This window comes from Panicum virgatum, chromosome 1N, assembly GCF_016808335.1.
Source record: "Panicum virgatum strain AP13 chromosome 1N, P.virgatum_v5, whole genome shotgun sequence".
NCBI lineage: Eukaryota > Viridiplantae > Streptophyta > Magnoliopsida > Poales > Poaceae > Panicum > Panicum virgatum.
Window position 1 is genome coordinate 3,173,139 of NC_053145.1, and position 222,047 is coordinate 3,395,185.

General features: G+C 46.8%; 20 protein-coding genes, 3 long non-coding RNA genes and 3 pseudogenes across 34 annotated transcripts; 16 read left to right on the plus strand and 10 right to left on the minus strand.

Moving 5' to 3' along the window:
• The first annotated feature begins 8,486 nt into the window (after nucleotides 1-8,486).
• LOC120654593 lies at nucleotides 8,487-12,791 on the plus strand (annotated as a pseudogene).
• Nucleotides 12,792-14,594: 1,803 nt separating this feature from the next.
• On the plus strand, nucleotides 14,595-15,366 carry LOC120654594. Its single transcript, XR_005667121.1, has 2 exons — nucleotides 14,595-14,871; nucleotides 15,034-15,366. It is a non-coding gene; the product is annotated as an uncharacterized LOC120654594 (long non-coding RNA).
• Nucleotides 15,367-19,123: 3,757 nt separating this feature from the next.
• Nucleotides 19,124-21,038, plus strand: LOC120653902. The gene is made up of 3 exons (XM_039931574.1): nucleotides 19,124-19,221; nucleotides 19,732-20,176; nucleotides 20,288-21,038. The coding sequence occupies exons 1-3, from the start codon at nucleotides 19,214-19,216 to the stop codon at nucleotides 20,369-20,371; spliced, it is 537 nt and encodes a 178-aa protein (XP_039787508.1). The 5' UTR covers nucleotides 19,124-19,213; the 3' UTR covers nucleotides 20,372-21,038.
• Nucleotides 21,039-28,581: 7,543 nt separating this feature from the next.
• LOC120654596 (protein PTST, chloroplastic-like) lies at nucleotides 28,582-33,660 on the plus strand. Its single transcript, XM_039932168.1, has 9 exons — nucleotides 28,582-28,808; nucleotides 29,378-29,415; nucleotides 29,613-29,919; nucleotides 31,931-32,020; nucleotides 32,328-32,396; nucleotides 32,861-32,966; nucleotides 33,051-33,139; nucleotides 33,205-33,317; nucleotides 33,396-33,660. Exons 2-9 carry the CDS (start codon nucleotides 29,387-29,389, stop codon nucleotides 33,496-33,498), a joined length of 906 nt encoding a protein of 301 aa, XP_039788102.1. The 5' UTR covers nucleotides 28,582-28,808; nucleotides 29,378-29,386; the 3' UTR covers nucleotides 33,499-33,660.
• A 57-nt stretch (nucleotides 33,661-33,717) lies between these two features.
• Nucleotides 33,718-35,244, minus strand: LOC120654597. The gene is made up of 3 exons (XR_005667122.1): nucleotides 35,057-35,244; nucleotides 34,435-34,628; nucleotides 33,718-34,341 (listed from the first exon to the last, which is right to left on the minus strand). It is a non-coding gene; the product is annotated as an uncharacterized LOC120654597 (long non-coding RNA).
• Nucleotides 35,245-35,436: 192 nt separating this feature from the next.
• Nucleotides 35,437-40,653, plus strand: LOC120654595 (nodulation receptor kinase-like). Its single transcript, XM_039932167.1, has 12 exons — nucleotides 35,437-35,890; nucleotides 36,130-36,280; nucleotides 36,480-36,551; nucleotides 36,633-36,704; nucleotides 36,881-36,949; nucleotides 37,048-37,229; nucleotides 37,563-37,783; nucleotides 38,122-38,248; nucleotides 38,329-38,397; nucleotides 38,603-38,792; nucleotides 39,652-39,784; nucleotides 40,009-40,653. Exons 1-12 carry the CDS (start codon nucleotides 35,815-35,817, stop codon nucleotides 40,348-40,350), a joined length of 1,704 nt encoding a protein of 567 aa, XP_039788101.1. The 5' UTR covers nucleotides 35,437-35,814; the 3' UTR covers nucleotides 40,351-40,653.
• Nucleotides 40,654-63,713: 23,060 nt separating this feature from the next.
• Nucleotides 63,714-67,000, minus strand: LOC120654598 (protein NLP3-like). The gene is made up of 5 exons (XM_039932169.1): nucleotides 66,720-67,000; nucleotides 66,060-66,613; nucleotides 65,813-65,857; nucleotides 64,803-65,712; nucleotides 63,714-64,639 (listed from the first exon to the last, which is right to left on the minus strand). The coding sequence occupies exons 1-5, from the start codon at nucleotides 66,826-66,828 to the stop codon at nucleotides 63,987-63,989; spliced, it is 2,271 nt and encodes a 756-aa protein (XP_039788103.1). The 5' UTR covers nucleotides 66,829-67,000; the 3' UTR covers nucleotides 63,714-63,986.
• Nucleotides 67,001-69,478: 2,478 nt separating this feature from the next.
• On the plus strand, nucleotides 69,479-73,236 carry LOC120654599 (protein STRUBBELIG-RECEPTOR FAMILY 1-like). The gene is made up of 14 exons (XM_039932170.1): nucleotides 69,479-69,637; nucleotides 69,718-69,847; nucleotides 69,970-70,041; nucleotides 70,133-70,198; nucleotides 70,275-70,346; nucleotides 70,475-70,540; nucleotides 70,718-70,783; nucleotides 70,865-71,292; nucleotides 71,384-71,655; nucleotides 71,757-72,031; nucleotides 72,110-72,233; nucleotides 72,331-72,473; nucleotides 72,557-72,710; nucleotides 72,850-73,236. The coding sequence occupies exons 1-14, from the start codon at nucleotides 69,514-69,516 to the stop codon at nucleotides 72,955-72,957; spliced, it is 2,100 nt and encodes a 699-aa protein (XP_039788104.1). The 5' UTR covers nucleotides 69,479-69,513; the 3' UTR covers nucleotides 72,958-73,236.
• Nucleotides 73,237-77,637: 4,401 nt separating this feature from the next.
• LOC120654600 (WD repeat-containing protein 11-like) lies at nucleotides 77,638-89,633 on the plus strand. Its single transcript, XM_039932171.1, has 21 exons — nucleotides 77,638-78,734; nucleotides 79,306-79,613; nucleotides 79,716-79,783; nucleotides 79,984-80,071; nucleotides 80,177-80,358; nucleotides 80,611-80,747; nucleotides 80,828-80,894; nucleotides 81,212-81,326; nucleotides 81,479-81,590; nucleotides 82,357-82,432; nucleotides 82,555-82,737; nucleotides 83,271-83,431; nucleotides 84,229-84,331; nucleotides 84,655-84,859; nucleotides 84,932-85,218; nucleotides 85,305-85,426; nucleotides 85,501-85,645; nucleotides 86,353-86,445; nucleotides 88,237-88,310; nucleotides 88,770-88,823; nucleotides 88,912-89,633. The coding sequence occupies exons 1-21, from the start codon at nucleotides 77,719-77,721 to the stop codon at nucleotides 89,219-89,221; spliced, it is 3,906 nt and encodes a 1,301-aa protein (XP_039788105.1). The 5' UTR covers nucleotides 77,638-77,718; the 3' UTR covers nucleotides 89,222-89,633.
• Nucleotides 89,634-90,198: 565 nt separating this feature from the next.
• LOC120654601 lies at nucleotides 90,199-94,501 on the plus strand. 2 transcript variants are annotated; one of them, XM_039932172.1, is made up of 8 exons: nucleotides 90,199-90,424; nucleotides 90,621-90,710; nucleotides 91,251-91,356; nucleotides 92,143-92,331; nucleotides 92,577-93,047; nucleotides 93,158-93,241; nucleotides 93,322-93,414; nucleotides 94,148-94,501. In XM_039932172.1, the coding sequence occupies exons 2-7, from the start codon at nucleotides 90,660-90,662 to the stop codon at nucleotides 93,387-93,389; spliced, it is 969 nt and encodes a 322-aa protein (XP_039788106.1). In that variant the 5' UTR covers nucleotides 90,199-90,424; nucleotides 90,621-90,659; the 3' UTR covers nucleotides 93,390-93,414; nucleotides 94,148-94,501. The 2 variants fall into 2 exon arrangements, with proteins under 2 accessions (XP_039788106.1, XP_039788107.1); XM_039932173.1 differs by having other exon boundaries at nucleotides 90,631-90,710.
• Nucleotides 94,502-95,461: 960 nt separating this feature from the next.
• Nucleotides 95,462-96,895, minus strand: LOC120654603 (50S ribosomal protein L3, chloroplastic-like). Its single transcript, XM_039932174.1, has 2 exons — nucleotides 96,273-96,895; nucleotides 95,462-95,917 (listed from the first exon to the last, which is right to left on the minus strand). Exons 1-2 carry the CDS (start codon nucleotides 96,772-96,774, stop codon nucleotides 95,628-95,630), a joined length of 792 nt encoding a protein of 263 aa, XP_039788108.1. The 5' UTR covers nucleotides 96,775-96,895; the 3' UTR covers nucleotides 95,462-95,627.
• Nucleotides 96,896-102,448: 5,553 nt separating this feature from the next.
• LOC120654604 (probable histone acetyltransferase HAC-like 1) lies at nucleotides 102,449-124,895 on the plus strand. Of its 5 annotated transcripts, none has more exons than XM_039932179.1 (17): nucleotides 107,179-107,685; nucleotides 107,765-108,003; nucleotides 108,352-108,457; nucleotides 108,591-108,867; nucleotides 109,199-109,702; nucleotides 110,401-112,163; nucleotides 112,959-113,255; nucleotides 113,356-113,634; nucleotides 114,738-114,866; nucleotides 114,957-115,157; nucleotides 115,318-115,460; nucleotides 115,535-115,847; nucleotides 117,135-117,274; nucleotides 123,069-123,147; nucleotides 123,290-123,679; nucleotides 123,824-124,041; nucleotides 124,154-124,895. In XM_039932179.1, exons 2-17 carry the CDS (start codon nucleotides 107,807-107,809, stop codon nucleotides 124,263-124,265), a joined length of 5,148 nt encoding a protein of 1,715 aa, XP_039788113.1. In that variant the 5' UTR covers nucleotides 107,179-107,685; nucleotides 107,765-107,806; the 3' UTR covers nucleotides 124,266-124,895. The 5 variants fall into 5 exon arrangements, with proteins under 5 accessions (XP_039788114.1, XP_039788113.1, XP_039788109.1 ...); XM_039932175.1 differs by having other exon boundaries at nucleotides 107,181-107,685; nucleotides 110,395-112,163; XM_039932176.1 differs by having other exon boundaries at nucleotides 107,181-107,607; nucleotides 110,395-112,163.
• Nucleotides 124,896-125,042: 147 nt separating this feature from the next.
• Nucleotides 125,043-126,477, plus strand: LOC120654301 (ribosomal RNA small subunit methyltransferase H-like). Its single transcript, XM_039931805.1, has 2 exons — nucleotides 125,043-126,072; nucleotides 126,205-126,477. The coding sequence occupies exons 1-2, from the start codon at nucleotides 125,569-125,571 to the stop codon at nucleotides 126,475-126,477; spliced, it is 777 nt and encodes a 258-aa protein (XP_039787739.1). The 5' UTR covers nucleotides 125,043-125,568.
• On the plus strand, nucleotides 126,317-132,445 carry LOC120654605 (protein HIGH CHLOROPHYLL FLUORESCENCE PHENOTYPE 173, chloroplastic-like). 2 transcript variants are annotated; one of them, XM_039932182.1, is made up of 17 exons: nucleotides 126,317-126,459; nucleotides 126,560-126,628; nucleotides 127,107-127,299; nucleotides 127,545-128,134; nucleotides 128,351-129,471; nucleotides 129,583-129,795; nucleotides 129,904-130,108; nucleotides 130,242-130,317; nucleotides 130,428-130,563; nucleotides 130,651-130,755; nucleotides 130,839-130,919; nucleotides 131,007-131,096; nucleotides 131,184-131,249; nucleotides 131,369-131,425; nucleotides 131,534-131,611; nucleotides 131,704-131,751; nucleotides 131,887-132,434. In XM_039932182.1, exons 5-17 carry the CDS (start codon nucleotides 128,899-128,901, stop codon nucleotides 131,956-131,958), a joined length of 1,800 nt encoding a protein of 599 aa, XP_039788116.1. In that variant the 5' UTR covers nucleotides 126,317-126,459; nucleotides 126,560-126,628; nucleotides 127,107-127,299; nucleotides 127,545-128,134; nucleotides 128,351-128,898; the 3' UTR covers nucleotides 131,959-132,434. The 2 variants fall into 2 exon arrangements, with proteins under 2 accessions (XP_039788116.1, XP_039788115.1); XM_039932181.1 differs by lacking the exons at nucleotides 126,317-126,459; nucleotides 126,560-126,628; nucleotides 127,107-127,299; nucleotides 127,545-128,134 and having other exon boundaries at nucleotides 128,590-129,471; nucleotides 129,901-130,108; nucleotides 131,887-132,445.
• Nucleotides 132,293-142,256, minus strand: LOC120654606 (probable LRR receptor-like serine/threonine-protein kinase At3g47570). Its single transcript, XM_039932183.1, has 3 exons — nucleotides 142,088-142,256; nucleotides 133,395-133,722; nucleotides 132,293-133,311 (listed from the first exon to the last, which is right to left on the minus strand). The coding sequence occupies exons 1-3, from the start codon at nucleotides 142,211-142,213 to the stop codon at nucleotides 132,920-132,922; spliced, it is 846 nt and encodes a 281-aa protein (XP_039788117.1). The 5' UTR covers nucleotides 142,214-142,256; the 3' UTR covers nucleotides 132,293-132,919.
• Nucleotides 142,257-144,221: 1,965 nt separating this feature from the next.
• On the plus strand, nucleotides 144,222-147,054 carry LOC120654607 (guanine nucleotide-binding protein subunit gamma 2-like). Its single transcript, XM_039932184.1, has 4 exons — nucleotides 144,222-144,864; nucleotides 146,292-146,344; nucleotides 146,440-146,484; nucleotides 146,592-147,054. Exons 1-4 carry the CDS (start codon nucleotides 144,619-144,621, stop codon nucleotides 146,692-146,694), a joined length of 447 nt encoding a protein of 148 aa, XP_039788118.1. The 5' UTR covers nucleotides 144,222-144,618; the 3' UTR covers nucleotides 146,695-147,054.
• Nucleotides 147,055-148,004: 950 nt separating this feature from the next.
• LOC120654303 (wiskott-Aldrich syndrome protein homolog 1-like) lies at nucleotides 148,005-148,864 on the minus strand. Its single transcript, XM_039931806.1, has 2 exons — nucleotides 148,845-148,864; nucleotides 148,005-148,737 (listed from the first exon to the last, which is right to left on the minus strand). The coding sequence occupies exons 1-2, from the start codon at nucleotides 148,862-148,864 to the stop codon at nucleotides 148,005-148,007; spliced, it is 753 nt and encodes a 250-aa protein (XP_039787740.1).
• A 247-nt stretch (nucleotides 148,865-149,111) lies between these two features.
• Nucleotides 149,112-159,392, minus strand: LOC120654608 (ATP-dependent DNA helicase Q-like 4A). 3 transcript variants are annotated; one of them, XM_039932187.1, is made up of 25 exons: nucleotides 159,153-159,392; nucleotides 158,343-158,570; nucleotides 158,204-158,261; nucleotides 157,361-157,765; nucleotides 157,040-157,210; nucleotides 156,823-156,953; nucleotides 156,353-156,725; nucleotides 156,140-156,271; nucleotides 155,687-155,773; nucleotides 155,501-155,595; nucleotides 154,506-154,626; nucleotides 154,283-154,434; nucleotides 154,075-154,210; nucleotides 152,537-152,660; nucleotides 152,391-152,461; nucleotides 152,248-152,316; nucleotides 152,034-152,153; nucleotides 151,790-151,948; nucleotides 151,616-151,696; nucleotides 151,340-151,504; nucleotides 151,161-151,216; nucleotides 150,261-150,360; nucleotides 150,073-150,167; nucleotides 149,924-150,001; nucleotides 149,112-149,799 (listed from the first exon to the last, which is right to left on the minus strand). In XM_039932187.1, exons 2-25 carry the CDS (start codon nucleotides 158,504-158,506, stop codon nucleotides 149,346-149,348), a joined length of 3,597 nt encoding a protein of 1,198 aa, XP_039788121.1. In that variant the 5' UTR covers nucleotides 158,507-158,570; nucleotides 159,153-159,392; the 3' UTR covers nucleotides 149,112-149,345. The 3 variants fall into 3 exon arrangements, with proteins under 3 accessions (XP_039788121.1, XP_039788120.1, XP_039788119.1); XM_039932186.1 differs by having other exon boundaries at nucleotides 155,474-155,595; nucleotides 158,343-158,529; nucleotides 159,153-159,391; XM_039932185.1 differs by having other exon boundaries at nucleotides 155,474-155,595; nucleotides 159,153-159,391.
• Nucleotides 159,393-166,265: 6,873 nt separating this feature from the next.
• On the minus strand, nucleotides 166,266-168,965 carry LOC120654610 (leucine-rich repeat extensin-like protein 7). Its single transcript, XM_039932188.1, has 2 exons — nucleotides 167,161-168,965; nucleotides 166,266-167,118 (listed from the first exon to the last, which is right to left on the minus strand). Exons 1-2 carry the CDS (start codon nucleotides 168,639-168,641, stop codon nucleotides 166,533-166,535), a joined length of 2,067 nt encoding a protein of 688 aa, XP_039788122.1. The 5' UTR covers nucleotides 168,642-168,965; the 3' UTR covers nucleotides 166,266-166,532.
• An 11,969-nt stretch (nucleotides 168,966-180,934) lies between these two features.
• LOC120654611 lies at nucleotides 180,935-182,457 on the plus strand. Of its 2 annotated transcripts, none has more exons than XR_005667123.1 (3): nucleotides 180,935-181,672; nucleotides 181,758-181,833; nucleotides 182,229-182,457. It is a non-coding gene; the product is annotated as an uncharacterized LOC120654611 (long non-coding RNA). The 2 variants fall into 2 exon arrangements; XR_005667124.1 differs by having other exon boundaries at nucleotides 182,255-182,457.
• Nucleotides 182,458-184,691: 2,234 nt separating this feature from the next.
• On the plus strand, nucleotides 184,692-185,884 carry LOC120654614. Its single transcript, XM_039932190.1, has 3 exons — nucleotides 184,692-185,131; nucleotides 185,298-185,342; nucleotides 185,447-185,884. The coding sequence occupies exons 1-3, from the start codon at nucleotides 184,794-184,796 to the stop codon at nucleotides 185,502-185,504; spliced, it is 441 nt and encodes a 146-aa protein (XP_039788124.1). The 5' UTR covers nucleotides 184,692-184,793; the 3' UTR covers nucleotides 185,505-185,884.
• Nucleotides 185,885-186,164: 280 nt separating this feature from the next.
• Nucleotides 186,165-190,905, plus strand: LOC120654612 (annotated as a pseudogene). Its single transcript, XR_005667125.1, has 4 exons — nucleotides 186,165-186,530; nucleotides 188,248-188,463; nucleotides 189,348-189,805; nucleotides 189,912-190,905. The product of XR_005667125.1 is annotated as a protein REPRESSOR OF SILENCING 3-like (transcript).
• Nucleotides 190,906-191,061: 156 nt separating this feature from the next.
• On the plus strand, nucleotides 191,062-194,506 carry LOC120654615 (annotated as a pseudogene).
• Nucleotides 194,409-197,898, minus strand: LOC120654613 (protein PHOSPHATE STARVATION RESPONSE 3-like). Its single transcript, XM_039932189.1, has 8 exons — nucleotides 197,694-197,898; nucleotides 196,175-196,926; nucleotides 195,835-196,039; nucleotides 195,660-195,736; nucleotides 195,523-195,562; nucleotides 195,345-195,414; nucleotides 195,122-195,191; nucleotides 194,409-194,913 (listed from the first exon to the last, which is right to left on the minus strand). Exons 2-8 carry the CDS (start codon nucleotides 196,850-196,852, stop codon nucleotides 194,686-194,688), a joined length of 1,368 nt encoding a protein of 455 aa, XP_039788123.1. The 5' UTR covers nucleotides 196,853-196,926; nucleotides 197,694-197,898; the 3' UTR covers nucleotides 194,409-194,685.
• A 4,480-nt stretch (nucleotides 197,899-202,378) lies between these two features.
• LOC120654617 lies at nucleotides 202,379-212,212 on the minus strand. Its single transcript, XM_039932193.1, has 6 exons — nucleotides 211,879-212,212; nucleotides 210,670-210,723; nucleotides 210,476-210,556; nucleotides 203,060-203,129; nucleotides 202,871-202,959; nucleotides 202,379-202,771 (listed from the first exon to the last, which is right to left on the minus strand). Exons 1-6 carry the CDS (start codon nucleotides 212,065-212,067, stop codon nucleotides 202,637-202,639), a joined length of 618 nt encoding a protein of 205 aa, XP_039788127.1. The 5' UTR covers nucleotides 212,068-212,212; the 3' UTR covers nucleotides 202,379-202,636.
• An 809-nt stretch (nucleotides 212,213-213,021) lies between these two features.
• Nucleotides 213,022-220,237, minus strand: LOC120654616 (protein arginine N-methyltransferase 5). Of its 2 annotated transcripts, none has more exons than XM_039932191.1 (22): nucleotides 219,930-220,230; nucleotides 219,634-219,840; nucleotides 218,600-218,689; nucleotides 218,418-218,495; nucleotides 218,235-218,323; nucleotides 218,050-218,125; nucleotides 217,881-217,967; nucleotides 217,612-217,693; nucleotides 217,161-217,255; nucleotides 217,036-217,071; nucleotides 216,092-216,160; nucleotides 215,668-215,736; nucleotides 215,274-215,327; nucleotides 215,001-215,075; nucleotides 214,775-214,867; nucleotides 214,585-214,688; nucleotides 214,418-214,466; nucleotides 214,261-214,347; nucleotides 214,029-214,134; nucleotides 213,853-213,940; nucleotides 213,670-213,763; nucleotides 213,022-213,582 (listed from the first exon to the last, which is right to left on the minus strand). In XM_039932191.1, the coding sequence occupies exons 1-22, from the start codon at nucleotides 220,071-220,073 to the stop codon at nucleotides 213,499-213,501; spliced, it is 1,956 nt and encodes a 651-aa protein (XP_039788125.1). In that variant the 5' UTR covers nucleotides 220,074-220,230; the 3' UTR covers nucleotides 213,022-213,498. The 2 variants fall into 2 exon arrangements, with proteins under 2 accessions (XP_039788125.1, XP_039788126.1); XM_039932192.1 differs by having other exon boundaries at nucleotides 213,027-213,582; nucleotides 218,439-218,495; nucleotides 219,930-220,237.
• Nucleotides 220,238-222,047: the final 1,810 nt, after the last annotated feature.

Genomic DNA, 222,047 nt, shown 5'->3' on the forward strand with positions numbered 1-222,047 from the left:
AAAAACATTTTCCTATAAATAACCATAAATAAAACAGTTTTCAGCCACTCTAAAAAAAGCAAAACAGAAAAAGAATGCAAACTAAACTAAACAAATCCAAGAAAATTATTTTAGATACTAGGCATGAAAACAAAGCTAACAAAACTGGTTTTGTCTTTTTATCACTTTCCAGCAAGAAGTTCTATGTTAAACAACATTTTGGACAACAAGCACGAAATCGAAATGAAACCCTAACGAACAGCAAGGAAACAAGTGAACAAGTTGCACCATTGAAAACTACACATCACAAGGAGTCTAAAAAAATTTGGTTTGACATTTTTCGAGCAGTACACAAATAACTAAGCAATAAACTCACTTTTGCAAGATAAATCTATAGATAAATCTACAGCAGAGTAACATGCACAACAATATTTTTCCTAAATAAATCTCAGCTATAGGAATCCAACAAAACAAGTTTCACAATTTTTGGAGTTATACATGAATTTCTAGAGATTTGGCAAGTTTGCAGCACAAATAAACTCGTTTGAAAACACTAGATGTACCCCGCAGGGCCAGCCCAGGCGCCGACAGGCGGGGCCCACTGGCCAGCAGCCCACCAGGCCGGGTCAAGGCGAGGCCAGAGGCCTTGACCCGCCCAGGGGCGCGGCCACGACGCGGCGCGGCGCAGCGTGCGCGCGCACGCGCGCGGCGACGGTGGCGGCGGCGCGAGCCGGTGCGGCGAGGTAGGGCAGGAGCAGGCCGGGGGAGGCGCGCATGGGAAAGAGGAGGCGGCGGCGAGCCTCACCGGCAGTGATGCAGGCGAGGAGCGGCGGCGGAGGGGCGGTACGACGAGCAGAAGCGGCGGCGGACCGGGGCGCTCGCCGGCGGCGCTGCAGGAAGGGAGAGAGGGCCGGGTGAGGGGCGGAATGGGTCGAGGACGACGAGGGGGTGCTTCCCATGCGAGGAATTGAGCCGCGGCTTACCGGAGCGACCGAATTGCGGCGGTGGGCGGCGACGGGAGCTCGGGCCGGCGGCGTTAATGGAGAAGGGGAAGGCTAGGGTTAGGGTTTGAGGCGGAGCGGTCGGGCACGTGATCTTGAGGTGATGAGAGGAGGGACGGTTGGGCATGGCGCACGAGGATGGCTGGCACGTGGCCCGAGGATGGCCGGCGGCGACGACGCGTGCGTCCGCGGCGCAAAACAGAGAGGAGGAGGAGGAGAGTGAGAGGCTGACGGGTGGGGCCCGCGGGGGATTTTCATTTTCTTTTCTCTTTTTTTTTTCCGGGTTGTGACAAACTGGATGTACTAGCACGATTGATAATTTTTGTTGCAACCATGCGTTAGCACCTTTTTCATCAATAGGAAGAGAATTTCAACAATGCAACTACGAGATAATAATCCTAGCAGCGTAGAGTTGGCAAGCGACCTAAAATGAGCTAAAACAACCATTGTTCTAAAACAGGTGAATATCTGTCCTGAAGGTATGGTTTTTCTCCAGCCAGTTGATGCCACCTATAGTTCTAAAACAGGTGAATATCGGTTCAGGTTATTCGCATCAGTTGTGCATTTTGTTAGCACTGAAGATGTTGTTCATTTTGTATCTCAAAATGCATCTGATATGCGATCTCCTTGGAAGGTAAAGGGATTAGAAGAGGAGTTACATTCACTTTAATATATTGGTCCCCTTATCCTGCAGTTCTATGTATTTGTACAACCATTGCTGCCCACTTTATCTTATGATGAGGAAATTCAGCAGTGGAAATGAGATACTTTGTCTGGCACCCGCTCGATTTGCTGCTAACTTTGTTGCACTGCAAACTATGTACAAACAGAAGGATGCCCTCCGTGCCATGGTGGTATCAAAAGATTGGAAAACTGCATCCTGCTCAAAGGAAGCAAAAGGGGAAAAAAAGTTTGATGACCTTGTGATGGATCAATCCTTTCAAAACAATTGTGCTATAGTTTGTCATAGTGATGAGAGGCCTTCTATGGGACACCTGTTTGCATCCTTCATGCTGTAAAAGAGTAAATTGAGAGAAGGTTTTCAGAGAAGGAAGACTGCAACTATCTGACTATTGTATTTTTTTTTGAAGAAATGGATGCAACATTCTTGACAAAATCTTCATGAAGCTGGTTTCTGGTTTCATCCTGTCAACCAATAAAATGAAAGCCTTATATCAAAGTATAATGTCACTACAAGAGTTACGGATGTCACTGAGGGATATGCATGAAAAATTCAAAATTGCAAGCTTCTCTGATATCGGTGCTGAAGCAATTCAAACAAGCAGATGGGGATTTTCAACAGCCATCAATGATTGAGCATAAGACTTGAATCAAGGACATTATATCCCTCCACCAAGAAAAGCCAATTAAACTTCTTGCATCAAGAGGAGTACCATTTTCGTATAGATGCTGCTAGGTGAGATGAACACAAGACAAAATATTTTTTTGAAGTGCAGGAATTTCAGTAGGAGAGTTGTATTTTGAGTTTTGAAATTGATAATTTCTAATCCACCCCCTTCTTTTTATCCGCGAGCATATTTACATTTTTTATCCATGAATATATTTAAATTTTTGTGTTATGTTGGATGAAGAAACATAGTAGTTGGATCCAGTGATTAATTTTATTTTTTAGTCCGGATGACATCGGATATTTGGATGCCAATTAAGGGACTAAACATGAGCTAACTATAAAACTAATTGTATAAATGAAAACATTGCTAAATCACGAACTAATTACGCTTAATGAATTCGTCTCATGAATTAGTCCTTATTTATGTAATTGGTTTTCTAATTAGTCTATATTTAATATTTTTAATTAGTTCAAACATCTGATGTGACGAGACTAAACTTCAATTTGGGAAAACAAACGGAATTTGATATTCTTTTGCATAAAAAAATTATTATTATGATATTGTAGATCTAGTTTGACCAAATAGTCAAGCTCGTCCCTGAACTTTTGCCCGCAGGTCAACTTCGTCCCCCAACTCTTGGAAGGTCCAATTTGGTCCTCCAACTTTAGTTTTCCACTTCAACTCCGTATCTTGTCTAAGCTGGACATCCACGTAGGCGAGGCATTCGACGTCACCTTGGTTCATGGCCCACTGTAGCAAATGACCTATATGCCTTGGTGCCTTTTCTCTCTTGTGTGTTGCTGGCGGTGAGCTCAAAGCCGAACTCTCCTCCCTCTCCTCTCTACTCTCCACTCCTGCATCTCCCTTCCCTTAGAATCCGGGTCAAGGAGTGACGGCAGGAGGTGGAGCGGCAAGGACGCCCAAGGTCCAAACTCTCCTCCCTCCGCTCCATCCTCAACGCTAGGGATGTAAACAGTCAGAAACGGTCAGTGAAAGACTCCATCACTTTTACTTTTATAATTTTTCACCAAAAATGAAAACGATATGATATTTTTTGAAAACAAAAAACAGCATCGGTATTACGATAATTTCAGAAACAAAAATATAGGATCGGGAACACATCGATAATGATCAAAACCTATTGAAACGATATTTTGAAAACCAATAAATATATCAAACCATAGAGCACAACTCTAACCATATGACTTGACACATTTTGTGCACAAATACTGATGGTTAAGATATTAATCTAAGTACCCATCCATCCATCATGACATGTATCTCATTTCGTGGTACTAAATATTTAGACAATAATCCCACCATCCAAGAAACTATTCATAGTCCTATGAATTTATGTTGCTAGGTTGTGATTTAGGGTTAGGACAAATGAGTCATGACTCTCTAAAAATATAGATAGCAGGTGCTGGCGTTGTACGTGAAAATGATATTTCTATGTGTAAAATATGGTAGAATACTCAAAAATACGATAGTTCTGGAAAATGATTGGAGGATGCTCAAATCATTTTCATTTGCACTTTCATATTGTTTTACCATTTTCGTTTTCGTTTTTTCGATAACTATTTTCATTTTTATTTAGACTTAAAAGTTGATAATATCTCAAAAATGATAATTGAAAATCAGAAATTAGCATTTTCATTTTCACCCCTACTCCACGCTGAGGTCAACCGTGCAATTCTCCCGGCCGTGATTACCCATACCGAGCTGATCTACTTGAGGCGGAAGCGAAGGACCAGACTCATGGGGTGGTCGAGGAACTGCAACTCTGGATCGATTTCATTGGTGGATTCGAGTTGGGGAAATGGCACAAGCATGCATGGCGTGCTGCACTTGCTTGCCATCTACAATTTGGTTTAAGGGAAGAACGGCAAAAGAAAATTGGACGTGAAGGAAATACTGGTTGCTATTGGCTTCGGTGGATAAGGCCCTGAAGCCCCAGCCCGAGTCCCGAACGGGTGAGCTCAAGCTCCGCGGCTGGGGGGTCCTTGCCCAAGACAGTGGCAGCGCAGCTCGAGGGTATGGTGGGGTGTGGCCCTGCCTCCCCATCGTCGCTCATTCGGAGTAATCCCGTGGACCTGCCGCCAAGGGTGCGGTAGCCGGTAGGATGCACCGTCAGCGCCTATCAAGGGGCGGTGGAGTAACAGCTTAAGGCAGTCCGCAGTGGGTGCGGTAACCCACCCGCAACGCGACACTACATTATCAATATACCGGAAAAAACTACTGCAACGGGTATGCCACACCGGGACGCTATAGCAGCGGATGGCCTCCGCACCGCCAAATACCGCGCGGTACGGACGAGACGCTATCCGACGCAAGCGGGCCCCCCTGTCCTTCCCGCGCCCGTCCTCAATCGCCGCCGCCTCCGTCGCTGCGCTCCGCCGTCGCGCCCAGGCGAGGGAGGGGAAGGGAGGACAAGGGAGGAGGCCCGCCGCCGTGAGCACGCCGCCGCGCGCACGCCGCCGCACGCATGCTCGCCGCCCACCCGCCGGAGTGGGAGAGGAAGGGGAGCCGAGCTCCCACCAGCCACGCTCGAGCTCCGCCGGCCGGTGCCATGGCCCCGCGCGGGCAGCCGCCATGGCCCGAGAGAGGGGGAGGCGATGCCGCCAGGCCACCGCGTGCCGCCCACCGCGACGCCGCGCGCCGCCCGCTGCCAGGCCACCGCGTGCCGCCCTGCGCGACGCCGCGCCACGCCACGCAGGCAGGCGGGGCAGGCCGTCGCGCAGGTCGCCGCGTGCCGCCGCTTCGCCTCGCCGCGCCTCCGCCGTGGCCGCGGCAGCTCGCGGGCGCCGTGGCCGCTCCGCGCGCCCGCCACCGCGTCGAGCAGGGGGCGTGGATCCGGACCGCCATCGCTGGCAGAGGGAGCAAGGGCGGCGCGGACCGGCCCACCCTCTCAGGCGGAGGGAGCAGGGGCGGCGCGGCTCCGCGGCCCACCTCGCTGCTGCCTGCGCGCGGCGGCCGGAGGCCGGAGGCGGAGGCTCCTCCTCCGCCGGTAGAGATCGAGAGAGAGGGGGTGGGGAGGAGGGGCGCAGAACAAAGGGGGTGGGGCACGCCGCCTCCGCTGTCGGCCTTGCGTGCCGCCGGCCGTCTTCGGGAGGGCGCGCCGCCGGGAGGGCGCAGGGGAGGGAGGGGGAGCACGGGAAGGACGCCGCGGTCGCCGCTCAGAGGGGAAGGGGGCCGCCGGGGAAGAGAAGAGAATGGAGGAGAGAGAGGGGGAGGGGGGCGATGGGTGGGTGTGAATAGTGTATGACATATGGGTCCTGTGTTGTGGTGGTTGAAATAGAGAATGAGATATAGAGTGTGACAAGTGTAAGAAAACTGAATATAGAGTAGAGAATTTTGATGATCAGGATATAATATTCTTTTTAGAAGATGAATTTAGAGTATGACAAGTGCATACAGGGAACGGTACTCGTTCCTCCATTACCGATATATCGGAGCGGAGCGTTGCACCGGGGAACTGTAAAGCATCTGCAACCTTCCCGGACGGCTCCCTGTCCGGTAAATCTAGCGCAATAGCGGATGTACGCCACCGGCCGCCGCTGCCTCTGCTCGCGCCAGCAGCTGCCTCGCAGCGTCTCCCCTCGCGTCGCAGCTTCTCCACCACCGGCTGTCCTGCGCCAGCCGCTCCCTCCTCCGCGCCCCGCCTCGCGTCGCACCGCAGGTGCTCCGCCACCGGCCGTCCCACATGTGGTCCGCCGTCTCACCGCAGTTGCTCCGCCGCCACCTCCCTCTCCTTCCCTCCGCCAAAACGAGACGGCCGTGAGCAGAGCAGCTGAAAAATCACCGCCCCGGCCTTCCCCGACCGCTGCAACTCGATTCCTTCGACAGGTAGCCGCGCCACCCCCACCCGAACCTCCTCCATCACTCCGTCGTGCTAGCTCGAGGTTCCCCAGCCCGCAATCGAACTTTCCCCACCGGCCGCCATTAGAACCTACCAAGACCTCCGCCCCCACTGTCGACGTTTCCCTTCTGGCCGTCCCCCACCCCAACCGAGAGCAAGAATTGGTCCAGGGTGAGCTCCTCCACCTCCGCAGCTCCTTCCCCGGCCCGTTCCCATGCTGCGCCGCCGGTAACGGCCGTGCTGCCATGCGCTGTCGCTGGCTGCCGCCGCGAGCTAGGCCCGTGCTGCCCTGGGACGCACCGCCGCGAGCGCAGGCACTGACTAGGCCTGCTGATCGCCACGCCGCATTGCCCCGCCTCGGCCGGCCCTGTCACCGGCAGGAGCCGTGCCCAGACACGCGCCGTGCACATGCCATGTCATGCGCATGGCATCTGTCGAGGGAGCAGGGGAGGGAGCGAAGGGGCGCTGCGGCTGCCTGCAGAGGATAGAGCGAAGCGCCGCCGTCCCGCGCGCGCCGCATTTCCTCGCGCGCTTCGGCCACCGCTCGCCAGCTGTCGATGTGTGGCATGCAACTTCCTGGTCGCTAGTGTTCTTGGCGTGCTCCAGATGGCTGGATGAGTGCTCGGCAGTCAGCAGGAAGTCAGCAGCAGGGGCGCCCCCCCTCCTCGCCATCTCGTCCTCGGTACCTGGAGGCTGGACTGGAGCAGAGCACGGAGCGGCACAGAGCCTGGCGCGCATGATGTCCACGCGCGGCGAGCTTGCGCCCATGGCCCCACGCTCCACCCGGGCCTCCGCCACCGGAGAGGGAGCGGAAGGGTCCGCCGCGGAGGGTACTCGCCGGCGTGCCGCGGGAGGGAGGAGGAAGAGGGTGCCGCGGGGAAGAAGCAGGGGGGAGGTGGGGAACGTGGGAGAGAGGGGGTGTCGGTGGGAGGTAAAAAAAAATGACACATGGGTCCCGTGAGTGGTAGTTGATATAGAAGACAGATACAGGATGAACGAGTGCAGAGAAATTGGATTTAGAGAAGAGAATTTCAATGACTAAATAGAAATATTTCTTTTAGAGAATGAAAATAAAGTACCACGAGTACGGATAGCCTAATATGACGATGCGAGGAGCGGCGCGGCAGCAGCGGCACAATGTGTCCACGAACAGGAGCTGGCTGTATAGGAGAAAAAAGAACGATGGTAATTTGGACTTTTGATCTGTGTAACACAATTCTATTATAAGGTTGGATGATGTGGCATGTCTACATGGACAGCCAACTTAGTTGGAGGATCAGACTGGATCAAGAATATAAGTAGGAGGATTAAATTAGACTTTTCAAAAGTTGGAGGACGAAGTTGATCCGCAATAAAAAAAATTGAAGGACGAATTGGCTATTTCACCATAGTTTTTGTGCTTTTGACCGACGGAGAGTTTTTCTCGAACTCCATCTTGGTCTTGTCATCCCTCAGAGTTTGTGCACTCTCAGAGCATCTCCAACAACTTACTCATATCTCATATTCAAAATGTATTCTTTCTACATTACTAATAACTACTTTTATATTTTACTCCCTCCATCCTAAAAAATGAGTCACTTTAAGATTCAAAATTTGTCCCAAAAAACAAGTCATTTTACCATAGTTGGAAAATACATGCGCATGCAAGAATCAATTAGTGCCAAATATAAATAAATAGGGTAAACATGGTCATTTTACTTTCTTTTTAATTTGTCCTAGAATTTTTAGGATAATTTATTTTTTGGGACGGATGGAGAAGATAGTTTCTGCAGCATACTACTGTCAGCGTAATGGGAACGGGGATACCCATAACCCCGGACAAGAGTATGATTAAGAGAAGATGGCCCACCAGCCAGGGACGTCTGGAGCGGGTCTGGGGGCGCGAGCCCGGACGATTCGCCCGTTGAGATGGACACCCATGAAGACGGGCCGGGGCTTGGCCCGTCGAGGAGGCCCGGGAAGTCTGTTTCCTTCCCACCAAGACATCGACCCGTAAAAGATTTTTATTGGGCGAGAATCCCTAAAGATTACGACGACGCCCCACTAAGCACGGAACGGAGTCTGAGGAGAGGCGCGGCCTAGAATATCATGATTACGAGGGAGCCATCTTCTCAGAAGATAAGGAAATGGACGACTGGGATAGTTTATCTCTGAGCTACGTCCCATCAAATTGTAAATGGGGGAGGTTGCGTGTTGTTGCGTGTTACACCCCAGACCGAATCTCTAAATGGGGGAGCTACGTCCCATCAAACTGTAAATGGGGGAGCTACGTCCCATCAATCCCTAAATGGGGGAGCTGCGTCCCATCAATCTCTAAATGAGCTCTTGTTGCGTGTTACACCCCAGACCGAATTTCTAAATAAGGGTTCCACAAATCCCTGCTAGCGGTACTCACCCGCCGTCAACTACCAAAATGCATTTAGCAAGAATAGGGTAGAGAAAAAATCTCATACATTTAGAAGAAAGTAATGTGCGTTTTGGTGATTAAAAACCTTATTGGTAATGGAAATTAGATCGACAGTCTTCAGTAACTCTATCATTAAAATATTATTATTTTTTATTACTGGAGAGAGATGAATAATCGAGCATTGGAGATGCTCTCGCTCCCAGAAATAGGGCGCAGGTTTTTTTTTTCCGATCTTGCTCTCGCCGTCTCGCGTGTCGCATCGCTCTCCTCCAACACTAAGCCACCATTCGACACGCGGCCGCCTCCTGCCCTCCTCGAACCACCGATTCCCCCCTCCTCCCTTCACCTTTGATCCTGTCCAACCTGCGCCGCCGCCTCAAGAGAGCAGTTATGCCTTGGTCGCCGTCGCCGCCGCCGCCGCCTTCCCAGGGAGGGCGTGATAGCGACCTCGACGCAACCTCCGGGTCCGAGCCGCCTCCGCCGGTGGCGCCTTCCCGGGGTGGGCGTGATACCGACCTCGACGAAATAAGCATCTCCCTGCGCCGCCTCCGTCCGTATAGCCCGGAACCAGACCCAGACCGGACAGATGCTTTCATGCCCGCCCCGCAGCCATCTATCCAGTAAGTAAAAAAAAGCTATACCTCCTCCTACCCTCCTCCATCCTTCTTGTTCAGTAACTTTACTCTGAACTGTATTATATACTTCAGAGAGTCGATGTCGTATGATAGCGTCGTGCGCCGTGGGCTTCCTCCTACTCCTAGTGCATCCCTGACCCATCACCTAGAGGATTCGGAACTTAGTTGCAGGGGCGGAGCCAGGAATTTGTTTTTTTCATTATTAGAAGGGACCAACCATACTAATTTATATAAAAATGTTCAATGTAAATTTGGGAACCATAGGGGCCAAGCCCCTGCCCGCCCTCTGTCTCCGCCCCTGTTGAGTTGGACAGGTACCACGCAACAAAGTTTCATTGAAGTGTGTCCTTCTATTATTTTTGTTATTACACATATCTAACATTACAATCTCTCAACCAGTCCTCCTCGTCTCACCATCCTCAAATTACCAGAAGAACCTGACACTCCTACATCTCCTCGTGGTGGTCCACCACCATCGATTGACGTGGAGCATGCAGTGTAAGCTGAATTTCTCTCCTCAACACACTAGTTGTATGCAATCATATCAAGCTTCTGTCTTTTCTTAGAGTCGTGCCCTCTGTTCCACCATGACAAGCCCCCTGGCCTGTTTGTTCACCTATCTACCACCATATCCAATTCGCACCTACCCATCTGCATTATGCATGATCATAACTTTGTTGTAGTAGATCATTGTGCATTCAGCGTGCCACATATTTACCTTATCACTCCCTTGGTTACGAATTGCAATCAAGAGGTGGGGTACCATGATTATTTGACTTTACCATATAAGTTGAGGCTGAACCTTATTATACATTTCCAAAAGATTCTAGTTGACCACAAATATTCTATCTTGACAGCCCTTACCAATGGAATCAACATCCGTCAATAACCAAAGAAAATGCGGGAACGGTCAAACTATTGGAATAACTCTACTTTATTCCCTGAACTATTAAGGTCCATCTACTTAACCCCCTCACCTGTGAAACCTTGTATTCTACACCCCGGACAATCCAAAACCATCTAAATAACCCGTATAGTGGTTTTGAAGCTGGTTTTACATATGTGGCATTCATGTGGGCAGTGACGTGGCAAGGATACATTTCGAAATCTACTTCACCTCCTAAACTATTGAGCTTCGTCTACATAACCCCCTCAACTATATAACCATATATTAGGCTCCTCAAATGTATTCAGTACCATCTAAAACTCTAAATTATCTGCTGCACATGGAATAACATGGCTTGGCACGGGCTCATCTCTCTATCATACACATGTCCTACTAGTCATCTCTTCGCCATTTTAGCTTATTGGCAGAGTATGATGAGGACACAAAATGGAGGTCAAGTTGATGTCAAGCCGTCACATAGCTAAGAATAATGTAGAGATGAAGTAGCAGGATATGCTTGTGTGTGAGAGATAAATAAAGAGATGGGCCAGTGCCAAGCCATCTTCCATGTGCAACAAATGATTTGGATCTTATTGAAAACTTTGAGGGGACGGATATATGATTATATAGTTGAAGGGGTTATGCAGACAAATCTCAATAGTTTAGGGGGTGAAGTAGATTTTCAAGATGCGTCCTCGCCACATCACTATGTAATGCCATGTAGGCAAAACCGCCTCCAAAACCACTCTAGGGGGTTATTTAGATGGTTTTCAATAGTTCAGGTGATAGAAAACTTGGTTTTATTAGTGAGGGGTTTATGTAGATGAACTTTGATAGGTCAGGGGGTAAAGTAGACTTGTTCCTATGCTCAGGATAGCTAGGGAAGCTGCCAAACATAACTGCACACAACCACATATTCTCTTGAGGCATTCTTTTGTTTAGCAAGTTATTAGACCAAATCTCAAAAACCCCTCGCTAAGCTAGCCCCTGAACTCCCAACCCAAAAAGAAAGGACGAATTAGCATGACTACTCACTTAGTCACTCATGCTACACAGAGTGCAATCTTTATTGTTAAACTTCTCTGCACAACGTATTTTTCCCTTCCTTTATTAGCCTCTCCTTCACCTTATTTTCTTCTCTGTTTTTTTTATTTTTGTAACATATCAACTAATTGAGCATCTTTCATGCGAGTTCATGCCAAGATAAATTAGTTGTGCCATTGTTCTATACCTTGTCAACTAACTTATTCAAAGGATAAGATGGCTACGCGCTTGAATGAAAAATGTGTATAAATAGTTGGTCTCTTTCACCAATTCTTATATGTAAAATGAAAAGTATGCATATTTTCTATACAGGTTGTCAACATTTGCTGAGGAATGGCATTCCTCAGATGCTGAAGATGATCCATACCTCAAGTCCTTGGTGGACAACTTCATCATTGCAGATAAAGATGTGTGTGAGTCTTCAGAGGATAGTATAGATAAGAAGGCATGCAGTCGGCGACAAACTGATAAATATGCAGAGAGTGCCTTGAAGTATTACAACAATGACAAGAATAATAAGGTAAAATATTTGTTCTTACAAACAAACACTTGTGAACCTGCTACCGTATTACAATTAAAAACAACATATATTTGGCAACAGTTTGCTATTAAGATAATAATACAAGGGTTTAAGTGTTTTTTGTAAATGTTGGTAAGTTTTAGGTAAGGGTAGTGCAAGTAGAAGAGAAAATACTCGTTCAACTTATTAACCAAAGAATACAGTTACTTCTGCAATAGCTTTGGGTAACCAGTATCCATGAGGATGTGAAACGGGTAGGTTGGTGGCAACTACGATGTCAGAAATGGCACAAGCCAAAACATTAAGAGTTGTTTAGTACTTATCGTTGCCAATTGATAGTTATCTTACCAAGAGGGAGGCAGGGAGGTAGGTAAGGGAATGGATTGGGGATAAGGTGTAGGAACAAGAAATGGAGAGAGTACATAAGATACAGTCGTGTTTAGTCATTGCAGTATAAATATATTTTTTAAATAATATTGACAGTAGAATTTTCAAAAGTTGAGATAGTAATATGTTCTTTTACCTTTTTATTTGTTGTTGGCACTGATTATTCCATATTTCTTAACTTTTAACTCTTAGGTTAACTACGACTTAATCAGAGCTACTACAAGTTGTGGAATATTTGATGTGGATAGATGCTATGGTCACGTGAATTTTATAGCAAAAGGGAATCAACACGATTCAAAGGAGGAGCTTTTCTTTGCAGAGATACAATTGGATACTGATGTACCAACTTGTGTGCTTTCTCTGGAGGGGATGAAGAAAGTTGGTTAGTAACCATATAAGTTCTAAAAGCCCCCTCCCTCCAAAACTATAATTTCGTGTTGTGATAGATCAAAATCTTTTTTCAGGTGGACTTCGTGAGAGCAAATATGACACATACCATGGGGTGGGTATTCATATAGATTCTCTACATTGCTATGCGTGCCGCAGCGGATTAAAGCACCCTATATGAAAGTGCACTATATGAAAGTGGTCATGTTGCTTGCGGCGGTTTCTATCATCTTTGATGTGATCACCCATGGATTGAGTGTTAAGAGTTTCATCACCTTGCTATTGAAGCACTCAAAGTATAAATTTTATATTATTATTATTGAGTTCGGTGTCATGACCTGGTAAATAGTTTGGTAACGTTACCACTAGGTAATTTATGAGTCCTATCTAGGCCTGATCATCTATCACGTCGGGTCGGTTCGGGTCGGGTCACTTCGGGTTTTGGGTCAAAAAATGTTGGTCCATACCCGGCCCATGACATGGTCGGGTCAGATCGGATTTGGGTTGGGTCGGGTTGGCCCGTAATTTTTGTGTAATTTTTGGGTTGGATCGGGTTTTTTTGAGTTTTGGGTTAAATATTTTGGCCCGTACCCGACCCGTCATTTGGTCGGGTCGGATCGGGTTTTTTTCGGACGGGTTGGGTCGGGTTAATTGGGTCGGGTGGCCCATGTTCAGGTCTAGATACTATCAGGTAGCTTTTACAAATGTTCTTAGCATGTTATTGTTTTTGGACAAGCAATCAAAGAATTTGTTTACACTGCTCAGTTTTTTAAGAGGAATTTCGATATTTGACATCGAATTCGCAGGCCTCACCTCTTTTAACATTAAATTCGCAGACCTTTCGAAATATGACATTGGACATGTGAATTCTTTCGAAACAGGGGATTTTGACGCATTTTCTCAATTTCGTGAATTTCACTTATCTTTTCCCTTTTCTGAGCACATGAAGTACAGAATCGATCCTCTCTCTGCCGTGCTCTGTTCTTTGAGAGGAGGCCTCCTGTTCTTCCGTTCTTCATCCTGCATCTCGTCGCCGGCCAGTGCAGATGCCGCCGCCATGTCCTCCGCCACGTTCCACTTCCCGGCGCCCGCGGTGCGCGCGCTGCTCTCCTCCCTCGAGCCCAGGACCACCCGTTCGCGGCGGGCGGGCAGGGGGCCGGCGGCGCTCCTGCAGCGGGTCCGAGACCCAGGCTCTCGTCTGCCTCTTGCTCTGTCCCCATCGCCGGATAGCTCACTCGATGCAGGACACCCGCCGCCGGAGAGGTCACGATAGGAGCGCCGCGGCCTGTTCACCCCTGCCCGCCCGGCCCGCCCGGCGCAGGGGCGCCGCGGCCTGCCTGCCCGAGCCCGCCGTGGGAGCGCCACCGCCCGCCCGCTGGAAGTCCGGCCGCGGGCGGCGCTCCTGCGGCGGCCACTCCGGCGGCGAGCGGGCCTCCTAGCTGCGGGCGGCGGCGGCCGGCCTCCGGCCTGTCGCGGGGAGACGGGGCGGATGAACATGCGAGCGAGAGCACGGGAGAGGAACCAGCTACGAGCCGAACAGATTCAATCGATCCTTTTGGATAGGGTGAGGGTAGAATGGGAAGTTCAAGTGCTTAGAAAAGAAGAAGTATCAGTGAAATTCGTGAAATCATGAAAAAGAGAGAAATCCCCCGTTTCGAAAAAATTATATTTCGAAAGGCCTGCGAATAAATTCAAAAGAGATGAGGTCTGCGAATTTGATGTCAAATATCGAAATTTCTCGTTTTTTATTAAGTCCTGTGATAGAATTGGTTATTGTAGCCTGCAGGATTTAATGTGCCGGTTTTCCCAATAGTGAGCGATCCCATCATAAACACGTTTTTCGAGGTCTGACGCAAGTTTATATGGAGCACATTCGTTCTTTGGTTATTTTGACAATGATGTGATATTTGCTTTTAATCTACAGAATCCCATGTCAGCGTTAATCACGATCTAAAACCTCCCTCAGGATACAACAAGCGGTGTAAAACCGATATTGGTGAGAATAATGTGGGATGCACATGCACAATTGCTTATGCTTGCACCAAAACCACTGAAAAAATCCCAGACCGAGGCACTGATTGAACCGGAAAAACAGTGAACTGGTAGGCTTAGTGGTTCGGTTCGCCTAAAAGATCGGCCAAGCAATTGAACTGGTGTGAACCGGTTGAATCGGCCAGTTTTTGTGTGAGCAGGTGAACCGGTACCGGTTTGACTGAACCGGGCGGGTCTGAGTAAGGACACAAATTACCCCACGATGTGCTCCATTTGCTGTTGTGAACTAAGGGGCAGTATGGGAATTAAGCGATGGAAGGGTCCAAATGCAGAAATTAGGCAGGCTCACTGCACAGCCGCCGCTGCCGTTTTCTCTCAGATTATCTGGATCTCGGACCTCGATGGCTCGGCATCGGCTCTAGGTTAAGGTCCAGGCTCCCTGCTCCTATGGCTCCTCCCCCACGATAATTTGTTGATGTGTTTGTTTTCCTTCGATGAGATTTAGATGCATTGCGAATTTAGGATTTGGATTCAGGGGCAGCAAAGGCTAGCAGTCATGGTTTCATTGTTGTGTATGATGACAGGAAGAGAAAGCTTGAACCTTGAAGAGGCATTGGAGGAAGAGAATCCATATGGTCCTGGTGTACAGCAACAAGGAGCTGCAGAACGATCTGCAGATGTTGCTTGCATTCCACCTCCCGGTACTCGTGCAAATACCAAGGCCAAACAATCTGCAACTTCAAGCAAAGATGCCCCGGAAGTAGGGAAGTTCTTCATGCCTAGCACCAATCCAGGATACCAACCTACAAATTTGAATTGTGCTCCAGAATGAAAAGACAAGGAAACAGAGTTGATTTCATACTGAACAAATGGTTCATTGATGCATCTGTTCCATTTCATGCAACGACTTCCAAGTATCATCAGCCTATGATTTATGCAGTTGCTAGTTATGTCCTGGTTACAAAGGGTCAAGTAGCTATCGCCGTCGTGGTCCTTTACTACTACAAAATGTCGAATAAACCAAGAAGTATTTCGAGGGTTACCGCAAGCCAGGGTGGGAACAGATCATGGCCCTAATGGTCTCTTCACGATCCAACTTAGTCTTTATATATTTTTGTCTCACAATTGTATAAGATTAGAGCCCGGTCCTTAGATAATGTAGGCTAAATTTTAAGGTCCTTTACCACCCCTAACCGCAAGATATAGAAAGAGACTGGTTATACTGACTACTAACATGGCTGATGGATAGACTCTGATAAGAAATGAACACTCATCAATTTCTTGGTGTACTGTTCGCAAGGTATGTTTTGCTCAAGTCTGTTGATGCCACTGATAGTTCTAAAACAGGTGAATATCTATTCAGATTGTTCGCATCAGTTGTGCGGTTTGTTGGCCTTGAAAATGTTGTTCATTTTGTAACGAGTAAAATGCACTGGGGGTCCTTAAACTAGTGAGGGTGTGTCAAATAGGTCCACGAACTCCGAAAATGCAGATTCGACCCCCTAATCTATTTAAGTGTGTCACTGGAGGTCCAAAACCCCTTTGACCGGGTCTGACCGCCTACGTGGCTTGCCACGTCAGTCCTACGTGGCCTCTCTCTCCCTCTTGCTCCCACCTCTCCCCCTCCCGGCCACGATGGCGCCAGCGGCCGGATCCGCGCAGGTCCGGCGGCGACGGCGGCGCTCCGAGCTCGGGCCCGTGGCCATGGCGCCCGTGCGCGCCCCGCGGAGCTCCCTCCCCCTCCCTCGCCGGCGGGGCGCGGGGCCATGGCGGCGGCGCTCCGAGCTCGAGCCCGGGGCCATGGCACTCGCGCGCGCCCCGCGGAGCTCCCTCCCTCTCCCTCACACGAGCGCGGCCCCCACCCTCGCCGTCCCGAGCCACCGTCGAGCATCGTCCCCACCCCCGCCACCGCCGTCCCTGGCCGCCCCTGAGCACCGCCCCCGCTGTCTTGGGCCGCTAGCTCTGCGCCCCCACCCCCGCTTGCTCTGCGCCCCGCCGGTGGATCCGCTTCGCTCCTGCTCCAGCTCGCAACTTGCTACTCGAGGAGCGAGGCCGGCGGAGCTCGACGAGGGACGAGGCCGCCGCCGGCAAGGGAGGAGGGGCCCACCTACGGCAGTTCCTCCACGCCTCCTCCCACGCCCGGATGCCGCTGGACGGCCGCCCCGCCGTCCTCATCCGCGCGCGCGAGCTCCGTGCCCGGCGTAGAGCTGCGGCCATGGCGTCCGCGTCCGCCGCCGCCGGGGCCGCCGCCGCCGACGCACACCGCGCGCACGGCGCCGCCACGTGCCCGACGTCGACACCGCTGGAGCAGGGGAAGGCCGAGCCACCGTCGCCTCCGCACCGCCCGCGGCGCTCCGGCCGGCCGCTCGTGCGCGCACCTCTGCGGCTTGCCTCCGCCGTCCTCGTCCGCGCGCGCGAGCTCTGTGCCCGACGAGGCCGCTCCTCTCCGCCACGCCGCACCGCGGTCGGCCAGCCGCGGCCGCTCCTCTCCACTGCGCCGCACCGCGGTCGGCCCGCCGCGGTCGCTCCTCTCAGATCTCGCGCGGCCTCCACCACTGCGGCCATGGTCTCCACCGTCGTGGCCGAGCTTGCCGGCATGGAGAAGAGGGAGGGAGGCGATGGGGAGGGAGGAGGGAAGCCGGCCGCCATGGCGCATTCGCCTCGATCTCGCCGGCCGCCATGGCGCGCGCGCAGGCCGCCGAGCCGCTAGGAGGGTCCGCCGTCCGTGCCGGCCGCCCGCTCGCCCGTCGCTGCGGAGCCTCGCTGCCCGGCGCCGGGAGGGGAGCGGAGCCGCCGGGGGGCAGGGGCGGCGCCCCAGGAGGACGGCCGCAGGCCGGAACAGGGGAGGGGGCGGGTGGGAGAGAGAGGAGGCTGGGAGTGAGGAGAACCGACGTGGCAGGCCAGGTAGGCGGTCAGACCCGGTCAAAGGAGTTTTGGACTTCCAGTGACACACTTAAATAGATTAGGGGGCCGAATCTGCATTTTCGGAGTTCGTGGACTTACTTGACACACCCTCACTAGTTTAAGGACCCCCAATGCATTTTACTCTTTTGTAACTGATAATGTCCCTAATATGTGGTCTGCTGGAAAGAGATTTGAGGAAGAGTTCCCTTCTCTTTATTGGTCCCCTTGTGCTAATTTGATGCTCACTGATATGGGTAAAGCTTGAAATAATAGAAAAATGTGTCCAACATGCATCTCGCATTATTACTGAGGAAATTCACTAATGGAAAAGGAGATACTTGTTTAGCACCAGCTCACTTCGCCACAAATTTTGTTACATTACAAAGTGTCTACAGGCAGAAGGATGCTCTCTATACCATGGTTGTATCTAAAGATTGGAAAACCGCATCCTGCTTAAAGGATGCAAAAGGAGAAGAAATTGTTAGTCTTGTAATGGATCAATCCTTTTGGAAAGAATGTGGTATAGTTTGTAAAAATCAGAACCTCTAATTCGTGTACTTAGAATTGTTGATAGTGACGAGAGGCCTACTTCTGTTTGCATCTTTGCATGCTGCAAAAGAGGAAATCGAGAAAAGGTCTCAAAGAAGGAAGACTGTAGCTGACAAAGTACTAGAAAAGGTTATGCAAAGCATAGATGCTCGGTGGGATAAACACCTTGACAAAAATCTGCATGCAGCTGGTTTCTGGTTTAATCCGGCCAGCCAATGTAATGATAGCCTTATATCGAAGTATCATTTCACTATTTCAGGAGTTATAGATGTCATTGAGAGATATGCTGGAAAAGATTCAAATTTGCAGGCTGCTTTGACATCATAGAGGAAGATATTCAGACAAGCTGATGGGGATTTTGGCAGAGCAACAGCCATAAATGGTCGAGCTACTATGCTTCCTGGTGTGTGTTATTGTTAATCTGCTAGTTAGAATCCCCTTGATCTAGATCTTGATGAATGCTTATTTAATTTTTCAACTAAACCAGCAGGTGAATGCATGGTGGCTGACAGATGGCTGCAGTGCAGTGCTCCACTTGCAAAACTTGCAGTTGGTGTCTTGTCTTGAGCCAGACTTGAAGCTAGGCAGTGTAGCTAGTTGTTGGGGACAAACCAGTGGTACATGGAGCGATTTCTTTCCCATTGCCGCGAGGCCAAAAATGGTGGAGCTTGCTAATTTTCATTTCAGCTAAAAAAGGGCACGCGCACCCCCTGTTCGCCCCTCGAAAAACACTCCCCATTAATAGCCGCAGGCCAGCTTGAGCCGACGCCATCCAGCCGTCCATCCACCCATCTCCGGCCGTCCAGACGGCGCCGCGGCCTCCGTTTCCCCCCTTCGGGCCTTGTTGGACATGCTAGGCCGCGCTAGGAATAGTAACATTTGACCGTTAATTACAGTGTCAAATAAAGCCAGTTTATAAAATCAATTTCAGAACCCCGCGTTAATGACTCTGAAGAATCTAATGAGGCTTTTGACTGTGCGATTAAATGATGGTTACTGTAGCAAATCATCGATTAATTACTGTCATTAGATTCGTCGCGAAAAGTTACACTCATTTTTGAAATTGTTTTGCAAATAGACTTCATTTAGTACACGATGCATGTGAGATTTTTTTTCGAGAAACGTGCGCGCTAAAATTTTAGCGCGATGCAAAGAAGGCCACACCCCCGCTGGGCGGGCCCACCTCCCCATGCTTTATTAGCTCGTCGTCGCCTCGTCGGCCTCGATCTCGACGACCCCTTCCCGACGAAGCAAAGCAATCGAGCCCGCCGCGCCGCCGCCGCCCACGCTCCACGACGCGGCACCTCCGTTATGTCAAGGTGCGTCCGTTTCCCTCTCGCGTACGGCGCTCGTCGGCGGCCGCTTGCATTGCTCGCTTTCTAGCGGCCGGCCGGCGGCGCTCGGCGTGGCGTTCGATTAGCTAGCTAGTCTCCTCGCTTGATTGGCCTGTGGTTTGCGGCGTCGCCCTGAGCTAGGTGCTTGTATTTTTTTCCCCTTCTGATGAATTAAGTTTCTGACACGGGCTCGTATCTCGTCACGATTGGTCTGTGGTTTGTGGCGTCAGGAATTGCACAAGAGAATGCAAAGCTTGATCATGTGTAGCAAATTCACTTTAGGCCTTTAGGGCCTGATGAGACACTCATGACTGCCTGTGTTTCCTTACGAAAACCAATGTGTTTTATTTCAAAAAAGAAAACTAATGTATTAGGAACTCTGTTTGTTTGTTTGAATGAAAATTTTGCAGAGTTCAGTCGGGGTTTTTTTTAACAACCACGACTTCTTGTTCGTGAAAATTAATTTGCACTGATGTTTCCATGCACATGTAACAGGTGTGCTGAGTCACGAAAGATGGATTGGGGCTTTCAGCTGAATCCATACGCTGCTCCGTTCGTGCCTTCCTCCATGACCAGCTCAAGCAGCAGCTTGAATCAGAGGACCTGCTCCGAGAACCAATCAGCTGGTGAAGCTGGCAAGACCGAGACCGCCGACAGATCCGCCGAGTACGACCTCCCGGACTCGCTCTCCTTGGATTTCTACGCCGAGAGCCTAGCGAAGCTCAACATCTCCGGCGAGTCCTCCTTGAATGGAGACGCTGCTGACAGCGCGTTGCTCGATCCGTCAGAATATTTGGGGAGCGATCCGGACATCCACCTCCCGAGCGTGGTGGCGTATCTCTCCCACATGTTCCCCAATGTCTCTGCCGACTTCATCGTCGACGCGCTGAAGCTCCAGGAGTTGGACGTGGATCTCACCATCGACATGCTTTCTCACTTGGTAGGTGATCCGGCCTAATCATGAGTGAAGTTGATGGGTATGGTGCTTCCTGTGATGATCTTCTTTCCCTGATCGAGCTTGTATGGTCATTCTGCTGAACCCGTGTGTCAGGAAAATGGCACCCCGAAGCGTCAGCATTGGGGCGCCGAGAAGTCGCCGAAAGGCGCCTTCGCCGCCAACCTGCAAGATAAATGACTGTGCTCTCAGCTGCATCTTCATCGCCAAGATTGGATGTACCTCCTCTAAAATAGAGGGTGGATGTATACTTGGTACTTGGTAGAGTGAGTGTGAAGTTCTTGCGGCCGTACGGGGTACGATCATCCTGAAGAAGACCTGGAGTGATTCAGTCAGGGGCAGAGGCAACAAAGACCAATGTCTTGCCTTGTTGGGACGGTTGTTTTCGTTTTCGAATTCTTCCGTCCCACCATGCTTTCAGCTCCACCATTTTTATCGTACTCAGCTGAGCTCTTCTATCTGGTGATTTGGAAGTCAGGGATCTTGTACTGCATGCAGTCTCTCTGTTCTTGTACAGCTGCACTGTCAACCTATCCATCGCCTGCCAGCAGGTAACAGCGACCGTTGGTTTCTGCTGCCTTCCACTGCGTTCAGTGTGGTCAGGTGAACCATTCATTTGTGTGTGTCTGAACTCTGATGAGTGCCTGTCTTTACTTACAAGATCGGAATGAGCACGAGGGCAAGCAAGCTAAGCGTCAGCATTGATGTGCAGCTGGAGGGTATGCAGTTTGTGCTGGATGCGACATGAACTTTTCATGTGTGTGAACCAAACGCAACCCAAGAGTGGATTGCACGAGATATGAATTACTTGATTTTTCTTGCGTAGTTTAATAGGCTGAAAAAGTTTTGTGCCCCATGTTTTCTTCTTAAAAAGACAAAAGCAAAAAGGCTTTTCGTGATCAGAACAATTTTCCAAATATTTCCCATATTCTATTTTTATTTTTTTCTAAATAAATAAATTTTTTTTATGTATCTAGATTGAACTATGTCTAGCTACATATTAAAAGTTATATGTCTACAGAAATCAAAACGTCCTATAATTTTGAATAAGGGGAGTGATTGCGCCAGCATGGTAAGGAAATTGCTTCACGCGCGAGGATTCACCATGACTCATGCAATACGACCTATGACATGTCTACGTGCGTGGTTTCCATGTATTTTCGGAACCATGATTGAGCTGCTACCGTGACAGGTCCGCTGGACACGGTTACACTTGCACGCATAATATCGTGTTTCATGGTACAACTAAGTGAGATGTGAGCGATAAAACTATATATGCGTGCTTACCATTACTCGAGTTTGCTTGTGTGGTTTGATTTGATCGATCTTGGGAAAGTCTTTTGCTTTGCATCCCATGAGAGACCCAAGCTTGGCTTTGCTCTTTTTCTTTTCCCTTTTGAGAATCTTTTTTGAGAGCTGCGAAAAAAATCGATTGTGTACACGCCATCACATCAAGGACAAAGAAAAGGGGTAGCGTGAAAGCGCACGTGTACAATCTAGCGTGGGGATAGAGGTTAGGCCCCGTTTGGCACGGCTCTTGGGGCGGCTTCACGAGCGACTTCAGGTGAAGTCCTCCCAAACGTTTGTTTTGTGACCGGCTTCACGGTTCTGAAGCCATCAGCAGCTTACACAGGCAAGGTGAAGCCATGAAATCGTGGCTTCACGCGGCTTACACATCAATCTAACAAGTGAAGCTGTTTTGCCAAACATTTTCTAAAACGGCTCCAACTCCACCAGAAAAGCCGCTCCATCTGAGGAGCCAGAGCCGGAGCTGTTTTTGAAAGAGCCGAAGCCCTCCCAAACGGGGCCTTAGTGTACTATAAAAATGACTTTTAGAAGCGAGTAAAAACCTATTTTTAGGGGCAGACGTGATACCCGCCTCTAGTTTTCGCAGTTAAAAATCGGATTTGTAGGGACGGGTAATATGACCGCCGCTACAAATGATTTGTAGGGACAGGTCATGGGCTCACCCGCCCCTACAAATCATTTTCCAGAACATGAAAAATATAGAAAAAACTCGAAAACGACAAAATAAAAAAGAAAAAATATCCCTACTAATTGGCCACCACCACAAGCCCCTCTCCTAACAAGTTACAATTTTTTTTGACGAGATATGCACACCACTTGCGTAAATCGGGATTCGAACCGCCTACCTCAAGACTCACGCGTACCTTCCTTACCACCGCACTACACAGTCACTTGTGACTCTTCAGGGTATGCTATTGTTTTATATTAATTCTGAAATTAATTTGTAGAGGCGGGTGACGCCATCACCCGTCGGATGATGCCACTATCTGCCCCTAAAAATATTTTTCAATTTTATCTAAAAATTTATTTAATTGTTTACATATAGCAAAACAAATTAAAAAATGTGAAACTTCAGCACTATGATTATTGTGAACAATAGAAACATAAAAAAAATATACCAAGTATATTCAGTGTATATAAAGATTAAGATTGCGGAAACTACAAAGTATGATTTGAGTTATATGAGATAATATATAGTTATAGCTATTAGAGAACTTGAGTTATATGAGATAATATATAGTTATAGTTATGATTAAGATTGTGGAAACTACAAAGTTTGACTTCATCCGAGATCATATGAAAAAGTTATGAATTTTTTTGCGTGGAACCATTTGTAGGGGTGGGTCATACCATCACCCGCCCCTAAAAATGGATTTGTAGGAACGGGTGAAGCCATGACCCGCAACAACAAATGCCATCATTTTTAGGGGCGGTTCATGGCGTCACCCGCCCCTAAAATTAGGGGCGGGTGAAGCCATGAACCGCTCATTTTTAGGAGCGGGCGAGGAGGCGATCTGCCCCTAAAAATACTTTTTTAGGGACGGGTCAGATGCTACAGTAACCCCACTCTATTTGTAGCAATGAGTGGAATTTTGGTCCGCCCCTGAAAAAAATCGGGGCGTTCCTACAAATCGTTTTTGTAGTAGTGGTGGTTGGAGTGGTTAGTCGATACATGAGCAATCCTAAGGAGCCTCACTTTAAGCAGTCAGGCGTATTCTCAGGTATGTTAAAGGCACCATCAATTTTGGTATTCTATACAAGAAGACAAATGATTGCCAGGTGATTGGATACTGTAATGTCGACTATGCTGGAGATTGTGGCACACGACAATCAACTACAGGATACTTCTTCAGTATTGGATCTGGAGCTATATAATGGTGCAGTAAGAGACAACCAACTGTGGCATTATCCTGTACCGAAGCAGAGTATCGATCAGCAGCAATGGCAGCACAAGAAAGCATCTGGCTCAAGCAGTTGATGGAGGATCTTCACTAGCCAACAGAATACCAAAGAAAATGTCCTTGAGGGTGAGATCATAATGGTGCCTACCAAGACAGAGGAGCAGACTGCCGACATACTCACAAAAAGTCTCAACAAAGCAAAGTTCGAGAAGTTTCGAGAGGCACTCGGCATGGTCAGCAGGACAACATTGAAAAGAAGTTTGCCTTGAGGGGGAGTGTTGAAAGAAGGCAAGGCAATCTTCTAGAATGATCCACACTATGCAAGAACAAAATATTTACCATGGAGTAGTCTAGATTTGGTAATAAAATAAATTAAATAATATTGTAATATCTATGAAATTTCTAGAATGAGGGGGCACTTGTCACAACCTCATGGTTCCCCCTTGCCTATAAATAGCCCCCCTCTCTTGCCATGCCATTCATTTCATGAGCATGATAGATGTGTGGTGCTAGGAAGTAGTGGGAAGGGTGAGTGCTAGGTTAGCCACAAAGAGAGGGTGTGTTGTGTACCCTTGTGTAATACTATTGTGGGTGTGTTGTGTACCCTTATGTAATACTATTGTGGGTGTGTTGTGTACCCTTGTGTAATACTATTGTGTTATTTTGTAAGTGTTAGTCTCCCAGTTTCTAAGTACTTAGTGTATAAGTTGTAATCTATCGTAGGTTGACTCTGCCCTCCGGGATCACATAGGATCTAGCCTTCATCGTAGGAAGGCTCTGCCTCCCGGAAGCCAGCTTCATCTGTTGGTAGGCTCTGCCACCCGGAAGCGAGAAAAGCGGCTCTACCGCTAAAAGGACCTTATACACTATAAGTATCTAGAAATTGAAAAGACTAACCGACTCTAGAGTGAGTTGTTGTGTCATCGGTGTAGGTGCTCAGCTTAGTGGGTATTAGGACCACCTCGGTTCCCAACCACATCTCTCTCCTCCTTGCTCGGATCAGAACTGGTGTATGGCAAGTTCACCATAGCAGGGTGGATCTCCCCTTTTTTGCACAAGAACCCCTTAGGTTAACCTCATCCATGGAGATAGAGTTGAGTCTTATACTCAACAATGCCCTTCCCAGTTGTGGTAACAAAGCGGCATGATACAAATAAAGCCTATCATCAAAGGATCCTCAAGGGTTGACAGGAAGTGGTGAGTAAAAAATAGCTCATATATAGCCATCCCATAGACATTCATCATCCCTCTGTCAAATAACTTCTTTACTACTTCGTATCCCATAAATGGCTTTGACCCATCAAATGAATCAGCTTTTTCGAGATCTATGAGAGCAACAGTCCCATAGATTCTTGATACCTTCTGGTTGTCTTCGGACAATGTCTTCACTATGTCATACCCTCTCAATTTATTGCAATAGACCAACTCAAACAATGATCGCCACATAATTCTACAAGCACCTGAGAGCATAAGCGGCTTCTTTACATGTGTGTGTTGGTATGTAGAAACGGGTTCATGTGGATATCCGAGATGGCTCTTCAAGAAAGGGACAAGCTCGAGCCAACTGGAATGTTTACAGTCTTCAGGAGTGAAGAATCTGGAACAAAACGTTAGACACAACCAGATCCCTATGTTAACAAGAGATAACTGGATTAAAGTAAATAAGGCTACCCACATCTTAGGACATGTTTGGTTGATTACCACACATTACCACACCTCTTGCCAAACCTTAGCTAAAGTGTGGTGCAGAACACAACTTAGGCAAAGTTTGGCAAAGAATTGAGAGAATGAAATGTGGGGACACAGGTTGAAAAACTGTGGCAAGTCAAACTGTGGTAATGAAACAAACATCTGCCGCAGAAATTGTGGCAAAGTGTGTCAATGGTGGCTAAGAACCAAAGAGGCCCTAGTCTTATTAAAACATAATTAGAAAGTTATCTTGATCATATATCCGATTTTTTCATGATCTTTTACAGTTCATGATTTTTAGTTTACTAGACAGTCGAGATGTTAATCTTTGTCAAATTTTAAAGTATTTCACAATGGGAGAAGTCGATGTCCTATTATTGTGTGATCTAAGCTGATTCTAGTCTACATGTATGTATATGCCTGAGCAACACCACTACATCACCCAATATACTATCGGAAATTCCATCAACTCATATTCATCGTTCAGCAAATAAGATAAAAATTCGACATCCTAGATAGAGAGAAGCCTAGCATAAACTAGTACAAGACCAACCTTGCTTGCTCTAGAACAGGTAGGGTCTGGCTTTTGGAGGAATCTCCGGAGCTGAAGCCCCTGGCAAATGACATATTTTGGGTTCCAGGACCACCTTGTCGACGCGACCGGCCATGGGTGAAGCGGCCAGAAGCACGAAACCTGGAACAAAATGGTAGACACAACAGAAATCAGTACCCTAGTTAATAAGAGATAACCGGATTAAAGTAGCTGATGCACAATTTGACATCAATAGACATTCCAATACTATACCAATTAGTACTATATACCCAATATATGCACTGTCAATATATATTTCATAGTGGATTTAATAAAATAAATTTGATATTGTAAATATTATTATTGTTCTCTATAAATTCGGTCAAAGTTGAATAAATTTAACTTAGGACAAACCTAATATGGTCTGCTGAAAGAACATTTGAGAAAGAGCTCCCTTCTCTTCATCGGTCCCCTTGTGCCACTCACTTTATTAATTTGATGCTCACTGATATTCTGATATGGGTGAGCTAAGCTTCAAGTAGGGGCAAAATGTGTCCAACAGGCATCTTGCATTACTACCCACTTTATCTTATGAGGAAATTCGCATACGGAGCCATTTCCTTCCCGTCACCGCGAGGCCAAATTGGGACGGATGTTTCTCGCTTTTGAATTTTTCTGTCCCACCATGCTTCCAGCTGCACCAGTTTTATTTTAAGATGTACAGCTGAGCTCTTCTGGTTAATTTGGAAGTCAGGGATATTGTACTGCCAATCTATCCATCGCCTGTCAGCACCTACTAGCGACCGTTGGTTTGTGCTGGCTTCCAATGCGTTCAGTGTGGCCAGCCGGCATTTCATTTTGTATTCTGATGAGAGCTTGTCTTTAGGCTGTGTTTAGATGCCGGAAAGGCAAAACATAAAAATTTTGTAAATCGTTTGTATGGTGTACTAAATATATTCGAAAAATAAATCATATTATAAAAATGGATTGTAAATCGCGAGACGAATCTAACGAGTCTAATTAGGACGCGATTAGGCACTAAATTACTACAGTAATGCTACATTAACATGCTCCGATGATGGATTAATTATGCTCATTAGATTCGCCTCATAGTTTACAGACAAAATCTGTAATTAATTTTGTAATTAGTCTATATTTAATACTTCAAATATTGAAAATTTTCTAACAAAAACACAGAATGCAAAAGTGATAACCCTTACTTTACTTACAAGATCGGAATGAGCATGAGTGCAAGCAAGCGTCAGCATTGATGCGTAGCTGGAGTATGCAGTTTCCAGTTTGTGCTGGATGCGATGCGACATGTGTGTGAACCAAACGCAACCCACGAGGCCTTGTTTGGTTTTACAGCACGCTGTGTTTAGTTGTAAAATCTCTCTCCAACTTTACTATTTATCTATCATATCAAATCTTTTGCCTCATACATGAAGTACTAAATATAGATAAATAAAAAAAATTAATTGCATAGTTTTGATGTACGTTGTGAGACGAATCTTTTGAGCATAGTTAGCCTATGATAGAACAATATTTACCACAAACAAACAAAAAATGCTACAGTATCCAATGTGACCCTTTTTACCACTTTTTGCGGATTTAAACACAGCCAATGTATCCTAACCCATGCAAGGAGAAAAGAATCTCGCATGCATGGTGTACTAAATGAAGTCTATTTGCAAAAATTTTTCAGGGATGAGTATATTTTTTTGCGACGAATCTAATGACGGTAATTAATCGATGATTTGCTACATTGATGCTACAGTAACCATTCTCTAATCGCGCGGTCAAAGGCCTTATTAGATTCTTCAGGGTCACTAACGCGGGGTTCTGAAGTTGGTTTTTGTAAACTGACTTTGTTTGACACCGTAATTAACGGTCAAAATGTCATTATTCACTAGCACGCTACAAACCAAACAAGATAGGCTGAAAAAGTTTTGTGCCCCAATGTTTGCCGTAAAAGAAAAGACAAAAGCAAAAAAACTTTTCGTGGGTCGGCATAATTTCCCAAATATATTTTCCCTACTCTATTTTTTAATTTTCTAAATACATAGATTTTACCTACACGATTACACTTGCACAATGGCATGCACATATGCAAGAGTGCTCCCTACTTAGTTTTTTTATAAACTTCACACTGCCATTTAAAATTGCCCACTTAATTTAGCTCACGTTCCACCACTGTACTTGCACGTATAACATCGGGTCTGTTTGGCAGGGTTCCGGCTCCTCTAAAAATAGCTCCAGCTCTGGTTCCTCTAGTGGAGCGGCTTCTCTGGTGGAGCTGAAGTCGTTTTGAAAAATATTTAGCAAAACAGTTTCTTATATTGGTGTCTACTCATGGAGCCGTTTGGAGCCACGTTTCGTTGCTCCACCTCTCTAGTTGAAGCCGGAAGGGGCTCCAAGTGCAGCTCCTTGCCTGGAGTTGCTCCAAAATAAATTGTTTGGCAGGGCTCCAGCTGGAGCCCGTTTTAGATCCTGTTTTGGAGTCCTATCAAACAGACCCTCGTGTTTCATGGTACAACAAAAGTGACAAGTGAGCGGCAAAATAATGCGTGCTTGCCATTACTCAAGTTTTCTTGTGTAATTTGATTTGATCGACCTCAACAAAGTGAAAAGTACTCGGCTGGCAGAATAAATAGTATTATATGAGAAGAAATAAACCGAGATTGATCAGCCGAACAGCCTGAAAGTCTTCTGCTTTGCATCCCAATGACCCCATGATTTTCCTTCCAATGGAACGAAAACGAAACCCATGCTTGGCTTTTGAGAATCTTTTTTTAGAGCTACGAAAAAAATCGAAGGCGCACACGCCATCACATCAAGGACAAAGAAAAAGGGTAAGCGCACGTGTACAATCTAGCGTGCCCATTTCAGCCTCCTCTCACCGACACCGCGGGCCCACCAGCCTGAGGCAGTGAAACCAACCAACCCACAGGCCGCTGCTGTCCCGTCGTTCAGGGCTTCAGGCGAAAGCAGCAGCCGAAAATTGTGGCCGCGAACGGCGACGACCGCGCCGACGGCCACGAGCTCCTCGCCTCCCCCGGCCGCGTCCTCTCCCTCCGCCCCAGCTAGGCCCTCCCCTCCCCAGCTCCCCTCACTCCGCGTCCGGCATCCAGGGCTCCAGGCTCCAGGCCGCCCCCCTTGCATCTCGCATTCGCGGCGGTGGTTTCAGGTACGTCTTCGTAGTTCGTTCGAGTCCCATCCGAAGTTGTTCTAGCTGATTGAAGCGGCATGTTGGCTAGTTGTACTGGATTCCAGTTGGGTTTGATTTTTTTTACCCTTTTAGCTAGTTTTCGGTTACGGTTGGGGGCAAGCTGTCACATTTAGTTTGTTTCCCGTTCACTTAATCATTCAGGTTTACAATTCCTTCTGCAATTGCCGCGGAGCTCATGCTAGTCACTGTTTTTTGGAATTTATAATGCTGATGGTCTATTCAATTGGCCTAGTCGTTGAGGTTTATGTATTGGTGTCAAGCATCAGTAGCATTTTCGGCCATCAGAATGGTGCCTCCAGTGCTGTACATGAGGACCCGATGGCAGTGCAAGGACTTAAGTTAGTATTCGCATGATGTTGGATGCTTAGATATTTTCAAGTTTCGTCAGCTCATATTTTCGCATACAAAGTTGCGCATAACCAGAGAATTGTGTTCCTCTTGTGTAATGTCGCGGTGTGTTTTTTTACCGGAAACTATATATCCATCTGACCATCTCTTAAGAAGTTATCTTTCTTGCTCTTTGTCAGGGCAACGTTATGGAATGCTTAACAACAAGTTTTGCAAGGTAAGCTGCTCCTGTGATCCTGTTGTTTGAATGTTTCTTTACCAGATTTTTTATTTTCAGGTCCCCTTTACCTCATCTAAATTTGGCAAAGTAGTACATTCACATCTTTCTGGACTACATGTGCATTGAACCTGATAACATGGTTCCATTTTTTTCTTTCCCGTTAATTTTAACATGCCATAATTTTCTTGCTGAAGAAATGTGGGAAAAGAGCACAACTTCGTATGTTCAAGTAAGTTGGCATCTGAGAACCAATGGGTTCCCAGAAGGATTTGCTGCTATGCCCCCAGTTTGACAAACTTCAGTCAACGGCATAAGTTCACTGCTATCGCATATCCCATGAGCCCAATTATTGGAAGACGTTCACGCTGGAGATCCTTTGCGGCAAGTTTGAACTTAGAAGATGGCCCTGCACCCTCCGACTCAACATCATCTTCATCGGACCAGACTGCTGATGGTGATGCACCTGAAAATCTGCTTTCACAAAAGCTGAGTTCTGATGAGGTATCTGTTGAACTCAAGTGTTATGGTGTTTCACTTATGCAGTCGCAATTGTACAACATGGTATACACAGGAGATCCGCATCATTGCATTCAGAAGAAGAAATGTGCATAGACTACAAACACACGCGCACGAGCGCACACACACACGAACACGCACACCACCACCAGATATACACCATAGTACTGAAAACAGACAAATTTTCATTTCTGATCAATCCAGAATTTTCTTCTACCACCTCAGATGGTTATACTAGATATTTGTTTCTGCTATTAAGATTTTTTTTTTGACTGTCAACGGGGGGGAGAGGATCCCCACCTGATTGTATTGCCAAATTGCCCCAAATGGCTGAATTCAAGAAAGTTTTACAGTTGGCGAACACTTGCCAAAAGTGTCACCCACTCAACTCCAACACCAAACACGTTTTTTAGCTTATCTAGCCATTATGCAGCCTCGCGCACCAGGCCGCCACTACCCAGCGGTCTTCTTGGCGTAGTCTATGTTTCCATAGCTCTACATCTGCTCGGCAGGCCCTCAGCGTCTCTTGAATCGTCGCTCTTTCTCCCCGAAACACCACATTGTTGCGGCGTTTCCACAGCTCCCAACAGCACAGCAAGATGAAGGTACTGAAGTGCTTCTCTGGCATCGCCTGTGGTCGAGAGATCCGCAGAAGCACGCTATCTGTGTCGCTCGATGAGATGTCCATTCCCAGTTCTTCCCAAAAGCGGGCTGCAAACTCGCATTGCAATAGTATATGGGCGGTAGTTTCAGTTGATTCTCCACAGACCTCACATCTATCATCAGGCACAATCTTCCTTCTGGCTAGGTTGGCCCGGCATTGGAGTCGGCTTCTGTTGACAAGCCATCCGAAGAATTGAACACGGGGAGGTGCTCTACTTTCCCAGACAAAAGCCGCGCGGGCGTCCATGTTGTCACTGCGCGCCCTCAATACTTGATACAGAGGCTTACTTAGCAACTTATTATTCTCATCCGCCATAGGGCAGTAGCGTTGGTCTCCTCCTTCCTGCAAGGTAACCTGCGAGAGTGCCGCCTGCAATTCCCTGAGTTCCTCGCCTGTGGCGTGAGCCTAGGCACTAGGCATGGCTCCACGCCTGCTTCCACCACGTCCCGGACGCTTGCTTCTGCATTCTTCACATGGCTGAACAGCACCGGGAACCTAGTGGCAAGATCGTCCTCCCCGAGCCAAGCATCTGACCAAAACGACGTGTCCCTCCCACTGACAACGCTGCAGGTGGTGATGGCTCTATATAGTGGCAGTAGTGCTCTCAACGCAATCCAGTGTTCCCCTTCTATGCTCCCTTCCATTGTGGCCATGCAAACTCGCTCCCTTGCCTAGCGTGCCCAGGAGGAGGTGGTCGCAGTGTGCAATCTATGAAGTAGTTTCAGCATGAGGCAAGTGTTCTGTGTCTGCAGGTCCTTGACCCCGAGACCACCCGCGGCCTTGTCCAGGCACACATCGTCCCATGCGACCAAGCACCGCGCGCCAGACGCCTCTTTCTCCCCGGCCCACAGAAACCCTCTTCTTTTCTTGTTCACTGCCTTGATCACCCCAGGCTGCAGTTGCATCACGCTCAGGCTGCTATTAAGATTAAAGCATAAAATTCTTATATTTATTTCTTGTTGCTTGCATGCACATCTTTTACATTCCACTCTCTATTTGTGGAATTTGGTCAATTGGAGGCTTGATGTGCAGCATTTTAACATGAGAGAAAGTTACATCACTATGATGCCTATGACTATGTGTCTCTTCCCTGTTTGACACATTTAACTTAAAAGTCACTGTGTAAGGGAATAGTTATTAGACCTGGTCAGATCATTGTGCAATTCATGGCTCACCATCTAGATTAAGCTAATATCCTTACAGTTAGATTGGATTAAAATTTGTAACTTCAGATGATAAAGAATAAGGCCAGGATGTTACATTTATTTTTTTTTAGTTTGAAAATCGTGAAACCTAATTTTCCTGCCTCCTTTTTTTTTTGTAATTTTGCAGTTGAAGTCTCTTTTGGCTGATTCAGAACGAAGTAAGCTTTTGAGAAGGCTCAGCGAAGCAAATCAATATAACCGGTTCCTCAAGAGACAGGTTTTTTGGTGTTCTCTTGCAAATAGTTCAGTAGATTGCATTTTCACAGTAAACAGTGTTCTTCCTACATTTTAGTCTCCCAAATACTAAGCTGCTGTAATGGCTGCTCAGTATCTTACTCTTTTGAATAGCATTGAGACATTTAGTGAACAGAGCATCCAGTCACTGTGTTTGCTATCATGAGGTGGTCTGCATGATACAACGGATTTGCTTTGATCATGTATTTAGATATGGTTATTATTGAAAGAATATAGAGTAGTAGCTATGTCAAATTTGCATAATGCTAGCTTGATTTTATGTTCTGCAGCTGCAACTGAAGGATGATGCTGTCATAATGTTCAAAAGTGAACTTGCTGCTTTGGAACTAGAACTGCAGGTTAGCTCTTACAGCCTTTTCTTCTTTTAATGATTGCACTTGATATTTAATTCTGTATGCATCAAGTTGTATACTTTTAGGGGGAAAAATTGTGGGCCCTGCTATTTGTCTGCTGTATGTTTGAATGTTAGCAAAACTACATTGTTCCTGATCATCACAAGAAAATCTACTAATGTTTTTTTTTGGATGATCAGTCAGCTTCCCTCATTTCTTTAGCTTCTGTATGATAATCTGTTTGTGATGTAGAAATATTCTCCATAATTATATCATAATCAAGTAATATTTGCTGTTGTTGCCACTAATTGGGAGGAGAATATTGTAATATCCTATGTTTGTCATTAGGATTGGGCTTAAAGTAATATTTTCTTTAATCAAGGTATAGGGGATGAACATAATTGATTATGTTTTTACTCAAGCAAGTGTTTATTACTTCTTTACATCTACTCTTTCATTGGTGTCAACAGGCTCTGGTTGGCCTAGCTGAAGAGATTGCTAATTTTGATGTTCCGTTAAGGTCTAGGAAGATAAATGGAAAATATATTCAATCTCTTCTTCTCTCCAGATTAGAGGGTAAGTTATAGCAAGGAGCATGCAATGCTTCCAGTTGAATCAACATCTGAAAATTTGGTGACAAATTATATTTGCTCCCTGCAGCTGTTCATGGTAAAATTATGGAACAGGTAAAGGATGTTGACTCTTTAAAGCCCCAGGAAATTTCTGTATACTGGGTTGGCATGGCTGAGGTAAACATTTTGACTCGTTATCCCTTTAGTTCTTACAAGTCTGCTGATGTATGTTTCCACATCAGAATGTGCAAATTATGGGCTCATTCGATGGGTGGTCCCAAGGTGAGACAATGTCCATGGAGTATTCAGGTGACTATGGAAGATTCTCTGCAACTCTGAAGCTAAGACCTGGAAGGTTAGTTTTATCAGTTTTTTTTCCATTCTGAACTGTTCGTCTCTTCACGTAAATATACTCATTGCGTGCCCCGTGAAGGTATGAGATCAAGTTCTTGGTTGATGGGGAGTGGAGATTGTCACCTGAATACCCCATGGCTGGCGAGGGAATGATGCAGAACAATATTCTTGTCGTGGAGTAGCAGAATTTTCTCTTCTAGTAGCATCTTAGTAATTCGGTAGATCAGAAACAATGCCGAAGTGTATCAACTTTCCTTCCTTCCCCTGTAATATGTTGCTACCGTGCGGTTGCGTCACAGAACTCAAATGTTTTGTGAAATGCAAGCCTCCAGAGTCCAGATGCATGCTTTCCTTTTCATATCTAGTGGTTTATATTCAACGTTACCTTGAGCATAACCAAGTAACAAATCTCATAGCACAAAGACAAAACTTTCACCATGTCAAGAAAAGTTCCCTGATTATTAGTACTATAGGAATAGGACCCTATTTTTCATCCTTTTCTTTTTTCAATAACATCCTTTCTGATGCCCTTCATTTAGCACTAGTTTCATACTAGTATATATGGCACAATCCACTCTTCTGATTAAGCTAACAAAAGCTATACCCTTTCAAAGAAAAGGCCCGGAACGTAAGGGCCAAGCTCTGTCAGCATCTTGCTCACAGCAGCCACCAGTTCGTCCTCACCTCCTCTTTGCTTCACCACCTCGATGAGGCTCTCCCGGACCTTGTCGGATCTGGTCAGGTGGTCGCGCCACAAGCGGAGCCCTAGCTCCTGAATGGGCGTCTTGCGATTGGTTCGGACGAATGTCCAGTCCATGTACAGCAACATGTCCCGGGTCATCATGACGGCCTCGAGGTGCTGATTCCACCTGGCCAGCAGCTCCTGCAAGAACGCGGCGCCGCCGTCCGCCGGAGCGGCGTCGTTCAGAGCCCTCCAGAGGTTCTGAACTTCCGAGGCCATGGCGGTCTCCATCGCCGAGTACAGCTCGGCACCCTTCTAATAGAGGACCATGTAGTAACTGTTCCTGTGTCAGCTCAACAGAAATTCATCCTATTATGATCAACTGGGAAGACAGAAGGAAAAGAAGAATGGGGGCAGAGAGGTGAAGATGATCAACCTGTACATCATCTGAAGCAACATGGTTGTGCTTCCTCGAGCGTAGAATTCGCTGATGGCCTGCGTCGCCATCTTGCATACTCCGGCGAAGAATTCCGGGTCTTGCCTGTGCTTGAAACGCTCTGGCTTCAAACCGCGCCGCCAAGTGAGCTTGCCTTTGTTTCCCAACTTCTGTTCTTCCCGTGATCTCTCCATCTTATGCCAGCAAATAAAATCGATATCATGAGTTGTGAATTACGAGTAGGACCATGATCTATGTTAATTGGAAGATCAAACAATGTATGTAAATTTGCAAACTATATGTTTGATGATCGAAACTCGTAAATTGAAACGAAATCCACGATCAAAAAAACATTGGATGACTGGGGAAATCCGAGGCAAATGGGTCTGGGCTCTCGTTCGCAATTCAGGACCACCAGGTCCTGGACCAGTTTAACAAAGAGAAGAAAACTCACAGATAAAGATGAAACTATATATGCTAGTTTAAGATTTTCCCAACAGACCGAAACAATCAATTGAAGAACAGATTAACGCTTTCGCATCTTGCCCTGCCTACCCCCAAAAAGAAGAGGAAGAAGAAACCATTCATCACTGAACGCGATAGGGGTATGGCGAGTAATAACCCGTGAGCTCGTCGCCGGTTCCACGCGCCTCCGCTCGTCGATTGTTCGTTGATCGCCGAATCACTGGGAGAGCCGCCGCCGCCAGACGTCGAGGCTTCAGAGGGGAGAACGAGTATGGGCAGGGTTTTCCTTACCTTTTTTTACCAGCACGCAACAAATTAGTATACAGGCCCCACATGTCAGTTCTTTTTTAAGGGAAAATTCGATTCATGCCACCACAACTCCATGAAATTGAGTTTTATGTTCAAAATCATGTCACTCAATGGCATGGATTTCAACGTGAAATCCAATTTTAAGAAGTCGTAGTAGCATGAATCCAACTCACCCCTTTTTTTAATCACAGGCCTTCTCTCTGCCGGGCACTCATCCCCGAGACACCCCTAGCGCCGGTGGCCGCCGCCATGGGTGCGCCGGCAGCCCTGCTTCACCCCTCCGCCCTACACCCATCCCCTCCTATCGGCGCTTCCCAGTTCCGCCCGTCGATGACGCACCGGAACAGCGCGGGGAAAGAAAGGCGCGCCGTCGCTGTCGACGGCTACAAAACAATCGATGACGCACCGGAACAGTGCGGGGAAAGGAAAGAAAGGCGCGCCGTCGCTGTCGACGGCCGTGCCGAGCGCCAGCAGACAGCCGGCGACGCTACAAAACAACGCGCCAACCAACCGCCCCACTGCTGACCCTTTCCACCCCACAAGGCCCCTGCCTTCCGCCGGCCGGCAGCGGAAGCGGCAGCGGCAGCGGCCACACCCCCACATGGTATGGCCGCCCGCTTCCTCCTCAACGCACTGCTCCTCCTCCTTGCCGCCGCCGCGCCGTCCCATGGCCTCACCCAAGGTACTCTTGTTTGTCGTCCTAGCCGAATCCTTTCTCCAGTTCTTGTCTTCTTTATTATTTTGGTCTGCCGATGCTTTGTTGGTCGATTGAAGCATGAATCGGAATTTTGTGCATAAAGCAGGCTGTTTTTTTTGCGTTGACTGATGTGACTTACTACTGTTTTCTTCCAAATTTGGTGCCTGTGTTGAGCTTTTCTTCTGATGCGATGGGGAACTTTTTTCTGCTTGACTTTGACACAGCTGATGTTGCGAAGCGATTGAAGGAGGAGCTGTCAGAGAGGAACCGAGAGAATGAGATGCTCAAGTCATGGAATGGGGACCCGTGTTCCCTTTCAACCTGGGAAGGATTTTCTTGCGAACCCAAGGATGGCGCCCGTGTCGTCGTCAAGCTGTGAGTGACACAACTACCTGATTATCAGCGTTCACGCACGTGCTTTCAGAACACCAGCTTGTCATGTTTGTATTGCAGTTATGTTCATATTTGGTTGTCCTGTACTGTGAATTGCGATGCTTTTATCTTGTCAATATGGTACTCGCATCAGCAAGTGGTGTTGAATCAGAAAGAATGTGATGAACTGGTACTTGCGCAGGAACTTTTCTTCGAAGAATTTGCAAGGCCAGATTCCAGCAGCGATTGGGAACTTAACAGACCTAACTGAAATGTATGTTTCACTGTCTGATTTCCATAACGAATTCATGCTTTGTTAGGCATTGGCTTTAATGTCTTATTCTTGTTGGTGCAGTGATCTGCAGGTCAATAATTTCACTGGATCTATTCCGGCATCCTTTTCCGCTCTCAAACACCTGCGCAATCTGTAAGCATACATTATCTGTTTCTCTATCTTTCTTCTTATAACACAAAGGCTTCAATAAAACTCATGAGTAATTCTAAAATTTTGCCATCTGATCTCATATGCTTCTCACACAACATGGATATTTTGTGTGAATGGCGACATAAAAGATCTGATCAAACAAATGTCATCTAATCTAGGTCAGTGAAGTGCAACCCCTTCCTAAGCAACCAGCTACCTGATGGTTTGTCAACTGGGGTGGATTTCAGGTAGCATTTGTTTTGTATCCATTTTCACGTTATATTTCTTTTACGTGTGGCAGCAACATAATGTCACTAGCCTTTCTTTATGCTATGAAAACAAAAAGCCATGGAGCCTGTGCTGCTGAAGAGTACGAAAGCCCACCTGGAGTTGCTAGTCAGAGAGTAATTGTTATCGGCGGTGTTGCCTGTGGATCTTTGGCATGCACTTTTGCTCTTGGATTTCTATTTGTTTGTTTTAACAAACGTGAACGACGTTCTCCAGAAAAAGACTGCTCATCTACAACAAGTATGTCTCCTGCTGCTACAATCACATGGTAGATGGTCTTCTGAGTTCTGTGCAGTCTTCATTTGGGGGCATGAAATAGAACTTGCATGCCATGTATAGCCTCTTAGAAGTACATGTACAACTACCAGCAGTTATATGATCGAATGCAAAAAAAAAAAAAAGAACAACACTGGCAATAGGACATGGAAACCATGGAAATAGAATCATTCCATTTTGATTTCAGTGGGAGGCTAATAAGCAGAAAGCAGGGCAAATATTTCACTGTTTCAGTGTATCCAGTGCTTAAATATTTTATAGGTAAAATCATTTCTTGTTTTAAATTGGTTTGTGCAGATCCCATTTTTCAAGAATGTGGCATCCATAACACTGCAAATCCTACAGTGCAACAGTTCTCCCTCAAATCTATCCAGACTGCAACAGGCAACTTCAAAACATTGATAGGAGAGGGTGGGTTTGGAGCAGTTTATCAAGGTACATTACCGCATGGACAAGAAGTTGCAGTAAAAGTCCGATCAAGCTCATCAACACAGGGAACACGTGAGTTTAACAATGAGGTACAGTCGTACAGACCAATTCTACCATATTAGCATTGTTTTCTCCAAAAGAAAATCACACCAGCATAAAGGAATCTTGTGGGGAAAGTTTGTTCTGAGTCATGGACGTGGCATTTGAGTATTTGATTGCGGCACAATCTTGTTTGAGAAGTTTTATTTATTTGTCTGTTGTCATATCTAGCAAAAATTCCATAATAACTCTATTTTATATATAGTCAAATTTTACATCAATGATCAGTTGTTCCAGATAGTTTAATTTCTATTTTTTCTGTATATATCTATTTAATCATTTCATCAAGCAAAGTTCCTCTGATCTCTGGATCAACCAATTGACACAGTTAGGACTTCTTTCTGCTATATGGCATGAGAATTTGGTCCCACTTATTGGCTACTGCTGTGAAAAGGATCAACAGATATTGGTATATCCATTCATGTCCAATGGCTCACTACAGGATCGCCTCTATGGTATCATGTTTCATGAAAACTTTATTTACTTTTCACTTGTTATACCCTTATTTATAATCCTTATTTTTTTTGTTTTGTAGGTGAGGCATCTAAAAGGAAAGTTCTTGATTGGCCTACCAGACTATCTGTTTGTATTGGTGCAGCAAGAGGTAAGAAGCACCTTTGTTCTGTGAATACCCACTCTGCTTGTTTGTCTCTGTCCTATAGAGGAATCAAACTAAATATTCTTTTTTGTGCAATTCCTGGAATGTCCTGTTGCTTTGTGTTGACCTTTGGTCTATAAATATTGAACAGTGTAAATGCTTCCTTTTATTTCTACATCTGCATAACTCATTGCTTGTTTTACTTGTTCAGGGCTGGTATATCTACACAATTTTGCAGGGCGTTGTATCATCCACAGAGATATTAAATCAAGCAACATACTTCTGGATCATAGCATGTGTGGCAAGGTAGCCGATTTCGGGTTTTCTAAGTATGCACCACAGGAAGGTGACAGCAATCCATCAATGGAAGTGAGAGGAACTGCTGGATATTTGGATCCTGAGTAAGTTTTCTCATGGCTTTCATTTTGGCAATGAACATTAGAGGATCAAAGACTAAGTTTGGAGCAGCGGTGATTTACATAGATAGAACAACATATTGTTTGAAAAATAATGTTGAGAAAAATTTAAATGTTTCCATCAACCTGAACATAGCATTTGGGACTAAGTTAATCTGAACAACAATTTTTCAGCCCAGTAGATATCAGTAGATAAGGTTCAGTTGGATATTTCCGCTGTCCCACTGAGAATCTGTGGCCAACACTATTGCAATATAGCAGGTCCTGTAATTTGAATAAATGACTTCATTTTAAATCATCCGAAAATTTAACTGCAACGTGAACTGTAGAAAGGTAAAACTGTAATGTGTAAACGAAGAGTTGTTGCATGTGTTGTTTCCATCAACCTGAACATAGCATTTGGGACTAAGTTAATCTGAACAACAATTTTTCAGCCCAGTAGATATCAGTAGATAATGTTCAGTTGGATATTTCCGCTGTCCCATTGAGAATCTGTGGCCAACACTATTGCAATATAGCAGGTCCTGTAATTTGAATAAATGACTTCATTTTAAATTATCCGAAAATTTATCTGCAACGTGAACTGTAGAAAGGTAAAACCGTAAAAGGCATATAATTGTGTAAACGAAGAGTTGTTGCATGTGTAGTTTCTTGATATACTTTTAGACATTGTTAAATGTGGGCTAACTAAAATTTTTCTCTCTTTAAGAATTCAACACCATAGAAACCACACATCATATGTTAGTTGCTCAATATTATATGTCAGTTGAAATTTCGAATCATCATGCACTGAGTCATCTGGAACATATTCGTCATGATTTACTGATGTTTCCTTTTCTTTTAGATACTATTCCACTCAGGTGTTATCCACCAGAAGTGATGTCTTCAGTTTTGGAGTTGTCCTGTTAGAAATTGTGACAGGAAGAGAACCTCTTGATGTCAAAAGGCCCCGTGATGAATGGAGCTTAGTTGAGTGGGTATGTTCACATTACACTCTGTAGTCATCCATTGTGCATCTCAATCAAATGTACTCAAGTATAACAGCTTCTGTTTGGAGGCTTGCAATCCTTTGTCCGCATCCTCTAGTTTTTGTGATTGCTAAAGACCTAAAGTATTCATCATAGTAGTTCTGACAAAAAAAATGCTATATTTCAGCTACACAACTCCAAAAATAATCTTACATTGATCCGACATCATGCAGGCAAAACCTTACATAAGGGAGTACAAGATCGAAGAGATAGTGGATCCTGGCATAAAAGGGCAATATTGTTCAGAGGCCATGTGGAGAGTGCTTGAGGTCGCATTGGTATGCACCGAGCCCTTCTCAACCTTTCGGCCAAGCATGGAGGATGTTCTCAGGGAGCTGGAAGATGCACTGATCATCGAGAACAATGCATCCGAGTACATGAGGTCCATCGAAAGCACCGGGACTCTGGGGTCCAATCGCTATCTGTCCATTGACAGGAAGAATTTTGCATCAGGTTCAGCGCGAATCGACCCGATAAAGGGACATTTGCAAACGATGCCCTCACTTCCTAGGTAACTGGACTATGGACTGTGCTTATGATCCCACAACGGGTGCCATCAGGGATATACCCTTGTTCAAGGCACATCTGAGCTTGGACGCTGAGTCTTGAGCACCTGAGAAGGGCATGGGGGGGATTGTTAGCCGTGTCTGTAGCGTGTACCCATGTACAGAAACCCACCGTGGTGAGAGCACAGATCAGCTATACCTGCACTGGGAAATGTTTCTGAAGCCCAGAGAATGGGCTAGTTTTGCCTGTAAAATTTCCATTGATTCAATCACCTTAAAGCTTTTTTTTATAACAAGGCTGGGAAATCCTCACAGGTAGTTTTGCACAATGGAATCTGGAGGATCTTTTCTGCATCATCTTTTGTAAAGCACGTTCGAATGAGGCCCTCATTCCAATCACCGGATTCTTCATCTATAAGAAAATGAACTGTTAGATCATCAGGAAGAGGCACAATAGGTTTTAGTTAAGAAGATTTTTTTCAATCCAGCTATCCCTTGTTAACTGGATCCTTCTCCCATCTCCCACTCTCCACAATATACCTTTCTCCAGCAGATTCTTCCCATGCATGAAACTTCGCCATGTAAAAGATGAGCTTCTTGGCTGTGGTGCAAACCAAAAATCACAGTGAGGGAAATAACGGCCTTTTAGCACCCTTGCGCGAAGATAATGCGGTAATGTAACAAGTCTCCAGCATTGCTTTCCCAACATTGCTTGATTAAATAGTTCCATGTCCCGAAAGCCCATGCCGCCCAACGCTTTTGGTGTGGTTAATCATTCCCATGATCGCCAGTGCATTTTCTTCTTCCCATTTTAACCCCTCAAAAATGATTTGAAATTGTCATTCTCATCTTCTCACATATCCAGGCTGGTAATCGAAAGCAACTCATCATATAAATTGGATTTTCCTTACCAGCTCGGGAAAGGGGTCGATCACTCCATGCCCGTGTGGAGATGTAACACAAATAGAAACTATTTTTGCTCCCCATACTTAACTGCGTGTAAGTATATACATTCAAAACTCATATAAACAAGTTATGAAAATATTTATGATTGCAACTAGGGTGGAGATACTTGAAGTTAATGAGTTCCCTAAGAAGCAGCACATACCAATTTTATTTATTATAATTTTAGTAGTTTGTTTGATGTAATCCAATTATTTTTAAGTAATTCTGCTTTTTTAACACGTGCCACAATCTCCACTGGTAGTCTTTAAAAGATGAAAACTAAGAGTATCTCCAAGAGTCTTTCTAAATTTCACTCTCTAAATCATCATTTGGAGAGTCATATACGTAAAAATCGCTCTCTATACATCTTCACTCTCCAACAACTTTTCTATATTTTGTTTACACCCTAAAGAGCCATTTTCGCTATCTATCTTTGGCTAGCGAGAAATCCGGAATAGATGATGACTATATTTAGATAACCACTTAGAGAAGCTCTTGGAGGCTATTTTTCTATCAAAAATATCTATTTCTAATAATTATGATGAATACAGAGAGTCTCTTGGAGTTGCTCTAAACGAGCCAAAATTCAGCGTTCGTTAGGCCATGACATCTCATTTTCTCAACCATTAGATCGTCGCTTATGTCAGATCGGACGGATGTAGCAATAGCAAGGCCAAAGGATTTGTAGCCCACCAGTAGATTCCCGAACACAACTATGCCTTTGCCTCCACGGCTCCGGCCACCACGCGGCGATGCTCGCCTGCCTCGATCGCCGCCTGCACCGGCTCGAGTAGCTAAGATCTGGATATTTGTTTGGCCTTAAGAGATTTATTCCAATCCATTCTGATGTCGTGATCTAGGTCTTCCGGATGGTGCAATGACCGAACGATTTCGTCTCTCCCCTAGATGCTGCATCGTAAAAAAAACAAAAAAAGTTCACATCAAGGTGAAGAGCGCCCATTTCATATCTCATTTCCCCCATGTTCTGTAAAACATTTGTCAGAAAAAAACAAAGATTTATGCTTTGCATTTTGGTTTGCACTCATATATATATGCAGAGATCTGATCTTCCTGCAATGCTAGGCCCACGTTAGTTTACTTTACAATGCTGATAATGGTACATCCTTCAAAAGGATAGATAAGGTTAAGCATGCATCATGAATTCATGATTAGAGCAAACCAAAACTTTTAAGTTCCCCCCCTTGCATTCATGGAGTCATTATTCGTACTTCTCATGCACATTACGAGCACCCATTAATATGAATACATGATCAACATTACTTAAACCTGTTCTGGAAGACACTTTTCAGATACTACAGGCTACTGTTAACCTATTTGCTTGATATGGTTGTCACCATTCGTATTTCTCGTAGTTAGACATTAGAGCTTCCTTCATTACATGGATCAGACAAAAGTTTGTGTCATGAAATTTCTAAATTATCCAGTAGATGACTAACATAAAATAAGTTTCTTAGTTCAATGCATTACTCAGCATTCATGAACTGCCCATCCGCTTTGTTTTGCCTTACTGCTGCTCCAATAGTAAAATAGCTTGCTACAACTGGTGGGCTAGCGATATAATAACACATTGGATCTGCAAATATGGGCTGCATTCCAAGCGCTTGACAAAATACTTTGATCGAATATATTAACTCAAACTTTTCAGTGGTCAGGAGATTCAGAATTACATTACTACAATTGTTTCTTTCCATATAAATAACAGGCCAATATGTCCACTGATAAGTGAAGAAGAGTTTAATCTTTGATTATATTAGCAACTCAAACACTGCAGCTCATCCAAGCAATTAAATTCAGGAATAACCTTATCTCACCCTTGTCAAGCAGTCAATGCTTCGAACGTCTTTTTTTTTTCCTGCTTCAGCAGCCTATTTCAGTTATCAGCATCACCCATGTTACCATGTGGTGTGACATAGACGACCAACCTATTCACTCAAGACATTCTTGCCATACAAAAGCTTTACTGCTGCATGCACATCGAATCCCTATGCCAACCACACGTGGTGAATCCAGATGAAAACGAAAAAATTGGTCCAATCCAAATCCCGCGCCAGCGTTTCTAGTGTTATAATTGGATTTGGTGATTGCAACTGATCGGATCGGAGTTTTTCTTTTTGTGCGAGCAACAAGTTCAAATGTAACTATTGTTGGGTCTAAACAAAATTAAAAAAGTATGGAGCAAATGTTGCAACAAAATTAAACAAAATTTTGCAATTGCTGTGCGCATCAACTAGCACTTATGTCGCATGGGGAGTGCATGCCATTATTTACGCCAAATAAAATGTGTCGATAGAGGACTAGAGTAGTAGTTGGTTCAACCTGCAGGGAGGCCCCACAACACGAGAGAGCAGGCGGCAAGCGGCACGTACCCACCCAGCAATTCGTAACCCTAAATCGTCCGCTCTCCTCCCGCACGCCTCTTGCCGGGCCGCCGCCTCCGGTCTGCTTGCCGTCCGCCGCTTCCTTCATCGGCGGTAAGGCACCTTGTCACCTTCCGAACCGATGGAAGAGGCGGCACCGAGGGCCACAGTGCGGTGAGGAGAGGTGGCGCGCCTGTGGGGCCGACCGATGCAGCTGGCAGCGATAGAGCTTCACCCCCACCTGGCCACCTGGCGTCGATGATGAAGATGGGTCGGCTTCTACGACACCCGGCCCGCCGGCGCGCCACCTCTTCCATCGGTTCGAACTCCCCCTTCCCAACAATTTCATTTAAGATCCGGATATTTGTTTGGCCTTAAGCGATTTATTTTAAGAATCCACCGCCATCTTGAAGGAAATCGAGGCGGCCTCTGAGCGCCTCCGTGCTGCTCAAGAGCGCGCCGCCCGTGAACGCACTGCGGCTCAATCTCCTGACAACAATCGCAGCGGTGGCGACGACGCCGGCTCCGACGCCGGCGACCATCCTCACCCCAACGGTGATCCACTTGCCGCTGCACTACTCCAACAGGAGGCCGCCGTCCTCCTCAACCTTCACGCCCAGGCTGTCTCCGTCCAGAACATTCGTTCTCTAGTCCCGCTCCTCCTCAACGTGAACTCCACCTTCTACGACCGCTGGAAGCAATCGTTCCTCGACGTCCTCGGCAAGTACTCGCTTCAGTCCCACATACTTTCCGACGCCGTCTCACCCCACTCGCCTTCATGGGTGCGGATGAACTGCGTCGTTCGTACCTAGCTCCTCGGCACCATCTCTGACGACCTCGCCGACACGGTCTCCGAGCGCGACGCCTCCGCCCGAGTGATCTGGCTCGCCATCAAGTCCCAGTTCCTTGGGAACCACACCACGCATGCTTTCTACGCCGACCAGGTGTTCCGCGCCTTCACCCAAGGCGATCTGCCTGTCGTCGACTACTGCCGCCGGTTCAAGCGCATGGCCGAGGATCTCCGCGACCTCGGCTAGCCTGTCTCCGATGAGACGCTCGTCCTCAACATCGTCCACGGGCTGAACGAACACTTCAGGGCTCTCGGTCTCCACATCAAGCGCACCACCCCACTGCCTTCGTTCCTGCAGGTTCGGGACAACCTGCGTCTTGAAGAGATCACCATGGCCAAAGCTCCTCCGGCGACCGCCCTCACTGCCCTCTCTAATGGTGGTTCTGGCAGCTCCAGCAGTGGTGGCGGTTCTGGTGGCTCCAAACCGCCGGCCAAACCGCCACAGCAGCAGCAACAATGTCCCCCTCAGTCGCCACAGCAGCAGCAACCCCATCGTCAATGTGGCGGCAAGCGGTGGAACAAGGAAGCCAAGGACGGCGCCTCCCAGGGTGCTTCCACAGGCGGTGGTGGCACCACTACCCCTGGCGGCGCTCTTCCTCCTGGCGGCTACACGTACCGGAACCCGTGGAGCGGTGCCATCTTCATGTGGCCTGGTCCGCAGGTTGGACGCCCCTTCGCGCCCCAGCAGGCGCCTCTCCAGCAGCTGCAGCCACCCCAGACCTACATTGCCGGTCCTCCTAGCCAGTGGGCCAGGCAGTGGGGTGTTCCTCCTCCTGCTGTTGTTCCTCCCTCCTTGGCGCAAGGATGGGATCAGCAATCTCTGGCGAGCAACTTCCAGACCATGATGCTTCAGCAGCCGCCACAACATGAGTGGCACTTCAACACAGGTGCCACCAGTCACATGGCATCTGACTCTGGTATCCTCCTCAGCTCCTTCTTCCTGTCACTTTCACTGTCACCACCGTTCTTCCACATAAGCTTCATCTTAATAATGTTTTGGTTTCTCCTAACCTTATTAAGAATCTTATCTCCGACCGTTTACCACTGACAATAACTGTTCTGTGGAATTTGACCCTTTTGGTTGCTCTGTGAAGGATCTATCAACCAGGAATAAGATTGTCAGATGTGACAGTTCTGGCCCTCTCTACCCACTGCAGCTTTCAGCTTCCGCGCTCCTTGCTAACACTTCGACACTTTGGCACCAACGTCTTGGGCATCCTGGTCATGAAGTTCTGTCCAAACTAGTGCAATCTTCTGCTATCAGCTGTAACAAGAGGGGTAGTGATTATTTGTGCCACGTATGTCAGCTTGGCCGTCATGTTCGTCTTCCGTTTCATGCGTCCTCATCTCGCGCCTCGCGCCCTTTCGAGTTGCTACATTGTGATTTATGGACATCACCAATCACTAGTGTTTCGGGTCATAAATATTATCTTGTGATTCTTGATGATTTTTCACATTATCTTTGGACAATGCTGTTGCAGAAGCCACTTGGTTACGCCAACTTTTGTCTGAGCTGCACACTCCCTTGCGCAAGACAACCTTAGTGTATTGTGATAACATCAGCTATGTCTACATGTCTGCCAATCCTGTTAAGCATCAGCGGATAAAACACATTGAGATCGACCTTCACTTCGTCCGGAAGCGTGTTGCTGTTAGTGATATTCGTGTTCTCCACATGGCGACGACTTCTCAGTTCGCCGACATCTTCACCAAAGGGCTGCCTTCCTCGGTCTTCACTGAATTTCGGTCCAGTCTTAATGTTCGGTGTCCCGACGATCCAAATGCGGGGGGGGGGGGGGGGGGTTAGACAGAGTCCTGATCTTGTACGGCTTAGAGCCAGGATTCCAGCCGGCCAGCCATGTTTAGTATGTTGATTAGAGATACGGGGAGGAGTCCTAGTCCTATACGAGGTTTTCTTTTGCTTCACGGTTCTTCTCCCCGATTTATGTAAATGTATTGTGTCTCAATTAATCAATCTAGGTATGTTTGATATAAAAGAACACGGAAACAATGGTGATGTGCAAAATATGCCGGGGACTAAGAATGCCACTAGGAACATGCACTAGGGCTCATCTGTACTTGCAATGATGGGATGCAAGTCAATGCTTGCTTGCGTGCTTGAGAATATAATCCACAGAGAGGACGGCAGGCGAGATGAGGGAATTGTATATCCTGAAATGTAGTGCATTTTAGGTTTTTGCAGACAGACAGATTACGGAGATAGAAAAAAGACGTATATACCTTTCATTAGTGAATTATTCAGTTAATTAATTGCTTAATTTTCAGTGCCCGTACAAAAACCAAGGAGGCTAGCATACCTTTTTTACTCCCCCAACTCATCCCAATTAATTTTTTTACAAAACTAGCTTACACCAAAACCAAGGAGATTAGCATGACTTTTTGTCCAAAAGACTCTAGGATGCCTTTTTAGATACAAATTTTGAACCATTCAATGTTTTACATTTCAGGACGGAGGGAGTATATCTCTACAGAATTAAGTAGGGGGTGCTGAGTGGACATTTGTGCACAAATACAAATCATTGTGGCTTTGTGCTTGAATGAGGAAGAACAAGTGGCATTGCAATGACATTTTTGGATGCTGATCGTGAGCTGATAGCTTACATGGGTATGATGATGGCAGGTGAAAGTAATTCGAACATCACAGCACGCACAGAAATGGCAACATGAGTTGATAAGCTCAAATATCACCACATGCATAAACAGTACAGATTTCCTATTGGAAGTCTCGCTGTCAAGGTCGTTGTGTCCAAGGGTAGCAGACCCCGACTACACAGTTTGTAGTTGTGATCGGTAATGGCGCCGGGGAGTTTCCCGGATCGCCCAATTATGAAGGGAGTTAGATTGAGGGAAGAAAGGGGTGGAAGATTGGTTTGATATTGCTCAATTGTAACACCTAAATTTATTTTTTTTGAATTATGAATTTATTCAAATGATTTTTGCGTTTCTTCTCCTTTTTTCTCTTTCTCCTTCCAGCTTAGCCCACCTCCTTCTCCCTCCCTCTTTTCTTTCCTGCGCGGCCTAATCAGCCCAACGAAGCCGGGCCAATCCACCCCACCTCCTCCCCTCTTTCTCTCCCATCACCAAGCGGGCCCCGCCCGTCGCGGCGATGCTTGCCTGCCTCGCCGCCTGCACCGGCTCGAGTGGTTTGCCCATCGCCGAGCTCCAGACGGCGGCCCAACACGACACCGAGGGCCACGGTGCGGTGAGAGGTGGCACGGCTGGAGGGCCGACCGATGCAGCTGGCAGCGTTAGAGCTTCACCCACCTACCACCTGCCGTCGATGATGAAGATGGGTCGGCTTCTACGACACTCGCCAGTGCGGCGCCTCTTCCATCCGTTCGAACTCTCCTTTCCCAACAGTTTCATTTAAGATCTGGATATTTGTTTGGCCTTAAGCGATTTATTTTAATCCAATCTGACGGTGCATTGACTGAACGATTTCGTCTCTCCCCTAGATGCTGCATCGTCAAGAAAAAAAAAGTTCATATCAAGATGAAGAGCGCCCATTTCATATCTCATTTTCCCCATGTTCTGTAAAATATTTGTCAGAAAAAAATAAAGATTTATGCTTTGCATTTTGGTTTGCACTCTCATATTTATATATGCATAGATCTGATCTTCCTGCAATGCTGGGCCCACGTCAATTTACTTTACGATGCTGATAACGGAACATCCCTGAAAAGGATAGATAAGGTTAAGGGCAAGTACAACGGGCGACCTTACGCCGTCTGTAAGATGTAGATTTTGTGAAAACCACCCCGGAGCAGTGAGGCGATGGCGCCCTCGTCGCCTCGCGAGGCGACGACGCGGGCTCGTTGCCCAACGCGAGGAGACAACGCCGCTGACCCGTTGTGTGTTGCGTTGTAACTCGTCGACGGCACCCAAGGATCAGGTGCGGATGAGATCGTTGGCGCGAATGGAGATCGTTGCTCGTTGCTATAGCTCCAGTGCTCGGTCATCTTGCTGCCCGCCGATGTTGTCGCCATGGAGGCCGATCGGCCGGAGCACCGCTAGTGTTGGCTGCCTTGCCGCAGCTCGATCTCGATCCGTCCAGCCCGCCCCATGCTCGAGTTGCTCGGATCCGCTGGCAGCAGAGCCGCGCTGAACTTCCATCGGCTGGGTTGGTGGCATCGGCCGGCTGCGCTGAGTGCTGAGAAGCAACGGGGAAGGACAGAGAGAAGAAGAGAGAAAATAGGATAGAGACGGGAGGAGATAGGAGAACCACAAGACTTGAGGATAGAGACAGGAAGAGATAAGGCTACGGGAACAATTGATCTTTTTCTTTTCTTTTCTTTTTTTCTCATCTCATGTACTATTTCGTAAATTTTTAATTTATGTTCCACATGTAAAAGATTGCACAAACAAACCAAGCAGTATACATCATTTCATTCTCTCAATCAAGCAACAATAAATTATTTACTTGCATGTGACTTATTTGCATGTAAATATATTATCCATGTGATTTATTTCTCTTCACAAATTACTATTTCATGTATGCCACACAACAATACACAAAGATCCATTTCACATGTTTGATCACCATGTTTCATGTGTCTAGGCATGTAATAAATAACTAGCAGACAATCACATAGACAGACCATTGTACAGGTTGTCTGTTCTGTCGTCTGCGTGCAGTATTCTAGACACACACAGACGGCAGCCGTCTAACCATTGTAGATGCCCTAAGTATGCATCATTAATTCATGATTAGAGCAAACCATAACTTTTAAGTTCCCCCCCCCCCCCTTGCATTCATTGAGTCAGTATTGGCATTTCTCATGCACACTACGAGCTCCCATTAATATGAATATATGATCAAGATTACTTAAACCTGTTCTGGAAAACACTTTTTAGATCCTAGTAGCTACTGTTAACCTATTTGCTTGATATGGTTGTCATTCGTATTTCTCGTAGTTAGACATTAGAGCTTCCTTCATAACATGGATCAGACAAGTTTGTGTCATGAAATTTCTAAATTTATCCAGTAGATGACTAACATAAAATAAGTTTTTTAGTTCACATTACTCAGCATTCATGAACTACTCATCCGCTTTGTTTTGCCTTACTACTGCTACAATAGTAAAATAGCTTGCTACAACTGGTGGGCCATGGATGCGGCGGCTGCTCCTCCCCTACTCCAGCCTCCAGGCCCTGTTCGCCGGAGAGAATAGATCAGGAGGGGCCGCCTCCTGCCCCCTCCTGCCCCGGCAGCTGCCGGGTCTTCTCACCCGAGCGTGAGGGGCACCGGCGAGCGGGTATAGTAGGGGCGGCAGCCTGCGGTCCTGTCCTCGAGCGTTGCATCGTCGTCGACCAAGGCCTGGAGGGGGATTTGAGGGGCCTGCGGTCCATGGCTGCGGTGCTTATCTCGCAGCCGTCACTGGCCGGTAACCCTACCCGGCTGGCAGATGGAGGGGTGGCTCATCTCGTAGCCGTCACTGGCCGCTCATCTCTCAGATGGAGGGGTGGCTGGCCGCGCTGGCCGGGAGTAACGCGGCGGGGAAGAGGAGGCGGCCCTCGTGGCCACACCGGAGAGGCAGGCTCGCCGCCGGGGACGAGGAGGCATTCGGATGAGCCCCGTCGCCAGCTAGAGCTGCGGGCGATCCAGCGTCACGTTCCCCGCGGCGAGCGCAGCCGGAATAGTAGGCGGTTCGACGCCGCATTCCCCGCGGCGACTAGGTTTCCAGTGAGGCCGGTCAAGACGCAGCGGAAGGGAAGAATGAGGGAAAAAGGAAAAAAACCCTGATATTGTGGACCCCACCACCATGTGTCAGCCACGTCACCAAAACCATCTAGCAAAACCACCGTATAACCAAACGTGAACAATTTTGATAGTTCGATTGTCAAGGATACCCGGTTTTGGAGTTGTATGACCAAATCAAACTCAGACAATAGTTGGATGGTCAAAAATAGACTTTATCCAATAGTAAAATAGATTGCTACAACTGGTGGGCTAGACATATAATAACACATTGGATCTGCAAATATGGGCTACATTCCAAGCGCTTGATAAAGTACTTTGATCGAATATATTAACTCAAACTTTTCAGGGGTCAGAAGATTTAGGGGTTGTTTGGTTGGTAGCCACACTTTGCCACACCTAACTTCAGACAAGTTTGAGCAAGTTAGTAGGTGTTTGATTGGTAACTAAGTATAGGCAAGATTTTTTTAGGCTCCACATGTCATAGACAAGAAAAAGTGTGGCAAGATTCCCTTAGACAATAAAAGTGTGGTGGCCAAATTCTTTGCCATATTTACCTAACCTTAAGTGTGGCAAAGTGTGGTTGGCAACCAAACAACCCCTTAGAATTCCATAACTACATAATCGCTCTGTTCGGCTGGTTGTGGCTGTTAGCTGATACTGATTTGTTGTCAGAGAAAAGTACTACTAGTTAGTTGCTGGGTTGTGATTGATGCTGATTTGGTGGAAGAGAAAAACATTGCTGGCTGGCTAGCTGACAAACTAGCTGAACGGAGCGATTGTTTCTTTCCATATAAATAACATGCCAATATGTCCACTGATAAGTGAAGAAGAGTTTAATCTTCGATTATATTAGCAACTCAAACACTGCAGCTCATCCAAGCAATTAAATTTAGGAATAACCTTTTTTCACCCTTGTCAAGCAGTTTCCTTCTAACGTCTTTTCTTTCCTGCTTCAGCAGCCTATTTCAGTTATCAGCATCACCCATGTAGTGTGACACAGAGGGCCAACCTATTCACACAAGACATTCTTGTCATAAAAATAAAAGCTCTGCTGCATACATGAGCATCGAATCCCTATGCCAACCACACGCAGTGAATCCAGATGGAAACGAAAAAATTGGTCCAATCCAAATCCGCGCCAGGTTTCTAGTGTTATAATTGGAATTGGTGATTGCAACTGATTGTGCGAGCAACAAATTCAAATGTAACTATTGTTGGGTCTTAACAAAATTGGAAAAGTATAGAGCAAATGTTGCAACGGATGCCAATTTAATTTTGCAATTGTTGTGCTCATCAACTCACACTTATGTTGCATGTATAGATGGCCAAATGGGTCGGGTCTGATGGGTCGCATAGGACAAGGCACTAAAAATACGACACGAACACAACCCGACACAATAGATATAGTGTTAGTGCCAGCACGACACGGCCATAGTGTCGTGCGTGGGCCAAAACTTTAGCATGCATTGCAGTACGGACACGACACGACTAATGGGCCGGCACGATTCGGCCCGTCAACAGCCCTCAAGTCATTCATATATATAATGAATAGGTTGGCCGGGCAGACCGTGTCATCGTGCCGACCCGGCACGACTTCCTATGAATCGTGCCATGCCAGGGCTGCGGCGTCGGCATGTCGTGTGGCAGGACATAGACGGAGCATGGCGGACTTCCCGAGGTGAGCTCCGCACACGGCGCAGCAGCACGCTCCCTGGCCTCACCTCCGGCGATGGCGGGGGACCTCCCCTGGCGTTCTCCCTCGGCAGTGGCGACGAGCTCTCCGGGTAGCAGCGTTTTTTTCTTTTTCTTTCTTGTTGTTTTGATTTTTGGATGCAAAAGTTTTTATAAACCATTTTTTCCAAACTTTTTTAGTTTTGGATGCAAAAAAAATTTCTTCAATTTTTTTCTCAAACTTTACTTTTTCTCATCAAGGATTTCCGGTCTCTTCAATTTTTGCTTGAAAAGTTTCTCCAAAATAATTTTATCGAATACAAATACTGTACAACTTAATATTGGTGATTCAGTGCGTGGGAGAGAAAACTCTCTTTCAAACTTTTTCTCATCAAAGATTTGGGGTCTTTTCATTTTTTTCCTTGAAATTTTTTTATGAAATAAAAATATTATTCCGACACTTCCGACAACTGGTCGGAAATCGACAGTACAGCCTTCTTCCGAGCGATTGTGAATTTTTTACACTCTCAACCAAACACGGCCTTACATGTGCCCGTCGGTTCCTCACCAGAGGCAGCAGGAGCCGGTCAGGGCCAGAGGATGTAGCAGCAGTTGCAGAGTCCGAGGCCACAAGGCAATGGCAGTCAGCTATCCTTGCAAGGTCGAAGGCCTGATGGATCTGCACAAGGTCAGCGTATGGTGGTACCATCTCACAGCACAGATCCATCTGAAATAATAAAATGCTGCCATCACATGAAGGAATCAAGTTTTGGAACCAGTGATACTAAACTGTTGTGCTGTAGAAAGAATGTAAGTGTTGACCACGACCAAAATTGGTCATAACCGGTCTAACCGATCTGACCAAATGATCTGACCGGTTTGGTGCTGTAGCCTGTCCGGCAGAAGCCCGACCGGTCTGACTGGTGGGTCCGACCGGTCTGACCAGTCCGAGGGGAGTCTGAGTACAATTAGAGATTTTTGTAGATTTAGATTCTGTAAAAGGGATTCTTTGCGGGGTAAGTTCATCCCACCCTATAAATATAAAGGGTCACGGCCGATTGAGGCATCCAATCGATCAAAAACAAATCAATACATTACTTTTCATTACTTTGCATTGCTTTTTGTCTTCCCCAAAATCTAGCTCTTCCAACCTCCATCTGTTGTTCTACTTTTGTCTCTGTGACGTCTGAAAGCGTTCTAGGTGGCTTGCCGACCCTAGAACAACCCTGCGCGCGCTTACCCTAACGGGGTCCCTCCCGGGTGAGCGTTCATCGGTCGTCGTCGATTCTCCCCGGCGATCGGTCTGACCAATCCCTTTGACCAGTCTAACTGCTCCACACAGGAGGCGCTGCATCGAGCCCCTCCGCGCGCCGCGCGTTCGAGCGTAATCGTGTGTTGGCCTAGATTGTGCGCCAGCAGTAAGGCAACATTCTAGAGTATTCTCCACGAAGCAATAGGAAGATATTTTCATATAATACTATAGAATGAGTAATAAATAAATTAGAAAAACCTTGTAATATTTAGGAATTCTCTAGAATGGATGACACGTGTCACTACCCTATGATCCACTTTGGCCTATAAATAGAGGACCTCCTCCTTAACATCATCTATCTAAGAGCGTGATAGATGAGAAGGGTGAGTGATAGGATAGCCACAAAGAGGACGTGTGTTGTGTAATACTATTGTGTTGTAATAAATCAAGTGTTTTGTAAGTGTTAGTTTCCCAGTTTCTTAGTACTTAGTGTATAAGTTGTGATCTATCGTTGGTTGGCTCTGCCACCCGAGATCATAAAGGTCTAGGCTTCATCGTAGGAAGGCTTTGCCTCTCGGAAGCCAATGTCATCAGTTGGTAGGCTCTGCCACCTGGAAGGGAGAAAGTGGTTCTGCCATCAAAAGGACCTTATACACTAAGTAGCTAGAAATTCAAAAAGCTAACCGACTCTAGAGTGAGTTGTGTGTCTTATGTGTAGGTCCTCAGCTTAGTGGGTATTAGAGCCACCTCAGTACACGAGCTATCATGAAAGCCTTCTGGCAAATCCCATTCTCATTTCTGGAACACACTACAGTATGTAGGCAATGAACCTAAACAAGCTGACGGCTAACAATTTGGAGGCTAACAGTTTCCCACGCATGCTTTATATAGTGAGTGGCCAAAAAACCCTAGAGGGTTGAGCAGTGCCTCTTGTAGGATGGAATCGGACCGAGCAGAGCGAGGCGGCCCAAGCGCACCGAGGCCGGGGGAGTGGGTGCAATGGCAGCCCAAGCGCACCGAGGCCGGTGGAGTGGGTGTAGAGGCGGCCCAAGTGCACCGAGACCGGGATGGGTATAGAGGTGGCCCAAGCCGAGGCCGGATGCACCACAGATCCGGTGTTTTTTTTTTGAGGAATTAGATCCGGGTTTTTTATCAGATCGACCGTAGTAACCAATGAAAAATAGTAAGATTAAGATTATATTGAGATGAAAAACTGTCGGCCAGAGGAGACGTCTACTCATCGCATACGAGTGGAAGACACCACATCGCATATTGTTCTTCTTCTTCGGTGAGCTCCGGCGGCCGGACTTCGGAGGAAGGCGGCGGCGGCGGAGGAAGGTAGCGGCGGCGTAAGCGGCAGTGCAGAGGAAGGCAGAGGCATATGCGAGTGATCGATTCCACGGAGAGATGACTCTTCACCTTCAAAATGGACGAAGAGGGGGGCTGGTGGATCCTAATGAGGGGATGTGGAGTAGAGGGGGCCCGGAATGTCTAATCGGGTACCCTATTTATTGTAGTTACGAGGTTAACGCGTGGTCCCGAGGTTGGGAGCATGATTGGCAGTAATTAACGCATGGTCCCCATGTTGGGAGCGTCCCAGGCCGCAAGCCCGTAAGGGGTGTAACTAACGCGTGGTAGCTCCCAGGCCATAACTAACGCATGGTCCCGAGGAGTGGTCCCCCACCCTTGTCGGTGTCCTGACTCGGGGGTTCGGATCCCAACTAGTAAATACTGAGTGTTTCCTCATCCCAAATGTTGATGCAAGAGGCAATACAGTAACGCACGGGTTTATCCTGGTTCCGGCCTCAGGGCCGTACGTCCAGCAAGAGAGTGTGCGAGGGCACTGTATTATCTTGCACCCGGAGTGCTTGTAGTAGGGGGTACAAGCGAGGCGAGAGAGGGAGGGAGGATCCAAGTCTCGGCTAGAGGAGGAGTTGAGCGTGGGGAGTAGCGATGTTGGGGCTAGGAGCGAGTGTGTGCTCTGTGTGTGGTGTAATGCCTAGAAAGCCGACCGACCCCCTTAAGCGAAGCCCGCCTCCTCCTTTTATAGACACAAGGAGGGACGGGTACATGTACAGGGGATCGCAGAAGTCGTTGTTTCTCCCCGAGTTGTGGGGATACAACAGTCGAGTACTGTGGGAAGTACACTGTGGGGTATGGCGTCGGGCGTGGCGGTCGGCCTGGGCATCGCCTTTGACCTCGCGGAGATCGTGCCGGCGTCCTGCCAACCCCAGCAGGCGACGTGGTCGTTGTTGTAAGGTGTACAGTCCTCCAGATGTGGCGTGATGGCGTTCCGTGGGCCCTGCAAGTCAGGGTCTTGCGTGCTCCAGCGGTAACGGGGCACGTGGCGATCCCGGACCCCCATGGACAAAGTGTCGTCGTGTGCACTAAGGAGGTCCGAAGGTCGCGTGGAGGTCCCGGACCCCTCGAGGGGGGGAGGTCCGGGCCTCCGGCCGCTAGCGCTGGGCGCCCCTTTTCGAGGGGCTCGTGGCGACACCGGACCCCCTCCCGAGCAGGAGGCGGGCCCGGGGCCATACGCGCGGGTGAGGTGGAGTCCGGACAGCCGGAGTTGGCATAATAGTGATGGGAACTATGACGAGCGTGCTTCGTCCCGCGTCGCAGGTCCCACAGTATTGCCACAGCGCCCGGGATGGTGGAGCAGTGACCGGAGTTGGCGGATGGGACTCCGGTCACAGCCACTGTGGGGAATGGCGGCCTGACGCCGTCTGTCCTGGGCACTGTGGAGGAGTGGTTGGCACTTAATGCCTCCGTACAACGGGCGGGTGAGCGGCAGGGCCGTTTGTCCCTTACGCCGAGGGGTGGCCTCGAGCGAGGCGGAGATGAGTTGTCCGCTCGAGGGTAGGTCTGCTATCCTCGAGCGAGGCAGAGATGATTTGCCCGCTCGAGGGTAGATTCGCTACCCTCGAGCGAGGCGGAGATGCGGGGCGCAGTCGAGGGTCCCGATGGGAGCCCTCGAGCGAGGCGGAGATCGCCCCGCGGGTCCGAGGGGGGTGCGAATGGGCCGCATGCTGGGCTTTTTTGAGTCCTTTTCTTTCTTCCAGATTGGAAGGAGGCCATGGGACTTCGTGGGCCCTGTTGCCTTAACATGTGCTTTGCTTTTTTAGGGTGATCTTAGTACCTCGATTAGGGTGTCCCTAATCGTGGTACCCGACAACCCTACTCCGAGGGATGCGCGAATCCCGCCTGGCGCCAATGCCGCTAGTTCTCCCCCGGTTCCGGCGCCTCGGAGCGGATGTTGAGACGAGGTCTTCATCGTTTTACGTGAAAGGGTAAAAGAGTCGATTTGATCTCTCAACTTTTTATTTTAAGTCCTTTGATTATAAATTGGACCTGTCTCGGCGTCAACCGATTGATACCGATTGATATTTTACTACCTATCAATCACCGGTGTCAACCGATTGATATTTGACTATCTAAAAATCACCACCCTCGGACGTTAGGTCATCATCTAGCGGCTCAGTTATTGCCCAATTTAATTTCTATCTTCTGTCTGTTAACAGGCCCGCAATTTACTATTGCGCGCCCGTTAAGTGCGCGATGGTAGTTTGCAGACCCGTTAGTATGTTAGCTCTTTTTTTTTCTTTAAATTTAGAGGCCTATTGGAAGGTTGCAGGTGTTGGCAGCTCAGTACATGATATTGAGCCCACTAGTTGCTTATTTTTTTTAGCTTTGTTCTCAACTAGCAAAAATGAGCATCTAGGGGAAATAATAAATAAAAATTACATGTAATTTTTTGGACGCATAATAAAAGTTAGTTTAGAACATTAGGGGAAAATAATAAATAAAAAATACATGTAGTTTTTTTTATCTCATAATAAAAGTTAAAATGACAATTTTCCAGGCTCATTGTTCCATGCTTTGTTTCATGTAGAGGCCGTTGAAGGTAGTTCATTCGCGATGCCATTGAAGAACAAAAAAAAGTTGTCAATATCAAACAATAGTTTATAGATATAACTTTATGCTTAATAAAAAAAGAAAGAAATATAATTTTACTTGACACAGCCAAACCAAACCCATTCGTGCCCCAACACCCACATGTTCCATGGTGGAAAAAATGTAACGAGCATAGTAAGAAAAATACTAACTTTATTGAAATGGGGATGATAGGAAAATACGTAACATAATCATATGTTACAGTACTCATAGATTAAAACTAAACCATACAAAAAAAATATTCTTTAGATTTCATACTGTGATGCTTTTAAAAAAACACACAATATATCAAAAGTCCTACACAGAAATGCATATATCATGCTATTAGTAGAAAAAAAATAGAACCTCGTGCCAAAACACATGTAAAGAGTAAAAAAATGATAGCACATTGAGGGAAGATATCGAAGTGGGTACAGTCCTAAACAAAAATGCATATATCATGCTATTAGTAGAAAAAAATAGAACTCGTGCCAGAACACATGTAAAGATTAGAAAAAATGAATGCACGAAAGAGAAGTGGTACAAGTGTTGTGTAGAGATAAGGGAACACATTTTGACTAGTGAATGGATGACCTATTGGAGTCACATGAGATACATGAAAAAAAACATGATGTTACAGAAAAAATAATGTAGCATCAATAAAAAAAACTATAGAAAATAAAACTTTACTAAATTCATAATAAATACAATTAGCTATCATTCCTAGAAATTATTGTTTGAAAAAATAACTAAAAAACCCAAACTCCTAGTAATAAAATTAATATAGACAAATTTATGAAAGAAGCAACTGTTGATGGTTGTTAAGTGCAAAATATGACCGTCAACTATACTCATTTAAGAAGGAAAACAGTACCTCTTACTCGCATTTTTGTATCACTAACCTAGCTCCACAGTTGTTTTCGGGAATTTATGATTTCAGGAGCATAAGTCCGGAATAAGACGAAAACACGACGAATACGCAGACAGAAGTCGCAGACGATCGTGTCCTGCGTAACATGAGCAAAGGAGGCCCACAAACTAGACCAAACCGACCAACCAAGCCCCGGCACCGACCATCTAACATCAGAACCCACCAGGCAGCGTACCAGAGAAGGTCGGTGGAAAATGGCGCCAAGGGGGGGTCGGCCGACCCCACCTGTAAGCCACCGAGGCTGAGTTTTAGCGGGAAGCTCGATCTTATCCTCCTAAAGGCAGTTGACCATGTTTCCATGTATAGCTTTGGCGGGAACCGACCTCAAGCACTATAAAAGGGGCCTCCCACCACTCTCTCAACACACACCACTTGGAAGCCTCTCTCTACACTCTCTTGTGACTTGTACTCCTTAGGGTAGTGGAGCTAGGCTAGTACTTCATCTCTTAGCGAATCCAGTCATCCTCGGGGTCGGCGAGCAATCCTCGGCCTCTGGTATGGCTTTGTATTCCGACTTTCTTTATGCTATTCATTCAGAGTTCGTTCTTGGTTATCTTGCTATATTCGTAGTTTGCTTAGCCTTGATCAGTGCTTTATCAAGTTATAGTAGTTGCATGCTTGGACCAGATGATCTGGGTAAGGATATCGGTTCGTTGTGCTTTCGGGCTTGGCTTAGCATCTTAACTGTCAAGCCAAAAGGGTGGGGGACCCGGAGGTGCTAGGGTAGTGACCTCATATGCGGGCATGGTGCCCGGGTATGCGGGATCCTTCGGATATGACGGTGCTCCACGGTGTGACTGGGGTAGACCGCAGGTGGTGACAGCCATGTCAGTCCGCCGGGAAGCTGCTTCTCGATTAGTGTACTCCCCGATGTTCGGGTACGGTGTAGGAGTTCATACAAAGATGAAACGGGACTGGATGTTCTCCAGTGCGGGTAATTCTCCCCGATGTCCCTAATTTCTCGGCACCTGCAGCTCTAAGCAATGTGGCTAACGTAACTTATCCGCTAACATGAATAGTATACTAGGAATCTTTGCCTATGCTCCCACTAACCTTAGGATTGCTTGTTTATTCTTTATTCATGAGAGTTGGCTGTTCTGTGTGTGTCACATTACCCCTGATTATCCTTTGTTTATCACTTACCCCTGTATAGTCAGTGGTCTTCATCTTGCTCATACGTGTCATGGTTATGCAACTAAGTAAATACACTTTACACAACCTAGCCATCCCTTGGGAAAATATAAATAATGATACCCTGAATACTTCCGGGTAAAATGCTACAACGGTATATCCATGCGCATATGGATCCTTCTGTAAACGTTAAGACATACCACACAGCATCTTCGAGGCGCCGTTGCTAGGAACTAACCACTCCTAGTGATCACGCTAAGAAATGCCAACAGCAACCCGTGAACAAAAGAAAACATTATAGAAATTACTTTGTCTTAGGGGGTGGTGAAAAGCAGGTCAAGAAAAAATATTTATTTGCGAACAAATGAACACATTTTAGATGATGACAACAACAACAAACTAGGATAAATGAAAAGTGATTTTAAAAAGTTTATTAGTTTCACTTAATTGCACACTGTCATAAAATAACATGGCACTAAAATCCAGGAAGCCCAGACCTTTTCTAGCCCTAAAACCTAGGGGAGGTTGACCCATTTTAGACACAAATCATAAATCCCAAGTACATACACATTCTATGTTCCATTACTTAAAGCTTAATGAATGCATATATTTAATAGAAAATAGAAAAAGTTATAGTGTAAGAAAAAAACTCAAGAAATTGTAGCTAAAAGTTGTAAACAAAAAATTCAGATATCCCACACTATAGGGCACGTTAATAATCATTGCATCCCTATATGCACTTAATTAGCAACAAAATAGGGTCCTCTTTTGAAAAAAAAATTGTCGTTAATCGGTGCCAAACTCATCATGTCTAGTCTGAGGGGTAATGGGGGCGGACTTATTCTTCAAAGCTTGTCCTAGCTGCTTACTTGCCTAACACAGCTTGTCTGAGAGGACAAATGCCTAACATGTTACATGACAAGAACAGCAAGATTTAAGACAAATCAGAAATGTAATCTCCCTACAACCCTCCCTCCCTCACACATACAGGCACACACGTGCACACATTTTACTCCAACTTTTGGAACGAGACTGTGTAACTCACACGTACGAGAAGATCTTAGAGCAACATCAGATTAGACTATTAGATATACCAGGAACTAGAGAAGTAAAAATTATGTAACATCTTTATTAAACTGAAACTGACATTAGTAGTTCAAAGATATTCCTAGAAGGTGAACATGAGCTTCATATACTTGTAAACTACTTTAGTTAATGGGCAATTTTTTGTAGTAAAATGTTAACTCACAAATGATAGTTCAACAGATTCAAGATTTCCAGTTTATGAAACCAATGATTAGACAAATCAAAAATTAGGATCTATAGCACTTTGCAACATGTTCGAAGTTCAAAAAAAATACTAAGAGCTAGCGCAAAGTGGCAGCTGAAATTACAGACATCTGAAATCATATAAATTATTTCATACAAAAGAAAAATAACACAGAAGTGGCAATAAAATGTATAAAAGTTAGCACAAGGGATAAGAAAGAACCTCTCACGACAGGGTGACAAGAAGTCTGCATCTCCTTGCACAACCACATCACAAGTAAAACTACACTGATAGGAAAGAACATCTCATGACAGAACATATCTATATGCAAAATTACAAGAAAGATCCTAAACACATTATTAGATAGCAAACAAATTATTGAGTAGTAAAACCATATGAACAAGAACCACCAATATCTATATGCAAAATGAAGTTACTTCACATCAACAATAACTGTGTAGACAGAATCATAATGCACAACGTAGGAGAAAATGATACGTACCTTGATGCTACGAGCAAATACGAAAAGAAAACATTGAATCAGTTAACCTTCAAGCCTAAGCAAAAAGTAGGCATTCAAAAGAGATAGTTAATGAAAAGTGCACTTACAATCCTATTCTCTAAAGATAATATGGTGATAACACTGTAGATACATCATAGGACTTCTTGTCAGATTACATTTTTGGACTACGTAGTAATAAATCTAAAGATGGAAGAACATTAAATAAAATAAAATAAAATACTTCTGAAAGTTAACATACTGGTAAAGAATTATGAACCTTATTATGCAACATTGATTAGGATGCTATAATAAAACTCAATCTCATTAAGAAGAAAATGGCATTATCACAAACACAAAACGAATCAATAGGTATGTACTGGTTCTTAATACTATGCATTGACTCCTTAGTCCTTACTGCCGATGTGCAGTGTTTGTGTTAGACAAAGTAAGCGCATATGAGAATAGAAAACACTAGCAGAAAAAAAAACACTAACACACGCAGTTTAAGTGGTGATATTTTTGGAGCAATGAAGGCAAAGCATCTGATGATAACTAAACCAAACCAAAAATACTGCTACAGAACAGGTACTACAGAGATGCTTTTCTACTAGATAGTGATTCAAAAAAAGAAAAGAACACGTTCCATGGGAAGAATGCAGAATCGCTAGGAGGATGCGAACTGAGAGGAACACACATATGTAAATCTGACAACATGCAAATTATTAAAAAAATTAGTTAAGTCATTCTTGCTAGTCAGTAAGCTAAGATTAATTGAAGTCTTTAACACACCCAATACTAAGAGCATTTCTACAATTTTCTGAGTTAATATCCTAGTGATGGACATGTTAAGTGTCTCACTCAATCCCTCTTTTCCTCCTGTTTCAGAAAATACCTTTGGTGATGGTATACAAAATTACAAATTGTAGTAGATATGGGTCAAATTAAATAAACTATAGTTCATGTCAAGTGAAATTACAGAAATACCTTGTAAATTTGTGGTAACTTTTGAACAAGGAGCAAGCACTGCGACATGCAAATCACAGGGAACCAACAAAAGATATTCTGGTATTCATCAGTTTACATTAAATAAGCATTAAGACATGCAAAATCAACAAATAACACTACAAACAATTCAGATGAAGTATTTTTGAAATCTAACACTATAAACAATTCAGATGGCATGTTCAATAAAAAAAGAAGCTACTGCTACTGCCAAGCAGACAACTGTGCTGCTGTGTAGTGAAGAAATGGGCAAGAATTATGATAGAATTTTTTTTTAGCAGAGGCTAGCTGATATGTCACACATACATACCACACCAAGTGAACAGTAACTAAAGCAGATCAACAACTGAACAAAAAAACACAAGTTATAATTTTCACATTGTGTAATAAAAGTGACTCAAAAAATGAACAGGAAAGTTACAACATAAATAATTGATGAACAAGAAGAGTACATAATATTCCATTCCTACATTGGTGATAGCAACTACACCGTCAAAAGAATGCAACTAGCAGCGCAGTTTGGTGGGGAATGCTCCTTGGAAAAAAAACACATAGATAAGAATATGAGGGCCTCTTTGGGAGGGCTCCCTCCGGCTCTGGCTCCGTCACTGTTCACCACTGTAGCACGGAGCGGGAGGAGCCAATAAAAACTGGCTTCAGCAGCCCCCCGGTTTCTCAGTTGACTGTAGCAAGGAGCCGGCGCGTTTCAGCTCTGTGCTACAGTGCCGCCACAGTGCTGCGGCACTGTAGCACAGAGCCGGAGCCGTCCGTCGGGAGCCCTCCCAAAGGGGGCCTGAATCCCCCCCCCCACCCCCAAAAAAAAGGATTTCGCTACATCACCAACAGCTCGACCACTATACATATCACACAAATGGAAATACAAAGCTGAAAAGGGAAAACCCATAGTTTTGCCCGAAGGACCGCCAGGATCACAGGGCCAGGCTGGAGGAAATGAATGTGGTTACAAAGCACTGCTGCTGCAGAAATCCTTCTCCAACATGAACAGGTACATACAACAAAAAATGAAAAACAGTGGGTAAGAGATCATCAAACAAAAATGAAAGGAAAAAGTAAGAATAAATATAATATGTCAATCATTACATATGAAAAAGGACAAACCTAAAATAATTTATAAGTCTCATGAATACATATATGATCTTCAATCCAAAAGAAAAAAAAAAGATTAGCTCTGGTTCAAGTGCATGGCTTGCTCTTGTTGTTGCTCGATGTCATCTCAGCGAACCAGGAAGGCAGGAATGGACTTGGGGGGCCGGAGCCTTGCAGGTGTAGAGAAAAAAAAAGACAGGGAGGTGCACGGCCTGCTGCGACCTCGAGAGAAGTGGTAAATCGAAAAAAAAAATGAGTTTTTCCAACTACAAAAGCAATACTTGATTTGAATCGAACAAAAAATCAACTAATCCTAAGACCTGTACAACACAGTAGATCCACCTACTCCTACCCACGTCCCCAGGAGCAAACGGGACAGGGAAAAGAATTGTGGGGGGGGGGGGGGGGGGGGGGGGTTAGTCAGCATGCGTGACACGAAATGGATTTGATAAACAACCTCGATTCTAACCTCCCAAATCGAGACCTCATACTCATCCACACACCCCCAAACCCCTCCACCCACATCAAGCCGTGAATCGAGATCAAACCCCTAACCCTAACAGATTAGAGAGAGCGCGCGAGCTGGCGAGATCAGAAAAACTGTACTGGCAAAGCGTCGCTGCCGCAGCCTCGAACTGGTTGGTTTCGCCGATGGAGACTCCAGTGGAGAAATTACACTGAGAAAACCCAAAATGGGTAGTATGCCATAGCTTCTGTTGCGGGTCCCAACACACAAAACGAGATCATACGTTCACGAACCACAATGTTGATTGATGAATAACGAGATCTCAGATGGCTGATGCCAAGTAAATCTGTTATAAATTTGACCAATCTAATTCTCAAACTTTTTATTTGGGCTTAATTTCATCCCTAGTTCTATATGTCATACTATATTGTCATGCTTAGTCAACAATGTTAAGCCCCAAAGGGCCAAGGCTCTATTTTCTGTGACTAATCTGAGCTCCCACAGGAGCTCCCATGGTTTTCTGGTACCTCCTGAACCATCAGCCTGACCACCGGCTGAGGCGATGCAGAGCCGGACGACGACGACGCTCCTGACACCGCCGGAACGACCTCGAGGCACTCCTGGAAGTCGGCGTCACAGGACAAGAGCACCCACTCGTTGTCATCGTCCAGGTACTTGACGTCGAACTCGCTGGCCTCCAGCCCCAGCCTCTTGGCCACCTCCCCCTTCACCGTCGCCACGCCTGCAGAGCTTGGCACCCTGAACCTGACGATGTCCCCTCTGTAGCTGGCCTTGACCGTCACCACGCCGGCGTCCGCACCGTGCAAGGGCGTGCGCAGGGCGGCGTCCTTGGGATTGGGAGGAGGTGGCGCTTGGCATGAGCCTTGGGAGGAGGTCACTCTCAGAGCACTTGATAGGCACGGCAGGGCATGGCCACCGCGAGCAGTAGCTGCAGCTGGAGCTTGGTGAGAAACAGCAGCAGCCGGAGTTGGAGCGGCCATGGGGTTTGTTGATCCTGGCACCGATTCAAAGACGCGCTTGATCTTGTCGAGGGAACGGTTCGCCTTGGCGATCTTGCGGAACGGCCATCTGGAGATGCCGTGCTGCCTGCAGATGCGCTTCATCGTTGTCGGACAAACTGCACAAGAACAGAGACATGTTTTACCTGAGTACCTGACTCATGATCCAACATTCAGTCACGAACATTGTTCATGTTAAAATTAAAGCGTTCAGGACAATGCAGTGTTTGCGCATAAATAGTCGATGAATTCAGGTTGTTCTTGGAACAAAATTTGTCTTACCGCCAAGGCTCCTCGCTGCATCTTTCAGGCTCCCTGAGAAGTAGCGCTGCAGTACCTCCAAGCTGACAGTTTTTTCACCCTTTCTTTTTGCCTTCTTTTTCTTCTCACCAGCTTGTGATCTTGGATCCTCGCCTCCATTTTCACCACCATCGTTCATCTTGGGTGTTTCAATGTCTGCAGCACCCACAGCTGTTGCCAGATGTAGACCCTCCTCGTCTGAATCCCTCTCATCTCCTCCATGATCGTTCAGCTCAAGCTCTGGGGCATCGACCATGACGACACGATCATGCCGTAGCACGCACTCGCCGTCTGCAACGATCTCAAAAGCCAAATCCTGCAACCAGCTTATAGCGATCGCCTTCAGATGACCATTGCCAAAGCGTTGCGTGAGTGTGGCCGCGATGGCGTCCGCCGCCGCCTTCTGCGCCGCGCCGTCTCTGCAGTCCGGCGGGAGGAAGAACTCCAGCACGCACTGTTCCCGGCTGCCGTCATCCATGGACGCGTCGTCGTCGTGGTCCCGGCGCAGCTGCACGCACACGGCGAGGCAGCCCGCGAGGCCGCAGAAGCGCGCGTGGTGCGCGAGCGGGTACGCGTCCATGGAGTACTTGGTGACGTCGGCACAGAAGAGGGGCCCTCGGGCCGCGGCCGCCTCCTCAACGAGCCCGCCCCGGCCGGCACGCAGGTGGTGCTCGACGCAGGCCTCGCGGAAGCCGATGAGGCTTTGGTCTGCGTCGGAGGCGAGGTAGAACGGCGTGCCGGCGGCGGTCAGGGAGGCGTGCTCCGTGCTGGTGTTGCAGCGCTTGCATCTGACCCAGGCCTGCGCTAGCGGCAGCCTGTGAGCTTCACCCACAGTGGTCAAGACGTCTGAGACCTCGGACATGGCCAGCTGATCCGCCTCGTCGTCGGAAACCTGAGAAATGGCACTGGATTGGATCAGTAGATGAACACGGCATGATCGTGAAATCAAATGTTCCTGATTTTGCATTTCATGTGATCGCACCCATTCGCACCTCGGCTGCGGGGCGGCAGATCTCTGAACCTCTCAACGCCACTGCCTGCATTGCATTTGGTATAAACAGTAAACAAAAGTTTGGAGAGCAGGTCATAATTTTCAGAAACTTCAGAGGAAATTGTGCCATTCGATCGGTTTGATACATGTGAGGCTTGTACTGTTCATGAAATAGTGTCGCATCTTGCCGCAGCAACTAGCAAGATCGATGTGCAGAACAGGAGTCGGAGCAGAGTAGTATGGGTCACCTGGAGGGCCTTGGAGAGCTTGTCGACCTCGGCGGCGAAGCGGAGCCGGGGCGAGGTGGTGACCAGCTCGACGACGGCGACGCAGGAGCCCGTGGCGGGGTCGAGGATGGGCAGCGCGAGGGCGGCCTGGATGTCGTAGATGAGCGCGTAGCTGATGCGCGCGTACTCGCCGGTGCCGTAGTACTGCACGTTGGGCGTCCACTCGGGCGCGCCGGCGTCGAACACCCGGCCCGGCAGGCCGCGCTCCCCGGGCACGCCGGCGCCGCCGACGGGGAAGGCGTGCGTGAGCGAGACGGTCCGGTACTGGAACAGGCGGTGGCACTGCGGCGGCGCCAGCACGAAGGGCTGGCCCCGGGTCGCCAGCACGCGGCGGCCCCCGTCCCGCGCCGGCGCCCACACCTGCACCAGCGCGCCGCCGCCGCCGTCCCCCGCCGCCGCCTCCTTGTAGATCCTCAGCGCCCGCGCGATCCGCTCCTTCACCGCTCCTCCTCCTCCGCCGACCTCATCCGCTCCTCCTCCGCCGCCGCCGCCGCTCCTGCTCCGATCACTCCACCCTGCACGCCCACGCACACAGATCCACGGAAACAGCCACGATCAGGCAGGCGTTCTCCTGCACACCCATCGATCCGCAGCAGCAAGCACCGAAAAAAAAACGCTCACATGCATCGCTCCCCCGGCCTCCGCCGTCGCGGTCGAAGCGCTGGAGCACCCCGTCCATGTCCGCCTCCATCTCCATCACCATGCCCCGGCCCATCCCCCCGCACCGCATGCAGCGATCCGCCGCAGCGATGTCGAGCCGCAGCTTCCCAAATCCTACGCTCGATCGGACCAATCAACTCAACCACCCCTCCATATCGGCGCAGGTCAGCGTCGCCTTCCGCCTTTGTTTACTCGCCAGTGGCGCCAGCTGGCGGGCCGCCATTGGTGAGCCGCGCGGGGATCCAAGGAATATTCACCGTGTTCGGCTGTTGGGCTGCTACAGTATTTCTTTCTCACGTTTCTCCAGCCTCCAGCTCCCGCCTGCCGAACAGTATTTTTCTCTCATAGCACTCCAGCTCCAGCCTGCCGAACACGGTGATTATGGCTGGGTGCCTGGGGGTCATGTGCCGGTGGATGATCGGGGCTGGGGTTAAGCCGCCGATTAAACTAATCCGCGGGCGACTAAACTATCTTATCTTCATGCTCTGGAGCTTTGGACTTTTGCAAATTGCATCGTGTTTCGTCTCACATTATGCCAGTCATGAGAGTGTTGTAGTCATGAGAGTGTTATAGTAGTGTCATGAGCATTAAATTTGCTGACAAAAAAAATTATGAACAGAGATGATGGGAAATATCATGAAATGTAAGAGCATCTCCAAGAGTTTTTTATATTTTCTTCCCTAAACTTGTTGTTTGTCAACTCACTAAATAGGTATGAGGAGGTAAAAATTTTTTATCTCCAATAGTTCCCTAATTTTACTCCAATTTTCATGAGCCCACATTAATTCACCGTGGTTGATCGAATTTGTGTGCCCTTTAATCCGATCAAACTTCGTAAGAAGGCCACTAATGCAGGCAAGCTGTTAGGAGACGGGGAGGTAGAATAGGGTACAAGAGGTTTTTTTTTTATTTTTCCAAAAAAATTAAGATGGGGAAGAGGGATGGAGAACTCTTAAAGATACTCTTAGTAACTGTGTCGATGACATTTCCATTAAAACTAATCTTATATGAAAAATTCATCTCTTTTGATATCTTTCGCTTTTGGAAACAACGATCGCGACAGAGGCCAGAGTTTCTCTTATACTAGGAAAGAAGAACCAATAAGGCAAGAACAGGTTGGCACTCGCTCACCGAGTAATAAAATGTTAATGTTGATCTCCTGGTCACTCGGGTTCGAGTCCTCCTTTTTCAAATTTAGCTATATTTTTATTTTCAAAGGATTTAATCGTAAGCAGGGGCGGGCATATTCATAGTACGGTGGGAAGAATTTGTGATCAGCCATGAACATGTGCGTTTATCACGGCAAGAGGAGTTGCATTTGGTTTTGCCATGCGATTAGATGGATTTTGAGTAAGCGCGCGAGTCGTCGACAGGAACTACACATGGGCATACGCCTGCGTCCACGTCAGAGCTTTGCCTTCCATGTTTCGAACGCAGACAGCAACAGCAGCGGCGCACCTGCCCACCAGCTGCCCTGCCTGGCGAGACCCGTTCCTCACTGGCTCACTCGTGGATAGACTCGAGTTGACGCGATCGACAGGGAGGCACGCATTTCCATTCTGAAATCGGTTAGGCCCTGTTTATTTACTAAAAATTTTCATACAGTACATATCACATCAAATTTTTAAACACATGCATAAAGTATTAAATACAGTTGAAAGAAATAACTGATTACACAGTTTAACTGTAAATAACGAGATGAATTTTTTAACCTTACTCATTGGCTCTTGAACAAAACCAGCAGCCACATATAGGTATGACCCTACTGGTAAGGCACTTGCCGTCTCCCTCTCTCTCTCTCGTTGACATGAGATGGACCGGATGAAACATTATCGGTGCGTATTTAACACTCAAACCTTGTATTATGGAAAGAATCACTAAGTTGGCATCTTTGTAATTTTGCTGGTATAAACATTGTAACATACGTGTCATTAGCATTCAAATGCTAGTTTCAAGAACCATGCATTATGCTTTAGAGACGAAGTACAAGAGTTTCAAAAAGACGTCTATTTGTTTTTTTAATTTTGTCCGTCTGGTCTGGAATGCAGATGCATTGAACTTTCCCCCCGCCCCCGGGCAAGTTGAGTGGTGGATAGATGGGCCACATATGAAACGTGTAAGCCTTTTTCCAGCTCAGCGCAAGCCCTTCAAAATCCGAGCCAACCAACTGGGCTGGGCTTAATTCATCAAGCCCATACTCAAACGGCAAAGGCAACCGGGCCCTCACACACTGGCGGTTTCGTCTGTCGTCTCCAAGGCATCATCCTCCTGCAACGCCGAGCAGTCAACAGGTAGCTCACCGGCCGGAGCTAGCTTCACCCCCTTGATTCTGCATAACTGGATTGCATTACACTTCATCACCATTCTTATCTGGTGATTGTGCATCCACGTACTGTCTCAAAAAGAATCTGATGATTGTGTTGCACTTATTGATCTCTACAAGTAAGGCAGTGTGATCACTGACCAGGGGCATGTTTCCTCCACAAGCTCGGGCAACATGGCCTGAGGCGCCAGCTCACATCTCCGTCTCAGCAGCCATCGCTTGGACACCCTTCCTGCTCATGTTAGGTGAGAAGATTCACACTCACATATACAGTCAGCTCGGCAGCGTGATCATTCGCTACCGCCGCTGCCGCCATTGTGACTGAATTTCTCCGTCCCCTTCATGCAGCTCCGTGCTCTGAATTTCTGAATCCACACACACACACACACACACACACACACACACACACACACACACACACACACACACACAATGCGCGGCGGCAGAGCCAGAGAGCACCTGGGGGTGACGCTGTGGCTCGCCTTCTGCTTGCTGCGGTTGCACGCGTTCCCGTTCCCCATCCCCTTCGTCGAACCCTACACGAGACAGCAAGACGGTGAGAGGAATCTCGGAGCTCGGCTCCATCTTGCTTCGTGCAAAGGCTAATTTCTGTCAGTTTTTTTTTTTGGAATGCAGTTGATGCCATCAACGACCTGTACGTGGCTCTGGGCTTGCCGGACCTCGACGGCTGGACGGCTTTAGGAGGAGACCCCTGCAAAGAAGCATGGCAAGGGGTGCAGTGCGATGGCCCGAACGTGAGCTCAATGTAATGTAGCAACTCTTTTCCACTGATGATGCTATTCAGTGAACGAAAATCTCGCGTGTGTGCTTTTGGTGTGTTCGTGTTCTGTGCTGTTCAGTGTTTGCTGATGAGTGCCGACCTGACAGAGAGCTCCGAGCTGCAGGCCTGGGAGGGAAGCTGAGTCGGACACTAGGAGATTTCACTGCCCTCACACTACTGTGAGCATTCGTGCTCCTTTTTCAATCTCTTCCACTAGTAGCTTATCTTTTGTTCGCTTTGATCATCTTGTGATCGTCGCCGCCATGACAGAGATCTGAGCAACAACAAAATCGGCGGCGCAATACCACAGAGCTTACCACCCGCACTTGCACAACTGTGAGAGAGAACTCTGAATTTGACCTTAAGTGTCGTTGTGCTCACTGATGTCTGAATTATCATCCTGCTTTTGCAGAGATCTTTCTTCAAATAGTCTCAGTGGTGAACTTCCAGATTCGATGGCAACGCTAAGTTCACTGTCAACATTGTAAGTACCATCCTTTTTTTTGCGACTTGGTGATTTCATTCATTGATCAATCGGGATTACAGAGCTTTTCTTTCTGGCTGATTGTGAGAGTGAGTTTTCTGAATTTTCTGCGTGTTTGCACCTTGCAGACATGTACAGAACAATCAGCTATCAGGGACGCTCGATGTGCTAGTAGATCTTCCCCTGAAAGATTTGTAATTTTCTTCAGCATATTTGCACGGGAACATCTTCAATTCCTTTCAGTGAAACAAATACTACACATTAGCACTGACACTGTTTTTTTTGCGAGTGATTAGCACTGACACTGTTGCAACTACCTTAACATTTTTTGCTGCAGTTCTTACCTAATCTTCACTATTAATCATTTGCAGGAACGTAGAGAACAATCAGTTCTCAGGGCCAATCCCAGAAAAGCTTCTCTCCATCCCAAAATTCCTGTAAGACAACCATCATTTACTTGTCTACCACGAGTAGAGTTCACTGTCTGACTGAGAAAACTTGGCTACCTCTACCTGCAGAAGAGATGGCAACAAATTCACCATACCACCGATCCCCGGCTTCTCTCCAACTCCAGGGACACCACCACCTCTTGTACCGTCCACATCACCTCCTTCTCCAAAGCATGTGCCGGCACCAGCAGCACCACAAGAGCCTCCAGTCCTTTCTGGTTCACACCCTCCCATATATGTGATTCCAGCTACTTCACAGGATGCCCCTCCGAGACACAAAAAGAAGGTGTCGCCGGCGAAAGCCACCGGGCTCAGTATCCTCGCCGCTGGTTCACTGAGCATTACTGTGGTTGCGATCGTGTTCACGGTATCAAAATGGCGCCAGAAGAGAACTCTTCGTGCAGGATACCTGAGTGGAGTTGAGATGAGTACGCCGAGTTGGGTGAGGGAACCTCCTAGAGTGAGTGCAGTTGCCAAACCAGAGAGATGTCATTCAGGTACACAAAATAAAAGAGGGTATAAATGTCATTTCATATGCACTTGTATGTCCCATTTGTTTATTTTATTTTGATATGCTGATTACTGAAGGTGCTGAAGGGAAGATTGATTGGCCTCCAAGAGAAATTGTTAAGGCGGCAGGATCATCGATGTACCACCCGTCATTCAAGAACAGCAGCAAGGACATTATTGTGTCAGATAAGAATGTTCAGGGAGGTTCAGAAGACCAAACTCAGCAATTTCCTTTCACATTCTTTACTGTTGCATCCTTGCAGCAACATACCAACAGTTTCAGCGACCAGAATCTGATCAGGGAGACCTGTTTCGGTAAAATTTACCTAGCAGATCACCCAGGAAGCAAGGTAACTGTACCTGCAAAAGCACCAGTTCTGATGACATGCAGCCAGTTTCTTCAGTGCTGATTGTGACATTCTCGTCTGAACCATCTCTCTGTATCCTCTAGTTTTCAGTACTGAAGCTTGGCGGTGACACTGCTAAAATGCCGGCGGCTGAATTCCTGAAGATTGTTCAGGACATCTCCGAGCTCCGGCACCCCAACGTCGAAGAACTTGTGGGTTGCTGCGTGGATCACGGCCAGAGACTACTCGTCTACAAGCACTTCAGTGACAGCACTCTGAATGACATGATGCAGTTCGAGCACCGGGCGTCTGACCCAGCAGAGACGCTTTCCTGGGATGCCCGGCTAGCTGTAGCCCTTGAAGCTGCAACAGCACTGGAGTATGTCCTGCCAAGATCATCTCATCGTGCGCTTGCAAATTAGTTGTATTTGCACCTGAATTTGTTGTTCTTTGCAAGGTATCTTCATGAGGGGAGCAACAAGCAGATGGTTCACGGGCATTTCAGACCTGAACACATCCTCATCGACGGCGAGCTCCGGGTGTCTGTGTCCGGAGCAGGTCTTGCTCCATTTGCGCCGCAGGTAATCTGATCACGAGAACGGTTCAGAATTTCAGATATGATGTGTTTCTTGAGCTCCATCATGTATCCAAGTGTGTGTTTGTCTGCTCAACTTTCAGCCGTCAGACTACTGCGGCGGCACGCTGAGCTACGAGCCGCCGGAAGCGGCGGGCCCCGGCGCGGCGCGGACGGCCAAGGGCGACGTCTACAGCTTCGGCGTCGTGATGCTGCAGCTCCTCACCGGCCGCAAGCCCTACGACAGGTAGACTCTCCTCGACCTGTGGCCGGCGGCGGCCGGCGCGATGAGCTAGCTGATCACTGACGCGCGCGCATCCGTACGTGCAGCTCGCGGGCGCGGGGCGAGCGGCACCTGGTGCCGTGGGCGAGCCCGCGGCTGCACGACCTCGCCGCGCTGGGGAAGATGGCCGACCCGCGCCTCGGCGCGCCGCCGGTCAGGTCGCTGTCGCGCTTCGCCGACATCGTCGGCCGGTGCATACAGGTGAGCCACATCCATCGTGTCGTGATCTGATCCCCCTCTCTGCGAGCGCGCACGACCTGCGCCCTCGACGCGGCGCGGCCTATCCATGGCTACTGACGTGTGTGAGCTTCGTCTGCTTGGCGTGTCGTGGCGTTGGCAGCAAGAGGCGGAGTTCCGGCCCGCCATGTCGCAGGTGGCGCAGGACCTGCGGCGGGCGCTGGAGGATGCGCGCGGTGGGGCGGGGAGCGGCGGCGCTGCACAAGTTTAGTACCTGTGCTTGCCTATCGAATCCGTCGGCAGCGGCATGGGTGCGGTGGAATGGAAGTTGCACGGTGCATCCTGGAGGGCTGCTCCATCATAGTATGTGTCGTGTGTATGGATGGAAGTTAGCTGGCGGGATGCAAACTTGCAAAGATGCTTGTAACCATGTAGTCCTAACCCCTAGTACATTGATTGTGTATTTGTGTTCTTCGTTTTATTGTAAAAAAGGAATGAAATTATAGATGGGCTAGATATAGTGCAACGATAAGTTATTTACATTGCAACATATTTTATTGCTGCACCTACAAATTTACTGAAAGCTCAAAAAGTTGGACATGAGGAGGTTGTAGTAGAAACACAACCTATTGGGATTACTAGCACAGTCAAATCGGGTTGGTGATCCGCATGACTAAACTTTAATCCCCGTCACATCGGGATACCAATTAGAAATATTAAATTAAATATAGACTATCTATAAAACCAATTGTATGTAGGGAGGCTAATATAATTCGTGAGATTAATCCATTAAGTCTAGTTATTCCACTATTTTAACTATGTTGTGCTATAGCAAACATATGTTAATGATGAATTAGTTAGGCTTAATAGTTTCGTATGCAATTGGTTTTGTAATTAGTCTTCATTTAATATAGTTTTGTAATTAGTCTTCATTTAATACTTCTAATTGCTATTTAATTTAGTTATGGGATGCAAACACCGAAGGGCTGCTAGATTGGTGTGCTAGAGATTATAGATTATGCTTTTAATTTTTTGAATTTAACAGCTACAAAAAGCTTAGAAAACTAAATTTTTTCAAGTTTCCATATAAACTCAACTTTCTGAATTTTTAACTCTTCAAAAACTGCGCGAGAAGTATTTGAGTTTTTTTTTTTTGCATTTCTCACGCTTAAAGCCGCCAGAGCTCAAACAGATAGACCCTAGTCTACGTGTACACAATGAGACAATCGATCGGAGCAACCACAACTTTTGTGCTGCTCGCCACATAGAGTGCGTTTGGTTGCCTGGCTAGACTTGTAGCCAGGTTAGTATAATACAACATTCACATATTTGGTTGCCTGTATAGGGACATAGCCAGGCTAAAGTTATGTAAAAGAAGGCCATAAACCAGCAGGACGGACTAGTACACCGGAATTGAGCGTGCTAGCGGAGCCAAGCTCTGTAAAGCTCCGTGCGTATCGTCCGCTCACCTCCTGTGTTCTCATCGCAGAGCGCCGGGCAACGGGCAAAGTACCCGTAGCAGAGGAGCTTCCCCGCATATGCACATACCGTTTACAATCGAATACATCGCCAATAATCCACAAAGAACAGGTTTACAACACCAGAGTTCGAAACTTAATATTACAAGTCCAAAATAGGAGGGTTCAACTAACTTCCATTATAAGCCTTGGGCTCACGAAAGCCATATTAAATAGAAACTTAAAGATTATTATATTTACATGCTCTCACAGGGTTCAGTTACGATAAAACATATTTAAGATGATGATGCCTTGCTCAAGGACATCACCATAGCCGCAACGACATATTCCTCCCCCGCATTAGGATCAGAGGGGTAGAAGTGGCCGAACACCACTTCTGACTCACCTGCAACTAGGTTTAGAAAGCAACCTGAGTACAAAAGTTACTCGCAAGACTTACGCGATTACATAAACAAGGATCATGCAATGCCTCAAGTAAAAGCTATAAGGTTAAGTAATTATTGCAGAAGCATTAGCTCTGTACACTATCACCTATCAGAATTAATTAATATTGCCCAACCCCAAACAAATTTAGTACATTAAGAGTATACAATATAATGAGTCACAGAGGTGCCATGAACCATTTCCAACATAACCGAAACTTTCTACGAAGAGTTCAACGGACAAAGAGCTTGCCCATAACCGAGAGCGCGGCAATTCGAATTGATTTAACCTTGCAAGGGTGTACTACTTTACCCACACGACGCAAGGACCATACGACTCACCCAACCGGCCAAAGTTGGATAGGGGGTACTCGCGTCAACCGTTCCCAACATGGCTCGATCATTGAAATCTTCACACCTAACTTACGCGTAGAGACTTAGTTTCCACCGGAAACATCTCTAAACTTTCCTATACGTAGGTCCACCCGGGGACACCTCTAAGCCTCTCTGCATAGCCCGTAGCCACGTATCTAGGCATGCACATCAATGATCAAGTTAAGGAAGGTAATTGACTTATCTGTATCATTATATTGGATATGAGGTAGCACGAAAAGGTGCTCAAAGCCGACGTCATCCACGGACGGTCCTTAAACGATCCAAGCGGACTATGCCCATGTGACTCCATTCACTGGGCCCTACCAAACCGCTCGAATCTCGATACTACCAAACTCTTAACAACCCAACCGAACCAGTGCGATCAAGGGTAACCGGTAAAAGTGATCCTCCAAACCATTCCTGTCTAGCGAGCAATATAAGTATTCTAAGCAGGGCTAAGCATCTAGTCAAGTTAAGTAATTAACTAACTAAATAGTGCCAAGAACAAGGATAACAAATCAAGGAAGGACTATGCATAAAGATAGGTATAAAAATGCAATACATACATACTATACATATATAGCCCAACAATACCCAAGTGAAATAGCTAAACTAAATCAGATTAGACAAGTGCAAGGAATATGATTAGCTGCTTGCCTTGGTTAACTTCGGGCTCGACCACGAACGGGACTCCGGGTTCAGGCTCAACGGACTCGGTGGGCTCCACGGGTTCGACCTCTGACGGTTCGGTCACTATAATGCATGAATGCGATGCAAGAATTAAGAAATAAACTAAACAACAAGCATAAATCATGAAATAATTTGAGCATGCCGAGAACATTGCAAGGAACTCAAGAAAATTTATTTTGCAGCAAAACCATTTTGCTATAATTAATCATAAATATATTAATTTTCAGCCACTCTAAACAAGGTAAATCAGAAAAGGAATACAAACTTAACTAAACAAATCCAAGAAAATTATCTTAGATACTAGGCATGAAAAAAAAACTAACAAAACTGGTTTTACTATTTTCTCACTTTCCAGGAAAAAGTTCTATATTAAACCAGCTTAAACATAGCTTAAATTCTAGCAGAGGTAAAAAGGGCTTTTCACAAGTAAGCACATTTTTCCTCTGTAAATATTGATCTAACCAATCTAACAAAACTAGTTTTACATTGTTAGCATTTTTCTTTAATTTGTTATGATTTTTACAAATTTCAGATGAAACAAACTAAAAACATTTGTCAAAAGAACATGGGCGGACAGCAGGACAGCCACGCCATGGCCACCAGGGCCATGGCCGGTGGCGTGGCGCGCTGCTCCCGGCGGCGGCAAGGCCGGCCGGCGATGGGACTTGGAGGTGCGGCGGCCAGGAGACCCGGCCGGTGCCGGCGCACGCGATGGCACGGCGGACGGCGCCGTAGGGGCGGCCCGCGATGGTGCAGGCGGCCCGGAGTGGCGGCACGACGGCGTTCCGGCGAGCGCCCCGGTGAACGCGACGAGGTAAGGGAAGCATGAGCACCATGGGGAGGAGGGAAACCGATTTGTATACCTAGCTCGAGCGGAGAGAAGCCGAGGGTAGGTCGTCGACGTGGAGGTGGAGCTTCGAAGGTGATGACGTCCGACGGCCGGGGAATCTCCGATTCCCGGCGAGATAGGGTTCGGGGCCGCGATTGGAGGGGTTGGGGAGGAAGCTAGGAAGGTGGATGAGCTGCAGGTGCGGTGGATTTGGAATCCATGGATGGAGCTCGCGGATTTGGCCGGAGGCGACGAAATGCTCGCGAAGCTCGTGCCTGAGCAGAGGAAGACGAAGGGATGCCCGAGCAAGCAGAGAGAGGAACCAGGACTGGCTCAAGGATAGGGTCACGGTGTTGTAGCTCTCGAGGATGCTCGGCAAAGGGGAAAACACCGCCCTGGACGGCCGACGCGTGGCGACGACCCGCCGAACTCGGTCTCGGTATGGGCGACGATGCGACGGCGCTCTCCCATTGGCTGCGATGTCCCCTGGCTCGCACGGACACCGAGGATGGTCGACGCGTGGCCACGGCGCCGTCCTCGCCGGCGTTGACGCGCGGCATGCTGCGATGCGTGCGCAGGCGAGCTCAACGCGCTCAGCGTTGGGGTCGTGACACTCGCCGCCAGTTTTCTCTGCCAGAGGTGAGAGTTGCCGACGGCGGCGTGGAGCGCGATGTCGCCGCTCGATCTCAAGTCTGAATTGGTTGGATTTGCGTTAGATTGGATTTGTGCGGCCAGAAATATGGAAGAAGGAAAGGGATTCACGCAGTTCGGGAGAAAAGAAGAAGATAAGGAGGTGACAAACTTCAAACTCACCCTATTGAACACAAGGTGAACATCACCGAAATAATTCATTCAACCAAACACGATTATATACAGACCAGACTTCTTCAATTCAGACAGCCAAATACGAATCCATTAAAATCTGAAGCCAAGTTTGAACTAGCCTGGCTTGAAATTCTAGCCAGGCTTGGTCGAACAACCAAACACGCCCATAGGATCCTATCAGTACGACTCCGGCGCGGTGCGTGAATCTCAGAGCAGGCGCTTGGAGCTTCATTTGCGACGGATCAGATCGGATCTCGTGGTCCGGCAGACTGGCCGTACCGGTCTTCCTTTCGAGGCCCCTTCCATTCCATTCCACGGGGACGAGATCGAGACCCCTGTTCAATTCCCAATCTGAAACGGTGATCCGCGGCGAGATCTGAGAGACGCCACGCGCGCCCCGCCCCGCCCACGCGATGGCGTCCTCCGCCGCGCCGCCCGCCTCCCCGTCGTCGCGATCGCACGGCAATGCGGCCGGCGCCGGCGGCAGCGCCACGGCGATGATGCTCCCGGGCCCGCCCGGCCGGGGCAACGGCGGCTGCATCGACCTCAGCCCCACGGGCCTCCTCGCGCACGGCGCCGGGAGCAGCGTCGTCGTCACCGACCCGCGCTCCATGCAGCTCCTCTGCGTGCTCCCCATGCCCTCCGCCGCCCTCGCCTCCTTCGTCACCGCCGTCCGCTGGGCGCCCCCCGCCGCGCCCTCCTCCCTCGCGGGGGACGACGACGACTGCCGCCCGCTCCGCCTCGCCGCGGGGGACCGCCACGGCCGCATCGCCGTCTGGGACGCCCGCGCGCGGGCCGTGCTCTGCTGGCTCAACCTCGACGAGGTGCGCAGCGTCGCGCCGGGCTCCGGCGGCGGCGTGCAGGACCTCTGCTGGGTCCACCACGCCGCCGGGTGGCTCCTCGCCTCCATCCACGGGCCCTCGCTGCTCTGCGTCTGGGAGGCGTCCAACAACCCGCGCGTGCTGTGGATGTTCGACGCCGCGCCCGAGTACCTCTCCAGCGTCCGCTGCGACCCCTTCGACGCCAGGCACCTCTGCGCGATCGGCCTCCGCGGGTTCCTCCTCTCTGCCATCGTGAGGCACGACTCTGACATCTCGCTGCAGGAGCACCGAATCACCTGCAGCGCGGGGGATGTTACGGAGCTGCAGAGGCTGGAGAAGGAGATGGCGGCGCCTGCGCCCGCCCCGGCGCTTGCTGCGTTTCCGCTATTTGCCGCGAGGCTTTGCTTCTCCCCACTGTGGAGGCAGATCCTATTTGTCACGTTCCCACGGGAGCTCATCGTCTTCGACCTCAGTTACAGCACTGCACTCTCTGTTACTCCATTGCCCAGGGGGTTTGGCAAGTTCTCAGATGTCATGGCCGATCCTGATCTCGACCTGCTCTATTGCACACATACTGACGGCAAGCTGAGCATCTGGAGGCGCAAGGAGTGAGTTTCCAGTTTTACCATTTATGTGGCTAGTGTAGGATCAGAGTTTAGCAAGAAACACATAAATCAGAGCTCCTACTCAATGCCCAAAGTAATGCAAACTTCGTTTGTTAGACAAATGCGATGGTAGGCATTTCCGGTTTGCAATTGCAGCTGTATCAAAATGGTATCAGTGCCCTAGTTGTCTAAATGCAGCGGAAAACAGGGTTCAATGCAACAAATGGTAAACTATGGGATAAACCTTAGGAGTGAACTGAAGAAACTTAGAACACTTCGAAATGAATGGACAGTCAGTTTGTGTCTGCACAGTACTCAGTAAGGAAACATTATTCTTTCCCATCAAACTGAATCCCATTAAATGGAAGGACATACTGTTCTCGAAACCAGACATTTTATGTGTCATGGCCATTACTCTATCTTGAAAATGTGTAATATCCTCAGTAGATTGACATGCGTGCATTAACAAAATTTTACACCAACATGTCTATAGCTTCATTGCATCTGTACATGAATGAATGCTAGCAGTGTTGTTTTCAAATATTTTGATTTTCTCCTTTGCTTTTGGTTTCAGGGGTGAACAAGTGCATTTATTGTGTGCAGTGGAAGAGCTCATGCCTTCAATCGGTACTTTTGTTCCTCCTCCAGCTGTTCTTGCAGCTACAATATGGCAGTCAGAGTCTATTTTCCGAAACATTGACAAACAATGTCAGGATTTGGCACAAACACAGTCTTCATATTCTTTCGTCACTGATACGAATTCAGACCAGAATGTTTGTCAAGGGACTCTGACTTATCTAACGTCGATATCAGAAGATGGCAAGATCTGGTCCTGGCTTTTGACATTTGATAAGCCTGCACATCCTAAGAAAGCTAATCTAGGTGCGAATCTACGCAGTCATTCCAGTATAATTGCAATTATCTATCCATCTGCTAAACCAACTAATGTTTCCATTTCTGTCACTAATATTGGGAAGGAACCAGGTAGACCGAGCCATAGCAATGCTGCAAGTGCCACCACATGCTCCAATAGATCTGATTTTACGATAAAGGTTACATCACTAAATGTTTCCATTTCTCTTTGTTGCCATCATTAGATAATTCCCATGATTAAGTAGTAGGATAAAAACTCACTGGTAAGTCAGCCCCTTGTATCTGTTTAGTTATTTAAATGTTGGCCTTATGTAATTCTAGTGTCTATATGCTCCTGTGCTTCTCTTTCTGGTTTGCTCATATTCATTACGCATTGCAGATTAATTTGATGGGACAGCTTCATCTTTTGTCCTCTACTGTGACTACCCTGGCAGTGCCATCCCCTTCATTACTTGCCACAGTAGCTCGTATGTCCTTCATGGCCATAATACCTCTTGGCTTTTGTTCCGAAATTATTTCTAGCCATTTAATTTTACTCTTTCATAACATCAAACAATATTTCTTATCTGAAGGTGGCGGAAACAATCCTGCTCCAGCAGTACCGCTTGTTGCTCTAGGGACTCAGAATGGAACTATTGAAGTTGTAGATGTTGTGGCCAATGCAGTTTCAGTCAGTTTTTCTGTTCACAGCAGCACTGTGAGGGGATTGAGATGGCTTGGAAACTCACGTCTTGTTTCATTCTCATATAATCAGGTGCTTCATGTTCTGATAGTTTTAACTCCTGTATATTCTGAATTTTGATTGCAACTTAGTGTTTGTAGTTTGCTAGATCACTCCTGGCAATCAAAACCTAGTGCTGATGTTGTAAGTGACGGGTTTATTGGCTTCAGTGTGTGCTTATGTTCTATTTCTGCAACGTCATACACTGTTGCATAACTTGATAATTGGTTTTAAGCGTGTTTTCATGTTACTTCTCTCCTTGGTTTGACACTTTGACTACTGCAGGCTAACGATAAAACTGGAGGATACAATAATAAGCTTGTTATTACATGCTTAAGAAGTGGGCTAAATCGCGCATTCCGTGTGCTACAAAAGCCTGAACGTGCACCAATTAGAGCATTGAGGGCTTCTTCATCTGGAAGGTTTGTTATATATTTCTAACCTATGCATATGTACTGGTACTTCTTGTGTCATGATTTCTCAAGCATAATTTCTTTTCCAGATACCTTCTGATTCTGTTTCGCGATGCTCCTGTCGAAGTCTGGGCTATGACAAAGAACCCCATGATGGTACTACTTCCTTTTCTTATATTTATACAATTATCGACTTGTTCTTCTCAGAAAAAGCAAAGCTTACCACATTGACTGTTGCGAGGAGCAACTAGTTTTGTGCTAAAAGCTATTCTTCAAGATGGTAATGGGAATCAAAACTTTGGCCCAAAGTATTAGTTCAACTACTGTTAGAAAAAAAAAAGGTGCAGTTATAGTTGCTCTTCTTAAAATGGTCTTGCAGTGTTATATTATTTGCAAACCGCTAAATCAGTTCCTTCAGTTGGCAAAAGATCCAGAAGAGCATGATATTCATGATTGTTCTGTACTTGTTGTAGCTTAGGTCCTTGGCGCTTCCTTTTACAGTACTAGAATGGACACTACCAGCTGCACCTCGGCCAGGTCAAAATGCATCATCAAAGCAATCGTCAACCTCCAAGGAGCGATCATCAGGTGCAATTTTCAACTAGGAAAATTATATAAACTGAATAGTTTACCTTCTTAATCATTGTTTATTGAAGAGAAATTTTGAACTCTCTGGGCCAGTTTTGATCAAGCATCCACTGACTATACTGTGAGATGACATGATCTATTCTTGTTTGCAGAGGCTTCTGGTGCAGAAAATTCTGATGAAACATGTGAAAGTTTTGCTTTTGCATTAGTCAATGGTGCTCTTGGTGTGTTTGAAGTTCATGGGCGGCGGATACGAGACTTTAGGTATTTCAATTGCTGACTTTGTAGCATTCAACTATTAAAGTAGAATCAAATGCAGATTTGGTGAAAATACATACAACACCCATTTTTCTCACGCATGTATTATTAGATCAGCACCATCTGATTGATATAGCCATCAACTTGGTTCCACCCAAGCATCAACAGTACATCACTCAATTGATCGACCAAAAATGTAATATGTGTTACCAGGCTCATAATAGTAAACACAATATGTTATTCTTGAATGATACGCTTGCTGCTACCTCTAGTCTAGCTGTCTAATTTAGCAAGCAGCAAATGGTGTTCTTTTTTTCCTTTGTTTTTTGTTATTTCATTTTTCGTATAGGAAACAAATACTTGGCATTTTATTTTTTTGTGCATATTGATTACAAATGATAAATCGTGCAGTTCCTCCAGTTTACTGTATTATGAAGATGTGCTGGTATTTCCTGCAATAATGCCTATTCCCTTGGCTTTATTGAGCCATGTGGGAGATGATTGGCGCATTTAGGAATAATACATAAGGTAGAAAATTCGATTGATTTTTTATTAAGAAATGCTAGTACTTGCAAAGCTAATCATTATGTATCAATTTGTGATTTTGGATTCGATACTGAGCATAGCCGTGAACTTTAACATATCAAGACTAAATAAAGCAAATTTTGACCCTCTGCTTGTATGCATTCTGCAGTTTATTTTAACTCTAAATATTACCATCACCATATGTATGGTCCATGTTATACACATGGTTTTTATTTCTGTTTTGCAGGCCAAAGTGGCCCTCATCATCATTTGCATCTTCAGATGGTTTGGTTACTGCTATGGCTTATCGGCTTCCCCACGTTGTATGTATATTTTTTTTGCATTGTATCTCTTTTATAAAAACCATACTTCCATTACAATATTTTTTAATATCTGTGAGACAGGTTATGTTGGGACACTCTGACCAGATGCTATTATCTTTTAGGTAATGGGGGATCGATCAGGCAACATTAGATGGTGGGATGTTACAACAGGCCTTTCTTCTTCTTTTAGCACTCACAGGGAAGGCATCAGGAGGATAAAGTTTTCTCCTGTTGTTCATGGTGATCGAAGCAGAGGACGCATCGCTGTGCTTTTCTATGATAATACATTCTCAATATTTGACCTGGTAAGTACAAACATATGCTGCCACCATATTATCATGGTACTTCTGGATCGTTTGGACTCATACACGTGCTTACAGTTTTTGTCATTGGATTGCAATGTTTGGTTTTAAATGATGTTTTATCATTCACCTTCTTGTGGTTGTTAGCAACGTGTTTAGTGGGCCAGGCTCTGGGCCACGGCGCCCACAGCCCGGCAGCTAGGGTTGCCCTTTTGGTTTAGTGGTATTTGATTCAGATTAGGCAAGGATCACCGTTGATTAGGTGTTTCCTGTAAACCCTAGATGATCCTTGCCTATATAATGTACTCCTTGTACTCTCTTAGTCTCTTCAATCAATCACCAATTTCAGTGGTTTCATATATTTTGAATATTGATGTTCCATAAGATGATGCTTGGCCTCACTCTTCTTTTATCCTTATTCCTCAATGTTATTCATGCATGATTTATTGTTTGTTTCCAATATTGATGTCCTTCTATGTCTCAGAATGAATGTGCAACTGTCTCATATGATACTGACTTCAGGAACTATGTTTTAGGATAGTCCAGACCCCTTGGCGAATGCCCTTCTTCAACCGCAATCTCCTGGCACCCTTGTGTTGGAGCTTGATTGGTTGTCAACCCGAACAAAGAAGGATGAGCCACTTGTATTATGCATTGCCGGAGCTGATAGTAGCTTCCGACTGATTGAGGTTAACATGTATGTCATTTTAATCATGCATATAATAGTTCTACCCCGGTGTAGAATTACTCTGTTTATTTATGAGATTTAAATATGTTTCTTCACCCTCTGCCATGCTTATGAGCTCAGAAGTAAGATATGAATATGAGCTCTTTAACTTACTGTTTTTTCTTTTATAATATAGCTATGTTACACGGTGAGTTCGTTGAGCTGTATGCTGAATATAATCTTTCCTACATGTTAGAGCATGCTATAGAGATTGCCAGCATGTAACACTAAACAAGAACTTCTACACAAATGTAAGAATAGTAGAAAAAAAACTTTAGCACTAAACTGAAACAACTTAAGAAATTGATTTGAAGAAAATTTTTGTGTCATGATATCTCATTATCTCAAAAAGTATTTCGACATGATAGAGCACTTAGAGAAGTTATTTCTTCTTCACCTAATTCTCCCACCTGTTAATCCTTCCCTTCCTTATTTTTTTCTTTGCTGTTGGTGCCTGATAAAAGTGAGGATGTAGGTGCTGAAAGCTCCTACACATTGTAGTTTCTAGACAGGTAGCCACCAAAAAGTAATTGCATCATGCATATTGCAACAATCAACATTTGTTCTCTGAGATTTTAGTCTAGTCTTCTGCAACTTCAAAATACAGTGTAGCGTCAAATGGTTTCAGACACTTCTTCGATGCTTTAGACCTTATCTACTTTAACATGCCACTTGTTTGTGGCTATGACCTCATGTCTGATGCTCTATTTGCCATTTTCAGAAAATTTACATGTGGAATGTTTTTATTTTCCTTTTTTATTTACCAGTGATGCCAAGGGCAGTTCAGTTGCAAAGCCAGTGGCTATGAAAGAGAGGTTTAGGCCAATGCCATTTTGCTTGCCAGTATTATTCCCGACAGCTCATGCTTTGGTAAGGTGCATATAATATTTAAGTATTCATGTTTTTGATATTATTATGCATAATTCTGCTGCATGGATGTATTACTTATAATTTGCGATCATGTGCCTAGAATTGTTTATATTCTTCTCTTTGCAAGGAAATTGTTTGTAAGTAATTCAACCAGTCTCCAATCACCTTTCTAAAATGTAAAATCAGTAGCTCAGGTTTTGATGAATCATTATTATGACTAGATTCCTCGAGTAACCTCTTATCCATGTGCATCACATTTTGTTCTTTTGAATGATCAAATTCTGAACCACACACACTCAGCCACTTATGCTTTTATGTCCCAGGCTGTGCGTATGATTTTGCAGCTTGGTGTGAAGCCTTCTTGGTTTGAATGCAATAATGGTGATAAATTAGGTAGGGACAGCTTTAAGGTAGCGCCAGCATTTGGAGATCTCCGTAGCTACATGATTGAGACAACACTACCTCCTATTGGTGACACTGTTGTGGCTGAATTGCTCCTCAAAGTGTTGGAACCATACAGAAAGGAGGGTATGTCAGCAACATCTTTATTTGTTTTTCCAGCAGATGATTTGGCATAGTGACACTACTTTTGTTAGGAAGGTTGCATTCTTGATGATGGAAGAGCCAGATTATATTCAGCTATAGTGAACAAGGGAACTTATGCAAGGTTTGCATTTGCTGCTGCGATTTTTGGTGATGTCCAAGAAGCACTTTTCTGGCTACAGCTGCCTCAAGCTCTTCGCCATTTCCTGGATAAATCAACAACTAGATCAAGAGAGAAGATATCACAATCAAACTTACATCCAGATCCCGAACAAGGTTCCACATTGAACCGGATATCTTCAAGAGAGAGATCTGCTTCTGGAAAGCTCATAAAAAATGCTGTGGTAGTAGCTAAATCTGATGCACTGTAATTTTAAGTCTGCATTAATATGCCTATTCTCTTGAATTTAGCAGTTTAACCATTGTGCAGAATTATGGGCAGTTAAGCTCAATGGCATTTAAGCAAGAGCAACTGTGGTTCAATGCAAATGAAAGGATACCATGGCACGATAAGCTTGATGGTGAAGAAGCTTTGCAAAAACGTGTTCATGAGTAAGATTGTTCATCAGTGAGATATATCTTGGTAATTGTTTGTGGCACATGTTTATCATATTCTATGAATGCAGGCTTGTCTCTCTTGGCAACTTAGAAGCTGCAGTGTCATTGTTACTTTCAACGCCCCCCGAAGGATCAAATTTTTACCCAAATGCATTAAGAGCAGTTGTGTTGTCATCTGCAGTCTCACAATCCTTGCATGAACTTGCAGTGAAGGTGAGTAGCCATAAGACAACTATTCTTCAGTACAGTTTTGAGTTTTCTTTTTCAGGAGTACACAATATACTGACTCTGATAACAATTACGGGGCAAACGCTTGAAATGTCTGCATGCTTTTTTTTTTTGAAAAGAATGCTGCTTTGTATTCATGGCAATCAAACCTTTTGAATTTCGACCATTGGTCTGTGTAAAGTTATCGATTTTGGCCACGGGCTAATGGCATTGGAATGATTGATGCCAACTACTTTTAACAGAAATCGTGGTTGTAAGTAAGCTTGCTACAGGAAAACAGTTTAAATTTTATATATTTCTCAAACATGGAGAACTATAAACTGGAATAGCGCTAAAGCTCAGAAGGTGTGTAGCAGAATGCATTATTTATTTCCCAATTGTAGGATGCAAGCATTGCAGTGTTCTCAAACACAGAATGCAAACATTAAGTGTTATTTACATTGTATCCATCAACATGAACTAAATATAACTAGTAGTCGTGTGGTGTCAACACAAGCATCCATGATCCACATTAACTCTTAGTTGGTAATTTTTTTTTTTGGGTGATATATTATGTCTTGTTAGGATCCCTTTGTACTCAGAACCAAAAAAATGAGCTAGAAGGTGTTAGGATCTCCTTTTTGGTAATTTCCATATGTCCATAACTGTTTGTTTTTATAGGATGGTCTTTTCTAAGTTATGATCTTATGTAGGTTGTTGCAGCCAATATGGTTAGAACGGACAAATCGCTATCTGGCACACATCTTCTCTGTGCTGTGGGACGATATCAGGAAGCATGTTCACAGGTACTGTTAACAAATGTAAACTTTACACCTTATAGTACTTATGTTTATCTTTTGTTTGGCTCAGCTTTGCAAAAATCTGGCTTATCTTGCTGTCTTATCTAAGCAATTTACTTATTAGATATGAAATGATCTACTATTCTGTTCTGATAAATAAAGAATGTAAAAAAAAAAGCAATTTACCTTGTGCCTTCAATATTAAGGGCCTGTTTGGCATGGCTCCAGAGCTCAACTCCAACCAATTTTGCAGCCAAACACCCCAACTCCAGAACTCCATGGAGCAGCCCAAACTCTGGAGCTGCAGTGCAAATGGGCCTAGAGTTTTGGAGCACCTCTTTTGCAGCTCCAGATTCATCAAGTATGGACCTAGACATGGAGTTCGGATAAAATTACCCACCTTTGCCACTCGTTACACACGTACCGATTCGTTTTTCTTTTCCCCACCCCCGTCCTCCCCTCCGCTGTGCTCCGCCCCATGCGCTGCCCCCTCCTTGCCCTCCGTTGTGCGCTGCTGCCTCCCCCTCCTTCCCCTCCGCTGTGCGCCACCCCCTCCTTCCCCTCCGCCGCGCGCCGCCCCCCTCCTCCCCCCTTGCCGTGCGCCGCTGCCTCCCCCCTCCTTCCGCTCTGTCGTGCGCCGCTGTCGCCTCCCTGGACGGGCGCGTGCGCAGCTTGAGCAGGGGCATCCTCCTCCATCGCGCGGCCCCGAAGGCTGGGGCTAGACGGCGGCGGCGGAGTAGGGGGCCGCCACGGCCCCAAGGTGCGCTGCCGACCCGGCCGCAGTGGCCCCAAGGCGCGCTGGCGACCCAGCCGCGGTGGCCCCAAGATGCGCCGCCGCCAGCCCCTTCCTCCCCAACCGCGCCACCACGCCGTCCTCACCCCCGGCGGCTACGGCGCCGCCCTCCCCTCCCCGCAGCTTGCAGCCACCGCCGGCCCCTTCCCCGCAGCTCGCCGCCGCCACCAGCGTGGTTAGCCACACCGCCTCCACTGGCCATGAGAGAGAGGAGGAAGACAATTGCATGTGAGAGAATGACATGTGGGGCCCCTAATAGGGGCAACAATTGCAATCCAATCTGAAAATCTCTTTTCTGGAGCTAGAAGCAATAATGTAGCCAAACACCTCATTCCAACAACTCCAACTCCATCTGGAGTCAGCTCCACCTGGAGTTTTGGAGTGGAGCAGCTCCACCTGGAGTTGGTGCCATGCCAAACTGGCCCTAAATATCTTACCTTATATCATGCTGCTCTCCAGTCAATCAATCTCCTAAGTAGTTCTGGCTCCAGTATTTGTTAAAGGAACAATATTAGCACCAAAGTATTTAAAGCTCTTTATGTCCCTATCTGTAGGAAAGGTAGGTTGCGTATAATATGGCCGATGTATTGCATTGAGCCCCTTGGGCGGTATATATATATAGAGTACATGGCTTGGAGGGCAAGTAGCCTCTCCTAGAGATAAGGAAGGTTATCCCGGGATTACAATCAATCCTAAACTAACCATATCCGGAGTTGCCTAATATACTCTAACACTATTTACTTGCACTTTCAATGGATGTATGCAATGGACAACCAACGTGATGTGTGGGTTATAAGCTATTTATTTCTTTATCTTTATTTACAGAATGGTTCCCTTTACTAACCATAATATGCCCTTCGAAGTTGTATGTGCATCAAAAGGTTATTGAACCATAATATGCCCTTCTAAATTATTGTGATATTTGTTTTTCTAAATCTTATTTATGCATATGCTAATTGAACTGAACATGGGCCGAATGACATTATCTTTTGGTTCTGTTTCAGCTTCAAGATGCTGGGTGCTGGAACGATGCTGCTACTTTGGCCGCAAGCCATTTGCATGGGTCTGACTATGCAAGGTATAATTTGATTATGGCAAGTTATTATATGCCAAAATTTGAATAGATTTATGGATGTTTTGTGCTCTCAAAGTCTTACGAAAATCACTTTGTTTCTATCTCGCAACTTATTTAATAACTATGGCTTGAACTATCCGCCCATGGTTGTGAATGTCATGGCCAAAAAGTGATTGGAGTACGAGAGTTAGTCAAACGGCTGGTGATATGAAATTTATGATCTAGTCATAGTGTAGCTTCTATCTGTGCACCTGTGGGACTGCTCTATCTACTATGGTTGATCGATAATTGTTGATGCCAGACTGGAACCAGAGATCAATGGGCACATTTGTTTTCTGCTTCTGCAGCACTGGGTGATGCCCAAGTTTAGCTTTGCTATTTCTTGAAGCTGCCAGTAGTGAAACACACTCCTTTTTTTTTTGTACTAAGGTAACTCTTATCCATGGTGCTTGATTCATGCAGGGTACTGCAGAGGTGGGCTGATTATGTTCTTCGTGGTGAGCAGAACATGTGGAGGTAAGACTGGCCCCTAGCAGCCAACTAGAGTTGATTTTTTGTTCTATTCCTCTTCTTGCTACCAACACATTGTTTGCATCTTCTATAGAGCTCTAATACTATATGTTGCTGCTGGAGCACTGCCGGAGGCTTTAGATACACTCCGCAAGAACCAGCGGCCAGACACCGCCGCCATGTTCTTGCTAGCCTGCCATGAGGTCTACTCACAAATTGCCGTGGAATCCGAGCACACCGAGGACACGTCAGGTTCAGAACTGACGCCGGAGCAGACTGATAAGCTCCGGTTCCCTTCCAAGAATGTGGCCGAGGAGGACCTGATTGCAGTCAGCGAAGTGTTCGGGCAGTACCAGCAGAAACTGGTTCATCTTTGCATGGACACCGAACCGAATGCTGATTGATCCTTGTACGCCATGTCAACATGCTCCGTGGACTGGCTGATCTGCTCTTGTAATTGTAGTTTTCGGCGTCTAGCTTTGGCTTCTCCATTTTGTGAAGCTTCTCGACAGGTTGTAAGTTTCTTCCAAGTTTCAGCGAAGTTTTTTGTTTTGTCTGAGGTACCAAGCAAGGGATTAGGACTGCTGATGTGGCAGGATTCGGTGACAGGTGGCAGGAATAGGCGTGCAGTGTTGTATCCTAGGTGGCAGTGGTTGGCACTGTTTATATATAGACGCATAGCAAGCATATTATATTCAGTACGAACTATATAGTATATAAATTTGTGTAAAAAGAGGGTGCAACGAAGTTTCCGTATCCTCGATACATTACATTACACCTGCATGAAATTTCCTAAAGATAATCGTATTATGCTTATCCGCATATGGATTGCTTCACGGCTTCAGGCCTTGGAGCCGTCGGCCGTCCCTGTCATTGGATCAATCGCCCCCTTTCTAAACGGTGGAGACATTGTTTTGGAATGTTTGAAAGCGACATTCTTGTCCTTGTATATGCGGCCTCCACGACTATGGGTGATGGATAACATCTGCTCCTCAAACGTGAATGCGTATTGCCTAATCTACAGAGGAGTTTTTACCCTAACACAATTTTTTAGTAACATTTTTCATTTCTACCCCCAAACTAGACGATGCCATTATCTCATAAGCCTTTCCAAAACGAGCAAATGTCTTAGCATTCCCATTTTGTCACGGTAGATCGGACAGTTCTCTCTACGGTAAAAACAGTAAAACACTGGCAGGTAACTAAAACGGATTTAAAAAAAAAGAAGATGGAGTGTTCTGAGGCCGGTGTGTGGTCTGAGCTGAGCTGACCTGCACGGAATGGGGGTGTGTCCGTCCCACTCGGCCTCCACTTCCCGTTTTGTTAAACCGGATAACACACACACACACACCTACATAACCCCACCAACGACAACTCGGCCGCTTCCCCCCTTTGGTGCCTCCTGCCTCGGCCTGGCTGCGCCCCCACGGCCCCACCTGATCGCCTGAGCCATCGCCTTCCTCCGCCCCACCTCTCTCCGCCGCCGCCGCCGCCGCCGCCTCCGGGAGACCGGGACCCGATCACGCGCGCAGACACCACGCGCGGCCGGCTGCACCCCGTCCCTCCGTCGTACTACGCCGCTTCTGCTCCGCCCCCTCCGGTTCAAGGTAAGGGAGAGGGCGACACTTGTGCGATCCCACGGCGGGGCCAGCTGGATCAGATTATTCCTGCCCTGCTTCTCCCCTCTCTAGTTTGCTGGAGCTTGGTTCGGTTGATTACGCCGCGTGATTGATCGTCTCTCGCGGCGCTTAGTTTTTTATCTGTTCGTTTACTTATTAGTTCGCTCTGGCTTGGCGTTCGCAGGGAGATTTAGGGCGGAGGGGGACCTGAGGAGTGTCGGCCATGCCGGGAGGGGAGGACGTCCGCAAGGTCTCGCGGCAGGACATACAGCTTGTGAGCACCCTCATCATGATCCCACTCCCTTTCTCCTCGTTCATCCTGCTTCCTAGTTTTTTTTTTCTCTTTTGGTCTCAGAAGTATGGAATGGCCTAGGGTTACAAATGGTTATGTTGTTGCGGCAATTGTATGCTCTCATTAAGGCTTTGCTTGCACACTAGATCTTATAGTACTGCTGGGCTGGTAGTGAATTGATGTAGGGGAAGAGGCGTGCATGGGGAAGAGAGGATCGGCGAATTTAGGTTTGCCACCTGTAAGAATGGTGTGTATTAAAGGAAAAGCTGTGTGTTCCCGTTGTCGCTTTGCGCTTTTGGATGCATGTATTTATTAATTATCCTATCATTACTTGTGCTTGCACTCTCATTTTGCCTCGACTGCTTCGTCTGTTACCAATTTACCTCATGCAGATAACTGCATTTTATGGTTCCTGAAATGTACCTGCATCTGTTTATCTCATCTATGCTCAATCAGCAATGACCACTGCATATGTTTCTGTTTTCCTATAAGAAGTTCTCATTTGCAGAGTCTTTTTTGCAGGTCCAGAATCTCATTGAACGTTGCCTTCAGCTCTATATGAACCAGAAAGAAGTGGTTGATACTCTATCTTTGCAGGCAAAAATAGAACCTAGTTTCACTGAACTTGGTAATACTCGTGTAGTCTTGTATGCACAATAGTCCCTTTCCTTCTTAATTTTCACTTTACATTTCACAAGTTATGCACATGGCAGTTTTTGTAGATACAAAACTAGTAGTTATTTAATTTAACAAGATTTCCAATCTGTAAACGGCAGTGCATCATGATTGCAACATTGTGGGCTCTGCCACTGTAGATTCACTTAGCATAACATTTCCTTGAAATTGGAGGGAAAAAGTTATTATATTTGAGTATTGTATGTTTATTTTGTTGAAGCTATTGTCATGATGACGTCACTCCGGAGTTTGGGAGTCCCCTTTTTTTTCATTGGTTGAGAACAACTATTACCGTCTATTGGGGCAAAGACATCTATTGCTTAGTTGATATCTTTTTCTTTTTGTTGATTTAATTTAATCTAAGAATGTATTATTTTCATTTTAATTGGACCATCATTTTATCATCCCGTTCTTTGGGCAACTTGAATAAACATGCACAACTGTAAACCAGAAACAAAAGAATGTTCTCTGTCATGGACCTAGAAGCTATGACTCAGCCACAAATGATCAGCCTGTCAACCAATTTCTGTCCTATAATCAATTCATCAATGCGCAATTTGCTCTGCAAACTTTCTATGTTTGGATTTTTGGAAGTGGTTTGGGCTATGTGATTTTTTCATTGGTGTGAATACCTGCCTTTCTCAAGGAAATTTCCAAGGATATTGTGCCGTCCCATCATTATAATATTAACAATGGTTTCTTCATTTTGGGCTTACTTACTCATCATTCTTTTCTCCAGTGTGGCAGAAACTTGAGGAAGAGAATCGTGAGTTTTTTAAGGCATACTATGTCAGGCTAATGCTTATGAATCAAATAGTAGCCTTCAATAAGCTCCTTGAGCAGCAGTATCAAATTATGAGTAAAGATCATCCTTCTGGAGTACCTTCTATGCCTCCCACTGCTCCTAATGGCTCAAACTCTAGCGCATGTAAGCTTCTTTTTTTCAGCAGCTATACATCTGCACTAACTGCCAGCGGTTACAATAACTTCTTTTAAACTATTATATCATTATGGCTGTTTATTCTCAAGACATAAATACAATGATACTATGGTCATTTCCATAAACCATTTACTATATTTATCTTCTGATTTACTTAATCGCATTCCTGAAATATGACTTATAAAACCAATGGAAGTGATGAGTTCTAATATAGTCCATGTTGCCTGTCCCAGTGAACCAAAATGTGCCCTTTCTGCCAGACACTATCCCCAGTACTGCAATGCAAGATAGCTTGCTGCGTAATGGAGGTTCTAGTGGTATAGTAAATGGTGCTGCATCCAGTGACCAATTTATCTATGCCAGTAAAGTTGTTCATGGCCTCCCTAGTGGCATGGATGCTTCATCAAGCCTGCTAGCAGCACATAATTCTACTGTTGGGCAGTTTAATGGACACAATGGAACAACAATAAAGACAGAGGCTGGCTACTCGGGCAGCTCAGATTTTGCATTCGGCAATGAGAATGTGTTCCTAGAGCAGTCAATTGGAGATGTATCAGGAGGATCTTTTAGCAGTTCTGAGTTGAATGGACCACAATTAGGAGATCCAATTTTGGATGTGGAACCACCTTCGTTTGGTTTCTTGAGCCAGATCCCTCGTAATTTCAGCTTTTCGGATTTGACAGAGGATTTCAGCCAAAGTGCAGGTACTTTTATACGACATTGCTTTTCTATTGTTTTCTTTCTTCATCATTGCTATTTTATACATTTGTTGTGTAATGCATGCATTAAGGCATCTTATGTCTTTCACGTGCAGAAATACTAGAGAATTATGGCCGATCCCCTTTTATTCCTTCTGAGACAAACAACTTCCCAGAGTCTACCACTGGAGAGCATACAGGTTAACCATTGTCCTTCCCTCAACCACTTGGAACAATACCACAATGCTCCATTTGCTAATGTTTTCCTTAATATTATCAGAAATAGGAAATAGGCGGCTAGATACAATATCTGAGGGTGTTAATTTTGAAGATTTTGGAAGTGATTAATCAGCCTGCGATGGCATTGCATGAGGTAACTTTGTAAACAACTTTGTGATTTTTGCTATTACAAGGCAAATATTTGCAAGTAGATGCTCTTTTGTTTTAGTATGTGTGCATAACTTAGTTGCCTACCCCAACTTGCTTGGGGAAAAAAGGCTATGTTGTTGTTGCTGCTGCTGCATAACTTAGTTCCTGGTGTTGGCTTGGATTTGGTTGGTGGGGTTGATAACATGATTCTTCTTACAGAGTTTGGTCTCTCAAAAGGCAGAACAACACTACTTTTATAAGACCGACCCCCCCCCCCCCCCCACCCAAACACACACAGCATATGTGTTTTAAGAAGTTGAATCTATTGCATTAAGGAATTGATATACAGAGCAGGGATGCAAAAGGAAAAAAGGATGGCGAGTTTGCTGTACAGTGTAGATGCACTCCTGTGCATTTTATCCACCAAAAGCTGGCTTCAGACCCTAGCTAAAGAAGGAATTGTAAGGGATTCAGAGTCTGCTGCATTATTAGGCAGTCAGCTCGGTATCTCACTGCAGAAACTGCTGTTAGATGGGCTTTTGTAACTGGTACTTGCTGCTTGGCCTTAATTCTGAACAGAAAAAATTTAATCCAGCATTTAGACTTGCTGGTATAATACTGTATTGCTTTCTCCTAAATCTCAATTTACTGGTTAAAGAAAAACAATCAGTATCTGTCAGGTAATAGCAGTTTTATACTGTTCCTAACTTGCTTGCTTGGTCATTCTTTCTGTGCAGGTTGAGCAGTGATGCACCATTTGTACATACTATTTTGGGCAGAACAATATCTACAATTGTGGTCAAGGAACTAGCTGATTTGGCAGAAACTGTTTCTTATTCGGTTTTAGGTTCTGTGCTTTTCTAGACTGCAAGCATGGATGACTTGTATGAAACCTTGTCAGACCCAATAATCTGTTATCTAAGGATGCAAAAAGTCTCTGCTCTTATGTTCGCTGATGATTCTGTGGCAGTAACCTGTATTTGTTCAGTTGTTAAGGTACAATTAGCTGTGGTGGAAGCTCTATGTTAACATAAACGTTATCCTTAACTTGTCCCTGTTGCACATATATCTGTCATGTTTCTTGTTTGTTACATTATTACCTGGTTCCTTTTTCATTGCATTTGGCATCCGGTCTGACAGTGCTGGCAACTGGCATCCGGTCTGTGATTCTTTACCAATTCCTCAATCTGCACGCATTACTACAGAATATATCTAGACATAACATATATCTAGATAAGTAGATATATAGTAAAAATTATGTATCTAGAAAAAATCAAAATGACTAATAATTTAGAACAGAGGAAGTAATTGGCAAAGAATCACACCAACTATGCAACAGGCCTAAAAAAAATCAGTTCTTGAGGTTGTTCTTGCCGACGAATTGACGATCTTGGTAGGCGGCAGGCGCACTGCGGAGGAGGTTGCCGGCTTACCCCTCTGTGTTGGTGCCTTCACATCCTCCCGGGCATCTTCCTCTTGTACACGCCGGCGTTCCATGTTAACCCAAGCCGCCTATGGCTCTTGGAACCGCGCGTCAACCCATGCTTGAAGTTATGCCTCGTTGCCTCTTATTATGCCACCTGCGTAACGCCACCAGTAGCCGCGAACCCATCATGTAGGAGAACAAATGGCTCACAAAGAGTGGCATTCCAATTGCAAATGCAAGCGCTTGAAACTAGAACCAAGCCTTGCTAAGAACCGCAGAACACTCAATGTTCAGCTCATTGTCCATATTCTTTGCTGATAATGCTGTCGTAGTAATCTGTATTTTTTTTCGGTTAAGTGCATTAGATATGGTGGAGGCTTGACGTTAACGTCAGAGTTATCCCTGACTTGTCCCTGTTGCATATTTTATATCTGCCATGTTTCTTATTCTTTGCATTTCCTCCTTTTTCATTGCATTTGGCAGCTTCAGATCAGACATTGTTGCATTAGACATTGTGGCATGATCTTACTTATTCTTCAGCAATTCCTGAATCAGCGATCCGCACAGTACAACAGAATCTGCTAGCAGATCTACCACCCAAGCATCTGGTGAGAGATTCAGTCCAAAGAAAGCAAATGGACAGGCGATTAACATAATGGACGATAACACTCCTATCTGGTGATTACTAATCTGAAATCTTGTGTGTACAAAAACTGGTAATTGGTGAAGAAATTACATCCAGTTTGCAGCAGCCAGCAGGGTGGGGAACACTCAAAGTTTAGTGAAAAATTCTAGTTCTTGGGGATGTTCTTGCCGACGATCTTGGCAGGGGCGATGCGGAGGAGATTACCAGGCTTTCCCGGTACGGCGCCCTTGATCATGAGGACCCGGAGGTCATTGTCGATCTTGACAATCTTGAGCTTCCTGATCTTGGTCTTGGTCCCTCCCATCCTCCCAGGCATCTTCTTCCCCTTGTACACCCGCCCAGGCGTTGTTCCAGCACCAATGGAACCCAGTTGCCTATGGCTCTTGGAACCGTGAGTCATCAACCCACGCTTGAAGTTGTGCCTCTTGATGCCACCTGTGCAATTTCACAAGTAACGACGACCGAATCAAGAACACGGTAGGATATTGCATAGCATTGGCACGACCACCATTGCAATTGCAAATGCAAGTGCTTGAAACTACAACCAAGCTCTGCCAAGAACTGGGAAGCATACAATTTTCAGCTCATGATAGTGCTGGTGGCCCGATGGGAATGGGCATACAAAACAATGGCACTGGGGTTGCAAAGCCAATAATTGTAAGAAAACCATTGATGTTGCTAACTAACTTCATGCTTCATGAGATGGAATGATACGACTGCATAACTTGCAGAAATGTGGGCAACTGTTGTTGTCCATGGCATTGCAATCGGAGGTGTGAGATTGCTGTACCTTGGAACCCCTTGCCGATGGAGTTACCGGTGACGTCGACGAGGTCGCCCTCCTTGAAGAGCTCGGCGAAGTCGAGCTCTTGGCCGGGCTCGAACGCGTCGACGGCGGTGAGCCTGAACTCCTGCAGGTGCCTCAGCGGCGGCGCGCCGGCCTTGCCCAGGTGGCCCAGCTCCGGGCGCGTGAGCTTGTCCTCGCGCACGCCGTGGTACCCGACCTGCACGGCGTCGTACCCGTCCGTGGCCGCCGTCTTCACCTGCGTCACCACGTTCCCGCCCTCCCGGAACCCGACGACCGTCACCGGCACCGGCTTCCCCGTGGCCGGGTCGAAGTAGGTCATCATCCCAACCTTGGTCGCCATCACGCCCACCCCGGCCTCGTACGCCGCGCGCACCGCCACCGACGCCGCGCGCCTGAACGAGACCGCGCAGCGGCGGCCGCCGCGCTGCGTGGGGAGGAGGGGCGCCAGTGCGCCGCCGGCAATGCCCACGGCCGCCATGGCCATTCCTGATTCCACTTGTGCTTGTGTTGGGCTCCCTAGCTGAATTCGATTGGGATAGAGGCCATTGCTTGCGGCAACTCCCCTTATCCTCCCGCCTGCTCGGAGGCGCCTTCCAGAAATACGCCTATTACCCACTACCCGTCCGCAGCACCCGCTAGCCTTTTGCAGGCATTTTGCGGCAACCACAAGATGCCGTTTGATGACGCGGGTACATGCAAGAGCCCCCCATGCATGCATGTGAAGTGACGCGGATACACAATTTTCTCAGCTCTACTGCTAAGCGTAACAAAGAGATAGTAAATAATGTAACAAAGAGATAGTGTTTTCCTCAGCTCGTTGTTTCGGCTCCAAAGATTCAATTACAGTCACAGTTTTAGACGCAGCTTCCTCAGTCTGCTGTTGCGGCTCCAAAGATTCAATCACAGTTTTAGACGCAGCCCGTGTATACGAAAGGATACAGCTAAATTAATTAATAAATGCTTATTACAGCAAATTAACTTCTTAGATACTGATAAATGACCAATACTCGTTAGCAAAGCCATCTTGAGCTTCCTTTTGTGACATCAACCAAGCTGAGCACTGTTTTGCGACATTAACCAAGTTTTGATGATGTAATAAATTGATCATGAGGACCTCTACTAGAATACTCTGTTTACTTGAAGCCCATCCCTATTAAGCTGCTTTATAGCAAAAACCTGCAGCAAAAGATCACACTTAAGTCATGTGCCTTTTTTTTAATCTCACCTAGTTACATTACTGTTCTATTTGTATCCACTCCACATCATATTCTTTCAACAAACTCTCATAAGACAAGCACATAAGGTCTGAAGTCTAAAAAATAAGCTCCATTGAACAGCTACTACTTGATTTGTTTTCAGAGTTTTAGGCTGCAAACTGCATAGATACTGACACACTATAACAAATTAACTTGTGTATGGAAGGATCACTGCAAACAGCTCCATTTGAGTCGTTGTAACACCTAAGCCTAATAAAAATCATGGTGTTTGAAATCAAAATTAATAGCAAAGGCCAACAAGGATGTTGCTTGCCAATTTTTCTAAACAGTCAACATCATCTTGTGCATGGAAGCAATTGACTACAGTACCATATATCAGGATTACACTGCAAGTTAACTAGTACATGTTTAAACAAAGATGAACAGAACTGCAAGAATCCCTATCAGTTGATAATACTTACAGTGTAGTAGATGCAGCACAACTAGATGCAATCAGATTCGTCCACTGCAATATTTCCAGCTATGTTATCATGTGTACTATCATGGGCACGGCCTCGGCCACGGCCACGGACACGGACGGCAGCGACGGAGGCAGCGCACGTGGAGGAATCGTCACAATGGAAAGAGGCGACGCCGGTGGGATGGAGTTAGGGTTCTCCATGGCGGCGGCACTGCGGAGCGCGGCCGAGACGACGGCTGCTGTGCTACAGGAGGATTGAGCGATGGGAGATATGCTAGCTATGTGGGCTGTGCGGGCTGTGTAGGCTAACCCGCATATGACCGCTTTGGCGAGTGGGCTGGAATGCTGAAATATGTGGGCTAACGGCGCTGGGTGGCCCAGTGAGTTAGCTAACTGGCCCGCGCCGGTTGCATTTTGAGAGAGAAGCGGAGTCAGAGGCCTAGCCACCACCACAGGCGGTGGCACCAAGCCGCAATGGTTGGGCTGGCTGGGTCGGAGTTCGGCTCCGATCTGACAAGCCGCCACGCATGTTATTTAAATTTTTGCCATATTTTCCACTGGCACTCTTTCAGTTGCCTTCGTTATGAAAGTTTCTATATATTTTGCCACCGTGAATTGCAAAACTCAAAATAATTGTCATTTTTGACGACGTGGCACTCCATGTCGGTGTGCCATCATGTATAAGGAACGGAAAAAGACCACCCTGCCCCTGGTACGTGCTCCTCTCTCTCCCTTGATTCGTTTCGTTGGTTGCCCTCCTCTTTGATGGAATCCTTGTGCCGTGGGATCTAACATCATTACGTTTGTGAATGGTAGGCTGCTAAAAAGTGGATGGTCTAGAAAGCATGGATCCTACAGACTGCCCGCCGTGGTAAGTGAACCATGTACCCACCCTTGTTCTGAAGCATGTGTAGTGTAGGATCGATATTTGGGGGTTAGTTTGTTCTAACTCCAAAGTCTATTTTTTTTGTTGATTCTGCCAGGATCAATCCTGGCAATGTGTTTAGAATAGTTGTTAAATGCGAGAAATATAAGGCGGATCTGGAGTATGGCTTCATGGACATTCCTGAGCGGTGTCATGATATCTGGGTGGATAGCTCTAGTGGATACAATATGGATGATTTTTCTTAGTGATATGACAAGCAAGATCATTTGGGGGCCTAGTCCGACAGTGCGAGTGTGGTCAGTTGATTCAGATAGTGCTGCGTAATGGAGAATCAGAACGAATGACCATTTTGTAAAGATGATTCAGTCCAGGCTTAGTGACAAATTTGCAAATGTTGTGGTTGAAGTAGTTTACAAGGATGGGTACCAGCAGGCAGATTCTCCTTTACAGCAGGCTGCTAGGTCAGTTGCCACTTCTGGTGTGACTAGTGAAGCACATGCGCAGACCTCCTTTCCTACATCTTTTGCCGAAGGGGCAGGTGACACATTTAAATCCCATGATCAGGCAGAGCAAACTTTTGAGGTAGTAGACTGGACTACCTTGACAATTCTCCCTGATCCTGAACAAGATGGTGAAGTTTTTGTTATTGCTAACGAGGATGAAGTATATGAGGCAATGGGATTCAAAGAAGTAGGTGAAATAGCAGATGAAGTTGCTAGAGAAGAAACTGCTATTCCAGGCATTTTGAAGTTGCTAGAGAAGAAACTGCTATTCCAGGCATTTCTGCAGAGCTAGCAAAGGATATGAGTGAGGCAGGTGTTCATGTTGATGATAATGAGGCTACATAGCCAATTATGGATTGGGACAGGGACAATCCAGACATGGCTGTGGGCACAGTTTATCCTTCTATGGTAGAATTTAGGTTAGCAGTTAGATGGCATGCCATAGTTGAGGAGTTTGAGCTTGGAACTGAGAAGTCTGATGAAACAAGATATTAGGGGATATTGCAAGGTTAGTGGCTGTCCATGGGTTATTAGAGTTAGGACACAAGATTGTGGTTGTGTTAGGGTACATTTACTTTTAACTAACTTTTTAAATTATATGCATTTCACAGTAGCATGCTTTGTAGAAATAACTGAAAGGTGTACTATTGTGCAGACTCAAATAAATAATGAGGTTCCCAAGTGTGCTTCAAGAAGCATAGTCAAGGGGAAAATGGCCAATATAGCTTGGGTTGCTGAGAGGGCCATCCCCCTATTGAAGAGGAAGCTTGGGATGGGTGCCATGGATGTTAAGGAAGCACAAGTGCAAGATATAGATAACTTATCGCACTATTTGGTATGGAAGGCAGAGAGCTGCTGACAAGCTATTTGGTAAGTGCTAATTTTTCCGGGGGGGGGATCTCCACCAACTATACTAATGGAAGAGGCAAAGCGTCGCCAATACAAGTACACCCCGGCATACCAGGGGTTGTATAATATGAGAAGAAGAGGATGGGAAAAGGAAGAAAAAATAATACAGAGGAGAGAGGTACAAGGCTAACAATTTGTCCATCCAACACAGAGGCAAGCCACTTACTATTAAATAAAACCACATCCGCACATCTATACCCCCATCTATCTCCATTCCACAAGCGACCGTAAAGCTCAGAGTCGAGACCAACAGACGACGATCGTGATTACACCACCTATGGAGCATATCCAGGATCCAATCGACGAGCCTTCAATGCTATTTAAGGGGAGGAATCCTCAAAGGGGGAGGGTCGTAGAGGAGAAAATGAGGAGATCCAAGAGAGGGGGTCATGGTCTCGCAACCCGGCATTTGGTGAGGCGACGCAACCAAGGATCGTGGAAAAAACAGGGCAAAAGAGACACTCAGTAGCCCACCAGCAGTAAGACGGCTACCGATAGACGATGGGAGCCACCACCGAACAACATACTTGCTAGAGACACTGCAACCATTGCACCTCCACACCACCCCTCGTAGCTACGCCGCTCCGCTGTCACCCTCCAAGGGTCAGGCCAACGAAGTGGGACTAAAGGTGGCGGGAGCGGCGCAAACCAAGGCTCACTGGAAACAACGATATCCTCTTCGATGCAATCAGAGCCACCTTTAAAAGCACATCCGGGCTCCCACGTACCACCATCCAACACTGTGCAAGGGGAGGAAACCTTGCAGGGGGGCGGTGAAAAGTGGAAACAGCCAACAAAAAAATTGATGTCACCACTTGCAAGGAGCGCGCCGACGGAGCAGAGACGCCAAATGGAGTACACCCGCGTGACCCACAATGGAAGACCACAATATGAATCAGCCTTGCACCAGAACCAGCGCCATATTAGCTTGGGGTCACCTTCAAGAGCTAAATCGACGCCTCCAAGGAGGTGAGCGACGTCCTCGGATGCCGCCGTCAAGAGCACCGACAACATGTCAGGCACGCTTTTCACCTTGAGCTCCCTTGTATCCCCATGCTCCACGTCCGTCACCTGCAGACTGCAGTCAGAAGACGACGAAGCGACAACAAGGCTCACCAAAGGCAACCACCGTTCACCGGCAGCACCGAAAAGGGAGCCCTGATGAAGGTGGCCCCGTAGCACCTGATCCCCGTGCCCCCAATTTGGAACTGCGAGCTGCGGAGAGTGGGGGGAGGCAGGGGCGGCGGCCACGACGACGAGGAGGGAAGCCTCCGCCCAGATCTACGGGAGGAGGAAGAAGGGCCCCCCTCGCCGCCGCTGCTAGGCAGCCGTCCAAGCAGCAGCGCGAGGACTACTGTGGGTGACGACCATGGGGCACGGCGGCGTGGAGGCGGCGGTCACAGCGAACCCCGCCCATATCTGGGAGGGGGGGGGGGGGGTCGACGCCGTTGTTTGCCAAGTTGCTTGCAGGGGGCGGGGCGACGCCGCATGTGCCAAGCAGCCGCGCGAGGAGCTCCAAAGAGCCATGGCCGCAGTGGCGCAGCACCGGCGAAGTGGGGGGTCGGCGGCCTAGACGGTGTGGGGAACGGAGACCGCAACGTTGAAACGGGAGAAGGGCCCCCGCCGTCATCTTAGCAGCCGCGCGGACTTTCGGCGGCTGCTCCGGTAGCGGCGAGGGGCAGTGGAGGCCGGGAGTGGGGGGCGGCGGGGGGGGGGGGGGGTGGACGCGACCCGCCCGAGTCGCCCCTGGGGACGGACGGGGGAGGACGACCTCTACTTTGTTGACTCTTGGTAAGTGCTGACTAGTGGCGATGGCAGCTGAGTAGCTGCCACGGGAAAACTCTGGTCAGGTTCACAACACCCTGTGAAATGTGACCGAAAAAACAACCTGTTAAGTGAGATTAATCTCAGTAAATTCAGAGAATATCCTCAAATTGCCCGGCATGTTTGCAAGTCGCAGCACGAGTCAAAAGTCCCGGGTTCGATACGTCCATGCTGCATGCTCCACAGATGGTACGTCCCGGGCCCATATGCAGTGACTTGCGATGACCGGATCGGCGCATACCGGCGGTCGGCCAACGGCGACGGCGCGACGCCTCCCCTGCCTCTTTCCCTTCGCCCTTTCCCCGCGTCGTTGTTTCGTCCGCGACAATTTCCTTACTCCTTCCCCCTAGAAAACCCCCCTCCTCCTCGGCTCCTCCGCGACCCCCGCTCCCGTCGCCGTACGCCAACCCGGCCGCCCCGTCGTCTCCGTCATCGGACTATCGTGTCGCCGGCGCCGACGGGGCTTCCGTAGCCCCAGCAGGTGGAGGACATGGCAGCCCCCTCAGGAGCAGATGCGGACCAGCAGTTCGTGATGCTACGAACCGCTATGCGCGAAAAGATGTGAGTTTTCTTCTGAGCATGTGAAGTGTTGGTCTAACTAAGACTGACCTCACCAGTCCCCCTCATCCGTCGCACGCACGCTGCCACCGCACACGTGGCCCGGCCACGGCCCCGCCACCTCCGCCCGCCCGCCCGCCACGTCGCACGCACGTCGCCCTCTCGACGCTTCCGCGGGACGCTGGTGAGGTCAGCCTAAGTGCACTACTGAGTTGGTGAGGCTCGGCTGGCCGAACGGCAGCATATCTTTGAACTATAAGTGGCAGAGCCAAATTGCTTAGAATCTTAGATCATCTGACTATAAATAGTATAGCCTACAAGTGATTTCTTATCCATAATTACGAATGCTGAAGTGGATGATGTAATACTTAGTCATTGACTTCCCATTAATTTTTGAATCTACAAGCCGCAATGATTTCGGTCTGTGGCTGATTTTGTGAGCCAAATAGAAGGTACATGACTGGAATTTGTTTTTTTAATATTCCTAAATTGGCAGATTTGAGTATATAGGAAGGAAACAATCAGCCTCCGAGTGGCGGAGGCGGTTGCCAGAACTGGCAAAGCGGCTCGAGGAGGTCTTGTATAGAAAATTCCCAAACCAGGTATTGCTATCTTTCCTACTATTTCCTTCTGCAGATCTGGTCTACTTGTGATCAAGTACTCCGTACTTTTCATGGGACAAAAGTAAACTTGGCTCATTCTGTGTTTCACCATTCTGGTTGTTTGATCTTGGTATTGTTTGAGCAGAATGACTACTACAATATGATGAAGGGGCCACTTGAGCCACAATTGCAGTTTGCTATCAGGACACTGAGCGCTCAGAACCAACAAAATCAACAGAACCTACAAACGTCTAGGGAGACAGCATCTTCATCCGGCACAATGACTCCGGTAAAAAAAAACTGACATTACATTCCAAAAATTGTCCAGGACCAAACTATATGCAATTTTGAACCCCTGGGGTGAACACCATTACCAGCATCATGGATGTTGAACTTGTCTGCCTCTCAATGCGTTGGCAAGGTGGCCATGACATGGATGAAAGTGGCACCATGTCCGGTGGCAAGAGGGCAGTATGAGGGGAAGGAGAGGAAGAAGACAAGGGGGCATTACTGGCATTTTCAGTGAAGATTATAGATTAGATGTTTTGAGATGGCTAAGTCTGGGATTGGAAGAATTTGCATTGGAAATAATTAAAAATCTTCCTATAATTAAATAGGGGTGCCCTTGAGTCTTGACCTCTCCCCTTGGAGTTTGGAGTTACAGATCATATTCGTTGCGTGACTATTTAGCAAGACCTGCAAAACCGAAGATTCATAACGTTTGTTTCGTGTCAGAAAATTTATTCGCATTTTTCTTGGATAATGGGAATGCAGTTTAAATATACTGTAACTGATGTACACTGTTGCCTGTTATAGGTTGTGAACCATGATGCTCTCTGTGAGCAGTTTGCATCCCTCCTGGCAGATACACAGAACAATAATGCTGATGAGCATCACAGAACTGGTGAATTTTTTGCACTAATACGTCATTATGCCTGCTCTATCCTTGCTTGCATTCAGGACCCATTCTGACTTTTGCAGCGAAGCAAGCTGAATAATCCTTGTCCTGGAAAAAGACCAAAAATGCGATAATTTGTCATGGGCTTCTTTTTCTCATGCAGAATGACTCATAGCGCTATGATGGAGGAAGTGATTGAAGTACAGCTCAGTGTCAGGATCACTTTCAGTTAAGCACGAGGACTGAATCAGTTGAAGAAGATTGTATATCTGAAGAAGGCGTTTGTTTGCAGGAAGATGTACTGCTTGTAGGAATGCAATGTTTATCTTCGTCGTGTTCGACTTGGCTAAATATGAGAACCTAATTCCTGAATTCGTGTTGCCTGATAATGGCATCTAACTATATAATCTTATGGCACCTGATGTTGACCGTCCACATGTGGCTTATTCATGAGCCAACTCATCTAGGCTACATAGCGATTTGAGAAACCTCCCTCATTGGTTGCTTTGGCACACTTGACAATTAGGTGAAATGTTGTTAAATGCAGGCTTGACACAGTTTGCTATTTGATGTCTTGCCTCTTTGTTTGTTTGTTTGTTTTTTTTTCTGAAAGAGATACCCCAAAAGAGACCCGTGCCGCTATCTTTTTAAAGCTCAACTATACCATACCTCCGTTGTTCCTTAATTTTTCCACCTCCCCTGCGACTCAATATTTTCTTCATCCTTTGAGCCCCTCGATGACAAGCACCTTCAACGTGTGAAGTCTCCGTCCTGCCATCGTTCTTACGTTTCTAGTGGCTCATTGGTACCACCCATTGCGGCCTTCCATTTCCACATTAAGGCGTCCACAATAGTTAGCTATTTGACTAGCTAGATCTGATGTGACAATAAAAAAATAGGAGAAAGAATAGTCATTAGTGATGAGCAAATAGCTGATTTATTTCATGTAGCCTAAGAACATGTGAGAGGAGCATGTGGATCCAATAGTATAAAATAGTCTTTTCTTTTCTCTCCTATTTCTCATGTGGATCCAATAGTATAAAATAGTCTTTTCTTTTCTCTCCTATTTCTACATCAGCTAACCAAATAGCTAGTACTAACTATTACCATTGCGGACACTCTAACCCGACTTTGACAGACGATGTCCCTGTCCGTAACTCCGACTAGCAACGCCCTCATCATGACTTGGCCTCAGAGCCCAGGGACTAGGCCCGTGTTTAGATGCAAAAACCAAAATTCCAAATTTTTTTCCGGCACCTCAATGGAGACTTAAATCTAGACGAAATAAAAAACGCATTGCGACTGCTGTCTGTAAATGGCGAGACGAATCTAATGAACCTAATCGGGTGTAATTAGATGCTAAATTGCTACAGTAATACTACAGTAAATAACATCTAATGACGGATTAATTAGGCTCATTAGATTCGTCTCGCGATTTACAGACGAGTTCTGTAATTATTTTTGTGATTAGTCTATATTTAGTACTTCAAATGTAGAAAGATGCTTTTTCAAAATTTTTACATCGCGCAACCAAACAGGGCCTAGAGTACATTTTGCATTGAGCCTGGAGCCTGGAGCCTCGAGAAGCCCCATCACTGGACAAGATGGTTCTTCCTTAATGGAGCTTCAAAGCACTCGTATTTATTAGAGAAAAAAATGAATAGAAAATTTGAAGTGTGGAGGCCTAGAGGGAATGAGAAACACCCAAATACATTATCACAATCCTATTATTTTATTAAATCAAAAAATTATTATTACTACTAATAACTTTTGAAATATTGAATTCAAAAATAGAAAATGAATTCAAAAATAGAAAATGACTCTTGATCAAGCAAAGTTATCCAAGTCTAGCTAAACCCCTTGGACAATAAACTTGGCAAGTGTTTTCTTGTGGTCAAAGAAAGTACTAAGTTTAGGACAATACCTTAAAAGCAAATAATGCATCAAATATTTACGAACTATTTTTTTTGAGAGAATGAATATTTACAAACTAATGAAGTTAAAAATATTGTGAAGGCAAAGACAAAAATATTCACATCCCAAATAACATTCGTACAAGTTATATTCCCCTTACAACCATTCAAGTAGAACCTAATGCTACACTTTCTAGGATCCAAGTTAGTTTTCACTTGTGTGGAAGCAAAGTCCTTTAAGATCACTCTTTGGTTTAGTTGCATAAAGACCATTTAGTTCACTCCATTTTTTCCGTTCTATTTTGAATTCTCTCCTTTTGTTGAAGAAGTGTTTGCTTCGAGAAACGAGATATTTTATTACCATTCACTCATATTCAAATTTTATTCGAAACACCATCTTATTTTTTTATGTCTACACAATTTATACAAAAACATACAGAAGTAAATTGTACTCTAAAATATCGTAAGACGATCGCCGCTGACTATGTAGATCATACGAGTCATGTGCTCCACGGCGAGGCTACCACTCCCCTAGAACGAAACGAAAACAAAAAAAAAAACAGTTTTCCGTTACCTGACGTTAGATAACTGAAACTGAAGCAAAAAAAAAAGAGACACGTCAATCTTTCAACAGCCTTAACGAGCGGCGAACGCGCACGTGTGAAATGAACCCGCCGCAGCCTCACTCCACCTCTGCTGCCCCTCTGCTTGCTATTTTTGCACCCAATCATTTAGGCCCTGTTTAGTTGCGCTCCGTAAAATTTTTGAAAAAGCATCTTTCAACATTTGAAGTACTAAACATAAATTAATCACAAAATAAATTACAGAACTCGTCTGTAAATCGCGAGACGAATCTAATGAGTCTAATTAATCCGGCATTAGAGGTTGTTTACTGTAGCATTACTGTAGCAATTTAGCTTTTGATTACGGTCTAATTAGGTTCATTAGATTCGTCTCGCGATTTACAGGCAGCAGTCGTAATGCGTTTTTTATTTCATCTAGATTTAAGTCTCCATGCAAGTGCCGGAAAAAAATTTGGAATTTTGATTTTTTAACTAAACACAGCCTTACCCCCGCCCTGCACCGGAGCCTAGAGCCGCCGTTCCCCGGGCCCACCCGCAGCGACCCGCCGCGCCCGAACCCGCGCAGATCCGCGATTGGTCGACGCCTCCTCCTCCCTCCCCTCTCCTTCCCCGCGTCGCTCGCCCCCGACAATTTTTCCCCAAATCCCCCAAAATCCCCGACCTCCTCCGAATCCACGAACCCCGCTGCCCCGGCCCCCGCCGCTCGCCGCCGTACGGCCGTCCCGGCGCCGAATCGTCGCAGTTGCCGGCCGCCTCGTCCGCCCCCCCCCCCCGCGTGGCCACGCCGGGATTCTAGGGTTTCGGGCGGGCCGACCCCAGGGGTCCTCCAATTCGCGGGCCCGGGTCCACGCCCCTGGGCCCCGGACCGCGCGCGTGGGCTCTGATCGCTGCTGCATGGTTGTCGCGAGCTGCCCCAGCGTGGGCGCCGGCGCTCGCTTGCTGCGCTGATACATGACACCGCTGGTACAGTGCTGTTTCTGCTCAATTGGGAGGCATTCTAGCTCGGGTTCAGCGCAAGATAGATCATTTCCTGCTATTGCGGTGTGTGCTGAAAAAAAGTTTGCTCCTTTGAATCCTTTTGTTTTCACACACTTGCTCATCTGGGGTCCGCTGCATCCAGCGGCTCTGCGCGGGATGACCTGAGGCTTGTCTGGCGGCGAAGATGAATGTGGGGCAGGCTGCCCACCTGTCCGGGCAGATGTCTGGGCAAGCAGCGCAGATGAATCAGGTTGCCAACAGCGGTCTCGGCGTTGGTGTTGGTGGTGCCGACGGGCTCCAGCACCAGCAGCACCAGCCGATGCAGGATATGGCGGCGGACCAGCAGTTTGTGATGATTCGGACCGCTATGCGTGAAAAGATGTAAGTGTTTATTGCTGTTGACTTTACTGAAATAGACTATTCTTGTAGCCAGGGTATTAATTGTACTGAACTAGTGAGTCTCGGCTGGCAGAAGGGCGGCATATCCTGAGTCCTGACACTAAGCGGCAAATCCAGATTGTTAAGATGCTCTGGCAATAAATATTACCAATTAATGTTTGTACAGCTAATGTTATATCCTTTCATCAATTACGAAGGAGACAATGGATGCATTACTTACGTTACTGGCTTCCCTTCACATTTTGAGATTGATTGAATCCCCTTCCCAAGTCCCCAAACCTTTTCAACCAGGTATAGCACTGATCTTTTTTACTATTCTTAAATCGGCAGATTCGAGTATATAGGAAGTAAACAATCATCGGCTGAGTGGCGGAAGCGGTTGCCGGAACTTACAAAGCGGCTTGAGGAGATCTTGTATAGGAAATTCCCAAACAGGGTACTGCTATCGCCTTCCCCTTGCTGTTGCAATGCTCTGGTCTAATAGCAATCACTTACTTTTTTAGGGACAAAAAGTAAAATTTTCTGTTTCACGATTTTGATTTTTTTTTATCCTGGTATTGTTTGAACAGAATGACTACTGCAATATGACGAAGGGACCTGTTGAGCCACAATTGCAGTTTGCTATTAAGACCCTGAGTGCTCAGAACCAGCAAAATCAACAAAACCCACAAGTGTCAAGGCAAATAGCATCTTCCTCTGGCTATGGCACGATGATTCCAACACCTGGTATGACGCAAAGCACCAGTGGAAATTCTAGGATTCCTTATGTCACAGACAACAATACTCTTTCATCGTCTGGTTCAACCATGGTTCCTCAGAATGCCAACATGGGTGCCTCGATGCCAGGTACATATAATTTTAATTCCAAATTCTTTGGCCTGTGGTTTCCATTACCTGAAGCTCTCCTCTAGCCATGATCTAGCTCTGCATGCTAAAAAGGGCACACCTCTTTGACGGTCTCGCTTATACGCCTTATACTAAAAATATATCTGTTGGCTACACCTGTAAACCAGGTGCATGCCTTTTTACTCTGTGTTGTCAGGAAATAGATTTGATCATTTTAGCAAGAAGCCAGGAAGTGGAAACTTATGCAGTGCCTAACTGGCCCACCATATATTCTTAGTTTGTTTTCCCAGTCTCTTTATATTCCGCTGCTCAATCTTATTCCTCTGTGCAGGTTCGATGTCTAATGGGTACCAACATTTAAATAACACCATTGCACAAAATTCTACCCCAAATAGCATCCAATCAACAATGGGTTCAGTTGGTGTTCAGCGACAACTACCTCATATGATCCCGACTCCAGGATTCAGTAATCAACAGAGTGTACCTGCCAATCCTGACTATTCAAATGGAACCGGATATTTCAATGGTGAGTCAGCTGTGGCACCACATATGCAGCACCAGAAGCAATTTTCTAGCAACCAAAATAGCAATCAAATTCAGCACATTGGGAGCCACAGTAATTCTGGGATACATTCAAGCATGCTGGACAACTCGTCTGCATATGGTCTATCAGATGGGCACATGAATGGTGGAATAGGATTGCATGGGTCAAACATGCAGTTAACAAACAGGACTTCGGCACCAGAAGCATATATGAATATATCAAACCCTTATGGCAATTCGCCCAAACCTCTGCAGCAACAATTCAATCAGCACCCTCAGCAGAGAATACCGAGTAAGCTTGCTGTCTTTTGGCTTATGCATCCTCTTTTCACTGCCATCTTATGGATGATTGTCCTATAGGTCATAACCTGACGTTCTGTTTGCAAAGAACACCAATCGGAAAGTCGCAGTGATTCTAGTCCAAACTTGAACCTGTATAGTATCATCATTTAAATCTATTGTTGGCAGTAGCCCAAACTAACTAGTTGGATTATTCTTCACCGGTTAGGGAACACAGAAAAATAGCACATGCTGCTTCTTATACTTACTTGCTGCTGGGGTTGCCGGCTTACTAATTAATGTGTTGCCTGACCCAAGGAGTGCGATTATACTTTTACCGATTTAGTATCCGTAGTACCAGTCTGAATATCTTCAGATGGAGCTTGTAGGCGTGTGTGGTTTGCTGTCGATAATTCAGTGATTATCTAAGTCCTCTGTTTAGCTTTGAACCAGTGCTATAGCTTATTGTTATTAATGAAATGATTCTAAATAGTGGCAACATTGCATCTCTCCTCTTTCTGCAGTACATAATAGAAGGTTCTAGAGTTTTCATAAGCAAACAACCTATATGATCTGTACTTAGGGAGGTGGTACAGCTTCCTTTTGTTAAGCTTGGCATTACTGTTTCTAATTGAGTAATTTATCATGCATTTAGTTTAAAAATTGTGGCATTGCAAGTAAATAAACTGCATTTTTTTTTTGTAGCATCAGTTGATATGTCTGGTTCCAGCAGTTTTTATGCTGCTGGCTCTACACCTTTAACCACAGCGAATAGTCAGAGCATGAATGTTGCAAATTTGCAGTCTAGATCAAGAATGAATCCAATGTTGGTTAACAATCAGTTAAACATCCAGTCTATTCAACCACAGTCTCAGATAAAAACTGAGGTTTTGGATCAACCAGAAAAGGTGAACTTTCAGTCGTCCCAGTTGACTCAAGACCAACTACTACGCCAGCACTCAATGCCACATCAGGTGCCGCCCAATTCCCAGTTTGTGCAAAATCACTATCATATAAATCAACAGCAGCTAAATCCACAGCATCAGCAGGCTATGCTGAGGAGCAATTCCTTTAAACAGTCTCAAATGGCTTCCAGCCATTCAATGCAACTGTCAGAACAGGGTACTCTGCCACACACTGAATTGGTATCTTCGCAGGCTAGTGATCCTGTTGATCTTCCAAGCTTCCCGGGTCAATACCAACAAAGAAATGCTCTTGACAATGTTAAAGGAGGGCAGATGTTTGGCAATCTGTCTGGCTCTCAAAATTTTCATGCTTCTGCCTCACATGTTTCTCAGCAATTGTTGCCCTCTAATCCGCAGCTTGATGACGGTTCCAATGATGTGAGCTATGGGCTGAAAGGATCACAGGCAGACCAAATGCTGCGGCCTCAATGGCAGCCACAAACAATGGAAAAGGCTCCTATGACTACTAATTCATCACTTGAAAAACAAATACATGAAGATTTTTGTCAAAGAACCAGGACACAGGATGGAGCGCAACAACCATTTTCATCTGATTGGCGTCTTTCTCATTGCACTGTGACTTCAATTGATCCTGCTGTGCCAAAGCCCACAGGTGGGGGATTCGAACAGGTCACTGGAAATATCCATTACCTCCGTCAGATAAGGTGGTTGCTGTTACTGTTTCATGCAAAATCATGCACATATCCTGTTGGGAGTTGTAAGTTTCATGGCTGTGTTCAGGTGCAAGAGCTTTTGAAGCATTTTCAGAACTGTCAAAGAAAAGATTGTTCATACAGGAGCTGCAGTAGGTCAAAAATGGTCTTTCACCATTATAAAACTTGTGTCGATGAGCAGTGTCCTGTATGCAGCATTGTAAGGAAGTTTTTGCGCCAATCGACTGAACAGGCATCTAAGCAAAAAGCTCTCGAGTCTAGAAAACTTGCTCAACAAAATGTGACTCAAAGAATCATGAATGGGGTAGAAGGTGATAGAATGAATGTTGACCCAGTGTCAGCTGAAGTGTTTGATGATCAACCATCTGTACCAAAACGTTTAAAGATGCAGCCTCCATCACCCAGTGCTCCAGAGAATGATATCTGTGTAACCTCCAATCCTCATGTAAACCCAGGCTTTGTACTGCAGGAAACACAGCCTGAGCAGCTTGAGCACAGTAACAGAGGGACATATTTGAAACGGGAGATAGATGCAAAGGCTGACATGCGAGCTCCGCAAAAGCCTATAAAAAGTGGTTACAGTATTGATGGAAATGTGACTACAAGGCATAACCCAAGTGCTCCGAATGATATGAACATCAAGCAAGAGAACTTGTCCATTGACAAAGTGACAAGTGAAACAGCCATTGAGGTTAAGAATGAAACAAATGACCCAGCAGATGCCACAGTGTCTAAATCAGGAAAACCAAAAATAAAAGGTGTCTCATTGACTGAATTGTTCACTCCAGAACAAATAAAGGAACATATCGACAGCCTAAGGCTGTGGGTTGGTCAGGTATGAATTTTTCTAAAAGTAACCCCTTGTGTTTTATTTCTTTTGAAAAAATTGCAAAGATGATTAGAGAGCTGACAATTGTGATTATAAAAAATGTAGTTTGTGCTTGCCTGTTAACAATTCGGGTAGGCTAGAGATGAAAGTGTGAAACCCAACAGGATCCTTGGTTATGAAAGGTTTTTACCAATCGATAGCTAATTCCTCTCTCCCTTGCATCCTTGCTACTGTAGTAACTAGAACATAATTACTAGGGGTGCAAATAGGTGCCTCTAAGGGTATCCACCGCTCCTCTTTAGTTCAAAAGTTTGTACTAGTTTTTCAAAGTGGGAGCTCATTTTGAGAAACTAGTACAAATTTTTGAACTAAAGAGGGGCAATGGATACCCTAAGGGGCACCCATTTGCACCTCTAATAATTACAAACTGTACTTAACAATATAGCTTTGCCAGGCACTAGTTAGCAAGTCTGGAGAAAATTCTTTACATGCCTGGGACTAGATGGGGCTTGATTTAGTCCCATCCTTGTTTTCCAAGATGGATGGGAGTTGTGGAAAATTATTCTTAGGTTCTAGGGCATTGCAACTTGTGCTATATCTTACAAAATAAGGCATTGCTCCCTCTTTGTCAGAAATTAGGGATGATTTGTTATCCCGTACTTTTCTGCAAATACAACAATTTACTCTTGGCTAAAACTATTGTGCATGCTGCTGTTTCACATGCTTCTGGTAAACTTGTGCCTCAACCGTACAGTATATTTATGGGTGGAACTAACTTTTAAATGCTCCATCATTTGACAGAGCAAGGCTAAAGCTGAAAAGAATCAAGCTATTGGTCACTCTGAGAATGAGAACTCTTGCCAGCTCTGTAGAGTGGAGAAGCTTACTTTCGAACCGCCACCAATATATTGTTCTCCTTGTGGAGCTCGGATAAAGCGAAATGCACCATACTACACTGTAGGTACTGGTGATACACGCCATTACTTCTGTATCCCTTGTTACAATGAGTCCCGTGGTGAGACTATCGAGGTTGAAGGGCAAGCATTTTTGAAGGCGAAGTTAGAGAAAAAACGAAATGATGAGGAAACGGAAGAATGGGTAAGTCTCTCATTTACATTGATACGATCGTACCATCAAAGCTCACATTTTCTGATGTCTTTTTTCTGTGCTAAACATTTTCAAATGATGCATTCTGCAGTGGGTTCAGTGTGACAAGTGTGAATGCTGGCAACATCAAATTTGTGCTCTATTTAATGGCAGAAGAAATGATGGAGGACAAGCTGAATATACTTGCCCCAACTGTTATGTTGAGGAGGTGAAATGTGGGCTGCGCAAGCCTTTACCACAGAGTGCAGTTCTTGGGGCGAAAGACCTGCCAAGAACTGTTCTTAGTGATCATATTGAAGATCGGCTCTTTAAACGACTTAAGCAGGAGAAACAGGACCGTGCGGCTGCTGCTGGGAAAAATATTGATGAGGTTAGTCAGTTAGTGAGATTAGATGAAGGTTGATATGCTGAATGGACCCAACTGGGAAGTGAGAGCTTGGTTATACCTTAAGTGACTTGAGGAAAACGTACCAATTAAATCAAAATTTGAACTTATGACTCACATTTACATTTATTCTGCTAATTGTCCAAGACTTTTAATATGAATTAAAATGGGCAATCTACAAGATGGAGAATAAAAGTCAACAAGCTGTTTCTTTGTGGCAATTTGGAGCAAGCAAATATGCTTTGCTTAGTTTACCTGATGTTCCAATCCCATAGCGTGGAAAGGCAGTTTCTTTATTGCAATTTGAAAAGATTCAAGCACAATGAGCTTTGCTTATAAGATGAAGTTTGATTCAGTAAGCACTACATTTTATATTTCTGCTGGCACGGTTCTTTGTTATTTATTAACGAGATAATAGCCTTTGGTGAGAGTTGGGAGTGCCCTGTCTATAAGAATATAAGCTTACTGTGGATAGCAAATAGGCTGGACAAAATTGGTTGCTTTGCTCCGCTACGACCAACATCACCATAGCAACTAGTTGTTGCAGTGGTCTTTTGCTGGGGCTCGAGGAGTTTCATTCCTCCTTTGCCCAAGCAACTACAGCCACTTAGGTGTGTTTGGTCTAGTGCTCCTGGGCGTTTTTTTGCCTAAGAGTAAGTTAGCTTTCTTGTCTGTAAGAAGGGCGGGTCACAGGCCCTGTCATCTGTAATGCTGTGGGGTTCTCTACCCCATTCTTCTTAATATATTGATGCGCAGGTCTCCTGCGTGTCTGAGAAAAAAAAATCATCACCATAGCACGTGAAGTGGGTAACAAATGTCATGCATGACAGGTTTTTATCCCCTCTGTACTGATGCAGCTTCCCATGAAGTACTCAGGTTTTTATTTGGACTATAATAGGATGGTATGCTAGATAGCAGGAAAAATTACCTTGGTATACAATTATTTATTTACTTTCTGCTTGTTTACCATGTGTATGTGCTGTTTAAGTATTCTTTTTTTTTCTTTTCTCGTACACCCAGCAAGTTGGACTCCTGGTATAGTGTCCTTTTCTCCAAAAGTTTACCTCTAACTGTTCCTTACATGTTAGATTCCTGGAGCGGAAGGTCTTGTCGTCAGGGTTGTTTCATCTGTGGATAAGAAGCTGGAGGTTAAACCACGTTTTATGGAAATTTATGGAGAAGACAACTACCCTCAAGAGTTCCCTTACAAGTCCAAGGTATGAAGTTCTTGACATTTGAAGCCTGAATTGTGGTCTCACACATGCAAACTAATTTCTGCAACTGTATCTTTATGAAATGTTGGACAGGCTGTTCTCTTGTTCCAGAAAATAGAAGGTGTGGAAGTATGCCTATTTGGAATGTATGTTCAAGAATTTGGTGCAGAATGCTCTTTCCCAAACCAGCGTCGTGTTTATTTATCATACTTGGATTCTGTTAAGTACTTCAGACCTGAGATTAAAACAGTATCGGGAGAGGCCTTACGCACATTCGTGTATCATGAAATTCTGGTAATTCACCATCTACTATGTTGAGTTTCTTGTGACTAATACGAATCCATTGTTTTACCAGGCTTGTCAGAACTGTATGAAAAACATTTGATAGAAATTGCTTTTTTCCCCCTTTGAGCAAGAGATTGTTTTTGGTCTAATATTTCTTCACTGTGTACAGATAGGGTATCTTGAATACTGTAAACTGCGTGGATTCACAAGCTGTTACATATGGGCTTGCCCACCTTTGAAGGGTGAAGATTACATCTTATATTGCCATCCTGAGATTCAAAAGACTCCAAAATCTGACAAGCTGCGTGAGTGGTAAGACCTTGGATTGCCAATTGATTACTCTTTTTGCCTTTCGTTCCTTCAATTCTAATATATTCGATACTCAGGTACTTATCTATGCTGCGGAAAGCTTCTAAGGAGGAAATTGTTGTTGAGCTGACAAATCTCTATGACCATTTCTTCATTACTATGGGGGAGTGCAAGGCTAAGGTGACTGCTGCTCGCTTGCCGTACTTCGATGGAGATTATTGGCCAGGAGCTGCAGAAGATATGATCAGTCAACTCCGTCAAGAAGAGGATGACCGCAAGCTTCAGAAGAAGAGTAAGACAAAGAAGATTATCACAAAAAGAGCTCTTAAAGCTGCTGGCCAGACAGATCTCAGTGGGAATGCTTCCAAGGATGCAATGCTGATGCAAAAGGTAAAGATTTTACTTGATTTCCTTGATTTCTGTGTGTGTCTTACTAATGCTCTATAATCGTTGGTACTGTACAAAGGTGACCCTTTTGTTCACAAATAGGTAAGCCCACAAGCCCGTCAGATAAGAGAATGAATGGGCCTATTAGTTGGGCCATCAGATAAAGATGTAAAAAATTATTCTGAGCACAAAAATTTTCTGAGGGAAAAATATTTTGGTCAAAATTAGTAATTGTTCTGGAACAATTAAAACATTCCAAGAAAAAAATTATTCTGGATAAGAAATAAAGATGTTCCATCAAAATAATTTTTTTTCTGAGAACAAAACACAATGTTCTGGGGGGAAAAATATTCTGAACAAGAAAAAAAAATCATACAAAAATAGAAATTGTTTTGAGAACAAATGAAATTGTTCCAAGCATATAAAAGAATAGAATTTCTGTGTGTTTCTTACTAATGCTCTTTAATGGGTGGTACTAGACAGAGGTGACCCTTTTGTTCACAAATAGGTAAGCCCATAAGCCCATCAGATAAGAGAACAAATGGGCCTATTAGTTGGGCCATCAGATAAAGATGTAAAAAATTATTCTGAGCACAAAAATATTTCTGAGGGAAAAATATTTCGGTCAAAATTAGTAATTGTTCTGGAACGAATAAAAACATTCCAAGAACAAAATTATTCTGGGTAAGAAATAAAGATGTTCCATCAAAATAGATTTTTTTTCTGAGAAAAAAACAAAATAGTCTGAACAAGAAAAAAATTCATACAAAAAATAGGAATTGTTTTGAGAACAAACGAAAATGTTCCAAGCATATAAAAGAATGCCCCCATGCTCTATTTCTACGTAGAATAATATTTTTCTTTTCAAAAATTCGATATATATATTCATGTATGATCTTGTTCTATTGCATTAGTTTTCTAAATAGCGAAATAGTTCAAACAGATTTAAAAAGTAACTTACAGTTTAAGAGGTAAATGTGTTCAACGATTTGATTATGTACTGTAGCGATCCCTGTGGCCAATACTTTGGCGATATATTTAAAAAGTACTGTAGCAATACTTGCTTCGCTGTGGTCCATGATTCCTCATGTGCCTTCCCTTCCAATCTGTAGCTGCCACATCCTACATGGGTGACTGGGCTAATGATCAGGGTCGGATGCCCATGAAATAGGATTAGCATCATAGAATATGCCTGTCCTTCCCTCCCACCCTAAGTCTCTTTGTTCACATACTTGGATTTTGTGCTACATGGGTAGCATATTTACCACAATTCATTTTTGGTGAATGCAGCTTGGAGAAACCATATATCCTATGAAGGAAGATTTCATTATGGTCCATTTACAGTATTCATGTAGTCACTGTTGTGTCCTTATGGTGTCAGGAAGACGTTGGGTTTGCCATCAATGCAGAAGCTTTTACATCTGTGACAAGTAAGTTGAATTCTTTTGGCAATATTGGACCATGCTGGACTGCACATATATGATTTAAGATTTACCTATTCTTGCTTACGCTCAATGTTTATAAGCATTACCGCCGAGTATGTTTCTTGTAATGGCTGGTAATTATAGTACCCAGCAAGGCAATGTAGCAATCCAATGATGTAATCTCCCATATTATTGCTGTTAGACAATATATATGTGTGTGTTGCGTGATGGCCCTGGCGTGTACTGTGCCTGGGCTATGGCCGGCCATTGTGGCAAGGCCCAGTTGATTAGGTCGGCACGGGTCTGCCGTTAGGGTTTAGGCTTCCAGCCTATATATTTGTAACCCTTGTTTTACCCTAATCAATCAATCAATTCCACGCAATCTCCATTGCTTTCATGGTATCACGAGTCTGGGATCCCCACGATCCCGCTTCCGCACCCTAGCGCGCGCCCCTGCGCCGCTAGTTCGCCGCGACCCCTACGGCGCTACCCATCTCGCACCGATCCCTGCGATCGTCGTTGCCTGATGGCTGGCTCTTCTTCCCTCACCTCCGAGGCCCGCAGGAAGGCCGACACCGACGCCCAGGCGGCGCGCGACGCTGAGGCGCAGAAACAGGCGGACGCCCGCGCCGCCTGTCAGGCCGTGCGCGATGCCGCCCTCGAGCGCGCCCGTCTGGCCGAAGAGGAGGCCGCCGCCGCGTCCAAGGAGCGCGACGATGCCGCCGCCCGCGTGCGCGCGGCTGGCCCTGGACCGCGCCGCTCTTGAGCGCAAGGCGGCCGCCGACCCTGACGACGACGACATCGACTCTGCCTCTGAGGTCTCTGTTCCTGGCGACGCCGGCAGAGACCTGCACGGCGCCCTCCTCATCCACGAGGCCGCCGCCTTGCTGAATCTGCACGCCCAGGCGGTGGCAGTGCAGAACATCAGGAGTCTTGTCCCCGTCGTCCTCGACATCAACTCCTCCAGCTACTCCAGATGGCGCGAACAATTCCTCGTTACTCTCGGGAGGTACCAACGGCAAGACCACGTCCTGCAGGACAGACCTGCGCGCATCTCCCCTGACTGGACCCGGATAGACTGTATCGTTCGGTCGTGGCTCTACGGCACCCTCTCCAACGACCTCGTCGACATCGTCCTCAGCAAGAGCGCGCACGGCTCCACCGCCCGCACCACATGGCTCGCCATCGAGGCCCAGTTCCTTGGTAACAAGGAAGCGCGCGCTCTTCATCTTGATGCCCGGTTTCGGACGTTTGTGCAAGGTGATCTCGCCGATCTTGGCGAGCCTGTCACTGACCGTACGCTCGTCCTCAACGTCCTTCGCGGCCTCAATGAGAAGTTCGCCTCCATCGGCCGCCACCTACGCCGGGGTCGTCCCTTCCCCTCCTTCCTGGAGGTGTGCGACGACCTCATTCTGGAAGAGATCACTATGGCGGAGAAGGCGTCTACTCCATCCTCCGCCCTCCTCGCCGGCACTTCCTCCACCCCCTCTGCGCCACCCCCTCAGCGTCAGTCCAGTCGTGGCTCTGGACGTGGCAAGGGGACCGGGGGGGCTGATGGGTCTGGCGGCCCCTCTTCATCAGGTAAAGGTGGCCGTGGCAAGCGCGGCAAAGCGACCAAGGGCGGCGGCCCTCCTCAGCCTGCCACAGGTGGTGGTGGCTCCAGCAGCCACAACTCCACCGCGCCCACCCAGGCGGCCAATGCGCAGTGGCCATCATTCTACAACCCCTGGACGGGTGCCATCCAGATGTGGCCCATGCAACGTCCGCTCGTCGCTCCACCGCCTCAGCCTGCTGCTGCTCCAGCCCAACACCAGGCGCAGCAGCATGCCCTGGTCGCCCACCAGCAAGCCGCGAAAGCCCAGCAGCAGGCACTGCAGGCGCAGGTGCAGCCTGCCCAGCTGCCCTACTACGGCTTCATGATGCCTCCTCCGGTCTACGGCACCGTTCCGGCACCTGTTCCGCAGGCGCCCCCTGGCTTCTCCAACCCCATGAATGGCGCATCTTGGGATCAGCAGTCGCTTGCTTCGACCTTCAGCACCATGTCCCTCCAGCAGGCCTCCACAGACTGACTGGTACTTCGACTCAGGTGCTACCTCTCACATGACCTCACACCCTTTCACATGTTTTACCTCTGCGGTACCCTTTTCCTTCATCAATTGTTGTCGGTGATGGGTCTTTACTTCCTGTCACTGGCACTGGCGCTACGGTTCTTCTTGGTAGTCTATCTCTTAATAATGTTCTTGTTTCTCCTAGACTTATTAAGAATCTTATTTCCGTTCGCCAGTTTACTTCCGATAACAATTGCTCTGTTGAATTTGACCCCGCTGGTTGCTCTGTGAAGGATCTGGCGTTTCAGAGGGTGCTCATCAGGTGCAATAGCTCCGGTCCGCTGTATCCATTGCAGTTTCCCCAGGCGCTTGCTTTCGCTGCCACATCTTCGCCTGCTCTGTGGCATCGCCGCCTTGGTCACCCCGGTCATGAGGTCTTAGCAAAAGTCGCTTCAGTCGTCCCGTTCTGTAATAAAGAACCTAGCTCCATCTGTCATGCCTGTCAGCTAGGTCGTCATATACGTTTGCCATTTCAGTCATCGAACTCTCGTGCTACTAGTAATTTTGATCTCATTCACTGTGATCTGTGGACGTTACCAGTTCCTAGTGTTTCTGGATTTAAATATTACTTGCTTATTCTCGATGACTGTTCTCATTACCTGTGGACTTTTCCTCTACGTGTTAAATCTGACACTTTTTCCACACTGGCAAACTTTCTTTTTCTCACATGTTCGCACACAGTTCGGTGCTATGGTGAAAGCCGTCCAGTGCGACAATGGACGTGAGTTCGACAACTCCAGCATGCGCACCTTCTTCCTCACCCACGGAGTCCTTCTGCGCATGTCCTGCCCTTACACCTCGCCTCAAAACGGTAAAGCTGAGCGCATGATTCGCACCATTAATAATGTTGCTCGCTCCCTATTGTTTCAGGCTAGCATGCCTCCACCCTATTGGGTTGAGGCCCTCCACACAGCCACACATGTGCTAAACATCCTCCCAACTAAAACCTTGCAATCATCCACCCCTCACTCCGCTTTGTTCGGAGTCGCACCCACCTATGGTCATCTTCGGGTTTTTGGTTGTTTGTGCTATCCTAACCTTTCAGCCACTGCAGCTCACAAGCTTGCTCCTCGATCAGCATTGTGTGTCTTCCTTGGATACTCAGCCAATCACAAAGGGTACCGCTGCCTTGATTTACAATCCAACAGGGTTCTCATCTCCTGCCATGTGGTGTTTGATGAAACCTCGTTCCCGTTTTCTTCATAGCCTACCACTCCTGCTACAGCCGATTTTGAGTTTCTCTCAGATCACACTGACTTTGTACCGGCTCCCATAGGACCCGTACAGTCTTTGCTTGCAGGTACTCCATTGGCGCCAGCTGCACGGCCACGTGCGGTCACGGTCGCGCCGTCCCTTGCGCCCACAGTGCAGCCTACGTCGGGGCCGCCCCTTGTTGTGGGCACTCCGGCTCCTGCCGCATCTCCGACACCGACGTCAGGCACCCCTGATCCAGGCGTCTCCCCGACGGCTACGGCGCCCACAGCTGTGGTGCCAACGGCTGTGGCACCCATGGCGCCTTCGGCTTCTCCAGCGGCGCCTTCGGCTTCTCCAGAGGCCACCGTTGCGCCTTCACCTGCACAACACTCCTCGACTCCGCTTGTCTTCACCAAGCGACCGGTGCCACGCCCACCGGTCATGGCCTCGCCACCGACCGGCTCTCGACCTCTCTGGAGTTTCGTCCACGTCTTCTCTCGACGGCTGGTCAACGGGCCGGTTGCTACGCGACTGCTTCCCCGTGGTGCTGTCCCGCCGCCGCCGGTGTCCAACCAGCACGGGATGACCACTCGTGCAAAGAGTGGGCTTCGCTTCCCGTCCATCTACACCGCCTCGTCGCTCTCTTCGGTTCCCCGCTCATACTGTGGGGGCCTCGCCGACCCCAATTGGCGTGCTGCCATGCAGGAGTACGATGCACTGTTGATGAACCACACTTGGGATTTGGTTCCGCGACCACCGCAGTCCAATGTTGTTAGCGGCAAATGGGTGTTCAAGCACAAGTTCAAGGCAGATGGTACGCTGGAACGGTACAAGGCCCGTTGGGTGCTTCGTGGCTTCACACAGCGCTCAGGTATTGATTTTGATGAGACCTTCAGTCCGGTTGTCAAACCTGCTACTGTCCGCACAGTTCTGTCCTTGGCACTCTCTCGCAGCTGGCCGATTCATCAGTTGGATGTCAAGAATGCCTTTCTCCATGGCAATCTGTCCGAGACAGTATACTGCTCCCAACCTACCGGTTTTGAGGATAGCGCTCATCCATATTATGTGTGCCGGCTTAATCGATCTCTTTATGGTCTTAAGCAAGCCCCGCGCGCATGGTACAGCCGCTTCGCCTCATACATCATTCAGCTTGGTTTTGTAGAGGCCAAGACCGATACCTCATTGTTCGTCTATCACCAGGGCACCGACACTGCTTACCTGCTGCTTCGACGTGTCATCAGTGCTTTACAGCAGGAGTTCTCTATGAAGGACCTTGGTGAGCTCCATCACTTCCTGGGGATGCATGTGCAACGGTCTGGTGCTGGTCTTCTACTCTCTCAGCGGCAGTATATGATGGATATTCTTGAGCGAGCTGGTATGTCTGATTGCAAGCCATGTGCCACTCCAATTGTCGCGAATCCGAAGCTTTCTACCGATGGTGGTGTTCTAGTTGCAGATCCTACGGATTTTCGCAGTCTCGCCGGTGCCTTGCAGTACCTGACTTTCACTCGTCCAGATATTGCATATGCAGTACAGCAGGTTTGCCTTCACATGCATGATCCTCGAGAACCTCATCTTGCTGCTCTCAAGCGGATCTTGCGATACATCCGAGGCACTCTACACCTAGGTCTTCTGTTGCGACCGTCTCGTCAGGCTGATCTTGTGGTCTACTCAGATGCAGATTGGGCTGGCTGTCTTGACACTCGCAAGTCTACCTCAGGTTATGCTGTCTTTCTTGGTGACAATCTCATCTCTTGGTCCTCCAAGCGTCAGACTGCTGTCTCTCGTTCGAGCGCCGAGGCGGAGTATCGAGCTGTTGCCAATGCCGTGGCCGAGGTGTCCTGGTTGCGCCAACTCCTAGTTGAGCTGCACGTTCCTCTCAGTAAGGCTGCATTGGTTTACTGCGATAATATCAGCACTGTCTACATGTTTGCCAACCCCGTTCAGCATCAGCGCACCAAGCACGTCGAGATTGATCTCCACTTTGTTCGGGAGCGTGTTGCTACAGGAGATGTCCACGTTCTTCATGTTCCTACCAGTTCTCAGTACGCCGACATCTTCACCAAAGGCCTGCCATCTTCGGTGTTCACGGAGTTTCGGTCCAGTCTGAACGTCCAGGCTGCCGACGATCAGACTGCAGGGGGGTGTTAGACATTATATATGTGTGTGTTGCGTGATGGGCCCTGGCGTGTACTGCGCCTGGGCTATGGCCGGCCATTGTGGCAAGGCCCAGTTGATTAGGTCGGCAGGGGTCTGCCTTTAGGGTTTAGGCTTCCAGCCTATATATTTGTACCCTTGTTTTACCCTAATCAATCAATCAATTCCATGCAATCTCCATTGCTTTCAATTGCCATTCGTAAACATATTTCATTTAACATTGCGGATGGCCATGTCACCATTTTTTTAAATATTTGTCTCGTAAATAGGTTTTCAAGGTGGATAAACTATAAATTCTTGTTAGGTTCTTTTGTTGAAATTGTTTTTTTTTGTTGTTGCAGGTGTTATGATGCAGAACAACAACTTGAAGACCGGGAGAGGCACCCGAGTAACAGTAGAGACACGCATATGCTCCATCCGGTACCAATCCTTTTCATTCTCTGTGTAGAGCAGGAGCAGATAGTCTCTAAGATATTAGTTGATTGGTACTAACCCTTTTCATTCTCTGTATAGAACTGGAGCAAATAATCTCTAAAATATTTTGTGATTCTTTCTATTTTAGGTTGATATTATCGGGGTGCCCAAAGATACAAAAGATAGAGATGACATCTTAGAAAGTGAGTTTTTTGACACCAGGCAAGCATTTCTCAGTCTTTGTCAAGGGAACCATTATCAGTATGACACACTTCGCCGCGCAAAGCACTCATCAATGATGGTGTTGTACCACCTACACAATCCAACTGCACCAGCATTTGTCACTACATGCAATGTCTGCTGTCATGATATTGAAACTGGTCAAGGCTGGCGATGTGAAGTTTGTCCAGATTTCGATGTGTGCAATGCTTGTTTCCAAAAAGGAGCAGTCAATCATCCTCACAATTTAACAAACCATCCATCAGCTGCAGACCGTGATGCCCAAAATGCAGAAGCTCGGCAAATGCGTGTTCAGCAGGTAAAGCCTTCTTTTAGTTGTTCCCACGAGTTAAATGTTCTTGTTCCACCATTGCTAGAAGATGTGATTTCAGTTAGATCATGTGTCACTTGCACTTGCTGGAATCACTTGCTTAAATTGATTTTCTTTTTCATGATGCTGCAGCTAAGGAAGATGCTTGATCTTCTGGTACATGCATCAACATGCCGCTCTGGTAGTTGCCAGTATCCTAACTGCCGGAAAGTCAAGGGACTATTCCGTCATGGAATGCAGTGCAAAACACGTGCTTCTGGAGGCTGTGTCCTTTGCAAGAAAATGTGGTACATGCTTCAACTCCATGCCCGAGCTTGCAAAGATTCAGAATGCAATGTGCCGCGGTGCAGGTGTGTTAATTCATTCCACTTTTATTCTCTCTCCCTAGCACAATTCAATTGTGCTATTGCATGTAGCATTACCATCTGCAATAAAACCTGATTACTTGTAAACTATACACAGGGATCTCAAGGAGCACCTTAGAAGGTTGCAACAGCAGTCTGATTCCAGGAGGAGGGCTGCTGTAAATGAAATGATGAGGCAAAGAGCAGCAGAAGTCGCCGCAAATGAGTAGTTGCATCTGTACAGGTATACTTTGTGGAAAGAGGATAGGAAGTATGCAGGGTTACCCTCCTCATCCCCACACCAAGGGGAAAGCTTGGGATGGTTGAATTGTAGGATGTAGGTAAAGGACAGCTGCTTCGCATGGATTCTTTCGACGAAGGTCTTGGGCATCCTCCGCCTATGGCTAACAACGTGTAGGGTTGGGGGCCTGCGCACCTTCCTCCAAAGAGCTGAAGCGGAAGGGTGCAGCACCATAGATTGTAATTTGTTCGCACCCCCTCCAGTGCTAACCAGCTCCACCCTGCTTCCTGTGCTGTCGTCGACATCGTCATCATCATCGACGGGGCGCAACACTTGGGTGTGGTGATTCTTTGATTTGACCTGTACTAGCTGAACTGACCCCCCTTGTTGCTGTTTGCTGATGGTGTATAATAGGTGTCTCTGGACAGTGTCAGTCTGTATTGCTGAAAATTTGGTGTAGATGTTGTTTCCCTCTCCAGTTTCTTCTTGTCCCAGTCCAGGAGAGGGATATAGAAAAGGTAAAAGGGGCGGGCGTTATTGGACAAGTATTTGTTTATTTGTGCCCCCCATTTTGTAGAACGCATCTTTGTTTAAAGTATAAAGCAAAGTAAATCCACCATCTCGTCTCTTGCAGGAGCAGCACTGCTCCTTCGATCTCTTGCTCTTTCAGGTGCCGCTGACCAATGGAGGCCAGGAGGGCGTGAGTTTTGTAGTCTTGAGACTAGACTATAGTTCATCTTGGTTTGTGATTGGAACTGGGAACTTTATACCCCGTTCGAATTTGCAGTGCGTACTTTATTTTGGGAAGGTCAAACATTATGTGGTTTGACCAACAATTAGTAAAATTGTAAGTATATTTATAATGATAACCCTGCAACTAGATTATAATATTTCAAAGATTTGCAGGATATTTGGTTTCATAAATTTTGTCAGAAAACACTCGTCAAAGCAAAGTTTTGAGGGATTTGGTTAAACTCAAGCTATTTTGAGTAACAATTAATTAAATTTTATTTTATAAATGGTTAATGCATAAAGATTATATTAATACATCCACATTTGACACATCTACCTGGTTAAATTGAATCGACTTTGTATATAGAGTACTCTTGTATATATATTGACTTCAAAAGAATTGTATGAGTAGATGGTCGGAATATACTTTTGAAGGTTTTTTCTTCTTCTATGTAAAAAAGAAAAGTATGTGTTGGTGGTGTATTATTCGTTTTTATCTCAGAACAAATTTATGCAAATGCTACAGCTAAAATCTGCGATTGGGTGCGAGGGACCCAGTGATGACTAGTGCTTGTCCGGGCCATCCGTTTCTGCATCGGACGGCGCACAGCCACCCCTGGCGCGCCAGCATGTGTTATCCACGACTAGCGCCGTGCCCGGCGTCGGCGATGGCGGCGGCCAGGCGGCTCTTCTCCTTCCACCTCGCCCTCCGCCCCCGCGAGCCCGCGAGCCCTCTCGCAACTGCCGCCACTGCCGTTGCGGTTCCGCACCGCCGCGGCAAGCACGATGCGGTCGCGTGCAAGGCCACCGGGAAGACCAAGCCCAAGGCGAAGGCGAAGGCGAGCAACAAGGGCGGCGAGCGGCTGCAGAGGCGGCCGCTGGAGGAGCACCTCAAGCGGCGCACGCGCTCCGCGGCCGCCTTCGACACCGACCTGTACGGACGCCACGGCCACGCGCACCACGTGCCGGTGCTGCTCGGCGAGGTCCTCGCCGCCTTCCGCCGGCCCCGCCCGCTCCGCTCCTTCGTTGACTGCACCCTCGGCGCCGCCGGGCATTCCCTCGCCGTGCGTATCCACCCCTTCTCGTGCTCCATTGCTTTTGCCGCAGTGACCCTGGTGCTGCTGTCCACCGTGCTCGCTGGAATGTCCGTTCCCGCAACTTGTTTGATGGAATGCCTCTCGGGCTTTGTGTAGTAGATGATGGAGGCGCACCCGGAAATGGAGCTGTACGTTGGCATGGACGTCGACCCCACTGCCCTGGGGATTGGCCGTGGTCACATTGAGGCCTTCCTTGCTGATAGAGAACCGAATGGAGGGGAGCTGCGTGCCTACACTCACGTCAAGAACTTTAAGTACATCAAGCAAGTTCTTGGTAGCGTGGACGAGAGCCTTGTTGTTGGCTTGTGTGGAGTTGATGGCATCCTCATTGATCTTGGCATGTCATCCATGCAGGTTAGTCAGCTGAATTAGAAGTTATGGATGTGATGATAAGGCTTCTGTATGCTATTTGCTGATTTTTTTTTTTTACATTTCGTCTTACTACGTCCATCAGGTAAACAGATCAAATAGGGGATTCAGTGTACTCCAGGATGGTCCTCTTGATATGCGCATGGACCCTATGGTCAGTGTTACATTGCTATTCTTTTTAGGTCTTTTCTTCATTCTAGTTGCTTAAGAAAATTTATCATGTATGAGTGTTTCTTGCTTTAAGGTTGAAGTGTTGATGATGAATATCATTAGGCTACTTCTAACTCACACTACTTTATCTATGGGCAACACTTTTATTGGCAGTTAGCATAAACTGAAAATCTTTAAGGACGCTGATTTATGATATGAGCTCTCACTAAGTGTATCAAGAAATTTTGTAATCCAGTTAATAATACACATATATTTTTGTCAGATTAATCTACTTATATCTTTTAAATCACTCTTACTTTGTCATTGCTTCAATTTTGGAATTATGTTTACCAGAAAGAAGGGTTATGTTAGGTCATGTTTGGAGTCACTAAACAGTATTTATGTCCAAAAAGTTAAAATCAACTTTGATTGTAGTTTTATCTTCAAATTGTTGTAATATTCTTATACATGAGATTAGACAGGCAACTTTAAGAGCAGAGGATATCTTGAATTCTTGGCCGGAGCTTGAAGTTGGACGTATCCTGCGTGATTATGGGGAGGAGAGCAATTGGCAATTCATTCAGAAGCAAATTGTTAAAGCCCGGGAAATGGGTGGTCTTCACTCTACTGGGGATCTTGTCAAACTAATTCAAAGAAAGTGTACCATCTCAAAAGGTATGTACAATCCTAGTATCATTGTATGACGATTTGTTTCTTTTGGTTTTGGAATGGTCAAATTTGGTGAATTTCCAGATAGTAATGATTCATAGATGTACCATGTGTTTGATTTCTGCTTGCAGTTTCTCAACTTTACTTATGTAGCATATAATAGAACTTCTTTCAAAGGAAACATAACCAAGATAATATTGAAAGACATTTGATGTATGGTACGAATCTCATGATAAGTTGATAAACTACAGGACGGCAAGGCTGGATCAAGACTGCAACAAGAGTGTTTCAGGCCCTCAGGATTGCAGTTAATGATGAACTCCGGGTTCTTGAAGATTCACTTCATTCAAGCTTTGACTGCCTAGCGACAGGTGGCCGTCTCGCTGTAATCTCATTCCACAGTCTGGAGGACAGAATTGTGAAGAAGACCTTCTTGGAGCTCATCAATGGGGGTGAAGCAGATGATGAAGAGGACAGCGATGACGACCTGACACTACCTGACATCGATGATGAAGATGAACCATGGTTCAACCAGAGAGTGCAAGGAAGAAACGGAATTGTCCTCACGAAAAGACCAATAACCCCTTCTCAAGAGGAAGAAAAACTAAATCAGAGGTGCAGAAGTGCGAAGCTGAGAGTTATCCAAAAGGCCTGAATAATTTGAGATGGTTTTTGCAGGATTGATGTGGATGCCCGCACAAAAATTGTTGCAGCCAGAGTACTTGGTGAAATGAGACGGTCACTTATGTACGCTGGCAACCATGCTCTGGATCACCAGAAAAATTACCTTGACCGGACATAACAGCAGCATTTTTCCTCCACATGAAACCTAGAGGCTTGGGTTAGTAAAAAAAAATCTCACTGTATCTGCATCACTTACTGAAATTCATCCATATATATCATCAGCTCATGTACTCTATCAGACCATTACCTTGCAAGATACAATAGGCAGTTTAGGGTTTCGTGTGATCCACTTACCCACCTGGCTGTTCATGGTTAACTAATTTTATTTGCATATATTTTTTATTTACAGTTTAACTGTGGATCTCTGTATCAGGATATATTTTCGCGCTTATCTACATAGCCAAATATCGGAGCACTCAAAACTGTACATGAAAATCCCTTGCTCTGACGAAGAAGAGAGCTAGCTAGAGCCGTCAATGAGAAGTGAAGCCGAAGAAGCCACGTCATCCCATCGCGACGCACAGAGGCAGCCACGTCTCCCTCCAGCTCACCACGACTCCCGGTTCATTTCCCTCCAAAATCTCCTCTCGCCTTCGTCTCAAACGAGTTGGTGTCAGTCTCTGCCGCGAGAGCCCCACACGGCCTCGTAGGCTCGTAGCAATGGCAGCCACAACCTGAGCTGCCAGCGCCAGCCGCCGCAGCCGCCACGCGAGCGCCTCTTCCTCCACGTGATTTCAAGCCGGCGGAAATGGTGGTGGCCAGTGGTAAATACCCCACAGGTTCTTCTTCCTGGCATCCAGCCACTCGATAAAAGCCGGCGCCGAGCAGCCAAGAATCTCTTGGGACAGAACCGTACACTCCCTGCTCGCTTCCGTTGATCTCCGGACTCACGAGAGCGAGAGATCGAGGTTGTTGGCGGCCATGGCGGCGGCCCACTGCGCGTCCACTTCCTCAGCCTTCCTCGGCCTCCCGCGCGGCAACGGCAGGCGGCGCAATTCCTGCCGCTTCGTCGCCAACGCCAGGCTGGTGCCGGTGTCCGCCACGCTGGACAAGGAGACCGCGGCGGCGAAGCCGCGGAGGTCCCGGAACCGCCGGTCCAGGAAGGCGACCAAGTCCGAGTCCACGGCGCTGCTCGCCGCCGACGAGCCCGCGGAGGCCAAGGACGGTGGAGCCCCCGAGGAGGCGGCAAACGGTGGCGGCGGCAGGGGGATGGTAGCGCTGGACGACGTGATCGTGAACCCGGTGGGGCTCGGCCGGCGCTCCCGGCAGGTGTTCGATGAGGTGTGGCGCAAGTTCTCGCGGCTCGGCCAGATGTCCAGCGCCTCCTCCGCCGCTGTGGCCGAGCAGGACCCCGCCGTCCTCTTCCGCAGCGGGCCCATGTGCGAGTTCACCGTGCCCGGCGCGCAGGACATCACCGTCCTCGTCGTCGGCGCCACCAGCCGCATCGGCCGCATCGTCGTCCGCAAGCTCATGCTCCGCGGATACAACGTCAAGGTATTTCATTCCCTCCCTCTTTGTTCATGTTCATCTTCAGTCACACAACTCCGGTGTTGTTTCTTGTGGAATCTGCATGTTTTGATCTGTTCATATGCTATTCTACAACAGACATTAGTCAGGAGGAATGATCCGGAAGTGATTGACATGCTTCCGAGGTCTGTGGACATCGTGGTTGGCGATATCGGTGATCCTTCTTCAGTTCAGGCTGCCGTTTCAGGTTGCAACAAGGTAATTTACTGTGCTACCGCACGGTCGACTATCACCGGAGACCTCAACAGGGTTGATAACCAAGGAGTAAGAAATGTTACCAAGGCTTTCCAGGTACTTGACAAAATCTCTTATGATCGATAATTCTAATTACCATGTAAATAGTAGCTTTTCTGCATGTTTCTGCTTAGTTATTCACTGAAATATCAACTGTTTCTGCAGGATTACTACAATCAGCTGGCCCAGTCAAGGGCTGGTAAAAGCAGCAAGAGCAAACTGACGATTGCAAAATTTAAGTCCGCCAAATCTGTGAAAGGATGGGAGGTGCGTCAGGGATCATACTTCCAGGATATCTACCCTTCTAGATTCGATGGAGGCACCGATGCGTCATTTGAATACTCGGAAAGGGGACAGGCTGTTTTCTCAGGTATCTGCTAACTACTATCTGAGAGCATGATATCAGAGATGTAGTTTATTAGAGATTGGCTTTATGAATCACTACAAGTTCATTAGTATGCTCTATGCTTTAATTATTCACTGAAATTTTCTACTACCTTCAGGGTTTGTTTTCACAAGGGGTGGCTACGTTGAAATGTCTAAACGGCTTTCGCTTCCTCTGGGTTCCACACTAGACAGGTTTTGCAAGCTGTTGTATTTTGTTTCAGTTTGGACTTATTTGTCTATTGTTACAAGATCTTTAGATGTGTATACTGCATAATGCTGCATCATTCTACTTCTACCTGAAGGTATGATGGATTGCTTCTTTCGGTGGGCGGAAATGGAAGATCATATGTTATTATTCTCGAGACTGGTCCACTGGCTGACACCTCACAGACCAAGAAATATTTTGCCCGGATGAACACAAAAGTTGGATTTTGCAGAGTAAGTGGCATTTGAAGATACATCGCTTCTGTTAAGGCACCTGGTTGTGCAGTGCTGAATATAGAGATAAATGTTTGCTTTGTGCAGGTGAGAGTGCCGTTTTCAGCTTTCCGGCCAGTAAACCCACAGGATCCTCCATTGGACCCCTTTCTTGTGCACACACTAACCATCAGGTTTGAGCCCAAGAAGCAGGTTAGTGCATGATTTGCCATTGCTACAGAAGCCGGTTCAGCTGAACTGTTGGCTTACCGGTTACTGACAAAACCATTGTGCAGAGACCTGGTGATTCATCTGAAGGAGCTGCTAGTGACCCCAGAAACTTTGAGCTGAAAATGGAGTTTATAAAAGCTTTGCCAGTAAGTTTCCACTTTCTGCCAATGTTGTTATGATCATTGTCCTTTCTCCTTTTTCTTTTCCTTAACATTTTGTGGTTACTTTTGCAGAGTGGTCAAGAAACAGACATTGTGCTGGTCTCATGCACGGGCTCAGGAATTGAAGCTAACAGGCGAGAACAAGTCCTCAAAGCGAAGAAGGTTCTTGATGCACTGACACATATAAACTCTCCTGGATGCACACCTAATGCAGGAAAGCTAATCAGTTCTTCTCATCAATTTTACTAGGCTGGAGAGGACGCATTGAGGAGATCTGGCCTCGGGTATACCATTGTGCGCCCAGGTCCGCTGCAGGTACGATGAAATAGTAGCACACATACAATACAGTGCTAAATAATATGAGTTTACTGAATTGCTTCAATGAAAATCTCATATGCCACGTTGTAACATGGCATCCGTTTCGTCTGTTCCAGGAAGAACCTGGGGGTCAGCGCGCCTTGATCTTCGACCAAGGGAGCAGGATCTCTCAGGTGACATATATATGGGGAACACAGTATACCGCACCATTTGTAAGATTAGTCAGATAGTTGGAACAGCTGCTGTAGATGCTAACCGGTAGCCTTGAACTCACGATGCAGGGCATCAGCTGCGCCGATGTGGCCGACATCTGCGTGAAAGCGCTGCACTATTCGACAGCAAGGAACAAGAGCTTCGATGTAAGATAACCATCTCATGATGCATCCGATGCGGTTTATGATAATTTTTGTGGTGGTGTAACGATGAGCTAACTCGGGAGCCATGTCTTCAGGTGTCCTACGAGCATGTGTCGGAGCAAGGGAATGAGCTGTATGAACTTGTATGCCTCCAGCCGAAAACCACCTAGCAGTGCTATGTTTAAGCTTATTTTGCCTGACTGATCTGGTTTCTACAAGAATTTTGATTTGCTGATTCGGAGGTATTGCTGACGTTTGGTGTTGCTGTTGCATTGCAGGTGGCTCATCTACGTGACAAGGCCAACAACTACCTGTCGCCGGCTCTCTCGGTTCTGGAGAAGAACACCTGATCTGATCACCAGTGAGCGGTGACTATGAGCTAGCACGACGACTCTACGAGTGATGCACACACATGTACAGGTTCTCCACCTGCCTTGTACTGTGCATACGAGCCGCATTCCCGTCTGTCTTGTGAAGCTTTTCTCTTTGGGCCCCCATTTTCGGCTAAGATACCGTGTGGGGTCCGCATTCAGAGGGTAGGAGATTTCTAGTGTGTGCGTGCCTCATGTCACTCGTCTACATGAGGTATTATCCAATGCATAGAAGGAAGAGGACTAGAGGAGCACAAAGGAAGGGACTTTGGAAGGCCATCCTTTTGTAGGCACCGAGTGTAGTGGCAGTTTCGGAGACTGAGACTGGAACCCAGAGGCATGTAGATGTACAATATTATTGAACAATGATATATATAGTCTCTAATCTCAAAAAAAAAAAGAACAATGATATATATAGTCTTTCAGAAGGGGATCATTTGAGATGCCTGAATCAATTTTCATCCTCCAACATAAGTTCTTTGTTAATGTGAGTTTGCGATTGGTTCTCAATATTTTTAGAAAAGAAGTTTTATTGATCTCAAACCATTAGTCCATTACATCAAGTGATACATTTTGTTCAAGATCACTCATGGCCACTGCACACCTAGGATACACGCAACCTATGTCAAGTATGCTGCATCAAATTACATCACACACTGCACCACAGTTGGATTAAATTTGAGCTTTTGGGTTAAATTTGTAATCTTTATATTTGTTGAAAAGTCATCAAAACTTACTTAGCCTTATCTGCTAATGATTAATAGTATAGTACTACCACACTACATCTCTCACAAGTGACGTGCATGTGCAGATAAGAACAACAGATCACGTTTAATACCAGCTATTCACATATGAATTTCAGTGATCTTCTCGGCAAACCATTGTTTCAGTCTGTCCATCAAATAGACAGGCTTCCACTAACAATCTACTATACTGCTAACTATGAACCAGTAACTAGCGCTGTCAGTGAAGATAGTTCAGTATGAGACTTAGTAAAATCTTCTTTGATAGCAGAGAGTTTTGCGCACACATCTCGCATCCCAGGCCTATCTTTTGGAGATTTCATGGAACATGAAAGTCCAAGCGCAACCAGGGGGACAATGTAGCTCTGCATCCATTCCTCTGCACCCGACTGTGATTCCTCAGGCATAATATGAGGATCTATGATCTCTGCAAGTCTATCTGGGAACATGGAGTCAGTAAAATTGTGGAGGCTAAGGTCATCAACAAACAAATCATCGGTGGGCTGCTTTCCCGTTAGCATCTCCATAAGAAGCACTCCAAAACTGTACACATCTCCTCCTGTGTTGATTTCGGAGCCCATGCCGTACTCTGCAAAGGTGAATTAATTTCTTCAAGTTCAAGATGAACTATAGGTACGCAACTCCGCAGATATGCGAGAAAAGTAAACTCACCAGGTGCCATGTATCCTATTGTTCCTCCAACTTCGACCAGGCTTTTTGGATTAATGAGGCCTGGAAATAGAAACTTTGCTGAGCCAAAGTCACTGAGACGAGCAGTCATGTCATTGTCTAAAAGGATGTTGCTCGGCTTCAAATCACAGTGGACCAAAGGAGGAGTAACCTGATTGTGGATATAATCCAGAGCAGAAGCCACATCTGTGGCGATGCATATGCGCTGGCCTAAGCTTAACACTCTCTCCGGCATGCCACTGTAGTACTCACAGTGCAACCATCTTTCAAGGCTGCCATTGACCATGAACTTGAAGATTAGAACTTTGAACTCGGGTGAGTTCGTCAAAGGCAGACCAAGATAGGTGAATGGGATGGCTCCTCGACCCGTTCCCCACCCACCTCCCGGCGCTCCTACACCCTGCTCCACCTACCTCACGCCGTCTCCCATTCCGGGCACGGCGGCCACCCAAATCCCCTCCTCCCCGGCGCCGGAGAACCACTGCCCATGCACCACCCCCGGTGCCACTGCTGGTCGTTCTAAGTTCCGGCGGTGAAGAGACGTTTCTCCTTCTTCGGGCTCGTCTGGCGACGGAGCCTTTCCTTCCTTTAGAGACGTGCTCCTCGCCGGCACTGGCCCTGTCGTTACGCCGGCGGCGACGTGCTTGGCTGCGGCCTCGAAGGTGCCTGGTGCTCCGTGCTCCAGAACCTCGGCCGCGCCATCGCAATTCCCTTCGTGGCCGGCGCCCCGCATCGTTCTCTACCCTCGGACAAGGCGGTCCCATGCGGTGGCGGACACTCCAGATCCTGACGGATGGCTGAAGGCAGAGAGCCGACGCGCACGTCAGGCCCGACGTCGGCTCGAAGCTCCTCCTCGTCGTGTTGTTCCTGCTGATCTCCGGGGGCGTTGTTTCAATTGCTTCTCCACTAGTCACCGGGCGGTGAACTATCGTTCTAAACCCCGGTGCTTCGTCTGTCGGGTGCTTGGCCATCGTTCCTCCCAGTGCCCATCCCGACGCTCGGCGCCCCCTCGTCCGCGTCCGAAGCTTGCCTGGCGTCCTGTGGCCACCTTGGAGTTTGTAAGGATCGGGTGCTCTAGCCTAAGAAGGGGAGGGAGTGAATTAGACACTCTAAAAATTTAGACCTATGTCTCCAACTAGTTTGCACAAAACTTAAACTAAAACAAGCTATCTAGATGTGCAACTATGGTTGTTCTAGTGTGAAACCCATATCCCAAAAGAGTTTAGCAACCTATAGCCTTTCCTATTCAAGAAACTACTCTATGAAAGTAAAGGCATACAAATTGCTAGTATGAAATGCGGAAGCTTAATGAGCGGGATAGGAGATAGCAAACTCTTGACGCGGGTGTTTATCCCGTGGTTCAGTTAGCCACAAAGGCACACCTACATCCACGTTGTTGTAGCACTCACTAAGAGTATTGCTACTCGGCCACCAAATCTCTTCCGTGAACACAATCACGGTCACCTTGGCCCCGGGTTCCACTAAGGAGCTTCTCCACAAAGGATGGGGGTCTCCACGTCCCCCGCACAAAGATGTCGTCGCCGCTCCACACCAAGTCGGAGGGTCGATGACGTTGCCGGCGAGCTTCACACTCCAAGGTGCCGGCGCACCAAGCTCTTGTTTTGGTTCACTAGAGAACCACAGCACAAAGACTCAAGGCCTTGCAATCTCACTCACTAAGAGCTAATCCTTTACACAACACTCTCAAAGTGTGCTAAGGGCTAAGGATATGATCTTTATGCTTTTGTATGGCTTGGAGATGTTCTTGGGTGTGTGTGGGATGTCCACCAACTCCAGCAATCTTCAAATGGCCGGGGGATACTATATATATAGGCCTCCAAGTCGTGGAGCCGTTGCTCCAACGGTCAGCAAAATTCTGCGAAAAAATCGGATGAACCGATGCCTCTGCATGGGTAGCGTCGGTTCATCCGGTCTCTCTAAGCATGAAGTAGCCGTTGAACTTCTGACAACTGACACAGTGACCACCGGTTGAACCGATGCTTTGTTCCGATGCATCACCGATTCATCCGGTGCTTAAGGATCTTCTCCTGACAGCTGACGTCATTACACCGATGGTATGCACCGATGCTTCACCGGTTCAACCGGTGCTGAAGAATCTTCTCCTGGGCTCTTGACATCGTCTCTAGAACATAGGACGCTCAATGCACCGATACCCCTTTTTGACCCGTCGGTTCATCCGGTGCCCATAAGCTGACTTGGCTTTGATTCCCTTCTGCACCATAATTCCATAGCGTCGGTTCTTCCGACTACCATCGGATGCACCGATGCCCTTGGCGTCGGTTCTTCCGGTGCTCCTGATCTGAAGAGACTGAGGGGCGGCCCTTTGGGCCTTGCTATGCCTATCTTTTCTTTCTCTTTGTCATCACTTGAACCTAAAAATCTGAGAATGGTCATCTTAACAGTCATATTAGTCCAAGTGTTGTGTTGTCATTCGATCACCAAAATCACTCGAAATAGCATAAATGGTGCCATGTTCCTTACAGAGTTGCCATCACAGCAACCCATGGCGGCCGCGGCTGATCCCCCACCTTCGGACGCCGCGACGTTTGCTACGGGAGGCAAGCGGCGTCGCCGGGCTCGCCGGCCGAGAGCCCGGGGCTCTGGCTTGGGGTCTGCCCCTGGGGGTGCTGAGGACGGTGACGCCAACCTCGCTCAGCATGAGGATGCTCCTGCTATGACTGACGAAGCTCCCTCAGTGAAGCCCAGACGCATCCTTGATCGCACTGCCAGCATTGCCCGAAGAGAAGAGGAACTTGTCCATGCTTAGGTCGTCAACCTGATTGGAGGACAGGAACAAGGTGCGATGGACCTGGTGCGTTCAACTATTGCCAGTAGGTTTGAGATCGAGGAAGATATGCTGATTCTACGCCCGTTGGGATCGGCCAGCTTCCTCTTGATCTTGCCTACTGGTGCACTGTTTGAACGTGTCTACAATGGCGGAAGACCCATCATCACCACCACGGCCCGGCTCCACATCATGAGGTGGACGCGTCTTCACCGGTCATCGGCGGCGAGCCTCCATGTGGCCGTTGAGGTGGAAATCAGAGGCATACCGCCACATGCCTGGGAGCTGTCGACTGCCGAGCTGCTCCTGGATGAGTGCTGCGGGATTGTTGCGGTGCATCCGCGCACTGAGGATCGACGTGATGTCTTTCAGCTGAGGGCCTGGTGTTCGAATCCTGCGGATTTCCCGGCCAAGATGGACCTTGAGATCGTTGAACCTCCAATGGATGCGGAGGCGGAGCACCAACCCGGGTGGCGCACCCTGAAGTATCCTATCTCGATCGCCGTTTCTCGGCTGGCGTCGTCTAACTCGGAAGATGCCCCCCACCGCCACCCCCGGTGGATGAAGATGGAAGTCGCCGTCGACGGAGACGAAGATCCCGCTCACCGTCGTTCTCCACGAAGCATGCGGCGCCGGCTGGTGCGGCTTCGTCAACTCTGGGAGGCCGTGTGCCGGCGCATGCGCGGCTAGGTCCGCGGGCCCAGGCGCGGGTGGCCCACCACCGCCAGGACCCCTTGGCTTCCGAGCCGGCGCCAACGGTGCCCAGCATCAATGCTGCGCCGGCTGAGCCAACGGTGCTTGAGGCAGTCGAGGAGTCGCCGCGGGTTTCCGAGGCTGCTGTCGTGGATGCCGAGGCGGGCAACGAACGCTCGGTGCCCCAGGCGCCTGATGCGTGCATGCCTGCGATATACCGCGTGGCGGCCGAGGGATCGGCGCCGCCTCTCTTTGAAGTCTGCTTGGAGGCTTTTGGGTCGGGCCCATTGAACATGACCTCGTGTGGGCCTGTTTCATCCCGAATCAGCCCATTTATTTCCAACCTTGGGCCTCGGCTTAGCCCAGCTGCGGATAGTTTTGCTGGGCCCAATCTTCTGTTGGACCGTTCGGCGGAGGGATCCTTTGCGGAAGCTTTGGCTCCAGAGTCAACTCACCCGGCGGCGGATGTGCCGGCCTCACCCGCCGGCAATGTCTCGCCACCTCCGCGTGCTATGGCGCTTGCTTCGTCCGCGCCTACCTCGCCGCCGTCGCCGGCCCTGTCCGCCGCTGCCTCGTCGTCGTCGCCATCGCCAACTCCGCCCGCCCCTGCCTCGTCTCCGCCGCAGGCGGATGCACCGGCTTCGCCCGCCGCTGCTGCCTCGTCGCCGCCGACTCCGCCCGCCCCTACCTCGTCTCCGCAGGCGGATGCACCGGCCTCGGCCGCCGCTGCTCCCTCGTCATTGCCGCGGGCGGACGTGCCCGCCTCGCCTGCCCTTGTCTCTTCACCGCAGCGGGCAATGGCGCCGGTTCCGCCCACCCCGGCCTCGTCGCCATCGCGGGCGGCGGTGTTGGCCTCACCCGCCCCTGCCTCGTCGTCGTCACGGGCTGATGCGCCAACGTCGATTGCCCCTGGCTGCACAACCGTTGACACCCCCCCGCTGCAGTTCTACTCAAGGCGCCGTCTGAAGAAGGCTGGTCAGGAGGAGGATTCGAAGGTGTCCCTGACCTCGGAGCCGGCTAGCCCTGCAACTGAGTTCATTAACAAGCTGTCTAAGAAGCCGGGGGCCCTCTTGCCACTCCCTCACATCAACAAACGGAGGAAGAAGATGCTGCAGCCACCTTCTGAAGCACCTCGCCGAAGCCGACGCATTGCTGGTTTGGACGCCGTAATTCCGGAGGTTTGCCCTGTTCATCTGAAGAAACGGGTCATGAGAGCTCTTGATTTGGAAGTGGATGATGAAAAGGAACAAATTGATCAACGGGTTTTGGATGAATATGTCAAATCCTTCCGGCAGCCCCAGGCGACTCCGCATACCAGAGCTCTTGCTGCCCTATTTGGCTGGACACCGCCAGAAGATGACACCGCCTTTGAGGTGGTAGAGTGTTGCGTCTGATTGCAGGTGCTGGTTTTTTCAACTTGGGTGGTTTAATTCTTTATTGCTTTATGGATCCAGCACATATTCTAGTTTGGAATGTTAGAGGGCTAAACTCTTCTGCAAGAAGAGATGCAGTGCATGTTATGGTGGATTCCTCCAATATTGATATTGTTTGTTTACAAGAAACAAAGATGAGTTTTGTAACCAGGGAACATATCCTTTCTATGCTGGGCAGTGAATTTGATAATAACTATATCTTTCTCCCATCGGCCGGGGCCAGTGGAGGTATTCTTGTTGGTGGCGATCTCGCCTGGGGACCATTGGAGCAAGCCGAATTGACACTCATTGTGCTTCAGTTCAGTTCTGGTCTCCTTCAGGTGTTGCTTGGTGGTTAACGTGTGTATACAGGCCTCAAGACAATCAAGCCAAAGTTCAATTCTTACAGGAGTTGCGTGATCTGCGAGTACAATGTTCAGGTCCCTGGCTGGTGGCAGGCGACTTTAATCTCATTTACAGAGATGAAGACAAGAACAATACAAATCTAAACAGAGCTCTGATGGGAAGGTTTAGGAGATGGATAAATGATATGGCAGTGGCTGAAATTCCACTTCTTGGTCGTAAGTTTACTTGGTCTAGTTTCTCTACTAGTGCTGATCCTACACTTGTGAGGCTGGACCGAGTGTTCTGTTCGCCAGATTGGGACGACATGTTCCCAGGGTGCCTCCTGCATAGTGCAGCTTCTATTGATTCTGATCACTGCCCACTTATTCTCGGCCTAAGTGACAACCAGCCTGGAAAAAGACGTTTTCACTTTGAATCCTTCTGGCCCGGTATGGATGGTTTTGTGGAGGCTGTTGAGACCGCTTGGAACTCAGTCCAACCCCGTCACTGTCCTGTTGAGACTCTGTCCCTGAAACTCAAGGCGACTGCACGTGGGTTGCAAAGTTGGAGCCAGAAGAAAATTGGGCATATCAGCTCCCAACTGCTCATGGCTAAAGAGATCATCCACCAAATTGATATTGCCCAAGAAAGCCGCAACCTGCAACCAAATGAATTGTGGCTGCGCAACAATCTGAAAAAGCACACTCTTGCCCTTGCCTCCCTGTTACGGACAATAGCCCGATTGAGATCCCGCATTGGGTGGCTCAAAGAGGGAGATGCAAATACCAGATTGTTCCACATGCATGCCCGTCACCGAAAGAAGAACTTCATTGCCAATCTGAAGGTAGATGATCATATTATCACAACGCATGAGGAGAAAGCTGCTGAAATTCTGGAGTTCTATTCTAGCCTTTTTGGCTCAGATTGCACGCGGGCTAGGACCATTGACCTCGACGGGCTGAACATTCCTAGTTATAATCTTGAGGACCTGGATGTTCCTTTTACTGAAGCTGAAGTATGGAACACCATCAAGCAACTTCCATCTGATAAAGCTCCTGGGCCTGATGGGTTCACAGGGCGTTTTTACAAGTCTTGTTGGTCAATAATTAAGGAGGATGTGATGGCTGCCCTGCATGCTATTTGGGGAAAAAAATTTAGGAATCTCTGGATGCTCAACTCCGCTTACATCACCCTTCTTCCTAAAAGGTTTGACGCTGAACAGGTGAAGGATTTCAGACCCATAAGTTTGGTGCACAGCTTTGCTAAATTAGTAACCAAAATTCTTGCTAACCGTCTAGCCAGCCGCCTGGACAAAATGGTTTCTCCTAATCAAAGTGCCTTCATCAAGAAGCATTTTATTCAGGACAACTACATGCTGGTTCAGCAAACTGTGAGATTCCTCCACTCCCAAAAGCAGCCGAGACTACTTCTCAAATTGGATATCACAAAAGCCTTCGACTCGGTCTCCTGGAGTTTTCTCATGGAAGTGCTCCGGAAACTTGGCTTTGGGTCTCGGTGGCGTGACTTGTTATGTGGTCTCCTGTCGTCTTCCTCCTCTCAGGTTCTTCTTAATGGTATCCCGGGGGATTTCATTCAGCACCGAAGAGGACTTCGTCAGGGTGACCCACTATCACCTATGCTCTTTATCCTAGTCATGGATGTCTTGAATTGGTTAGTCACCAGGGCTGCTGAGGCTGGGCTCCTAAAGCCGCTGTCCAGAAGGCCGATTCAGCACAGAATATCATTATATGCGGATGATGTTGCCCTTTTTATTCAGCCGGCTGCATCGGACATGTCCTTGACCCTGCGAATGCTCGAGCTCTTTGGAGATGCTTCAGGACTCAAGACAAATGTGCAGAAGAGCAATGTGCTGCCAATTCATTGCGCCGAGGACGATATGTCCCTCATCCAGAGCTTTTGCTGCCTTGTGAAATTCTTGAGTTTCCATGCAAATATCTTGGGCTGCCACTTTCTATCCGAAAACTAACCAAGGAGCAACTCCAACCTGTTATTGACAGAATAGCCGATCAGCTTCCAGGTTGGAAAGCGGACTTGATGACACGTGCAGGTAGAGCGGTGCAGGTTCAGTATGTCTTAACGGCAATGACGGTTTATCTGTCCATGGCGACAGAGCTACCATCCTGGGCAATCAAAGCTATCGACAAGATTAGAAGAGGTTTTCTTTGGAGAGGGAGGAAAGAAGCGAATGGTGGTCACTGCCTTCTTGCATGGCCCAAGGTATGTCGGTCACGGGAACTTGGGGGGCTAGGAATTTCAGACCTGAAATCTCTCGGTTTTGCATTAAGAGTTCGATGGCCATGGCTCAAGAAGTCTGAACCAAACAAACCATGGGCCAGTCTGCCTCTACAAATCAGCAAGGAAATGGAGTGCTTTCTCTCTATGGCTGTGATTACTGAGGTTGGGGATGGCGCCAATACACTTTTTTGGAAGGATAAATGGCTCGCAGGAAAAAATATCCAAGATATTGTGCCTCACGTCTATGCCTTGGTCTCAAGAAGAACAGCTGCTAGACGTTCTGTTCTTGAGGCCCTGATCAATGAAAAATGGATAGAGGATATTCAGGGGTCAATTTCTCCAGAAGCTCTGATGGAGTATCTAGTCTTATGGGATGTGATATCAGAGATAGACTTACATGTGGGGGTTCAGGACAAACATATTTGGAGGCTTTCCACCTCAGGACAATATACAGCACGGTCGGCTTACGATGCTTTATTTCAGGGGGCATTTATTTCAGACCATATGAAAGGATTTGGAAGTCCTGGGCTCCGCCCAAATGCCGTTTTTTCATGTGGTTAGTCGCTCATAATCGGTGCTGGACTGCTGATCGCTTGGCTCGTCGAGGCCTTCAACATCCAGATAAGTGTCTTTTGTGTGATCAGGAGGACGAGAACATACAGCATTTGCTCATTGGGTGTGTGGTCGCCAGGCAGTTTTGGTACTCCCTCCTTCATAGCGTTGGCCTCTCTCAGCTGTCTCCAGCGGTTAACGACTCTCCTTTCGACGCATGGTGGGAAAGGGTGGCAGCAGCAGTTACTGGAGATGTGCAAAGAGGGCTAAACTCGCTTATCATCCTTGGTGCTTGGTGTATATGGAAGCATAGGAATAACTGTGTTTTTAATGGGGCTTCCCCAAGTGTTGCCAGCATGCTAAGCATGGCTAGAGATGAGGCTCATTTGTGGACCCTGGCAGGTGCCAAGGGTCTTGCCTCTCTCTTGGTCAGGGTTGTTGGCTAGGATGTTCTTGTCCAGGGTCTTGGGTCGATCTTACATGTAACAGGCGATTTATTTCCCCTCTAGTTTGGGTGTGTGTGGGGGTCTTTCTGTATGACTCCAACCTCCTTCTATTAATACAATGATACGCAGCTCTCCTGCATGTTCGAAAAAAAAAAGAACTTTGAACTCTTGGTTTCCTGTATCCACTGTCGAGCATAGAGTCACAGGTCGCATCAAGTTACGATGACGCTTGACGCGTACTTCGTAGTACCTCGCACTCAGTGAAGTAACTCTCGTATGCTGCTGCTTCATTCAAGTTGAATACTTTGATGGCCACTAGGCTTCTATCATACATTGAAGTAACTCTCGTACGCTGACTTGTGCCGTGTAGACTGGTTAGGATGACAGAGATGTGTAAAAGAAATATGGTGAGACTGAGTCCAATAAAGAGATGCAAAATGGGAGAGCCATTCCTCCATTTGTCTCGTACACAGTAGATGCATCACCCACGTAAAAATCCTCATCTTCAACAGGCGGAGGCAAAAGCAGATGCATCACCTGCCAGCCGTTCCTCTCGCGCACCGCTTGTGAAGGGAGGGAGGGGAGACACAGCCGGAGGAGGAGGCTGTCGGATCGCCTCACCACGACCTCGAGGTCCTCGACGTCGAGGAAGCCGCGCCTGCCTGCCAGGCCGCCGCGCAGGGGAAAGGGAAGGAGCAGGGGGCCGCCGGCCGCGGCCTGCGAAGGCGAACCGGCGGTGAGGAGGCCTCCAAATCTCCGCGGCGAGGAGGGGGCCACGCTCGCCGAAGGGGAGGAGGGGGCCACGCTTGCCCGCCAGGCCGCCGCGCAAGGGGAAGGGAGGAAGCAGGGGCGTTGTGGCGGCGGCGTGGTGCCCTCCTTCGCCGATTCGAGCTCAGCTCGGCGACTCCTTCGGAGGTGAGCAGGGGGGCGCTCGCCGGAGGTGAAGCAGGGGGCCGCCGGTCCTCCTCCTGGACACTGCCGCCAACACATGCCTGCTGCTGCTTCTGCACGTTGCTTCTGCCCGAGCTCGCCCACCGTCGTGCCCGTGCCCGCGCCCACGACCGTCCCCGAGCTCGCCCGCCGCCGCGGCCAACGCTCGTCGGCCCGCGCTCCGACGAACCAGGCCAGAGATGGGAGCTCATCCCCGGCGCCGCTGCTCACCAGGCGCGCAGCTTCCTCCTCGTCAAATGCATAGCAGGAGAGAGACTTCATTTTTACCTCTCCTCTCTCCTCACAATGCAAAATGCCTACTCTTTTGCCTGTTCTGTTGGAGCTCCATTCGGCAATGAACAGTGCCGCAGCGGAGACATATATGCGTTTGCATATCATTGTTGGAGTCGGTCTGAGATGTGTAAAAGAAACGTGGTCACCGGACATCTCGTCTACGGTAGTGCTGTTTGGCTGAGATTTACGGTGAATTTTGGTGATTTTTAGATAAAGTGTGTGTTTTCAGAGAACTGAATTGCAGACATTTTAACCAGGAATTGTCAGTAGTATTATTCAAAACACAGTCAGATTACGTATGGTTCTGCGTGTCCCATTTTGTTCAAGGCCAATTGGGTGCAGGAAAAAAAAAAGAAAAATAAGGACACGAACCAAATATAATCACTATAACATCGACTATTAAACATTTTCATCTCGAAAACACGGAGCTATAACTGGGCAGCCATAACCGAAGCTGGCAACCCTTTTTGTTCAGCTGTTCAAATTAGTCAAGCAACCAATATGGCACGTCTTAAAAGAGCACTCCCCAGGAATATAGCACAATACCCTTGTGCCATTGCAACACTTGTGCCGTCGATGCATCACGATCTCAACAGGGGCGGAGCTAGAAATTTATTTTTTTTCATTATTAGAGATAGCCAACCATACTAATTTATATAAAAATTTAATTAAAATTCAAATTTTCAATATAAATTTGGGAGCCATAGTGGCCAGGCGCCTGCCCGCCACCCCCGTCTACGCCCCCTGGATCTCAATGTACACAACCACCGGAAAGAGAGAGTTGAAAAATCTTGCAGGTACAAGCCTGAACTCGACTGATCTTCCAGGTAGCCATCCACGTGCATCCACTGCTACAACTAAACAGGCCCCAAGTACCCATCCACGAGGGAATCGACAAGAACTGACGGACCCCGCCGCGGCTCCATCTGCTGCTGCCAGTGGCAGGTGCCGTAACAAATCCATTGACCGTTGACCGGTCAAAGCACCAGCTCCAGCAGCTAGGGTCGGGGCCCCCTTCCTTCCCCGCACCGCACCATTCTTTTACCCGCGTGCCGTGGTACGGGCAGGTTCTTCACCTGGTGGTGGTTGGCGGGCCGCGGGCGCTGCTCCTCCACCCCGCCTTTGACTGCCCCACCCCGCTCGTCGGCCCCCCACCGATTCCTTCGCTTCGCTGCTGCCTGTGCCATTGACCCGCCCACCGGCCGCCGCCGCCGCCGCTCCCCCCTTACCTGGTTGGCTGGTTGCTTGGTTGAGGAGATAGCGGCACCCACCCACTCCCCCGGCCCCCCGCTCCATAGCATATTCCTATCTGGTGGTGGTGAGTGGTGGCCTCCGCGCGCGGGCAGATCCCGCTTCGCTGGCGTCTGCCACCGCGGGGTCCCACCGTAGCGGCGGCGGAGGAGGAGGGGCGAGAGGCGGCGACCAGCAGCAGCAGGTAGCGAGCTGTGTCGGCAGGCCTGGCGGCCTCCGGGATGAGGGGGGAGGCCAACGGCGGGGAGGGCCGCCGCCCGCGGGGCGAGGACCCGGACCACGAGGACGAGGAGGGGGCGCCGCCTCAGAGGCAGCAGCAGCAGCAGCCGCAGAGGCCCGCCGCGCGGCCGCCCTCCGGCCCGCAGCAACCGCCGCCGCCGGCGATGACGAGGAACGTCGGGTACGTCGGCAAGCACCGCCTCTCCGCCGCCATCGCCCGCCTCGACCAGGAGCTCCAGTCCCTCCAGGTCTGCGCTATTCTCCTCGCTGAACCAACCAACCAACCACCGCGGCCCTCCTCCTCGTCTCGAGAGTCAGCAGGCCCCGACCTGCTGCCGGCGTTCCTTCAGCAAGCGTGTGATCCAGATCTTGCCTGGTGCAAGCAAGCAAGCTACCCGATTTTTCGCATCCAATTTATAGCCCAAATTGTGCATTACTCATCTTGGAGTATTGCCCTAGGATTAGTAAGTTATGCTTGCTGCCTCCATATAGAAACTTGTTTCTTACCGTCTCGTGCTGTCTAGTGCTCGAGTAGAAATGGAGGACCCAGACACTATTACCTATAATAACAAGCCAATCATGAACACAGCATGACGAATTGCACTTCACAAACAACAGCACAGCTAGCGGCAGGGTTGTAGTGTTTGTGCTTTAACCATTTATAGCTCGATTTGCATGTACCGTGACAGACAATCTTGAGCTTGGAACAAAATAGGGTCCTGCTCTTGCACGGTAACTCTTAACGGAAAGGAGGAAACACTTCAACAAAATGCTGTCCTTACTCGTCCTTTGCACCTTTTTCCTGTTACTCTGTCTAATCAACCAAGCCTTTTCTTCTAAGTGGAGGATCTTCTGGAACTTGTTGATGCGGCTTCTTTTTTTAGAGGAACGCCTTTTCCCATTCAGTTCTTTGGTCTATCTATTTATGCAAAGGTTAACTCAATCTTTTCAGTACCTGGCATTATTCCAGGAATAGACTGGATTTGTCTGCAAAAGATGAGCAGAATACTAATCTCAAAATTTTGACAGTTCTGTTAATGAACTGTTAGCTTTCGATATTTGCATCATACTTATTTATTATTAAAATCGTACATTTTCTGCCCCATGCATTAACATTAGGGAACTATGTGTGACTTACTTTTGTATCAACTGGTTGTGCTTCTTGTTGGTACAATTGTATAGCTAGAGCTTTGAAATTCAGATCCCACAGAACTGACCGGTGTTGTTGGTACATGGATTTTTTAGAGAAAAGTACATTGAATATTTTTATGACTTGGTACAGATGAGATTACACAGAATAAGTAATTTGAGCTTTGTTCATGTTGCCCTTTCAGTCTTTTACAAGACCAAAAAAAGCTTTATTTCATATTTTAAAAAGGATTCAAGATCGCATAAGCTGCTGCTTCTATTTTGTTTATGTCTAAGCCCCTCTGGTTACTACCAGGTTCATTTGGGAGGTTAGGCTAACCCTTCAGAAACCAGAACTGGTAACTGGTACATATATCCTACTGAGTTTGCCTATAGAATGATTTCTTTTTACGACTACTTTGAAACAGCAATTTATTTGGGGACAAATTTCTACCAATGTTTTTTATGAATCGAGGAAATGTTGTTCTGCTGTGACTTAATACAGCATGGTCTACTCTGACAACACTCAGTGTGCGTATTCATGCAGGACGAATTGAATGAGCTTGAAACCATGGAACCTGCATCCACTGCGTGCCAGGAGTAAGTGAATTTGAGATTAACATTTGTTTTCCATCACATTATGTGCTGTTTTTTTCCCCAACTGTTGACTTGTATCGTCCTTATCAATAAACCAGTGTGATCACAAGTACAGAAGGGAAACCTGACCCGCTTCTTCCTATGTAAGTACTGATCCTATGCTACTCTTCTTCTTTCAACTATAGCTCACCATGCAAAATCCTTGTACAAAATAAGCACGTGAGGAACTATGATTTCGGCATCTTTACAGCACCAGTGGTCCGGAGAACTCTTCTTGGGACAGATGGTTTCAGCGGGTTCGCAGCTCCCGCAGCAACAAATGGTGGGCATCAAGAGGCTCTGAGTTCTTCTAGCTCCTGCAAAGCTGAAAGCATCCACATCAGTTGTGTGCAGATTAATCATCACTGAGTGTGTTGACAAACAGAATTACGCGGCCTTCCATTGCAGACTGGCTCTCAGAGCACCTGATAGTTTTTGGAGAAAATTATTATCAGAGCACCTGATAGTATGTAGTAATCCCTAACGAGACTGAACATCGATGTGTCCACAACCTGATTCTTGTTCGCCAGAGAGCGAAGATCATTTTCCCATGGTTCTGACTCGCTCTGTCAGATTCTGATGGTCATGTAATGTTGCTGTTCTTTTTTCCTTTTTGCAAACATGAAGATCCACAATGTCATAGGAAGTTATCAGAAAGAGCACCAGATTTCACATTGTGTTGTGCTTTAGAGGCAGGAACGGATCTCAATCTAACTTAGAGTATGTCCAAAATGGCTAACAACCTCCTAGCCGAGTTGGTTAGGGGGCTCAGGAGCACCTCCTCAGGTCCTGGGTTCGACTCCCTGTGGGAGCGAAGTTCGGACTGGGGTTAACGCCTCCCAGTGTCAGGTTCGGGGGGTTTTCTCGGTCTATGTGAGGTCTTCTTCTTAAATGTAATGCCGCGGGGGCAGCTTGCCCCCGCACGTTGAGTTTTTTTTAGTATGTCCAAATGAATTAGTAAATAAACATCCACATACAATCCAAAACCAATACAAAGGCCATAATTTCATATTCAAATGTTTTAAATCAAAAGAATAGTCCAATAGTTGTAGAAATTTAGTACTCCAAATTCTAGCACTACATTCATGCCATAATATTTAATATTTAAAAAAATAGAAAAAACAGCCCTACATGATTTAGGCAATAGTCCTCATGTCTTGTTCTATGTTTTCCCCCTCTATTTATAGTAGTGTGCATGCTTGTTCTGCTCCACATTGCAAGGTTTATCTACATTGGTCGTTTTCTCCGTCTCTTATATCTCACCGTCAAGAACATTTGGGCATAAGATTGCCATTACACCGTCAAGAGAAATCTAGCAATTCCTATCCACATTTCTTTTGAAGTTGTTACTCTTTTTATTTTTATTTTCCAAATAATACAACCTCATTGGTCGTTTCATAGTCAGTATGATTTTGTGCATGATGTGTATGTCACCTCATATCATATCAGTATGACGTTTTTTACGATGTGTAAGAGAGAAAGGAGAGAAGTAATCAAGTAATTGTTTCGCGAAGTAACTACCGCACTGCAACTATCGCCATGCTATCCGGAAAGTAAGGTTGTGTTTGGTTGGAGGGTCCAATTGGGTTGGGACGGGTTCGACCCAGTTGGACCCGTGTTTGGTTTAAGGTTCATGCGGGTTGGGTTCAGCCCCAAAGAGGTATATGCCGCGTAGATGCGGGTCGGAGTGGTCCGCCCAAATCGAGCGGACCACCCCGACCCACTTCGACGGCGTCGGGCGTCCGTCTCGCTGGGGGCGAGGCCGCGCGGGGCGAGCCGGCGAGGAGCAGTGGGCGAGCGGCGAGCCGGCGAGGCCGCGCGGGGCGAGGAGCAGGGGCGGGGCCGGGGGCGAGCACCGAGCGGGTGGCACCGGCGAGCTCGGGGCAGAGGGAGGAGCGGCGGCCCGAGCCGAGCAGCGGGACGGCGAGCAAAGCGGGAGGAGCACCGCCGAGCCGAGCAGCGGCGCGGCCGCGGCGGCCCGAGCCGAGCAGCGGGACGGCGAGCAGAGCGGGAGGAGCACCGCCGAGCCGAGCAGCGGCGCGGCCGCGGCGGCCCGAGCCGAGCAGCGGGACGGCGAGCAGAGTGGGAGGAGCACCGGCGAGCCGAGCAGCGGCGCGGCCGCGGCGGCCCGAGCCGAGCGGCGGCCGTCGAGCACGGCGCAGAGGCGGGCGTGGCGGCCGGCCGCGTGGAGGTCGGCGAGCCACGGGCAGCACGCGCGCGTGGGGAAGAAGAAGGGGCGGGGCGGAGGCAGACCCGGGGCGCCGGCAGGGCAGTGCGGACCTCCGGGCGCCACCAAGGGCGGGGCGGGGCGGAGGCAGAGCCGGGAGCCCGCGGTGGCGGTGGCCCGTCTCGCGGAGCTCGTGGAGCGGCGGCAGCGAGTTGGAGGAAGAAGATAAGGTGCAGAGGAAAAAAAGAAAAAACAATAGAGGATGACACGTGGGGTCCATATGTTACTGTTGCTAACGGAGTTAAATGTAGATCCATTCCATCTCTATGAATCCCTCCAACCAAACAAAAAACTGGGTTCGACCCAACCCTCCAACCAAACACCAATTGGGTTCAACCCAACTCTAAAATCTGGGTTGGACCCAACCCGTCTCCAATCCAAACACATGCTAGGAGAACTCCTGATTGTGCTCTCGTACTTCCTTGGACAGTTGGACGCTACACTCTCAGCTGCATTGCTACTGCTATAACTACAGTGAGCTACTAAGCTCCCATGCACCAGACATGAAACCAAGTGCCGAAGTACAAGGCATAGTTCCTGTATACCACTAGTTTACACTCACTGCAGTGGCACATACATTTTTACAGGGCTTCCAATCGATTACAGAAAGCTGTTTATACTACTAGCTTGCTACATGTGCTCGATGAAGCTATGTGGAATTCAGAGATTGCAAATGTGCAAGATCCTAACAAGTGGCCTGGTCGACCATCCTACATTCCTACTGGTACCCTACAATGCTTACTTCACGTATCCAAACTCTTGGAATAAGTTAGAAGGGGGAACGCTGCTGCTCTTGGCTTTGGCCGGCGCCCACTTCGGCAGAACCCTGCCAGAAGCCACAGGTTTCTGGACGCTGTACAGCTCGTCGTCCAAGTCCAACACCTCAACTCCATCCAGATCAGCGTCCATACAGCGGGCGCCATGGACCATGCTCGCGGCGTCGGATACCCCCTGCTTCGTGCTCCGTGTCTTTGCCGGGCGCTTCTTGGACTGAACCGAGCGGTCTTCAAAGTCATCCTCGCCGTTGCTTCCCGCATAGCTGGCGGTGAAGCCTCTTGGCTTCTTGGCTGCCTCGGTGTGCTCGTTGCTACCAATGCCACTGCCACTGCTGTTTCGCCTTGGATTTGGGTGTTTGCTAAGGAAGTCCTCGATGGTTGCCAGCACACGGTCCCCGTACTTCTTGACCTTTGCCCTGAATGGAAGCATGTAAAACATTGATGTAGTTCTTGCTCTACGTTTGACAAGTGCGTAAAAATTGCTTTCAAAACCAAAAGATAGTAGGTTAACATTAGAAAATGGAAGAGTAAATGCATTACTTGCCAATGCCGTTTATCTCCAAAAGCTCTTCTTTTGTCCTTGGTACTCGGATGCTCATTTCCTTCAGGGTGTCCTTTCTAAAAATGGAAAGGTAACCATGTCAGAAATCAGTGACTGCGGACATAGTAGGCTGTAACAAACAACTTACTTGAATATGTGGTACGCATGGTACCCTTCATTACACTCATCCATTATCTGTTCCCTAAGGGTAACTAAAGCATCGAAGAGCATCGATGCAAGATTCTGCAATGAATGAAAATACATATCAGTATAAATAAAAACATATAAAAATTCAACACCATACATCTGCACCGATCCGGACGTTCATGTCTTTACCTCGTCAACTTCGCTTTGTTGATGAGCAGTCTTATTGATTTGTGGAAATGATGACACATCAAGTTTTCCCATCTTGGAGGCCTTATCAGGTGCAGGGAACCTGCAAGATAACATTTGTAGGATACATGATCAATTGTAAGAAAGTTTGAACTTTGGAAATTCGACACCACAGCAAATGGAGTGAGAAAAAATGAAAAAAAAATGCTAGGCAGGACAACCTAAATAGGCTGGTACCAACTCCTAGGAATTTATAGACAGTAAACAGCCGGTCCACAGAACTATAAATCACTGATTTGAGGGCAATTGTAACAGTAACCAAAAAATTGCAAGCTGGTCTCAAAGAATCTAAACCAAGCAGGATTTAAAACTAAAGGCTGATCTTGGATTTCTTCCGGTAGTGAAATGCCGCTACCAGTTTAAAGCAGTATCTCTAAAATATAGCAAAGTCAATTTTTATCACACTTGTAAGACACCCAATGTTAACAGTTGACCTCAAATATATATTTCAAATGTGAAGGTAACATACAGTGACGAACCCTAAACCACTCTTTTACATACACTCACATTAATAAATGTTACGGCCCATATATCATCTAGGCCCATATACTGGCTATATATATGTCCATCTGGACTAATGGAGATTATCCCTTGACAACAGTCATCAAAGGTAACAATAAACGTATATAATCAGAAAAGCATATCCTACTTTTCATTAAAGAAAAGATGGCATATGAGAAACAGATGTATGACCAAATAAAGTCAGAAAAGAACTAAAGGAGATCATTCTCAAGAAAGCAAGATGTGTCCATCAACTCAAAGAGAGAAAAATAAGTTCAGAATATGTGACACCTTCAATTATATTGCAATTAAGTTGGATAGTTGTAAAGGAAGAAAACTAACTTCAGGACAATGCTGTGTTTGCCAGAGCGAAGTTCACTAGCTTTCAGTTGATTAGCCTGCTTAACCAAGATCAGGAAAATGTATGTGTTAGACCCAAGTCTGCTATTAAGGTTGCAAAAGAAATAAACTGTAGCATTTATTATTTAAAAATAAACCAAGGCATGTCAAGTTATTTTCACCTTTAGGACAGATGATATTGATCCGTATATGTTGCCACTCCTTTTCACATCCTCAATAAGTATTCCCTCAGTTACTAAATGTCGCATTATCCTTGCCGCCTCACCTTTGGCTAGATGCTTCCCAGCTCCATGAAGAGGTAAAGCATCATGCCGCAGCTTCTTGACCTATGGGTAGTGGGATTTTTAAAATTTGAGTTGAGTTACCTTTAGCCTAACAAGACTGCACTAAAAAGGCATCGGAACATAATAATCTTGATTAGTTGTCTAAACACATACATTTTGGCTCACAGATCCTCTGTAAACTTCAAGAATGTGAGAAGATGAATTTGACTGTCCTGTCATTGTGACAAGCTCAACCTAAAGAAGCAACAAAAGAAGACTGGAGGTTAATGTACATAGACAGAGGTGCGTGCATAAGTTTGGAAGGAAGGGGCACATGTGTCCACTTACTAATTGCCTAGCAATATTGGTGACATCTTTCTCGACCCATTCCAACTCTTTCAAGCAGTTATCACAGGTTTTTCCACAAAGTGAAGGATCAAACCTCTCTCCAAAATGGATCAGTTGAAGTAGACGCCTGCAGTCCACATCATTTTCGCAGTAACTGACCTGTCGAAAGATATGGTGGCATACTTATCATGGTTTCCATACTTCATAGCAACTAACAAAAGCGTGCATATAGATTTTTAGATACCATGCGTAAGAGATTCTCCTTGTGTGTCTTAAGTGCTTGCTCATGTGAATTCGAATAGCCTCCACGTGGTACTACTGTTTGCTCTGCAACTCCTTGAGTAAGCATGTACCTGACCCGAATCTAAATATTTTTTGCAAGAGATTATATGTTTGTGATACAGTACAAAGATAGTGATAAAGCTACCAACAAGGTATTAAGGTACCAGCAGACTTACATAATCAGAATACTGGTAATATAGCACACAAGAGGAAGGTTGTCCATCTCTACCAGCACGTCCACACTCCTAACAGAATGCTCAACCATCAGACGGGTTAACTTTACAGTTCCATGTTGGGAAACTTAAGTTATGAGATATACCTGATGATATCCTTCGATTGACTTGGGCAGGGAATGATGAATAACAAAGCGAACATCAGGTTTATTGATACCTACAGTTTGTACCATTAGCATGGGACACCCATCAATAGATGTGATACAAAAAGATGTTTGAAAGATCAAGTTACCCATTCCAAATGCAACTGTAGCGCAGATTATGTTGATTCTATCCTTACTCCATTGCTTCTGTACATGTGTTCTATCCACGGGATCCATGCTACCATGGTAGTGTGATACATTGTGCCCATATTCCTGACAAAGGGAAGTTGGGAACGTTTAAAATTTCTAACCGGAAAGGTCAATTATCTACATAACCCATTCAAATTCAGGAGATTAATACTAGAGTAGGCCAAAGTTCCATTAGCTGATTAAATATAATATGCCGTTTAGAATGTGCCGTGCCAACCAGCAACCAATGTTGGACAAAATGGTTACATCAACTTAACCTTGTGAAAAAAAGCAGAAAAAGTAATCAAACTGGCAGCAAATCCAAGACACATCCTGAACCGGATACTTATGAAACCCACTATATACCCGACTGACTTGCTTATCATTTGGTATACAACAACAACAACATAGCCTTTTGTCACAAGCGAGTTGAGGTAGGCTAAAGATGAAACCCAAAAGACACAAAGGTCACGGTTCAGACACGTTGATAGCTAGTCTCCAAGCGCTCCTATCTAAAACTACCTCCTCAGAGATATCACAATCTTTAAGGTCTCTCTTAACCGACTCGTCCCAAGTCAGTTTAGGTCTACCTCTACCCCTCTTTACCTTATCGACACGCTTTAGCACCCCACTACGCACCAGCGCCTCCGGAGGCCTCCGTTGGACATGTCCAAACCATCTCAACCGATGTTGGGTAAGTTTCTCATCAATTGGTGTCATCCCTACCCTTTCCCAAATAACTTCGTTCCAGACTCTATCCCTCCTTGTGTGCCCGCAAAACCACCGCAACATCCGCATCTCTGCTACACTCAGTTGCTGGACATGTCGACTTTTTGTAGGCCAACATTCAGCACCGTATAACATCGCCGGGCGAATCGCTGTCCTATAGAACTTACCTTTTAGCTTTTGTGGCACCCTCCTGTCACAGAGGACACCAGAAGCTTGACGCCATTTCAACCAGCCAGCTGAGATTCTATGCCTAACATCTTCATCAATGTCGCCATCCTTTTGTAGCATCGATCCTAAATACCGAAAAGTGTCCTTCTGGGCCACCACTTGCTTATCATTTGGTACAAATTTCTATTTTTGGCAGCACCAAGCGGAGATGTGAGTATCAACACCAACTCAACGGACAATGGCTGCATCTATACTTTACAATCTTCCCAAATAAATAGCTAATTTTCAATGCATGTGCACTGGTTTATGAACTAGCTACAGATTGCTGATGACATTTGCCCAGCACACTGACATATGTTGCTTATATAGTTATAATACCAGATACCAACTACAGCCAATGAGCAAATCTTCAACAAAGATGGGACACGATTGGAAAAAAAAACTAACATGTGCAACCATGAATAATTCTTTTGTAAATGTCAGAATAGGCATAAACAGTCAAACAGATGACTGCTACTCCAGGGAGCAAAGTTAAGGAATAAAATATTCATATGAAGTAGGAAGCTTAGACAGTTTATAGTTTCAACTTTCAAGAAATAACCCTCAGTTTTTCTGCCACTTTTTCACAATCCATTCTTGAAAGGCAATATATGATGCCGCATTCTTTAAAATGATTTGTGCGGATAAAGTTATCAATGTCCTCGAGGCATTTCTTTGTCTTGGGCCTTAAGAAGTACCTGCAATGCCCAACTTAAAACTAAGATGGTCTGCTACAATAGAACTTGCAACAATACCTTACATGTACTTGCCTTAGATTTGGACGATTAAAACTTTGTCTGAAAACAATGCAGTTTGCAAGGCCTAAAGCTTGCACAACATCTTCCTTAACCCTAGCAGTTGCTGTTGCAGTCAAGGCCAGGACTGGTGTCTTGGGGAAATGTTGTTTTAGAACACCCAAGTTCTGACAGATAGCAAAAGCTACATCAAGAAGTCTTCTTTTTAACATAAACATCTCTCGTAAGATTAAAATACCTTGTAATCAGGTCGGAAATCATGACCCCACTGGCTTACACAATGAGCTTCATCAATAACAATTCTAGAGAGGTGTCCTTGTGAATATAAATTGTTCAATAGTCTCGACAGAGTATCACTCCTGTATCCAAAACAATGCTAACTAATTATATGAATATATTCATAGAACACATGTATATGACACTTCTACATAAGAAGTGATTCATGTAGAAAAATGCCTTCATAAATATACATTTTCCAACAGTCATGACAACACATTGCTACTGTAACTTAAAGAACATGTCTTTTACATAAAAAAAAAGGTGTTACACTGACAAATTGAAGAAAGAAGATATATCCATGGGACTAATGCAGCATGTCAGTAAAAAAGGACCGCAACTAGTTTTGACCTGGAACAAAAGTCACTGCTGGATAACTTAAGCACCCAGAAACAACAAATTTTATGAATCTCGTGTTTGTGAGTATATTGCAATTTTAAAACAGTAATCAAGAAATGATGTAGCTTAATTCAAATATAACTGGTTTCTTCATATGTGCAACTAACTGATGGATAAGTCTTTGCTGGTTAGTCAGCATTGTACCTCTGCAGCATCTCTTTGCTGCAGCACATGGTCCTTGAGGGACAGTCTGTACTGGTGATCTGGTGGTCTTTGTGGGGCTGCAGCATCTTTCCTTACTGCAGCACGTAGTGGTCTTGCTGCCCCTAGGACAGCATCTTAGAGGACAGCATATTTGACTGGTTAGTTTTAGCTTTTAGACTAGCATCTTAGACTAGTTTGGCATGTGCCTTGGCTGCCTGCACCTGGCTGCCTATAAATATGTACCCACCTCTCCCGTGGAGAGCATGGCATTGTGAGTGTGAATGAAGAAAAACCCAGAAAACTTCCCCAACTTGAGTGTCATCCTCTCAGCTCAATGAGAGTGAAAATTGAGCTGCTAACACTAACAATGTGCACCATTCCGCTTACTTAGCTATTTTCTCTGGAGTGACGTACAACAACTTGTAGTGGCATAACATTAAGTCCCTTAAGATCTCTTGCTGTTCAGACCATTCGACGCTGGCACTCAGATAGGTTGCAGGAATATTTGCCTGCTCCAGAGTCCAGAGTCCAGACAAAAGATGAACAATCAGAAAAGCATCAAGAAATATATATATATAAGGAGATGGAATGGTTCATTACCTGTGACAAGTGCATGATCTGGTCTTCTATGAGTGAGACTAGAGGGCAAACTACTAAGGTTAAGCCCTCACTAATAAGTGCTGGAAGCTGCATATCAATAGATGAGCGTCAATGCCGGTTGCAGATATACAATGCAGTGATTGTCAAAGGAACAAATGTAACAGATAAACGGATTAAACAATCAAATTAGAATAAACAGCCAAGTCTGCAGGAACATTTATCACTTAACATCTCCCACTGGATAAAAGTATTTTCAAAATTATGTTTTCTTGCACATTAACAAATAAACCTGAAGATCAGTTTGACCAGCCTACCAAGAGATGCTAACAATCTTATCTCTAATCCTAACCATATCTCTTGCTATACATAAGGACGGCTGCTACATAAGGAGGACTGAATGTTCAAGCATGAAACAAGAACAGGAATGGATAAAGAAAATGCTTTCTAGATTACCTGATATGTCAAACTTTTCCCACCACCAGTTGGCATCAAAACAAAAACATCATTCCCGCTCATTGTGGCATTGATTATTTCTCGCTGGTTTGGACGGAAAGAACGGTTTCCAAACTTATTTCTGTTCTTGGCCTGAGTATGCACTAAAAGTTAATCATCTTCATAGATCAGTGAAGGTATAAATAATTAACAGATGATTTTGAAGAAAATAACCTCAAGTTCCTTTGTCCATGGGAAATTTGTACTGCTCCATTTTTTATCATCAGAACCTTCAGTGTAATTAATATCGATAACCTTTGGGGTATATTCTCTCCATACAGAATTCAATGGCGTGCTTAGATTATCTGAACAGGAATATGGGGCAGGAGAATAGCATAAATCACTATTGCCAGGTCCATTTCTGATGTAAACCTGAGATTGGAACCTATTGCTATCCATTGTAAAAGTGCTTCCTGGGGTCATAGGGGGAACATGCCCCTGTATAGCTGTTGTGGATGACATAGAGTGTGATCTCTGTCTCTCTTCATCTTGGCCTGACCTCATCATATACTCCTCAAGTAGCTGAATCTGTTTCTTAAGTTGCAATCTGCAAAGTATAACAGTAGCATGTATCCGCATTACTGTGGCAAAGCAGAGGTGCCTACTTAAAAATAATATTGATTGAGTAGGCTGGAGAACCGAACCGTTTTTTACGAAGCTCTTCGGAACGTGGAAGATTGAGTTCACCATCATCGTCAAGTAGTTCATTGGCTACTGCAGTCAGCTCATCCTTCATCTCCTGCAAATGAACCATTGCCTCTGGGCAAAATGCTAGCTGCAAAAGGTAGTAAATAATGAGATAACATGCTGAAATAGATCCTAAGTACAGAACAAAGATGGTGACTTATGTACTTGGCCAACCTTGCACTGATGGTTACATAGTTCAGAGAGTTCTTGTGGTAAATTAGTTTCGTCCACGCCATTGAAGGTACACTTGTTTCCTGGTGGAGTTGAAATGTTATGGGATGTAGATCCTCTGGGTGTACTTGTTGCTTGATAATGTTCCATAACTATACGGTCCACGTCAATACTCTGAAAGATAAAATCGACAGTTGAAGAAAACACAAAACAATTTTAAAAACATTATCCATTTTTGGCCTTGCAACCTGGTACATTAATATAATTATTGGAACATTGGTTGCAGTTAATGAAATATTAGATTCATGAGATAAAAGAACCAACCGCCATAATATCATCATCATTCATGGCATCTAAGGTATAGTCAGTGCGCATGCTATCAGCAACAGAAGCAGGCTGGTGTAGTTCAGCATGAGTTCTTAGAAAATTGTACTGATTTGTTGCTCTCATTATATCTGCCTGCACCACATGGTTGCTCTGGTAAGTCCTTGTAGAGGAGTCAATGCCAGCAGGTTGATGGCTGCGATTGTTCTCCACGCGACCACTTTCACTGGGTTGGTGTGTGCTTTCCTGAGAGAGCATCCTATTTCCTGGCATTTTGTTAATGTTATATGTGCCTCCTCCATAAGTGGGAGCATGACCCCTATCACAGTCTTTCACTTTTGCAGATAAACCAGGTCTTAAATAGCTCTTGCAGGCAACCTGAGTGTTGCATAGAGAACGCCAGGCCTGTGATGAAAAATAATTGCAGAAGTAAACAAAGTGTGTTGAGCACTGCAAACAGTTCCAGTTAGACTGATGATCTTTGGATAAAAAAAGTAATGACTGTGAGTAAAGAGAAGGTAGACATTGAATTTCCAGTTCGGGTGTAACTAGTACTGGTGATTACGTAACATGTTACATTGCCAATGAACACCAAGTTTATTCCATCAATCCTGTTCTGTTCTTAGGAGTTGTGATAACCCAACCATCAATAGCTTTTACTATCAGGAAGAAAATTCAGCAGATATGTGGTTTTACAGACATCTGACTCCTGATGTAAAGTTACCTAAAATAAAATCTATAAGTTGCAATGGTAAGTGATCATGTGAATGTATGCTATACTTAATCATAACAAATATTAGTAACATCAAACATTCATATCATGTTAGCCAGCATTAGCCATACTTTTTCGATCCACGGAACTTGAAGACGCTCTGGGCCTTGAATTTTACACGCAGAAGACCTGAAAAGTAGGAAAAAAAATGGTTTCTTTCTGATTTGGCAAAGTCTGTAACCAATTTGCTTTGCAAAAATTAGGGCATACCTTAGAGAAAGCATTCCCTCGCGATTTGCATCTGGATTAGGCCTTTGAGTTGGCAAAGAGAACAGAAAACTTGAACTCAGAAAGTCATCTTTGCTAGAGGAGCCCTCGATAGCATTTGCATGCTGTGGCCAGTTGACCCTTGGCAGCTTGTTATTGGCTTGCATTGGCGCTCATAAGAGCACAAGGCCTGATTCGTGCATTCGAGCAGAGATGTCCAAGCATTAAGTGCTAAACATAAGGTACGGTCACAATTAGAGCAGATAACAAAGTGCTAAACATAAGGTGCGGTCAGCATTAGAGCAGATAACACACAAGCTAAGTCAGTTTGACAGTCCAGTCGACCACAGCACACCAAGAGTGGAACGAATCCAGCAGTTGAAGGCGCTAGTTGGTCAATTCACGTTTATCGGATGCCCAAATGAGCCCAAGTAGGATCAGCGTGCTGCCACAGCGTCAGAACACGCAAATTTTGTGCAGCAGCATAATGGCTCGCCGGAGCTGCATCGATGATAGGCACAGAGGCCTCCCTCAGACTTCCCCACTAGGCCGGTAGGAACTAACCCCTGATCAGAATCCGCAGACCCCACACCCAAAACAGTGAGGACCCCAGGCGATTCAGCGAGATTGCCTGAGGCGGCATTCCGCCGAACACCTTGTCCTCACACACCGCCCCGCCCACCAACGCAGGACCTCCTCGAGGTCCCCCCACCCCCTTCCCCAGCGAGACGCTAAACTCGCACCACGCGCACACCCTAGCCAGACGGGATAAAAAAAACACAAAAAAATCCGCGAAGAATCAAAATCACATACACTGATGCGCGAGCGTCACCGGATCGAAGCCTCCGGAATCACCTGCGGGCCGCAGCGGCTGCCAGCGGAAGCGGCGGCGGAGAGAGAAGGTCAGAAGGCGATGGGAAATCTGAGGCGCGTGCCAACGGGCGGCGTGGGCTTTCCGCGGAAATGGTTGCGGCTGAAATGGGGGCAGGGGATGGGCGCCGCGCGGGATACGGCACGCGGGTCGAAATTGAAAACCTCCCCGTGGAGGGAAACAAATCGGGCCGCCGGTTAATCCAAATCACAGCAACCACAATATTTGCCATAAGATAGTCCATAGATTTAAAATATTTACTATCAAATAGCTGGGACATTGTGAGACTAATCTATAAAATAGTCCATAACAAAAAGTACCCATAAATTTATGGACTACAACAACAATATAGCTTTTTTCCCAAGCTTATGGACTGCCCATAAAAATTAAAAATTATTACTTTTTTTTACTCCTTTCTCTCTCTTTCATGAATATGCAGCACAGGCTTGTAAAGAAAACTTTTTTTATCTCATATGGAGCCCACTTTATAGACTAGTTGTTGGTTGAAACATTATGAGAATAGCAATAGTTATAGTCTATTGACGCAAAAGCTGTTTATATAGACTACTTAGTGTATATGGTTGATCAGCCCTGCTGCCGTCCGATGGGCACAAAGATTCGCGGCGTGACGTGGGCGCCAACGGATAGAAATGTCAAATGAGCGTGGCGGCGGGTCCGTTTGTTTGTTTTTTTTAACATTTCCTCCTTTCTATTTGGGCATACGAGCCTGTTTAGTTCCCAAAAATTTTCACATACTATGTTTGATTATTAATTTAGAATATTAAATATGGATAACTGACAAAACTCATTCCATAACACCCGGATGAAATCGGGAGACGAATCTAATGAATCTAATTATGTAATGATTAGACAATGTTGTGCTACAGTAATCAACCTCTAATGACAGATTAATTAGCCTTAATAGATTCGCCTTGTGATTTCCCGTCCATCCGTGTAATTAATTTTATAATTAATCTATATTTACTACTTCTAATTAATGGTCAAACAGCCCAAAAAAATTTTACCCCAAAAATTTTTGGTAACTAAACGGCCCCACAGCTGCCCTGCCTAGGCCCGCCCGGAAACAGACATCACGGTCATATCAGGTTCCTGCTGGGCCGATCTAGGAGATGGGCTCTGATGTTTCCGGGCCTTGACGCCTCTCCTAAAAAGACCTCCCATAAGGATATTTTGTGACCGAGCTTCACTAGTTCATTCTTCTAGTTTATTTTAGCACAGGTTTATAAAACAGCTTTACACTACAATATCTTAATTTGAATAAAAATGATAAAGCTGAAGCTAAAATAATCCATACCAAACAGGCTCTGTGTTTGATGTTCCGCAAAGGTGTCACCAACTGAATACAGTTCTACAATGATACTCCTCGAATGTTTCGCCCTATGGTAGATGGTTTGAACCCTGTCGACGTTTTAGAATTTCTGGAGCTGCTCAAAAGGATAATACTACGTCTAGCATTGTCCAATAACCAGTGTCAGCTTCAGAGGATGGTTCCAGAAATATATGCAGAGCATAGCACTCAACATGAGATCAGTTTTTCCCCCATTTTATTAGGTACAGTACAGTGCCGAAGCACATTATCAGATTCTTATTTTAGTGTTCCAAAACTGAGGCCGCGTTTGGTTTTGGTGTGAAAAGAATTTGGTGAAACTTTTCGCAGCTTTGACCACTAATTAGAGGTATTAAATGAAGTCTAATTATAAAATCATCTCCGTAATCATGATACTGTAGCACTTATTGTATCTAATGAGACATTTGATCGTACGATTATAGAATGATTAGAGCATGATTACTGTAGTAATACTATATGTAATCATGGACTAATTAGGTTCATTATATTCGACTTGCAAATTTACACCCATATGTAAAAAAAATTTGCAAATAGACTTCGTTTAATACGCCATGCATGCAAGATTCCTTTGAAAAAAATTTCACCAAAAGTAACCAAACGCAAATTTACAACCACGAACGCATGAAAACCTGCCCGTGAGTTCCTGAATCCATCCGTCGTCTCTGCGGTCCGCTCCATTGCATTCGCGAGCTCCGGCGCGCCCACTGCGGCACGCTGCTCGTCACAAGTCGTCAGCGTGACGCACATGAAGCGTCACCGGCACGACGACAGTCACTCGCTTCTGCTGTGCTCTGCTTTGCTCCCCATGGTCTGCGCTAGCACCACTGCTCCTCCGCTCCACGCTTCCACCAAACCCATGCCACTTTTTTTTTTACTCTGATCGAATTAATACCGTGGGTGCTTAATGCCAACGGCTAAGGCCCTGTTTAGTTCCCTTCAAAATTCCAAAACTTTACAAGATTCCCCATCACATCGAATATTTTAACGCATGCATGAAGTATTAAATGTAGCTAAATAAAATAACTAATTACACAGTTAGATTGTAATTTGCGAGACGAATCTTTTGAGCCTAGTTAACCCATGACGGGACAATAATTATCAAATACAAACGAAAGTGCTACAGTGTTTTACAACCAAATCTTTACGCAACTAAACAAGGCCTAATTCAGCTGCCGCTCTTCGTCCAAAAGAGGAGAGTGCCGGCGGAGGAGCTGCCAGCCTGCTGTGTCAATTGGGAGAGCTCAGACATGGGCATTGACTAGCAATTGCTCTCAGAAGTAACGGCTACTGAACCTGACATGGGCATTGACTAGCGGCTGCAGAAACATATTGTTACCTTTTTCATAAAATAAAGCCATGTTTAGTTCTTAAAATTTTTCAAAATTCTCCATCGCATCAAATTTTTGGACACATACATGAAGCATTAAATATAATTTTAAAAAATAATCAATTGCATAGTTTAGCTGTAAATGATGAGATGAATCTTTTGAGCCTAATTAGTCTATAATTGGATACTAATTACCAAATAAAAACGAAAGTGCTACAGTAGCAGAATCCAAAAAAATTCGTGAACTAAACACGCCCTAAAAAAGAAACAAATTGTTGTGCTCTGCAGATAGTCAGTCAGCGTGTGCCGTCACCTGCCGGTGCTCTTCTATAGCGTTGCAGTAGAGAGAACTCAATGAGGCCGTGTTTGGTTAGGGCTGAAAAAAATTCGCGAATATTTTTTGTACCTTTAACCACTAATTTAGAGTATTAAATAAAATCTAATTACAAAATCATCCACAGAATCTTTGGTAAATTCGCAGACCAATTTAATGAGGCATTTGACCGCACGATTAATTATCGTCATTATATTCGTCTCGAAAAGTTACACTCATCCGTAAAAAAATTTCGCAAATAAACTTTGTTTAGTACTCCATACATATATTTGTTTTTTTGTGAAAAAATATTTCGTGGTGTCAACCAAACACGGCCGAGAACGAACGGCACAGCCCGGCCAGACGCGATAGATCGATCACTCGTCGCCCGTGTATTTTTTTCCCGTCCTGTTTACCGCGCAGGATGTTCACTGGAACCGGTATCAAAGTTGTCGCTGAATCAGAACGCGATTCTGCCCTGCTTTCCGAAGTGAGGCCTGGCGGCATCAAGACTGGCCGATGAGCATGATACGAGCAAGGTTGTTGAGGCTCAGCTTCGGGGTGCCATCAATTCCTTCGCAGAGTTCCGGATCTGAACCCCCCGCTCCCAAACCAAACCCACATCTTGGCACGGAGGACAGGACACCGTGCGTGTGCCATAGCCCGTGGGGTAATGAATTCCGAATTCCAGGTGTCCTGCAACACACCTTGAGACCAGATGGTCGCAGAACAAAGGGCATGATAGCCTTCCTTAATCCTACTCTCCAGTTCCAGTTCACGGCTGGTAATTTAAACTTTACCAGTGCGATTAAGGCCATGTTTAGTTCATGAAATTTTTTGGATTTGGGTAGTACTTTTGTTGTTATTTTGTAATTAATGTCCAATCATAAACTAATTAGGCTTAAAAGATTCGTCTCGTCATTTACAGTTAAATTGTGTAATTAGTTATTTTTAACCACATTTAATATTTTATGCATATGTTTGAAGATTCGATATGACGGGTACGGTAGGAAAATTTTTGGGAACTAAACAGAGCCTAAGAGCATCTCCAAGAGTTTCCTATTTCTCTTTCCCATTCTTCTTTTTTGGAAAAAGATAAAAAAAACTAGTCTCTAATAGTTCCCTATCATAGTTTCCCATCTTCTAACAATTGGTAAACTGAACTCCTTTGTGCGTAAAAATACGCACACCTCCCGACCGCCCTCCCTCGCGTCGTTTTTTTCGCGCGGGCTTCTTCCTCGTGCCGCCACTCCTTTGCGCCATCTGGTCAACAACAAGCTACGCCGCGGTTTAGGTCTGTTCTTTTAGAGGGTGTTTAGTTAGTGAAAATTTTTGGTTCAAAGGTCACATCGATTGTTTGACCAGATGCCAGAAGAGTTTTTCGGGCACTAATTAAAAAACTAATTTCAGAACTCGCTTGGAAACCGCGAGACGAATCTTTTGAGACCTTTGACCGCCTTATTAGCACGTGCAGGTTACTGTACCACTTATGACTAATCACACACTAATCAGGCTCAAAAGATTCGTCTCATTGTGTACATTCAAATTGTGCAATTAGTTTTGTTGTTTAACTATATTTAATGTTTCCATGTGTTCAAAGGGAGACAAAAAAAATTTAGGGTCAAATCAAGATTTCACAAAAAGACGAACTTCCGCATGGAGTACTAAATGTAGTCTATTTGTAAAACTTTTTCAAGGACGGATGTAACTTTTTGAGATGAATCTAATGACGGTAATTAATTGATAATTTGATATAGTGATGCTACGGTAATCATCCTCTAATTACGCTGTCAAAAGTCTCATTAGATTCGTCTCGCGATTTGCACGGAGGGTTGTAGAGGTGGTTTTGTAATTAGACTTTATTTGATACTCTAAATTAGTGGTCAAAAATGTAAAAAGTTTTTGCGAAATTTTTTCAGCCTTAACCAAACACGGAGGGGCAACGGCAGCAAGTGCTGGCTTCGATTAGGGGCCAAACACGGAGGGGCAACGGCAGCAAGTGCTGGCTTCGATTAGGGGGCAGTGGCAGCAAGCGCTGGTACTTGCCAGGGAGGGGCATCGGCAGGTGGTGGCTCCAGGGAGGGGCGGCGGGCGGCGGCCGGAAGAGCCCGCGTGCAACGATACCGCGGGATTATGGTGTGGGGTCATAATTTTTTATTTTTAGGAAGTAAAAATAGAGAATTATTGAAGATTGATATTTTTTCTATCCATATTTATTTGGGGAGTTGGCAAATAAGAAAATTTGAAAAAAAAAATATATGAAAAACTCTTGGAGATGCTCTAATCCCTAATTTTACCCCCCTCATGAGTCATGCGCTCAGGCTTGCTCTAACGCTTCCCTGGGAACCGCCCCCCACCTTACGTAGGGGAAGCTTTGGGGGGAAATTCCCTCCAACGGTTCCCTCCAAAGCCCCTGTATACGAGGTGAGTTGAAACTCCCCTCAACTCACCATATATTCTAATCACACCGTTTCTTCACGATATTAATCCCGTTTGAGCCCCGTAACATGATGATAATGCGTATTATGACAGTACAAATGCTGTATATTTTTTTTAAATTCAAAAATAATAAATAAATAGTTAGTTAATGAGTGATAGTATATAGAGGGAATAGATATGGGGGGAATGGTTGGAGAGGAGTTATAGGGGGATGAATCTTTTAGAGTGAGGTAGTAAAATATAGTAAATAGTAAGTTTGGGGGGAGTTGAAGAAGGGAAATGGTTGGAAATAGCCTCATGCCCAACTGCACCATGCCCTTCACCCACTGGCCGGCCACCGACCACAAACGCGGGCGCCGACCACCTTTCTTGAGCGACCATCGGCTGTGCCGCTGCCTGCTACTAGCATGCACGTCTCGGATCCCATCCATGCAGGATCCGGCGATGGCGACAGGCCCGGTCGCCGCCTCCTCTTGGGCCGTGTTTAGTTACAAAAATCAAAATTCCAAATTTTTTTTCCGCCACTTGCATGGAGACTTAAATCTAGATGAAATAAAAAACGCATTACGACTGCTGCCTGTAAATCGCGAGACGAATCTAATGAACCTAATTAGACCGTAATCAGAAGCTAAATTGCTACAGTAATGCTACAGTAAACAACCTCTAATGACGAATTAATTAGACTCATTAGATTCGTCTCGCGATTTACAGACGAGTTCTGTAATTTATTTTGTGATTAATTTATGTTTAGTACTTCAAATGTTGAAAGATGATTTTTCAAAAATTTTACGGAGCGCAACTGATTTATTTTGGTGCTTTGCTTTTGGCTGGCAGCACTGCGCCCCCATCCGATCCGGCGCCCCCGCCCGCGGCGTCGAGTCGCCGTCGCCTCGCATGCATGGCATCACCTGACGTCCCATGGGGGCCACGGGCCCCCGACCGACGACGGTGTCTCGTCCCCTTCCCCTTCACCCTCTTCTCCCTTGGCGCGGACGGAGCCATGGTCCCCATGCTCACCGTCGCGGCCCAGCTCCGCCTCCGCGCGCGCACGGCGCACACATGGTGCGTGATGGATGGACGAACAGACAGGGACGGGGACGCCCACGCGGGCGCCACGGGACGCCGGCATACCCGCCTGTCCCTTTCCCCCCGATCTGAACCCGGCAAGTATAGGCAGCACGGTGGTTGCCCTCCAATTGATTGCCACCAACCAACCTGTGAGCTGCTGCTTCGCCTCGCTTCAGGCCTTGTTCTTTTCTTCACGGGCGCCATGGCCACGGCCACGTTCTCGTTCATCATCCGAGCGATGCATCCATCCTTTACCACCGAAAGAGGGAGATCATAGCGTGTGCACCGGCATCGAATGCGAATCCACCACCTGCTTCCTTTCAAAAAAAAAAATCCACCACCGGCTTTGCAATGCAACCAAACATTCCCCTCGATCCGAAGCGGAAGAGGCTGCTGCCGCTTTTCCTTCCCATAGCGGCAGCTGCATCCGGCAGCCATGGCCAACATAGATCGCAGTACAGTATCACAGATCTCGTATCGCGGCGTAAGCATGTGATCGGCCGTGATCCGGACAATGCCCATGGGCGATGGGGAGTACAGGAGCAGGATTATACATCTCCAGATCAATTAAAAAATTAATGAAATTCGATGAGGGGGAATAAGAGGGGGGTGAGAAAGAATCAATACATTGCAACTCTTTGATTCAATTTGATCAAATACTCATCATCAAAGAAGGAAGAAGAAGAAGAAGAAAAGGAGCAAAAAATACTACAGGGATGCAAGGAGAAGTATTATACTGGCGGGGGCGGGTGGATGCTGGTGCCGATGGCCGGAGCTCCGGCGAGGCGGCGGGCGGTCTTCACGGGCTAGTAGTACGGCTTTCCCGGCGGCGGCGGCGACGCGTAGGACATGCCGTGGACAGGCGGGAACGGCAGCTTGCCGCCGTGCCCGTGCCCGTGGTCACCACCGGTGCCGGGGCTCCCTCCCTGGGCCGGCGGCGAGCAGTGCTTCGTCGGCGGCGCTCCTGGAGTCGTCGAGGGGGTGCCCGGGTGCGACGGGGGCGAGGAGTGGGTCCCCGGGGCGTGCGGCGGCAGGACGTAGCCCGGGTGCTCCGTGGGCGGCGACGGCGTCGGGTGGCCGGTGAACGGCGGCTGGTAGCCTGTCGAGGGCGGCGACGCCGAGCCGTGGGACGGGGGCGTCGAGGGCATGGGGCCGTACGAGCGCGGCGGAGGAGCGTAACGCACGTCCGGCTCATCAGCCGAGGGCGGCGGGGGCGGCGCGTGGGTCACTGGAGTTGGGGAGGAGGAGCCCTTTGGTGGCGACGGGTGGGACGGGGTCGGCGCGCCGTGCGGCGGCGAGTGGTAGGATGGGGTGCTGGAGCTTGAGGGTGGCGACGGGTAGGACGGCGTGGAGGGTGAAGCCTGGGGTGGCGAGTGGTGGTAGGACGGGGTGGTGGGTGATCCCTGGGGTGGCGAGTGGTGGTAGGACGGTGTGCTGGCGCTCGACGGCGGCGGAGGGTATGACGGCGTGGTGGAGCCCTTTGGTGGCGAGTGGTACGAGGGAGTGGTGGCGCTCGACGGTGGCGACGGATAAGATGGAGTAGGAGAGCTCGAAGGCGGCGACGGGTACGATGGGGTAGGAGAGCTGGATGGCGGCGGGTTTCCAACCTTGGGGCGTCTCGGAGGCGATCCCACCGGCGCGGGCGGCTGCTTGCCGCCTCCGCGCCGACCATGGCCGCCACGGCCACCAGCACCGGGCGTCGGGGTGTACCCACCACCACCCGGCGTTGGGGTGTAGGACGGGGCCTGGCACTGGTCCTTGCTGCAGTCGAACGGGTGCGCCGCGGCGGCCGCGCACTGGGACGGCGGGCGCTGGGCCGGCGCGCCGGGGATGCAGTTCCACGCGCCGTCGGCGGCGGCCTTGGTGCAGGGCGGGCGCGAGGTGATGAAGTTGTCGGTGTAGGTGAAGTTCTTGAGGCTGGCGAGGCCGCAGACGCCGGCCGGCACGGCGCCCTCGAAGCGGTTCCTGGCGACGTCGAGCTCCTCGACGGCGGCCATCCCGCCAATGGCGGCCGGGAGCTGGCCCTGGAGGTGGTTGTCGCTGACGTCGAACACGGTGACCTTCCTGAGCAGCCCGACCTGGGGCGGGACGCACCCGGTGAGCTCGTCGGCGATGAGGACGATCTCGTTCAGCGTCTCGGCCATCTTGCCGATGCTGGGCGGGATGCATCCCCCGAGCCTGTTGTGCGCGAGCACGACGACGGAGGCCGGCGAGTTGCCGAGGTTGGCCGGGATGGGGTTGCGGAGGCGGTTGGAGTTGAGGAAGATGGCGTCGAGCGGGCGGTCGAAGAGCGCCGGCGGGATGGAGCCCTCGAAGTCGTTGAACCTGAGGTCGAGGTACCGGAGCGACGGCAGCGCGAGCACGACCTCGGGGAAGCCGCCGACGAAGCGGTTGTTGCTGAGGTCGAGCTCGTGGAGCAGGTGCAGGTGGCGGAAGGTCTCCGGGACGACGCCGCAGAAGCGGTTGGAGTTGATGTGGAAGAGCGCCAGGTCGGGGACGCCGAGGGGCAGCGACGCCGGCAGGTACCCGGCGATGTCGGCGTGGTTGAGGTCGATGCCGGCGACGGCGAGGTCGCCATCGCCGCCGTGGCCGTGGCCGTACCCGGCGGCGCCGCCGGGGAGGGGCGCGCAGAAGACGCCGTTGTAGGCGCAGACGTCGGGGCCGGACCAGTTGGCGGTGAAGTTGGAGGGGTCGGAGAAGATGGCGGTGCGCTTCCAGGCCTGGAGCGCGGCGTAGGCGGCGCGGAGGCGCGGGTTCGGGAAGGACCAGGACGGCGGCGCGGCGAAGCGGGACGCGAACGAGGCCGCGTACGCCTCCGGCACGGCGCCCTCCTGCTGCGCCGCCGCCGGGCGCGGGTGCAGCAGGAGCCCGAGCAGCGCCAGAACCAGCAGCGCCGGCGCGCCGCGGGGGGTCATGGCCGGCTGGTCGTCGCCCGTCCCGAGGAGGAGAATGTCTGGTCAGGCAGGCGGCTGCTGCGATCTGGATGGAGGATGGAGGGGGGGGGGGGGGCTTGATCTAGGGAAAGGAGGAGGAGGTATCACGGAGGAGCGGGGAGGAAGGAGACGGGGGGTGGTGGCGCGTGAGCCGCAGTGGCATTCAGAGCAGCGGGCACATGGGGGTGTGAGCGAGTGATTGAAGAAGCAGCGCTGGGGGCGGGGAGGGGGCTCACATGGGGCGCGGCCGGGCCGCCAGCCAGCCAGCTCAGTTGGAGCGCGTCTCGCTGGAGATCTCTACTACTAGCTATGCGTGACTGTGTCTGTGTGTGGCGGTGTCTGGCTTCGTCACGGAGGAGACGACGACGCGGCTGGCAGGGGTGGTAGCTGGGCTTGGTTTGGTTGACGGGCGGCGCGGCGCGTAGCGGGCGGGGGGGGGGGGGGGAGCGGGCGGCGTTCGAACGTGGGGGGGGGGGGGGGGTTGGTCCGGGTGGCGGTGGCGGAGGCGGCTCGGGGGATGCTTGGCTCTGGCTGGCTGCGGTTTCGTCTTGGCCTGGGCCCTGTTTGGTTAGCATCTGGAAAAAATTGCATGCAAACTTTTGCATGTGTTTGGCAAACTTTTTCATGCAAACAGTCGTTGCGCTGGGCCAGACGACCCGGGAGGCCTAACTCAGCCGCCCGTGGGTCCCACCAATGGCCCTATCCCCTGCCCCCAATGTTTCCACTGTCACAACCAAACACATACAATTTAGGCCACCAAATTTTTTCCACTTCAACAACCAAACAAGGCCCTGGACTCTGGACCGGGTTGTCTTGGTTTAGCTTTCGGAACGCCTTTGTTTTTGTTTTTGCTTGTGAGTTGTGGACAATCCGCGTTCGCCGTCGCGTGCCCCCCTCGTGGCTTTGGGTGGCTCTTGTTTACGAATCCCCGTGGAGAAGAGAACCGGGTGATCGAGCTGGCATTCAAAAGTTGATGAGCGATAGGACCGGCGCGCGCGGATCATGCTAGGGCCGCGCGATACCGCGACGGCTCACGTCGCCGGCGGGGACACACACAGGCACAGCCAGCCGCCTGGGAAAGCTTTGCAGACTAGTTTAACACTGACCGGAGGGACTAGCTAGCCGACCTGGCATTGGACTTTCGGTTCTTTTATACGGTTTGCCGCTTGGTAGGCCCCACCTGAGGCCATGCCTGTATAGAATAGTACTCCCTCCGTTCCGTAAATATTATTTCATTTAAATTGTAATAAAGACTAACTAATTAAAACAATATCAAATACCAATAAATAATTGCATTGATAAAGTATGGAGCCAATTAAATGTTTAAATACTCCATCTGTTACATAAAGATTGTTCGTTTAGAAAAATATTAGATATACTTCTAGTAGTGAGACCATATTATCCCTAATTAAATATAGTAGTTGTGATTGAAGACCGCGCTTTTTGTATGGTTCCCTAGATACTCAATAAATATAAATGCATTGGAATTAGAATTAAGTATTTGATTGGCTCCATACCCTTCTCTATGCAATTTTTTTTTAGTAATTGATATTTCTTTAATTAGATGAATTTTATTACCATCTAAATGAACAGTTTTGTGGAACAAAATTTAAAGGCTAAACGAACAGTCTTTACGCGACGGAGGGAGTAGATGTTACTTTTCAAGCTCCAATGCATTTGCATTTGTTATGATCTATAGCCAAATAAACAACACAATCTCTAGGCACAACTATATAGTTAATTAGAGCTAACATAGGCATTTTCACTATTATTGCTATGTCTAATTTTTTAAACAAATAGTCTTTGTGGGACGGAGTAGCAGAGTACAAAGCTCAAACAGTCACCGGCTCATTGCTAACACTAATTAAAAAAAAGGACAGCATGTACTGTGCTCCTACCATTGTAATACAATTTTACAAGTGCCTTTGGAGGCTGGTTACTGTAACACCCCGGGTGTTTACACAGTAATTAAATAGGTGTCTGCACAGTAATTGTGTTTGTTGCTATGCATCTTGTGCTTGAAATGCGTAAAAAGGATCTTTTTGTAATTATGAAAGGTTATATGTGTAATTATGATTCTATGCAAGGTCTTTTTTGCAGTTGTGTTGAATGGGTTGTGTAATTATAGTTTTAGTGGAGGGTGTTTGTGCAAAATTTTAGTGCATTTAATGCATGGTAGTCATTTTGCTTGTAAGTCTACATTTGAAGTGATTTTGCATTGAAAAAGACAAAATTCCTAGAGTTTAAAATCCCTCTTGTGTTTTCAAATTTAGCTCTCTATCCTTTGGTCAAATAAATTTTTGCACAACATAAAAGTTGTAGCTCTTGAAAAATTGAACAACTTTCATGTTGGGCACTTTTTCATTTGAGCTTTGGTTTAAAAGTTATTGCTGTTTTACAGTGGGGTCCCTAGAACTTTTGGTAATTGCAAAACGAACCTTTTCTTCCACCTCAACCCCCTGCTCTGCTTCTCGCCGCCGGCCACCGACAGCGCCGCCGTGGAGCGCCTTCCCGGCTTTCCCGGCCATTACTTCGCCGTGCGCTGGCTCCCACGCGTCGCCGGCGAGCTCCTCCCCCTCCTGTTGCCCCGCGCTGGAGCCCCCACCCCTCGCCACGCACCCCCGCCGCGCCCAGAACCTCCCCGGCGGCCGCCACCGCGACGCCGCCGTGGAGAGCCCAAACCAGAGGCCCAGCTCTCGATCTTTCGCGCGCCTGAGCACTACAAGAACCCCAGGATTCGATTTCACTCGCTCCTTTGCTCTCTCCTCGCTCCCACGCTGCAGAACACCACCGCCGCCTCGCTTGAACCCCGGCGAGCTCCACCCCACCGCGGAGCCGCCAACCCAGACCCGCTCCACCCCTACATCCCCCACCATTAGCACCGCCTCGACCTCGCGCAGCTCCTAGGCCATTTCCCCTCACCCGAACACCACCGGAGCCACCCCGCCGCCGTGCTCCGAGCCCGCAAGCCGCCGCTCGCCGTCGACACCCCCTCTCCGACCGCCCTAGCCTCGATTACAAGTACCCAGAGGTGCGCCTTGAACCCGTGAGGCTCACGCACCCCTCCACCCTCGCCGCCGGTGAGCCCCTCGCCGGGAAACGGCCGGTCAAACCTCGCCTCCCCTCTCTGACCCGACCCAAGGACCGCGTGTTTGAATTTGGAAAAGCCCAGGGGGCTGTCTGCAAACCCAAGACACATATGAATAGTGCCTTCAGGGACTTGTTTGCTAGGATTTGCTGTAAAATTTGAAATTCAGTATAAATTCGTAGAAAATTCGTAAAATAGCAAATCTGGATGTTTTGGAATCCTCTTGAAGAGCTCTATGCAGTAGAACCATAATATGTTAGGCTTTAGTTGCAAACTTTTGCTGTATAATTGGTTTTATGTTAATAGGTATATAAATACTAGTTATTTAATCTTTTTCTTATCTGATGCTTGAAAGCTGATATTGCTCTGAAATTTTGGTGGTAGTTTACTCTTATTACACTAGCTTTGCTATAAAAATTTCATGATCAGTTCTTTGTTGTAGCTATTTATTTGATTTAATCATTGTTTAATAGACTTTAATCATGGTAAATAGTTTCTGTTCTTAATAAATCATGAAAATATTCCTGAGTGTTCTTCTGGAGTATGTTAGCTTGTCCAGGAAGTTTGAGCCTTAGTTCATGGCTAGATCAGGGGCTAAAATATAAATCTTGGTAATCTGTTGTCTGTTTTTTTTTTATTTTCTCAGAATTATTTCGGTGTAGATAAAATCATGAAAAATTCACAGTAGATAGATCTTACCTGTTTAGATCTCCTGTTAAATTTTGAGCTTCTGTTTTGATCTATTTTGATCTGTATAATTCAAGCTTGTACTAGGTGTTGCCGGCATAAATGATTTATTGTGATTAAATGATTACATGTCTTGACATGATTTTTGTAGGGTAGATTACTTTGTTCATGTTCTGTTTAGAGTAATTTTGGTAGATTTTATTACTGTTTGTACTCTAATTTGTTGATTTATTTACAAACCATGACTTAGTGGTATAGTAAATCACCACCACTCATTTTATGAAGTTAGTTAACTTCTTTTGTGCTGTTGATCATGATGCCTTGTGTAGTTAAATTTGTTATTTAACTACTCTATAAATGATTGCCCATGTTTGTTTATAATGTTGTTCTTGCATTACATATAGATACGACTACTTTGTCAGACGGGACGTACGAGTTGATTCCGGAGTCTGACGGAGGTGATCTCGAAGCTCAAGTGAACACTGCGGAACTAACTGAAGCCCCGAACCAAAGTTCGGAAGAGCCTAGCGCTGAAATAGTTAGCAACTACCGAGAAGGCAAGCCCCGGACATAACCTATACTTCAAATTAATTTCTTTTACTGTATTATTTTACTTGTGCATTTACAGTTCATAGGAGTTGAATTGAAACTCTAGATGCATGATCCTAGGAACCCCTGTACTGAACACTAGACTTGAGTTCGAATAATTGCTAAGCTTATAGGACCGGTAAAAGTCGAGTGATTGCCTGTCACTCGCGAGCTTTATAGGAATTGCCTGATTACTTTCTGTTATCAATATAAGGACGACGGACGGGGTTGTGCTCGATATCATGTCCTATGTGAGACCCCGTCTGTGTTGATGAACTTGCTAAGGTCGCGGTGTGTGGTAGTGCTGGTTAAGTTTTTGAAAGTACTAGTCACATGCCGTAAATATGGTACGCGGCAAGCCTAGTAGCCGATTGGACCGGGGAGTGGATATACCTTTCACTCTCTCAGTAGGGATAGCTTTTATTATTATGTTGCGCAACACTACGACTTCAAGGGACAAGGTTCGGCCTTGGAGCCCTGTAGTCGGGGAGAGTGACCCTATCCACAAGCCGGAAAGAAAGGTCAACGGTTGTTTGGGAATGACCCGACGGTATTCCAGACGTGTGTGCTAGGTTACCCTTGCAAGGTTGAATTTCGATTCAGAATCGTCCGCCTCTCACGATGAAATGAGACTGCTTGATCTCTTTGCCACACAGAGTAATAAGAGCAACAATATTCTTATTAATCTTGATGTTTGCTTAGAAGTTCCACCATGATTGGATAGTAGATGCTTACATAGAATGGTTAATCAACTAGAATCTTGAAGCTAAAACTTGAAAGTAAGAACCTACTCTTTATTGCTTTTCAGCAAAGGAAAACCAGAGCCTTACAAAGCCTTGCATAGTCTAGCTAAGGTGGGCTTTTTATACCCGTTGTCGGTTAAGTCTTGCTGAGTATTAGAATACTCAGCCTTGCTGTTGAATTTTTTTTTCAGGTATGAGTTTTGAGGATCAGATCGCTAGCTTAACCTATCCTTGCTCGTTGCCTCCTGGCTGGTCCGTAGAGTGGGATACGTCTTCGGCCGGCAATGACTATGACGAGTGATACCATGCTTGGGCTAGCCTGGTATCCTTTTTGCGACGTGTTGTAGCCGTCGTGTTTTATCTTCCGCTGTTTAAACTCTGAACTTACCCCTATGTTTTGTATAACGGTTTTACTTAAGTTGGTTTTGTAATAATGGTTTGAACTATTTTGTAATCACTACTGAACTTGTCTGTGTTGTAAAATTTGTGGTTGTAATATCTCTGGACTCGCCTTCGTGCGAGGTATGATTGTTCGATCCGAGAATCGGTGGTTGTATCGGGACGTTACCCGACAGACCAAAAATTGTTCCGTTTGAAGTGCGTTTAAGCTAATGTTGCCTTTATGGTGATGGTTTACGCACTTGAGCCGGGATAATTTAGGCGGTTCTGCCACAGTTACCATGCATGCCAGATCCAGCCTAAGGCTATCTGCACCGGCACACTCTAAAGCTTACTGCAGTAAGAAAATAAAGTAAAAACGACTGCAGCGGCACACTCTAAAGCTTACGCTTGCTTTCAGTATCCCTCCGTTTTCTCTATATCTAGAGGGATACCGTATCCTGCCCCTGTCCCATCATCAACAACCCCTCCGGAGCACGCACCTAGCCGTACGCGCTGACCCACGCAGTCCCTGCTCTTCCACCCGGCCGGCCGCGGCGGAGCTCGAGGAGCAGCTCGCGATGGCGCCGCCCTGCCGCGACGGAGCTCGAGGAGCAGCTCGGGTAGACGGATGGTGCGGGGAGAAGGAGGGCCGGCCTCGCGTGCGCCGTCTTGCCGCGGCCGGCCTCGCGCCGCCCCGCCGCGCACCACCGTAGTGCGCGCCCGCGTCGGCGAACCGCATCCCCGGTCTCGCACCCGAGCCTCGACGTGTCGACCTCGCCCGGAACTCCAGCCCGGCTTGCTGGGCGTGCCTCTGGAGCTGCTGGCCGGTGGCCTCGAGCGCCTGCGCCAGGGCCGGCGTGAACGGCGACGTCGGGTCCATCCCACCCTGGCTCCGCCCGCGGCTGCGCTCGCCCGTGCCGCGCCGGCCGCCGCCGAGGCCCCGCCCCGCCCCGCGCGCGCCCGCTGCTCCCTCCAGCTCGCCGTTCGCGACGCCCCGGCCCCACCCGCGACATGACGCTCGACCGCGGCGCATCGCCGAGCTCGCCGAGTCGCCGTTCGCCGCGCGTCGCCGTGCTCGCCGTCCGCCGCGAGCCCCTGAGTTCCGCCCACCCGCGTGCCCGCGGCCGCGCGAGGCGCTCAGCTCCGACGTCTGCTGCGCCGCGCCCTCCCACGTCTGCAGGGGCGCCGCTAGGTGTATGCTGCCTAGGCATACCCAACATTTGGAGAAAAATACTAGTATGTATTCACAGATGTATACTATCATCTATAGCTTATGGGCCTAATTCAAAAATAGCCTAGCAATGGCCAAAACAGGAATCGCGCTCCCCCTCCCTGTCTCTGCGCCCCCCAGGCCCCCCTTCCGCTCCGCCCCCATCCCTCCGCCAGTTCGCCCCTGGCCCTCCGGCCTCCGGCCAGCGCCCCAGCTCCAGCGTCCGGCTCCGGCCTCCGCCCAGCAGGCAGCCGCGCAGGGGAAGCAGCAGGAGCGGGCCATCCAGGGCAGGGGCGGCGCGTGCGGATCGCCCTGGCCCCTGCACCAGGCGCCAGCGTCGCAGGCCCCCAGCGGCCAGCGGCCAGGGCCGCAACGGGTGGCAGGTCGGCAGCTGGCGGCGCGCCGAGTACTGCTCTGTACTCCAGTGCCCAGTGCTCCACCTCGGCCCTTCAATTCAAGCAAGCCAGCAGCCCAGCGAGCAAGGTAAGATGAACACCCTAGATCCAGATCGATTCACTCATCAGTGAACTATACAAGATTTCCTTTTCTAATTCTTTTGATTGTGTTCTTAATTTTTGTAATGTAGATGAAGAAGGATGCTAGCATATTTTCATTGTGGTAGAAAGTTGCAAAGGCCAAACAAACAGCCTCCACATCCACACCAAATGCTGTTGAGATTGAGAGTAATGAGAGCAATATGCAGTTAGCACTTGTGCCACTACTAGCGCAGAATGATGGTGAAGAAAATGGTGAAGCTCCCTAGCCGGACAGAGGCTCCCCAACTCCAATTGTAGAAGAATCTGCAAGTGATGAAGAGGCTGAGATGTCTGAAATTAAATTAGATTTGGAAGCGCTTGAGCATGATCCTGGGAAGCGGATTCCTATCTCAAGGTATGATGTCAATTACCGAGATAGTGTCAGAAGAAGATATATTGAGTTAGGGCCATGTCAACAAAAGAATCATGATTTCAAATACAGAGATATAGATATAAGTGGGCATCCACGTCACTTTTGCCCTGTTTGGTTTAAGGAGAATAAATGGCTCGAGTATAGTGTAGAAAAAGATGCTGCCTTTTGCTTTGTTTGCTATGACCGTTATAACTTAACGTCTATTATATTGCGTATGAGCTATGACTTTATATATATATATTTGGCATATCCATTCGCAAATTCCTGGCTCCGCCACTGCCCTCTAGCGCGGCTCCCCTCCGCCGTCGGCCTCGCAGTCGCGCGCCGCGGCCCGTGCGGCTCGGCCCGACCCTGCAGGCACCGCGCCGGCCGAAGTCGGCTATCGCGACCGCGGACGCCGGGAACCACCACGCGATGTCGAGCGCATCGAAGCCGCTGCCGTGGGTGAGCGCGACGGCCGCGGCGACGAACGCCGCGCCGGATGCCGGGTCAGCGGCCATGGTGGTGAACGCCGGGTCGGTCTGGGACTGGGAGCCCGTCCCCGCGCTGGCACCAACGGAGAGTAGGGGAGAAGGTGGGAGAGAGAAGAATGGGAGGGGAGGGCGACGGATGGTTGGGGTGATGAGATAATAAAAAAATAGTGTATGATATGTGGGCTTTATGTAGTGGTAGTTGGTATAGAGAATGAATATATAATATAAAAGAGTGCGGAAAAATGGTATATAGAGAAGAAAATATTGATGACTGGAATGAAATATTTTTTTAGAGGAAGATTTTAGAGGAATACCAGTATGGATAGGCTAACGTGCTACTCAGCCTACTATAATCGCCGCCGCCTCTAATTCAACTGCTCCGTGGCTTTTTGCGCGATGCGTTCCGTACCAGTCTCCACGTGTGATACAGTGGTAGCCAATCCTACCCGTTCTAGCGAGGATTCCGAGGCAGTTTGAGAGGTTTGAATCGGTCAACTCAACCAAACCAGCCAACGTTGCCTGCACAAATGTACGAATACAATGCACCTTTCCAATTCGGCGCTGCTAGTGCTCGGACGTCTGATGAGAAAAATTTTTATCGAACGCTCCGTCAATGCATCGCAACATTGAAATATAATATTTGAAATATAGAAATAAATATTTGCAACATAGCCCATCACCGTTTGCAATATCAAAAAGTATGTTGAAAAATGTTATTAACCATCAGGTGATAATGAGGAAAAAACCCGCCACAACATATATTTCATGTTGCATAAAATATTGAAATCTCTCATTGAAGATACAACATCTACATAAAACACTTACAATATGCATGTAAAATATATGCATCATCGCAACATCTAGATTTATTTTTGTAACACACCCACATGAAACACTTACAATATTTTTTTTTGAATTTCTGAAACACTCATACGCTTGCAACATACACGCTGTCAAGCTCCTCGATGTCGTCTTCTACCTTTGGACCTCGCTTGCGCCATGGTCGCAGCCTGCACGAGCTCCGCCCGCGCCGGCCATGCGAGCTCCAGTCGCACCCCGCCGCGCCGCTCCCGCATGTGCGCGGCTCCCCACACCCTCCCGCTCGCGCAACGCCGCGCGCCGGCGAGCTGCTGCCGTCGCAGCTTCTCCACCTCCACCTGCGCCCCGCCGTCGCCCTGGGGTAGAGGAGGGATGGAGCAGGGTCGCTGGAGAATGGAAGCAGGGCCGGCAGGGGAGTGGAGTACTGGAGTCGTCATCCTGTGCGTGAGTCAGAGGGGGATCGAGGAAAAAGGAAGGGGTGATGGCAGATTCGCGAAATGATAGGAGGGGTGAGCGCTGGGCGGTGGGCCTGGTGAAGCGTCCGATCGTTCGGACGACCGGAGCGTAGCATTACCGTTACGAATTAGCTGTACGGGATATATACCGCACGCTAGCCCGCCCAGCAGGGACGACGACCTTTGCCGGGCCACCGCTGTATTTTCGGCCCATTTAATACTGTACGGAGTAGTAGCCAGGGCAGCATAGCATGTTGGGTGGGTGTGGAGACGTGCAGTGGGCGGCGGCGGTGGTCCGGCTGGCCGGCCGGCGGACCTGGCTGGCGTAACGCATCAGTCCCAGCTGGGTCGACTCGCACGCGGACGTGGCGGCTGCAGCCTAGCTCGTCGATGGCCGTGCTGCACGTGCGCCGACCGCAGCAAATCAACGCGCCCGCGCACGCAGGAGACGCACGTCGATGCCTACGCCGCCGGACGGTGAACGAGCACGGTGAGCCAGTCGCCACCCGAATCGGCAGCTGTATATTGATGGGGTGGGGCGGGTCAACCCGTCGGGTCGCCGAACCGGCCCACCAAACTAATCCTAATGGGCTCCATTTGGAAACCATCAAACTGGTATGGGTCGCTGGATCGGATTATCTCGCATCGTAGGGTCAACCGGTTCGACCCACCCTGCCGCCGCCACCACCGCAGGGGGCACAGCGCGCCGTCGCGCGAGTCGCGACACTGTTGACGGCAGCCTGCCTCGCACGACGCCGGCGAAAGCCGCTTGCCGCCTGCTAGCTGCAACACCGCCGCTCCCCACCTGCGGCGCCAGGTGGGCCGCCGCCAGGAGCCTCCTTTCAGGACCGCCGCCACTACGACGGGCCGGCGTGGCGCTCGTCTCCAAGATCTGCCGCCGCTCATCTCGTCCTCAGGCTCTCTCGGTCTCTCCCTCCCTTCCGCAGGTAATGCCGTCGTCTTCGGGCTCTCTCTCTCACTCCGCCTCCCTTCCGCATCTAGATAATGCCGTAATGAGCCAATCTTCTTGTGTTAGATCTCTACGTGCGCCTCCAAAGCACACTACCAAGCAGATCTGGCGACCGGCCTTCAAGGCCTTGGTCGAGCGAGCTATCATCCACCTGCTACCACAGCTGCAGCTCGAGCAGAGGCTGCTCCGGGAGCAGCAGCCTGCCGGAGACGCCGGTGTGGCCGTCAAGGTGTTGGATGCCAAGAAGCACAAGGTCAGATCCTTCATTTCTTTGTTTCAATGGAATTCTCGACTTGCTAGTTTTCTCATGGAGTTAGACAGCAAAACCTAGTTGTCTGCCTCATTTTTGAGAGAACTCTATAAGGTATAATGGTATAGGCGTGTAGCTAGCATTCTTGGTTACTAGAGGGGACAAACTTGTATCTCTGTTTACCATTATTGTGCTGTAAAGTTTTTTCTTTTGTTGCACTTATCTGAACTATCAATGCTTTGATTTTATCTGTTCTCAATGCGCCAACCTGATGGCTGTCATTGAACAATTATTTTCAGTGAGCTCAAATGCTATCATTGCTTGCTTCTTGGACATGCTCGCCTGACAGAACCGGCAACTTGCAGTTAATGGTTGCAATTGACCAATTGTGAAGCTCTATTGGTACTGAACTCGTTGTGGTCTATTTGTCTGTCGCCTGATTTTTGTTTGGGCGAATTTGACTTCCCTGCCTGCAGCAGTTCTAGAGAGAGATACTTGAGAATAAATATTATTTGGAGTTACAAAAGTGTACTGATTCTCTGATGCCATCTTTCACCTGCCCTCAGAATATAACCATCAGCCCTATAGCAAACCTCATCTGAACATATTACATAGATGCATTACAGCTTTTATTTTTTTCTACTTGTAGAGATGCATTACAGCTTTGATTTTTTTCCTATTTGTACCTTAGCTGAGTTGATATAGGTCAAATGTATTACAGCTTTGATTTTTTCCCTATTTGTACCAGCAGACATCAATTCCTACTATTAGCCATGATAATTGATTAATCTTTTTAACTTGCTGCAAGAAGGTGGAAGTGGATAGAATGATGGATGTGCCACACCTTCAAGGAGTTGGAGAAGGACACTCAAGTGGTAGAAAGCGAAAGAGAATGCCTCGGGCAACCAGTGCTCCACTAGTTGAAGTAGTTGAAGGAGTAGACCTCAATAACAATGCTCCGGAAGTTGAACAAATTCAGTCAAGCAATGCAGTACAGCCAAATGATGATAATGAGCTTCTTGGTGATGGAGAGAACAAATAGGGCATTGGTGATGGCGAGGATCAGAACATGGGTGACGGTTCGGAGGATCGGGACTTCGGTGATGGTTGGGAGAATGAGGACTTTGGAGATGGTTGGGAGGATGAGATGGATGAAGATAGGGCTGGATGTGTTGATGGTCGAATTGAACCAACAATGGTTAGTAGTTTCTTACATGGTGAGGAAAATAGGCAATTCAGATCCAAAGTTTGGAATGAGTTTAGCAAAATCCGTGTGGGTGGTATTGTTACAAAAGGTCAATGTAAACACTGCAATTCTGAAATCAGCGCCAAGCGAGGTGCAGGAACCAGCGCTATGAGCACTCATTTGAAGAGATGCAAGGTTAGAAAAAGTGTGACAAATATGGCCTGTCAGCTGTCATGTCTCCTGAAGGAGTTTCTTTGGACAACTGGAGGTTCAGTCAAGAAGTGTCTAGGAAAGAGTTAACCCGGATGATCTCACTTCACGGGCTACCACTATCCATTGTTGACTATGAAGGCTTTCGAAGGTTTGTCTCCAGCCTCAACCCTGTCTTCAGAATGATTTCAAGGAGGACCATTTTGGTTGATTGTTTGAAAGCTTTTGAAAAGCAAAAAACAGTACTTCAACAAGATCAGGAGTATACCCATGCACCATCGGTTGAAGAGTGGGAAAATGCACGAATGGTTTGCGTATTCCTGAAAACTTTCTTTGATGCAACCGTGGTCATCTCGGGATCACATTATCCAACAGCAAATCTATATTTTCATGAGATCTGGGAAGTTAAGGTTGCCATGGATAATCCCCAGGTGAATGATGACCTCCTTGGGACAATCCAGTATATGCAGAGAAAGTTTAAAAGATACTGGAAATTGACATGGTTGCAAATTTCATTTCCAGTCATTTTTGATCCAAGGTTTAAGCTTGCATTCATTGACTTCCGTCTGAAACAAGCATTTGGGAGTGCAGTTGAGGCAAAGATTGCTACATTGAAGAAAGTTTTGCTAGAACTGTTCAAGGATTATTCTCAAGTGAGTACTAGCGGTCAAGATTTGATGGAACAACAAATTCCTGGACCTCTAGTTACAAATGCAAGTGGTAGGTATGCTGATTGGGATCAGCACATGAACCAAAGTGTGCCCTCAACAAGTGAAGTACCATCTGAACTTGAAACTTATTTAACAAAGCCTCCAATCCCTCGAAGTGAAACTTTTGACATACTCACTTGGTGGAAGAGTAACTCAGTTGAGTATCCCACTCTTTCTCGTATGGCCCATGATGTCTTAGTTGTTCCTGCATCGACAGTTGCATCTGAGTCAGCTTTCAGTACAGGAAGAAGAATAATATCAGATTTTCGAAGCCGGTTAACTCCAAAAACTGTGGAAGCACTGATATGTTTGCAAGATTGGATGCGGGCCTCATGTACACTCTCTTTCTAGTTATTATCTTTGTATGATTTGGAATAGAAAAATATCTTTCAGATCTGACTTCAATCTAACTTTGATAGGTTCGTCAAAATTTTGCATGGAAGGGATTGAGGATTTTGTCGAGGTACCTGATCCAGAAGAATGACATGCTTAAAGGTACTAATTTCTAAAATATTTTTCTGGTCACCATGGTCCAAATGCATTGGATCGTTCCATGAACCTGTTGCTGTTGATCACTCCTTTATTTATGGTATGTTCATCTGGTAGTTGTATTGTTTATTTATAGTCTTCTTATCAAGACCATTAGGCACACCTTGATTCAGACCGCATTTAGAAGAAAGAGGAAGAGCATGTGTGAATAAATAAGCAGTGTCATACATTCAAGGCCGCAATTTTTGAGTAAAAGTATCTGAACTAATTTACCAGAACATAGCATCTAGTATTTGGGGTAAAAGTATCTGAACTAGAACATAGCATCTATTATTTGGGTCTGCAATTTTTAATCAGTTATTTTCTGTTCATTTTAACTCAATCATGCTATAATCTTTCAGACTTTTGGCTTGGATTTCTGTAGCAGATCTGGTAGTTCTTATAATGAGCGTCCAAAGCAGAAGCTCAAGACTCCAAATGTGGTGAAGCCAGTAGCATGTCTCACCGAGAGGGTTCTGATTGTTGGACGATGATGAATTAGCACTCGTGTGTTCTTTTCTGAATATTAAATGCAATTCCAATCCTTGGATGGTATGAGATTATACAGTTTCTTCTGTACAAGTTATATCACAATTAACATCTTGTAAGAAAGCTCTTTTGTTCCAAGGTAAAAATGTTAGCAAAATATATTTATTGCTGATCTGAAATAGCAGTTTTTAAATGACTGAAATCGTGATGTTGCTGCAACATGCGCACGGTGCTGCCGGCTGCTGACTACATGCACACTCAGGTGCGGCCGGCTGGCGCAGCTAATTAGCATGTGGCTCAAGCCACGTGAACCATCGGAGCACCTAATTGTATTATATATTATGAAAGGAATCAGTCGGTGCTCCACGCTTCCTCAAATGGATCGATGGAGCGAGTATGGTTCGCTCCGTGGAGCAACCATCCCCATCAATACAGCTGTACGGAGTGGAGCGGGTGGTGGCTGTGTTCACTTCCCCAAACTCCTCCAAATTTTCCAAATTTTTCATCACGTCAAAATCACATCCAAACATTAAATATATCAAATGATTCATGCATGGAATATTAAATGTAGTTAAATAAAAAAAATTAATTGCATAGTTTTGATGTACGTTGCGAGACGAATCTTTTGAGCCTAGTTAGCCTATAACAGGACAATATTTACCACAAATAAACAAAAAATGCTACAGTATACTATAGTGTCCGATGTTACTTTTTCTACCCGATTTTCGCTGATCTAAACACACCTTTGGAATGGGGGGCTTTCACTTTCCACTGCAGCTCCTGCGGTCAGTCGCGTCGATCGGGCCGCTCACTTCGCCTGCGCCGTCATCGCCAGAGCGCCCTGCTGCATCGTGCACATTGATACAGTGACACATTTGCCGACGCTTCCGACACTGATCATGCACATTGGCCATTGCACAGGCACAATGGCGGTGCGCCGGTGCGCCTGCGCCAGTACAAAGACGAAAGACGCGGGAGAAAGGAGCAGAGGAAAAAAGAAATCTTTTTTCTTGACACGACAGGTGCGTGCGTGCCTACATCCGCTCCCTCATTCCGCTGTGTACCAGCAACGTGCGCCCATATGCGAATGCTCCACACAGCTGGCGTGCCCACCACATCACACTACGGCGCCCAACCGTACGTACGCGTGCACCCACCAAAGCGCCGCCGCTGCACAAGGCAAGGGAAGGGCTTGTTCCGTGTAGGCGTAGCAGCATCGAGATTCGAGAACCGGTCGGCACGGAATGCATGCACGGGCGCACGCATGCGTTCACCGGCGACGCAGCAGAGGACAGCCGTGCCGTGGAGAGAACACTTGCCAGACCTGATGACCGCGTGCCCCGGCGTCACCGATCACATGCGTGCGCGCACCGTCGAGTACGGGGCGCAGTCGGAACCGACGCTGCCGGACACCTGCATCCTCAAAGCATCTGTGGGTGTGTTTAATCTCACAAAAACTCCAAATTTTCCATCACATCTCCATCACATCGAAACATTAAATATAACAAATGACTCATGCATGGAGTACTAAATATAGGTAAATAAAAAAACTAATTGCATAGTTTTGATGTACGTTGCGAGACGAATCTTTTGAGCCTAGTTAGGTCATAGTAGGACAATATTTACCACAAACGAACGAAAAGTACCACAGTGTGCTACAGTGTCCGATGTGATCTTTTCTACCACCTTTTCCAGGGATGTAAACACAGCCTGTATATTGTTTGTTCAGCAGGATGGCAGATAAGATGGTCAGACTAGTATGTAACTGTCGTATATTTCGTTGCGCCTCGTACATCTGCTGATCTGATCTGGGCCCTGTTTGGATCTTTATTTCTTGAACTAATTTGAGGACTAAAATTTACTCCATGACCATGAATTAGCTCTGTAAGCTTTAGTCCTTAGAGCTGTTTGGATCCATATGCTAATTTGAAGGCTAAAACATGTACCCCAACCATTAGGTGTACGTGTACTGGGTGGGTGAATTAGTCCAATAAACACCACTTGAAGGTGCTAATTTTTTTTTGGGTATGCTAATTTACTTTAGCTCCAAACTAGCACACCTGTTTGGATTCTTAAGAGCTAAAATGGATTAAAAGGAGGGTGCTAATTTTTAGCAACTGGATCCAAACAGGACCTGATCCTTGCAAAATTCCCAGACTGTGTGATCTAGGCCCAGCAGCTGCTTGCGATGCAACAATTTCGTAGAGCCAGTAACCGCAAGTGCCAGCAGATGGAGGCCAAGCAACCAGTTGGCTGCGCAGAGCCCACGTCAGCTCTGCGAATTTGAGGCCCTCCTCTCGCGCCCGCCGGGGGACGCTTGGCGCCATCCGGATTCTGGTGACCTCGCTCTGCTCTGCCTTCTTCCTTCAAACAGCACGGAGCTATGCCTATGCAGGTGCAGGCCACGCATGGCTCTGAAAGACTACTAGAGCTGCGCGATGCGGCCGCCAACGATGCCCCGCGGGGCGCCGGCGGGCCACGCCGGGCGTAGGCTCGGCCCCGGCGTCCTGAGGCTGCTGCAGGCGCCGGCCGTGGTGGCGCTGGCCGCGACGCTCGCGGTCTCGGCGCCCGCGCCTCCGGGTCCGGGGTCGTCGGAGCCGCTGTGCAACCTCCCGCCGACGCTGTCCGGCGACGAGGGCGGGCGGCAGGGGGAGACCAACAGGATCCGGCACCCCAAGTCGGACCGCGCGGCGCGCTGCACCTCAAAGTGCGTCAGCACCTGCGTCCTCGGCGGCTACGGCGCGCCGGGCGTCGCCGGGCCCTTCAACATCCGGAGGTACTCACCGCTGCTGAATCGCCGACGATCATCGTTCGTGCTCGCCGATGGTTGATTGTTGGGTCATCTTGCTCGATCGCGTCGACGACGCTCGTTGCTGGTCCCAACTAACCGATCCCCGTTTCTTGTTGGCATGGGTGATGGACGGCCGGACGCGTGCGCGCAGGCCCCTGGTGGTGTTCAAGGACACTTTCCGCAGCCGGCAGTACTGGTGCAGAATCAGCACGCGACATTCAGATTCTTCATTCTTCTGATTAGTATCCTCGATTGGCATGAACCTTGATCTGCTCTCATGCGTGGGTTGATTGCTTGCAGCCTGGTCGAGTGTTCAGACATCTGCAATCTGCTCCAGGATGGCGAAGATGACCAGTGAGATCGATGGATACAACAAGACAAGCTCTTGCATTCCATGGCGTGCCCTGACTGAGCTAGGCCGGCAACGGAGGCCCTGGCAGGTCGGTCGGTCTGCGCTCCCGATTGCCCGCTCCACACAATTCCAAGGGTGGAAATGCCATGCGAGGCGGAGCTCTTTAGCTAGATGGAACATGGAAGAAGATAGCTTAGATACTAGAACTCGAGTCACCGCTATTCACTTGCTCTCTGTAACAGATAGCTTGTGTGAGCTATCAAGGAAAGTTATGCAGCACAGCAGAAGCAGTCATGGTCTCTCCAAATTCACTGTTACTTGATGCTGCTGGCGTGTAAATCTGATTGTCTGGTGAAATAGAGGGGAGTGACGGATTCACATGATTTTGTTTGCGTTTGATCAAAAAGCATTGAAGCACGTCATTTTTTTTGGGTTGTTTTTTTTCTTTTCTAAAAACACTTTTGGTTGAGTTTGAGTGAAATCGCAAACTCGCACTAATGGTCTTTCAAGCCCATTACTAGTTGGGGTCCAGTAGGTCCAATATTGTCATCTTCCTCAACGGCGGCCCATATGAAGGCCTCGGCCCTCCAACCCGCAGCTCGTTGGTCCCACCTGTCCGAGGCAGACCACGCACGACTCTGCAAGGGGAGGAGCCACCTGGGCCGTCGCTGCTCGCTCCGCACGAATCTTACAGCATCGTGTCGCCCCTGTCCGTCCCCACCCCTCCTCTCCTCCGCCGCCGCCGCCGCCGCTCTCGCTTCTCCAACCACCACCGCAAGCAAGGATACCTTCCTCATGGCGGCGCCGGCGGGCGGGGAGGGAGGAGAAGTAGACGGCAGCAGCACGGGCTCTCTTTTGCGTATATTCGTGGGCGGGCTGGCGGAGAGCGTGGGCGCGGCCGACCTGGAGGCCGTGTTCGCCTCGGCCGGGCGCGTCGCCGGCGTCGAGTTCGTGCGAACCAACGGCCGCAGCTTCGCCTACGTCGACTTCCACTGCCCCTCCGACAAGGCCCTCGCGAAGCTCTTCTCCACTGTACTCATCACCCCCTTCTCGTCTGTAGCTTCTGTCTGTTATCTTACTCTGCTAGTAGGGGAGAACTGGAGATGAGTGCATTTTTTTAGGAAGAAGTCCATTTTTGACCATCCAACTATCGTCTGAGTTTGATTTTGGCCATGAAACTCTAAAATCGGATATTTTTTACCATCCAAATATCAAAATCGTTGACAATTGACCATCAGGCTGTTTTGGATGGTGGTTTCACTGACGTGGCCGACACGTGGCAGTGGGGGCCACCTGTCAGCTCCTTTTCCTCTCTTCCCTCTCGTCTGGCCGGTCAAAACCGCGGCGCGCGGCAGAGCTTGAGCTCGCCGGCCGGCGGCGCATGCCCGTGGCGGAGCTCGAGGTTGCCTGGAGCCAGGCCCGCTGGGGGCCGAGGTCACCCGCGCCGTCTGCTCCGACCAGGGACGGAGCTCACCCGCGTCGCCTACTCCGACCAGTGGCCGAGCTCGCCCGCGCCGCCCCCGCGGAGCTCGACGGCTCCGGCTGGGGGCTGCCGGGGGCCGAGCTCGCTGCACCACCGCAGCGGAGCTCGATGGCTCCGGCTGGGGGCCGCCGGGGACCGAGCTCGCCGCGCCGCCGCCTCGGAGCTCGACGGCGGCGGTCCTGGCCACGTGCCGAGCCTCCTAGCCTTGCTGTTGCTGCTCGACTCTCCTCTGCTCTGCTGCTGCCATGCCCGCGCGCATACCAATGATCGCCAGGCCACCCTCCGCCCTTTCTTCTCTGTTCTTTCTCTCGCCCAACATGAGTGCCAAACAAAGCTCCACCACCGGCTACAAATACTCCCACCAATGGCCGCCTCTCTCCAATTCCTATCACCCACGGCACCCAAACCTTCCCAGCTACAGCCGTGACCGAGACCTAGGCATAGCCGAGCTCCACAGCGCCGGGGATTTCAAATTCCGCGGCCGCTGCAGCCGTGCACCGTCGCCTTCATCCATCTCACCGTGGACAGCCCATCTCTGCCGACCTCACCCCAATCGACCGCCTGGGTGAGTTTCCCATGCCCCACTTGTGCTCACCGACCCTTTTGTTTCTCCGGCGCATCACTCCCTCTCGCCGGCACATGGCCGCGTCGCCGCGGCTCGCCGCCGGGCCGTGCGTCATGGGGCTGGGCGCGCTTGTGCGCTCGCCCGCCCTTGTGCCGTGCGTGCCGCGTTGGCCGTGCCGCCTTGCGGCTGCTGCACCACGCGGCCAGGGCCGCTGCCGTCCGCCGCCGTGGCCGGCATGCCGCCGCCGCTGGTGCGGAAAGGGGCAGCTGGCGGGGGGAAGAGGCAGGGGCGGCCGACGGCGAGGAAGGGGTGGGGGCAGGGGCGGCCGACGCCGAGGCAGGGGTGGCCGGCGCCGTTGAGAGGCCGGCACCGAGGCAGGGGTGGCCAGCGCCGGGACAGAGAGAGAGGAGAGAGTAGAGAGAAAGGAGCCGACAGGTGGGCCCCACTGCCATGTGTCGGTGAAACCACCGTCCAAAACAGCCAGATGGTCAATTGTGAACGGTTTTCATACTTGGATGGTCAAGAATATCGGTTTTGGAGTTTAATGGCCAAAATCAAACTCAGGCGATAGTTGGATGGTCAAAAATGGACTTCTTCCTTTTTTTTAACTCGTGAATCTAATGAATTCGGAAAAGAATAGTTATTCATAATTTTTTGCGTCCTGTTTGCCGTTGTCTGAACTTATGATGTTCTGTGCGCAGTACAATGGGTGTAAATGGAAAGGAGGGAAACTTAGGCTGGAGAAGGCTAAGGAGCACTACCTTACTCGCTTGAAGAGAGAATGGGAGCAGGAAGCTGCGGCGGCAGCGCAGGAAGCTGCGTCGAAAGATAATGTGGAGAAGCAGGACAAGCCGAAGCTGGATAAGGCTGCTTTGGATGGCTTAAAGATTAACATTTACTTCCCAAAACTGAGAAAGGTGAGCAGTTGCTTGTGTTGTAGACTGTAGTACAGGTGTTTGGAGCTTATGTCTGTCAGATTTTCTCACAAGCTCTCAGTACATACTATACGAGTTATGAGGCTTTATGAGCCGTACAGTTCTTTTAGTCAGTTCAGTCCCTAAAATAGGTCCAAGTATTAGAGTATTAGTTCATATACTACTACTCAACATTGATCTTGAATTGCTCATTTAGTCAATTATACTTCCTGGGTTCTTTAGATTGCTCATTCATCCATTTATACTTCCTGGGTTCTTTAGATTGCTCATTTAGCCATTTATACTTCCTGGGTAGATTCTAGATCATCATTCTCAGTAGTGAGTAGTTTTCTTATTAATAAGTCAAGTTCAGAATAATATGTTAATTGTAGGAGCTTCCCAGTACGATCTGGTTAGTGTGTTATGCTAAGCTCTATGTTATGTTTAATTGCCGAGTGGTGCTTCTAGTCCTATGGTCTTCCAAGAAGTGAAAAAACACAGATCTTAGAGGGCGTTAATGGACTTACTTTCAAAGGTCATATATGCGGTATATTATGGCATGCATATAATTTTATATGGTGGAACTGATTCTCCAACAGTGTTGCTTTCCTTTTTCACATGTGCTAATGTATGTTGTCATAACTCATAACTTGTAAGAATGGGTATTCCTCAAAGACTACAAGTTTAATATGTCCTGTAGGTAGGTTAGTATCTTATTGGAACCTTTGGACAAATAGTGTTACACAATTGTGAGAGCATTCAGCTACCTAATAAAACATAAACAAACGTGATGATTACTATTGTAGTATTGTTCTGTGCAATATATTGGGCAATGTCCAATGTGCGAATAAACTGAAAGGCATGTGTTCTCCTAAATCTATTTACAGGTTAAAAGCTTGCCCTTTGAAAGGCACATGAAGCACAGTACATTTCCAGCCATGTTTAAGTTCCCTTCTTATCCATTCTTTCTGTGACTGTGAGGACCTGTGGACCTACTGAAGCAGCTAATAATGAATATGCTTCAGTTCTAATGCTGCTGCATATGAAGAGCGCAACATCATGAATCTGTGATGAACAAGCTTTTTGAGAAGGAAAATGAGGCATTTGATTCATCAGAAATGGAGAAATTTGATGTTAATACTGACAAACACCATTGAACCCCTCAATGCTTGTGAATAACATGCAAAATGAAGAAACTGAAGAGGCTACAAGAAGATTTGCAATGGAAGAACCAGAAGAGTCTTCGAGACGAGGCTTTAGATGATGACCTTGTATTAATATTGCGTCCCCGCAAGTCCAATAATCAGTAGGGCAGGCAAACATGGAAAAGCAGGAAGTGAAAAATGTATGAAACGTCGCAAGTGCTTATTTGAGCAATTTGCATATCCTTTACAAATTTATGTGTAGTTATGTGCATGAACATGATCTGAATAACTTTTATTCATATGCAGGAATCACAGTTAAAAAAGCGCCCAAGTGTTGAAGAGGCTTCTCTTCCAAAGAAGAGGCAGAGAACTGAGGGTTCGTCTGAACCTAGAAAAGGGAAACAAGAACCTGTTTCAATTATGTCAGACATGAGAACCACGGGCAAGACTTTGCCTACTAAATCAGAAGACAGAAAAAGTCAACTGAAGTCTCCGGGTTCGACAGGAGAAGGGACATATGAGTTCTCTTCATTACTCCCCAGAGACAAAGGCTCTGCAGACCCTGAAGTTGTTGAGGCTCAGACAAGTTCTGGAAGTGCACAAAATGTGTTTGCAAATGAACCTAAAAAGGGCTCGATGTGGACTCAGAAATCAGCTTGGAGAGATCTTGTAGGGGGCATGGGAAGCACACCTTTCAGTATATCACAGGTGCTGCCAAACACCTATCCAGTACAATCAGTACATTCAAATGTCACTGAAAACGTGAGATCTTCAGAACTCCTGGAATCTACAATGCAGCTCCCGTCGGACCAGAAGTCTCCGAGTTCTGTGGCAATGCTGTCTGCTGGTGCTATAGATGAGTCAACTAGTGGCGAGTGCAAGGATAGCAATAAGCCACAAAAGGTGCGGGTGGTCCCAAAGATCACCATCAGTGAAGTCTGCCCTTTCACGAGAAATGCAGAGTCGCAAAAGCAATGGTCAAAGGCAAAGAAAGCTATATCTGGGTTCGCGAAGAAGAGCAAGGAGAGCAGTGGATCCAATGCCGGGAAGGGAAAACCATTGAAAAAAAGATAAAGCTGTTGTTTTGTGGGCTGTAACTCGTTGATCAACATTTCAATGACCATAGCTGTTGTGTTGTGATAATTCTGAAATAGCAAGGGCGGATTTTTGTAAGAGCAACTAAAATTTCTGTTTGCATATTGTAAACAATTGTTGCGCTCTTAATCCAGTTTTTTATGATATGGTAAAAAACAAAATATACTTCCGCCAATATTATAAAATCACTATGTCCTGGGCACCATTCTGTATTTTTTCAGTATTTTTTGTGTGTATTGTGAAGGGCCACGTTGCAAAGCCAGTTGTTGCAAATGGACGACAATTTCGCGGGGATCATGCGCTTGCGCGGGGCACCCTTAAAACTACCATCTCTCTCTCTCTCTCTCTCTCTCTCTCTCTCTCTCTCTCTCTCTCTCTCTCTCTCTCTCTCTCTCTCCTGAGTAGATGGAATGCCGTGTACATCTCTAAACTAGCCATGGACCTGGCCTCTCTCGTTCTCCTTCCATCCATTCTTCTCGTGATACCGTGCCTTGATTCCCATTAGATTCCAGACTTGCATTTCAACAAGGTGACCATTCTGTTCTAATGAAGAGATCATGTTATTCATGGCGATTCTCATTCTGATCGGGTTTCAATCTTTGGACACATGGCGACGGACGGTGCCGACTACCGGAGGCTCTTGCATGGGCGTCAGAACTCCCATCAGGTTCTGTTCATGTGTATTCCTGTATAAATTCTGTCGTTGAGTCACCTCATCATTTTGGTGTTGGCACTGTTGCTTGCATCATCACCACTGCGTCCTTGAGAGAAGCAATCCAGAGATTTCCACATCAATCACGGAATTTTTGTGCGGTTGCATTCCTTAAACAATATTGGGGATCATGCATGTTAAAGATGAATTCCGGTGGCGCTTCAATATTTGCGAAAGAATTTGTGTTTTTCTTTGTTGAAAATAATTGGCCTTATGCCATCACCAACAATTGACTCGTATGGAATTTCATCATGTTCTCCAAAGGAATTTGTACTTCAGAATCAATCTGCAAAACTTAGTTATCATACTTTCTTATTGCTACTGATATGCAGATGGACCGGGTTCAAGTAACTAATCAAAGTCGCTATTGGTGCGATCTAGTGCATTCATCATGTTTTCCATTTTCAGAACTCATGATTTTTGCTTGGTATGCCTCCAAATTTATTCGCTGGATTTATCTCCACCGATTTTGCTATAGAACAGGCTCCCGTAGATGGAGCAGATGGGTTCGAGGATGACAATCTTGCTGCTGCGCCACAATCACCGCCCCACAATATTGGAGCAAGTTCCCAAAGGAATCTAGGCTCTGCAGATTGGGGCGTTTTTGGTAGCATGAAGATCGTGCTGTTCAAATCCAAGCTCAATTTGCTTATACCATGTGGATTCTTGGCAATACTGATTGATTATACCAGCCAAAATCAGGTCATTTCCATACACGATTCGTCCATTTGTAGAACTTCCACAACTGCTTTTGCATGCTTGTGGTCTTTTATTGATGTTGTTACTTTGTTTTCTGAAGGGCTGGGTGTTTCCTCTGAGCCTGTTGGGTATAATTCCTTTGGCAGAGCGATTGGGTTTCGCTACCGAGTAATTTTCCTTCTTATAATTTTCCTTCACACTTGGTGTGTTTTTGTGATCTTCTTGCACAAAAATGTTTGACTATTTACTTCTTGATGCAGGCAATTAGGACTCTTCACTGGCCGAACAGGTCTCCACTACTTGCTCTTCTTCTGAAGCATTCTGAATTGAATTTCATTGCATGCAGCTGCAATTTACCTGAACTTTCTCCACATTTCATGCGCAGCTGGAGGCCTTCTGAATGCTACATTTGGTAATGCAACAGAGCTGGTCATATCGATTCATGCGCTACGGAGTGGAAAACTACGGGTGGTTCAGCAATCTCTGCTCGGATCAATCCTGTCGAACACTCTCCTGGTTCTTGGTTGCGCATTCTTCGGTGGGGGACTTGCCTGTGGCAAAACCGAGCAAGCTTTCAGAAAGGTGTCCATCCTTATCAGTCTGCAGGATTGCTTGGTACAGATGGAGTGTTGATCCTGAATTGTCGACAGGAAGATGCAGTGCTGAACTCCGGTCTGCTCTTGATGGCGGTGATGGGGTTGGTCTCTCCTGCTATGCTGTACTATACTCACACTGAAGTTAACTTGGGCCAGTCAGCGCTGGCATTATCAAGATTCAGCAGCTGTATAATGCTTGTTGCTTATGCTGCTTTCATTTATTTCGAGTTGTCGAACAGTCGCCGTCGAGATGAAGCTAGTGAGGCAAGCATGATGAGATCATTCTCTTCAACTCACTACTTATTTATCCCTTTGCAAGTTTATGAGGTCCTTGTTTTCATTTTACTAGGGAGGAGGTGGAGATCAAGGGGATGATGACTACGAATATGCATATCCTGAAATTTCCAAATGGGAAGCCATTGCTTGGCTTACAATTTTCACTGCATGGATCTCAGTTTTCTCTGACTTTTTAGTTGGTGCTATCGAGGTATTACATCTCACTGATCTAATGGATGGTACTTTTTGGCCAATTCTCTTGTTTTTCACAATTTGTAGCAATCACATTTATCTTCTATCATGGAGAGATATGGGTTAGCACTGCAAGTGGTTTGCAGGGGGCTTCCAAGGCTTGGAAAATACCGATTGCATTCATCAGTACTGTTTTGCTTCCAATTGTGGGGAATGCTGCATAACATGCTAGTGCTGTTATGTTTGCAGTGAAAGACAAATTAGCAAGCAGCTTGAGATTGCTAACCATTTTTAGTAAATTTTCTTTAAGTATGGTTTTGCAGATCTCTTATTTGTCTTTTTATAGGATATTTCCCTTGGAGTGGCTATTGGGTCGTCAACGCAGATATCCATGTTTGTGGTGGGTTGTTTAACTATATGCTGCTCATTATCAACTTGTTCAGAATTAGATTGGCTATGCTTCACCAGTCATGTTAATCTAGTTCACAAGACCTGCTCACAAGGGTTTTTTTTTTCTAAAATGACTGGTACCTTTTCTTCTTGTTTTTTAGATACCATTTAGTGTAGTAACAGGATGGATGACGGGCCAGCCAATGGACTTGAATTTCCATCTATTTGAAACTGCAAGCCTCTTGATAACCGTACTGGTCGTAGCATTTTTGTTGCAGGTACTGAAATAATATAAACACCACATTATGTACTATTGCAAGATTCCTTGTTTCATGTTTTTTTGGTCACAATTTTCAGGATGGAACTTCGAATTGTTTCAAAGGGTTGATGCTAATTCTCTGCTATCTCATAGTAGCTGCCAGTTTTTATGTATACGCTGACCCAAATATTGACGGTAAGGTTTCATTCTCTGTGCGACAAAGAAGGTCCTGATTGCTTTTCTTTTTCATAGTTCTCTAATTAAAAAGAAATCTCTGAAGTGAGCAAGATCAACAACGCAATGATTTTGCATAATGTATATTTTGAATTTTGTGTTGCAGGTGTTTAGCCTCCAAAACTAGTTGTTTGATGATCGGATGGATTGTTCACAAGTTTTTGTACTGTGGGACTGCGTGACAGTCAGAAGTCAGAACAGGAGCTATTTTGTGTATCTTTGACCGACTTCTCGGTGTTGCTCACATTCAAAGGTTTTTCAAGGACACCCACCATTGTAGATATGCAGAAAATGAAAAGTTCAACATGAATCTACTGTTCTTGTGTAGGCAACAATGCGCACAGAAATTATAGGAAGTAGAAAGACTTGAATTTTTGTATGAACAATTGTTGTTCCATTTTCATCTGAAAGTTAATCATATACAACGGCTAAACTCATCGCAGTACTAGTTGGTCATGGTCATAAGATACATAGAAGAAAGATCAGCATCTAGGCGCAAGTGCTAAAATTCTACAAGGAAAAAGAAGCAAATATTCAACCAATCACCATGTTCATCAAAGATATGAACATAGTGTGTCCTTCTCAAGATCATCCTGAGCCTTTGCACTGTTGTTATCCACTTGTGACTCACGAATTGCATTCCAGGTCAGTATCTGAAATTTTGCGCCTTGACAGTGGATCTGAAGAGGTGTCCTCTTTCATCTTGGTTTCCTCTTTCTCTGTGGATTCTGGCGCTTCCTCTTTTGTTGAATTTCTCGTGGTGGATAAGGAGTTCCTTGCCTTTTGTTGTTGTTCTAATATCTTCTGCAAATATCTTGCATGTTCTTCTATGCGCAGCTGTAGTTGCCTTTGCACCTGATGCCCAAGAAAAATATTATCAATGTAATTGTTGCCGGTAAACTTAAAATTCGTTTGAATTCACTAAGAGCAGTGATGGTCGAATGACGATTTTCTAATAGTATTTGCCAAAAATGACTGCACAGACGAATCAAAAATCTATACAGAATACAGATCTTCTAAATATTATATTATATATCGCTGATCATAAGTGCCTGGTATTTACCTCTAATTGTTCATGAAGTTGTTTCTGAACCTCCATTTGCATCCGAAGAGCTTCTGCTACTTGTAAGCTCCTAAGGGAGTTAGTAGTTAGAGAGATTGAGTTTAAATGGTTTTGAAATTTAAATTTGTTCATCCACACTGTAATTTGTTCTAATAGTTGCATACTCTTGTGGTCAAGCCAATGGCAAACAGGCAAAGGAAATCCAGGAGGAGGGGATGCTCACTTCTTTTTGTCGGCATCATTTCCTGGTATTACCGATTGAGATTTCTTGCCTTCTGAAGAGGACTTCTTATCTTAATTGAGCATGTAAAAAAACCAATAAATACAAAAGGAGAATTTTTCAACATAAAGCAATTACCAGGACTTAAAATATATATGCTTTGAATTGCTACTTTAAGTACCTTGTTTTGTCTCTGGAAGATACTTGGCGAAACGATATTTCTGCATTTCCCAACAAAAGGAGTGACTTGAAAATCAGAAATGATAACTGTTTAGTGGAGAAAGTGACTATGCACGGGAAGAAATTCCACCCAATTACCTGCAGATGGCTCTTCACATGATAGATGGTCAAGCCTTCTACCTTCATGAGCTTCAGCACACCCTTTGGTGTTGTCTCTACAAGATTTTGTATTATTGATATGTTAACACCAATTTAAATTTCAAATCAGAGAATTTGTTTACAATGAACTAGAAGGACCACGAGTGTGCCCTACTTTCTGGTCCTCCAAGCTTGTTGACAGCCTCTACAAAACGCTCATGGAGCTCCAGTGTCCATCTCAGTCTTGGTTTGTTACATGCTTCAGCTCGGGGTGAACTCAGCGGAACTTTGACAATAGATGCCGCGCTCGGGAGGTTTTCTTGGTCAGAGAAAGATGGCACTGTACAAGAAGAGGCTTGTGGTGGTCTTTCGTAGATGTCCTGATCAAGAAGAAGTTGTAGGGAAGGAACTAGCTAAGAGTTTCAATTAAGGCATAACAAATAGATTAAAGTGGACAATATAAGCTACTGTTAGTGTCGAATACCCACGAAGGTAGAGATCAATTGAAGACTCACATCTAATCGAGGGCTTTCTTCGTTGTTGGTGATGGCCATTCCGAGCTGTTCAGACAAGAACTGAAACTCCATCTGCTCACTGAAAGCCATGACATTGCTTTCTCCATGGAAACTACCTTCTGAAACGTCTCCAGAAAGGTTAAGAAAGTCCTTGAGATCTCCTGAATGTTCAACATCGTCATGACCACCATTGCTGAGGTCAGCACCAAAGAGCAGTGAAGAAGAGCTGGATGACTGCCGAGCCGAAATCTGCGGCTGCTGCTGCTCACATTTAGGAGGATGGGGTAGGAAAGGCAGAGCGCCTTTTTGCTGGCACGATTCGGAGCTTGTCTTGAACGAGGAGAACATACTTGTGCAGAATGTGGAAGAACTAGATGAAATTGGATCCGACAGTTGGGCTTGTGACGCGCGAGAAGCAGAACTTTCAGGATTGGACTCAGGACTCCGTTTATGAAGGTCAGGAGGAAGGATCTTTGTCAGACTCAACGAACCAATCATCTCTGACTTAACGCTCGAGGATTGAGCAGCACATGATGACTGCGGATCATGCGCTGAACCACAGTGATCGGATTTAGCACTGAACAGACTATGACCTGAAGGCTGCGGAGCAGTGCATGTGTGTGCCATTCTGTCAGGGCCAGTTAGTTGCTTCACAGCAATAATGCTCCGTGTGCTCATGGCGCCTTGAGGTTGTCAGTGTCTTTGGCCATTCACCACTGAACAGGAGATATTGAGGACTGCTTGCTCCAAGCCTGCATAGCGAAAAATCTGAATAAGAACACGCAGTTCCAAGACCTATCAAATAGTCTAGGCCAGGTTGTGGCATTTTGTTGCAAGTCCTATCAAATCATTAATGGATCTAAAAGGGAAAATAAAAAAATATAGAAAAAATAGAGATCGGAAATATGGATGCAGAGTGAACTATTGTCTTGTTTATGCCCAAAATAAAATTTGGATAATATGTCGGAAGAGGTAAAAACACATATGCTAACAGTAGCAGCAATACACTGAAATGGATAAAAGAGAAGATCTGCAATATGATTTAGACCCTTCAACAACAGCAGCCTTTTGGAGTTTTAGTTGATGTAACAGTATCCTGCTTTTGAACCGTCAGGTTCAGAGCAGCAATGTCTGAACAGAAGAAAACTCATAGCAGACTTGTGATAAGAAGCCCAAGGCACATCACAAGAAGGAAAGCAAAACTGGGGAAAATACCAATGCAAATCTTGTGATGGTTCCAAATAAAACGGCAAATTAATGAATTATCAAGGCCACTTCGTTTTTTTAAAGAAGAATTATCAAGGTCAGACAGTTCAGATAGTTCCACAGTTTGACTAAATTTTCATGAAACGAGATCTGAAGGGGAAACTCAAACACAACCTGCGGATTATAAGAGCAGAACAAGATTCCTAGAAGAAACCAGAACACGACCAGGAGTGTCGGAGTTCAACTCTTAAGACGGGAATCAAGAAGGGAGCGGTTCTGGAAAGAAATGGTGGTGGAAGATCCAAACCCCCACCTGACAATGAAGCGCAGGATGACGAGTTCTAAAGCGTAAGAGATTCAGAACTCAGAAGCTAGCAGCAGCGTATCCTCTCCCCACAGCACCTCTCTCCCCTCTCCTCTCTATTCCTATCCTATCCATTATCTCTCTGGTTTTAAACTAGTAGTAAGTACTACTAGCATGACAAATGATTGGTGAAACTATACTGGCCTCTCTCTCTCTCTCTCTCTCTCTCTCTCTCTCTCTCTCTCTCTCCTCTCCTCCTCCCTCCCTCTCTCTCTCTCTATCCATCCACTTGCTTTCATTTGTTTATGCCATTTTGTCCCTGCTTGCTTCTGATATTGGGAAGACAGCATGGTATTTCAAAATAACAGGCCAGGCTCACCAATTTTGTTGCCACAAGTTCGAATTTTTCTCTCGTGTTTTGTTGGCACACGTATGACGTATGTATTTCCCTTCCTTTTAAGCTAGCTCATAGGATGAGAGGTAATATTACGTCCCCCCCTCCAATTTAGGACGCATTTTAGTGGAAAGAAAATAGATTTTTCCCTCTAGTTTCTGACAATACTGTCAATTGATGTAGTATAAAATCAGCATAATCCTAAAGGTACTTTGAATACGATTAACTTTCATCAACTAATCACACATACAAGTTGACTACTTATTATAAAATATTTTTAAAAAAAATATGCATCAAACATGTCTACTTGGATCACAATTACTTAAAAAATCTAAGAGCCTGTTTAGTTCTCAAAATTTCTCATGTGCTACAGTAACTTAAACATGTCGACCTGATACAGTGCACATGTGGGGCCATTGATAATTAGGCGAAAAAATTAGGGCTAAAGAAAACGAAGACCCTGTTCTGCTCCAGCACCAGCCAACAGTGTTTCCTCTCACACAATTCCAGCAGCAGCCTCTAGCCAGCCAGCAGTGTTTTTCTCTCACACCACTCTAGCAGCAGCCTCCAGCACCAGCGCAGCGAACAGGTCGAAGCCGTCGCTCGCAACACAAGTTGACCAAGCTGTGCTTGCTTATTCATCAAGCCATCACTCCTGAGTCTGAGTGTACTGCACGGCATGCATTAACTGCATAAGCACGCTGAGTTAGCTCAGGGGTTAGCAGGTGCATTAAACAAGTGATCGAGGCGATGGCCGCTGACCGAATCTGGGCAGCCTCTTGTGCTGTGAGAGGACAATGAATGGCCAGTTGCAAGATCTGTGACCTTGAGATGCAGGTGCTTGATTTTTTTTTCTATTTGGTTTAATGCTCAGTTAAATCATTAAGTTTAGATTAAGGGGTTTGACAGTGGATCGGAATCTTACCTCGTCGTCATCATCTACCAACTGGTTTGTCTTGATGCCTCTGTTAGATTTTATCCAATGAGGTTTTACGACAAACACAAAATCAACACGTTAACTGAATTTTATGGGTTTATTTGGAGCGCACGCAGGAATTTCACATGAGATCATCGCAGGAAAAGAGTGATTTTTTGTTCCTCGTGGTCCCACTGATTTTTTATTACTAGCCATTTCTAATAAGTAGCACATGACTATGCGGCATTTTTTTTAACAAACCAGCTGGAGGGCTGCCAAATCATTTAAGAAGTATAGTTTCACAGCAATATTACCTAAAACAAAATGCACACAAAATCAACAAGAAACAAGTGTGACGTAAGAACCACGTGGCGCTTGGCCCTCTCAAAACCACTTGCCGCAAGCCCACCTCTTCCAAGTGGCGACATTTTCCTATGATAAGTTGGTAAACTTAAACGAAACTTTAGGTTTCAAAATTTTACACCAAAAAACATCACATCAAATGTTTGGATATATGCATGAAGTATTAAAATAAAATTTATTTACAAAACTTTTTGCGCGGATGGGTTGTAAGATCGCGAGATGAATCTAATAAGTCTACTTAATCCATGTTTTGCAACAGTGATGCTATAGTAACTATCCGCTAATTGTGAATTAATTACTATTATTAGATTCGTTTCGCGATTTACAATCCATCCGTGCAAAAAAAATATTAATATATTTTATTTAATAATTCAAATTAGCAAAATTCTCTTTCCAAAATTTTGACCATATGATCTAATCACAGCCAGACTCCCTGTTCCTAGAAGATAACATGGACAACAGAGTGACCGAGGCCCTGTTTGGACGGAGGGGTAAATGGAGTAAAAGGGGTAAAAAGAGGTACTTTTTATTTTTAACATCCAAACATGAGGGTAAAAAGAGTTGAAGCAAATATTTTACCCTCAAATTTTCTTTACCTCTCTTTGGGTGTCAAATAGAGGTAAAACTATCATCCAAACACCTTTACCCAACCATATTTACCCATAATCCAAACACCTTTATAGGGTAAAACTATTAGAGGTAAATGGTAGGCATAAAACATTTACTTTGAGGTAAATTTACCCTGAATCATCCAAACAGGGCCCGAGTGAACTCACCAAACCAGCTTGCACAGCACACCTGGCCCCACTAGAATGGCTGCTTCCCTGGTGGGCCCCAGTGATAGCTCAGGATTGGGTGATGCAGATCAACTAGACGACAGAGCTCCTGAAACAGCCACTTCAGTCCTGCTCCACCCTGGCCCACGCCTTCCTTTGTCTTTGGTAAATAAAGACCGTACCCTCTGCCATACACGTATGCAAATACGGTTTGGAATGCTGAAACCAATTGGCAGATGATTTAGTTGGACAGAGAGGTTTCTGATAAAAAAAAAGACAGAAAGGTTTGTTTTCTTAAAAAAAACAGAGGTTTGTACAATTGTTCGTGTACTCTGATTTCTTTGAACACTTGGAACCCTCGGGCTGTAACAAGGCCTTATGCCCATTTAAGATTAGGGCCAAAAATTTGGTTCTCTGATCAGGAGAAAAAAGTGCCATGTGGTTCTCTAAAATATTCTCTAAAAATAGTGTCGATATCAGTTCTCGAATTGATATAGATTATTAGCACGGGTAGCGACAAATAAGAATTTCTATGCCTAATGATGTCACACCACTATTTTTTTACAAGAATATGTCAATCTGAACTTCTAAACGATTTGGCCATCTACCGAAGGTATCAACATCACTAGATGTCACTACTTTAAAAACCACTTTTGAAAACCATGTAGTAAAAAGAATGAGGGTTAATGATGATGAGGTTGGAGGATAAGGCAAGTAAGCTTGCATTGCCTGTCCAAATTCTCCACTAAACTAGATAGGCACTTCCCTTTCGAAAACTAGTAGTATAATCCAACACTCATGTTGAAAATCCAAAGGTGGATGTGCCCAAATAGACAACTCCCAGGGCAAAGAAACAGGTGTCTGCTCCTCATGAGATCCCCATCCAAGTAAATTTTGCTCGCTTGCTGGTAATGTGAAGCAGGCTGATGAGCAAGTGCACAGAATAATTGCACACTCAACAAAAAAAGGTAGGATGATGAGCAAGTGCGTAGAATAATCCAAACATGTCACTCAAGAGCTATGAATGAATATGGAGAAAAAAAAATCTAGGATTTGGAAGATTCATGCGCATGCATTTATCCTCGTGTCTTTGTGACAAGGATTGATGGAAAGAGCTGTGATAGGAAAAGAGGATGAAATGGTTGATTTGTTTTGAACTTATGATGGAGAGAGGAATGGTGATTACTGGTGTTTGTGGCTGAGGTTGAATGCTCATGCATCAGATATACTCCCTCCGTGCTGGTAAAAGAAGTCGTTTAGGACAACGACACGGTCTCCAAAACATAACTTTGATCCCTTATTATTATAAAAATATTTATAGAAAAATGAGATATGAATACTTTTATGAATGTATTTTTCAAGACAAACCTATTCATATAATTTTTCACATTTGCAAACTCAATAATTTAAAAGTTATTGATGATTTATATTCTCAATGTTTGACCCAAAATATGTCCAAAACGACTTCTTTTACCAATACGGAGGGAGTATGGGGACAAACTAACGTGTACCAGATTTTCTTAAGACAGGGATTCCAATTCCATTTTGGGCTCTACATAATTGCTACCTCTTCCAGGTCATTCAACTGGTGAAAGGACAGCATTTCGGATAGTAACAGCATCTAGATTATAATTTTTGACACTAATTTGTATTGTTGTGTATTCACAAATTTAAAAGGCTCATAACAGTCAGATAATGATTTGGATGTCAGCTTTGGATACGAGACGTAGCGTTTAGGGATGGCAATTAGGGTGCGAGTAGACTAAATTCTATACCCGTGAATTTCTTAATGGAATAAACTTTGTACCCGTCGGGTTTGCAGGTGTGGGTTTGTTCTTCAAGTACCCAAACCCACAAACCCGTGGGTACAATAAACCCGACAATATATAACCTAAAATACTAATGTCACAAGGTCTTATATCAAAATAAGGTCCAATCACATGCTAAGAGTGACTTAGGCTCATGTACTTCCATTCCCATCGATGATTACCTATTCATAGACTCATTTGGCTATAATGCATTGTGTATTTGTTTTTGTTTTCTATTAAATTTTATTGCTTCTTCTATCGGGTACGGGAAACTTGCGGGTAAAAAAAAACCGCACGGGTACGAGTACAGGCATGAAATCATACCCGCGACGGGTATGAGTTTTTTAACGGGTACGATTTTACCCTGGCGGTGCGGATTTGGGTTAGTGATACCCGACGGATTTGTACCCGTTGCCATCCCTAGTAGCGTTCATACATAAATATGGCAATTTTTCTTTGCTATCATATATCGTTCGTGAAGAGGGAAGATCAAGAGATGGGTTCAGAGTTTTAGACAGTTCTTGTTCATCTCAACAGGTGCATAACATCAGTACACATACAGTCTCAGTCGTCCAAGTAAAACTGCAGAAGATGGCGAAACCACAGACGACTTCAGCTTTGACATGCTTACTCATCTATTCTAGCACAGCAGCGCCACTCAGTTACCTAGCACTGCCAGCTCTTGTTGATCTTCGCTATCTACCTTTAAGCTCTTCTTCAAACATGCGCATTTTCTCCTGAATCGGAGCCAGAAATGACTTCAGATCCTTGGAAATCCGTGTTTTATTGTTGGATGTGAGGTCCTTGTCGTCACTGAACCTTACTTGTAACTGACAGACACCAAAAAAGAAAAGGCAAATATGTGATGCCAGCCAGTATTTTGTTAGATACATTGGTACAAAGCTCCCAATATAGAATAGAGACTTTACCTCCAAGTCCTCAAGCTCACCAAATGAAAACTCAGGAATGTCTAAATGACCTTTTACTTTCTTGTTTTCTTCTTTAACTAACCATTCACCTGATAAGCATTACCATGAGTTACACTGTAGTAATACCAAGACCAAAGGGGGTAATCATGAGTGAATGATGTCAATCTTGATATGATGTTGGCGTTTTACCTCTAAATCTCAAGCTCAGCTCATAATTATACCCTACTCTCTTTTTGTTGCGAACCGTAACCTGAAATGCCTGCATAGCAACAATGGGTATACATTGAGTTGTTAAACTATTACCAGTACAGAAATACTTAGTCAAAGAAGTAAATGGCAATCAAAGCAGATTCCATCCAGGAATACACATTGAACAATGCATCTGCCTCACTGAAAGTGCATCTAGGCCCCTAGTGGGTTTTTGTGAATTGAATGACACCATAATTAAAGAACTAATCATTTTGTTGAGTATATGAGCAGAAATTGATCGTCATATCAGTTATCTATTTAGAAGAAAATAGATTGAGAATGAGGATAAAAGGAACATAGGACAAGATTTGTGCTAAGCCATAATTAAAAGTGACAATATTGACAAGCAGTGGTCATTGTATGGATTGAGATATGTGTTGATGACAACTATTTATATTCATATCCAAATGAAGCTTGTTGACAAGGTCACAGCATTGTAAGAAGGAAATTCTTGTGAAGAAATGGACAACCTATCAAGAGAAGATATAAGTTGCAAAGAATTACGAAGAATGAATTTCATTGATGATTTAATTATGTTCATATCCAAATGAAGCTTGTTGACAAGGTCACAGCATTGTAAGAAGGAAATTCTTGTGAAGAAATGGACAACCTATCAAGAGAAGATATAAGTTGCAAAGAATTACGAAGAATGAATTTCATTGATGATTTAATTATGATACAAACTCATATCAAGAGAAGATGTAAGTTGTAAAGAAGTCACATTACGACTAGTTTCTTTAGATCCAGCTATTTATACCCTTTAGCCCCCTCCTTGGTGAGCTACAATTCCAAGCACTATTTCACTGCTTGCTAGTCGTGCTAAGAAGCTTAGTAGCCTTTGTTGAGCTCTCCCCAACCTCTCTTTGTGAGATTGCTTAATCCTTGCTAAATCTTTGTGTTGAGTTTGAGAGAGTAACTGCTTGAGAGTACTAAAGAGCACAACAAATGTTAAGCACTTAACCAAATTTGTGTGATTCGCAATTGTTATTCTTGGAGCTTGGTTCCTAGATGACTAAGTGTGGCCCGGTGAACACCCAAGATTGTGGGTTGTCACGGGAAGTTTCTAAAGGTCTGTTTCCACCTTCGCAAGGGAAGGGAATCAAGATAGTGGAAGGCTAAGGTGTGTGTCGTGGGGTTTCTAGGGGTACCCACAGCCGGGTGGCGGAACGCACCCGCCTATTCCCAGTGAGGGAGTACTCGGGGAAGTACTAGGCGATGGGGCTGAATCTACGCTGAGACAAGGACTCAAGAACACACGATTTAGAGTGGTTCGGGCCGCCGGAGCGTAATACCCTACGTCCACTGGGAGATGTATTGTTCTTGGTGGTGTGTATGAACCTATCCTCTGCTGGCCTTGGCTCTTGCCCAGCCTGAGGTCTTCTAGCGGCGCCCCCTCCTTTTATAGATCAAGGGGGAGCGGATACATAGGACGTTGATGCCCCGACAGGTGGGCCCAACGTGACTGTGGCTACAGTGGTAGCGAATCTTTCCTCCGATATGCGTACTGCTGCTCCTCTGACTCAGGGGGGTCTTCTCTGGTCCCGTCAGCGAGGCGCCCGTTGGAGTAGCGTAGCTTGCGGCGTGGCCTGCTGAGGCTATTATGTAGCGTCATAATGGGCGAAGCCGAGCCGTCGTATCCATCTGTTACGGCAGGCTGGCAGATGCGGTATGGGCGGCGCCAGCGGCTCCACTGCCTTGGTAATACGCGATCAATAGTGTCCCCTGGTCAATGAAACGCCTCAGCTTCTGCCATATCAATGCAGACATCCACCTACCGCAATGAATGCAATGGTGGGTGAACGTTAGTATGGAAACCCAAACGGCCATATCCTGCAGACACGTGGCGTCTCCAGACCACCCCGACGCGGGGTGCCGATTTCTTCCCTTAGTGAGGGGTCCGGTTATTATACAGGGGGTCCGGGACCCCACGAGGGGTCCGGGACCCTGCGGGGGCCCGGTCTCCTTGGGAGGTCCGTAGCCCCGGCTGCTCGCGCATGAGTTCCTGCCTCTTCCGGGACACGTGGTGTCTCCGGACCTTTCCCAACTGTGGAACGGTCCGGGCCGTTGCTGGGAGAACAGGACTCCGGACCGCAGGGGTCCGGCTGTTTGGATGTAGTTAAGGATAACTACAAGATCCTTTCCTAGACACAGCAAGAGGGGGTACCCCAGTCCTGGGGTACCGACAGTGGCCCCCGGGCCCACCTCGGGAGAGGTACGAACCCGCGGGTGGGGCCACTATCAGTATGTGTTTCTACGCAACTTGATCTCGTTGATGTGCTCGTGTAGAGAGCGGGAGTCCCGGACCCCTGAGGCCGGTACACCTGTTGCCAGATTTAGGTACTAGAGTGCTCTCCATAGGGCGACGAAGGTGTAGGCTTAGGGTACGGAACCGAGCTAAGCGGCTACACAGACTTCGGATCACTCCGGGAGCAACCACCACTTCCCGGACCCGGCTTTTGTCGACCGTGGCGAGCGGTCTCCGCCGGAGCGGGCCACCGGAGTGGACTTGGAGCGGCCGTGGCGAGCGGTCTCCGCCGGAGCGGGCCACCGGAGTGGACTTGGAGCGACCGTGGCGAGCGGTCTCCGCCGGAGCGGGCCACCGGAGTGGACTTGGAGCGACCGTGGCGAGCGGTCTCCGCCGGAGCGGGCCACCGGAGTGGACTTGGAGCGACCGTGGCGAGCGGTCTCCGCCGGAGCGGGCCACCGGAGTGGACTTGGAGCGACCGTTGCTGACAATCTGATGGAGCATGCTACCAGACCTCATAGTAAGGTGTAAAGAAACCAAGCCTTATACTAGAAGGGAGCCCGGGACCTCTAAGTACAGCAGTCCTGGATACTAGAGTACTTGTAACAGGGTAGCGAAGTACGTAAACTTAGGGTACATTACCAGGCTAAGCTACGCGGAGCTTCTCTCCCCCAGGATACAAGTACCACTTCTCCAGAGCAGGTCCTTAAGGGTCCGGACTGCCTTTCAGCTAGAAGGGGTGTCTTCACCTGACCATAAGCTAGCAGCTTAACTTGAATTGTTAGCAACAAGGAAAACTCCGTTCAAGAGGAAAGAATAGTTAAACCAAGGCGAATAAATGTAAATCAGGGCGGAGGCCTAGGTAAAACTGAGAAAGAAAATCTCCTTTATTATTGTGGTTGTCACGGTATACATCAGAGGTCGGGATTACGAGGTCGGACCTCCACCGCTCCGGACCGTTTTTTGCCTGTTTGTGTGATAGGGCCAGAGGTCGGGTTTACAAGGTCGGACCTTGACCGCTCTGGACACACACGTAGGCGCCACGTTATTACAAAGGAGGAATTCTCTTAGTCTCTTTTTAGGAGTAACCTACGGCTGTATGCTATACAGCGTGTTCTTCTCCGGTTGGAAGTGGTGCGACCACTCCCGAATTCTTCATAGTCGTCGGAGGCGAAGGCGCCCTGGATGTGCCTGAACCGCATCATCCAGCATCACCTCGGGAGCTCGGGGGATCCCTCCTTGCCTAAGAGCTGTCACATGCTTATATGGCATGAGACAAATTCTATTGGCTTTGAGTGGGAGAGGCCCCCAGCCGTCGTCGTCGTCTGCCGATGGAAACCAGACGCCCTTGCGCAGCAGATGGACCGGACGTGGAGCGCGGAGAGGTGCGGTCGTTCGCCGGCTTGTCCTTGGTGCTAGCGCCAGGGGTCCCCGCGCCTGGCGACGGGGGCTTGTCTGCAGCAGCACCGAGCTACGCTGAGGCGGATCTCCGGTGCTGGCGACGGCCGGACGACACGGCCAACTTCCTCCGGGATGGCCGTCGGCTCTGGGCTCCATGTTGAGAGAAAGCCTTGAGCCGACGTCATGCCGTTGGAGAGGAAGGATGGCCGTTGCTTGAGAGAAAACCTTGAGCCGACACTGGGATGGCGCGGGGCAGCACGCGACAGGCGTCGCTCCCGCGCACCACCGTGCCGGCTCTGAGGCGTCGCAGTGGTGACGCACAGCAGGCGCAGCTGCCGTGCACCGTCGGACCGAGGGCGCTGGCGCCCCAGTGCCACAGCATGCGGCGTGGGTGCCACCATGCCCCTCTTCATCTTCTTGCCCGTCGTTGCCGAGGATGAACACGGCCCCAGAAGCCTGAAGATCCAGCCAGCGCCTATTCTTCCCCACGGACGGCGCCAAAATGTCGTGGGGTTTCTAGGGGTACCCACAGCCGGGTGGCGGAACGCACCCGTCTATTCCCAGTGAGGGAGTACTCGGGGAAGTACTAGGCGATGGGGCTGAATCTACGCTGAGACAAGGACTTAAGAACACACGATTTAGAGTGGTTCGGGCCGCCGGAGCGTAATACCCTACGTCCACTGGGAGATGTATTGTTCTTGGTGGTGTGTATGAACCTATCCTCTGCTGGCCTTGGCTCTTGCCCAGCCTGAGGTCTTCTAGCGGCGCCCCCTCCTTTTATAGATCAAGGGGGAGCGGATACATAGGACGTTGATGCCCCGACAGGTGGGCCCAACGTGACTGTGGCTACAGTGGTAGCGAATCTTTCCTCCGATATGTGTACTGCTGCTCCTCTGACTCAGGGGGGTCTTCTCTTGTCCCGTCAGCGAGGCGCCCATTGGAGTAGCGTAGCTTGCGGCGTGGCCTGCTGAGGCTATTATGTAGCGTCATAATGGGCGAAGCCGAGCCGTCGTATCCATCTGTTACGGCAGGCTGGCAGATGCGGTATGGGCGGCGCCAGCGGCTCCACTGCCTTGGTAATACGCGATCAATAGTGTCCCCTGGTCAATGAAACGCCTCAGCTTCTGCCATATCAATGCAGACGTCCACCTACCGCAATGAATGCAATTGTGGGTGAACGTTAGTATGGAAACCCAAACGGCCATATCCTGCAGACACGTGGCGTCTCCAGACCACCCCGACGCGGGGTGCCGATTTCTTCCCTTAGTGAGGGGTCCGGTTATTATACAGGGGGTCCGGGACCCCACGAGGGGTCCGGGACCCTGCGGGGGCCCGGTCTCCTTGGGAGGTCCGTAGCCCCGGCTACTCGCGCATGAGTTCCTGCCTCTTCCGGGACACGTGGTGTCTCCGGACCTTTCCCAACTGTAGAACGGTCCGGGCCGTTGCTGGGAGAACAGGACTCCGGACCGCAGGGGTCCGGCTGTTTGGATGTAGTTAAGGATAACTACAAGATCCTTTCCTAGACACAGCAAGAGGGGGTACCCCAGTCCTGGGGTACCGACAGTGTGCTTGTGTAGCGCCATGGCGAGAAGGCTTTGTGGAGCGCCTCAAATGGAGAATAGGAATAACTGGGCTTGTGTAGCACATGCAGTGAATTCGAACTTCGGTAAAAAAAACCTTGTGTCAATTGTGTTTGATTTTATCTTGTGGATTTGAGTAGCTCTCCGTTGGACATTCGTTGTCTTGGAGAGATTGTTGTTTTTATGTGTGTAGGAACTATGTGGACCAGCTCAAGAATCTTCACTGAGCCTACTCTACATTTCGGGTTTGAATTTGGGGGTATTTAACTATTTGCCATCCTTACGGATTGCACCTACTCGTTTGCCATCCTTCCAAACGAAACTAATTTTTTGCCACTGCCCACTACTCGAAGCTAATATTTTGCCAATTTTGCCGACGTAGCACACCAGCTCGAGCCAAATCAACTCGCCAACATGTAAGGCGCACACGAAAAGACATTCATGCCCCTGCCCTATCTCAGCATAACGTGCTATCTCTTCCTCTATCTCTATGACTGACGGGACCCGCCCATCCTCTTCGACCTCCCTCTTCTTCCTTTTTCACCTGCCCGACCCCGCGGCCGTCGGCCGTCGGCGCGCCAGCTCTGGCACCCACCACTGAGCGTCGCGAAGCTAGGCATCATCGGCTGCAAGGGCCTCCTGGCGATGCGCGCTGGCAAGGGCTGCACGGACGTGTACGCCGTGGCCAAGTACAGCCCCAAGTAGGGGTGCACGCACACCATTGCCGACAGCTTCGACCCGGCCAAGAACGAGCAGTACACGTGACCGGTGTACGACCCCTGCACCGTGCTCACCGCCGCCGTGTTCGACGACCCCCGCCGATGTCGGCGGAAAGGCTGCCGCCGCTGCCGCGTGCTCGTGGCCGATGGGGAAGGCCGGCGCTGCCGCCGATGCACCACCTGCGGGCCGTCCCGGCGGTGCACAGCGAGGCACTGTGTCTGGTGGTGGCGCGCATCTCGGCGGCGCACTTGGCATGATCGGAGTCGCCACTGTGGCATAAGGTGGCGACGTGGATGCTGGACGCCGTGGAGCCGCGCGGGTTCAGCATGCGCAAGCTACGTGCCAACTAGAACCGCGCCGCCGTTGCGCTCTCCTGGGTCGCCGACGCGATGCGCTGGGTGGACGCCCAGTCGTGGCGCAAACCGGCGACCACCATGATGGCGCACGCGTTGCTAGTCCTCGCGTGGCACCCGAACCTCGTCGTGCCGACGGTCACGCTCCACATAGCTGTCGTGGGCATGTGGAAGTACAGGCGCAGGCTGCACGCGTTGGCGCTGCACCCATGCGTGCGCGCGTCCATGGCGGAGGCGCCGGACAGGAAGGAGCTGGACGAGGAGTTCGACACGATCCCGAGCACGAGGCCGCCGGAGGTGGTGCTTAGCTTTGGCTCAATAAACAAGGTAGACTGTAATTACGCATCCAAGACTACCTCCGTACTTACTTTGACATTCAGGCGCAAGGAGGCGGTGCGGAGGGTGGAGATGGAGCGGTAGGAGCAGAGGTCGGGCAGCAGATGAAAGGAAGAAGAAGAGGGAGGTAGAAGAGGATGGCTGGGGTCCCTTCTGTCATAGAGATAGAGGAAGAGATGACACGTTATGCTGAGATAGGGTAAGGGCATGAAGGTCTTTTCGCATTCGCCTTACACGATGGCGAGCTGATCTGGCTCGAGCTGGTGTGCCACGTAGGCGAAATTGGCAAAATATTAGCTTCGGGTAGAGGAAGGTGGCAAAAAATTAGCTTCGTTTGGAAGGATGGCAAACGAGCAAGAGCAATCCGTAAGGATGGCAAATAGTTAAATACCCCTTGAATTTGTATCCATTTACTCACACTATATTTGTCGTGTTCACTCTACCCTGTGTGAACCCAGAAGTTCCAGTTTTGGTAGGCAATGTATTTTACCCGGTGCATTTGAGTGAAAGTTTTGTAGGTGCGCCTATTCACCCCCCCCCCCCAAAGGCGCCATCAGAGTCCTTTAACCCATTGTTACTGGTACAGGTCAATACAAATAATATCAATTGCATTAGGTGCACAATGTCAATGAATGAACATGAATAATTAGTGTGTTTCCTTCAGTCACAAACTAATAATGGTATCGTGGAATTGAATTGCTTTGTCAAATATTATACTTACATCTCCTGAGCATTTGGACACTTCATCAATGGATGCCTTCCCTGTTGGGAATTCCAATGAACCTAGAGAACCCAACAAATCCTGTAGCACAGATCAGCCAACAAATGTCAAGAGAAATGCAGAAGAGTTAAGACATCATTCTTCTATTTTATACCAAATATTTTTGCAAACAATTGGCTGTTAAACTACCGCACCTTAATCCTACTATTGGCCCATGAGTTGAGGTTTTTCTCCTCCCAGGTTCCAGCCTGCAAAGCTCAAACAACACGTCAGAAAACAGTACTGTAGCCACAGTAAGAGTGCATTGGTAATTTGTTCCTTCTAAAGCTGCACGATCCATATCAAAACAATGCACGGATTGGTTAGAAAACTCACCACTTCCCATATTTCTTCCCGCCATTCTATTTAGTTCTAGGGGTTGTTCTTGCCCCTACTTTGAAGTGTAATTGTAATTTACCCTCTTTTATTTTTAACTTTGTGATTTTGCCCTTTACTATTCACAAGTCAATGCAATTTGCCCCTAGTCAATGGTTAAATCAGAGGCAACTGCGCAGAGACCAAGTGAAAAATTGCATTAACTTGTGAAAAGGGCAAAATCAAAGTTAAAAAAAACAAGGGCAAAACTACAGTTGCACTTCATAGTAGGGTAAGATCACCAAAAAAAACTTATATTTAATGTCATGAGATTACTCATTGTGAAGACAATCCAAACATGGGGTAAATTCAAAATTGTCATAAATCATTTGGAATCAAAATATTAATCCTGACTAACTAGTTTGAATTTATCAGATCCCACTAGTTCAAGCTTTCAAATCTATTCACCCTTCAACTTCATGTATGTTTCCTCGGTGAAGTCACTAGCAGAAGTCTGTTTCCTCGGTGAAGTCACTATCAGTCACGTTTATGCCTGCAATCTAGCACATTATATTGTCCAGGTCATCAGCTCTGTGAACAAAATCAAATGCTCACAAGCAGCAGGAACACTCGTCAACCAATTCTATAAATTCCTTGTGAATTTGAGGGTGAATGTACCCAGCAATCCGCAAAAAAATAATGGATTAGAATCTTGCTGAGGAATCCATGGAACAATTGGAAACAGACGGAGACATGGTCCCGGCGGCAGATCAGCTATACATACATAATGACAAGCGAGTTCGCTTACAGGCGGCAGATCAGCTATACATACATAATGACAAGCAAGTTCGATTACAGATCAGATCTAGCACCCGTAGCTCCGCCATTCGATTGCACAGATGGGGTGAGGGCTGATGAGACAAGAGGCATCGCAAACAAATTTACAATCTTTTTTTTCTGACAAGCTTGCCGCAATGCAACAACAAGGTTTCATTCCCCACGAGATGGAAGGATGGAGATGATGAGATGAGACGGGGTGGGGGGCTGACCTGGTTCCAGACGGAGCCGAGCGGCGGCGGGTTCCCGTTCCCGTTGCCGTTGGCGGCGGCCGCGGCCGCGGCCGGGTCGAGCTTGCGCGGGACCGGGAGCGGCGCGGCGTCGCCGGTCGCCTCCCGCACCCAGTACCTGTACGACGACGCCTTCTCCGCCGGCGCCGGCGCCGCTGCTGTGTCCTCCATCTCTGCTCGTTCTCCCCGCAGCTTCCGGCGCCAACGGCGGGCGGATCGGTGGCCGCCGCAGATCTCTCAGCGAGGCGCGACCGCGCGAGGCGGGAACGGGGAAGGGGTGGTCGGCGCGGTCGCGTGCACTCCAATTCCGACAAGTCCTGCTTTCGCGAGGGCGTCCTTGGCGTGGTCCCACTCGGACACTACTGGCCTGAAGCACCAAATGAAATCTATTTGTAAAACTTTTCTAGAGGGTGTAATTTTTCGTGACGAATTTAATGACATTAATTAATCGTTGATTTACTACAATTATGCTATAGTAATTATTCTCTAATCGCACGGTCAAAAACTTCATTAGATTCTTGAGGGTCACTAACGCAGGGTTCTAAAACTGTCTTTATTTGACACCATAATTAACGACCAAACTATATTATTATTCACTAATACGCTGCAAACCAAACAGGCCAGTGGCATGGGCACGTGCTCCAGATGCTTCGTGAACCTTCCCGGCAGTTACACGCCAGGTGGGAGACCTTCCAGTAATCCAGCTCCCGTCAACGATGCCGACTTGTGGGCCCAAAGCAGTTGGCTTGTGCGTCACATTTGGTCAAGGGTCAAAGGGGTGTGTATAGATCCCACAAATTTTCCAAACTTTCCATCACATTCCCTATCACATCGAAATATTAAATATAACAAATAACCCATGTATGGAGTACTAAATATAGTTAAATAAAAAAACTAATTACATAATTTTAATGTACGTTGCGAGACGAATCTTTTGAGCCTAGTTAGGTCATAGTAGGACAATATTCCCAACAAACAAACAAAAAATAATACAGTGTGCTACAGTGATTGATGTGACTTTTTCTCCCACCTTTTCCCCATCTAAACACAGCCAAGCTGGACCTGCGCATCGTACCCACCACTGATGGCAATTTGTCCTTCATTTTCCATGGTGCTTTTGCAAAGTTTAATTTAATTCTGAATGTCATATCGTACGTTTGTTAAAACCTGATCAAGTTCATGTTCCCGCGAAACAACAGTTACAAATCTTAGTCGCCAAGAAAATAAAGATAACAAGCCCTAGTCACAAGCAAATCGGGGGCGGTAGAAAAGCAGCAGAAGCAACAGAGACTTATCAAGGAGAAAATTTCAGAATTGACGAAACAAGAAATATTGCAAAATTGCAAGTCAAATACCTAATAATGCTATCAAAATCGAGCACACAACGTTGGAACTTGGAAGCCGAACGACCCCTTTGAGATACAAGTTCCAATGTTCCTCCAGGCACCAGCTTGAACCGGATGATGTCCTTTGACCTTTGATCAGCACATGCTTGAAACTCTCAAGGATCCTTCCAGGCACCAGCGGAACTCCAGATATTAGTATGCCTAAATCTTTTTTTTTCCCTGTTACAAAATACAAGACCACAATGATCTTGGTGACTTAAAGACCAACCCAATATGACCGGCCATTGCTGTTATGGATGGGTGACGGAGTCGGTGTCGTCACAGCCCACTCGTACCACACCTGCAACAATGGAGGATGCAATGGTAAAATTCAAGCATACCAGAATTAGCAACCAAACAATAAGACATGAAATGTAAGTACTACTACCTTTGTGGGAGCACAGCACCGCCAGAAGTGCACTTCTATAGGAGATCCGTCGGGCACGTAGATGGGCTTTCTCAACGGGAAGAAGATCGGGAACCTGACAAGGTTTGATCATGAATATACAATTACTGATGGCAAGATTTGAGAAATTTATTGTCAGCTTGCAAAGATCAGGTTGCCAGTTACCAGCTAAACATGTTTGGTGTAGCAGTGTTTGGCTCAATTCCAAGATGAACATCCTTATATAGAACAGAGTCAAAATATCCAGCAAATCCTGCCAAAATGATGGGCACAACTGCTGTTACTAAGGGGATAGCTACTGTAGCTGTGGTAAAATCAAACATAGATATATATATGCGTACCGTGCACAAGGCATGATCCCATATCTGGTGGCATTTCAAATTGCAACTTGGTATACCTTTGATTGCTTGCATTTGGTGAGAAATTTGGATGTGTGAAAGTAAAAACCTGGAGATATCATGGTGATCAACAAATTTCATGGCATTAATAATGATTGAAAAATGGCAGTGTCAGAAACTGTGGTCAGATCAGACAGCCATTAAAGCACATACAGCACAAATTCTGATTTCTAACCTGTTGTGGAGGTGCCAGTGTCGCTATGCGGTGTAGTTTGACAACATATGCAGTTTCAAAATGTGCAATATCTTTGTGTGCTTTGATCTGCAGAAACCAGGTCACTTAGATTTCTATAGAAATCGCACAGCTAAAACTGAAATGGGTAGACACCTACATCATTGTGCAACTTTGATGCTGTTATTGGTTGGATAAAACTAGTGTATCTGCAAAGAACCATAAGCAAACAATCATTTTTTTTTGAGAGAACAAACAATCAATGATATCAAATATATATGGACATCAGGAATTAAGGAAAAATATGTATAAGAAAAGGTCCAGTACGAAGAAGGAATAGAAATCCCATCTGGCTTCAAGAATCGCTGAGCACCATCCAGACACTCAGGAGATAGCTCATTGTCACCGAAGGACCCAAGCAATTCACTGACCTGATTCATGTAGGTGTGTAAGATGTTTATCTAATTAACAGATTGGAAAACATGACCATTTCTAATAAAAGAAAATATCACCATACCAAAATATCTGCTTTTTCAGGGGCATCCCAGCACCTCATGTCGCTAGAAATTACAGTAACCATGCTTTCCCACCCCTCCAATTTGATCAAACTCTGTTTCAGTTCCCCAAAATAGATAAAATCAAGTATTAGTCAATCCTTATACAAGACAGCAACATGATTGTATCTTGCATTGACAAGAAATGGTTGGATAAATAAGAGACAGGACAATCACTCAAAAACTCACATGAAGAGTAATGACAGCATTAGGATTTTTTTCCACAGCATATACTTTTAACTTGCGACCAGTTTCTTCAGCAGCCTGCATCGAAAGCCAAAGTTTATAACTTTATATAGCTCCAAGCTCCATTGAAAACAGATGAAATGAAAAATGATGTGTTACAGTTGTACTATGCTTTTCCAAAAGGGTTTTGCAGTTGTATCATTAAGTGCAAGCTAATTCATCAAGGTCCTTTTTTTTTCTTTCAAGCTCATAAGCTCCAAGAGAAGTGACACTGACCTGCAATGATGCTCGTACTAGAGGTCCTCGGCCTGCTCCAACAACCATCAGCACCTTCGTTTGTTGAATAGCGAGGAATTATATGATTGGACTTAGGAGATAATAGAAATATGGAATGAAGCTCAATCAGACAGGGAGTAGATTTGTTAACAGGATGCAAGAAATGAGAAGCCAGAAAAAAGTGTCATTCAACCGGCCAGGGTCTAGAACCATATAGTAGAAACAATATCTGAATTTATGTTACCTCAACAGAAAATAAAGCCTCTAATCTTAGCTCAAAAAGATACACAATACACATACACCATTACATCATCTCTTAAATTTTGGGCCATTGAAAGTCTGCATGAATCAAATCTAGAAGGGGAAACTGTCAAAGTACAAGGCTCGATCTTACCGTCCTAGTTGTGGAGACCGCATCATCTGGGACCCTATCAACCAAAACCTTAGCAACTGCTCTTTGATACTGTGCACACGATGTAAAGAAAGAATTACTGGTGTTAATAAAAGAAAAGGCATGCAGGAAATCCCAGGAAAGAAAAAGACAACCTTCTGGTCATATGATGTTTTTTTTTTGCCAAACTAGGGTCATCAGTTCATGCAAGAAATTAATACTTGAAGGGAGCAAGTACCACCAGAAAGAGCCATATAACGGGGCACTAAATAAAAAGGGAAAAAAGGTGACAACTAAGATGTAGCAAGTTCAATTCAAAATTTCAATTCTGTATTAATATTTTTACAATAAACGTGGAAAAGAAAGTAGCTCCTTCAGAACATATACTATATATATAAAAGGCGTATTCACAGCATATAGCAGAAACCTGAGTATACTTCACAACATCCTTCTCAAATGTCTCATAAGTCTGAGCTTCCAAATTATCCATTAGAGGCTGCACCAAAAAAAGGGGCATGATCCATGAGAAAAACAGAGTGTAGACTCTGCAGAGTAACAGGGGTCAAAGGATTTATATTTTTATTGAGTTGCATGCACCAACCAATTTAACCCAAAAGGCCAAAAGCTTAAGGTGATGGGAAGAGATTGGCAATTCACTTATACTTCAACACTCCCCCTCACGTGCAAACTTCCTCAGGCCTCAAACATGAAAATTAGGAGTCGGCTACAATTATTTTATTTAATCACGCCCACCAGGATTCGAACTCGAGACCTCTGGCCCTGATACCATATTGGTATATTGAGTTGCAAGCACCAACCAATTCAACCCAAAAGCTTAAGCTGATGGGAAGAGGTGGGCAATTCACTTATACTTCAACAATTTTGGCTTGAATTTTTTTTCTCAGATGTCAGGTTGTCACCAGAATAACCTGAATTTCCGAATTATGAAAAATTCCTTCCATATTCCATAAAGATTTTTTGAACAATTTTGAATTTTTAAACATAAAGGTAGGATAAATAGAGCATTATCTGCTATAACGTATGAATGCTTTTAGCCTATTTGCAAGGCTGTACCAATGTGGGTGAGATCGTCAGTTTTCTCTCAAAAGTAGTGACCAGCCTTCCATCGAAAGTAAATTTTGACAAAGCTGGCTGAGCATGGGTTTTGGCCATGGACATCCTCTACACGCAAGAGATACCAGGATAGGGGCTTGGTTTGCTTTTATGGGGGCATTTTATAATTTTTACCCTTCTAAATTAAATAAAATCCCTGCTGATGGTATTTGTAAGTAGTAGTAATAACCCAGCCCATGAGCCAAGAAATATTAGTTTAGGTAATATGAAATCATGAGCAAATAAATCAGGAATTACCTGGAGAGGAGACTGCAAAAAATCCCTGTAATTGATCTGAATCAAGTAAAAAACACAAGGTTAATGAAATATACCAGTGAAACAGCTAAATAATGGGCCGTGGCAAGTCTTGGCAGAACAGATACCTCAAAGCGTTCCTGCTCAGGAAGTGGATCCATCCTCCGGTATAGGTATGCAGTGTAGTCCAGGTATGGACTTAATGCATGTCGAACAGGGGCATCTAAAGCAACAGTTCAGTTCAAAGGTAAGGCAACCATTTAGGCAATATCTTTGCTAAAAAATGAGAGCATATTTGCATTGAAACCTTAGAAATCAGGTGATGAACTCATACATAGGACAGTGGAATCATAGAGATGCACACATTGCTATCATAATAAAGGATGAGAGAGCTTAGTCTTCAACATTTGAAGTTAAGAACTCTGGTGTTTTTTCCCAGAGTTGACTTTAGTACTAAAACTACTTAAAGTGTAGCGTGGCCATTGAAATCTTAGTATAAATGGTTACTTTGTCTATCAACAATCATGTGTGGTTAAAGCACACAACAGATGAATATGTTTTGAAGTATGCATGACTAACCTTCAGTGTGGTTCTCATCACCTAAGAGAACTCCTTCAGATACTGGGGGAACATTGTGATTTGATCTCCCAGAGAGTATTACCTAAATAAAACAAAAGGAACTCAATAATGATGCCTGCCACAGAAACCTCAAAAGACCAAGACGGCATACGTAAGAAAAAAAGACAAGATGGAAAACAGGAGCATATACATAGGACTGTTAACTTGAAAGATATGAAAAATAGAAAGATTGATTCAGTGCAAGCGTAAATGCATAAAAATTAACAAACCTGAACATAATGGTTAAAAAATCCAGTTAGCAGCCTCTGATGCTGCTTTGACAAACAAGGATATCCTCTTCCATTTGTTAGAAAAGCCTGTGTGGTGATCAGAATATGCAATTTTCATTTCAACAGCATACCAACATGAATTTGTTAAATCAATAAAGTGAATGATTACATTGGTTTGTAGAATAGCAGCCCTTACAGGCTCCCCAAACCACCTGCCTAATGAGTTTATTGATGGCAGTGTGCTCCTGATAAAAGAGTAGTGAATTTTTGTAATGAATACCAAATCTATGGTATGATAGATTAGAAAAATTAACTACTTACGAAAATACTGGTACAGGAAAGTATGACACTTACGAAATATCAAGTGCCACACATAGTTGGCTACTATGATCACATAGCAGTCTGAATGAATTCCACAATTCCCATGAGTCTACCATTTCATTCTGCAATTAAAGAAAACAAATAACTAGTGTCATGTGAAATTTTCATATCATTTACACGGTGTTCCAGGTAACTCTAAATGATAAAAAGAAATACCATGTGGTTGTTATTCTTTACTTTATCAAGGTCATCATCCATTGGCTCCGACTTCTCCAGAGGTAACCTAAGCCACAACTAGAGAAAGAAGAAACAGAAAAAAAAAATGTATTATTAAGATATAAGCATATCTAGAACATAGATAAAACTACCGGAAACAAGGTGGAGATGGTGAGCAATACATGCATGTTGGTCAGGCCTTGCAGAATTTGATTCACAACTCTAGCATAATTGCCACAAGAAGATCTCCTGGGGGCAGGAAGAACGCATGCCTGCAAGGAAGTGTGCCGAAATTCAACTTTTCTTCCAAAGGAAAATGTTGCATGAGACAGTAAAGCTTACAATGTAATTGACAACCATCAAAAGTCTAATATTCTGCATTGGAAATATTGGAATGGAATCATCCTTATTTCTAGTGCTTGCAAGATGATTACAAACTGGGAAGATTCATCATTGTAAAAAAATTGGAGGAGACTCATAATGATATATGGCAATCAGGGTTTCAAATCCCAGGGGCGACCCACAGATTACCGCCTGGAACTGGGAGCAAATGATGGCAGTGAGAATATTCCACTTTAGGCTGTTTATAGGTGTTTTGGAATATACTCCCTCCATCCATTTTTTATCAGTACTTAAGCTCTGGCAGCGAGACCAAGACGAGCTAAATATCCCCCCACAATGCATTAATTCCATGCTACATTGTCACTTCGGTCTAATGCCCGCACATTACCAATGGCATGCTTCTGGCCAATGACGGTAGAGACCGAGGGGACGTTACTACATGACAATGGGAGCACTATGGTTGTGGCACAATTAAGTCCGTATGTGCTACAAAGAATCACGCACATCCGTCCCGAGAAAAAATTGGCACCCATTGCTAATAGCCTAATATGACAATCAAATTTGGATTTTTCTTCCTTTTGCTTATGCGCTCATCAAGGTTGAATGAAGGGAGTACTTGCCAATTGAATGCTCTTGGAAGTTGGAACTTGAAAGCTGTTAAAAGTATGAAAGAGGTATCAAATGTGACTAGACCAGCAGCCAGTTACTGGTTCCTGGCAAAGTTTGGAGATTTTTTTCCTTTACAATGGGTTTGACATCTGAAATCCTGAAGCCAATGTATTACCCAATTAATTCTTCAACTTCATAATGATCAATGGCCGGTGTCAGACTAAGAGGTAAATGAATTATGAACAGTGCAATGAGACCACTGGACCTGCAGCGAGAGGTGAGATGCCCACGCGATCTCCTGCTTCAGCGTGAGCTCGGAGTCCAACCGGAGCTGCTCGTCCTCCGCGTCCAAATCAATCCACTCGCTGATCTTCCCGACGACGTGGTTGCTCCACTGGGCCGGGCCGAGGACGAGGTCCGACGCCGACACGGGCAGCACGGCGCCGGGCGTGGGCCGGTAGTTGGGGTCGACCTGCAGCGCGGAGCAGAGCACGTCAGACTGAGCGGGGGAGTCGAGGAGAAGAAGGCGGCGGGCTGCAGTGGCAGCATCTCGGTACCCACCAGCGGGGCGAGGATGAAGTCGAAGGCGGAGGCGAGGGAGTGATTGAGGACGGCGGGGAGGCCCTCGCCGGCGGGGAAGTCGAGCACCTCCACCCCGCAGTAGCGGGAATCGCTCTTGTCCCCAGCGCGCTGCCCCAGAGGCATCTCTACCGAACCTGAGTATGGGCGCTTCTCTGCGTCCGATACTGGTGTGCCGCTCGCCGCCGCAGCCGGGGAAGGAGGGGAGAGGCCCTGGTGCGGCTAGGGTTTAGGGGTTTGAGCGGCGGGGCAGAGAGGAGAGAGCAGGGGATGATGGCGCCTTGCCTCTTGGCGGCTGGCTCTGATTTCACTATTATTTTTCTTTGTTTTTCCCCTTTTGCAGTTGATTTGTGTTTCCTTTTCGCTTAGACCATATTTAGTTCCCAAAAATTTTCAAAATTTTCCGTCACATCGAATTTTTGAACACATGCATGAAGTATTAAATATAGTTTAAAAAATAATTAATTACACAGTTTAGTTGGAAATGGTGAGATAAATCTTTTGAGCCTAATTAGTACATGATTGGACACTAATTACCAAATAAAAACGAAAGTGACACAGTAGCCAAATCCAAAAAAAATTCACGAACTAAACACGCCCTTAGAGTTTGTTCAGATTCCTTACACCCAAAAATATCACATCAAATATATGGACATATTATGGACATATGCATGAAGTATTAAATAAAATCTATTTACAAAACTTTTTACACGGATGTGTTGTAAATCGCGAGATGAATCTAACGAGCCTATTTAATCCATGATTTGCAACAGTTGTGCTACAGTACCATCCATTAATTACGGAATAATTATTAATTAGATTTGTCTCGTGATTTACAACTCATCTGTAAAAAAGTTTTGTAAATATATTTTATTTAATACTTCAAATTAGTAAGATTCATTTTCAAAATTTTTGCCATAACGATCTAAACACACCCTTAGTGACATGTGGGTTACTGGGTTAGACTTTGGCTCCACGCCATACTTATCGTTTCTCAAACGAAATTACATGCTCAAAAATACTTTGTTTATCTAGGATGTAATTTTGCACTTGATGTACTACATAACTTTTGATAACTTTTAATTATATTCATCTAGTCATGGTACCTCCATTTCAAATTTTTAAGTCATTTCACCTTTCTTGGATAGTCAAATTATTTTTATGTTTGACCAAAATTATAAAAAAATACAAAGATTTATAGCGCCAAATAGATATAATATAAAAGTATATTTAGTGAAGAATCTAATGATACTTATTTGGTATTATAAATACTAGTGCTTTATTGTATAAATTTGGTCAACCTTAAAATATTTTGACTCTCCAAAAAAGTTGAAATACTTTGAAAGGGGAGAGTACTTTGTTATTCCTCTATATTTTTACAAGACGTATTCGTTTTGTTGGGACAAAACTTTGACCCATAATTATTGTACCAGTGTGTTATTATATAATATAAAAGTATATAATTTAATATAGTAATTATTAATAAAAATGTTTCTCCTAACTAAATGAAATAAATTTAAAGATGTTGTACCAGATTATAATTAGCTTATACCTTGTAATAAAGCTGATTAGTTTCTTTCTTATGCATTTATAAGCTGTATAGGTAGACATACTGAACCTTTGTCCTTTTATGTCCACTCATCATTAAAAATTAAGTTTAACTTAGTAGATGTATTTAAAGTTGAATTCAATAGGAATTTGGGATCCAAGACTCATCGAATAAAATCTAGTTCAAGCATATCATTGCAAAATTCCGTACTGTGGTTCATCTTGCTAAATGAACAAAATTCTCTTTGGGAGGCAAGTAATTCTTGTTGGTGCTTTTACTGCCTAGTTTCATCTTTCAGTACAATATGAGATCAGCATAATGAACATCCTTCTCCAGAAATTCCTATATTAGCAGTTTAGCACCAAGCTATATCCCCATATGGCCATATCCTCTTTGAAATTTGTAGTTGAGTGTGCTAAGCCACACTAGAGATGCCGCGTCAACATAATTCAGAAATTATTCACAAGAATACAGGATGAAACTAATCTTTGTTATATGCGTGAAAGTAGATTGAAAATTTTGCTTAAAATACATGAAAACTCTACTAACCC

Excerpts from the sequence above, each read along its gene's own strand:
- LOC120653902 (XM_039931574.1), top strand. Across the intron at positions 20,177-20,287 it reads TCGACATGCTTTCTCACTTG|GAAAATGGCACCCCGAAGCG; the intron begins GTAGGTGATCCG and ends CCCGTGTGTCAG.
- LOC120654596 (XM_039932168.1), top strand. The coding sequence starts at position 29,387 with ATGGAATGCTTAACAACAAGTTTTGCAAG. Across the intron at positions 33,140-33,204 it reads ACTGGGTTGGCATGGCTGAG|AATGTGCAAATTATGGGCTC; the intron begins GTAAACATTTTG and ends TTTCCACATCAG. Across the intron at positions 33,318-33,395 it reads CTGAAGCTAAGACCTGGAAG|GTATGAGATCAAGTTCTTGG; the intron begins GTTAGTTTTATC and ends TGCCCCGTGAAG.
- LOC120654595 (XM_039932167.1), top strand. The coding sequence starts at position 35,815 with ATGGCCGCCCGCTTCCTCCTCAACGCACTGCTCCTCCTCCTTGCCGCC. Across the intron at positions 36,705-36,880 it reads CTCAAACACCTGCGCAATCT|GTCAGTGAAGTGCAACCCCT; the intron begins GTAAGCATACAT and ends CATCTAATCTAG. Across the intron at positions 38,249-38,328 it reads ACTACAGGATCGCCTCTATG|GTGAGGCATCTAAAAGGAAA; the intron begins GTATCATGTTTC and ends TTTGTTTTGTAG.
- LOC120654598 (XM_039932169.1), bottom strand. The coding sequence starts at position 66,828 with ATGCGGTGCGGGGGGATGGGCCGGGGCATGGTGATGGAGATGGAGGCG. Across the intron at positions 66,614-66,719 it reads AGGCCGGGGGAGCGATGCAT|GGTGGAGTGATCGGAGCAGG; the intron begins GTGAGCGTTTTT and ends GTGGGCGTGCAG. Across the intron at positions 65,858-66,059 it reads AGCTCTCCAAGGCCCTCCAG|GCAGTGGCGTTGAGAGGTTC; the intron begins GTGACCCATACT and ends AATGCAATGCAG.
- LOC120654599 (XM_039932170.1), top strand. The coding sequence starts at position 69,514 with ATGCGCGGCGGCAGAGCCAGAGAGCACCTGGGGGTGACGCTGTGGCTC. Across the intron at positions 69,848-69,969 it reads GGCCCGAACGTGAGCTCAAT|AGAGCTCCGAGCTGCAGGCC; the intron begins GTAATGTAGCAA and ends CCGACCTGACAG. Across the intron at positions 70,347-70,474 it reads CTAAGTTCACTGTCAACATT|ACATGTACAGAACAATCAGC; the intron begins GTAAGTACCATC and ends TGCACCTTGCAG.
- LOC120654600 (XM_039932171.1), top strand. The coding sequence starts at position 77,719 with ATGGCGTCCTCCGCCGCGCCGCCCGCCTCCCCGTCGTCGCGATCGCAC. Across the intron at positions 79,784-79,983 it reads GATCTGATTTTACGATAAAG|ATTAATTTGATGGGACAGCT; the intron begins GTTACATCACTA and ends TACGCATTGCAG. Across the intron at positions 80,748-80,827 it reads AGGGCTTCTTCATCTGGAAG|ATACCTTCTGATTCTGTTTC; the intron begins GTTTGTTATATA and ends TTTCTTTTCCAG.
- LOC120654601 (XM_039932172.1), top strand. The coding sequence starts at position 90,660 with ATGCCGGGAGGGGAGGACGTCCGCAAGGTCTCGCGGCAGGACATACAG. Across the intron at positions 93,048-93,157 it reads GGATTTCAGCCAAAGTGCAG|AAATACTAGAGAATTATGGC; the intron begins GTACTTTTATAC and ends TTTCACGTGCAG. Across the intron at positions 93,242-93,321 it reads TACCACTGGAGAGCATACAG|AAATAGGAAATAGGCGGCTA; the intron begins GTTAACCATTGT and ends TAATATTATCAG.
- LOC120654603 (XM_039932174.1), bottom strand. The coding sequence starts at position 96,774 with ATGGCCATGGCGGCCGTGGGCATTGCCGGCGGCGCACTGGCGCCCCTC. Across the intron at positions 95,918-96,272 it reads CATCGGCAAGGGGTTCCAAG|GTGGCATCAAGAGGCACAAC; the intron begins GTACAGCAATCT and ends GAAATTGCACAG.
- LOC120654604 (XM_039932175.1), top strand. The coding sequence starts at position 107,807 with ATGAATGTGGGGCAGGCTGCCCACCTGTCCGGGCAGATGTCTGGGCAA. Across the intron at positions 115,461-115,534 it reads TCTGACAAGCTGCGTGAGTG|GTACTTATCTATGCTGCGGA; the intron begins GTAAGACCTTGG and ends TTCGATACTCAG. Across the intron at positions 123,680-123,823 it reads GGCAAATGCGTGTTCAGCAG|CTAAGGAAGATGCTTGATCT; the intron begins GTAAAGCCTTCT and ends ATGATGCTGCAG.
- LOC120654301 (XM_039931805.1), top strand. The coding sequence starts at position 125,569 with ATGACTAGTGCTTGTCCGGGCCATCCGTTTCTGCATCGGACGGCGCAC. Across the intron at positions 126,073-126,204 it reads CCGCCGGGCATTCCCTCGCC|ATGATGGAGGCGCACCCGGA; the intron begins GTGCGTATCCAC and ends TTTGTGTAGTAG.
- LOC120654605 (XM_039932181.1), top strand. The coding sequence starts at position 128,899 with ATGGCGGCGGCCCACTGCGCGTCCACTTCCTCAGCCTTCCTCGGCCTC. Across the intron at positions 130,318-130,427 it reads CTGGGTTCCACACTAGACAG|GTATGATGGATTGCTTCTTT; the intron begins GTTTTGCAAGCT and ends TTCTACCTGAAG. Across the intron at positions 130,920-131,006 it reads AGTTTATAAAAGCTTTGCCA|AGTGGTCAAGAAACAGACAT; the intron begins GTAAGTTTCCAC and ends TTACTTTTGCAG.
- LOC120654606 (XM_039932183.1), bottom strand. The coding sequence starts at position 142,213 with ATGAAGCAGCAGCATACGAGAGTTACTTCACTGAGTGCGAGGTACTAC. Across the intron at positions 133,723-142,087 it reads TGGATACAGGAAACCAAGAG|TTCAAAGTTCTAATCTTCAA; the intron begins TTCAAAGTTCTT and ends AACTCACCCGAG. Across the intron at positions 133,312-133,394 it reads AATAGGATACATGGCACCTG|AGTACGGCATGGGCTCCGAA; the intron begins GTGAGTTTACTT and ends TCACCTTTGCAG.
- LOC120654607 (XM_039932184.1), top strand. The coding sequence starts at position 144,619 with ATGAGGGGGGAGGCCAACGGCGGGGAGGGCCGCCGCCCGCGGGGCGAG. Across the intron at positions 144,865-146,291 it reads AGGAGCTCCAGTCCCTCCAG|GACGAATTGAATGAGCTTGA; the intron begins GTCTGCGCTATT and ends GTATTCATGCAG. Across the intron at positions 146,345-146,439 it reads GCATCCACTGCGTGCCAGGA|TGTGATCACAAGTACAGAAG; the intron begins GTAAGTGAATTT and ends TCAATAAACCAG.
- LOC120654303 (XM_039931806.1), bottom strand. The coding sequence starts at position 148,864 with ATGGATCTACATTTAACTCC. Across the intron at positions 148,738-148,844 it reads ATGGATCTACATTTAACTCC|CTCCGCGAGACGGGCCACCG; the intron begins GTTAGCAACAGT and ends CCGCTCCACGAG.
- LOC120654608 (XM_039932186.1), bottom strand. The coding sequence starts at position 158,506 with ATGCAAGCCAATAACAAGCTGCCAAGGGTCAACTGGCCACAGCATGCA. Across the intron at positions 156,726-156,822 it reads GAAGAGCTTCGTAAAAAACG|ATTGCAACTTAAGAAACAGA; the intron begins GTTCGGTTCTCC and ends TATACTTTGCAG. Across the intron at positions 154,211-154,282 it reads TTTAATCGTCCAAATCTAAG|GTACTTCTTAAGGCCCAAGA; the intron begins GCAAGTACATGT and ends TGGGCATTGCAG.
- LOC120654610 (XM_039932188.1), bottom strand. The coding sequence starts at position 168,641 with ATGACCCCCCGCGGCGCGCCGGCGCTGCTGGTTCTGGCGCTGCTCGGG. Across the intron at positions 167,119-167,160 it reads CCGCCGCCGTCGAGCGCCAG|CACCCCGTCCTACCACCACT; the intron begins CACACCGTCCTA and ends GGGATCACCCAC.
- LOC120654614 (XM_039932190.1), top strand. The coding sequence starts at position 184,794 with ATGCGGCCGCCAACGATGCCCCGCGGGGCGCCGGCGGGCCACGCCGGG. Across the intron at positions 185,132-185,297 it reads GGGCCCTTCAACATCCGGAG|GCCCCTGGTGGTGTTCAAGG; the intron begins GTACTCACCGCT and ends GCGTGCGCGCAG. Across the intron at positions 185,343-185,446 it reads TTCCGCAGCCGGCAGTACTG|CCTGGTCGAGTGTTCAGACA; the intron begins GTGCAGAATCAG and ends GATTGCTTGCAG.
- LOC120654613 (XM_039932189.1), bottom strand. The coding sequence starts at position 196,852 with ATGAGCACACGGAGCATTATTGCTGTGAAGCAACTAACTGGCCCTGAC. Across the intron at positions 195,737-195,834 it reads CAAGCTTGGAGGACCAGAAA|AGACAACACCAAAGGGTGTG; the intron begins GTAGGGCACACT and ends AAAATCTTGTAG. Across the intron at positions 195,415-195,522 it reads TCTTCCAGAGACAAAACAAG|ATAAGAAGTCCTCTTCAGAA; the intron begins GTACTTAAAGTA and ends TGCTCAATTAAG.
- LOC120654617 (XM_039932193.1), bottom strand. The coding sequence starts at position 212,067 with ATGGAGGACACAGCAGCGGCGCCGGCGCCGGCGGAGAAGGCGTCGTCG. Across the intron at positions 210,724-211,878 it reads TCGGCTCCGTCTGGAACCAG|GCTGGAACCTGGGAGGAGAA; the intron begins GTCAGCCCCCCA and ends TGAGCTTTGCAG. Across the intron at positions 203,130-210,475 it reads TGTCCAAATGCTCAGGAGAT|GCATTTCAGGTTACGGTTCG; the intron begins GTAAGTATAATA and ends GTTGCTATGCAG.
- LOC120654616 (XM_039932191.1), bottom strand. The coding sequence starts at position 220,073 with ATGCCTCTGGGGCAGCGCGCTGGGGACAAGAGCGATTCCCGCTACTGC. Across the intron at positions 214,135-214,260 it reads CACTGGCACCTCCACAACAG|GTTTTTACTTTCACACATCC; the intron begins GTTAGAAATCAG and ends TGATATCTCCAG. Across the intron at positions 213,583-213,669 it reads GGTGCTGTGCTCCCACAAAG|GTGTGGTACGAGTGGGCTGT; the intron begins GTAGTAGTACTT and ends CCATTGTTGCAG.